Source organism: Thamnophis elegans, chromosome 4, assembly GCF_009769535.1.
Source record: "Thamnophis elegans isolate rThaEle1 chromosome 4, rThaEle1.pri, whole genome shotgun sequence".
Taxonomy (NCBI): Eukaryota; Metazoa; Chordata; class Lepidosauria; order Squamata; family Colubridae; genus Thamnophis; species Thamnophis elegans.
Window position 1 is genome coordinate 126,851,899 of NC_045544.1, and position 288,358 is coordinate 127,140,256.

Sequence of the window (288,358 nt, forward strand, 5' to 3'; positions counted from 1 at the left end):
AAGGAAAGGAGAAAAGCGAAAGTAAAGCAAAAGAAAAGTGATAAACAGAAAAGAAATGAAAGAAAAAAGACAAGGAAGGAAAGGAAAAAAGCGAAAGTAAATCAAAAGAAAAGTGATAGAAAAGAAATGAAAGAAAAAAAGACCAAGAAGGAAAGAAGAAAAGACAAGGAGGGAAAGTAAAATAACAAGAGTAACAGAAAATTGGAATTGGAATGGACCTTGGAGGTCTTCTAGTTGAATCCCCTGCTCAAGCAGAAGACTCTAGACCATTTCAGACAAATGGCTGTCCAATCTCTTCTTGGAAATCTCTAGTGATGGTGTCACTGGTTAATTGTTCTCATTGTCAGGAAATTTCTCCTTAATTCTAGATTGGTTGGTTCTCTCCTTGATCAGTGTCCATTCAATGCTTCTTGAAAACAAGATACGAGAACAATAGGAGATCAAACCCATCAGGAATAGATTCAGCAGTCCATCTGCATCTAAAAGACAAAGGCTACTTTTTTGAAGACAACAAAATCCATATTTTGGACAGAGAGGACGGCTGGTTTGAAAGAGAGGTCAAAGAGGCCATCCATGTCAAAATTAAACAGCCCTCTCTCAACAGAGGGGGAGGGATATGACCTCATCTATCTCCAATCTACAAGCTGGAAGCATCTTGAGATTTCTTTATAGCTTTCTCCTCTTTTCTAAAAGTCAATCATTATCATTTTCAAGTACGTGGGCAGCTACTTAGAGGACCCATGGTTATCCAAACAACAATCATAACCTTTTTCTTGGCTAACTATAGACCTAATACAGTAAGTCATTGACGTTTGGCCTTATTAGCAATTTTATACAAGGAGATGGGGGGCGGTGAATCCACTGGAAGTGTGTCCAGTCTTCCAGGCCTGCCATATTCAATGTTTGCGTATTCTTTGACTCTGTAAACAACTACACAGATTCTGTGATCTTTTTTCTACATGTACACTTTTAACACCCTGAACTAATTCTTGAAACCAGATTGATTTGATTTGATGGCTTGAATCAATGCTCTGAATCAATTTGAGGCAACCCTTGGAACTAGATGTCAAAATCAACAAAACTCTTCAAATTAAATCACAAATTCAAATTGGATTTGGGGAGATTTGCATATAACACTCCTGGCAGATGGTGATCCAGGGACCGATTAAAGATTTTTTTCCTCTCCCTCTCCCCCTCTCGCTCTGTCTTCCTTAAAGAATAGCCTGCCAGCTCCCAAGACAACCAGTCTCCTTAGAATTGCTCATACTATTTGAAAGTTTGCACCCTAAATCTCCTTTGTGGCCAACAAAACAGCTGTGCACTCTATCTTCTCGGTGGCACCTCTTCAGATATTTGAAGGTTGACATCATGACCCTCTTTAATCTTCTTTCTCCAGTCTCCCAGGTCTGCAAATTGATACCTTTAAGAAACATTTTCCTACATTTTCTGCTACCTGTTCTCATTCATGCTGATGAAGGAGAGTGACTTTTGACATGACTTTTTAAAGGACTAGAACTTTGAGGAAATTCTCATGGGAGGCATGTGATGTGCTTGCAACTTACCGTGTTCCCCTGAAAATAAGACAGGGACTTATTTTCTTTTGACCCCTGAAATAAGCACTTGGCCTTATTTTTGGGGAGGTCTTATAATTTTAAGGTGCAGGAGGCAGTGAGCATGGTCACCTCATGGCTGCTGCTGTGTTGCAATATTTTGGGGGAGGGCTTATTTTAATGCATGCGTTCAAAAGCCCGATTGGGCTTAATATTCAGGGAGGACTTATTTTAGGGAAAACAGGGTACTAAGTTGCAAAGTAGCCAAAGCGTGTGTGTATAAATATCTTCATCGTTACTATAGCCTCAGTGGCTCCTTGTGATTCAATTCAATCTCAGGTGGAAAGACATTAGGAGAGACTCTTCCCATGACACTTTTCATAATGGAAAATGTAAACATCCTGGGAGGCTACCGAACAAAACATAACTCAAAATGATGTTTTCACCAAGAGCGGCACTCTCTGCCATCTTCAATCAGAAAGTCAGAAACACCCCTAGCAAAATTTAAAAGAATTTATCCCGCAATTTGAGAATGTTAAAAAAAAATCAAAAGAATAAAAATTGAACAAAGGAGGACAATTGCAGGGGAAAATGATATTAAAAACCATTTGGCTGTACGAGATGACCAGGCTGAACCTGAAGGCGGAATCAAACATGTCATCAGTCTTGAGTTCCTTTGCACATACAAGTCCAGCCCACTTTGAATTCCATTGACTCTTATTTACCACCTATCCGCTTTGACTGTTAGTAGTTCAGATTCTTGTAGAAAGCTTAAGCTTGCAATAAACCTTTATGACCCAGATTGTTGGGACAATATGCTGACTCTGTAAACCACTTAGAGAGGGTGGTAAAGCACTGTAAAGTGGTATATAAGTCTAAGTGCTATTGCTATATTTATTTGAACTGCCTGGACTTATTGACTTCTTCAAGCTTGACATTAGCAAGCCTTTCTGCTTTGCTTACCCCAGAGGTGGGTTCCTACCAGTTTGCACCTATTCGGTAGAACCGGTTCATAAAATCTACCAAACCAGTTAGAAGAGGTACCACCAGTGGACCCGGAAAGGAGGCCGCACCTACAGAAGAGGTTCCAAATTTTTTTGAAACCCACCACTGGTCCTTGGATATGATTATTCTACATTATCATGCTCATATTCATAAAACTCAGTGCCTCTGTGCAAGGTAAGGTTGACTACTGCGTTTGTGGTGCAATCAGAACATTGCGTGTGTTGAAGTTGTTTTAACGCAAACCAAAGATGCCTTTTGAAAAACAAGTTTACATCATCTTCTTATGGATGCCAGTGCTGTGTGTGAGGTAATTTAAGGCGGTTCTAACAAGTGTCGTCGGCATCTTCATATCCGGTCACATGGGCAGCAAGCCACTCCCATCCGGTCACATGGGCAGCAAGCCACTCCCACAAAGGAGGCCACACCCACAGAATAGGTTCAAACAATTTTTGAAACCCACCACTGGCTTACACTTATGGTAGAGTCCTGTAATGTACTGAAAATGAAGCTTCCTTTAAAGCATGTTTAGAAAAATGCAGGAAGTGCAGAAGAAGGGAGATGAAATACTTGTCAGAACTATCTGTTAGATCATTTTTCATCTTTTTTTTTTAACTGTAGCATTGTGTTGGCTTATTTATGAGACAGGTTTATGGTGCTGGTGTTGTTCTGCAAAGCTCTGAATAATTAAGGACCTGAGTTTTTGAAATTGTGTAGACCTACATGATCCATTGATCCATCAATAAGAGCTATCAAACTGTTGAATACCCAGAAAATGATCGTTTTTTTTAATGGTCCGGCAATTTCTTATCTGTCATGAGATAACCATGGTCCCCAAAGAATTTTCTCTTTGGTGGAAATGGTTAAACTGTAGGTCATCTTGTCAGAGTTTGTTGCATAAACTCAAATCCAGAAGCACACACAGATAAATGATGCAGCAGGATTCATTATCTTCTTTATATACATAAGAATAGATAAATAAATGTACAATACCAACAGGTGGTTCTTCCAAGTAAATACAAGGCAGGAGAGTTACAGGCAAACACAAGCAGTTAGTTTCATTTCAGTCGAGAAGCACAGACAGACTGCTCGTTTACTTCACAGAGCAGCAGACTGCTTTCTTCTTAAGTTTCTGTTTCAATTCTCTGCACAGACTCAGAAGGTTGCAGGCTAAACCACGCCCTAGCCCCTAGCTGTTTCAGCTCCCAGTGGCTGATCTGACGAGCAGAGCCGAGGTGGCGCAGTGGTTAAATGCAGCACTGCAGGCTACTTCAGCTAACTGCGGTTCTGCAATTCGGCTGTTCAAATCTCACCGGCTCAGGGTTGACTCAGCCTTCCATCCTTCCGAGGTGGGTAAAATGAGGACCCGGATTGTTGTTGGGGGCAATATGCTGACTCTGTAAACTGCTTAGAGAGGGCTGAAAGCCCTATGAAGTGGTATATAAGTCTAACTGCTATTGCTATTGCTATTGTTGCTATGCCTATTCATTGACTGACCTTGTTATCATGTCTCTCCGAGTCATGAATATTCTAACATGTGTCAGAGATGTTCCAATGGATCCTGAACCAACCAGGAAGTTGGACTAGATAATTTACAAGGTCCCTTCCAAATTTGTGATTCTATGGTTTTATGATTCTACTGTTGGGTTTGTAGGTAATTGGGAAGGTGCCATAATTTTATGTCAGTTTTTAGCTTCTGTGTAATAAAGCTGCGCACGAGAACAAAATATTGGACACATCTTCAACAAAGAAACAAGATGAGCCATTAAAAATAATGATTCACAACAAAAACAAAGCCATTCATGTGCTTATCTGTATAAATATGTTCGTTTGTTTATTAAATTTAAACGCCACTCATCATACTAACTGGCTGGATGGCTTACAAACATTAAAAAAGAAAGAAATTCACACATTAAATATTAAATAAATCAAAATTACATGTTAAAAACCAGGATATTGTGGTGTGGAAGTGGGATCTTCTTCCTTGTCCACTAACCACCTCCAACGTGGAATGCTTCCATTGGGGGCCAAGGCCCATTGGCAGATTCAAGTCTTGAGGTTCTTACAGAAGACTAAGAAGGTGAGGTGAATCTCACCTCAGGGGCATGATGTTCCAGAGGGCAGGAGCCTGTACCCCACCAGTCATAATTCTATGACTGATGGAGTCTGCAGCATACCTCTTCTGTCAGAATGGGTGAGGTGGGCCTATTTCATTGGGGTAAGACAGGTCTCAAGGTTGAAGTTAATTTGAGAATGGAATAAAATTCTTTATTGGCCAAGTGTGATTGGACACACAAGTTACTTACACACGAGTGTATAAGTTCTCAGTGTACATGAAGAAAAATAGAATACATTCATCAAGAATCATAAGATACAACACTTAGTCTTAGGATACTAATAAACAATCAGATTATACTAAGAAACAAATAAAACAATATAAATTGTAAAGATACAAGCAACATGGTTATAGCCATAAGTGGGAAGAGATAGGTACTAGGAAGGAAGAGAAGAATAATAGTAATACAATCTTAGTAGATAATTTGACAGTGTTGTGAGAATTAATTGTTTAGCAGAGTGATGACATTTGGGGGAAAACTGCCCTTTTGTCTAGTCATTCTGGTGTGCAGAGCTCTATAGCATCCTTTTGAGGGTAGAAGTTGAAACAATTTATGTCCAGGATGTGAGGGGTCTGTAGATATTTTCACAGCCCTCTTTTTGACTCATGCAGTATACAGGACTTCAATGGAAGGCAGACTGATAGCCATTGTTTTTTCTGCAGTTCTACTTATCCGTTGAAGTCTGTGTCTCTCTTGTTTGGTTGCAGAGTCAAATTAGACAGTTATGGAGGTGCAAATGACAGACTCAATAATTCCTCTGTAGAAGAGACTCATCAGCTCTTTGGGCAGTTTGAAGTTTCTGAGTTCAATTTTGGTAGGCATTTAGGGATTAGCCATGCCCACCCTGGGAGATACGTCACAAAGAAATAGCATGACATCCATTTTTGAAGATCACTCAAAACAAACCTTTTGAAGGTAGGACAAGAAGCAATGGATGGAAACTAATCAAGGAGAGAAGCAACTTAGAACTAAGGAGAAATTTCCCGACAGTTGGAACAATTAACCAATGGAGCGACTTGCCTCCAGAAGTTGGGGATACTCCAACACTGTAGGCTTTTGGACAGTCATTTGTCTGTAGTGGTGTAGGATTTCCAGCCTGAGCAGGGGGTTAGACTAGAACAGTGGTTCCCAAACTTGGCAACTTTAAGACTTGTGGACTTCAACTCCCAGAATTCTCCAGCCAGCTCCAGCTGGAGCTGGCTGGAGAATTCTGGGAGTTGAAGTCCACAAGTCTTAAAGTTGCCAAGTTTGGGAACCACTGGACTAAAAGATCTCCAAGGTCCCTTCCAACTTTGTTATTCTGTTACTCTCTGACTCTTTTGTGCCCATGAAGGACATGGATAAACCAATGGCAGAAACTCACCTCTTCTTCTTTCTGACTCCATTTTCCAGGCATTGGTTTGGAGAAGCTCTTGGGCTCAAAGTCCGCTGTGTTGAAATGGGGACAGTGGGTGGGATGGAGAAGCGAGATTGGAGAGAGAAGTTTGAATTACAGCCGCTTTGTTAAAATGTCCCGATCTAGACAGAAGAGTGGGTTCTGGCTGCCCATCTTTTTGTCTTGCCCATCTGCTCACTATGGTTTTAATTAAATCCGTGTGTATGTGTGCCTTTCCTTTCTTTTCCATTATTTTTTTTTTAAACTTTCTCCAGGAAATCAAAAGGCAGCCTTGTTGGTGCCAATGTTAACTCAGCTTACCCAGCCGCTAACAAGCAGACACCAAAGGGAATATGTGACCACTTTGCTCTCCAGCCAGTCTCAGCCAATAATCAGCATGAAACCAAAGGAGGTTCTGGGGCTGTTTTTGTTGTTTTGTCTTTCTACCCTCGGCCGTTCACTTCCAGCCTCCCTATTGCCACCAGCAAAGGCAAGCTAATGAGTGATTCTACTTGTGGTAAGCCTACTGGGAGAAATGATGGGTTTCAAATAAACCCCAAAACATGCGGCATGAAGCTTGCTGGACAAGCCAGGGTTCCTTCTCTGGCACCGGATGTGTCCAGGCTCACCATGGCATTTGCAGAGGGGGTTTCCAGCTGCCAGGCAGGCTGTTTGTTTCTCCTGCCTTGGCTCAGGAGATGCAATGCAATCTGGTAGGGGTTAACTCCACGCTTGTCTCTTCGGCTTCTGATGTCAGCACCTCCTTATATCTGTGAAGAGCAACTTGCTGTGACCTCACCCATAACTTGGCTTAATAGGCTCTCCCGGGTTTCATTTTCACTTCCAAAGGTAGACACTGCAGAGAGCATCCTTACCAGCTGTAGGGTCTCCTTTTTCATTCTCACAAGAGCAATGAGAGGGAGGGAAGGAAAAGAAGATAGATGATGGATGCAGGGGTGGGTTCGGACCGGTTCGGCCGAACGGCTAGTGGTTTGGTGGCCTGGGTTGCTGGAATCGGCAGCACCCCAGGCCTGCCACACCTCCGAACCGGTTCTCCTACGGTGGCGCCATCTTGATTTTCGGTTCTGTGCATGCGCAGAACAATTTTCATTGCACAAATGTCATTCTTTTTTTCATTTTTAAATGTTTTGTGCATGTACTGAACCAGCAGTAATGCTGGCAGAAACCTACCCCTGGATGGATGGGTGGATGGGTGGGTGGATGGGTGGGTGGCATGGCATGGACAGATATACTTAGATGGAAGATAGATAGGTAGGTAGGTAGGTAGGTAGGTAGGTAGGTAGGTAGGTAGGTAGGTAGATAGATAGATAGATAGATAGATAGATAGATAGATAGATAGATAGATAGATAGATAGATAGATAGATAGATGATAGGTAGGTAGGTAGGTAGGTAGGTAGGTAGGTAGGTAGGTAGGTAGGTAGATAGATAGATAGATAGATAGATAGATAGATAGATAGATAGATACCATTTCCCCAAAGATAAGACAGGGTCTTACTTTCTTTTGACCCCCAAAATAAACACTTGGCCTTATTTTTGGGGAGGTCTTATTATTTTTGAGGTGCAGGAGGTGGCGAGTGTGGTCACTGCAAGGCTGCTGCTGTGTTGCAATATTTTGGAGGAGGGCTTATTTTTGGTGGAGGGTTTATTTTAGCACAGGCACTCAAAAGGCCAATTGGGCTTATTATCCAGGGAGGTCTTATTTTCAGGAAAACAGGATAGATAGATAGATAGATAGATAGATAGATAGATAGATAGATAGATAGATAGATAGACAGACAGACAGACAGACAGACAGACAGACAGACAGACAGACAGACCAACAGACAGACCTGCTTCCATCGTTGGAAGAGAGATGCTAAAGTTCCATCTGCAACAATCCGTAAACCATTGTTTGTTTGTCTGTTTGTCACATTTACATGTTTGTCCATCTCACAAAAAGTTGACTGGACTTTTGTTTAAAGTCACCCTAGTTGGAAAATCACCCTACACATTCCAGTAAGTCAAAACAAAACAAATTATATTGTGACTTGGAACCACATAGAGGCCTAGCCAATACTTTCCTACCATTCACTTCTGGCAAGTCAATCTGCAAGAGGCGAATGCCAGAGCACCTTCATGACCCCCAGCATCTAAAAATAAGTTGTGTTTCACATGTGGGATTCGAGGGCAGGTTCTGGGTCAGGCCATACAATGTGGTCCTTGCATTTTAGAAATTGTGCACCAGCATCTGAGAAGCTAACAGTCTTGGGGAGCTTGCGATGAATTTTTCAAACCTTCACTCATTGCATCTGCAAAAGAATCCCACAGTCTCTGGCACTTTTCAGCAAACAGGGCCAGGTATTAACATTAGACTTGCAATATAAGGAGGCTGAGGGGAGATAGAAATTCAGCCGCTCGGAAGCTCAGGTATCAATTAAGTTGGATTATTTTCATATGTCACTGTGGTGACCTTGTGGTGAAATGGATGAGCCATTGTGGAATCTGGAAGCCTTTTCCTTAACCCTATCCTGTGCTGAAAAGCCGAGAACACCCGCCCCCCCCAAATAATCCAAAAGACTCATAAATGGGTCCTTAATATGGAGACTTGTGTGAAGTCCTCTGCTCAGCTGACACGCTACCCAGATCTTCCCCTTTGAGGTTCATTAGCAAGATGCCAATGAGGTCAAAGAGGACATGTGTATCTCACTTAAAACAGAAATGACAACATGCACACCTACAATCGAAAGAAGGATGAAGACACTGAGGGCTTCAGGAGCAGATTTATGTGTTTATTTAACGGGATAACAGAATAACAGAGTTGGAAGAGACCTTGGAGGTCTTCTAGTCCAACCGCCTGCTGTGGCAGGAAATCCTATACCGTTTCAGACAAATGTTATCCAACATCTTAAAAACTTCCAGTGTTGCAGCATTCACAACTTCTGGAGGCAAGTTGTTCCACTGATTAATTGTTCTCACTGTCAGGAAATTTCTCCTTAGTTCTAGGTTGCTTCTCTCCTTCCTTGTTTATTTATAAGACTCTGAGCTTATCAATCAGAAAGGTTGGCAGTTTGGCGGTTCGAATCCCTAGCGCCGAGTAATAGAGTGAGCGCCTATTACTTATCCCAGCTTCTGCCAATCTAGCAGTTGAAAAACATGTAAAAATGCAAGTAGAAAAATAGGAACCAACTTTGGTGGGAAGATAACAGTGTTCCATGAACCTTCGGCGTTTAGTCATGCTGGCCACATGACCATGGAGACGTCTTTGGACAGCATTGGCTTTTTGGCTTTGAAATGGAGATGAGCACTGCCCCCTAGAGTCAGGAACGACTATCACATATGTGCAAGGGGAACCTTTACCTTTACCTAGCCAGCTTTATTAACTTTAACTGTTTATGAATTAGCCCGACAAGGTTCTTTTCTGGTCTAAACAGAGGCTCATTCATCTGAATCAGTGAATTCACTGATACGTTACCTTGCATTTTTAAAAAGCGGGCATTGTGTGGACCGTCTAAATAATTTCCCCATGAAGTTATTTTTAAACAATTCCCTCATGAGTCTAAGAAATGCTTGTCTAGACTATTGATTCATTTCCCTCCCCTTCTTGCCCAGAACTTCTTTAAGATTAAGTATAGCTGAAGATTTGTTATACTGCAATTTAAGAAGCTTTGAATGTTTTCACCTTTGAAAGGGCGGGCGGATAGTTATGTCATCCATAAGTATCTCCACGTTAAAATTGCTGGTTCATTTTGTTCTTTTTAAAAGAATTTTAACCAGACAGTGTTAATCCTTGTTATGGTATCACTGGCATCAAAAATATCTCCCATGTCACCCACTGGTTCTTTTGATCAAACCAGGGTAGGAGATTTTCCTAAACTTTAAAGGAGAATTTGCACTTAGGACAATGGTGGGATTAAAAAAAAAATTACTACTGGTTCTGTGGGTGTGGCTTTGAGGGCGTGGCGTAGCTTTGTGGGCATGGCTTTGTGGGCGTGGCGGGGAAAGGATATTGCGAAATCCCATTCCCTCCCCACTCCTGGGGGAAGGATACTGCAAAATCCACTAACCTGCTTTCCAGCTCCGTTCTCTTGTTCAGGACAACAAAAGAAAATCAGCTGGGAGGCAGCAAGGGTGGGGCCAGCCTATTTGCCGGTTCTCCGAACTACTCAAAATTTCTGTTACCCGTTCTCCAGAACCTGTCAGAACTGGCTGAATACCACCTCTGAATTAGAATGTAAAAAATGGACTTGCTTCAGACAAAGTCACTCCTTTGTTCTTTATGTAGTGCAGGGGTGAAATTCAGCAGGTTCTGACAGGTTCTGGAGAACCGATAGTGGAAATATTGGGTAGTTCGGAGAACTGGCAAATACCACCTCTGGCTGGCCACAGAGTGTGCAGGGGGGGAATGGGGATTTTGCAGTATCCTTCCTCTGCCACACCAACCAAGCCAGGCCCACAGAACCAGTAGTAAAAAAAAAAATGAATTTCACCACTGATGTAGTGTTGAGCTGGAACTTGTCAGAAAAGGGTTTTTTCCCCCAGAAAAGAAAGGATATGGGTTCCCCCCACTCACTCCCTTAGTTGGCTTCATTCCAGGAAAAGAATTTGCAGAATTTTCTCCTAATTTATTTAGATTTAGATTTAGATTTTATTTGGTTTGTATGCCGCCCTATTCCCGAGAGACTCAGGGCGGCTAACAATAAAAAGGGGAGGGGATACAAAAATAAAAAATAAAAAACAGCAATTTAAAATTCAACAACAGTCATAACCTCGAATGGGGCTGGATAGTTCAACAGGGAGATCATTCCAGAGGGCCAGAGCAGCCACAGAGAAGGCCCTCCCCCGAGGAGTCGCCAGCTGACATTGGGCGGCAGATGGAATCCAGAGGAGGCCTAGTCTGTGGGATCTGATAGGTCTCTGGGAGGTGACTGGCAGGAGGCGGTCTCTCAAGTACCCAAGTCCGATACCATGTAGGGCTTTAAAAGTAACGACTAGCACCTTGAAGTGTGTCCGGAGACCAATGGGCAGCCAGTGCAGCTCACGGGGGATAGGTGTAACGTGGGTGTACCGGGGTGCACCCATGATCGTTCACGCGGCTGCGTTCTGGCCAAGCTGAAGTCTTTGAACACTCTTCAAGGGCAGCCCCAAGTAGAGCGCATTACAGTAGTCCAGTCTTGAGGTGACGAGGGCATGAGTGACTATCCGAAGGGCCTCCCGGTCCAGGTAGGGCCGCAATTGGTGCACCAGGCGAACCTGGGCAAAGGTCCCCCTGTCACAGCCGACAGATGATGTTCTAAAGTCAGCTGCGCATCCAGGAGGACTCCCAAATTGTGAGCCCTCTCTGAGGGGCGTATAATTTCACCCCCCCTTCTCATTTCCCTCGTTCTATTTTCTCCTTTCCTGATAGAATCAAGATCATATGAAATGTTAATACCACTTTATAATAATCCCTTGGTAAGACCCCACTTGGACTACTATATCCAGTTCTGTTAACCCCAATATAAAAAGATGTTGAGACTCTAGGAAGAGTGCAGAGAAAAGCAACAAAGATGATTAGGGGGCTGGAGGATAAAACATAAGAAGAACAGCTACAGGAATTGAATATGTTAGTCTAATGAAAAGAAGGACTAGGAGAGACATGGTAGCAGTGTTCCAATATTTGAGTGACTCCTACAAAGACAAGAAGATCAAATTACTTTCCAAAGCAGGAAACGATGGAAACTAACCAAGGAGAGAAACTATCTGGAACTATGGAGAAATCTCCTAATGGTGAGAGCAATGAACCAATGGATTAGGATAGAATAGAATTGAACTGAAATGAATTTTTTATTGGCCAAGTGTGTGATTGGACACACAAGGAATTTGTCTTTGGTGCATCTGCTCTCAGTGAACATAAGGAGAATAAAAATGCATTCATCAAGAATAAAAAGATACACCACTTAGTGATAGTCAAGGTTACTAATAAGCTATCAAATCTTACTAGGAAACAATAAAAACAATATAAATTGAAACATACAAGCAACATGATTATAGTCATACAGTAAGTGGGGAGAGATAGATACTAGGAAGGAAGAGAAGAATAATAGTAATATATTCTTGGTAAATTTTTTGACAGTGTTATGGGAATTAGTCGTTAAGCAGAGTGATGGCATTCGGGAAAAACTGTCCTTGTGTCTAGTTGTTCTGGTGTGCAGTGACCTATAGTGTTGTTTTGAGGGTAGGAATTGAAACAATTTATGTCCAGGTTGTGAGGGGTCTGTAGATATTTTCCCCATGGCACGACAAAACCGCGGTCCACTAAAGCGCGCCCGATTAAAGCGCGTCGCTGATGTCATCAGCAGCGCGACAACAATGACCGCGGAGAAAAAAGGGCGCTTTAAAAAGCGCTTTTAAAGCAAGCCGATTCACGTAAAGGTAAGGGTTAGGGTTAAGGTTAGGGTTAGGTTTAGGGTTATGTTAAGCGTTAGGGTTAGGTTTAGGGTTAGGTTAAGGGTTAGCGTTAGGTTTAGCGTTAGGTTAAGGGTTAGGTTTAGGGTTAGGTTTAGGGTTAGGTTAAGGGTTAGGTTTAGGGTTAGGGTTAGGGTTAGGTTTGGGGGGGTTAGGTTTAGGTTTACGTGTTAATTTTAGCTTTACCGCTCACAGCGTGCTTTTTTCGTCGTGCTGTGATGACGTCAGGTACGCAGTTTCATCGAGCGCGCTTTAGTCGACCGCGGTTTTGTGGTGGAACCATTTTCCCAGCCCTCTTTTTGACTCGTGCAGTATACAGGTCCCCAATGGAAGGCAGGTTGGTAGCAATAGTTTTTTCTCCGGTTCTAATTATCCATTGAAGTCTGTGTTTGTCTTGTTTGATTTGATTTGATTTGATTTTATTGACATTTGTAGGCCGCCCTTTTCCCTGAGGGGACTCAGGGCGGCTCACATAAAATCAGGGAAGGGGAAATGCAGACAATAACAAAGACACATATAATAAAAAACAGTAACCAACATGCATTCATCATTCGGGAGGGGCAACTATCTTCATCCCCAGGCCTGACGGGCTAGCCAGTTCTTCAAGGCTGTGCGGAAGGCCTGGACGGTGGTGAGGGTACGAATCTCCACGGGGAGTTCGTTCCAAAGGGTCGGGGCGACTACTGAGAAGGCCCTCCTCCTTGTAGTTGCCAGCCGACACTGGCTGGCCGATGGAATACGGAGGAGGCCCAATCTGTGTGATCTTATTGGTCGCAGGGAGGTGATTGGCAGAAGGCGGTCTCTCAAGTATCCAGATCCACTACCATGTAGGGCTTTATGGGTGATTAACAGCACCTTGAAGCGCATCCGAAAATCGACAGGTAGCCAGCGCAGCTCGCGGAGGATAGGTGTAATGTGGGTGAACCGCGGTGCACCCACAATCGCTCGCGCGGCTGCGTTCTGTACCAGCTGAAGACGCCGGATGCTCTTCAAGGGCAGCCCCATGTAGAGCACATTGCAGTATTCCAGCCTAGAGGTCACGAGGGCCCGAGTGACTGTTGTGAGTGCCTCCCGATTCAGGTAGGGTCGCAACTGGCGCACCAGGCGAACCTGGGCGAATGCCCCCCTAGCCACAGCCGTCAAATGGTGGTCGAACGATAGCTGTGGATCTAGGAGGACTCCCAAGTTGCGGACCCTCTCTGAGGGGTATAGAATTTGACCCCCCAGCCTGAGAGATGGAATATTGGTGGAATCCTTGGGAGGGAAACACAACAGCCACTCGGTCTTTTCTGGGTTGAGCACAAGCTTGTTAGCCCTCATCCAGTCCATAACCGCCTCCAGGCCCCGGTTCATCACGTCTGCCGCTTCATTGAGTTGGCACGGGGCGGACAGATACAGTTGAGTATCGTCCGCATATTGATGGTATCTGATCCCGTGCCTGCGGATGATCTCTCCCAGCGGTTTCATGTAGATGTTGAATAGTAGGGGGGATAAGACCGAACCCTGAGGCACCCCATATGTTAGGGGCCTAGGGGACGATCTCTGCCCCCCCACTAACACCGACTGCGACCTGTCTGAGAGGTAGGAAGAGAACCACCGCAGCACGGTGCCTCCCACTCCCACCTCTCGCAGTCGTCGCAGAAGGATACCATGGTCGATGGTATCGAAAGCCGCTGAGAGGTCAAGGAGAACCAGGATGGAGGGAAATCCTCCATCTCTGGCTCTCCAGAGATCATCAGTCAATGCGACCAAAGCGGTTTCTGTGCTGTAACCGGGTCTGAAGCCTGACTGGAAGGGGTCGAGATAGTTTGCTTCCTCCAAGGACCGCTGGAGCTGAAAGGCCACCACCTTCTCAACAACCTTCCCAAGGAAGGGAAGGTTGGAGACTGGATGATAGTTATTAAGGACAGCTGGATCCAAAGATGGCTTCTTTAGGAGGGGTCTCACCACCGCCGCTTTCAGTGTGGCGGGGAAGTTCCCCTCCCGAAGAGAGGCGGGTTGCAGAGCCAAACCGAGACAGTTATGGAGGCATAAATGACAGACTCAATAATTCCTCTGTAGGACTGAATCAGCAGCTCTTTGGGCAGTTTGAGCTTTCTGAGTTGGCGCAGAAAGAACATTCTTTGTTGTGCTTTTTTGATGACATTTTTGATGTTAGGTGTCTGTTGTGGCCCGGCAGGAGCCGTTGGAGCTGCCACCAGACTCCGACAGCGAGAGGCCTTATGAGTCAGCCCTGGAAGATGTGGAGGACCCTGGACAGGGTTCCGACTCTGAGCAGGGCGCAGAGAGACTGGTTGGCCACCAGGTGGCCCCTGAGCCTTGGATCAGTAGGGAGGAGAGAAGGGAGAGTGATCCAGAAACCAACTGCGAGTTGTTCCGGGATGCATGCCGTGGAAGGGATACTTGTCAAGAACAACTATGTAATTACAGGAGGTAATTATGCTCAGCTGATACTCATTAAGCTCCTCTCCAGATTATAAAAGGGACTGCTTGTGCCACGCCCTTCTTGCAGAAGTCAACGTTAGGGACTAACGAGAAACAAACTTGGCAGGCTGGATTGCTGCCAGAGTTTGTTTGCATTGCTGCAAAGGTTTGTAGGACTTGCTGCCAAAGTGCTTATCTCTTTGTTGATTTGGCTTTCAGCCAACGAGAGTCTGGACTTATTAAAAAACATTCCCATTTATGTTTGTCTCGGCTTTCATTCCTGGATGGAGGAGGGGGGTCAGAACAGGTGTCCATTTTAAGTCTTGAGATAGGATATAACCTAGAAACTTGAAGGTCTCTACTGTTGATGCCGTGTTGTCTAGTATTGTAAGAAGTGGAAGCATAGGAGGTAGCATGGAATAGCTTGACTTCAGAAGTCGTGGGTGCTCCATCACTGGAGGCTTTCAAAAAGAGTCTGGACAACCATTTGTGTGAAATGATAGAGAGTCTCCTGCTCTAGCAGGGCATTGGATTTCACTAGAAGACCTCCAGTGTCCCTTCCAACTCTATTATTCTATGTTCTATGAGAAGGACATATGATGCTGGGCTACTTAACCAACATTCCATATGGATGCTGCTTTTAACAGCAGCATCAGCAATAGAAATTTTAGAAGGCTGCAAAAGAGTCTAATTGTGCTTCAGATTCCAACACTGTCGGATAATGATTTTCTCCTAGGGAAATTAAGTAGAATTGTCCCAGCATGTCAATCACTAAAGTAGAAAGCAATTGGTAATAGAATCCTTACCTTTCCTGCACTGATCTTATTGGAAGAAAGAATCTAAATATCTCCCACATCTCCAGACTCTGGAAATCTGCCAGCCCACAGGAAATTTAAGGAATTCTGGAAGTCTAGTACCAAAAATCAGATTTGCAGGTTGAAATGGCCTATTTGAAGGCAGAGGAGGGGATACTTAGGCATTATGAGGAACATCAATGTGTTGGGAGAGATATCAAAGGGAAAAAAAACTCAACAAAGTTTTTTTTATTGGAACAATATGGGAGCTGTTTCCTGCTCGCTTCTTTCTGGATGTTTTTTCCAATCTAGTCTTGGGATTTTCTGGTAGTTTTCCATCAAAGCAATAGCTAGTTCCAATTCTGCTAAACTTTTTGACGTTCAACCAACTTTAATTAAACACCACTATCTGCTGAGGATATGTATACACTGTCATTGATTGCCAATAATTTTTGGATTATCCTCCAGCCCTATATTGCATAGAATCCCCCAATGTTCTTTTTTCCCCAAATCCACCCCAATTCCATTTATGAAGAATTGCATATGTACTTTTTGACTTGGTGCTAATTAACATGATTACTGGATTCTAACCAGAGATCATCTGGGAACTGGACTAGATTTCTGGTATGGTACTTCACCAATGGCATACCAATCAGATCATGTTGAATCTCAAGCACAAGAAAGATGATTAGGAGACTGGAGACTAAAACATATGAAGAACGGTTGTAAGAACTGGGCACAGCTAGTCTAATGATGGGGGTGGTGCGTGCACTCACATTTGTGAACCGGTAGCGAAGGTAAGTAGATTTCACCCCTGACCAGGAGTGATGTGATAGCAGTGTTCCAATACTTGAGGGGCTGCCACAGAGAGGAGAGGGTCAAGCTATTCTCCAAAGCACCTGAAGGCCAGAGAAGGAATAATGGATAGAAACTGATCGAGGAGAGATTCAAACTAGAAATAAGGAGAAATTTTCTGAGCAATTCCTTGTTGTTCTTTTCTGTCTGTATTCACACAACTATCCTGCTTATTGAATTAGCCCACACAGATGAGACCCTGAAGTAAGATCTAACCTATTCCAGTCTCGCTAGGTAGTTCAGAACGGGAAATGAAATGGACTTTGCAGAAAGACTAAAACCAGTGGTGGGATTTAGCTGGTTCGGACCTGTTTGGGTGAACTGGTAGCTCTGACAATCAGAGCTACCAGTTCTGGGAGCGAACCGGTTCGGTCCGATGATCAGGTGGGCCCGCCTGCACGCCGGCCCTGTTCTTTACTTACCTATATCCTCTCAGCAGATTCCCGCAGTAGAGTGGATTGCTATGCCTCAGATGTGTTACTCCCCAGAAGTAACGTGGAATGTAAGTTTTGTTAAAACTGTGCACAAGTGCGACGCATGCGATCACTGAACTGGTTGTTAAACCACTGACTAAAACTATTTTTATGGAGATTAGCTACAAGAAGAGAATCCTGCAGGTCTGATTGTGTTGTTCCTCCCTCCCTCCCACCCTCCCTCCCTCCTTCCTTCCCTGTCTTCTGCTCAAGTAGCTCAGGGAGGCTCTGCCTAATCCACTTCCCAATATTATCTCATTTCACAGGACTTAAAAATGTTTCATCCCTTTTGCCTCCATAACGGTTCCTGCAGATTATGGCTAAAATTCTGTAGAGATTCTCAGTCATCCAGGTCATGGTTGTCCCAAAGGTGCTTTTTCAGGAGGCAACTGGACTTTCTTGTTTTTTCTTTGAAGATATTGGGAGACCATAAATTCTAGTCCTAGTTTGGGCATGGAGCTATTGGATGACCTTATTTTGTAGATGACCTACAAGGTCCCTTCTAACTCTGTCTAGTCTAGTCCAATATAATATAATCTTATCTCATCTTATTTTATCTAATCTTATCTAATCTATTTCTGAAAAAAAAACCTGAAGGCATTTGTCCAGACATTTGTCCCTGAGAAGTGAAAGATTGAATAGAATGATTGAATGATTTAACAACTGAACAGAACGGAGAAGAGAAAGCATTATGATACATAGGAGGTCCCATTTCCCATCCTGCAGGCTATATCAGAGGTGGTTTTCAGCAGGTTCTGACCAGTTCTGGAGAACCGGTAGCGGAAATTTTGAGTAGTTTGGAGAACTGGTAAATACCACCTCTGACTGGCCCCGCCCCCATCTATTCTCTGCCTCCCGAGTCCCAGCTGATCGGGAGGAAATGGGGATTTTACAGTATCCTTCCCCTGCTACACCCACCAAGCCATGCCCACAGAACCAGTAGTAAAAATGTTTTGAATCCCACCACTGGGCTACAGCCATAACAAAACAAAACAACTTCAGCACTAACCAATCTTACCATGTCCCGCAAATAAAGGAGTAGGTTTTTAAAGGATGTATTGAAGAGTGGTCCATTAAATGTTTTTGTTGTAATATCTCAGGATAACAGGCCTTTCTTATTACCCAATTAAGGCTCCCAATAAAGACCTCAAATGGCAGAATGGATTTTATTATCTGAGATAAAGATTTGAGCGATCCAAGGATACAAAACTGAACTCAGTGCTGTTGAGCTGAGGATCAGGTTAATGTTTGCAGAAATGTCATTTGTGTTAAGAGTTTTGGAATCAAGTTTTAGTATGAAGATATTTTTTTTAAGTAAATGGGCATTAGAAGAGCATCCATTGTAGAAGTACCCAAACAGTGGCCCAGCATACCAAAATTTCTTTAAGCTCTAGTGGCAAATCAATCCCGCTTTTTCCACAGTGATGTAAGTTGAGACCGTTTTCAAACATGTAGTTTCATCAATTCCTTTTCCTTCTGATTTCTCTCTGTGCAATTTGTTGCAAGCAGGAGTAGTTTTATTGTATGGAAAAACTCCCATTCTTTAATAAAACAAGATAGTCTGAAATAAAAACGGTTTTCTAGATTGTAGTAAAAAGTGTGTGTGTGTGTGTGTGTGTGTGTGCGTTTGTGCATATGTGTATGCATGTCTGTGCATATTTAAATAAATTCAGTAGCAGCCATTTAAATTTCCAATGTCATAATTTAACTGAGGCCTTTTCTAGTTATAAATCAACATTAGTTTTTGAAAATTAATCTTGTTTATCTCAAGGGAGTCTTTCTTTCTTTCTTTCTTTCTGTCTTTCTGTCTTTCTTTCTTTCTTTTTTCTTTCTTTCTTTCTTTCTTTCTTTCTTTCTTTCTTTCTTTCTTTCTTTCTCCCTTCTTCCCATCCTCCTCTCATAATATAATAGCCTGGCTTTGTATTCCTAATCACTTGGCACTCCTTACATTTCCCCCCCTCTTTTTTTTAATCCTTTTATTGCCACTCAACAATGTTATCTGTAATTGTCCAAATTGTGGCTGGAGACTCATTTTTAAGCGAGTGGGGAGAGACAAGAAAAGGGCTTTTGTTTTATTTAATTTTTAGATTTGCCTTTTATTTTCCTTCTCATTACCCAGGAATATCCACCTTGGGTTATGGGTTTTATTCAGTCCATGAATGGGCAATCAGGCCCCTGAAGGTGGCATATGGCTGAGCCTTCATTTTGCAACTGCCAGACTGCTGCCAAAATTCAGGAGCAAAACTTCTGATGGGGTATGCTGGGATTTTTCATGCTATTTCTCCCCCCAAGAGGCAGTGTTTTAATGGCTGGAAAAAGTTTGACGAGTGTCAGTATTTATAGGCGATCCTCAGCCTATGGCCATGATTTGAGCACAACATTTCCTTTGCTAAGCGAGACAGTTGCTAAGTGAGTTTTGCTCCATTTTAAGAACCTTCTTGCCAGAGTTGTTAAGTGAATCCTTCCAGTTGTTAAGTTAGTAACCTGGTTGTTAAGTAAATCTGGCTTCCGTATTGACTTTGCTTGTTAGAAGGTCGCTAAAGACGATCATATGACCCCGGGGAGAGTGCAACGGTCACAAATACGAAACCAGTTGCCAAGCATCTGAATTTCGTTGATGTGACCACAGGGATGCTGCAACGGTTGTAAGGGTGAAAAATGGTCGTAAGTCACATTTTGCAGTGCCGTTGTAAGTTAAAACTGTCACTAAGTGAATGATGGTAATTCAAGGTTTACTTGCATTTCTACACGGTTAAACAATGGGGGAAGGCCTGGAACAGCCGCTCTGGATTTCCAAAAAGTTGCCTTTCTCCAGCTTAATTCTTGTCTTTGTTGCAGGTTTCGCCCCTTTGTCCCTCTTTCCAGTCATTCAATGTTTGTCACATTTCTGTAGAGATTCTCAGTCATCCAGGTCATGGTTGTCCCAAAGGTGCTTTCTTGGATGAGAATCGAAACAAAAGAAAAAACAAGAAAATCCAGTTGCCTCCTGAAAAAGCACCTTTGGGGTTTGTCGCATTTGTTCCTTGACTTTATGCCCATCAGGGCATAAAGTGACTCAGTGGCTAAGATGCTGAGCTTGTCGATCAGAAGGTTGGCAGTTCAGCGTTTTGAATCCCTAGCCATAACCCAAGAAGACCTCCAGGGTCCCTTCCAACTCTGTTATTCTATTTCTATCTATTACGTTTCATGCTGCCTTACCATAGCAATGTAGACATCTCTTGAAAGGTGAAAACAATGCCGGATGTCCTTGTGACAAACCCTGATCCACTCACAAAGAGAGACGCATCAGATACCAGGTTGCAGGAGATTATTCACAGAGCCATCATCACCCTCTTGTCCTTAAAAATCTTTCTGGGGGATACCTCTGCAAAGAAGAGAGAGGAATGTCGAGGAGAGTCATTCTTCCCTCCCTCTTCAGTTGTGTTTCTGACCCTTAGCAGAGGCATCCTAGGAAAGAGGGACACAGTGGCTCAGTGGCTAAGATGCTGAGCTTGTTGATCAGAAAAGTCGGCAATTCAGTGGTTCGAATCCCTAGCGCCACATAATGGAGTGAGCTCCCATTACTTGACCCAGCTTCTGCCAATCTAGCAGTTCGAAAGCACGTAAAAATGCAAGTGGAAAAATAGGGATCGCCTTTGGTGGGAAGATAACAGCGCTCCGTGTGTCGTCGGCATTTAGTCATGCTGGCCACATGACCATGGAGGCATCTTCAGACAGCGCTGGCTCTTCAGCTTTGAAATGGAGATCAGCAGCACCCCCTAGAGTTGGGAACGACTAGCACATATGTGCGAGGGCAACCTTATAGGAAAGAACCCTTTATTCATAAGATTAGTGAATGTGTGTATTTGTCCTTTCTCCAACCTACACAGGGCACTCTGAGAACATCATTGTTATTACTATTTCTACAGGAATCGGAAAAACAGTAATACAATAATAATATTTGTCCCTGGCAAAGAAGAAAAGGAGGAGTTGAGTCAAGTGCAACAGCACTTGATATTTGTTAGCACAATCTTGCTTAGCACCGAGCAATTATGAAGCTGGGATAACTTCCCAGCAATTAAGAGTTCAGTAATAGAGTGAAGTCTATTGTCCTAATTGAGTGGAATTAGTGGTGGCACTAGAAACATTGGAGATGCATTAAGTTCTTCACTTTTAATTAAGAGCACGATGGTTGTTGCAAGGGGGGTTTAGAGGGAAAGAGGGAGAACTGTTACAATAAGTTTGTTTTCTGCAAAAAGATGCCTGCAGTTGGAAAGGAACTGCAAAATGGGGCAGAGAACTCCGTTCACATAATAACATTAGCACAAATCAAATTAAGGACTTGGGAAGCCAGGTGTTTATCATCGATTGGAGGCTCTTTTTAAAGCAAGGACCGTGCCTTGCTTGTTTATTTATTTGGGTTTTGGATGTCCGCAGAAGGATGTATGGGTATCTATGTGTGTGATCAAACACTGACGCTTCCAATGGGGCAGAGACAAAATATTTTCATCATTAGGGACTCTGCAAGGTGTACCTGGTTACTCATTCATAATAGCTGTTTGGCTACCCCCAGAGATTTTAGATTAGAATAACAGAGTTGGAAGGGACCTTATAGATAATCTAGTTCAACACCCCCCTCTCAAGCAGGAGACCCTACACTATTTCTAACAGATAGCAGTCCAGTCTCTTCTTAAAAGCTTCCAGTGATGAAGCTCCCACAACTTCTGAAAGCAAGTTGTTCCAGTGGTTGATTATTCCCACTGTCAGAAAATTTCTCCTTATTTCCAGGTTGAATTTCTCCTTGATCAGTTTCCATCCATTATTCCTTGTATGGCCTTCAGGTGCCTTGGAATATAGTTTGACTCCTTCCTCTCTGTGGCAGCCCCTCAAATATTGGAAGACTGCTATCATGCCTCCCCTGATCCTTCTCTTCACTAGACTAGCCATGCCCAGTTCCTGCCACCATTCTTCATATGTTTTGGTTTCCAGTCCTCTAATCATCTTTGTTGCTCTTCTCTGCACTCTTTCTACAATCAAACATCTTTTTTATAGTGTGGTGACCAAAACTGGATGCAGTATTCTAGATGTGGTGTTACTAAGGCTTAATAGAATGGTATTAATACCTCACTTGATTTTGATTGAATCCCTCTGTTAATGCACTTGGGATTGTGTTGGCTTTTTTGGTTGTCGCTGCACAGTACTGGCTCATATTTAACTGGTTGTCCATTTAATACAGGTAGTCCTCAACATGACCGCAATTGAGCGCCACAGTTCTGTTGCTAAGTGAGACAATGGTTGAGTGAATTTTGCTTTCTTGCCACCGCAGTTGTTAAGTCAGTGAAATGGCTGTTAAGGGAATCTGGCTTCCCCGCTGACTTTGCTTATCAGAAGGTCGCAAAAGGGGATCACATGAGTCTGAGACACTGCAACCGTCATAAATGCGTGTCACTCGCCAAACCTCTGAATTTGGATCATGTGACCGCAGGGATGCTGCAATGATTGTAGGTGTGAAATACGTTCCTATGTCATCCAAATGTAAGTCACATGGAGATATTGTGCAATGGTCATAAGTGTGAAATATGTTCATGAGGTTGACTCAGCCTTCCGCCCTTCTGAGGTGGGTAAAATGAGGATTGTTGGGGACAATAGGCTGACTCTGTAAACCGCTTAGACAGGGCTATAAAGCAATGGGAAGTGGTATATAAGTCTTATTGATATTGCAGTCTAACTCTGCCCACTGCTAGGAGTTCGATCCTGACCAGCTCAAGGTCGACTCAACCTCCCATCCTTCCGAGGTGGGTAAAATGAGGACCCAGATTGTTGGGGGCCATAGGCTGACTCTGCAAACTGCTTAGAGAGGGCTGTGAAGCATTGTGAAGTGGTATATATGTCTAGTACTATTGCTAGGTCACTTTTTTCAGGTCTGTTCTAACTTCAAACAGTCGCTAAACGAACTGTTGTAAGTCAAGGACCGCCTGTAGAATAGAATAGAATAATAAAATAAAATAGAATAGAACCAAACAGAATAGAATACAATAGAATTCTTTATTGACCAAGTGTGATTGGACGCACAAGGAATTTGTCTTTGGTGCATAGGCTTTCAGTGTACATAAAAAGACAAGATACATTTGTCAAGAATCATAAGGTACAACACTTAATGATAGTCATGAGTACTAATAAGCAATCAGGAAACCATCAGTATCAATGTAAATCGTAAGCAACAAAGCTACAGTCCTGCAGTCATAAGTGGGAGGCGATGGGTGATAGGAATGATGAGAAGACTAATAGTAATAATAATGCAGCCTTAGTGCATGGTTTGACAGTGTTGAGGGAATCATTTGTTTAGCAGAATGATGGTGTTCTGGAAAACCATCTAGTTCTCTAGTTGTCTTGGTGTGAAGTTGAAATAATTTGTGTCCATGATGCGAAGGGTCTGTAGATATTTTCCCGGCCCTCTTTTTGACTCGTGCAGTGTACAGGCCCTCAATGGAAGGCAGGTTGGCAGTAATTGCTTTCCCTGCAGTGCTAATGTTGAAAAGTCTCCGTCTTGAAAAGAAAGGATACAGCTGCTCTTCAAATATGCCTTCCCCGCCCTTTCCCCATCCCTAACCTGCGTGAAACAGATTTTCCAATTCACCTCCCTCAAGGGGAAGTTGGATTTGGGGTTCCCATTATCTCCTCAACATGAGGTGCTGTTCCCGCGGGCCCCAATCAAGCTCTTAGCAAACCCATCCGAAGAGATTGGCACTGTGCAAAAAGGCGTTTCCCCCTCTGCATTGGCAGCAATTCTGAGCTGGAATCACGTTCTGCGGGCGGCTCTCCAAAGCTGGCTGCCTGCCAAGTCAGATGAACCCAAGGGGTTAATCACCCCGTAATAGGGGAAGGGGGGAGAAAAAAAAATCAGCCGTGGGGCGAAGCAGCACTCCTGTGCCTCAATTTAGACTCTGTTGCCCCAGAGAAAATCCCCTGTCGCTTATTCTTTCTCTTCCGCAGGGAGGGTGTCGGGGAGGAAATGTTGATGTTAACTGTTTTGTTAGAGATCAAACATGGAATGTTTTGGTGAGGAGTCTAAAATTGCTTTCCACTCCCCCGTGGTGCCAAAACCTCCAGACACTCTTAAGATATAGCATGTGTTTTGTTGCCGAGCTGGGGGCGTCCCATTGCGACTACATGTTCCATGGCCGTCACCTGTGGTTGCATCCATCTGGTGGGAAGTGATTTAGCAACAGGTAATAAATACACAGGCTGAGTCAGTGGGGCGATGTTTCCCTTGAAGGCAGCTTTTAATTGGCTTAAAGGAGATGATCTGCTTTTAGGGGGGTTTCCTTACGGTCGCTGGCAATTGCTTCCAAGGGGAGAAGCTGCAGGTGACCTTTTATATTTAGGGGGTGGGGGGGAGAAAAGAGTGGGGCAGAAATCAAAGGGAGAGAAGAGAAAAGAAGAAAGACGAACTTTTATTTGTAGTCTATAAATTTGAGTTTAAACTGTTGCAGAAGATGAGATCAAGGCAGTTGTTGAGTCGAGTGTTGTTAGTTCCTCGTTGATCTAGTTCTAACCTTTTTGTTGTTGGGTGCCAAAAATGTGAATGCCAACACTAATAATGCAAAGTGCGCTCCCACATGCACATGCACCAGGGGTGGGTTTCAACCGGTTCGCGGCGGTCCCTGCGAACCGGTTGGTCGGCGAACCCGGAAGTAAGTAACTTCCGGGAACGGCGACTGGCCCACCCGCCCACCCGCGCTCCTTACCCGGTTTTGATGAGTTCTGCGCTTCCACGCATGAGCAGGACGCATACAGCGCCTGCGCAATCCTCCAGGAGCAGCTGGAGCATCGCACAGACGCTAGTACGCATGCGTGCGCCGCGCGCGTGTACGAGGATGCCGCTGGCCCTGTTCCAACCGAACCGGTTGGAACGGGTCGAGAAACCCACCCCTGACATGCACGCACAAACCTCCTCCCCATGCTCCCCCCCCATGTGTGCCACACTGCTCGTCTCCAAGCTGAGCTTGATATTTCCTATGGGGGGCGGGGGAGGCCATTTTTGCCCTTCCCAGGCTCCAGGAAAGACTCCCAATGGGCCTACTGGAAGTTCGGAAACAATCCATTTCCAGCTTCCAGAGGGCCTCCAGGGGGGTCGGTCCAGAGGATTTCCTGAAGCCTGGGGAGGGTGAAAACAGCCTCCCCTGGCCTTCCAGAAGGCTGAAAATCAGCTGGCCAGTGTGTGCATGCATGCTGAAGCTGACTGCTCATGTGCCGGCAGATATGGCTCCGTATGCTACCTGAGCATGCGTGCAATAATCTTGCCATCACGGATCTATTCCCACATTTGTAACAGCATTCTATGGGTTGCATGTATGGGTTCAGTTGTACATTTGTTTAGGGTCCAATTAATGAGAGGTAGATTGAGTTCACCAAGAAAGTTGTTTGATTGCAGAAAATACGACTTGAGCAACAGAGTGGACAATGCCTGGAATGCTCTACCTGACTCTGTGGTTTCTTCCCCAAATGCCCAAAACCTCAACCTCAGACTGTCTACTGTCGACCTCACCCCATTCCTAAGAGGTCTGTAAGGGGGCGTGCATAAGCACACCAGTGTGCCTACTGTCCCTGTCCTAATCTTCCCTTTTATTCATATCCATTTCATGTATTCATAATCGTGTTTATACTTATATCTGTTATCTAATACATGCTTGACGAAACAAAATAAAAATAATGAGAATCCAGCCAAAGACATCTCTTTATCAACAAGCACGGATGAGGTTTTTTTGCAAGATACAGATTTAATTTTACCTGGCTGTTCCTGGAGGAAACCAAGATAAAACTAACACATACCTATTAGTTATGGTGACTACGTTCTTTGTTTCCTTGTTTGTTGATGGGATGTTTAAAATCCATTTGGGCTGCAGGCAGTTTATGTATAAGATAAATACTCTCATAATACAGCAACAAATAGAACAGACAAATAGACTGTAACTTGGATAAACATATGCCTCCAATCCAGCCAAACTCAGGGGTTTGGAGTGAACTACACCACAATAAAGCTGTCAGAGAAGGGCGGGTTCTGTCTGCCGCTACTGCCGGTTTGCTCAGGGACACGCTGCACGCGTGCCTGATGCACACTATGCACGCATGCGCAGAGCAACAAAATTGCTCTGTGCATGCGCAGAAGGCAAAAACAAGATGGCGACACTTATGGCACCGCCAAGAGAACCGGTTCGGGGCATGGCAGGCCTGCCAGTTCCAGCAACTCAGGCCGCCAAATTACTACCAGTTCGGCCAAACCGGTCCTAACCACTAGGAACTCACCTCTGCTTTCAGATTGCCGCACTAACCCTATATTGTTTTAATGTAGGCCTGAAGCTGAATTGTAACCGTGTTGCATTATACAGGCAGTCCTCCACTTATTACCATTAAATTAGCAACCAATCGAAGTTACCCTAGCAGGAGCCGTTAGAGGTGCCACCAGACTCCGACAGTGAGGGGCCCTATGAGTCAGCCCTGGAGGATGTGGAGCACACTGGACAGGGTTCCAACCCGAGCAGGGCGTAGAGAGACTGGTTGGCCACCAGGTGGTGCCTGAGCCTTGGATCAGTGGGGAGGAGACAAGGGAGAGTGATCCAGAAACTAACAGTGAGTTATTCCTGGATGCACGCCATCGAAGAGCTACTCGGCGTCAGGAACAATTACAGGAGGTAATTATGCTCAACTGATAGTTATTAGGCTCCTCTCCAGACTATAAAAAAGACTGCTTGTGCCACGCCCTTCTTGCAGAAGTCAACGCTTTGACTAAAGAGAAACTAACTTGGCAGGCTAGATTGCTGCCAAGGTTTGTCTGAATTGCTGCCAAGGTTTGTCGGACTTGCTGCCAAGGTCCTTATCTGTTTGTTTACTTGGCTTTCAGCCACCGAGATTCTGGTCTTGTTATTAAAGGACATTCCATTTAAGCTTGTCTCGGCTTTCGTTACTGGACAGAGGAGGGGGTCAGAACACAATGGCATTGACGAAAGAGACTTATGAAAAAGCCAATTATTCCAGAAATGAAACATTTCCACACACTTCTTATTTCAGGAAAACCATAGATCCTGGAACAATAGATTCTGGAACAATCAAATGAGGGCAGCCCAAAGGAGATATGGAACTTGGAAATATGGACATATGGTAGGCATGATTGGCTTATAACAGGGGTGTCAAACTCGATTTCTTTAAAGGCCGTATCAGGGTTGTGTTTGACCTTAGGAGGCCAGGGGGTGTGTGCTCAGGGTGGGCATGGCCAGCTCAACGTCACTTGTCATGGGTGCCTGTGGTGGCCCAAGCACTCTGCCAGAGAAAAGAGGCTCCTGAGCTCTGTTTTCAGCTGCTATGGCCTCCTGCAACCCTCTGGAGCCCATTTTCACTGGCACCAGTCCTTCACTGTTTCCAGCGCGGCCCCGCGGGCCAGATCTAAGTACCCCGCAGGTCGGATCTGGCCCCTAGGCATTGAGTTTGTCACCCCTGGCTTATAATATTAGCATTGGCCTTTATTCTTACTTTTAGAGGGGAAGAAAGAGGCAGGAAGGACTTCTAATTGTCGTGGCTTTTTAAAAATATTGGTTAAAAAAATTAAAATATCTATGCATCACCTCTTCTCTTCTCTTCTCTAGAATTCTAAAGGGAAGGACTCCTGGTAGTGGTGGTCAAAACCTTCCCAGACAAATGGACATATATATGATTTGACTATCAATGATCCATTATTTAATCTATAAAGTTTTATGGAATGCCGGAACAGACTAGCACAATATTAGAATTGGAAGGGGCCTTGGAGGTCTTCAGCTCCCTACTCAGGCATTCCCTTTTTCAGACAAACAGGTGTCCAGTCTCTTCTTAAAAACCTCCAGTGGTGGAGCACCCATAACTTCTGAAGGCAAGTTCATTGTTCTCACTGTCAGGAAATTCCTCACTACTTCTAGATTGGATCTCTCTTTAACGAGCTTCCACCCGTTGCTTCTTGTCCTGCCTTCTGGTGCTTTGGTAAATAGCTTGTCCACCTCTTCTTTATGATAGCCCCTCAAATATTGGAATGCTACTATCACGTCACACCTGGTCCTTCTTTTATTGACATTTGCAGATAGCAATAGCAATAGCAATAGCAGTTAGACTTATATACCACTTCATAGGGCTTTCAGCCCTCTCTAAGCGGTTTACAGGGTCAGCATATCGCCCCCACAGTCTGGGTCCTCATTTCACCCACCTCGGAAGGATGAAAGGCTGAGTCAACCTTGAGCCGGTGAGATTGGAACCGCTGAACTGCAGATAACAGTCAGCTGAAGTGGCCTTCAGTACTGCACCCTAACCACTGCGCCACCTCGGCTCTTCCGGGACCCCGCCCCCCCAAGAGCAATGTACTGACCCTAGCCTGTCTGTAAGCCTCCCTGGGCTGTCTATAATGCAACGTATTATTCTGATATTAGAATTAAATCTGGTTGATTCAAATGCCAAGCATGTAAGAAACTATCTCATGCCATAGAAGGGACTTTGTTGATTTACTTCAGTGTTTTCGGCTGTCCTTGGTCCCCAGAAGACCTTCCATTTCACCTTCTTTCTGGGAATAATTTGTGTAGAGTTGCATCTAATTGAACTCTGGACTGTTTTACATGCAAAACAAAGACTCAATCGTGAAGCCGCTGGGCCATCCCTGCTATCTTATTTCCATAGCAAACTCAAGAGTATAAGATGTCACGGAGTGGTTGGAATTTACTCATCATGTTAAGGAGTAGTACTCTCTCATAGGAACCCCTTTGGGTGCATTTTGTCATGGGTAATGTTTTCTCAGTCTTCTGGATTTTCTGTACAATTAGCTTCACCATAGGTGACTGGTGCTAAATTAAATGGATGACTGAAAAGCGTTCAAGTGTATTTTGATCTTTTCTATTCATCAGAAGCCTAGCTATATTATGATCAAAGCAATCTACAGGGTGTCAAAGGGTAAGGTACAGTGAAAGAAAGCATTTTCGAAATGGGAAACGATATGCGGGATGGCATACAATACTAATGTTTGCATTTAAAGGCAGGGGTGAAATTCAGCAGGTTCTGACAGGTTCTGGAGAACCGGTAGCGTAAATTTTGAATAATTTGTAGAACCGGCAAGTGCCACCTCTGGCTGGCCCCAGAGTGGGGTGGGGATGGAGATTTTGTAGTATCCTTCCCCTGGAGTGGGGAGGGAATGGAGATTTTGCAGTATCCTTCCCCTGAAGTGGGGAGGGGATGGAGGTTTTACAGTATCCTACCCTTGGAGTGGGGTAAGAATGGAGATTTTGCAGTATCCTTCCCCTGGAGTGGGGTAGGAATGGAGATTTTGCAGTATCCTTCCCCTGGAGTGGAGTGGGAAAGGAGATTTTGCAGTATACTTCCCCCTGGAGTGGAGTGGGAAAGGAGATTTTGCAGTATCCTACCCCTGGAGTGGGGTAAGAATGGAGATTTTGCAGTATCCTACCCCTGGAGTGGGGTAGGAATGGAAATTTTGCAGTATCCTTCCCCTGGAGTGGAGTGGGAATGGAGATTTTGCAGTATCCTTCCCCCTGGAGTGGAGTGGGAATGGAGATTTTGCAATATCCTTCCACTGCCAAGGCCACCAAGCCACGCCCACAGAACCAGTAGTAAAAAAAAAAGAATTTCACCACTGTTTAAAGGTTTTTTGTTTTTTTTTACTTCCAACACTAACAACATTGCAACTATATTGCAGGAGAATAGATTTGGAATATAGAATCATAGGGCTGGAAGATACTTTGGAGGTCTTCTAGCCAAACTCTCCACCCAAGACAGGAGACTGTATGCCATCCCGGTCAAAAGGTTGTCCAGTCTATTTTTGAAAACCTGTGATAGAACACCCACAACTTCTGAACTCAAGTCATTTCACTGGTTAATTGTTCTTACTGTCAGGAATTTTTTTCCTTTCTTCTAGCTTGGTTCTCTCTTTAACAAGCTTCCACCCATAACATCTTGCCATGCCCTCTTGCGCTTTGGAGAACAAGTCAATCCTTTCTTCCATGTGAGAGTTCCTCAAGTGCGGAAGACAGTTACATGTCCCCCTCAATCCTTCTCTTCGATAGGATAATCATACTTAGGTCGAGCTATTTTCCAACTCACCCGAAGGCCAGACAAGGAATAATGGATGGAAATTGACCAAGGAGAGATTCAGCCTAGAAATAAGGAGAAAGTTTCTGACAGCCAGAGCAATCAACCCATGGAAAAACTTGCCTTCAGAAGTTGTGGGAGCTTCATCACTGGAGGTTCTCAAGAAGAGATTGGACTGCCATCTGTCAGAAATGGTGTAGGGTCTCTTGTTTGGGCAGGGGGTTGGACTAGATGACCTATAGATTCCCTTCCAACTCTGTTAATCTATTAAAGGTCTTCAACCATTCATCATACAATTTAGCCCCCAGACCCATTGTGATCTTTGTTGCTCTTCTCTGCACACTTTCCAAAGTCTCAGCATCTTTTCTGTATCACAGTGACCAGAACTGGATGCAGTGTTCCAAATGTGGCTTCAGTAGTTCGGTGTAAAGCAGTATTATTATTTCTCATGATCGTAGTGTGATCTTTGTGTTGATGCAGCCCAGGATTGCATTGGTTTTTTTTGGGGGGGGGGGCAGTTGCATCACATTGCTGTGTCATACTTAAGTAGTGGTCCATTGGGACATCAAGATCTCTTTCACTCTCATAGATGACATGGCATCGATCTGCAGTCTACAACACAGTCCTTTCGACAGTTCCAAGAAGGTCCCACATTCATTTTCACCGGCCTCCAAGATAAACCTCCAAGTGGCCACAACAACTTTCTAAAAGACAGGTGTCAAACTCACGGCATTACATTACATTTTGTGATGTTTTTTTCCCCCCCATTCACGGAACTGAGGTGGGCATGGCCTGTGTAGGACTCATCCAGCCCGCGGGCTGCCAGTTTGACACCCCTGCTGTAAAACAATGCACATGACCAGCTGTCTCTTCTTAAAAGTCTCCGCTGATGCAGCACTCACAACTTGTGGAGGCAAGTCGTTCCACAGGTTAATTGTTTTCAGTGTTAGGAAATTTCTCCCTAGTTCTAGGTTGCTTCCATGTTTGATTTGTGTCCATCCATTGTTTCTTGCCTGGACTTCTGGTGCTTTGGAAAATAGGTTGATTCCCCTCTTCTTTGTGGTAGCTCCTCAGTTGTTGGAGCACTGCTATCATGTCACTCCTAGTCCTTCTTTTCACTAGGCTAGACAAACCCAATTTCTGCAAACTGCAGAAATTAGACTAGATTAGAAAAAACTGTTTCATGTGTTTTAGCCTCCAGTCCCCTAATCTCCTTTGTTGATCTTTTCTGCTCTCTTTCCAAAGTCTCTACATCTTTTTAGTAAAATGGTCCGGTATTCTAAGTCTTACTGAGGTTTTATAAAATGGTACTAATACTTCATGTGATCTTGATTCTATCTTTCTGTTAGCAGCTCCCCAACTTGAGGGCTAAGAAGGTTTCTTGAGCCATGGATGGGTGGGAGAAAGAAGCAGGAGAATTAAATTAAGTGGATAAAAGGAGGGGTTGCAACTCCTCATTGATAGACAGCACTTAACTGTTCTAAGTGGCTATATTCTAATAGGCAATAAAGATTCTTATCTAGCCAGGATGAGTCAAACATCTGGCAATTACATCTGAGTTTTTATTAGTCAGCCTGCCAATAATTGCTGCAAAGAAGGAAATGCAGAATTCCTTTCTATTTAAGAAGTCATACAACTGTGTCATAATGTACAGTAGTAAAATATCAGGAGAGATTTTGTTTTTCCTTTCCAAAAACGGGGATGTCTTTTCTTAGATGTTGTATTTGGATTACTTTGTAAATACACAAACATAGACAAAGACAGTTTTTAACTTTAGAAATCTTTTTATTCCAATGATAACATTTACAAATGGAATAACTGTGTATAGGTAGTCCTCGACTTAGAGCAGTTCATTTACTGACTGTTCAAAGTTACAACGGCACTGGGAAAAAAGGAATTTTGACCGTTTTTCACACTTACGACAGCATCCCCAGCATCCCCAATCGCCACGTGATCAAAATTTGGATGCTTGGCAACTGAGTGATATTTATGACGGTTGCAGTGTCCCTGGGTCCTGTGACCCTTCTTAGAAGCAAACTCAATGGGGAAGCCAGATTCACTTAACAACTGTGCTACTAACTTAACAACTGCAGTGATTCACTTAACAACTGTGGCACAAAAAGTCGTAAAATGGGCCGAAATTCACTTAACAATGTTTCACTTAGCACTCGATTATGGTCTTAATTCAACGACAATTGTAATTTAAGCTTAAAAGATCATTTAACCAAGAATTATTCCACAAATGGCTTGCTTAAAGGCAAAGGTAAAGATTCCCCTCGTACATATGTGCTAGTTGTTCCCGACTCTAGGGCGTGGTGCTCATCTCCGTTTCAAAGCCGAAGAGCCAGCACTGTCCGAAGACATCTCTGTGGTCATGTGGCCAGCATGATTAAATGCCAAAGTCGCATGGAACGCTGTTACCTTCCCACCAAAGGTGGTTCCTATTTTTCTACTAGCATTTTTTACGTGCTTTCGAAATGCTAGGTTGGCAGAAGCTGGGACAAGTAATGGGAGCTCACTCCGTTATGTGGCGCCAGGGATTCAAACCATCGAACGGCCAACCTTTCTGATCAACAAGCTCAGTGTCTTAGGCACTGAGCCATCACGTTCCTTCCTTTACTATAGTGAATTAAAATCAAATACTTCTTTTTCTAAATTAATTATATGGGGAGTGCCTCTTTTTTTCTTGTTGGCCCAAGTTGGCTTGGGTTGATCTTAATGTTCATTTCAGTATAATACACCTGAAAATACCCATTTCAGCCAATTTTCACTTGCTACCAGGGCATTGCTGGGCCATTATGAAAAGCTGCATATACATATATATATGTTTGGTGGTTAAAATGGGATTTCTCCCATGAGTTCAGGCCACCAGGAATCAACCTTCCTGCTTATTAGTTTTGGCTTAACACAGGCACAAGCGGAGGAGAATTCAATGCGATGTAGATATTGTAAGATTTTTAAAAGGCTCTTTTTTTAAAAAAATAAAAAAAAAATAAAAAACCAACCTGTTCGTGCATGAGCATGCTTTCAAAGATATTTCTTTGTCACACACTTCAAAAGATCCATTTCATCTGCTTGTATATTTTTCACTTTCTGCACCAAGCGCTCGCCAGAGAAAAGCGAGGCCGCGTGAAGTCGTGGTAGGTGGCTAAAGAAAGAAAATGGGCTGCACGGACAATATTGTCTTTGTGGCCATGCTCAGACGGACACCTGTGGACACAGAACATCATGCAGATGGATCAAATGGGCCTTTTGAAGCTCCCCCTGTAATGAAAAGCAAAAGCAGTGAAAGGGGGGGAAGCTATTAAAGAGGAAGATTTTAAAAAGAAAACTTACCAGATATGTCTGCAATCGGAGAAATCTGTCTCCTTCTGCTTTGCACCGGCTGTTCTCTCCTACAAGGAGGAAATTCACAGACTTATAGAATTACAGATAGTTCTCAAATTACAACCACGATTGAGGCCAAAACGTATATTGCTCATCGCAGAGGTGGGTTTCTACCGGTTTGGACCGGTTCAGCTGAGTAGATAGTAACTTTGGCTGGCCACGCCCCCTATGGTTCTATCATACGTGCCGCCACCTTGTTTTCTTGTTTCTGCGCATGCGCAGAAGTAATTTTTTTACTACTGCGCATAGCACGCATAGCAAGCAGCAAACATGCCCCTGAGCGAACCGGCAATGACAGAAGCCGGAACGCACCCCTGGCTCATCGACACATTTGTTAAGTGAGTTTTGTGATCCCAAAGGTGCTTTTTTTCCCAAGAGGCAACTGGACTTTCTCGTTTTCTTTGAAGACGTTTCGCTTTTCATCCAAAAAGCTTCTTCAGCTTTGACTGGATGGCAGGAATGGGAAGGATTTATATTCCTTGCAGACAGCTGGTCATTTGCATCCTTTTAGAGAGTCATTGGGGCCACTTGGAGGTTTATCTCTGTCATCAGGGTCATCTGAGTAGTGCAAATGGGTGTGGAGCCAGGGGTGGGATTCTACCGGTTTGGCGAATCTCTAGCTCCGACTATTAGCTTGGAGTGAACTGGTTCACTCTGACTTTGAAGTGGGCCCACCTGCCCACCCCTGCACTATACACACTTATATTTCCTTTTCTGAAGCCTATCTGATCGGCATAGCAGAGTGGATTCCCGCCCCTCCGCCATTTTCCTTGCCAGCAATAATGCGGAAGGTGAGTTTTCTGCAAAGTGCGTGAAGTGTGTGGTTGTTAAATCGATAGGATCCTATCCCTGTGTGAAGCCTTCTGGGAACTGTTGTGAGGACTGTGTTGTAGGCTGGAGAATGTAGACTCCAGGTGCATTCACAACTTTTGGAGGCAAGTTGTTCCACCGATTAATTGTTTTAATTGTCAGGAAATTCCTCCTTAGTTCTAAGTTGCTTCTCTCCTTGATTAGTTTCTCAAAATATTTCATTCTTCTAGGAGAGAGGGGGCTTCCCTCAAAAGCATCTCGTGACACCTATCCCATTTGTCAGGGGGCCTCTATTGTCATAAGTGGGCTCAATGCAGAATAGAATAGAACAGAACAGAACAGAATAGAATAGAATAGAATAGAATAAGAGAGTTGGAAGGGACCTTGGAGGTCTTCTAGCCCAACCCCCTCCTTAGGCAGGAAACTCTACATCACTTCAGATAAATAGATATCCAACATCTTCTTATAAACTTCCAGTACTGGAGCATTCACAACTTCTGGAGGCAAGTTGTTCCACTGATTAATTGTTCTAACTGTCAGGAAATTCCTCCTTAGTTCTAAGTTGCTTCTCTCCTTGATTAGTTTCCACTCATTGCTTCCTGTCCTACCCTCAGATGCTTTGGAGAATAGCTTGACTCCCTCTTCTTTGTGGCAGCCCCTGAGATATTGGAACAAGGATATCATGTCTCCCCTAGTCCTTCTTTTCATTAAACTAGACATACCCAGTTCCAAGTGAGATTTATCAGTTGGTTCCAGAGATTTCTATCTCTGTCTCCCTCTCCCTCCCTCCCTCCCTCCCTCCCTCCCTCCCTCCCTCCCTCTCTCTCTCTCTCCCTCTCTCTCTCTCTCTCCTAGGCTCTCTCAGGGGTGGGGCCTTGCCCCAGGAAAGCAGGAGCCGAGCTAACTGATTGCTTAACCACTCCTGACTCTATCCTTGTGGTAGATCATTAATGGTGTAGAAAATAGGGCCATCTCTGGCTGGCGCAGGGAGGGGCTGTGGGGGTATCTTCCAGAGATTGATGCAGAGGTCTGAGAAGACGAGACAGCCCCGCAGTACATCATCATGCAGGAGACATCAGAGGCTCTTTTCTCCGCTTCGGTGCATTATCATAAAAAGTGATTTAGACCTGAGCTGATTGATGCAAATAGCTCTCTGTTCTTTCCTATCATTAGCGTCCTCTTTCAGTGGCCAGAGGCAGTGATTAAAGCTGTCATTTGGAGTTGCTCGTTAAAGACAAGCGCCGGAGTAGCACGCAGGGGGTTAGCAAGAAGGGGAGAACAGAGGAGCTTTCCCCCATTTTCTTCCCTGAAGATAAAAAAAATTATGAAAAGAGAGGGGAAGGAAGGGAGGGAAGTAGGTAGGAAGGGAGGGAGGGAGGCAGAAAGGGGAGGCAGAAAGGAAGGAAAGGAGGGAGGGAGGAAAGGAAGTAGGAAAGAAAGGGAGGGAAGCAAGAAGAGAGGGAGGGAGGCAGAAAGGGGAGGCAGAAAGGAAGGAAAGGAGGGAGGGAGAAAAGGAAGTAGGAAGGAAGGGAAGGAAGGAGGGAGGCAGAAAGCAGGAAGGAAAAAAGGGAGAAAGGAATGGAAGCAAGAAGGAAAGCAGGGAGGGAAGCAAAGAATCAGGGAGTAGGGAGGGAGGAAAAGAAGCCGGAAGGAATGAATGGAGGGAGGCAGAAAGGAAGGAAAGAGAGGGAGGGAAGGAAGTAAGTAGGAAGGAAGGGGGGGAAGGAGGCGGAAGGGAGGGAGGGAGGGAGGGGGAAGGAAGGAAGGAAGCAGGATGGGAAAAAGAGAGGGAGGGGGAAACAGGAAGGAAATAAGGGAAGAGGGAAAGAAGCAGAGAGGAAAGGAGGGAGGGAGGAGGAAGGGAGGTAGAAAGGAAGGAAAAAAGGGAGGCAGGGAGGGAGGGCAGAAAGGAAGCGGTAAGGAAAAAAGGGAGGGAGGGAGAAAGGGAGGCAGAAAGGAAGGAAAGAATGGAGGGAGAGAGGGAACGTGGAAGGAAAAAGGAAGGTGGGAGGGAGGAAGAAGGAAAGGAAGCAGGAAAGGAGATGGGTGGCATAGAAAATAAATAAATGAATGAATGAATGAAGTGAATAAGTAAGTACAGGTAGTCCTTGATTTACAATAGTTCATTTAGTGTCTATGCAAAGTTACGACAGCACTGGAAAAAGTGATGTATGACCGTTTTGCACAGCTGCAACTGTTGCAGCATCCCCGTTAGCCACGTGATCAAAATTCAGACGCTCGGCAACTGACTCATATTTATGACGGTTGCCGTGTCCCGGGCTCATGTGATTCCCCTATTGCGACCTTCTCACAAGCAAATTCGACGGGGACATCAGATTCACTTAGCAACCGTGTGACTAACTTTAATGGCTGCGAGGGTTCACTTAGCAACGGTGGCAAGAAAAGTGGCGAAATGGGGCAAGACTCGCTTAACGAAGGTCTCACCTCCCAACTGTGGTCCTTCCTAAGTCAAGGACACCACTCTGTTAAGGCCAGTCTGCAGCTTGAGCAATAGCAATAGCAGTTAGACTTATATACCGCTTCATAGGGCTTTCAGCCCTCTCTAAGCGGTTTACAGAGTCAGCATATCGCCCCCACAGTCTGGGTCCTCATTTCACCCACCTCGGAAGGATGGAAGGCTGAGTCAACCCTGAGCCGGTGAGATTTGAACAGCCAAACTGCAGATAGCAGTCAGCTGAAGTGGCCTGCAGTACTGCACTCTAACCACTGCGCCACCTCGGCTCTGAAAGCGGACTGAAGGCCAGGAGGGCTTAACTCTTGGCTCATCCTTGGAATCTTCTCCCTGAACTGTGTTCACTTCACGCGCCATTGAACTGCAGTTTGCGTAGCAGGAAGCCTTAAATCTTTAGTGAGGAGGGGGCTGCCCTGCAAATTTGTGTGCCGCCTACATAAGAGGCCCACACACAACAAAGGCCCTATTGATGGCATCAAGCCCCCAGGTTGTTGGAGGAGGATGACCAAGTCACCAGATCATCCTCCTGATAGAGAGCGATGATGTGTGGAAGAGGAAGTGATGATCAAACCCCTGATGTGTGGGAAGCTAGGTGGGATGGCAGGGAGGGGTCACAAAGGCTAAATGATCCCTCCATCATCTCTATCATTTCTTGCTTCAATCGGAATGTGTGCTGAGGGACTTTCGGGAGGCTTCCTTTAATTTGGTGGGACGGGAGCCTAATTTATGGCACGGTTGGGTAAAAGAACGGGATAGGTGAATTCTTGAAGTACTTAGGTTCCATGATGGCCAACCTATGGCACACGTGCCACATGTTGCATGCAGAGCCATATTTGCTGCACGCCAGCAGTCAGCTCTGGCATGCATGCGCAAGTTGGCCAGCTGATCTTTGGCCTTCTGGAGGGCCAGGGGAGATCGTTTGTGCCCTCCCCAGGCTTCAGGAAAACCTCCGGAAGTTGCGGAGGGTGAAAAACAGGCCCACCGGGAACGAACCTCCGGTTGGCCCATTGAGAACTTCCGGTTGGCTGTTTTTCGCGCTCCCCAGCCTCCGGAAGCTTTCCTGAAGCCTGGGGAGGTCGAAAACGGCCCCAATGGGCCAACCAGAAGTTCTGAAATGATCTGCTTCCTGCTTCCGGAGGGCCTCTGCGGGGATGGGGGGAGGCATTTTCGCCCTCCCCGGGCATCAGGAAAGTATCCGGAGCCTGCAGAGGGGTCGTGTGTGCATACGTAGGGGGAGGTGTCACACGCGCATGCACAGATGGGCAGGGTCAATTGAATTTGTGTGGGCATGCGTGCGTACACAATAGCACGTGTGCACAAAATTTTGGCACGCCATAAGAAAAAAGGTTGCCATCACTGACTTAAGGCCAGAACTCTTCAGTATCTTCACCAATGGTTTAGAAATCAGTGTTTCTCAACCTTGGCAACTTGAAGATGTCCGGACTTCAACTCCCAGAATTCCCCAGCCAGCACTGGAGGATGCTGCAACGGTCGTAAGCAGAGGTGATATTCAGCTGGTTCGGACTGGTTTGGGTGAACTGGTAGTGCCCTGGCTCTATGCTGTCCTATTTAGCCGTGTTTTCTAAGCTGTACACATGCGCACAAGTCATGCGTGCAAGCAAAGCACATGCACGGAAGGCACATGCGCTCACGTGACGAACCGGTGGCAAACTTATGTGAAACACATCTCTGGTCGTAAGTCATTTTTTTCAGTGCTGTTGTAACTTTAAACGGTCACTATATGAACTGTTGTAAGTCAAAGACAACGTGTACACCCAGGTGCATATTGGAGAATCAAGAACATGCACATGATGTTATCATATATTAACCAAGAACTATGGGCTACATAACATCTTAAATTCCTTGACTCGGCTAAATCTCCCCTTAAAGGATTGTGCCGCACTCTATTAATCTGAATCTTTTTTTGCAGATAATGTTCTTTCCTTTTAATTTGATCTTCCAAAAAGGAAAAGATGGGGGAGTTGGGGAGAACCTTCCCCCACCCCCAATGGCCCATTGATTATTTATTCCTCTGCATTGACAGTTAACATTTGCAAATACCTCCATTTAAAAGGTTTGACTTCCCATGTGGGACCTGCAGTAAATCTATCTCCTGCAACCATTGACGCAGAGGCCACTTTGAAAAGAATTAAAATGTTCGGATAAATGGGAAAAGACTGTTCCCTTAAGTGCAGCGTGGTTCTTCCTGAAAGAGAATAAAATTTGTAAGTGGCATATTGATAGGTTTAGTTTGCAGCACTTACGGATCTGGTTACAGGGAAGGAGATTATTCCTGCCAACAAGTGAGCAGCAGTCAGGGAGGATTCTGGATCGGAGAAGATTACTTTCCACAGAGCAGAAAGGTTGAATTGATTTGATTTATCCTATGCAAAGCATGGGTCTTTTGATCTAAAATTACCTGCCCCACCCCTCCATCAGTTTACCCCTTTGGGGATTTCCAGCATCCTTCCACTCAAATATGAGCCAGCCATGTGCAGAAACTGCCAAGAAAAGCCAACACAGTTCTAGGCTGCATAAACAGAGGGATAGAATCAAGATCACGTGAAGTGTTAATACCACTTTATAACGCCTTGGTAAGGCCACACTGGGAATACTGCATCCAGTTTTGGTCGCCACAATGTAGGGGACATCATGATACCTAATCGTGATTAGGGGACTGTAGGCTAAAACATATGAAGAACGGTTGCTGGAACTGGGTATGTCTAGTTTAATGAAAAGAAAGACTAGGGGAGAGATGATAGCAGTGTTCCAATATCCCAGGGGATGCCATAAAGAAGAGGGAGTCAAGCTATTCTCCAAAGCACCTGAGGGCAGGACAAAAAGCAATGGGTGGAAACTAACCAAGGAGAGAAGCAACTTAGAACTAAGGAGAAATTTCCTGACAGTTAGAACAATTAATAAATGGAATAACTTGCCTCCAGAAGTTGTGAATGCTCCAAAACTGGAAGTTTTTAAGACATTGGTTAACCATTTGTCTGTAGTGGTGTAGGGTTTCCCGGCTAAGCAGGGGGTTGGATGAGAATACCTCCATCCTCCCACCCCGGTTCTATGCTGTCCTATTTAGGCATGTTTTTGAGGCCGAGTGCATGCACCGAAGGAGCATGTGTGAGCAAAGTGCATGGATGGAAGGCCGGGTGCATGCGCAGAAGGGGTGCATGCACCTGCAAAGTGGGCCTGTGTGCGTGAAGCGAGCGGGCACATGTGGGGTGAACTGGTAATAACAAAATGTGAAATGGACGCTGATGGTAGGAATGGTTAATGGAACAGAAGAAGGGGCAAGCAAAGATCAAGCTGGCCTGATACCATCAAAGCTGATACAAGGATGTCTCAAAGGTGCTTTTTTCAGGAGGCAACTGGACTTTCTTGTTATTTTTTTTCTTTTGAAGACATTTCGCTTCTCATCCAAGAAACTTCTTAAGCTTTGACAGGATGGTGGGGAACAGAAGGATTTATATTCCTTGCAGACAGCTGGTTATTTGTATTTGTATTTATATGTATTAGTTTGGCAAACATGTACAAGATAGCAGGCCTAAATATAAACATGGATATAAACAAAAGAAATGAATACAGATAAATGGGGACAATAGGACAGGGACAGTAGGTGAGGTCCATGGTAGACAGTTTAAGGTTGAAGCTGTGAGGGTTTTAGGATGTAACAACGGAGATAGGTAGAGCATTCCGGGCGTTGACCATTCTGTTGCTGAAGTCATATTTTCTGCAATTGAGTTTGGAGCGGTTAACCTTGAGTTTGTATCGATTGCTTTCCCGTATATTATTGAGGTTGAAGCTGAAGAAGTCGTTGACAGGTAAGACGTTGTAACAGACAATTTTGTGTACTGGGCTTAGATCATACCGAAGGCAGCACAGTTCCAGATTGTCCAAGCCCAAAATGTAAAAGCCTAGCGGCATAAGGGATTCTATTGTGAGTAGAGGAGTGGAGGACTCTTCTCATGAAGTACCTCTGGACCCGCTCAATCCTATTAATGTCCGATGTACAGTGTGGATTCTAGGCAGCTGAGCTGTATTTGAGAACGTGACCCATCAAAACCGCGGTAGAATAAAGCGCGCCCGACGAAAGCGCGTACGTGACGTCATCAGCAACGCGACGAAAAAAATTAAAAATAAATTAAATTAAAATTAAAATTAAATTAAAGCAAGCCGATTCACATAAAGGTAAGGGTTAGGTTTAGGGTTAGGGTTAGGGTTAGGGTAAGGGTTAGGGTTAGGTTTAGGGTTACGTTTAGGGTTAGGGTTAGGGTTAGGGTTAGGTTAAGGGTTAGCGTTAGGTTTAGCGTTAGGTTAAGGGTTAGGTTTAGGTTTAGGGTTAGGTTTAGGGTTAGGTTAAGGGCTAGGTTTAGGGTTAGGTTTAGGGTTAGGTTTGGGGGGGTTAGGGTAAGGTTTTTGCTTTAATTTTAAATTTACCGCTCACAGCGCGATGTTTTCGTCGTGCTGTGATGACGTCACGTACGTGCTTTCGTCGAGCGCGCTTTATTCTACCGCGGTTTTGTGGTGGAACCTTTGAGAATTGGTCTGGCAAAGGCTTTGTATCCTTTTAGAGGGTCGTTGGAGCACTTGGAGATTTCTATGTGTCTTCAGGATCACCCGAATAGTGCTCCTGGTTCCTGTAGTCCAGTTGCCTCCTAAAAAAGCACCTTTGGATCAACCATGACCTGGATGAGTGAGAATCTCTACAGACTGATACAAGGATGAGCAAGCAACACTTGAAAGAAGCTGTGCTTGGGAGGGTAGGAGGGAGAACACTTGCCTATAAAGTCGCCAAGAGTCAAACATGACTAAACATTAACCTGCTCAGTAGAAACTAGCAAACTTCTTCCCCCAAATAATATACTCCCCCAAAATCCTTGGGTATGTTAGAATAACAAGAGTACTTTATTAGTATAGGTAGGCCTTGACCTACGACCATAATGGAGCCCACAAATAGGGTCTTGAGTGATGCCAGTCATTAAGCAGGTCATCATGTGACCACGCCTGATTTCATGAGCCTTTTTTGAGGTTGTCATTAAGCAAAATGTGATGGTGCTAAAGACAATACAGGGGTCCTAATGCAAACGCAGTGGTCGTAAAATGAATCCATTGTTCTTAAGAGCGGGGTTTTGCTGGGAACCGTAAATAAATGCCAGCTTCCAGCAAAATCTCATAAACCACAGCCACGGGGCAGCAGGATTGCTGCAAACAGCTAGAAAAACACATTGACCGATAGCCAAGTGCTCAAAATGTGTCTATGGCGGGGCGGCCATTAGAACTTTGAATGTGAGTCATAAGTACTTTTCGGAGATGATCTGTTGTAACTTTGAGCAGTCGCTAAGTGACCAGTTCATAAGTCAAGGACCACCTGACCTGGAATGTTTGGAGAGAGATGGAAAGAAGGGGAAATGGCTGGATAGTTTGGAATCTTGTATCCTAAAAGAGAAGCTTTCTTCTTTGGTACGGAAAGCGCATTTCACGTTGTCGCAAATCTCCCGTTACTAAAAAAGGAGAATATTTGTAGCTCAGGGTTGAAATAAGGGGTCCTTGATGCTCTCTGAGCTTGGCTGTTTTCTTGCAGATGTTTCATTAACAAAATAGGTAACATCATCGGTGCAATCGTGATGTTACCTCATTTGGGTAATGAAGCATCTGCAAGAAAACAACCAAGCTCAGGGAGCACCAAGGACCCCGCAAACTTCCTTGTGGGATGAGGACCCGCAACCACAAGTCATCACACCTTCCACAAACAACCCTCAGGATTTGACTCTCTGTCTTCATGGTGCACCAGGGCTCAGTGGCTAAGACTCTGAGCTTGTCGATCAGAAAAGTCAGCAGTTTGGTGGCTCGAATCCCTAGCGCTGTGTAACGGAGTGAGCTCCCATTACTTGTTCCAGCTTCTGCCAACCTAGCAGTTCAAAACCACGTAAAAATGCAAGTAGAAAAAATAGGAACTATCTTTGGTGCGAAAATAACTGCGCTTTGTGAGCCTTTGGCGTTTAGTCATGCCGGCCACATGACCACGGAGACGTCTTTGGACAGCGTTGTCTCTTCGGCTTTGAAACGGAGATGAGCACTGCCCCCTAGAGTCGGGAACGACTAGCACATATGTGCAAGAGGAACCTTTATCTTTTACCTTTACCTTTCATCATGCGCTAAATAACCTCCCATCCTACATTACCCCCATCCCAGTAGCTACCTGAGTTACTGTCTATACACAATCAATCCTAGTTTAACTATATTGCCAACAGGTCACTCTTATTTTTCTCCCCCAAACCAGTGCCTTTTTCTTCTTCTTTTTTCTTTAATGAAGCTGTAATGTTGGGTCTCATTGTCAGGGTGATAATGTGAGAAAAATCAGAGCTTGTTATTTCCTCTGTGGGAAAGGCAACCGATTCTCCGTCATGTTCTTTTCTGCCCACCCTCCAGCTACCTGCCAGCTTTCCATAAGGCTCAGCTGCCTTGTTACTGGCAGTTTTGATGTAATTTCTGCAACCAACATCCCAGCTGCTGGAGACTTTTCCCCCCATCATGGTTTCCTGAGCAGGTTGGACGGGGGGGTGGGGGGAGAAATCTGTCTCTGTTTGTGTGTGTGTGTGCATGCAAAAGCCTGCAATGAAGGCCCCTGCATAATTCATGTTTGCATACGTGTCTACCCAAACCTACACACCCCACACATGCGGGCCTACATGCCCTCCACCCACGCGGAACAGACAAAATCTTCATCCAGGAGTCTTAGAAATCATTGTTCTCCGATAGCGCAGCCGAGCCACTGCTGAAATGCTTAAAGTCGGTTGTGCCTTTGAGCCGCGCATAACAGCGCCCTTTGGAGATCCATTTCATACAAAATTTGAAGCCTGTGTTTATTGCCCATTAAAGCAACCTTTATTTTATGGCAAATGTTGCAGTAATTGCCTTTTACGAAGAGCACTTTGTAACACGCATGCACTGTTGAAAGAAAACCACTCCGGTATTGTCTATCGGGACTTAATGGCGCAATTAATTTTACTCCATCTGTTCCTGAGACTTTAAAGGAAAATGGATTTTTTTTTTTCCTGAGCACACTTTAATGAAGAAGATAAAGCGGCCCGGCTGATGTCCCACTGGCTCAGTGCAGTAAGTTCAGATTATTGCTCAGTCTGTCAGAATAGGCTGCGTCCCTCGGCAGCCGCCACAGCGAGCAGCCCTGGCTGGCCCCTTGCCGCGCCATTCCTGATGACATACTGCCAGCCGGCTTCCACAAAAGCACGATTAAAATGTCAACATAGGATGACGAAGGGGGGCAGGAAAACCCTTGGAGACAAACTGTGTTCTGTATGAGTTAATACTTCATTGCGGCTTTAGAGCTGGGCTCCTGCCTGCTGTTTCACAGGCGCGCGGAGCAGGGGGACAAATAAGCTGGTTAAAATGGATACAGATAGCGTTGGCGGGGAGCACGGTGGGTGCAAAACAGTGGAGGGCACACGGGAGGCAAGCCGGAGGAAGCAGCCCCTCGGTAGAGTATAGGTGGCACCTTGCTCAATAGTGGTAACTGTGAGAGGGATCTTGGAGTCCTAGTGGACAACCATTTAAATATGAGCCAGCAGTGTGCAGCAGCTGCCAAAAAAAGCCAACACAGTTCTAGGCTGCATAAACAGAGGGATAGAATCAAGATCACGTGAAGTGCTAATACCACTTTATAAGGCCTTGGTAAGGCCACACTTGGAATACTGCATTCAGTTTTGGTCGCCACAATGTAGAAAAGATGTGGAGACTCTAGAAAGAGTGCAGAGAAGAGCAACAAAGATGATTAGGGGACTGGAGACTAAAACATATGAAGGACGGTTGCAGGAGCTGGGTATGTCTAGTTTAATGAAAAGAAGGACCAGGGGAGACATGATAGCAGTCTTCCAATATCTCAGGGGCTGCCACAAAGAAGAGGGAGTCAAGCTATTCTCCAAAGCATTGGAGGGCAGGAGAAGAAGCAATGGATGGAAACTAATCAAGGAGAGAAGCAGCCTAGAACTAAGGAGATATTTCCTGACAGTTAGAACAATTAATCAGTGGAACAATTTGCCTCCAGAGGTTGTAAATGCTCAAACACTGGGAGATTTTAAGAAGAGATTGGACAACCATTTGTCTGAAGTGGTGTAGGGTTTCCTGCCTAAGCAGGGGGTTGGACTAGAAGACCTCCAAGGTTCCTTCCAACACTGTTATCCTATCCTATCCTATTCTGATGCCCAGACAAAGTGGTGACACTGGAAACCATGATTGGGTTATTATGAAGGTTAGAAGAGTCCCAGCTGGGTTAGACTCAGAGGCCTGTCAAAGTCCAATACAGGTGGTCCTTGATGTATGACCACAATGTAGCCCCAAATTTCTGTGGCAAAACCTGACTGTTGTTAAGTGAGTTTTGCCCCATTTTACTACCTTTGTTGCCACAGTTGTTAAGTGCCGTTATTAAGTTAGTAACACAGTTGTTAAGTGAACCTGGATTCCCCATTGATTTTTGCTTTTTAGAAGGTTGTAAAAGTTGATCGCATGAACATGGGACACTGCAACCATCATAAATATGAGTAAATTGCCGAGTGTCTGAAATTTGATCGTGTTGCCATATGCATGCTGCAACAGTTATCAGTGTTAAAAACGATTGTTAATCCCTTTTATCAATGCCGTTGTAGCAATAGCAACAGCACTTAGACTTATACAGTACACCGCTTCACAGTGCTTAACAGTCCACTCTAAGCGTTTAATTTGTAAGTCTTGAGTCAATTGGTGCATCTGGAAGCAGTTTTCTCTCAGGCCCAAGATAATGGTTAGCATTAGTCTTGACCCAAAACTTCATAACAAAATATGCATAATATTAAAACAATTTTGATGTCCGTTCTTTTTTTAATTCAGAGAAAATTGAAAAAGAGAGAAAATTGGAAAAGGGAGAAAATTGGAAAATGGAGGGGAATGAGAAAAGGGAAGATGGGAGGGAGAGGAAGGAAGGAAGGAAGGAAGGTTTAGGCTTATTAGATTTATATGCTGCCCTTCTCCCAAAGACTCAGGGCGGCATACAACATTAAAAAAAACACATAATACAAAAGTTTAAAAAAACAATTAAATAGAATATCCCAAACCCAATTAAAATTGACAAAAGGAAGGAAGGAAGGAAGGAAGGAAGGAAGGATAAATCAGTATGGAGGTTTTCAAACAAACATTGGACAAATATTTGTCAGAGATAGTCTGAGGATTCCTGCCTTGCATAGCAGATTGGATCAGAAGACCTCCAGATACTTTAACTGTAGGTGGCGCAGTGGTTAGAGTGCTGTACTGCAGGCCACTTCTACTGACTATCGGCTGCCTGAAAGTTGGCAGTTCAAATCCCACCAGGCTCAAGGTTGACTCAGCCTTCCATCTTTCCGAGGTGGGTAAAATGAGGACCCAGATTGTTGGGGGCAATAGGCTGACTCTGTAAACCGCTTAGAGAGGGGTATAAAGCACTATAAAGTGGTATATAAGTCTAAGTGCTATTGTTAACTGCATAAGTCTAGGATTTTGTGAAGGTGTGATGAATATATGCAACATTAACACCATCTGGAAATGAAGTGTTCCATCAATCCTCACATTGTAGCCATTAAGAAGGCTGGGATCCATGCAAGATTGTCCCAGATAATATGAACGAATGCAGAGGACTGCAAAATCACACAGTAGAGCTACTATCCAATAAGGTAAACAATCTGAAGCAAAACCATGCCCTCCCCCCACCAGCATTGGAAAAACCATTAAAATTGGTGCTTGGTAGAAATTGCTGGAAAGGGAATTTCACAGCTGGAAACTCAATACTAAAAAACTGAAGGGAAAAACATTTTCACATAGACACATGCATCAATAAAGTGGCATCCTTACCCAAAGGCGGGAATTATTTCCCCGATTTCATTTGGGGGGTCTGGTGCATTAAATGCACCTCCTCTGGGATCTACAGAGCTGTATCACAATGGGCTATTGATACAGTGTGATAAATTATGATCAGTCATGGGAACTAGGTTACCTTCACACCATGTCTGTGAATTCCATCTTCCCTCTCTCATCCACACAGGACCAAGGAGATGGAAAAAGTTCTGACTGCCAATTTTGATTACGCATAATTTACCACTACCTCAACACTGAAGTTGTGTTGCTTTTTTTAAGCCTTTGCGGTCCCTGGTTGGAACAAGATGGCTTTGTAAACTGCAGGTAATCCTCAGCTTACACCCATTCAGAGTGAGCATTCAATGTTACAATAGCACTGAGATACCGTCAGATGAGAATGTACCGTATTGTTTGGAGTATAAGACGTACCCTTTTCCCTCAAAAGAGAGGCTGAAAATCTGGGTGTGTCTTATACACTGAATATAGCATTTTTGCCTCCCGAAACCCCACCCCCTTCACCAAAATGGTCGTGCATAGCATTTAAGTTTAGTTTTTAGTTTTATTAAACATTTATAGGCCGCCCTTTTCCCTGAGGGGACTCAGGGCGGCTTACAATAATAGGGGAGGGGAGTGCAGGACAAAACACAAAAAGAAAATGTGAGTAAAAATAATTAGCGGTAAAAACACAACATTCATTCAACATTCGGGAGGGGCAAGAGTAAAGTCTTATCCCCAGGCCTGACGGGATAGCCAGATCTTGAGGGCTGTGCGGAAGGCCTGGACGGTGGTGAGGGTGCGGATCTCCACGGGGAGATTGTTCCATAGCGTCGGAGCTGCAACTGAGAAGGCTCTCCTCCGCGTAGTCGCCAGTCGGCACTGACTGGCGGATGGAATTCGGAGGAGGCCTACTCTATGCGATCTGATGGGATGGAGGGAGGTAATTGGCAGAAGGCGGTCTCTCAAATAGCCAGATCCACTACCATGGAGCGCTTTGTGAATGGTAAGTAGGACCTTGAAGTGCACCCGGAGATCAACAGGTAGCCAGCGCAGCTCACGGAGGATCGGTGTTATGTGGGCGAACCGTGGTGCGCCCACAATCACTCGCGCGGCTGCGTTCTGGACTAGCTGAAGTCACCGGATGCTCTTCAAGGGCAGCCCCATGTAGAGCACATTGCAGTATTCCAGCCTAGAGATCACAAGGGCTCGAGTGACTGTTGTGAGGGCCTCCCGGTTCAGGTAGGGCCGCAACTGGCGCACCAGGCGAACCTGGGCAAATGCCCCCCTGGTCACAGCTGACAAGTGATGGTCGAAACTCAGCTGTGGGTCCAGGAGGACTCCCAAGTTGCGGACCCTGTCTGAGGGGTATAAATTTTGACCCCCCCAGCCTGATTGATGGAACGTCGGCCAAATTGTTGGGAGGAAAACACAACAGCCACTCGGTCTTGTCCGGGTTGAGTACCAGTTTGTTAGCTCTCATCCAGTCTTTAACAGCCTCAAGACCCCAGTTCATCACGTCCACCGCTTCATTGAGTTGGCACGGGGCGGACAGATACAACTGTGTATCGTCCGCGTATTGGTGGTATTTTATCCCGTGCCTCCGAATGATCTCGCCCAGCGGTTTCATGTATATGTTAAATAGTAGGGGGGATAAGACCGAACCCTGCAGCACCCCATAAGTTAGGGGCCTCGGGGACGATCTCTGCCCCCCTACCAACACCGACTGCGACCTGTCCGAGAGGTAGGAGGAGAACCACTGCAAAACAGTGCCGCCCACCCCCACCTCCCGCAGTCGTCGCAGAAGGATACCATGGTCGATGGTATCGAAAGCCGCTGAGAGGTCAAGGAGAACCAGGATGGACGCATGGCCTCCATCTCTGGCTCTCCAGAGATCATCGGTCAATGCGACCAAAGCAGTTTCTGTGCTGTAACCGGGCCTGAAGCCGGACTGGAAGGGGTCAAGGTAGTTAGCTTCCTCCAAGATACGCTGAAGCTGGAAGGCCACCACCTTCTCAACAACCTTCCCCACTAAAAACTAAAAACAAACAAACTATAAAGTGGTATATAAGTCTAAGTGCTATTGCTATTGCTAACTCTAATTTAAGAGGCTTTCAGAGAGCTCCTGTGGGCAGGGGAGGGCAGAAATGAGCACAAAAGGGCCTGTTTTTTGCTCAATTTTGCCCAGCCCCCAGGCGCACTCTATAAACCTCCTAAAGGCTATCCATGCCCTTTTTTTGACAAAAAAACAAGCATGTATTCACGAAAAGCGGGCCATTTTTTGCTCGCTTTTGCTCCTCCATCCCCCAGGAGCTCTCTGAAAGCCTCCTAAAGTCTATTCATGCCCCCACTTTTTTTGCAAAAAAAAGGGTTATTTTGGGGAGGTTTGCAGAATGCAAAAACTATTTTTTTAAAAATTGCCTCTTCAAAACCTTGGTGAGTCTTATACTCTGGTGCATCTTATACTCCAAAAATATGGAAATTAAGAAAATACTAGAATGTGCAGAAATGGACAGACTACTGCTTACTATTAAGGATAAAGAAGAATATTTTTTGACGTGAGGTGTATTTTAGCTATGGTTAGACAATAGAAACAGAAATTAGAAAGGGGGAGATATAAAAAGAGGAAATGTTAATGTGGGGAGAATTTGAAGATGTAGGTGTTAGGTATTATTGTAATTATATTACCATACAGTTATATTATTAATATTATTGTGATGAATATAACAATGAATATGTGGATTATGTTCAAATAACTGTACCGAGATCACACACTGTTGGATGGAAATGGAAAGTAATATAAACAAAACAAATAAAACATGAAATAAAAAGTTACAATAGCACTGATAAAAGTTACTTATGATTGGTCTTCACACTTATAACCATTGTTGCATCCTCACAGTTATGGGATCAAAATTTGGGTGCTTGGCAATGAACATTATTTATGATGGTTGCAATATCCTGAGGACATGAGATCGTATTTGTAACTTTCCCAACTGGCTTCCAATTAGTAAAGTCAATGGGGGAAGCTGAAGTTAAGTTAAATCAGTTGAGTTGAGTTCTGTTAAGTTGTACTGTGTTGAGTTGAGTTGAGTTGAGTTGTGATTCACTTAATAACTGCAGTGATCTGCTTAATAGCTATGGCAAAAAAGATCATAAAATGGGGAATGATTCACTTAACAACTGCCTTGTTTAGCAGTGGAAATTCTGCTCTCAATCGGGGTCGTAAGTTGGATACTACTGGATTGAATGTTTGAAATTTATTTTCAAACAATGTGTTGAGATGAATCACCCTATCCTGGCTTCAGGGACAATCAAACAAAAATTTCCAAGTTCCTCCTTTTATCTGTGTCAGAGAAGAACACACATATGAGCCTGGGAGCAGCCCAAATATGTTTATTTTCAAAAGCTCAACAGGATTGGATCTGATACTCAGATGAAAGAACACCAGAAACTTCTGTTGTGGCCTGCCAGCGGCCAGTGGAACTGGTAGCAGATTCGGACAGTGAGGAGGAGGTTGGGGAGGAACATGGGCCAGTCCTGGAGTCTGAGGAAGGCTCTGATGAGGGCTCTGTGTCGGAGGCAGAGAGGGGGCCAGAGCCGTATGCCAGTTATCAGCTGCCTTCAGAGTCAGACAACAGTGGGGCAGATGAGCAGCTGGAGCCTGTTCCCAGTGTGCTCATGTGCAGAGTTGCCAGATGTAGGGAACAGCTAAAGAACAAGGGTTGACTTGGGAGTAAGGCCACAGGTGGACGATGATTGGCCCCTCCCAGTGGAAATAAAAGAAGAGCGAAAGGGGAGTGGAGTTTGCAGGAGACAATTACTTCGCTTAATTGGTCCGTGACTCTCCGAGACTCCTTGCCAAGTTTTGCAGATATTGGCCTTTCAGCTCTCCAAGCCAGATAAAGTCTGTGACTGTAAATCCCCCTATCGAAAGTCTTTGTTGGATGTGAATGAGCAGAATTCACAGTAAATTAATAAAAGGGGTTTCTGTCGGGACAAGGGGTTTGCTTCATGCTCTTGGGAAGCCTCAGTCAGAACAACCTCAGGGTTTTAGGCCAAACCGGGAAGTAAAAGAAAACAATCCTGAAGAAAGCATTGGCAAAATGCTTCCATAGCGTTATCAAGAAAACCAGGATGTGCTTCCGAAGTCACCAGGAGCTGAGATTACTCAAGGAAGAAGTCGCCTTTACGTTCATAGTAAGCTATCACTTATGGTGACATTCCAAGCATGGTTGTAAGATGGAGCACTTTAGGATTCTCAGGTGGGCCAAACGGCATGTGTGAAATCCAATCAGAATTTGGCCTGGGGTCAACACGGTGCAGCAGATAGAACGAAGTGATAGAATATTCTGGAGCCTCACCAAATCTACCCACTGCAGCCATACCTTCTAGGGTAGATGCTGCAGTTTATACGCAATTCCATCTAACAGTTTGAATCTTGGCAAGCAACAGGTTCTCTACTAACAGACCATATGGCCGAATGATAGAGTTTGGTGGCTTTGTGTAATGGCCACTCGGTCCTCCCTGGTTAATCTATAGCAGCTGGTACAGCCCTGAGCAAAAAAACACAACACAACAAAACAAAATACCCAGTTTGTTGTTGTGAATAAACCATTGGGAATGATTAGGAAACACATTGCGAATAAGAGAGAAAGTGTCCTCACATAGACCATTTCCTAGCTTGTATTTGTACACTTTATTTCATTTTTTTCAAATCGCCCAGTTGCTCAGTTAAAGCTATCATCATCATCATCATCATCATCATTGTCACCATCATCATCACTACCGTATTGTCTGTTCCCTCTAATAACGAACTTCAGCGGGTTTCATCACCTCTGGAGCTCAGAGGGAGCTAGGAAATATTGACTTATTTAGGGAGACCAGCAAACATTATAAAATAAAACAAAAAACAAGCTAACCAGACCAAAAAAAAAATGACAACTCCGAAACAATCAGGAGGGGTTGTAGGATAGATTGTTCCAATGGAGGAAAAATAATTTGAAAACTGGTGGTGGCAGGAAGAGGTCATAGAATGGCTTACTTGGAAGAAAGAGGTGATGGAAATTCTGTAAAATGAATATATATATATATTTTGTTAGAGAGGCAAAGAGAGGATAGGTTGCAGAAATGTTAAAGGTAAAGGTTTCTCCTCCCACATATGTGCTAGCCATTCCTGACTCTAGGGGGCAGTGCTCATCTCTGTTTCAAAGCGGAAGAGCCAGCGCTGTCCGAAGACGTCTCCGTGGTCATGTGGCCAGCATGACTAAACGCCAAAGGTGCACGTAACGCTGCTACCTTCCCACCAAAGGTGGTTCCTATTTTTCGGTTCCACCACAAAACCGTGTTCGACTAAAGCGCGCTCGATGAAACCGCGTAGCTGACGTCATCAACAGGGCGACAACAGCACGGAGACAGAAGCACGCTGTAAACGCTAAACCTAAAATTAACCCCTAAACCTAAACCTAACCCCCCTAAACCTAATCCTAAACCTAATCCTAAACCTAACCCTTAACCTAACCCTAAACCTAACCCTAAACCTAACCCTTAACCTAACCCTAAACCTAATCCTAACCCTTAACCTAACCCTAAACCTAACCCTAACCCTTAACCTAACCCTAAACCTAACCCTAACTCTTAACCTAACCCTAAACCTAACCCTAAAGCTAACCCTAAACCTAACCCTTACCTTAAGTTGAATCGGCTTGCTTTCAAAGCGCTATTTAAAGCACCCTTCTTCTCCGCACTCGCTGTTGTCGCCCTGTTGATGACGTCAGCGACGCGGTTTAATCGGGCGCGGCTTAGTCGAGCGCGGTTTTGTCGTGCCACGTATTTTTCTACTTGCATTTTTTACATACTTTTGAACTGTTAGGTTGGCAGAAGCTGGGACAAGTAACGGGAGCTCACTTCGTTACACGGACCTAGGGAATCGCCAGACTGCTGACCTTTCTGATCGACAAGCTCAGCATCTTAACCACTGAGCCACTGCATCCAGAACATAACATACATGTTACATTCTGAAAATAACTGGCAGATTCTAGATATAGAAGCTATCACCAGTTACCGAATGCTTGCAGAAATAATGCAATAAAAGTTATCCTTGGCCATGAAAATCAGCACAGAGAAGGAATAATAACAAAAATAAATTGTCATTGTCCATGAAAATCAGCACAGAAAAGGAATGTGTGGTGGGTCTCCAGGGAAATCACCACAAAACCATATCAAGGTGCCACCAAAGAGCAACCTCTATTCTTTAAAGAGGTAAAGATGTGCTTAAGTTGAGGTGACTACACACAACAATAATGTGGTATCACTGATGACAATGAAAAGAAAGTTTGCTGTGGGTTTCTTAGTGCTCTCTGAGTTTAGTTGTTAGATGTTTCATTACCCAGCTACTGTGTTTCCCTGAAAATAAAACAGGGTCTTATTTTCTTTTGAACCCTGAAATAAGTGCTTGGCCCTATTTTCGGGGAGGTCTTATTATTTTTGAGATGCAGGATGAGGTGAGCTGGTCACCTCATGGCTGCTGTTGTGTTGCAATATTTTCAGGGAGGGCTTATTTTCAGGGGAAGGCTTATTTTAGCGCATGCGCTCAAAAGCCCGGTTGGGCTTATTATCCGGGGAGGCACCAGGCTTAAGGGGACACCACAAAGTTGAGAAATAAAACAAAACCAATGAAGGTTTGTACAGTATATACAAAGGAGGGGGGCACCAAGATTTGTCCATGCTTAGGGCACCAGTGAGCCTTAATCCGCTACTGAGGCTGCCCATCCTATGATTGGACACTGATGAAGAAATGAGATGGAATGAAATTAAGAATGAGGTGCAAAAAATTCAAAACCTCAATCAAACTTTGGAGTATTGCATTCATCTCTAGCTAATCATCAAAGGATATTGTAGATGACGAAAACGCCCCCCCCCCCCGCCCAAGAATTTAAATGAAGCACTTCAGGGTCATGTCTTTAGATCTGGGGTGTCCAACCTTGGCAACCTGAAGATCTGTGCACTTCAACTCTTAGACTTCTCTAGCCAGCCATGCTGGCTGGGGAATTTTGGGAGTTGAAGTCCACAAGTCTTCAAGGAGCCAAGCTTGCCTTAGAGTCAGGAAATATGGAATCAATTGCCACGAAGGTCTTCATGAGTCTAAAGTTAGCCGGCTTTGAAAAAGAATTAGACGGATTCAAGACGGATAACTTCCTGGCTATTAGCAATGACAGCTGAGAATGGAATGTCCAAGTTGGAGTCCATGCATCTCCAATTACCAGACCACAAGGGACAGATGCTAAGAGTTGGCCAGTGTCTTCTACTGCCCCTTATAAGCTTCCTGGGAGCATCTGTTCACTGTTGTGAAGTGATATGATGAGCCACCGAGAGACCTTTGAGCTCAACCATTGATTATGTTATAGCCTTACGGAGGAGAAAGATCAAAGGGAACTCTCTTGAGCACCACACTGGAGCAACTGGATCTTGACCAAAGCCTCTTATTAAATGTAATGGCATTGGGGTGGGGTGGGGGGTGTAAGAGAGAGAAAAAAGAGAAGGGAGCAAAGGCAACAGTTCTATTTTGAATTTCCCCCCTGAGCTGTAACTCTGCCGCTATAGGGCAGCAGGTGTGAAACCTTGAGCTGGTGTCTAATGATAAGGAAGATAATGAGACCATCTCCTGCTGATAGGTCAGCAGAGGTAGGATGGAAAGCTCCTCGGAGAGCAGGAAGTCGGATGGTTAATGCCTGCACTTCGTGTGACCTGTTCCTTCCTGGTCTTTTAAGACTTTGTGATGGCTAAGAAAGGATGGGATGAGGGGAGGAGAAGGGGCTTATCTGAATTTCAATAGTATATATTACCTCCTTGAAATGAAAGGCAATCAGGAGTCCTTCCGTGATTATCTGAATAATCAGCACAAGTCTGTCAGGGGTTGGGAAGTGGGAAGCTAACACTTGCAGCAAAGTCAACAGCCAGGAAAAAGGATGCACTGATTACATGGCTTGGCATTTTGCAACTGGTACCTCTGAATTAGAATAGAATAGAAGGACAGAGTTGGAAGGGACCTTGGAGGTCTTCTAGTCCAACCCCCTACTTAGGCAGGAGACCTATACCATTTCAGACAAATGGTTGTCCAATTTCTTCAGTGTTGAAGCATACATAACTTCTGGAGGCAAGTTGTTCCTCTGATTAAATGTTCTAACTCTCAGAAAATTTCTCCTTAGTTCTAAGTTGCTTCTCTCCTTGATTAGTTTCCATCCATTGCTTCTTGTCCTGCCTTCAGGTGCTCTGGAGAATAGCTTGACTTCCTCTTCTTTGTGGCAACCCCTGAGCTATTGGAAGACTGCTATCATGTCTCCCTTAGTCCTTCTTTTCATTAAACTAGACATACCCAATTCCTGCTACCATTCTTTGTATATTTTAGCCTCCAGTCCCCTAATCATCTTTGTTGTTCTTCTCTGCACTCTTTCTAGAGTCTCCACATCTTTTTTATATTGTGGTTAATAGAACTGGATGCGGTATTCCAAGTGTGGTCTCACCAAGGGATTATAAAGTGATATTAACACTTCACGTGATCTCGATTCTATCCCTATAAATGAGTCTGTCTACAATTCCCAAAATCCACAGCCAGCTTGGCTTTTTTGGGGGGACCTAACACCATTGCGTTGGAAAACGCTGATACAGCTTTTTTTTGCAAGTGGAAAAATTAGTGTTGTGTTACAGGTACAAACCTTCATGTGTGTTGGAAAGAGTTTGACTTAATTCATCTTCAACCAGAAAGGAAATAAAGGAGATAGATGGATGGATGGATGGATGGATGGATGGATGGATGGATGGATGGAAGGAAGGAAGGAAGGAAGGAAGGAAGGAAGGAAAATTGTCCATATGGGTCTTACACTATGCTCCTCTAACCCATGAAGTTCCACAAGAGAGGTGATAAGAATCTCTCCAGAATTTGGATATTTAGCTGTAAGTGCATAATTGGACAAAGCTGGAAGGAAGTTTCACTTGTGTTTGTCCTCTCTTGCAATGGGTAGACACACAGACACACGCTTATACATCTGCTTATTTTATATAACTACTAGCCGGATACCTGTACTTTGCAACAAAACTATATGATTGGGCAATGCAGGAGAAATCTGGTTCACTCTGGCTCAATCCTTTGACTCAGTGGTGGTCAGTGATTGAAACACATAAGGGAATATCGCTCCTGCCGCCTTGAGCCCAGAAGCAGTTCCATAGGTGGTGTGGTACCGATGTAAAGAGCCCCAGACCACTCCTGAGTGAAGGAGTGGAACATCTGCCAGTTTGAACTGAGGTAACGGAATGTGAGGCAACTGGCAGTTGGAACAGAATTCTTTTAAGGTGAGGAGTGGGAGTAGAATATATAATGCCTTAGCATCAGAGTGTGTTAATATAAGGCAACTGGCAGTTGGAACAGAATTCTTTTAAGGTGGGGAGTGGGAGTAGAATATATAATGCCTTAGCATCAGGGTGTGTTAATATAAGGCAACTGGCAGTTGGAACAGAGTTCTTTTCAGGTGGGGAGGGAGAGTAGAACTCCTTAGCATCAGAGCGGGTTAATTACCGACTGTATAAGAAATGCTAATGATCTGATGGTCATTTCAAAAAATCAATTTTTAGCAAGCACCTAGAAGCCAAGAGGAATATATAGTACATGCCAAATTTCAAGTTTGTAGGCTTTACAGTTCTAGAGATTTCATGATGAATGAGTGGTATTTGGCTTTAGATAGATAGATAGATAGATGATAGATAGATAGATAGATAGATAGATAGATAGATAGATAGATAGATAGATAGATAGATAGATTCACCATGTGCTAAGAGTTTTCCTCTCCAGTCCACATCTTCTGAATTCCAGTTCAGATAAGAACTTTTTTCGAAATTATTCCAGAATTAAGAGTGCATGATTTGTTCAGAGCCCCATTTGTTAGCAGTATCTTTTCCTCTATGTTCTTTGCTGTTTCATCTGCAGAGCAGTGAGCTGCACTAAAATATTCACAAATCTACATACACTATACAAATAAATAAACCTTGACAAATTGTAATTTCATTCTGACTTTGGGGAAAATAATATATACCTGGACTGCAATAAAAAAATGTGGACAATCACTAGATGACAACAAAAACGTTAAATTTGTATGCAGCTCTCTCTGCCATTTAATAATCATTAACTTCTAAAACCCAACCATTTTAGTGAAGAAGAAACTTTCATCCTTTGTGCATTAATGTTAAGGTTTCAAATAGCATCCAAAATTAAATCAGTGTCCAGGGCAAAGTATTGCTCAGTTCCAATGTATTAAGAGAGCCATGCTGGCACACATGGGAAAACCCTAATCTGAAAGCTTCCTGGTTTCCCCCACCTAGTTGAAAGATCAAGATCTTACCCTCACACCCACAAGTCCACCACATGGTCCAATCTTCCATTGCCATGCTGGCAGTTCCACCCATCCATTTCCAGTCAGGTACAGAGGTGCAGAAACAAAGGATGACCTTGGCTTTCTAGAAAGAATTTTGTTATGGCTACATAGCATCTCACTCCATACAACCCCCCCTCCCATTTTCCCACCATAGAAAATACATAGTAGAATAATAGAAAGTGTGGCAGGCCAAAGATCTGGAAAAAAAGATGGTTGTAAGCCTGACAATTGGCTCTTACGACACTAACAAAAAGTAACCATACAAAACAAAAGGGATTTACAGTATAACCAAGCTCAAAGATTGCACAACTAAATTATGATCCAATCAATGTTGGAATTATATTTAATTATGGTATGTTTCATTTCATCAGGGTTGACAACATCAATACTTATAACAGAAACACTTCTAAACTCATGGCATGTAGGATGTATGGCATTACTGGGGAGATGTATAAGGCCTTGAGGGAAGGGATGAATTCCTCCCACTTCCATTGCTAGAGAAAATATGAGGTATTCTGTGAAAAATAGAACTTGCCTCAACACATCACTGAAGAGGGATGAGAGCAGGGGTGAGCTTCAAAAATTTTAGAAAGGGGTTCTCTGCCTGGTTGCTGGGTAGACGTGGCAATGGTGGGTGTGGCCATGTCGGCCTCCTGCATCAAGGTGGGTTCCAGAAGCTTTCCTCAAGCCTCCAGGAAGGACTCCTGGAGATCAGAAATGGGCCCGTTTCCAGTCTTCCCAAACTTCCGGTAGGCCCATTTTTCGCCCTCCCCGACCCTCTGTGCATACCCTGCATTTACCTGCATCCAAAACAGGTCGTGTGGGGACTCCTGGGAGGGGCAGGGTGGGGTGGGCGGGGCCAGCCAGGAGTGGGATTTGGGAGTTCTCCGAACTGCACAGAATTTTAGCTAGAGGTTCTCCCTGCAAACCCCCAGCAGCCCACCCCTGGATGAGAGTCCTTAGATTCATGAGTTTCATGAATTTTAGGACCACTCAGAGAGGTGATGCATTAAATGTTGGCCTACAGACTTATTTCAAAATATGACATTACCTATTAGTAATGTCGATTACCTAACAGATCTTTGGAAATGACTTAAGAAATATGGCTTGCATGTGTGGTAGGGATATTTCTAACACTTGAAATTGCCTTGATCAATGCTATCGTGCTATTGGTATATTTGAGGGTGCAGTGCCAAAGATGATATTAAGCACTGGTACTCAGCTAGCAAGGGAAGCTATGATTAAGCCAGAACTGTCTGTAAGTCATAGTTACATAAAAGGGAAAGGGACACATATTTAGTTAACTTCAGCTGACTGGGCCATGGAGCTATGGAAACGATTTGTTTCATGGAGGCTTTATCAAAAGTAGGGAACTCTCATTAGAATCAGATGAAATAGCAATGGGACTTAGACTTATATACCCCTTTCACAGTGCTTTACAGCCCTCTCTAAGCAGTTTACAGAGTCAGCCTATTGCCCCCAACAATCTGGATCCTCATTTTACCTGGATAAAATCTGGGTCGTCTCGGAAGGATGAAAAGCTGAGTCAACCTTGAGCTGCTTAGAATCGAACTCCTAGAGCTGTGATGCTGAACCTATGGCACGTGTGCCACAGGTGGCACATGGAGCCATATCGGTGGGCATGCAAGTTCAGCTCTGGCATGCCAGCCAACTGATTTTTGGGCCTTCTGGGCCCTCCAGAAATCAGGAAACAGTCTGTTTTCGGCCACCCCAGGCTCCTAGAAAGGCTCTGGAGCCTGGGGAAAGTGCAAAATGGGTCCACTGTGCCATCACGTGCCAAAAGTGGGGGGAACCTTGGTGGGGAGTTGCGCACACATGCATGGGGGTGGGCGCATAGAATTATGGGTGTGGGCATCCGCACGCACAACCCCCCTCACTCCCCCCACTCCTCCATCCAGTAACGAAAGCCGAGACAAGCGTAAAATGGAATGTCCTTTAATAACAAGACCAGACTCTCGGTGGCTGAAAGCCAAATAAACAAACAGATAAGGACCTTGGCAGCAAGTCCGACAAACCTTGGCAGCAATTCAGACTAATTCTGGCAGCAAGCCAGCCTGTCAAGTTTGTTTCTCTTTAGTCCAAGCGTTGACTTCTGCAAGAAGGGCGTAGCACAAGCAGTCTCTTTTATAGTCTGGAGAGGAGCCTAATGACCATCAGCTGAGCGTAATTACCTCCTGTAATTACGTAGTTGTTCTTGACGCTGAGTAGCCCTTCGACGGCGTGCATCCCGGAACAACTCACAGTTGGTTTCTGGATCACTCTCCCTTGTCTCCTCTCCACTGAACCAAGGCTCAGGCGCCACCTGGTGGCCAACCAGTCTCTCTGCGCCCTGCTCAGAGTCGGAACCCTGTCCAGGGTGCTCCACATCCTCCAGGGCCGACTCATAGGGCCCCTCGCTGTCGGAGTCTGGTGGCAGCTCCAATGGCTCCTGCTGGGCCACAACAGAAAAGCATGTATCCTATTTTACAAAGAACAGTCCTTTGTTTGAGGTATCTTTTCAAGACTCGAAAAACATCATCAAACATCACTGCAACTCCTTTACCACCTAGAACAGGGGTGTCAAACTCAAGGCCCGTGGGCTGGATCTGGCCCATGCTTAGATATGCATGTGCTTAGATATATCCAGCAGGGCCGCCCTAGAAACAGCAAAAGACTGGCTCACGGTGCCTCTCAGTGAAAACGGAGCTTGGGAGGGCTGTGTGCATCCCCCATCCCAGGGCTCCGTTTTCGCTGGCAGAGGGCTAGCAAAACTAAAACTAAAAACAAAACAAAAGGAGAACTGCTTCCCCATTTGCATTTGAGCATGCCAGAAGGGACAGGAAAAGAGAGAGGGAAAGAGGAAAGACAAAGAAAAAGAAGAGAAGATGGGAAGAGAGCAAGGAAGGAGAAATAAGGGAAGAGGGGAAGGAAGAAGAAAGGAAAATGAAGAGAAAGAAAAAGAAGAAGAGGAAGGAAGGAAGGAAGGAAGGAAGGAAGGAAGGAAGGAAGGAAGGAAGGAAGGAAGGAAGGAGGGTCTGAGAGAAGTCCTGCTTTACACATGGCCACCACAGGTGCCTCCGATATGAGTGATGTTAAGCTGGCCATGCCCATACTGGCCATGCCCATCTTGCCCCCACAAGGTCAAACACAACCCTGATGCGGCCCTCAATGAAATCGAATTTGACACCCTGATCTAGAATGTCCAGATTTATAAGTCATCTACCAGCAGAAGATTATATTTATAGCTCAGGTTTGAACTGTGGCATCCTTGGCATTCTCTGAGCTTGGTGGTTTTCTTGCAAATGTTTCACCATCCAACTAGGTATCATCATCAGTGTTAGAAGGGAGTTAGCTTTGCTCTCTTTCCATATAGTAAATGTCTATGGAGATTCTCAGTCATCCAGGTCATGGTTGTCCCAAAGGTGCTTTTTTCAAGAGGCAACGGGACTTTCTGGTTTTTTTTCTTTGAAGACGTTTCGCTTTTCATCCAAGAAGCTTCTTCAGCTCCCCACCCTCCAATCAGAGCTGAAGAAGCCTCTTGGATGAGAAGCAAAACGACTTCAAAGAAAAAACGGGAAAGTCAAATTGCCTCTTGAAAAAAGCACTTTGGGGATTTTTATATAGTAGTGGTTTGCCTTCTCAGTCTTGGTGGGAATCTACTTGGTAGTTCCTTCCTTAACTAGGAAGGAACTAACTGCAGCTTTTCCATTAGGGTGAAATGCCTTGTACTTCTGTTAACGCAATAACACGTTCCCAAATTTGCACCTATGTATCAAAATTATGTCTATTTTATTCACATCTGAACCTTGTTGATGTTACTGTCCTCCTCTGGCAACATCAAAGCAGCTACCCCAAGATTAGAAAAAGAAAGTTTCTCCAATGAACATTCCCTCATTAACACTACGTAACTATTAGCAGAACCCATTTCTTACCTTGAACATCTTCCTAGTAATTACACCTACACGTTGCTGTTACAACACATTAGACAAATTCATGGACAGCTATAGATCTGTCAGTGATTTTAGCAATAAGTGCTAAATGGAACATATGTCTTCAGAATCTGTGTGTTTCTTAATGCCAGTTGCTAGGGAAACAAGACGGAGGTGGGGAAAGGGAGCTGTTGAACTCATTCATTTCCTCCTTATGGACGTGCTAGAGATCCTTGTTTGCCCAAAGTTGGAACAGGAGATGGATCAGATGATACAATACTTCCATGCCTTCTGTTCTTGATGAAAAAGAATAATAGAATAAAGGCAAATATACCAGATTGGAAGAACACAAGCAAGCGGTCAGACGAGGAGACCCGTACTCATTGGTAGCCTCACATTGCAATGAACAACGACAGGCGTTCAGTTTTGCAGCTACCAAGATTGTTGGCCGAGCAGGTACAAAGATAGCAATAGCAATAACGATTAGACTTGTATACTGCTTTATAGTGCTTTACAGATCTCTCTAAGTGGTTTACAGAGTCAGCATATTGCCCCCAACAATCTGGGTCCTCGTTTTATTAATCTCAGAAGGATGGAAAGCTGAGTCAACCTTTAGCCAGTCAGGATCGAACTGCTGGGCTGTTAGCCTGCCTTCCATACTGCGATACTGCATTCTAACTTCTGTGCCACTATGTCTCTAGGGGAACTGATTGAAGCCAGGAAAATGGGTCTCTTGTCAGTCAATAGGAGTGCTGATTTGCCACCAGGTTAATTCAGGTACTTATGAGCTGAAAACTTTGCATCACAAGGCCAATAGCTGGCCATCAACACACCAATCAATGAATAGGAAGCCACACCCAACAAGGCGACACATAAATACAATGCATAGAATAGCCCAAAGCACACACAGAGAGAAGTTTCCTGAGGATGGGCTCTAGCACAAGTCCAAACGTTCAGAAGGATGAACCTGTAGTCTGGGTGAATGACCCAGATTGGATCCTGCAGGAATAATAGGGTTGTGTGTCCTCTGCCTATTGATGAGGAGTCATCTGACCAACATTGGAGATCGTGTGATCAATTTTTGCAACCTTCTAACAAGCAGAGTCAACGGGGAAGACAGATTCACTGAACAACCCGTGTTACTAACTAAATAACTGCAGTGATTCACTTAATCACTCTGGTAAGAAAGGTCGTAAAATGGGACAAAACTCCCTGGACAAATGTCTCACTTAACAACATAAATGTTGGGCTCAACCATAAGTTGAGGACTACCTGTACTGCAAATCTCCCCTTTTTTGGAGGGGTGGTTTGTTAGTAACAGAGTAATAATATATAACAGAATACAGAGTAAGGACCTTGGAGATCTTCTAGTCCAACCCCCTGCTCAGGCAGGAATCCTATATAACCGTGATGGCGAACCAGGTGGCACGCAGAGCCCTCTCTGCAGGCACGCAAGCCATCACCCCAGCTCAGCTCCACTGCGCATGCGCCTCACGCTAGCTAGCAGATGTTCGGATCTCTGCCTTGCATGCGTGGGGGGGGCACACGCACATTGATGGGGTGGATGGTCGATGCCCCTCCCAGAAGCCCATTTTGGTCCCAGGAGGCTGCAGGGAGGCCTGCTAGGCCCAAAACGGGCTGGGGGGGGGGCTCTGGTATGCCCCCTCCACCGCAGTCTATTTTTGGTTTCAGGAGGCTGCAGGGAGGCTTGCGAGGCCCAAAACAGGGTATGTGGGAGTTGCATGCACATGCGTGTGGGAGCGGGGGAGAGTTGTGCATGCATACGCAGGGGTGGGCGTGTGTGTGTGTGTGTCTCTGTGTGTGTGTGTGTGTGTGTGTCATGCACGCATTGCATTATGTGTGTGAGCATGCTCACTTTCGGCACACAACGACAAAAAGGTTAGCCATCACTGCTGTATAATTTCAGGCAAACAACCCAGCTCGCTTTTCCCTCACCGAAAAGGCCTTCTCTCCGTTGCCATCTCTCTACAAGGAGCTCCTCCTGCATGCATTGGGTATGCTGAAGGCTTTCCTGCCACCAGGCTGCTAGTAACGGAATCAGATGAACTTTGGAAAGAGTTATGTAGCCATTGGCATTAGAATATTACACGCGCTCCTGTTCCCAATCACTCATGGGGAGTTATTTTGTAGTTAACCCCCATAAAGGACTGCGTAGCTGAACCGAGTCCTGTCAGATGCACGTTATTTAGAAGCTTTTATTATGATTTTATAGCCTGTCCTTGACAGCTGAGGAAAAAAGCCGAGCATTTTAATCTTTCCCTTCTTTTACTTTGCAGCCGCAGAAGCTGTGCCTCTGTGTGTGTGTGTGTGTGTACGCGGGTGTGCTTTTGATTAATATGTAACAGAGATGCAATTCTCTGCAAAGAGAGGGAACCGTCGCTGTACTGTTGGAAGCCTGGAAAACAAACGGCACCGCAATGGTTTAAATCTCAGTCCATTGTATAATACAGACATCATAAATAATGGAGAGAAAGCAGATATTGCTTCAAGCTTCATCTACATAGCACATCTGAGCTCTTTATAATGTGTTCAACTTGTCACTTTTACTACGGAAGAGAGGCGATAAAGCATTGCAGCTGATGAACTCATACCAGCCCTGGGTTCCTCAGCTCCACAGCCAACCATCATTAGGCAAGCATAGAGGGATTGTGGTTTTTTTAATCCATAATTCTTAACAAAAGGTAATAGAAAAGTTGCCACTGCTAGTTAAGGTAGACCCACATCTCCTAAAACAGTGATGGTGAAGCTTTTCGGCACCGAGTGCCGAAAAGGGAGCACGTTACACGCTTGCTCGTCTGGCCCACGACCAGGGGGCATGCGCGTGCTGGAGAATGAACTTCCAGTTTCTGGTGTGCCAGCAAGTCTTCTGGTTAGTGCATGTGCTGATCAGCTGGCTGGCGTGCATGCTCACATCGGAAGACCATCTCTTCCAGTTTCTGGCACTGCCAAATGTGCAAAGGCCAGCTGATCATCGCATGCACATGTGCGCCATAAACCTGGAAGAGGACCGGGCGACCCCACGCATGTCAGGTGACATGGCTCCGTGTGCCACTTTGCGCACATGTGCCATAGGTTCTCCATCACGGTCCTAAAACATTCACTACCGATGACTTTAGCGTTAAAATGAAACCTAGGGGTTGAGATGGCCTTTGGGATTGGATTAATGGCAATGGGAGGGGGGGGCATAACAGAAGTCAAGATAACAATTGCGACTGCACAGGTTAATACCACTTTATAACACCTTGGTAAGACCACCCTTGGAATATTGCATCTAGTTTTGACCAACACAATATTAAAAAGATGTGGAAACTCTAGAAAGAGTGCAGAGAATAACAACAAAGATGATTAGAGGACTGGAGGCTAAAATGTATGAAGAACGGTTGCAGGAACTGGGCATGTCTAGTTTAATAGAAAGAAGGACTAGGGGGGACATGATAGCAGTGCTCCAATATCTCAGGAGTTGCCACAAAGAAGAGGGAGTCAAACTATTCTCCAAAGCACCTGAGGGCAGGGCAAGAAGCAATGGATGGAAACTAATCAAGGAGAGAAGCAACCTAGAACCAAGGAGAACTTTCCTGACAGTTAGAACAATAAACAAGTGGAATGGCTTGTCTTCAGAAGTTGTGGATGCTCCATCACTGGAGGATTTTAAGAAGAGATTAGAAATGTTATAGGGCTTCCTGCCTGAACATGGGGTTGGACTAGCATAGGGGTATCAAATTTGATCCCATTGCAGGCCGTACCATGACTTTGTTTGGCCTTGGGGGCCTGGGGGGCATGGGTGTGGTCTGGTCATCATGGCCAACTAGGTGGCCAGAGCCAGGGTGGACCAGGTCCGGGGTGGCAGAGACCAGTCCCTCGCTGTTTCTGGGACAGCCCTGTGGGGCAATGCTGGGCCTATTGTGGGCTGGATCTGTCCCACGGGCTGTATGTTTTACATGTCTGGATTAGCAGATGTCCAAGGTCCCTTACAACTCTGTTACTCTGTTTACATGTGCTACACAATGTATGTGTGAGAGGACACACTGCTTACAAAATGGCCAGCACCTGTGCAGCTGTTGCCCTGTCCACTTAAGGTCTCTCCCTAGCCAGTACAACAACTGTTGGCTATAAAAGCTTAGCAGAGAGGCAGCAGGTTGTTGTGGTGTATGTTTATGTGTGTTCCTGAAGCTGCCTAAAGCGGAGTCTATTCTCCAGCAGTAGGACTCATAAGTAAGAATTGGAGTAGCAGATATAGTAGAGATGGGAAAGAGTGTAGTAGTGAGTACCAGCCTTTGAGTGTTTGTGTGTGTGTTGTAGGACCTGTGTGATAGTGTTGGCTCTCTTGGATTTTGGAGCCCACTGACCTGAGTGTACGTAAAAGACCCCATGACAGTATAAATCAATCCATAAAGCATTGTCATTTCAGTCCCAATGTCAGAAAAAGTCCATTAGGGGTTGTGAGAAATAACCTATTTGTTTTGGCATGGATCAAATAAACCAACTTTCTATTTCTTCCTTTTTCTTCTAACAATCTTGACTCTAGTCAAGCAATGTTGTAGAACTTCATTTAATGTTGCAGATTTCACTTTATTCTTTTCTGCCCTTTCTCACAAGATTCATCCAAGCTTTGAGAAACTTCTTTTGTAAATGCAATATAAAAGAACTAGCCAGGTCATTCTCTTGGTTTATTATTGGTAATTCCCTTTTGATTCTGAAAGCATCAAACAATTCCTTTTGTAGGCCCAAGGAGGCATCTTTTTCTGTGTTGTCCTTGTAGCCAATTTCAGTGTCAACTCTTATCAGATAAAACTCCTGCTCTTCTGCCATTTCTTCCACTCTATCTTCTGAACACTATTCGTAGAAGCAACTATCACTATTGACATTGCCGATATTAACTTCTGATTCCCATCTCAAGTGTATTGAGAAACTTAATAATATACTTTGAGGAAATGAATAACTAAGTGGATTGAGCCAAGACATGCTGTTGCCTGAAGCAAAGAATGCAATGCACATTCCATTCTATGTACAACAGGTAAATGGAAGAACATTTCTTATCTTCTTTCCATCCAGGCGTCCATCCATCCATCCATCCATCCATCCATCTCTTTACAACACCAGCCACAAGAAACAAACCTCCCCCCCTGTACCTAAATACAATATATTAAACAACAACATGACCCGAATTGGACACCTCTGATACTTTATAGTAGCTGTGTCTCAACTGTGACACCTTGCCTAATAAACCTTCAGATTCATCAATAAATGAAGAAAAAACATCAATGCCACACAGTAGGCAAACTCCATCTATACTGACATATTTTCACAGTTATCTCCCATCCCAGGGGAACTGCCCCCCTATAGGACCTTTGCCCCCAAAGGGTGTTCATTTGAGCAAAGACTGTTATATTTTACCTAGGACTTCCTTGTTGAATATCTCTGGCTCTTCAAGATCTCCTGCTTCCATTCCGCCCCGTGAAAAACAGAGAACACATTTAGTTTATCAGTTCTGCTATTGACCATCCAATATTGAAAGACATAAGGGTGAAGGTTCATTCTTCAAACAATTCGTTACTAGGCTAGGTAACATCTTCAGCAGAGTTTAGGGCAGGGCTGTCAAGCTCCCAGTCCATAAGCCAGATGTGTCATACACTGGCCACGCCCCTGCCCGGTTTAGTGAAGGGGAAAAAAGTCCAATACATCATGTGATGCCGCTATGATGATGTGGTCTGACCTAGGCTTCCCCAAAAAGCACGAGGCAGAGTCCTGGTCCTGACAAAACCCCTTTTATTAAACAAATGTGAATTCCTCTCCTTCGCATTCAGCAAAGGCCTGATAAACAGTCTTTTGAAGGTGAATTTATAACCACAGACCTTATCTAGCTTGGAAAGCTGCCATGTAAATATTTTCCAAACCCAGTACTGTGCAAGGAAAGACTGGGCACAGAGTCTCTGAGATACATGGACAGATTTTCACACTCCTGAAATGAATTTAATGACCGAAGGAACAAATTGTTTCCTGCAAAAGCCCACTCCCCTTTTGCTACTCTTTTGTTTCCTATGGGAGAGGCCAATCACCTTCCACCTGTGACTTTACTTCCAAATCAACCCTGATTTCTGAGTTGTCCTTTTCTTCTAGCAGCTCTGCGCATGCACACACTGGGAACAGGCTCCAGCTGTTCCTCTGCCTCACTGCTGTCTAGCTCCGTAGTCACCTGATCACTACCAGACGGCCTCGGCCCTATCTCTGCCTCTGATGCAGAGCCCTCATCCGAGCCTTCCCCAGCCTCCAGGACTGGCCCTGGACTGGACTAGATAAGGTTCAACGGCATTCAAAGGGAGGGTCAGATCTTGCCTTCTTGTGTCTATGTAACCATTCCAGACTAATTCCCCACTTAACTCCTCCTACCCAGCTTGGCTAGTCTCTCTCCAACATGTGCCATCTTAATGCAAGTAATCTCCTTCTCTGTCACTCTTTAGATGCAATCTCCATGCTTCTAGATTTAGAGTAACAAAGTTGGAAACAACCTTGTAGGTCATGTAGTCCAACTCGCTGTCCAAGCAGGAGACCCTACACTATTTCTGAGAAATGGTGATCCAATTGCTTCTTGTAAGCCTCTGGTGATGAAGCTCCCGCAACTTCCGAAGGCAACATATGTTCCATGTCTTCTCCACTAATGTTGCTCCTTTCCTTCATTACAGGCCCTGCCACTTTCTCATTTCTAAGTATTCCTCTTCCTGCAGTGACTCAAAATATTTTCCCCTCCCCAAAGTCGAAAATTAGCAGAAAAGAGAATGTTTGCCCATGAATGATGGTGTTGGGGCAAGCGGGGATCTAGGAATAAGCTTTCAGAACGCTTTCTCCTGGATTCTTAGCAGCCTGCCAGATGGCGTGGTGCAGGAATGGTCTTTCAGAATTAATAACTGCTCCTCTAGAGGAAAAGGTTCATTCAGGAACTGCTTCTCATTTTTTGGCAGAAGTCCGTTTGGATGCCTGGTGTTTTCTAGCTGCTCGGCTCTGTAATGGGGCTTCGCAAATACGCTCCAAAGAAAGGTTACATTAAAAAAAAAGAGGATAATGACTCTCTCACACACACCCCTTCGCCCTTCCTCCATCCCATCAAGCGCTCTTCTTTTTTTGGCTCCTCGCGGTGCAGCTTTTAATCGAGAAATTATGGTAACTCATATGTGCATTTTGAGAGTATATGACTGCCACAGTTAATTAACAGTTATTAGCGTCGGCATCGTGTGCTGTATTATGTGTCACAAATCATTGCGTCTCCCTGTGCAGCTACAGCAATTAAAAACTCCATCGCACCTTCTGCCTAGTCATTTGGTTCGCATCCAGGTCTTTTCAAAACTGGAAATTGCTAATCAAATCATTTCTGCTCTGTGCCTCGGTATCGTTTATTCCGTTCCTAATGATGTGTGACTTTTTCTCCCTCCTCCCTCTCCTCCTCTCCTGGCCGTTAACCGAGGCATTGGTGCAGCTCACCCATTTCACACCTCGGCGTGCTTTCGAGAGGTGATAATGAAGTTGCGAGAGGAAGAGGAGGCCTGGGCGTTTGTTTGGGGGGGGGTCTTCTCATTTCTTCTTTCAGATCCCCCACCCACCCCGCTTTTTTCTCTTCCCCCCCCCACACCAGCAGTGTCGTGCCACTCCTGCTGGTGAGTGATTAAATTCAGAAACTGTAAAATGCATTGACAGGCTTACAAATGTAGCTTGCCAGGGGCCCACTGCCAGCCCTGTTTAGCTTCCCTCCTCAGCTCAGCAAGAGCCCTGCCCGTCAATTTGTCATCCTTCTAAATGGAAACTAATTACCTCCCGGGGAAGATCGGAGGCTGAGGACACCCAAGACTTCAGAAGCCTAATTCTGCAGAGAGGTTAAAGCACCAATGGGCCACGGAGCCCATGTGTTAACTGGCCAATCCAAAGCCACAGTCAGATTCCAAGAGGATAGTCCACTGCAGGGATAGGTAGAACATAGAGCTGGATCTACGGTGCATCAGTATTTTCGGCTCTCCTAATTATCCAAGAGAACAACACATCCTTTTCAACATTCAGTAAGCCAAAAAAAGGATGCAGCAGGGGTGGGATTGGAAAATTTTAGCAACCGGTTCTCTGCCCGGTTTCTGAGTAGGCGTGGCCTACTCGGCCCCCTGCACCACGATGTGTGTTTGTGTGTGTGTGTTTTCACCCTCCCCAGGCTCTGGAGGCTTTCCTTGAGCCTCCAGGAGGGCGAAAATGTCCTCCCCTGGGCTCCGGAGGCCGGAAACCGGCCCTTTTCAGACTTCCAGAACTTCCCGGAGGCCTGTTTTTTGCTCTCCCAGAGCCTCTATGCGGGCCCTGAACTTACCTGACATCCAAAACAGGCTGCATGGAGACTCCTGGGAGGAGCACAGCAGGGTGGGCTGGGCCAGCCACTCCTTGGAACTACTGGTTCGGTGAACCAGATGTAATATTAATATCCGGTTCATCCAAACCAGCTAAATCCCACCCCTGACTTGCAGCCCTGGAAACCAGGCGTTTATTTTTGGGTAGGAAGAACTGTGCCCCAACATAGCTCCATAGTCCAGTTCCTCATGGCTTTCTGGAATCGTAGCAAGCTTGGAAGCTGCTCTGATCTCCGTGGGTGTGTTGTTCCAGAGAAGGGGAACAGCAATCAGGAAGGTCTGGTGGTAATAATAACTAGGGGTCGGAACTCAGAAGGAACCTTCCATTCTAGTTTTTATTGGCATGGTGGCTAGAGCCACGGTGGCGCAGTGGTTAGAGTGTAGCACTGCAGTCTACCTCTGCTGATCACCAGCTGCCAGCAGGTTGGCACATCGAATCTCACCAGGCTCAAGGTTGACTGAGCCTTCCAACCTTCCAAGTGGGGTAAAATGAGGACCCAAATTATGGGGAAAATATGCCAACTCTGTAAACCACTTAGAGAGGGCTGTAAAGCCCTGTGAAGCAGAATATAAGTCAAAGTGCAAGTGCTATCAAGTGCTATTGAGCAGAGGCCATTGAGAGGAGATGGGTTCAGCGATTTCCATGAGATATTGAAAGCGTGGAATACAATTAATACAGAAATAAGAGTTATTATTACAGCTTCTCTCCTCCCTTGGTAATGCCTGTATTGGTTGGGATGGGCGAAAGAGTAAAACCTTTGGAAGGGATTTGCCTGCCTCTATCTATGAAAGATAAGATTGAGCTGTGAGGCTCAACCGATACAGAACCAATCAAATTCCCTTGCTAGCTATGACAGGAAGCATCACAGTCAAAGAGTTGGTCTACTGCACATTAATATTTAATTAAGTACTATTTTAACTATGGGGAAATCCCAGAAGTGAATCAAAGAGAGAAACTTTGGGGGAGGGGAGGAGATAGCTGGAAGAAGGCAGTGACAAAACCTCTTTTCTTGGGAAGAAAATTGCATGGACGTATCCTTGAGGTCACCAGTTGTTCAAGTTGAACATCTCCCTTTATCTTTGATGGGATGTTGGGAAGGGTGTCATCATTTGCGGAATCGGTCTTCTGTAATAGCAATAAAAGAAAGTAATCCATTTCGCTGTTCTGACATGAAGACACCGATGGTGGGAATACATGTGGAGATACAGAAAGCAAATGGAAAGCACTGAAGTATGATTTGGTCTAATTAGTCCTGCGAGATTAAAAAGCCATCCCAAGATCCTGGTTAGGAGAATGGGAAGTCAGTTTTCATCACTGTCTTTTGACGTGGGGGGAGAAGGGGAGGGGGAGAAAGAAACATAATGTTGCCCATCTCTTTGACAGCCCTCTTGTGTTATCATAACAAGGTCTTTCCTGGCTCAGATCAAACACACATCGATTCTGCAGTCTGCTCCAATGGTGACCAATCGGATTCCTCCTGGAAGCCCATTAGCAGGAAATGAATGCTCTCTCTCTTTCCCTTTGTTGTGTGTTTTGTACCTTTACAACTGGCATGCTGGAATGTCCTATTGGCTGAAAGGCAGGGAGCGTTCATGGTCAACGGCCATCTACCGATGTGAGATGATCCCGATCATTCCATCAAGTTGGTTAATCCCCTAGTCACACATTAATAATAACGACACTGTATAGATCAGGAGCAGGGCCAAAAATGGGGTGGAGCCAGGGTTGAAATCCAGCAGGTTCTGAAAGGTTCTGGAGAACCCGTGGCGGAAATTATGAGTTGTTTGGAGAAACAGCAAATGCCCCCTCTAGCTGGTCCCAGAGTGGGGTGGGAATGGAGATTTTGCAGTATCCTTCCCCTGGCACGCCCACCAAACCATGCCCACCCAGCCACACCACGCCCACCAAGCCACACCCACAGAACCAGTAGTAAAAAAATTGAATTTCACCACTGGGTGGAGCAAAGAAATGGTGGGACTTGAGCAGACCAGGGATGGAAATTTGGCTCGTTCATAGGGCTGGAAGGGACCTTGGAGGTTTTCCAGTCTCCTTGAGGTAGGAGTCTTATCCATTCCAGTCAAATAGACTGGTTGTCCAGTCTATTTTTGAAAATCTCCAGTGATGGACTGCCCACAATTCCAGAGGCAAGCTACTTCATTCATTTTCTTACAATCAGAAAATTTCTCCTTCTAGGTCCCTGATGGCGAACCTATGGCACGCATGCTATAGGTGACATGCAGAGCCCTCTCTGTGGGCATGCAGGACATCACCAGCTGATGTTCTGGTTTCCGGCAGGCGCATGCCCACTGGACAACGGTGCTCCATTGCACACGAAAACCAGCTGGCCGGCGTGCCTGCGTCTGCCAGAAGCCAGAAGACCAGCTGGCCAGTACATGCATGCACACCAGCCAACTGGCCTTCTGGTTTTGGGTGCTACGGCATGTGCAAGTGCGTTCCGGTTTGGGCACTTGGTGCCGAAAAGGTTCGTCATCACTGTTCTAGGTTGTATCTCTCTTTGACAAGCTTCCACCCATTACTTCTTGTCCTGCCCTCAGATGCTTTGGAGAATAAGTCAATCCCTTCTTCTCTGTCACAACCCCTCAAGTACTGGAAGACAGTGATCATTCCCCAATGAGCCTTCTCTTTGATAGGCTAAACCTAACTAGGTCCTTCAACTGTTGTACGATTTAGCCTCCAGCCCCCTAACCATCTTTTCCACAATCTCTGTATCTTTTTGTGTGTCATGTTGACCATAAGTGGATGCAATATTTGCTCTGTTTTAGTATTCCCTTTGTTAGGAATATAATCTAACGGTTGGGTTGGCAATATATAAATCATGTAACAATGTTGTACCTGTTTCTTTAAATCATACTGCAAAATGTGATTGGTTGCTATTTTCCTCAATCGGCCATAAGAGGGAGCCAGAATGACTGTTACCTCTCTATTTGTTAGATGCTGGGTTGATCTGATCTGAGTGTTTTGGAAGCTGGCTGTTAGAAAATGCTGTGAGCTATTGTAAGTTTTGCAACTGCTAGCAAACTTTGAGTACCGAACTGATTATATGGATACTGGACTATGTTAGTTGGATTATCCCTTAACTGAAAGACATTGATGACTGAGTGTCTTATCCGTGTATGACTTGGACTGTTTGATGGACTCTGATACCTCTATTTCCACGAAAGTAAAAGCCTACTTAAACTGTAGTGTCTCTGTATGCTGGTTTGTGTGTTCTCCAACACAACTCTCACAACGCTTCACTGAACGTACTCGCTCTCTCAACAGGGAGCTTACCTAACACCCTTTTTCTACTTATGCTATTTCTTTCTCTCTGGCACTACTTTCCTTGTGTCCAAGCTGGTTTGCAAAAACCATTGCTAGGACAAACGAATACAGGCAGTCTTCGACTTACAACAGTTTGTTTAGTGGCCGTTCAAAGTTACAACAGCACTGAGAAATGTGACTTAGGATCATTTGTCAAAGTTATGACCTTTGTAACATTCCCATGACCACGTGACCAAAATCCAGATGCTTGGCAATCAAGTGATCACCTTTTGCAAACTTCTGAGAAACGAAGTCAGCAATTCACTTAACAACCCAACTAACTTAATGACTGCTGTGATTCACTTAACAACTATGGCAAGAAAGGTCATAAAATGGGGCCAATTTCATGTAACAAATGTCTCACTTAACAACAGAATTTTTGGGCTCAATTGTGGTTGTAAGTCAAGGACTACCTGTACATAGAGATGGCTTTTGATGTAAGGCTGAGGAGCGCAGACAGTGGTAGGTTGCAGGCAGTACACCCCGGTACGGGCATACTGGTGCCTTCCGGGAGCACAGGGTACCATTCCGGTATGGTGCTCCGGAGGGCCCACCTGCCCGCCATCCTTACCTGTATTTGAGCTCTTTGGCGCTTCCACACATGTGGACAGAGCATATGGCACCTGTGTGATGCTCTGCCGAGCAGCTGGAGGGTTGCAGAGGAATCACAGAGCGTCGCAGGAGGTAAGGACGCATGCACGTGCGGCACGTGTGTGCATGTGTGCTGCACACATTCATGTGGTGGACACTGGGCCCCGTTGCACCGTACCGGTTGCACCAGGATCCGGAACCCACCACTGAGCGCAGATACCCCTATATCGCCAGGTTGCCCAGTTCTATTGTAGATGTGAGCAGGGGTGGGTTGTTGCCGGCGTTACTGCCGGTTTGCAACCCATGCTCAATGTGTACGTGAGCCAGATGTGCGCTGTGCGTGTGTGAGCTCTTCAATGTAAATTGTTCTGCATACATGCACAAAAAAAAATTGCAGTGAACTGTGCATGCGCAGTCACTAAAATCCCAAATGCCGGCAGCCAAGCGGCAGCAAAGGAACTGGTTTGGGGGCATGGCAGGCCTGACTTGCTGCTGGTTCTGCGACCCAGGCCTGAATTCCATTACCAGTTTGGCCGAACTGGGCTGAACCGGCAGCAACTCACCTCTGGATGCAGAGAACAAGGCAACTGTTTAGATCAAGCATATGTTTCATTAACATTTACTCACAATTAACAACAAATGGAATCAGACCAGTGTAGCGATTCTCGTCTTTGATAATAGAAAGCAAACCCTAGAGATCCACAGTGAATTCTATCTAGAAGACCAATGAAATGTAGCTCTATAACTTAGTGGTTTAAGCAGGTGCAACATTTTACAGATTATAGGTCACATTGGCACAGGCTGATGAAAACCGACTCCGAATATTCCTGCGGTTTTCACCTAATTAAAAGTAAAAGTTTTTCACTTTCTCAAAACAATCAGTCACATGGTCCAATCAAGATGCGATCCAGTTGCTAGGTGACTCCAGTCCCCTCCTCCCCAGCACCTGCAGGAATGTCCTTGGTTCTCAAGAGAAAGTATTTTGTTTTGGCTACAACACCCCACCCATCTCTATTCCCCCCCCCCCATCCCTATTCTCCAGTGTGTCAGCGCTGAAGTCTCAAAATGCCTCAGACAGGCCAACTTCAGGGTTGACACCAGAATTGAAAAACAAATTTGTTTTTAATTAATTATTTGAGCATCAATTAACTGCTTCAGATGATTTTCCAGATATCTTCGATGTAGGACCACAATTGAGTCCAAAATTTCTGTGCTAAGTGAGACCATTGCTAAGTGACTTTTGCCCCATTTTACAACCTCACTTGCCACAGTTGTTAAGTAAATCACTGGGGTTGTTAAATTAGTGACACGGCTGTTAAGTGAATCTGGTTTCTCCATTGTCTTTGTTTGTCAGAAGGTCACAAAAGGTAATCCTTTAACCCTGGGACACTGCAAGTATGAGTCAGTTGCCAATCACCTGAATTCTGTTCACACAAAATGGGGATTCTGCAATGGTTGTAAGTGTGAAAAATAGTCATAAGTCACTTTTTTCCCACTCCCGTCGTAACTTCAGTCACTAGACAAAAGCTTGTAAGTTGAGGATTGCTTGTAATTTTTCTCTGGTTGGGCTATGTTCAGGAAGGAACTGAGCTACATCAGATCCTGCTCATATCTCTTTTCCATGTATTAAGCTTCGGGGTGGATTTTGAGTCTTCCCCAAACCATTAATTTGTCCAACCTTATCATTTCACCTGAGAAAGATTAAATTTCAGTGACCTGATGTTAGCAACTTATTAAAAAAAAACTCCCTACTGGAAGCAATTGGGTGGACCTACCCGTGGGTGGCAAAAGACTCCATCCAATTCTCTGCCACAGCCATAGAATTATTGAAGCTTGATAAGATCTTGCTGTCCTAAAATGTGCTGATGTCGTTTTGTAACCTCCACAAACCACAGAGCCAGTCAGATCCTGCTCGCTGTTCTACTGTTTGTCACCACAAGAAAATCAACCGCTATAATTTTGCAAAACCTCTGTCTGTATCCCTTTTGCATACAAGGGGTTGGGTTTTTTTTAAATCCCTTCCCTGGGAGCCTTTGCACCTTTAATTCCACACTCTCTTGTTCTCCCTTTCCCTTCTTAAAATGAGAAATTGTAATAACTCTAGGTTTCTTAAGAGGGAAAAAAAAAGATCAAAATCTATTTTGTGATTGGCGATAGCTGTCAGTTTTCTGAGTTCCAGTTTAACAATAGCAATCGCACTTAGACTTATATACTGCTTCACAGTGCTTCACAGCCCTCTCTAAGTGGTTTACAGAGTCAGCATATTTCCCCCAACAATTTGGGCCCAATTTTACCCACCTCGGAAGGATGGAAGGCTGAGTCAACTTTGAACGTGGTGAGATTTGAACTGCCAAACTGCAGGCAGCTGGCAGGCAGCAGAAGTAGCCTGCAGTAATTTATGTAGCATGCACTCTACCCACTGTGCCACCAAGGCTCCAACAATGTTAGGATCAACTGGTTCTCTTCCTTCACTCCCATCTTTGTACCATGAAATTTTCCTCCGATAACTTTGATGAAAACCCTAAAACTATTAAGTAAGTTGATCATTTTCTCAATAGGTGAATTGACAAGCTTGGCAGATAGAAAACAAAGGTTAGGGAGGGCTTGATCTGGCTTGATTTCCAAGAGATTGATCAATTGATTGGTTCTATTTAGTTATCACAATCCAGAACCATAGGTAGATATGCCTGATTGATTGATTAAGTGCCATCAAGTCATTTTCAACCGTGGATCTGCCTTCCTTCTGTCCTTATCACTTTCAATAGAGGGAAATATGGCATTAATGTCTGGTCTGGAAGCATTACTGCCTCAGACAGGAAGGCGCTGCAGAGAGTGGTGAGGATGGTAGAAAAGATTATTGATAGTTCATTCCCGTCTATCCAGGACATAGTTTATAAGTGATGCTTGAGAAGAGTCCACAGGATTGACTAGAATGCTATACATCCTCTTCATGACCTGTTTCCCTTGTTTCCCATACCCATACATAACACATGTATACACATGAAAACTGTATACATGTGTTATGTATGGGTATGGGTAGATATACTGTATATACTTTCTTTTGAGAGCAGGCAATAAAATTTCATTTTTAATGTGGGCCAATATGCTCACAGTAAAAAAAAAAGACAATAAACTTCTCTTCTCTCCTCTCCATTTTTTTTACAACTGGTTTGCTCATGTGCCCACACGCACTTGCACATGTGTGACGCTTCTGCGCATGCGCAGAAGCATCCAGGTGGGTGGGCGGAGCTTCCCGTCACCACTACTACTGGTTCGCCCCATCCAGGCTGAACCAGGAACAACCCACCTCTGATCTCCACAGTCACGTGGTTTACATTTGGATGCTTGACAATTGGTTCATATTTATGAAGGTTGCAGTGCCCAGGTCCCGTGGTCATTTTTTGCGACCTTCTGACAGACAAGGTCAATGGGGAAACCAGATTCACTTAACAAATTTAATTTCATCATTTAACTAATTTAATGACTGAAATGATTCACTTAAGAACACTGGGCAATAAAAGTTGTAAGATGGTGCAAAACTCACTTAACAAATTTCTCACACTTTGCAACATAAATTGTGGACTCAATTGTGGTTGTAAATTGAGGACTATGTGTACTCTAATTGTTACAACATTACACAAACAGCACCAGATTAGATTAGATTAACAGAGTTGGAAGGGACCTTGTAGGTCATCGTGACCCGACAAATGCGTGCACGACAAAAGCGCATCGATGAAACCGCGGTGCAAAAACCGTGATGTCATCAACGCGCCCACAACAGCGCGCCAACAACAGCATGCCAACAGAAGCGCGGTTTAAATTAAGGTAAGGGTTAGGGTTAGGTTTAGGGTTAGGTTTAAAGTGCCCTTCTGTCGGCACACTGTTGTCGGCGCACTTCTGCGCTCATTCATCGGCACGGTTTAGAACTCGTGGTTTTCTCACCGCGGTTTCGTCGGGCGTGCTTTTGTCCGGTGCGCTTTTGTCAGTGAACTGTAGGTCATCTAGTAAAACCTCCCAAGCAGGAAACCCTACACCAGGGATGTCCAAACTTGGGAACTTTTAAGACTTGTGGACTTCAACTCCCAGAATTCCTCAGCCAGCTGGCTGGGGAATTCTGGGAGTTGAAGTCCACAAGTCTTAAAGTTCCCAGGTTTGGACACCCCTGCCCTACACCATTTCTGACAGATGGCAGTCCAATCTCTTCTTGAAAGCCTCCAGGGATGAAGGTCCCACAACTTCTGATGGCAACTTCGGTTCCATGGATTGATTGCTCTCGGTGTCAGAAAAATTCTCCTTATTTCCAGGTTGAAACTCTCCTTATTTGGTTTCCATCCCTTATTCCTTATCTGTCCTCCAGGTGCTTTGGAAAATACCTGCACCCCTTCCTCTTTGTGGCATCCCCTCAAATATTGGAACACTGCTATCTTGTCTTCCCTGGTCCTTCTCTTCACTAGGCTAGCCATGTCCAGTTCTTTGTATGTTTTAGTCTCCAGTCCCCTAAAGCAGTGGTCTCCAACCTTGGCAACTTTAAGACCTGTGGACTTCAACTCCCAGAGCAAGGCAAGGAACTCTGGGAGTTGAAGTCCACAGGTCTTAAAGTTGCCAAGGTTGGAGACCACTGCCCTAAAGGATCTAAAGGATCAGCCAACCTTTAGACTTGATGTCATGTGTGCAAGTCACCAAGATGCTTTTTCAAAAGGCAACTGGACTTTTATTTTTTGGGGGAAAAAGCACCTTTGGGACGCCCATGACCTGGATGACTGAGAATCTCTATAGACATTTATGCAAGTCGCAGTACTGATGTGACACATGTTTTGTCATCTGCCTCACTTCGTCCCTTGGTGGATGTCACATTGGGGGGTGGCCCTCCACTTTCCATTTAAAAAAAAAACTGACTTGAAGTTACGGTTTTAGATGTGCTAAGATCCTTTAAAATATAGCGTGTTTTCTTTCTTCAGTTTTCTAACAGAAAACAGATGACACCCTGTGATGTATTTTAAGGACACAAAGCTGAGTGGCCTTTGGGGAATCACAGAAATGGTTTTCAGTGATCCAAAAACCTCTTGCATATTCATTAATGGAAAGCCACATACGTTGCAGTTAATTGATGGGCTTATAATACAACAAAAAGCAAAGTTCTCTTGAACACCACTAAAACATCTCGTAATTAAGCAACAGTGAGAACCAGATACAGAATTTTGAAATGCTGCTTTCAGTACTTTTGGGGTGGGGGGGGGAAACGTGAACATGCTTGGACATCAAAATCTTCAATGATGATAGCATTATCGTCATCACCTGCACATTTAATGATAATGTTATCTGTTCTGACCCCCTCCTCCGTCCAGTAACGGAAGCCGAGACAAGCGTAAAATGGAATGTCCTTTAATAACAAGACCAGAATCTCGGTGGCTGAAAGCCAAATAAACAAACAGATAAGGACCTTGGCAGCAAGTCCGACACCTTGGCAGCAATTCAGACTAGCAATAGCAATAGCAATAGCAGTTAGACTTATATACCGCTTCATAGGGCTTTCAGCCCTCTCTAAACGGTTTACAGAGTCAGCATATTGCCCCCAACAATCCAGGTCCTCATTTTACCCACCTCGGAAGGATGGCAGGCTGAGTCAACCTTGAGCCGGTGAGATTTGAACAGCCAAACTGCAGAACAGCAGTCAGCTGAAGTAGCCTGCAGTGCTGCATTTAACCACTGCGCCACCTCGGCTCAAGACTAACTCTGGCAGCAATCCAGCCTGCCAAGTTAGTTTCTCTTTAGTCCAAGCGTTGACTTCTGCAAGAAGGGTGGGGCACAAGCAGTCTCTTTTATAGTCTGGAGAGGAGCTTAATGACCATCAGCTGAGCATAATTACCTCCTGTAATTATGTAGTTGTTCTTGACGCCGAGTAGCCCTTTGACGGCGTGCATCCCGGAACAATTCACTGTTGGTTTCTGGATTACTGTCTCTTGTCTCCTCCCCACTGATCCAAGGTTCAGGCGCCAGCTGGTGGCCAACCAGTCTCTCTGCGCCCTGCTCGGAGTGGGAACCCTGTCCAGGGTCCTCCACATCCTCCAGGGCTGACTCATAGAGCCCCTCGCTGTCGGAGTCTGGTGGCAGCTCCAACGGCTCCTGCCGGGCGACAACAATTATGCATTCAGTCAGGGATGGGTTCCGGTCGGCTTTACTTCCGGTTCACTTGTGTGCATGTGCAGTTCAATTTAAAATTTTCTGCACATGCGCAGAACTTAAAAACAAGATGGTGGTGCCAATGGCTTCAACCGGAGACCAATTCGGGAGTGTAGCAGGCCTGGGTCACTCCCGGTTCCAGCAACCTATGCTGCCATATCACTACCGGTTCGACCAAACTGAGCCAAACTGCTAGGAACCCACCTCTGCATTCAGTCTAAAATCTTAGTAAGGCCAGGCCTGCAATACTGCATCCAGTTTTGATTACCTTACAAAAAAGATCTTGAGACTTTGGAAAAAGTGCAGAGAAGAGCAACTAGGATAATTAAGGGCCTGGAGACTAAACCATATGAAAAAAGGGTGGCAAGAATTGGGTATGGCTAGTCTAGAGGTAAAGAAAGTACTAGGGGGGACATGATCAGAAGTGGTATTCAGCAGGTTCTGGAGAACCAGTAGTGGAAATTTTGAGTAGTTCAGAGAATAAATACCACTTCTGACTGGCCTCGCCCCCATCTATTCTCTGCCTTCTGAGTCCCAGCTGATCGAGAGGAAATTGAGATTTTACAATATCCTTCCCCTGGAGTGGGGAGGGAATGAAGATTTTACAGTATCCTTCCCCTGCCACGCCCACCAAGCCGCACCCTCCAAGCCATGCCACATCCGCCATGCAGGCCCACAGAACTGGTAATAAAATTTTTGGGATCCCACCACTGGACACGATAGCAGTATTCCAATATTTGAGGAGCTGATACAAAGAAGTGGGGGTGTATTTATTTTCCAAAGCAGCAGAAGGCAAGATAAGAAATAATGGATGGAAACTAATCAAGGAGAGGAGCAACCTGGAATTAAGAAGAAACATCCTAACAGTGGGGACAATTAGCCAGTGGAACAGCTTACCTTCAGAAGTTGTGGGTGCTTCATCACTGGAGGTTTTTAAGAAGAGACTGGTGGGCAGCCACTTATCTCGAATTATGTAGGATCTCCTACTTGAGCAAGGTTTGGACTTTATGGTCCCTTCCAGCTCTATTCTGATTGATTGATATTGGACTCTTGCCAATTATAGGGGCTCAGATCTTTCCACATCTTTTGATCTTGCGCTGCTATGCTCTGGCTGGTGTCAACTTTGTTGGTTCTCCAGCCACCATATTCTTTGGTGGCCTGGTTTCCTTTTACCACTAACTCTTCCAAATATAATTGCTTTCTCCAATGAATACCCCCACATGACATGACCAAAGTAAGTGAGGCATTTCTAAAGATGCCCCCTCCTTTCTGTGTAGTTCATGGGACTTGTTCTTCTTCCGTGCTACGAAATACATTAATACAGGAGTTCTGTTTGGATCCCCAATAGTTCGGAAGCTACAAAATCCATAAATACAGATTTCTTTAACAAAGCCTTTAAAGGCATTACTGATGCTGTGCTACTCTGTATTCTCTATTGTTGTATGTGTGTACAATTCACAGTTACAAAGGCACTGAAAAAGGCGACTTATGACCATTTTTCACACTTAAGACCGTTGCACAATCCCCAGGGTCCCATGAACAAAATTCAGATGCTTGGCAACTACTTCATCGATCGCAGTTTCTTGGAGTCCTAAGACCATCTTTTGCAACCTTCTGACAAGCCAAGTCAAAGGGGAAGCCAGATTCACTTAACAACTGCCGTGATTCACTTAACAAACATGAGAAGAAAGTTTGTACAATGGGGCAACATTCACTTAACAAATGTCTCACTTAGCAACAGAAATTTGGGGCTCAATTGTGGTCATTCAGTTGAGGACTACCTGTAATTGGAAACTCTGTCCTGCCGAGGTGGGTTGGTATTGGTTCGCACCGGTTTGGGCAAACTGGTAATGGTATTTTGACCTTGGTCGTCTGAACCAGCAGTGATCCAGGCTGGCCACGCCCCTGAACCAATTCTCCAGTTGGTGATGCCACTGCTGGCATGGTTTTTACTAATTTTTTCATGTTCTGCACATGTGCAGAACAATTTTCTCTCAACTGCGCAAAGCATGCGCAAAACACATGCTAAGCACGCACAAAGCATGCACAAAGCACATGGAAAGCACGCACAAAGCATGCGCAAAGTGAACCGGCAGCAATGCTTACAGCAACCCACCCCCTGCTGCCCTACCTTAGGTGTTCACCCTGATCAGTCAACATGTTCATATTTATCTCTTTAATTAAAATATATCCGTCATTTTCTGGCATTATCCTGAAGGAAAAAGACTTAAGGCAGTGTTTCTCAACCTTGGCAACTTGAATATGTCCAGACTTCAACTCCCAGAATTCCCCAGCCAGCATTGCCAAGGTTGAGAAACACTGACTTAAGGAAAAGGCATAGAAGATAACCATGGTTCAGGTTGCTAGCTTATCTGTAGATGCTTGCAGCTGATGTCATGGAGTTCAGAACATGCCCTTCTTAAGACAATTCAGCTAATGAAAGCTGAGTCAATCCCCAGCTTCAAAGAAACTCCCAAGACAAGTTGTCCCATTTTTGTGCTTCCTTATACACACCCACACACCCACACAGCTCCCCCCCTGACATACACACACAGGCTGACTTTGCGCTAAATACATTTTTCAAGCCTGACTTTGTGCAAACACAATGTTGTGCTGGAAGCATTAAAAGGCAATTTAGTACTCAAAGGATTAAAAGCTCATGTTAAATTGAAGACTGCACTTGGCATAAACATTAAAAATTGACAGAACACCCTGCACATTAACTGCGCCGTGCTTCGTAATTAGCATTTAAAAGTAAAACATCATTTCCTTACTGTTTCCTACTTGCTCATTTATAATGCATTTATTAAAATGTGAATGCGGAGAGGAGGCATTCGGTAAGTGGGGTGGGAGAGAGATTTGTGCCGGAGAGCCGGGAGTCGGCTTTGTGTGCTACACAAAGAAATTGAGATGAAGCTCTTGAAAAGGAGGAACATTTGCAAAGAAAGAAATCACAGAATGAATCAGCACCCACCAAGGACTAATTGGTACAAGTTTTTTTTTTAAAAAATAATAATACCGTAAAGGCAATGCTAAATTCTGGTCTTAAGGGTGCAGGAGAGCCATGTTCTTTGAGAGAGTAAACTACAGGTAGTTCTCGACTTGCGACCACAATTGAGGCCAAAATTCCTGTGGCTAAGTGAGACATCTATTAAGTAAGTGAGTCTTGCCTGTTTTGCAACTTTTCTTGACACCGTCATTGAGTGGATCGCTGCAGTTGTTAAATTACCCTGTTTCCCTGAAAGTAAGACCTCCCCGGATAATAAGCCTAATTGGGCTTTTGCGCTAAAATAAGCCCTCCCCCCAAAATAAACTTCCCCGAAAATAATTAAACCCATGTGCAGCCGGGCCCCGCCATTTCTTCTGGTTCCTTGCCGTGCAAACAATATGAGGTGAGAAGGCCAGGCTGGAGGGGGGGGAAGGGAGGGGGAACATGCCCCATGTACCTCACCCGCTCTTACTTAATGGCCTTTCCTGCAACTCTAGCCACTGTGCCCCTTCTGTTACGCTAATGGCCACCGCGAAAAGAGCAACAGGCCCAGTGACACGCCTCGCGCCTCACTTCAGCACCAGTGCAACACATCAGCAGCCACGAGGTGCCCATACACGCGGCCTCCTTTACCTCAAAAATGATAAGACCTCCCCAAAAATAAGGCCAAGCGCTTATTTCAGGGGGGGGGGTGTCAAAAGAAAATAAGACCCTGTCTTATTTTCAGGGAAACATGGTAGTAATATGGTTTTTTGGTGAATCTGCTTCCCCACTGAATATTTTTATCCGAAGGTCATAAAAAGGGGATCACCTGAATCCAGGACACTGTAAATGTCATATGTGTGAGTCAGTTGCCAAGCGTCTGGATTTTGATCACGTGACCATTGGGATGCTGCAATGGTTGTCAGTGTGAAAAATGGTCATTGGTCACTTATAAGACACACACACCCCAAAACCCACACAGACAAGCAAGTCAACAGAATACAAACTGACAGCAAACGTCACTCCTTACTAGTTCCTGTAGTCTGCAATTTTTAGCTAGAGTTTTAGCTATACAATTTTGGGATGAACTCTCTTTGAATGACATGGGAGTAGGAAAGGATTTCCAGAGGGAAAATCGCAGACTGTAGGAACCAGGAGCACACAGATAAAGGACACAGATAAATCTCCAAGGACCCCCCTGAAAGGATGCAAATGACCAGCTGTCTGCAAGGAATATAAATCCTTCCATTCAGAGTTGAAGAAGCTTCTTGGATGAGAAGCTAAATGACTTCAAAGAAAAAAACAAGGAAGTCCAGTTGCCTCCTGAAAAAGCACCTTTGGGACAACCATGACCTGGATGACGGAGAATTTCTATGGACGTTTAGCCATACAATTTGGGATGAACACCCTTTGAATGGTATGGGAATAGGAATGGATTTGCAGAGAGAAAAAATAGCAGACTACAGCAACCAATAGCATTACTCAGGTGACCCTCAGGTGACCCTGAGGATTCAGATCAACCTCCATCCTCAACGACTCTCTAAAATAATACAAATACAATACAATACAATACAATACAATACAATACAATACAATACAATACAATACAATACAATAGCAGAGTTGGAAGAGACCTTGGAGGTCTTCTAGTCCAACCCTATTTCAGACAGATGGCTATCCAACATCTTCTTAAAGACTTGCAGTGTTGGGGCATTCACAACTTCTGGAGGCAAGCTGTTCCACTGATTAATTGTTCTAACTGTCAGGAAATTTCTCCTCAGTTTTAAGTTGCTTCTCTCTTTGATTAGTTTCCACCCATTGCTTCTTGTTCTACCCTCTGGTGCCTTGGAGAATAATTTGACTCCCTCTTCTTTGTGGCAACCCCTGAGATATTGGAACACTGCTATCATGTCTCCCCTGGTCCTTCTTTCTATTAAACTAAACATACCCAATTCCTGCAACCGTTCTTCATATGTTTTAGTCTCCAGTCCCCTAATCATCTTTGTTGCTCTTCTCTGCACTCTTCCCAGAGTCTCCACATCTTTTCTACATCATGGCGACAAAAACTAAATGCAATATTCCAAGTGTGGCCTTACCAAGGCATTATAAAGTGGTATTAACACTTCACGTGATCTTGATTCTATCCCTCTATTTATGCAACTTAGAACTGTGTTGGCTTTTTTGGCAGCTGCTGCACATGGCTGGCTCATATTTAAATGGTTGTCCACTAGGACTCCAAGATCCCTTTCACAGTTGCTACTACTCTACTGAGCAAGGTACCACCTATACTGTACCTGTGCATTTCGTTTGTGTTGCCTAAATGTAGAACCTTACTCTTTTCACCATTGAATTTCATTTTATTAGATAGTGCCCAATGTTCAAGTTTGTCAAGATCCTTCTGTATCTTGAGCCTATCTTCTGGAGTGTTGGCTATTCCTGCCAGCTTGGTGTCATCTGCAAATTTGATGAGTTCTCCATTTATTCCTTCATCCAAATCATTGATGAAGATGTTGAAGAGTACTGGGCCTAAAACAGAGCCTTGGGGTACTCCACTGCATACTTCCCTCCATGAAGATGCAGTTCCATTGAGGACTACACATTGAGTGCAGTTGGTCAGCCAGTTACGAATCCATCTGGTGGTGATGCTGTCTAACCTACATTCTTCTACTCTATCTAGTAGTAGGTTATGGTCTACCTTATCAAATGTCTTACTGAAGTCCAAGTAAACTATATCAACGGCATTCCTCTGGCCCACTAATTTTGTCACATTATCAAAGAATGCAATAAGATTAGTCTGGCATGATCTATTTTTGACAAACTCATATTGGCTTCGTGACCCGTCAAAAGTGCGTTCCACAAAAGCGCGGTCGACGAAATCGCGTATGTGACGTCATCACAACGCGACGAAAAAGATAGAAAATTTGAAATAAAAATTAAATTACAGCAAGCCGATTCACATAAAAGTAAGGGTTAGGTTAAGGGTTAGGGTTAGGGTTAGGTTAAGGGTTAGGGTTAGGGTTAGAGCGTTAGCGTTACGTTTAGCGTTAGGTTAAGGGTTAGCGTTAGGTTTTTCGTTACGTTAAGGGTTAGGTTTAGGGTTAGGTTAAGGGTTAGGTTTAGGGTTAGGTTTAGGGTTAGGTTTGGGGGGGTTAGGGGAAGGTTTTAGCTTTATTTTTACATTTTTCGATCTTTTTCGTCGCGCTGTGATGACGTCACATACGCGCTTTCGTTGACCGCAATTTTGTCATCCGCGGTTTTGTGGTAGAACCATTGGCTTTTGGCTATTACTTTGTTTGCTTCTAGGTGTTCGCTAATTCGTTGCTAGATTATTTTTTCCAGAATCTTTCCTGGTATTGAGGTCAGGCTGATAGGTCTGAAGTTTCCTGGATCTATTTTTTTTTCCTTTTTTGAAGATGGGAACCACATCAGCTCTTTTTGAGTCCTCTGGCAGTTCCCCGGTGCTCCAGGATCTCTGAAAGATATAGTTCAGTGGTTCTGAGATCTCGTCTGCCAGTTCCTTCAGAACCCTGGGATGTAATCCATCCGGTCCTGGTGATTTGAACTCATCTAGGGTAGACAGGTGCTCACTTACCATTTTCTTCCCTATTTCAATTTGTGTTCCTAATCTGATTTTTGTGGTGCTGTTTTTGATAGGTTGGATTCTTTTATCCCTTTGTGTAAAGACAGATGCAAAAAATGAGTTAAATAGTTCTGCTTTCTCCCTGTTACTTGTCCCCTTCTTGCCATTTTCTCCCAGCAATGGACCAATTGTTTCCTTAACTTTTTTCTTGTTTTTAACATGTTGGAAGAAGCTTTTTTTTTTTGTTAATTTTTACTTTTGTGGCAAGTCTTTCTTCATTGTGAGCCAGCTGTCTGCAAGGAATATAAATCCTTCCATTTCCCACTATCCTGTCAGAACTGAAGAAGCTTTTTGGTTGAGAAGTGAAATGACTTCAAAAGAAAAAAAAACCAGAAAGTCCAGTTGCCTCCTGAAAAAGCACCTTTGGGACAACCATGATCTGGATGAATCTCTACAGACTTTTTCCTAATTAGGGTTAATGAAACGTCTGCAAGCAAGCTCAGAGAACACCAAGGGCCCCTCATAAATCACTTTTTTCAGTGTTGTTCTAACTTCAGTCACTAAATGAACTGTTGTAAGTTGAGGACTATCTGTAAAGGGATTGTTTAGGAGAAGTGAAAGATGAAAGCTGCAGCAGAATGTTGCAGTGCTTTCCCAGAATTCAGAGCAGGAATGTTTTGGTTCAAAAGTTTTACAAATCAGCCAAGCTCCCTGCCAGGAGCAAATATAAATTGGGACCCAATAATGAAGCCCAAACAGAGTCACACAGACATATACAGGTAGTCAATACAGATTAACAGAGTTGGAAGGGACCTTGTAGGTCTTCTAGTCCAACCCGCTGCCCAACCAGGAGACCCTACACCATTTTTGACAAATGGCAGTCCAATCTCTTCTTGAAAGCTTCCAGGGATGAAGCTACCACAACTTCTGAAGGCAACTTCTGTTCCATTGATTGAGTGTTCTCACTATCAGAAAAATTCTCCTTATTTCCAGGTTGAATTTCTCATTCAACTTCCATCCATTATTCCTTGTCTAGCCTTTGAGTGCTTTGGGAAATAGCTCTCTGTGGCAGCCCTCATAGAGTCTTTGATTTAGAATAATCTGTTTAGCGACCACTGAATGGCACAGAAAATAGTGACTTGGAACCGATACTTACACTTGCAAGCGTTACAACGACCCGCAACGGTTATGTGATCAAAATTCAGATGCTTGGCAATTGACATGTATTTATGATGGTTTGCAGTTTCCCGGGGTCACGTGATCATCATTTGCAACCTTCTTGGTCAGATTCCTGCAAGTAAAGTCACTGGAGAAAGCTGGGTTTGCTGAATGACCGTGTGATTTACCTAACTTGTGGTGGTTGGCTTGGCAGGGTGGTGAAAAAGTTCATAAAATTGGGCATGACTCACTTAAAACCCACTTTGCTTAACCACGGAAATTCTGGTCCTGTGATCTGTTTTATACTTACCGTATTTTTCGGAGTATAAGATGCACCTTTTCCCCTCAGAAAAGAGGCTGAAAATCTGGGTGCATCTTCTACACTGAATACAGCATTTTTTTTGCCTCCCAAAACCCGGCGCCCTTCACCAAAATGGCTGTGTATAGCCTTTAGGAGGCTTTCAGAGTGCTCTTGGGGCCTGGGGAGGGCAGAATTGAGCGAAAAATGGGCATTTTTGTTGCTCAATTTTGGCGCCTCAGCCCCCCCAGGAGCACTCTGAAAGCCTCTTAAAGGCTATGCATGCCCTTTTTTGACAAAATTGGGCCACTTTTTGCGAAAAATGGGCTGTTTTTTGCTTCCCCCCCCCACCTCTGCCCAGGAGCACTCTATAAGGCTCCTAAAGGCTATTCATGCCCTTTTTATTTAAAAAATGGGCCCGTTTTTGTGAAAAATGGGCTGTTTTGGGGAGGTCTGCAGAGTGCAAAAAATTTTTAAAAACATTTTGCCCCTTCAAAATCTTGGTCTGTCTTATACTCCGAAAAATACATTATTTTACCTGCTCGGTGTTGAACATTCTACATCTGCAATTTGAAGGGGCTTCTGACATGAATAAAGAAGAAAGAACTTGATGCTTTTCCGTCTCAGAAAAACCTTGCCGTGTTTGACCTATTTTGTGCTTGTTACGGGAAAGTGACTGAAGGAAAGATTGTCTGTGAGTCAAATGTGCTTTGTCTACAAAAATACTATGCTCCTTGATCAAGGATCAAGGATCCTTGAGCAAGTTTGGTCTAGGGCAGTGTTTTTCAACCTTTTTTGTGCAAAGGCACACTTTTTTCATGAAAAAAATCACAAGGCACACCACCATTAGAAAATGTTAAAAAATTTTAACTCTGTGCCTATATTGACTATAGGCGGGTGTTTTTCCCACGGCACACCTTACACTATGTCACGGCACACTAGTGTGCCACGGCACAGTGGTTGAAAAACACTGGTCTAGGGTTTAAGGCACTAGCTTAGAAAGCAGGAGACATTGAGTTCAAGTCCCACCTTAGCCACTAAAGCCAGCCAGTGCCATTATTCAGCCAATTTGGACTGGTTCACCCAAACCGATAGCGGAAATCACCACCTGGCCCAACTCTATGCTGTCCTATTTAGGCACATTTTTGAGGCTGGGCGCATGGGCAGAAGGCACATGCATGAACAAAGCGCATGCACAGAAAGCGGACCGACGCTCACGGGGCGAGCAGGTGCGTGTAGGGCGAACCGGTGGTAACAAAATGTGAAACCCATCGCTGAGCCCAGCCCACCTCACAGGGCTGTTGTGGGGAAAGTGGAAGAAGGAAGTTCTGCTGGATATGTTCGCTGACTTACTTATAACAATAAAGGTGGGATATAAATAAATAAACAAATGGGCAAACGAACCAAAGAATGACTGCTTGGCCTTACAAATTTACCAATGCTCACTTCAGAGGTGGTTTCCTACCAGTCCGGCCCGGTTCGGTTGAGTAGGTAGTAACTTGGCCTGCCACGCCCCCAAACTGGTTCTCTTTGCAGCACCATAGGCGCCGCCATCAGCACCACCATCTTGGGTTTTTTTTTCAATATAACAATAGCAATAGCAGTTAGACTTATATACCGCTTCATAGGGCTTTCAGCCCTCTCTAAGCGGTTTACAGAGTCAGCATATCGCCCCCACAGTCTGGGTCCTCATTTCACCCACTTCGGAAGGATGGAAGGCTGAGTCAACCTTGAGCCAGTGAGATTTGAACAGCCGAACTGCAGAACTGCAGTCAGCTGAAGTAGCCTGCGGTACTGCACTCTAACCACTGCGCCACCTCGGCTCTAGTATATATTTTTATTATTTTTACATTTAAAACAATGCAGTACCGCGAAGTCGAAGTGACCATACATTCACATTATATACAGCTAGTCTCAACCATTGACAATTAGCCTACTTAATACATTGTCTATCCTTCTGTCCAATCACAATATATACAGTTTGTTCCAGTCTTGTCGCATTGTCTTATACCAGTCATAAAATCTGTTCCAGACTTCAAAATATTCTGATTCCCCTTTATTTTTAAGTTCAAGAGTGAGCCTATCTACTTCTGCACAGGCCAACACTTGCCACCATCTTGGTTTTTTAAAGTACTGCACATACACGTCCCTGAGTGAACCAGTGAGTAGCAGCAGCCGGAATCCACCCCTGGCTCACTTCATCGATTTAATCCCCTCCTCCAATCTATCCCTTAATATTACCGAAAGGGGCTACGATGTATTTTATGCAAGGTGCTGCAAAAATCTCCCTGTTTCTTCCCAGCTTGGCGAAAAAAGGAAATCTCCAGTTTCACAGTATTCATGCCAATCCAGTTTGCTCATGTTCTCTTTCTCTCTCCCTTCCTCGTTACTTTGATGTTTTTTTTTTCTGCAGCCTTTGCAAAAACTGGGGAACAAAACAACAACAACCACCAAAAAAAAAAAAAAAAAAACCCCACACACCAAACCCATAAACCTTTTGTAATCCTCCTCTTTTATCCAGAACAGATTGCAACAGATTTTAAGCTCAGCCCTATAAACGGCAGGTTCAAAGAAATGAAAGCGAATTAGCATAAAACACTGGCGTTCTCGTTTAGGCAAATGGCAAGGCGGTTATTGCACAAACAATTTCAAGGGAGCTTCTTCTTTTTTTTTGCGCATGGGGGCGTAGGGTGGTGAGAAATAGAAACAGAGATTAAAAGACATGAGCAATTGTGGTTTCTCCATTCCCAGTTAGGGAACTTGTACGCAGCTCAGAGTTGCTGGCGCTTATCCCATTTTTTTTAGCCTTCCAGTAGAACAACCATGATGGTGCTGATGGGTGAATCCAGGTTTGGGATGGTTAGTCAGGATGGACTGCAGCCTAATTTCTAGACTGGACCAAGAAAAATATATTATTACTGACAATCTAAGAAACAGCCTCAGGGCATCAGTCCTGTGACTGGTTTTCACACAAATGAAATTGCTTGATTGTTGTTTGGCAAGGTGAGTCTTTGCCATGGTGGGTCTTTGCCATGGTGGATCTTTTCCATGGTGGATCTTTTCCATGGTGGATCTTTGTCATGGTGGCTTGTCAACCATAGATCATAACTATGGGTAGCTTGAAATCTACAAGCTCTTGAATCTTCTTCCCACATCCATCTATCTATCTATCTATCTATCTATCTATCTATCTATCTATCTATCTATCTATCTATCTATCTATCTACCTACCTACCTACCTACCTACCTACCTACCTACCTACCTACCTACCTACCTATTCCATTCCATTCCATTCCATTCTATTCTATTCTGTAGGTAGGTAGATACCTACCTATAGAATAGAATAGAATAAAATAGATTAATAGCTTTATTGTCACTTTGAATGTACACTAATCGGCATACATTAAAATGAAATGTTGTTGCATATCTATCTATCTATCTATCTATCTATCTATCTATCTATCTATCTATCTATCTATCTATCTATCTATCATCTATCTATTATCTATCTATCTATCTATCTATTATCTATCTATCTATCTATCTATCATCTATCTATCATCTATCTATCTATCTATCTATCTATCTATCTATCTATCTATCTATCTATCTATCTATCTACCTACCTACCTACCTACCTACCTACCTACCTACCTATTCCATTCCATTCCATTCCATTCCATTCCATTCTGTAGGTAGGTAGATACCTACCTATAGAATAGAATAGAATAAAATAGATTAATAGCTTTATTGTCACTTTGAATGTACACTAATCGGCATACATTAAAATGAAATGTTGTTGCATATCTATCTATCTATCTATCTATCTATCTATCTATCTATCTATCTATCTATCTATCTATCTATCTATCTATCTATCATATATCTATTATCTATCTATCTATTATCTATCTATCTATCTATCTATCTATCTATCTATCTATCTATCATCTATCTATCATCTATCTATCTATCTATCTATCTATCTATCTATCTATCTATCTATCTACCTACCTACCTACCTACCTACCTACCTACCTACCTACCATTCCATTCCATTCCATTCTATTCTATTCTATTCTATTCTATTCTATTCTATTCTATTCTATAGGTAGGTATCTACCTACAGAATAGAATAGAATAGAATAGAATAATAGCTTTATTGTCACTTTGAATGTACACTAATCAGCATACATTAAAATGAAATGTTGTTGCATATATATCTATCTATCATCTATCTTATCTATTATCTGTCTATCTATCTATCTATCTATCTATCTATCTATCTATCTATCTATCATCTATAAATTTATTGACCTCCCATCATAAGGTAACTCAGGATTTCTCCACTGACCTCGCTTGTCAGAAGGTCACAAAAGGGAAGCACATGACCCTAGGACCCAGCAATCGTCATAAATGTGAGTCAGTTGTCAAGCATCCAAATGTAAATCCCATGACCATGGGGAAGCTGCAATGGTCATAAGTATGAAAAATGGTCATTGGTGACTTCTTTCAGTGCTGTTGTAACTTTGAATTGTCACTAAGTGAACTGTTGTAAGTCGAGGAGTACCTGTATTCTCAACCAGTATGGCCAAGATTCAGAATTCTGAAAGTTGACGTTCACACATCTGGAAGGATGACCTTGGGAATACTACAACCCTGTTCCCCATCAAAACCAGAGCTGGGATTCAGCCGGTTCTGACCGGTTCACCCAAACCAGTAGCACAGCAGAGCAGAGCAGAACCAGTAGCATAGAACCTCTGCTCTATGCCATCCTATTTAGGCACATTTTTGAGGCCGGGCGCATGCACAGAAGGCACACGAGAGAGAAAAGTGCACGGAAGGCTGGGCAGGACATGTGCGGCGAACTGGTGGTAACAAAATGTGAAACCCACTGTTGACCAAAATTATGAAGATGGCGGGAAAAAACCCTCTTGAACTAAGTCCCATTTCTGATTAAACATAGAATGAATGAATGAATGAATGAATGAATGAATGAATGAATGAATGAATGAATGAATGAATGAATGCCATTTGCATTTATGACTGCTGACATTTCCACTTCATTTCACTTCAAGGAAGATGGAATGAGGTCAAAAGTCTTTACCACATTTTGAAATAGATATCAGGGAGGTGCTTAAGGTAGTCCAGAGCCTTTGTTGTTTGTTTGCTCTGCTGGCACTTTCAGAAATACACAGGTAGTCCTCAACTTACAACAGTTCATTTAGCGACTGTTCGAAGTTACCTTTTTCGTAACCATTTTGTGAGCACTTTTCACACCGGTGACCATTGCAGCATCCCCCATGATCATGTGGTTGACATTAACAGTGTCCTGGGATCACTGTAATTCCCGTTTTGTGACCATCTGATGGGCAAAGTCACTGGGGAAAGTCAGATCCACTTAACAACTCTGTTACTAATTGAACCACTGCAGCAATTTCCGTAAGAAAAGTTGCAAGAGAAGTCGGAAAATGGGGCAAAACACACTTAATAGGTTGCCAAAGGGGATCACATGACTCATCATATGAAGTATGCACATCGTAAGTATGAGTCAGTTTTCCAAGAGTCTTGAATTTGGATCACGTAACCATGGATATGCTGCAATGGTCATAAGCATGAAACATGGTTATAAGTCACATTTTTCAGTTGTACGTTTGAACGATTACTAAATGAACTGTTGTAGGCCCAGGATTACCTGTACTATGTACAATCACATCTGGGATGATTTTTCGTAGTTTTTTTTTATTTTCCGTGTTCAGGAATACATCTGTACGTCAATCACGCACTCTGCCAAATCAAATGTGAGCCAGCGTCATAGTTTTGGTGAGCAAACTGCTCATAGAACAAAAAGACACATGGCACAATCCTAAATGATTTAAAAAAAAACACACAACCCATAAGAATTAGGAAATCACAAACCTCCAGAATAACAACAGGAAGCAAAAGAATGTTTTGGTTATCTTCATCCTCATCCTCCTCGCCTAAAAGACAGAGAGAAAGCTATTTAACTGAGTACAAGGGGGAATGAAGAGTGCCAAAGTGAATTTCTATTACAGCTGTTAGATAACCAGCAAACTGCCAGAGAAGGCTTAAAGGCAAAGGCATATGAGGATTTGATAAATATTTTCCACAACAAAACACAATTGGTTTCAATGGGATATCATTGTGTTTCTCATTAGTTATCCTTCACTTGTTAGACAAGTTCTGAATTTCACAGAAAGCCCACTGTGGATTTATTTTTGAGAGAGAGTGCGGGGGGGGGGGGAGAGGGGAGACAGAGAGAGACAGAGAGACAGAGACAGAGAAAGAGAGACAAAGACAATAACAAACAGAGAGAGAGAGAAAGACACACACACCGAGAGAGAGAAAGACAGGGAGAGAAAGAGAGAGACAGAGACAGAGAGGGAGACAGAGAGAGAGACTTGAATTTCTTGATGAGTCCAACTCTCCATTGAATTGTGCTTCCTTATATACATTTGTGCGTTCTGGCAACATCACAGCCTCTCATGTCTCACTTTCCCCGTCTTCTTAGAGCTACATCAGAAAAGTTTCAAAGTGGCATTGTGTTAATTATTGAAGGAAAGTATTGAGAGCCAGTTTGGTCTAGTGGAAAAGGCACAGCAACAGCACTTAGACTTATAAACCGCTTTACAGTGCTTTACCACGCTCTCCCAGCGATGTATGAAGTCAGCCTATTGTCCCCAACAATCTGGGTCCTCATTTTACCCACCTCGGAAGGATGGAAGGCTGAGTCAACCTTGAGCCTGGTGAGATTCGAACTGCCAAATTGCAGTCAGCCGGCAGTCAGCAGAAGTAGCCTGCAGTACTGCACTCTCACCACTGCCACACCACAGCGTAGAAAGCGGGAGGCTGTGAGTTCCAGTTCCGCCTCAGGCGTGAAAGCTGGGCAGGTGACTTTGAGCCAATCACCGGGAGTCTGTGAGTTCTAATTCTGCCTTTGGCATGAAAGCCAGTTGGGTGACATTGGACCAATCATCAGGATGCCGTGAGTTCTAGTTCCCGCCTTAGGCATGAAAGCTAGCTAGGTGACTTTGGGTTCAGTCATTCTCTCTCAGCCCAAGTCACCTCATAGGATTGTTGCTGTGGGAAAAATAGGAGGAGGAAGGATATGCTCGTTGCCCTGAGTTATCTGTAAAAATAATAAAAAGTGGGAAATAAAAAAAGTAGCAAATTAAGAATGTTGTAAGGTGACTCTGACAAGAGACCATACAATTAAGTTATGTCTGATAAAGCTACCACCATCATTAGCAGAAGCACCAAAGCAGAAGTGGGTTGCTGCCAGTTCGGCCCAGATCGGCCGAACCAATAGTAGCGGCGACAGGAGGCTCCTCCCACCTGCCCAGATGCTTTTGCGCATGCGCAGAAGCATTGCGCATGCAGGAGCACACCCAAACCAGTAGTAAAATAATTAGCAACCCACCTCTGCAGCAAACACTTCATAATCCCTTTTCCTTCTCCTCCTCCTCCTCTCTCCTCCTTCCTCTCCTTTTCTCCCTCCCCTCTACCCTATCTTTTCTCTTTTATTCCCCCCACCTTCAGAAGAAGGCTTTTTACGTTCATTAAATGCAACCTTATCTCTGAAATGATAAGTGCACCTAATCTCATTTCCTGACAAGCAATTCTGACAGCACCTTCCTTTTGATTCCAAAGACACGGAGTAGATGTATATTAATCTGTCAGTCATTGCCCCAAGAAAGAATGACTGGGGTGGGGGCGCGCAGGATGAGGGGGGATGTAAGTGAGGAGGAGTGTGTGCTGGCTATGGAGAGAAAGGAGCTGAACGTTTTTTTGTCAAAGTGGAAAGAATGAGGGAAGGACGAGAAAAGACGGGCTGGTAGATATAGATTGGTGTGGTATTCCACCCAGAAGACGTTAAATATCAAATCTTGGAGTAAAAATGACTCTTATTCTAGAGATGATCATAAGGGAGTTATTAGGCTACAGACTCCATTTCCATTAGAGCTGACAGCTGCACTGAAATCTCTCTCTCTCTCTCTCTCTCTCTCTCTCTCTCTCTCTCTCTGTATCTCTGTCTCTTTGTCTCTCGCTCTCTGTCTGTCTGTGTGTGTCTCTGTCTCTCTTCTCTCTCTCTTTCTGTGTCTCTCTCTTTCTCTCTCTCTCTATCTCTGTCTCTCTGTCTCTCACTGTGTGTGTCTCTCTCTCTTTGTCTCTCTCTCTCTCTCTCTCTTTATCTCTGTCTCTCTGTCTCTCGCTCTCTGTCTGTCTGTGTGTGTCTGTCTCTTTTCTCTCTCTGTCTCTCTCTCTCTGCGTGTCTCTCTCTTTCTCTTTCTCTCTCTGTCTCTCACTGTGTGTGTCTCTCTTTATCTCTCTCTCTCTCTGTGCATATCTCTGTCTCTCTCTTTTTCTCTCTTTCTGTCTGTCTCTCTCTTTGTGTGTGTGTCTCTCCGTCTCTCTCTGTCTCTCGCTCTTTTCCCACTGAGATGAAAACAAAAGTCGATCTTGCAGGATTTTTTTTTTACAAGTAGTCTTTGTCATTAATGTTGTTTACTTCCAGGATTCTTCTCCGGCATCTTACTCTCTCCAGAAATAGTTTTGCATTATGTTAATTTTGCTTATGGTTAGGATTGTGTGTGACTCTGTTTGGTTGGAAATAGTATTTGAGGGGGCGGGATTGGAATAGAAAACCTCTAAGGTCCCTTCCAACTCTGTTATTCTGTGGCACATTGCGTGCAAAGATGAAAACTACAGGTAGTCCTCAATTTATGACCTCAACTGAGCTCAAAATGTTATGTTGCTAAGTGAGACACTTGCTTCGTGAATTGTTCCTCCGTCGCAACCTTTCTTGCTACAGTTGTTAAACAAATCACTACAGCTGCTAAGTTAGTAACATGGTTGTTAAATGAAGCTGGCATCTCAGAAGGTTGCAAAAGGTGATGGAATGACCTCGGGACTTTGCTGTCATACATACGAATCAATTGCCAAGCATCTGAATTTTTATCACATGACTATGGGGATGCTGCAACGGTTGTAAATGTGAAAACCAAGCATAGCTCACTTTTTTCTTGGGCCATTTTAACTTTTCTGGGCCATTGCAACTTACAACAGTTCAATAAATGAACTGTTGTAAGTCGAGGACTATGTACAATATGAAATATATGGGATTGGGCCAGTAGTGGATTCCGGCCGGTACAGCCTGGTACGGGTGTACTGGTAGCCAGCAGCAGCAGCCACCATACAGGTACGGTGGCTGGTTTGGCCCACCCGCTTACCCATGTTCCTTACCGGTTTTTGAAGCAACCGGCCAATTGTGTACACGCACACAGTGCCTGCACGATGGGGAGGTGGAGTGCGCATACAGGCATAGCATGCATGCACAACCAGGACACCCGGCCCCGTGCGCACTGTACTGGTAGCGATGGGGAGAGAAACCCACCACTGGATTGGACCCGTCCAACCAAATCCAAGAGAAATGTAGATCCTGCAGATCCCGTCAACTGGGGAATTACGTTTGGAGGGTCCTAGACAGAGACCCTTTTCTGCCATGGTACCCATTATGGGGCATCTTTGTCCCCTTCTCCCCCAGGAGTAGGGCTGGCATCTTTAATGACTTTCCAGAAGCACCTCAACATCTGGTTATGCCATCCAGCCTGGGGATCTCAAAGGATTGGTAAAATTCTGAAGTGGCTCCATTGTCATTAACATCTACTCTTAGCCCAATGTTTCAGCTCTTGTATTTTTATAGTTTTTAAAGTTGTTTTTTTTTTAAGATTAGAAATTAAGAAGATTCTCTTAAAAGAAGGTCAAGTATTATTCGATCTCTTGCTTGGTTAATCTTAGCTCACATGCTTCCAAAACGCAGCAATTAATAGAAGTTAACATGGATTTGTCAAGAACATACCTTATTAGGCTAATTAGGCATTTGAAATTAGGCTGGGGAATTCTGAGAGTTGAAGTCCACACATCTTGAAGTTGTTGAACTTGAGTAACCAACCCCTTCCAACTCTACGGTTCTGTTATCAGCCTTCACAACTTAGGGCAATGCAACTATTTCCTTCTTGCAAGTCAATACAAGTAGGAAGCAGCAGCTTTGGGCTGCAAAAATCTGGGCCATCCACTAGATCAGTGTTTTTCAACCTTTTTTGTGCAAAGGCACACTTTTTTCATGAAAAAAATCACGAGGCACACCACCATTAGAAAATGTTAAAAAAATTTAACTCTGTGCCTATATTGACTATATATAAAGTAATTCTCCCACGGCACACCTTACACTATGTCACGGCACACTAGTGTGCCGCGGCACAGTGGTTGAAAAACACTGCACTAGATGACCTAGAGATCCAGAGAAACCTGACCCCCTGTTGCCATCTAGTGGCCATTTGCATTTTTGCAGCGATGCCTGATCCACTATTATTTATTTATTTAGTTAGTTTGTTGAACATGTACAAGATAACAGGTATAATAGCAATAGCAGTTAGACTTATAGCAATAGCAGTTAGACTTATATATCGCTTCATAGGGCTCTCAGCCCTCTCTAAGCGGTTTACAGAGTCAGCATATTGCCCCCACAGTCTGGGTCCTCATTTCACCTACCTCGGAAGGATGGAAGGCTGAGTTAACCTTGAGCTGGTGAGATTAGAACCACTGAACTGCAGATAACAGTCAGCTGTAGTGGCCTTCAGTACTGCACCCTAACCACTGCGCCACTTCGGCTCTTATATACCGCTTCATAGGGCTTTCAGCCCTCTCTAAGTGGTTTACAGAGTCAGCATATTGCCCCCAACAACAATCCGGGTCCTCATTTTACCCACCTCGGAAGGATGGAAGGCTGAGTCAACCCTGAGCCGATGAGATTTGAACAGCCGAACTACAGAACTGCAGTCAGCTGAAGTAGCCTGCAGTGCTGCATTTAACCACTGCGCCACCTCGGCTATAAACATGGACATGAACGAGGAAATGAGCACAAATAAATGGGGACAGCAGGACAGGGATGTTAGGCATGCTGGTGTCTTTGGACCTCTTAGGAATGGGGTGAGGTCCACAGTTTAAGGTTGAAGCTGTGAAGGTTAGAGAATGTAACAATGGAGTCCGGTAGAGCATTCCGGCCCTTAACCGCTCTGTTGTTGAAGTCGTATTTTCTGCAATCTAGTTTGGAGCGGTTTCCCTTGAGTTTGTATCTATTGTTTGCCCGTGTATTATTGAAGTTGAAGTTGAAGAAGTCGTTGACAGGTAGGACGTTGTAGCAGACAATTTTGTGTACTATGCTTAGGTCAGACCATAGGCGGCATAGTTCTAGGTTGTCCAAGCCAAATTTTTGAGCCTGGTGGCATAAGGGATTCTATTGTGAGCAGAGGAGTGGAGGACTCTTCTCGTAAAATACCTCTGGACCCGCTCAATTGTATAAATGTCCAATAAACAGTGTGGATTCCAGGCAGACCAGCTGTATTCGATAGTTGGTCTAGCAAAGGTTTTGTATGCCCAAGTTTGCAGTGCAATGTTATGGGAAAAGCTTCACAAGATTAGGTTAACAACTATTAGTGCCTTTTTGGCAATGCTGTTACAGTGAGTATATACAGTAATCCTAACCTGGCGGACCAGGTGGGGAACGGGACGCTTTGAGGTTCCAGAATGACTAAGGTAGGTATGAATGGAACTTCCAAGTTCAGAGGAAGTCTACTTCAGGGTTGGGGGCCAAGAGCTCGACAGCATCTGCCTTGATGCCCTTAAGAAATCTAACGATGGAGTACAGGAGTTGGAGCGGGTCTTTTATTTCTTTTTTAACGATCCGCCGGCGGGAGCTTCTCCGGAGAGAGTCTCCTCTTGTGATCGGCTCCCCCCTCCCCGTCCCCACCCACCCCCTGAGCTCTGAAGATGAATGGGGGAGGTACCGGGCGGTGGAGCCAAGCGGCGACGGGGGCGGAGCGAGAGGCGGGGCAGGGCAGGGCAGGGCAGGGGAGGAAACGCCACTGGCTCACACGGTGGGAAGGCTGCCGAGGGAGACCGCGGAGCTGTCGGAGGGCTCAGGCTGAAGGGAGCTGGCGCCGGTGGCGCGGGACGGGACGGGGGCTTCGGGTTGCCGCCGCCGCCGGAGCGCTTTGGGTTTGGGCCACGGTCGACGCTTGGCCCCGGATTATGGCATCGCCTGGCCGCCGGCGCGCTTCGGTGCCCATGGAATTCACTTGAATCGGGGCCGGTGGAAGGACGGCGAGACGGACGGCCGCTTTGTGTGAGAACCTGCGGAGCTTGGAAAGGCTGATCCTCCCTCTTCCTCTTTCTTCGTCCCTTCTTTCCACGCCTGGCCTCCCTCCGGAGGCGGCGGCGAGACAAACCTCCCGGGGAACCGAACCTCCTTGGGCGCCGGGAGCCTCTCCAGAGCGCACGGTGCCAAACGATTCTTTTGCGCCCTGGGCGCACATGGTTCCCTTTGTCCTACTGGCTGGGATCTCCCGGCGCGGTCCCTGATTTCGATCCTCGCCCCTCCCCTTTATTAGCCGCCTCTCCTTCTCTTGCGCTCCCCTTCCCCAACCCGTCGCAGGACCCCGCGATTAAGTCTCTCGCCCCGCCGCCGTTTCTTTCCCGGAATGGCCGAGCGCGCTGGGATCCCACCTGGGAAGGACTCGCCTTTGGACGGAATAGTTTGCTTTTGCTTTTGGGAATAAGTGCTTCTTCCTGGAACCAGATCGGAGTTGGACCAAGATTCCCTGACACTCTCTTTTTTTTCCCCGGCCTCCCTTCCCAGACATGAACTTGCCGGCTGTCACTTGGGTTGTTTAACCCGCTGGACGATCAGGTAAAAACATTCGCTTCTTGGCGCTCTCGCCCGGGGCAAAATGGAGCGGCTCTCAATATATAACCTGGCTTTGTGCGTGGGCTATCTTTGTGTCTGTGGGTTTCTCGGCTCTTATTTCTTCCTCTCTCAGTCTGATCATGGCAAGACTGGAGGATCGGCCGTCTCTGTTATACAGTTCCAGGGTGGAGTGGTGCTGGTGGTGATTGGGGAGGGATGAACCGCACATCCCAAAACTATTGTATTGCTTTCCTTTCTTGCCTCCTGCGTTTGTCTTTGCGGATGGTTCCGAGAGCTTCAAAAAAGACGGGAGTGGGAAGAATCGGGATGGAGAATTCCTTAAAATAGTCTTAGGAGTTTATCCTCCCTTCCCAGGACTGAAGCCTTACCATTAAGACTGATCCGTCCTTTTTTAGTCAAGAGAAAACAAGCAAAGCACAGTCTGTATGTATCCTTGGAAATAGGGAAGTCTGTTTGGGTTAGTCATTCTAGGTTCCAGAAGGAATTAATGGAGAAGGTCTTTGATTTATGTTCACCAGTAATTAAGAGAATTAATGAGGTCTTTGGCTTTGCTGGTAATGAAAAGGAGATTAGTAAAAATCTGTTTTTTGTGTGTATTGCACAAGGTCCAATGTTGTGGTCCAGGGATCTCTGGATGCCCAAACTGGGCATCAGAGTTGAGGGCTGCAAAGAGCTAAAAACCCTCTTTTTTTGACAAAATTTACTAAAAGGCAGGATAATTAAGGGGGGGGGACCCACCTTGTATTTCCTTCTTAAAGGTTGCCTTTTTTGTTTGCCGCCGATGATCATATGGGGTTTTTTTTGTGAGCAATGCCGTTTCATTGTGGAGGGAAGCTCTGAGACAAGTTTTCATTTGTGAAAATGGTACGTTTTATTTCATTCGGGAACCTTGAATGGCGGAGAGGCTTTAAGATGCGTTTTTAGCTTTTTAAAAAATATTTCATTTGAAGACCTTGGAATGGAACTTTGAATGGTTTCCCTAGAATTTTTGGGCAGACTCTATGTTGAAGAATTATTTTAGTTCCTGCAAACTTGCTTCGTGGTGTCTGCTTCGATTAAGTCCAGATAGTTCTTTTGTGCTGTACATTTTATTTAAGATAGGCAAATCGTAGTGCAGTTAATGCTTCAGAAGTATTTATCTGATTTTATCTTTAATCTCTGCTCAGAAGCGAAAGGCATGAAACTGTAATTTTGGCATTTTGACTGTCAGAACTGTTTCTGGCAATGGGAATACTGTGCATTACTGCTGGCTTTAGAGTAAGAGGTTCATGCATTTTATATTTCATACCAAACAAAGTTGGAAGGGTTTTTTTTCCCCTTCCCTCCTTTTTTCTTTCTTTTCTGCACTCCTAGTTTTGTTCTTCTTCTGAACTTTTCTTTTTCTAACTCCTGTTTTTCTGTCTCTTTATATTTTGCCATTATGTTGAAATTAATTAACTATTTTTTAAAAAGTGCTTAATCACTACAACACTACAGCCTGTGAGGTTGATTCTTCTAGGAATAGGCATCTATTTACCTTGAGTGACAATTCAAAGCCAGCTTTCAGTCCATAGTTACGTTCCACTGGCAGCCTCTGTGTTTATTTTTTAGAGTTCAGTCCCAACTTTTTTTAAAGACTTCAAAGCAGCATATATACCCCTCCACCCCCCACCCCACAACAACTCTGTGAGATAAATTGGGCTGAGAGACATAACTGGCCCAATTCCTATGAGTTGCCAGGGCTGAGAGTAGGACTTGAACCCCAGATCCTGATGCAACAGCTGCATTCCCTGAATTCATTTCTCCTTGGCTGGGAATCCCTTGCCCAATTCTTCACACATGTATATATATGTATGCATGTGAGTCATTTTTATTACCTGCGCTGTTGTGTTCCTAAGTGCGATGACCTCAGGCAGGTGGAGAAGTGGCACCAACAGGCAGCGTTAGTATCTGTGAAGAAGAGGGGGGGGATGGCCTTTTTGTTCCCCCTCCGTGAAATAAATCATTTAAGGGTTGACTAGATTGGAGGGATGAATGGAAAAACAGCCGGGCTGTTTTTTCCACTTCTGTCTTCTCCCAGTTGTGTGTGGATGGAGTGAGAAATTCCCTACACGGGGCTAAAAAGCCACAGAGAGCTTACAGCAGTGCCTGGAAGCAAAGCAATCTCCCAGCTCATAATTACGGCTTGGGTGATCTTCTCCCCCTCCTCACACCCCCACACCTTCACTTAGGCGGCTTAGTGGGTTGGATCCTGCTTGCTTTTCTTTTCTTTTTTTTTAAAGAGCCTTTCATGTCAGGACAGAGTTGATGTTTTTGCAAGTGCTTGGCCTCAGCATATGCCAAGAAAACAAAAGCGCCAACCTTTTTCAATCCTGTCTGTCTGGACAGGAAATAGATATACTCTACTCACAAATACAACCCTCCTCCCCCCCCCCCATTTCCCAACAGATATTTTGCCTTTATGGCAGTACATTCCTTGATGGAAGAGAAGAAGGGGGGGGGGGAAAACCCCACTGATGTGTCTCAGGCCCGAGAGGTTTGCTGACATTTAACATTTGAAGCCAAAGCAGTCCGTAGCCCTGAAGGCTAAAAGAGAGGCAGGGAGAGGGTTGTGTGTGTGTCTGTCTGTGTGTGTGTTTGTTTGGAGGACAGAAACATTGCTTCCTTCTCCCCTTCCTCTGCTTATTTGCATCATTTCTCTCTCTGGTCCCTGGAGGTCACGAGAGTCGGAGATGATTGAGGTTCAATGGGGACATTGTCCCCATATTTTCCCCCCCTTCCTTTCTGCCTTTCTTTTCCTGTCTCAAGAATCTTGCTCATCGGATTTTAACCCTCATGCATATTTTACCTATTTAATCATACATATTTTACTCATCAGATTTTTCGCATCCAGGTTTGCGTGTGCAGATATGCACGTGGGAACCTCTCCCCCCGCCCTCTCCGCCCCGTCGTGTGAAAAGTGGCAAGAGGTCAAGAGGAGATTCACAAAATGGATGCACCCATCACTTCCCCCTTCAGAAAAAGTACCTCCCCCCTTTCAGCCATTCCAGGATTAGTGTTAAATCCTGCTGGAAATTACCCCATTCCTTCAAAATGGGACACTACCCGGAACTCTGTCTCTCTCTTAATCCAAGAGATGATCAAAGTTTGTTCATTCCTGCTAATAAACTCCCATTTCTGGCTGTGTTTTGTTCTGCACTTCGGTCATATCTTTTCATGTGGTGTTCTTTTTTTTTTTTAACAGTGGAAAACACTCTTGAGTAATTCTTGACATCAAATCCTGGATGGAAGTCAAGACAAATGCAATCTAGGAAAAAAGACTGATCTTCGCATTTCTTGTTTGAGTAATATCGGAAAGTTTATTCGTAAAGGGGTTGGTCAAAGACACCTTTCTCTCTGGCGTCGATAGACAGTTAGGTCAGATTTAGTTTCTTATTTATCTCCGTTAGTTTCTTCTCCTTTTTCTATGCCCTACACGGAATGTCTTCCTCGATAGCCAACAGATGCTACGGTTCTGCATTTAATCCTGGACTAAATACACGTCAGTTTTTGCTCAGCTAACCTCCCAAGCAATTCTTATACGGCATGATGTTTTCCGAGAGCGGTCACCAAATTCTTTTAATTTTGGCTGCTCCTTCTCCTTTTAAATAACCACCCTTCCTACCAAATTGTAAGGAAACCTGGCTTTTCTCTTTGTTTCACGTAGGGCAGTCGAAGGAGGTTTGAGCTACATGGTGTTTGGTATTTATCAATATCTCAATATGAAATTAATTCCGTCTTTCTTTTACAAACAATGGGATTATGCGTATACTTCCATGGCATGTGTAAAATTACGTTGTAAGAGAATGAATATGTTTGGAGAGAGAGAGAGAGGATTTCAGCTCTTATTTTTCAAGCTATTATTTTGTGTTACATTTTGGATTGTATCTTGAGGTTGCAAAAGCCGTGAGAAATCGGTTGAATCTGATGAAAGAAGATGACTGGTGTAATTCTCTGGGACACCCATGCCTTCAATCTTTCCAGTTTAGTTTACATTCTGCATTGGCTTGGCTGTTTGACTACCATGATGAATCTTGTTGGCTGATAATACTCACCGTATTTACAAAGTTGGTAATCGGGATTCCAAAAGGATGATTCCTAAATGCCAAGAATAAATCTGAAATTTCTGTCTTGCTCCCTTTAGAATGGTTGCCTCTTCAACGCCTAATAAATAAAACCCCCTCATTCTTTTCATTTGGCTTCTGAAATAATCAAGCTGGAATTACCTCTGTCTGAATCCACTGGAATTTACTTTTGAGTAAAGATACAATGGATCAGGCACAAATTGTTTTATGTTTGCAAGTGTGTTTGTATGTATGCGGGCGTGTGTGCTGTCATGGGCTTGCATGCGGTGTGTTGATCTATTTTTAATTCAGTTGTTTGAAGATAGGTTTGGGTATAGCTTATGTGCTTCTCTGAAGTTCTGATTGATTTTCTATGCATAGAATTTTCTTAAAACTAGATATATATATTTCTTTAAGAACAAGCTTGGACACTAGGCCAAACTGGACATCCCCCCCCCCCCCCAATGAATGTAAGTGAGTGACAAATTTCAGCCGCAGCTCTTGTTATGATTTTTGAAATTCCATAAGGAAATACAGTGGAAATACAGTTTCTCAAATCTACACCAGCACAGTATACTACCTGGTATATTTCATTGCTTGTATTCGTACATAAGTCTCATGGGGGTGAGGTAAGGAATGTTTGGCTGGAATTACTGGGATGGTTCATCACATAAGAAATACAACCTACCTGGATCCATTTTGTAGGAGGCCAAGGAATGCAATTCTCTACGCTTTATGCTTAATGGCTTGCAGTGGGACTTAGAGTAAAGGAAATTCGCTTACAGAAAAGGGAAGGGAACAAATGCAATCGATAACTGGAAGGCAAAACATTTGGGGACGTGATGGCCAAATGTTTATTGTTTATCATGTTGGTTTGGTGCTCTTGAAGCAGACGCAAACCTCTGGCATTTGCATCCCTTCAGATATGGTCAGTTTCTTCTTTTCACAGCAAAGTGCAAGATGTGATCCTGGGTGAATCTGTTCCGCTTCTCTACATTTTAACCTATAAGGTTTAGCCTTTAAAAAAAAAAATCAGATGTGCTACATTGGCTGGCATACATTTCCTCACTTGAAAATAAGGGTTTTCTCTGATTAGGTTGCAGGTTTGAAATATTGCCCCAAGAGCTTTAGGAAAGAAGGTTGGAGTCAGATTTGTGAAGACAGGAGAAGGATCATAATTAAACCAATTAAGGAACATCTTGTAATAGCTGTAGAAGTCCTGCCTGATCTGTTTTATTTTCAATTTGGCCCAAGGAAGAAAGAGGTATCTTAGGTAGGGTTCTTTGAAATAAATGTAATTATTAATAAAAATTTGAGACAGCAGGCAACGGGGTCTGGTGTGCTGTGGCTCATGGGGTCATGAAGAGTCAGATACAACTTAGCAACTGAACAACAACAACAACAACAACAACAACAACAATCAAATTGAAGGGAAAGGACTTGTATTTTGCTGAGATGGATGTGAAATGAATATAGTGGCTCAGATCTATGATCTATCATATGATCTATCATATCATAGCTCTGATGTATCATATTCCAACCTTATATAGTGGGGGGAAATTGTTCACACGGAGGTAACCCATGGAGGCTGTGAAAAGGCTATATTATTTTTTATTGTGATGTTTTAAGAAGAGGCAGAGGAAGAAAGTGGCTTGAGAGAAGCTTGCAGGTCTGGGATACTGTCAAGTCAAAAATAGTTGAGTTGAATGAGCTGTGAAGAAATTTCCTGCAGTCTACTAAGCGAGGCCATTGTGCGTCCAGATAATTCAATATATATACTTACATGAGACCTGATTGGAATATAAGCTACCATTATTGTCCTGGTATTTGGAATGTGATGCTTAATCAATGACCAACATCTGTAAGGTGCTACTCATTTAACTATGGAAGAATGATAAGGAAAACCACACAAAAGCATTTCTGCACAATTTCTTCCCCCCTCTATGTGTAGGAAGTGAAAAACACAACATTACTTTATGTATAGATAACAGGATATTCCTACACAGCTAAATAGCACCATCTTCTGGGCAGCAAAAATGGAAACTTCATATTTGTTCGTCTTTTGTTTCCTATCTTTGCTTTCGGTCCTTCCCAGATCTTTTTCTGACTATGACTTAAAAAAAAACCAAAAACCACAGTGTTTTCTGGTCTTTATGAAGCAATCAACACTTGTTACTTGTTCTTCTCTGTAATTGGTTTAATATTTTAACTTATTTTTATTTTATTATTATTTTAGGCCTCTGATGCCAGCTCAGAAAAGTTGTTCAACACAGTCACAAACAAAGGTAAGTTTACACGCTTCTTTCCCCAGTTCTGTTTATTGTGTTACCTCTGTTACATCTTATAATTTTCATAAATCCTCTCTTTGCCATTGGAGATTTGCTTCATTTTTTTTTTAGACTGCTGTTCGTATTCTAAAACGCGGGAAAGAAAAACTGTGCTTAAAAAGGAGGGGAAAAATTAAATATTATTCAGCGATATCTGATTTGCTAGGTGTAAATGAATTGAAGCCCCCCTTTTCGGAAATGTTTCAATGTGGCTGTTTTCCATTCAGTTGTGCGATGGGTACAGATTTAAAAAGAACTAATTTGTATGTTAGGCGGTTACTGTTAAAGGCCATTTAGGGTTCATGTTGTAAGGATTATGCATGGAATCCTGCCTGTGGCAGCTGCTTTTAAAAAGTCAATTAAAAAAAAAACACCCTTGTATGTGACAATCTTCTGTAACATACAATTGGTTTCATTAATTCCTCCCAGGCTGCCATAAAGGTGGGTGTGTGGTTAATAGCCATAACAAGAGGGTGTAGCTGAGTTTGCAGCAATGAATGAATAAAAGTTACTTTGAGTGTTCTACTGTATAATGGGATTTTCTGTATGTCTGTCTGGATGTATTCAGTAAGTACAGATAGTCCTTGACTTAGAACCATTCATTCAGTGATCGTTCGAAGTTACAACGGCACTCAAAAAAGTGACTTACGACCATCACAGCATCTCCGCGATCATGTGATCAAAATTTTGGCAGCTTGTATTTAAGATGGCTGCAGCATCCTGAAGTCACGTGTTTGTCATTGCTGATCTTTCCCAGCTGGCTTCTGACCAGCAAAAGTCAATTGTGGGGGGGGCGGGGGGAGCCAAATTCATTTACCATATTTTTTGGACTATAAGACGCACAGGTGTATAAAACGCACCAAGATTTTGAAGCGATAAGTAAGAAAAAAAAGTGTTTGCCTTCTCTCAGCCTCTAGCAGCCCTCTGCAGGCTTCCTTGTTTTTCGCCCATTTTTCACAAAAATGGGGGCATTTTTGCCTTGCTCCAGCCCTGATGAAGCCTGTAGACTGCTACTGGGGGCTGAGGGAAGGCAAAAAAGCCTCAGTATTTGTAAAAAATGGCTCATTTTTCGCAAAAATGGGATGCGGGGATGGGGCTTCTGGAGGCCAAATATGGCTATATTCGGTGTATAAGACGCACCAACATTTCCACGCTCTTTTAGGAGGAAAAAAGGTGCATCTTATACTCTGAAAAATACGGTAACTGTGATTCATTTAACTGCAAGTGATTCGCTTAAAAATCGTGGAAGCAAAAATTAAAAGATTGAAAAAGTGGGCATGGCTCACTTAACAACTGCTTTGCTTAGCCACTGAAATGCTGGTCTTCTTTGTGGTTGTAACTCGAGGACTACCTGTACTGAGATGGAAAGCGGAGAAGATCTTTATCGAAGACGGGCAATTTTAAAGATCTAGAATCAGGTTACTGTATTTCTATATCTTCTGCTTCACTGAGCCTCTCATATTAAGTTGCTGTTTGGTTAAGCAGGATATTTATAGAAAAAACCTGGCATCTTATGAAGTCCAAAGGCAGTTTCTACGCAGGATTGATTAGTGACTGAAAGCATGAGAAGAATTCAGATCTAATGTTTAGCCTCTCTAATTGAAAAAAAAAAAAAGGATGAGCCATGAACTTATTTTAAAGCCCTTCTCTGGCACTGTCTTTAAAGTTTAAATGGGACTTAAGTTCTTGGCAGTATATCACCGAAAATGAATCAACCAAAGAAAGAAAAATGCCATTTTGATTTTAAATGTTTAAAAAAGGTGCAAATACTTTAGAATTAAAGTGAACGTCTAGTTGGAGTTCAATATCCATGAAGGTTTTTAGGATCTAGCAGAAGTGGTTGGTCACTGTCTTTTTGGGAGGGATGAGTTTTCAATTTCCTAGCCCAGCCTACAATTCTGGAATTTTCTGATAAACTCCCTGCCAAGAACTATATAGTAATTCTTAATTCACTCCTTCCTAAAATCTGAAAAGGTAAGGAAAAACCTGGGGAATCAAAGCCCAGAATAATGTCAAATGCAGTTATTAGAAGTTGGAAATAATCTTGATTGGCTGTTTGATAGTGTCAATAGTTATTGGGATTCAAAATAGACAAGACCTCCTGAAGATCAAGGATAACAGGTTCTTGCACTGTTTTTCCTCATCTGGGCATCTCTTAGGAGGAATAAGTAACTCCTCTGTGTGAGATTCAACTTGGTAAAATGTAGATAATCAGTTAAGGGACATGGTGGCTCAGTGGCTAAGACGCTGAGCTTCTTGATCAGAAAGGTCGGCAGTTTGGCGGTTCGAATCCCTAGTGCCGCGTAATAGAGTGAACTCCCGTTACTTCTCCCAGCTTCTATCATCCTAGTAGTTCGAAAGCATGTAAAAATGCAAGTAGAAAACTAGGGACCACCTTTGGTGGGAAGGTAACAGCGTTCTGTGCACCTTCGATGTTTAGTCATGCTGGCCACATGACCACGGAGACGTCTTTGGACAGCGCTGGCTCTTCGGCTTTGAAACGGAGATGAGAACCTTCCCCTAGAGTCGGGAAAGACTAGCACATACGTGCGAGGGAACCTTTAGCTTTAGATAATGAATGACCATAGGTAGGATCTGTCTTATTCTATCTTGCATTGATCAGATTCTGGGTCCTCAAAACACTCAACATAACAAGAGTAACAGAGCTATAGAATAACAATAGAATAACAGAGTTGGAAGAAACCTTGAAAGTTTTCTAGTCAGCCCCCCCTGCTCAAACAGGAGGCCCTACACTATTCCGGACATATGGCTGTTCAGTCTCTTCTTAAAAACCTCCAATGTTGGAGCAGCCACAACTTCTGGAGGCAAGCTGTTCCACTTCTTAGCATCTCTCTCGCCAGTTTCCATCTGTGAGCTCTTGTCCTACTGTCAGATACTTTGGAGAATTGGTTGTTGTCTCCTCTTTGTTGACAGCCCCTCAAATATTGGAAGACTGCTATTATGTCACCCCTGGTTATGATAGACCCAGTATCCCTCCCCCCTTTTTTACATGGGTCATGCCTGTGATACGTGTAGAAAAGGGGCAGGGTTTCAATTATAAAGTTGTGGCTGCCATCTTGACTTTTTTTTAAAACTTCATTTTGCAGATAACTCTGTTCTTCGCTGAAGAGAAAGTTAAACTCACTATCTTCATTGGCCCTTTCTAATGTTAAAGTTCTGTGTTCAGATAACAAGGTGAACAAGAACTAACAAATGCTAAGCTGCATTAGCATTAATGTTGGTTTGATGTTTTGGGTGTGGGTGTTTTTTTTTTTAATGATTTGTTCTATTGCATGAACCCAACCGGTCTGGCTGTTCATGTTTTGCAACCTGGACAACTTCCAGTATCAGTTTCCAGAATTCTCAGCAATGGTTCGGACTGGAGAATTCTGAGTGTTGTAGTCCAAATTTCAGAAGTTATCCAGGAAGCATTCGGAGGCTAATGTGTGATTTGTGTATTGTGCAAACCAAGAACATGAATTAGTTCAGTAACTGGATAAGGTATGTTCTATAAATGCAGCATGTTAGATAATTTGGGACTAACATTCAATTTGAATTCCAGTTGAATTTAATTAAGGTTTAATTCAATGCAGTTGCTTTAATTACTCTCTGCGTATTTGATAATTTCCCTCTTCTGTCTTCTTAACAATTTTGGGAATAGCGACTTGAAAAGTTTTGGACCACTTTGTGGCCACAAGTAATGAACTTTGTGAATATTTATTTATTAGATTTATACCCCACTTTTCTTTCCAATATGTATGATAGTATACAGAACATTTGTTTGCTTTGGACACAGTGGCTCAGTGGGGAAGATGCTGAGCTTGCCGATCAAAAAGGTTGGCAGTTTGGCTGTTCGAATCCCTAGCGCCACATAATGGAATGAGCTCCCGTTACTTGTCCCAGCTTCTGCCAATCTAGCAACTAGAGGGGTCAGAACTCAGAAGGAACCTTCCATTCCAGGCCATTCAGAGGAGATGGATTCACCGATTCCCATAAGATGTTGAAAAACATGGAATGCAATTAAGACAGAAATAAGAGTTATCTCTACAGCGTCTCTCTTCCCTTGGTAATGCATGTATTGGTTGGGATGGGTGAAAGAGTAAAACCTTTGGAAGGGATTTGCATGCCTCTATCTACTAAAGATAGGGACACGGTGGCTCAGTGGCTAAGACGCTGAGCTTGTTGATCAGAAAGGTTGGCAGTTCAGCGGTTCAAATCCCTAGTGCCGGGTAACGGAGTGAGCTCCCGTTACTTGTCCCAGCTTCTGCCAACCTAGCAGTTCAAAAGCACGTAAAAATGCAAGTAGAAAAATAGGAATCACTTTTGGTGGGAAGGTAACAGTGTTCCATGAGCCTTCGGCGTTTAGTCATGCCAATCACATGACCATGGAGACGTCTTCGGACATCGCTGGCTCTTCGACTTTGAAATGGAGATGAGCACTGCCCCCTAGATTCAGGGACGGCTAGTACATATGTGTGAGAGGAACCTTTACCGTTACCTTATACAGAACATTTGTCCCAAACAACCAGCACCGTAAATGTTCCTCAAAGAAAGTTGTTGTTTTTTCCTTAGTGTGTTTGAGTCATTCTTGACCTCTAGTCACTATATAGACAAGTCTTAGCAAGATTTTCAGAAGAGGTTTGCCCTGGCCTTCTTCCTAGGGCTGAGAGAGAGAGGGATTTACTCAAAGTCACCCAGCTGGTTTCTCTGCCTAAGGCAGGATTAGATTAGATTAGTTTTTTGATTCCTGGTGCCTTCAGCCACTACACCAAACTCTTAAGTCGAACTGACCTCAAGTCACCCACAGAACTTTTGTGATTGAGGAGGGATTTGAACTCGGATCTCCCTGGTGCCAGTTCAACACTTAATCACTCTGCCCTCCTGGCTCCTTTGAACTTTCATAGGAAACCAAGCATCTTATATAATGCTTTGAAGAATATAAATCTTGTACTGAGTATATAAATCTTTCAAGAAGTGGATACCTCTTTACATACTTACCTTTGACAACTGGGTTGAATGAACTAGTGCAGTGATGTGTGTGACCCCCAGTGCGCATGCGCACATGACAGGCACTCCATCCAATTTTTTGCATGCTTTTTTTGCCCTCCCCAGGCTCCAGAGGCTTTATAGGGAGGGGAGGGAGAAAACAGCCTCTCCCCCCCGCCTCGGAGGCCCTCCGGAGGCTTCAGGAACCTTCAGGAGGCTTCCCTGAAGCCTCTGGAGGGCAAAAAATGACCCTACGAGCAAACTCTGAAGGCTCCGGAGGACTAAAAATGACCGTACGAGCAAACAAAGTCACTTCGTGGACCTTCAGGAGGCTTTCCTGAAGGCTCTGGAGGACTAAAAACGACCGTACGAGCAAACCGGAAGTTACTTCCGGTTTGCTCGTAGGGCCATTTTTAGTCCTCTGGAGTCTTCAGGGACCTTCCGGTTTACTCGTACGGTCATTTTTAGTCCTCCAGAGCCTTCAGGAAAGCCTCCTGAAGGTCTGTGAAGGCTCCGGAGGGCTTAAACCAACCCTATGATCAAACGAGAAGTCCATTCCCGAACTTCTGGTTTGCTCATAGGGCCGGTTTTTTGCCCTCCAGAGGCTTTAGGGAAGCTCCTGAAGCCTCCGGAGGGCCTTCGGGGGGCAGGGGAGGCTCTTTTCGCCCTCCCCAGGCTCCTATAAAGCCTCTGGGGCCTGGAGAGGGCGAAAAATGGCTTTTAAAAAGGCTGAACTCAGCTGGCTAGTGCGCGCATGCACGCTGGCCAGATGACAGGGCAACGCCTCGCGTGCCCTGACAAATGGCTCCACATGCCACCTGTGGCACACGTGCCATAGGTTCGCCATCCCGGAACTAGTGGTTTAATGTGGTGAAGGACAGAATCATAGATTATGATTTTTAATTGCCTTTCTTTCAAAGATTCATTAATTACTTTGATACCCTGTTTCCCCGAAAATAAGACCTCCCCGGATAATAAGCCCAATCGGGCTTTTGAGTGCATGTGCTAAAATAAGCCCTACCCCCAAAATATTGCAATACAGCAGCAGCCATGAGGTAACCACACTCAACGTCTCCTGCACCTCAAAAATAATAAGACCTCTCCGGAAATAAGGCCAATTGCTTATTTCGGGGTTCAAAAGAAAAAAAGACCCTGTCTTATTTTTGGGGAAACACAGTATTTTCCATTAGCATGTGCTGGAATTTCCTTCCCAGTTTCTAAAAAGTTCTGTCCCCTGGCAAAAGAGACTTCTGCAGTTCCTCCTTGATCTCAGATTATTTCAACATCTATTTCAAATTTCCTTTGACATGTTTTGGAGCTTATTTTATTGCCAAAAATGGCCAGCAATTTCCCCATAATTAACATCAATGATGTAATTGTAATTGTTGTAGGAGTTTCTGGTGGTGAGGATTTGTGAGCTGGCTGTCCCATTCAATCTTCAGAACATGAGTTTGTACTTGTGGTTTAGCATCGGGGAGATCTGGTTTGGTTTCTTTTTCCAGGGCACTGCTCTGGAGATTCTGAATTGAAACTTTAAGCCACGCCTCTGGTGCTGACTATCCTCAGTTTTTTTCAATTCAGCTAGCCCAGTGGACGTGCTTTAGAGTTTCTCTCCAATTCTACAGATTGCTTGGACTCTCCTAGAATTAAAAGTAGGGGAAATTCCCTTAATGTGTTCTTGGTGAGGGAAAGCAGGCTTGGTGAGGGAAAATTCCTTTCTTTTCAATTTGGCCGTTTGCTCACCCTTTCGGTCCTCCCAGTGTCCTGGGTTTGCTTGGGCGCCGTAGGGCCACAGGCAGCTGTCGTGGGAGGCGCGTGGGTCAGAGTGCTGACGCCAGCGCTGTCGCAGGACTCCTGCTGCGGTGGAAACCCCCGATGAAGGCTCCGTTGCCACCATCCGTGCTTTGCAGAAGTCGGCATTCGGCGCGGATCTTCAGGGCTCCTATCTAGTTCTGGCAGCAAATTTGAGTTGCATTACTGGCATGGCGGCCGATTTGGGACAGGAAGTTCCGTCCGTCATTTTCATTTTTGATGGTTTTATTTCTGAGCACGTTGCTGCAGCTGCCTGGTTGCCTGACTTGGTGCAGGTGCCGCGTGGAGGCTCCTTGTCCGGTCTGGCAATTTGACTCCTACTCTAACGAGACCACCAGATTAGTGCGGCAAAGGATCGTGGCTTATCAGGTCGCCTCCTTACCTGAACTGCAAGGTGCTGGGAGTTGCTAATGCTCGCGCCGCATTCCTGCTTGGCTGGATCTGATCTCAATGACCTTCTGTATCTCTCTTCTGAGCGCTTGGGTTCGCGGTTGGCAACTGTGAAGGTGGTGAGTGGAGGTAGTCCCTGCCTGTCTCAGTTAGACCCCAACCTTTCAGCCATGGCGGATCAGTTCCCTGAGAACTCAGAGCAGATTGGGCCCTCTTCCAGAGCTTTCTTCAGGCAAGCCGGCAAGGCTGCCTGGGAAGCCATTGGGGTAGCAAACCCTATTCTAGGCCCGGACCCAAACATGGATCAGGCTCGGATAAGGATGTCATACGTCGCCAGAAAGCCTTAGAGAAGCACTTTTCCAAGGCTCAGCAGCAGGCCCAAACCTCCCAATCGGTGTCTCCAGTGGAGCCCTCCATAGAGGTTCAACCAGATCAGAGGCAACCCGTCTCTGATAGTGATGAGGAGGGCCAAGAGTTTTCTCCCACTGCTTCCCTTGCCATGGCGGCTCCCCCAGGTCCTTCAATGGTTGATCAGGCCGATGTCTTCGCTAGTCTTTCAGACCTGGAGGAAGGGCCCACTCCCATGGGCCCCTTGGCACCCCAGCAGCTGGCCCCCCGACCCAATGAGGACCAAGGCCCCCAACCTCTCAGCAGAAATGTAGAAGGTCATTAACAGGGTTATATCCCAAGGCGTAGAGGCGGGTATGCTGCAGCGAGGCAAGTGCCTGCGCAAGACTCGACATCTCCAGCCCCAAGATACTCCCAGAGAAGTGCCCTTCACCCAGCCTTCTCAGTCTCAACATTCCTCTCTGGCCAATGAGGATTCTGACTGGGAGGAAGAGGACATCCTGCCTAGGGAGGAACCTAGTTTTCTGGGGACGAAGGGGTTGCATCCGAAAAGCCTGTCTTTTGGGGTTATTTAAGCTTGCCAACTTCAAAACCATCTTGAATAAGGCAAAGGTCTCGACCCGCTTGGTGTCTATCCCCCCCAGATCAGGCGAGTAACGATCCAGATGACCTATTTGGGGACCTCTTTGAGGAACCTGTGTCGGCCAAGGAGATAGCGCCAGTCACCAAGCTCTTTCTGAATGTGGTTCAAAAGCAATGGGCACAACCAGCCACCCTTGTTATTCCCAGTAGCAATGATAAGAGGTTGTACACAGTGGACGCCAGTCTGGATGACTTGCTTAAATTATCTCCCATTGATCCTCCTGTGGCAGTCCTTACCTCATCCTCTGTACTTCCTTCCTATTTGCTGGAGGGACTGAAAGCAGAGGAAAAAAAACAGAGAATACCTGCCACAAAACGCACCAGGCAGTGGCTTGGGCGATTAAAACGTCCGCCTCGGCATCCTTACTCTCCAGGGCCACCCTCCTCTGGTTGAGACAGTTGCTGACCAAAATTCTGGCTGGGGATACCAAATTAAGGCAGGATGTCAATAAGATTATGGTAGCCACTGAGTACACCGCTGATGCCACCCTGAGCACAGCCAAATTTGCCTCCCGGGCCTTGGTGTCAAATGTCACTACTAGGCATCTCTTATGGCTCAGGCACTGGAACGTTGACATGCGCTCCAAGTGGAAGCTGGTCTCGGCACCCTTTAAAAGGGACAAGCTTTTCGGGGAGGTCCTTGACCCAGTCCTTGTAGAAAACAAGGACAAAAAGAAGGTGATGCCATCGGTCACCAATAAATCTAACCGGAAGGGCTCCAACTTCTATAGGAGGCAGCCCTTTCGGAACGCAGAGCCTTCCTCCAGCTCTGCCTCTTTCCATTGGCCATACTTACAGCAGGCTGACCGGTCCCAGGACCGTCAGTCATTTCGCGACAGAGGTCACCAGCAGAATTTCTCCAGGTGTCCCTTTTGAGAGGGGTCTGGTGCCCACCCTTTCAAAAGATACCAATGACCACCAACGGTCAGCTCCCATAGGAGGGCATCTTCAGTTATTCCACGCCCAGTGGGAGCGGATCACTTCGGACTAGTGGGTCCTACAGACAATCTGCTTGGCTCTCACCTTAGAATTTCTCTCCCTCCCCCCCCCGACACTTCATCCGCTCTCCCACCCCTTCGTGTCCTGTCAAAAAGGCTCTCATGGAACAGGAGATCAGGCATCTCAGGGACATCAGAGCTATAGAACCGGTTCCACCAGGTCAGGAAGGAACAGGATTTTACTCCATTCTGTTCCTGATCCCCAAAAGCTCCGGGGGATGGAGGGGAATTCTAGATCTAAAAAGATTAAATTATCACATAACTTACTGGAGATTCAAGATACAGTCCCTGCAGTCCATCCTGGGCTGCATCAGGCCAGAAGACATCTCGACATCCATAGATCTCAAAGAGGCTTACCTCCACGTACCCATTTGCAAAGCTCACCGCCAGTACCTGAGATTCGCTTATGCCGGCCACCACTACCAGTATCGGGCCTTGCCATTCGGCCTATCATCGGCCCCCAGGATGTTTACAAAGATCCTTGCTGCAGTGGCAACCTTTCTCAGATCTCGTCTGGTGCGGCTCCATTGCTACCTAGACGATGTCCTCATCCAGTTGTCATTGCCTCAGCAGGCGATCCAAGACCTGAGGTACACCATGAAGGTCCTCCAGGACCACGGCTTCTCCATAAATTTGGAGAAAAGTCATCTTCAACCAACGACCAGGTTGCAACATCTAGGCGCCTTCATCGACACGGTCACCTGCCAGGTGTTCCTGTTCCCGGAGTGGATAACGAACCTGAAAGAGAGGGTCATACAGGTGCAGCGGTCCCCTCACGCCAAGGTCATGCAGTTGTCAAAATTCCTAGGCAAGATGATATCGTGCCTGTCCATCATCCCGTGGGCAAGACTCCATTCTCATCCCTTGCAGTGGCTCCTGCTGCCCTACCAGAGGGCCAACAAAAGCAGCTCAACGAGGTTGATACCGGTCTCCCCAAAGGTACGTCACTCCCTCAGGTGGTGGCTGTCTCCAGCCCTGGTGAAGGGCTCCCCGTTCAGGGAGCCAGCATGTCTCACCATCACGACGGATGCCAGACTTTATGGCTGGGGAGCTCACTTCCACAATCAGCTCGTACAGGGCAGGTGGTCTTCGGCTGAGGCCCTTCACAGGATCAATTGACTGGAGCTGAGAGCAGTCAGATTGGCCCTCCTCCATTTCTGCCTCAGCATACAGGGGCGTCATGTGAGAGTACTAACGGACAATGTAGCGACAAAGGCACACATCAACCACCAGGGGGGCACTCACTCCAGATCCCTGATGTCAGAAGCCGACGCCCTAGGTCCGTGGACGGAGAAACATCTCCTGTCAATACAGGTGGAGCAATTTCCGGAGGAAGCAACATCCAGGCAGACTTGCTGAGCAGGGCCACGGTTGACCACTCAGAGTGGTGCCTGCATCTGCTTCTATTCCAATGCCTGTCCCAGAGGTTTGGTTGTCCACTGGTCGATCTGTTCGCTACCCCGGCCAATGCACCTTCCCAGGTTCTTCACGAGGTTTCACAATCCGCAGGCTGAGGGAGTCAACGCCTTGCACTGCCCATGGCCACGGGGACTGTTGTATGCGTTTCTGCCATTACCTCTCCTTCCCAGAGTCATCTGGAAGAACCTGTCAGAGGTCTTGCTTGTGGCACCCTTCTGGCCCAGGAGAACCTGGTTTGCTGATCTGGTGAGTCTCTCCGTCGGCTCTCTTTGGCGGATACCACCACACGAGATCTTCCTCCGCCAGGGGGCCCTTCAACATCCAGAGCCCCAGTGGTACAACTGGCCGTCTGGCACTTGAGAGGGATCTCCTGAGCAGGGGCAGCCTCTCGACCAAGGTCATCTACACCATCCAGACGTCTTTCCACGACGATGTCACCTGGAGGTCATTTGCCGACTGGTGCACTTCTCACGAGGTATCTGTAACTTCGGCCACGATTCCCATCATCCTGGACTTCTTGCAAGATAGACTTAACAAGGGACTAGCGCCCAACACTCTACGACGTCAGGTGGCTGCAATCTCCACGATACTGGCGCCTGACGAACACTCCTCACTTAGACGTCATCCTACTATCTGTAGCTTTCTGACAGGCGCAACCGATTTGAGGCCCCCAGTGGTCCACAGATATCCCTCATGGGACCTCAACGTTGTTCTCCGCACTCTGATTGGTCCCCCATTTGAACCACTTCGATCGGCCAGCATTAAGCATTTGACTTTTAAGACCGCCTTTTTGATCGCCATCACTTCTGCGCAGCGTATCTCAGAGCTGGCAGCCCTATCAGTTCGGGAGGACTTGTGTTTGATACAACAGGACAGGATGGTCCTTTGACTGGACCCAACGTTCATCCCCCAAATCAACTCCTGGTTCCACCGGGCCCAGGAGATCATTCTCCCGGATTTTTGCCCGCATCCCAGGCACCCAAGGGAGAAGCGTTGGCACATGCTAGATTTCCGCAGGACACGCCGCAGATATATCAAGCCCACGGCCGTGTTTTGTCATTCAGAAATACTATTCTTTTCTTTCCAACTGGCCTCCCAGGGCAGGAAAGTTTCCTCCTCTACTATCGATTGGTGGTTGAGGCCCTGCATTGCCCTCGCTCATGTTCTGCAGTCCAAACCTGTGCCTAGCCATATCAAGGCACATTCTACTAGGAGTGCCACCACCATTGCAGCCTGGGCGACGCAGGCGTCGATCGAGGAGATTTGCAGGGCGGCCACTTGGACTTCGTTATCTCCGTTTGTTCGGAATTACAATTTGGACAAGTTTGCCTTGGCGGAGGTGAGTTCTTCAGGGCATTCATACCAGCGGAGAGACCCTGAACGTGACTGCTTCCCACCCTAGTGACATTTAGCTTGGGTATGTCCCTTACTTGGACTCTCCAGAGCAGCGCCGTGGAAAATGACCATTGGCTTGCCTGAAGGGTCGTTTTCAGGGCGCTGCGAAAGAGAGTCCACCCCACCCTGGGGTCTTGTTCTGCTGGTTTCAGTAGGGACACCTACAGTTCCAGTTGGATTTGTTTCTCGGTTGGATATGGGTTTTGGGATTTATTGTTGGACTTCTCAGCGCGAAATAGTTCCACACTTTCATTGAAAAAATCTGAAGATAGTCAGCACCAGAGGCGTGGCTTAAAGTTTCAATTCAGTTCTGGGCTGATTGGCTGTATTTAACCCTTGCTTGGACTCTGCTTCGCAGCACCCTGAAAACGACCCTTCAAGTAAGCCAATGGTCATTGTCTCCAAATTATGGAATATGGAAGATCTACCACATTGGCACTCATCTGCCACAGGAACTAAGATTTGAAAAACAGAGCTTCGCTTTGGCCATTAGCAATTATGTGTGGTTATCCGAGATCTGAATAAGCTTGCAGGCCTGAAGTTCATGTAGAGGTAGTCCTTGATTTAATGACTGTTTCTGTTCTGACCTAGGCTTTCCCAAAAAGCATGAAGGAGATTCCTGGTCCTGATAGACCCCTTTTATTAAACGAATGTGAATTCTTCTCATTCACATTCAGCAAAGGCCTGGTAAACAAAGGTGAAATTATGACCACAGACCTTATCTAGCTTGGAAAGCTGCCATGTAAACATTTTTGCAGCACTGTGCAAGGAAAGACTTAGCACAGAGCCTCTGAGATTCATAGACAGATATTCACACTGCTGAAATGAACTAATTATAGAATTATAGAACAAACTAATAGTTTACTGCAAAAGCCCACTCACCTTTCACTCCTCTTTTATTTCCTATGAGAAGGGCCATTCACCGTCCACCTGTGGCTTTACTCCCAAATTGACTCTGATTTCTTAGCTGTTGTTTTCTTCTGGCAGCTCTGCGCATGCGCACACTGGGAACAGGCTCCAGCTGTTCTTCTGCGTCACTGATGTCTGACTCTGAAGGCAGCTAATAACTGTCAGGAGGCCTTGGCCCTCTCTCTGCTTCCAATGCAGAGCCCTCATCCGAGCTTTCCCCAGCCTTCTCATTGTCCGACTCTGCTGCCAGCTCTGCTGGCTGTTGGCGGGCCATAATAGTTTGAAGTTACGACAACATTGAAAAAAGTGACTCACAGTGGGCCTCGCCCTTATGACTGTCACAGCATCCCACAATCATCTAGTCAAAATTTGAACACTTGGCATATTTGTTTACCAGAGTCATGAGACCATCATTGGAAACTTTCCCAGCCAGCTTCTGACAAGTAAAGTCAATGGGGGGAAGCCAGATTTGTTTAATAATGATTCACAACTGCAGCGATTCACTTAACAACCATGGCAAAAACAGTCATAAAATCAAGTGTGACTCACTCAACCACCTCCTTGTTTACCAATGGAAATTCTGGTCCCAATTGTGTGCATCTGTTGAGGACTATATGTATTGTAATTGTTGTCTTCACATGCAGTGCTCAAAGACAGAAAGTACAGTATGTTACGGTATATATTGTGACCTTGCTAAGTGAGTTCCTAAACAATGACAAAAAACAGGTCATTTTGGTCCTACCTACAACAATACTTCCACTACTTTTTCCGTCATTACCCAAAATTGTTTCTCAAAAAAGTCTTATCAAACTTTGAGGACTGTCCATAACTCTGAACGGACACCAAACAAATAGTCTTAACCAGGGATGGGCTTCAAAAATTTCAGCAACGGGTCAGTGGTGGGTTCCAGATCTTTCTGTCCAGCGACACCTCCACGATGCTCCAGCTGCTCGGCGGAGCGTCGCGCAAGTGCTGCATGTGCTGTGTGCGGAAGCGCCAAAGACATTAAACACAGGTAAGGAGGGCAGGCGGCGGGTGGGCCCCCTAGAGCACCGTACCGGATTGGTACTCGATGCTCCAGACAAGCTCCGGTATGCCCTTACTGGGGAGTATTGCCTGCAACCCACCACAGCAACGGGTTCTCTGCCTGGTTGCTGGGTGGGTGTGGCCTAGTCAGCCTCTTGCACCATGGTGGGGGGGAGAGTTTCTTCTTCCCCAGGCTCCGGAGGCTTTCCTCGAGTGTCTGGGAGAGTAAAAACTGCCTCCCCTGGGTTCTGGAGAGCTTCTGGAGGCTGGAAATTTGCCCGTTTCCAGAACTTCTGGGAGGCCTGTTTTCCCCCTCCCCTTGCCTCCATGCGGGCCCTGCACTTACCTTGCTTCCAAAACGGGCCTCCTGGGAGAGGAACGGCGGAGTGGTAGGGGGTGAGCAGGACCAGCCAGGGGTGGGATTTGGAGGTTCTCCAAACTGGCCATAACGTTAGCTACGGGTTTTCCCGAACACGGGCCACCCCGTAGCAGCCCACCCCTGGTCTCAACCTGAGGACTAACTCTGTTATAAAAACTGTATCATTGATTGAACTTCATGTCATTTCAACAAACTACAGATGGATTTTTGCCTTAATAGGAATATTTTGGGAGATTTTTGAATATATATTTTAGTGTACCTGGCAATCTTTTAAATCAATTTGAAGATGCATGTTGTGGTGGGTATTTTTTTTTTTTACCCACTTTTGGATGATTTATCCATATTTGGAAAGTACTGTCCTATAGTGTATTTATGTGTTTGAATAATATGGCTGTCCACTTCACAACTGTGATTCGGGGCAGTGTACAAGGATTAAAACAGTAGCTGCAAACAATGACTCATGATGCACAAGATAAATAACTCATCCAAAAGCTAGAAACCACAGCAGAAGAAACAGACAGTTCTTCAAAGCATTGTGAAAAGCTAACAGGGTTTTGCGAATCATCCAGATCTTCATGGGACCAAACACAGCTGATGAGCTGATTTAAAAAAAAATATTAAATACGGGAAAGATTAGAGGAGAGATTGGGCACTTTGTAAAGAAGTCAGTCTACATGACAAAAAGCTTTTTAAAGTGTAGCCCTAAAGCTGTGTTGTACAAAGCCAGATGTATGTATTTCAGTTTACAGTATTCTTAGCAATGGCCGTTCATAAGAATTCTGGGAGTTGAAGTCTCCACATCTGGAATTGTCCAGTAGGGAAGCATTTTTCTGAAGTTTTAAGCCACGTCAAAGTTGTCAGCCAAATTATAATTGGGATGGGATGGGAAGGGGGAAAATGTTAGATAGATAAGGAATCTGATATTATCTTTTTTCATCAATTAAAATTGAACCACAATTCAAACTAACAGGAGAGCATACTTTTTCTCTTATGGCTTGTCATTTCATGTTATAATAAGATCATCAAGTTGGAAGGGATCTTAGAGGCCATCCAGTCCAATCCCACCTTTAGTGCAGAATCCACTCTCACAGATAATCATCCTACCTTCCAGGGAAGAAATATTTCCTGCTTTGTGAGTCAGCTGTTCCTGTGGCTAAAAGCACATTGATTTCTTCCTATTTATTTATGTGTTTGCTTAATTTATGTATAAGCGGCCCAACTCTTATCTCCGCTCTGGATGGCATATACCGCATGAAACAATTAAAATAAAACAGAGGCCATGCAAAACAAACATTTTAGTGTTTTATTGGCTGCATTGTAAATTTCCAGGAGTGTTTTTCAATACTAAGTGAATGCAATCCCATCAAATAAACAGTTTTTTTTATTGTGTCACAGTTTCTCTTTCCTTGGTCATGTCCTGTTTGGATTACTGCAATGGGCTCTACATAAGGTTGCCCTTGAAGACTACCCGGAAAACTTCACCCGGTCTAGAATTCAACAGCACACATAGTAATGGGGTCCCTAAGTTTTTCCCTTTTTGCTGGGCAAGCAGCACTGGCTTCTGGTTTCTTTACAAATACAATTTAATATATCTTCCTCTTTAAAGCCCTAAATGGCCCAAGGCCAGGGTTTTCAAGAAAAGATTTGGACCACCGTTTGTCTGGGATGGTTTAAGGCCGCGATGGCGAACCTATGGCCCACGTGCCTGAAGTGGCATGCGGAGCCATGTTGCCTGGCATGCGCAGTGTCATCTGTTCCTCTTTTCTGCCGAGCATGCACCCATGACGATCAGTGGCCTTTGGTTTGTGCGGCAGTGCTGGGAACTGGAAGAGCTGGTCTTCCGTTTTCAGGAGTGAGCATGAGCGCTGGCCAGCTGATCGCCAAGAGTGCATGCGCACCAGTAACTGGAAGACTAGCTGTCCAGCGTGCATGCGCACACCGGAAACCAGATGTTCATTTACTGGCACATACATGCCCCCTGGGCAGTTCCTCTTCTGGGTTACAGCCCAGTCGAGCACGCTCACTCCCTTTTTGGCACTTGGTGGCGAAAAGGTTCGCCATCACTGGTACAAGGTCTCCTGCCTTGGGCAAGAGGTTGGATTAGAAGACCTCCATAATCCCTTCCAATCCTATGAGTTTATGATTCTCTTTGTGGGACCTTAGAAGACCTCCATAGTCGCTTCCAACCCTATGAGTTTATGATTCTCTTTGTGGGATGATCTTTTCCTAAGGACATCTACCCATCCTCCCAGGTCAGATAAGAGGGGTGTGTGTGTGTGTGCAGTTTTAGTCCCTTTCCCTAAATATTGCCATCTGATGGAAGGGTAGCCTTTTCCATGGCAGTCCCTGTCCTATGGAACACCTTGCCCCTTGAATGTTGCCAGGCTTCCATTCTTTTAGCCTTGTGTTGAGGGACATAGTGGCTCAGTTCGAATCCCTAGTGCCGCGTAACCGAGTGAGCTCCCGTTACTTGTCCCAGCTTCTTCCAACCTAGCAGTTCGAAAGCATGTAAAAATGCAAGTAGAAAAATACGAACCACCTTTGGTGGGAAGGTAACAGCGTTCCGTGCACCTTTGGCATTGAGTCATGCCAGCCACATGACCACATCTTCAGACAGCCCTGGCTCTTTGGCTTTGAAACAGATATGAGCACTGCCCCCTAGAGTCGGGAACAACTAGCGTATATGTGCGAGGGGAACTTTTACCTTTAACTTAAGCTTTGAAGATCTCCTCCTCCAAGCTCTGGGATAACGTGACCCGACAAAAGCGCGAACGTCATAAGCGCGCCGACAAAACCACGGCGCTAAAACCGCGATGTCAAAAGCGTGCCGACAACAGCGCGCCGACAGAAGCGCGATTTAAGTTAAGGTAAGGTTTAGGGTTAGGTTTAGGGTTAGGTTTAGGGTTAGGTTTAGGGTTAGGTTTAGAGTTAGGTTTAGGATTACGTTACAGCGCGCTTCTGTCGGAGCGCTTTTGTCGACGTGCTTTAGGGCTAATTCGTCGCTCATTCGTCGCACGGTTTTGTCGGCGCGGTTTAGTCACTGCGGTTTAGTCAGGCGCGCTTTTGTTGTTCGCGCATTTGTGGTGGAACCCTGGGATAAGAGACTATATGACTTGGCACCAGGTTTTTGTTGTTTCTAATGGGTTTAGTTTTAGTTTTATTATGGTTTTTGATGTTGCTTTGCTTGGAGCTATCCAGAGTTGGTAATAAATTGGGCAGTTCTATAAATGCTTTAAATAAAGAAACTCCTCTACTTCTCTGTGGCTTTAAAAACAATGTGTGTACATGGAATAAATTATGGACCCTTGTTATAAGCATGAAAACTGTAGAGGCATAATAGTTTCATTAGGAACAGCCACACGATCACATTATAGGTTGTCCTCGACTTGCAACAACAGTTCATTTAGTGACCATTCAGTTTTACAATGGCGCTGAAAAAAGTGACTTAGGAGGACCATTTTTCACAGTTTTGCAGCATCCTGATGCTCATGGCATCAAAATTCAGAGGCTTGGCATCTGGTTCATGCTTGCAGTGTCCCAGGGGGCCATGTGATCATCTTTTGCGACCTTCCAACAAACAAAGTCAATGGGGAAGCCAGATTCACTTAACGGCCAGGTTACTAACTTATCAACTGTAGTGATTCATTTAGCAACGGTGGCAAGAAATGTTGTAAAATGGGGCAAAACTCATTTAGCTAATGTCAGACTTAACTACCGTATATACTCGAGTATAGGCCGACCTGAATATAAGCCGAGGCACCTAATTTTACCACAAAAAACTGGAAAAGTTATTGACTCGAGTATAAGCCTAGGGTGGGAAATGCAGTAGCTACCGGTAATGATGTCCCGTGCAGCCGCGGGAGCGATGTCCCGCCTCCTATGACACACGGCACAGTGATTCCTATCATTGGATCACTGTAACAGAGGAGGTGGGACATTGTTATGTGGCTGCTTGCCATAACAAAGAGGAGGTGGGACATCGTTGCAGAGCGGCAGGAGGGGGAGGAAGGGGAATCGTAAGACAGCCCTGCATTACATTAGAACGTGAGGAGGGGGGATGGTGCGGTGCGCACTGCGCGGCAAACTGACACAGAGGGAGGGGAAACTCACAGGGGCGCCGGGCCATTCACGAGCGTCACCCAGCAGCATGGCCCCGCCCCTTTTTCTCCTCCATTTCGGGCAAATTTTTCACTGACTCGAGTATAAGCCGAGGCGGCTTTTTTCAACCCAAAAAGTGGGCTGAAAAACTCGGCTTATACTTGAGTATATACGGTACATAAATTTTGGGCCTGGATCCTTAACATGGGTTTCCTGGGTTTATAAAATCATTTGTCTTTGGAAATGCAGTTCATCCTAGGCGGATAAAAACTGCAGAAGGAGGTCAAAAGTGTTTGTAATGGTGACGAGAAGGACCAGGGGAGACATGAGAGCAGTGTTCCAATATTTGAGGGGCTGCCACAGAGAGGAAGGGGTCAAGCTATTCTCCAAGATACCTGAAGGCCAGACAAGGAATAATGGATGGAAACCGAACAAAGAGAGATTCGACCTGGAAATAAGGAGAAATTTTCTGACAGTGAGAACAACCAACCAATGGAACAGAAGTTGCCTTCGGAAGTTGTGGAGGAGCTTCATCACTGGAGGCTTTCAAGAAGAGACTGTCAGAAATGGTGTAGGGTCTCCTGCTTGGGCAGGGAGGGGTTGGACTAGATGACCTACAAGGTTCCTTCCAACTCTGTTAATCTGTTAAATCTGTTAAAGGTCATAGACCTATGGCTACAGACCTAAAGACCATGGCTATAAAATCTCCAGGAGCAATCAAGGATTGATTGATTCAATCAAGGAGAGAAGAAACCTATAACTAAGGAGAAATTTCCTGAGAGCAATTAACCAGTGGAACAGCTTGTCTCCAGAAGTTGTGCGTGCTTCAACATTGGAGCCTTTCAAGAAGAGACCGGACAGCCACTTGTCTGAAATGATAGGGTCTCCTAATGGAGCAGGGGTTTGGACTAGAGGACCTCCAGGATCCCTTCCAAGTATTCTACGTTCTGTGTTCTAATTTTGGATCCGTTCCTCTTTCTGAGCCCCAAATCCATTGGGGTGAGTGGTTAAGACTGGGATCAGGGAAATGCTGCTTTTGGATATATCATCTTCCTGTTTTTTTCCCTCCCATTTTTTCCCGTCCTTCATTTCAGAAATAGATTCAAGATCTACCGTATGTGAAGCTTGCTCATTAGTCCTGTAAGCCCCTGGGAATTACACTCCTCCTTTCCAAAAGCCTTTGATGTATATTGGATTATATCTATTTTTAATTGTAGTAGTAGACCACAAGCCCTGCTGTACACATTAGCATCCCTTTGAAGTTCCCAACTGTGGGATTTCCCTCTCCCTGCTTTATTGCTGGGTTGTTGTTTTTAAAATAATAATAATAGTAATTTATTCTTTTTTTTTAAGTGGGTGTGGAAACAGAAATGCTAAAGCGGTATTCTTCTCTTGATGGACACTAATACATTTCTCCTTATGTTGAGGTCAACATTGGGTAAGGCACGGTGGGGAGCAAACAGCTACACAGGGTGAAGTCACATAGCCACCCACCCCCCCCCTATTTAGGGGGGAGGGGGAGCAAAAGTTTCTTTTGGAAACCGAGTTGACAAGCCTTTCATCTTTTCAAAGAGATCAAATTGACATGGGAGCCAATCTGGAGACCCCAGAAGATTCCTGACCGGGGGTAGGGTGGGGGTTTTCATGGACAAAAGAGAAGAAGGTCCTTTAGATACAGCTGATGGATGGACGCTGATGGATTGAAAGTAGACCTCTCTGCTTTTCTGGCCCCTCTTCCTTTCTCCCCCCCCTAACCAAAACACGGCTTCCAACCTTCTTAGTTTGTTTACTTACTTGGGTTTGATGGGTGGCATCCTTTTGGTTGTGAATAGCCTTTCCCTTGACAGGGACTTCTTTCTTCTCTTTGGCTACAGGGTTTCGTTCCCATGAAAAGCTCAAGGGCTGCTTTTGTGTTGCCTAAAGTCAACAGAGGGTTTTCTTTCCTTTTGCTTGGGAAGCTGTCGGGGCACATGAGTTGTTTTGTTTTGTTGCTTAAGTCCATGGCGGATCTGCCTCCTTCTGCCCCCTGATTTCCATCCCAATGGGCTGAGGGTTTTTTTTCCCCTCCCTGCCCTCCTGAGAATCTTGTGGCCATATGGTAATTTCAGGGGTGACTCTGAATAGCTAGCTCAGGATCCGTGTGGAATTCAGGTGCTTCAAAAGCTAAGTAGACTGCTGTTTTCTAGTGGGGGGAAGGAGTAGAATAGAATGAAATAACTTAGAAGGGAAGAGTTCTGTTGGAAAGGATTTAAATCCCCCCTGCTTAATATCAGAAAACAAATCTATGTTGATATTGGCAAATTGTCTCCAGGAAGTCCAGAACAATAGAAGATAGAAGATTCTATGAGTTTGTGCCAAAGATGATTAGAGGACTGGAGGCTGAAAAACATATGAAGAACGGTTGCAGCCACTGGGTATGTCTACTTTAATGAAAAGCATGTCTAGGGGAGACATGATAGCAGTGTTCCAATATCTCAGGGGTTGCCACAAAGAAGAGGGAGTCAAGCTATTCTCCAAAGCACCTGAGGGTAGAACAAGAAGCAATGGGTGGAAACTAATCAAGGAGAGAAGCAACTTAGAACTAAGGAGAAATTTCCTGACAGAACAATTAATCAAGTGGAACAACTTGCCTCCAGAGTTGTGAATGCTCCAACACTGGAAGTTTTTAAGAAGATGTTGGATAACCATTTGTGGTATAGGGTTTCCTGCCTAATCAGCAGGTTGGGTTAGAAGACCACCAGGGTCCCTTCCGACTCTGTTATTCTATTCATAAATGCATAGAACCTTAGGGCTTGAAGGGACCTTGGAGGTCTTCTAGTCCAACCCCCTACTCACGGTGCAGGAGTCTTATATCATCCCAGTCAAATGGTTGTCTTGTCTGGTTTTGAAAACCTCCAGTGATGGAGGACACTCAACCTCAGGATTCCACTGATTGATTGCTCTTACTATCAGGAAATTTGTCCTTACTTCTAGGTTGCATCTCTCTTTGACAAGCTTCCACCCATTTCTTGCGTTGCCCTCAGGTGCCCTAGAGAATAAGTCAATCTTCTCTTCTTTGTGACAGCCCCTCAAATACAGAAAGACAGCTGTCGTGCCTCCCCCATCCTTCTCTTCGTTAGCCTAGACATACCAAAGTCCTTCAACTGTTCGTCATACAATTTAGCCTTCAGACTGAATCTTCAGCTCAAGGTTGAACTGTGGAGTTCTTGCTTTCTGAGTGTAATTGTTTCCTTGCAGACGTTTCATTACCCGACTTGGTAACCTCATCAGTGCTAGGGAGTGCAGAGGAGAAGAAGAGAAGGAAGGGCTGAGATGCTGAAAGTCTCTGGTTTTATGCCCTCTCTGGCCTTTGATCTTGATCTTGTATTCTGATTGGATGTCAGACTCCCATGGGCCCATGAAGAGGCAACTCTCTAGGCTGCGTTTTGAATCCAGGTTTGGTTGAGTTCTCAGATGCCATGGGGGGAGTTGGGTAAAGGGTTAATACTAGCATGCCTTGAACCCATCACCCTGGAGCCGAAGGGGAGAACTTTTTATTATGTAAAGGGACTGGCCTGGGCATCTTAATGGCCCATTGACAAAGTGGGTGAGGGCAGGAAGCCACCCACACTATTCTGTCTTTAAAACATGTTTCTTCCTTTTCACATCCAGAGAAATATTCTGCCTTTTCAATATTTCCTAGGATATTTCATTTTTCTGGGGGAGGGCTGGGTGATAACTTCCTACAGTTTGCTCCCGCTAGCTCACTCACTAGCACTGATGAGGCTACCTAGTTGGGTAATGAAACGTCTGCAAGCAAATAACCCAGTTCAGAATACAGCTAGGATAGTGATGGCGAACCTTTTTGTTGTTGGGTGCCAAAATTGCAAGGGGGCACGTGTGATAGCACGCGCACGTACCGGCATTCATAATGCAAAACACGCCCCCACATATGCATGTGCGCACAACCCCCTCCCTCGCTCCCTCCCCCCACATGCACCACACTAGTCACCTCCAAGCTGACCTTGGTATTTCCTCTGGGGGAGGCCATTTTCGCCCTCCCCGGGCTCCAGGAAAGTCTCACACATTTGCCATTTTTGTGCTTTGTATTCTTCTCATTGTCTAACGCAAGTAGCAATAGCAATAGCAGTAGACTTATATACCGCTTCATAGGGCTTTCAGCCCTCTCTAAGCGGTTTACAGAGAGTCAGCATATTGCCCCCAACAATCTGGGTCCTCATTTTACCCACCTCGGAAGGATGGAAGGCTGAGTCAACCCTGAGCCGGTGAGATTTGAACCGCTGAACTGCTGATCTAGCAGTAGCCTGCAGTGCTGCATTTAACCACTGCGCCACCTTGGCTCAGTCCAACTTCAGTGTTCGGAGATACTACACTCCAGGCTCTTCCTCCCTTTAGGTCCCTGCCTGATCACTTAAACATCTGTCTGCTTTGGAGGTGAAGGCTGTGTCCCTCCAGGTGTTGCTAAGCCCCCCCACCATATGGCAGCTCTAAAAAGCGCCAGCAGCAGAGGGATACTGGGAATTGCTGTTCGGCAACAGTTGGAAAGTCATTGGGTTTCCCACCTCCGGTGAAAACATAGCAGTAAAGGACTGTGCTTGCTCTGGTTTAATTTGTATTGCCCGCAGTCAGTGGTCTCCCATCCAGGAGCTGTGAGCCTTCCTCATAAGTGATTGATTATGCCAGTTGGCGAGAGTAAGCGGTCTTAAACTTTTAGAAGAAACGGGTGGGGATTCTGCCGATTTTTTTTTTAATAAATATTTTTATTAGTAAAAGAAAAATACAACAACCAATAACTGGTAAAAAACAATACAACATTCACTGTTTTGCTTTACATTTGACTGCGTTTCAAGACGTTCCCATAATATCAAAATCCTTATAGACATCAGAGGTTAGATATCTTCTCCCCTCCCTCCCTCTTTCCTTCCCTTGTTTCTTCTTTCCCACTCCCCTTCCTTCCCTCCCTCCCTCCTTCTCTCCTTCCCTCCTTCCTTCCCTCCTTTCTTTTCCTATCCTACCTTTCCTTCCCTCTCTCTTTCCTCTCTTCTTCCCCCCCTCCTTCTCTCATATCTTCCCTCCCTCCTTTCCTCCTTCCCTCCTTCCTTTCTCTTCTCTTAAGTTCCCTCCTTTCTTCCCTCCTTCCCTCCTTCCTATCTACTCTCCTTCTCTCCTTCCTTCCCTCCCTCTTGCCCTCCTTGCTTCCCTGCCTTCTTTCCTCTCTCCTTCCTATCCCACTTTCTTCTCTTTCTTCTCACCTTTCCACCTCTCCCTTCCCTTCTCTCCTTTCTCTTCCTCCTTTTTTAACCTTCCCCCCTTCTTCTACCCTTCCCTTTTTCCTATTCCTCTCCTTTCTCCTCTCCATCTTGTCTTTCCTACTACCCCTCCCTCCCCCCAGTCTAACCTTTGTTGCATTTACATATTTTCCTCTACTGAGGTGGATTCTGCCGAATTTTAGAAGGCTTCCTCTTCTGTCCAGCTGAGATGGGGAGAAGAAAACTGTCTCTCTGGCCCCTTGTCTTTCTAAATAGCAAACTTGAAAAGGGGCTCAGAGTAAGGATTTAGCCCTGTGTTTGAGGATCTCTTCATTCCCATCTAAGCTTGCCTTGGCTGTCTTATCACATTTGGCTGCTTATGACGGATATTCCCAAAGAAGCCCTGCCAGAATGTAGTCATGTTATAGTTTAAAAGAATCCGGTTTCAAAAGAGTATTTGAACTGAATCGGATCCTCCTGGTTTGAGTATCTGATTCCAAAAGTGACCAATTCAGTGCTTGTAGCTGGTTTTTGAGGAGGCACCGTTGATAAGTGGTGCCTTGGATGGTCGTTTCCAACTTCGGTGGCATCTTTGAATATTGAACAGTTGTTGTTTCTTCTTCTTCTTCTTCTTCTTCTTCTTCTTCTCTTCTTCTTCTTCTTCTTCTTCTTCTTCTTCTTCTTCTTCTTCTTCTTCAGAGACCGCCTGCTGCCAATTACCTCCTCTAGACCGATCAGATCCCACAGATTAGGCCCCCTCCGAATTCCATCAGCCGGCCAATGCCGACTGGCGACTACCCGGAGGAGAGCCTTCTCTGTGGCTGCTCCGACCCTCTGGAACGAGCTCCCCGTGGAGATTCGAACTCTCACCACCCTCCAGGCCTTCCACAAAGCCCTTAAAACCTGGCTGTTCCAACAGGCCTGGGGCTAAAGAGCTTCCCCCCCCTCGAATGGTATGGTTGTTGTGTGCTTTTAAATTGTGTATTGTTCTGTTTGTCTTTTTATCCCTTATCTGTACCCCTTCCTTGACTTGGATTGTGAGCCACCCTGAGTCCCCTTCGGGGAAAAGGGCGGCATATAAATGCAATAAATTCAATTCAATTCTCCTCCCCCTCCTCCTCCTCCTCCTCCTCCTCTTCTTTTTCTTCTTCTCCTCCTCCTCTTCTTCATCATCTCCTCCTCCTCCTCTTTAGCCACCTCCTCTTTATCCTAAAGTCCCCTAATCATCTTTGTTGCTCTTCTCTGCACTCTTTCTAGAGTCTCAACATCTTTTTTTATATCGTGGCAACTATGATGATGATTCCAATATTAATCATGTATCAAATATCATTCAGCCAAAGTAATTTGCAATTCCTGATATACCAATGCCAAATCTACTATTAGTTTTAATCCAGTTATGTCTACTGCATGAACTCTTGTCACAAATTCCACAATTACTACACAGGTTTTCACGAATCCACATTTTCCCATGGAAAGCTGGTACTTGTCAAATTCATGACATCCTTCCCTCCTCCTTGGGGTATAATTGAGTTCAAGTGTAGTGTATTGGGCCTAACTGAAATAAACACTTTTCAACTTTGCCGACAGTTAAGTGCAAGAAAAGCTCCTGCATTTTAAATGAGTAACTGGATAGTAGGCTCTTCAACTGACAGCTCCATTCTCTGTTGGCTGAAATGTTCAATCTGTTGTGTTACTGCTGGCATTTCCACTTGGCTAAGGGGATTTCTGTTGGGGTTTTTTAATGTTTAGATGTGTTTACAGAAAGTTCATCTAAACTTTATGAATCCATTTGCCACTGTACAAAACTCTGCTATTGGTAAGGTGCCTAATCGGTTTGCAAACCGGGAAATTTTGCATTGCACAGAAATATTAGTTTTGGTTTGCTAAGTTGGTCCTATCTTTAGATAAAGATGGTTCCGACTAGGAGAAAATGCTAGTTATTTGAAATGCTTTTTTTTTTTCATGGCACATTTTCTTCCCACTGACTATTAAAATAGAAATTGCTTTGAGAAAAGTAGAAAATGGCAGTCACAGTTACATGGATGGGAAGGGGGCTTCTTGGCTTATCTTGACTAAGGGCTAGCCAGAAGATACTGTATGTTTGTAACCCAATTACACTTAGGCTATGTGTACTAAAAGGCTATGTATACTGTAATTGTGGCCTGGGCTACAAAGAATAATATACACTGCCATTGTACGTAGAGATCAGTGGTGGGATTCAATTTTTTTTTACTACCAGATCTGTGGGCATGGCTTGGTGGGCATGGCATGGCTTGATGGGCGTGGCTTGGTGGGCATGGCAGGGGAAGGATACTGTAAAATCTCCATTCTCTCCCCATTCCAGGGGAAGGTCACTGCAAAATCATCATTTCCTCCTGATCAATTGGGACTTGGGAGGCAGAGAATAGATGGGGCGGGGCCAGCCAGAGGTGGTATTTATTGGTTCTCCGAACTACTCAAAATTTCCTCTAGCAATTCTCCAGAACTGGTCAGAACCTGCAGAATACCACCTTTGGTAAAGATGGAATTAGCTTTAATATTGACTTTACTATTAGAATTAACAGGGATTTTATGTACAGGTAGTCCTCAGCTTACGACCACAATTGAGCCCAAAACTTCTTTTGCTAAGTGAGACATTTGCTAAGTAAAATTAAGTGAATTTTGCCCCATTTTATGACTTTTCTTGCCATAGTTGTTCAGCGAACCATTGCAGTTGTTAAGTTAGTAACATGGTTGTTAAGCAAATCTGGCTTCCCAGTTGACTTTGCTTGTCAGAATGTCGCAAAACGGGATCACATGAACCTGGGACACAGCAAGAGTCATAAATATGAGTCAGTTGCCAAGCATCTGAATTTTGATCATGTGATCATGGGGATGCTGCAATGGTCATAAGTAGGGAAAACAGTCATGAGTCACTTTTTCCAGTGCCATTAAAACTTTGAATGGCCACTAAGCAAAGTGTTGTAAGTTGAGGACTACCTGTATTTTGTGCGCTTGGCAACTGGCCCGTATTTATGTTTGTTTGCTACATCATGTGGCCACCTGCCCTCAATTTATGACATTGTTATTGGGAATTGCACTTGCTTCTGGTTTCTGGCAAAAACTGGCCCAGAGCAAGCAACGGATTCACTTAGTGACCATGGTGTTCGCTTGATGATTCTGGCGCATGCTTTATGACTGCTGCAAAAAAAGGTTATAAAATCGGGTCAGTCACAGGATGGCCTGTTTTGCAACTCCTAGGACTTATGAATGTAATTGCCAAGCTCAATTGCTGTCATAAGTCGAGGACCACCTGTGTTATCCTACAGCAGGCTGCATCCGGCCCGCAGGCTGCATAGAAGTGGCCCACAGGGCTGCCCTGGAAACAACGAAGGACCAGTCCACGGTGCCTCTGCCAGTGAAAATGGAGCACGGGATGGACGGGCATGGCCCACCTGGGCTCCGTTTTCGGCTGTGATGGCCTCCTGCATCCCTTTACCAGCGAAAGCAAAGCTTGGGGAGGCCGAGTGACGGCTACTCTCATTCCAGCCACCCCTACCCTCTGGACTCTCAAACACAACCCTGATGCGGCCTCAGTGAAATCAAGTTTGAAACCCCTGTCCTACAGATGCTGACATTTAAGGAATAAAGTGATCGGTTCCTTTTAATCTGTTTTGTTATCAATCATAGCACTTTACCAGTATTTCAGTGAAGGTTGTATTGGAAAAGTTATCTCAGGCTTATGGCTGAATCTACACCGATCTGGCCTTGGTAGGTGGCTGGAGTGGGAGACATCTCATTTTGAGCGTGGGAAGGAAAATTGGACCATGTTTGATATAGGGTTGACTGAAAGCCTTGAGGAGAATACTATGGCTGAGTGGTAGAGCACCTGGATTGCTTGCAGAAGTCCTCCTTCTGTCTCCAGATTGGGCTAAGGAAGATCTGGAGCTTGAGTTGAGTTCAGCGTTGGCAACGTGGAGTTAAAACGGCCCCTTGAGTTGACTCGGTGTGAAGCATGTTCATAAACGCTTCAGATGGACCTCGCGACGCAGCAAATGGTGGATGCCTCCATCTGTCTCACAAAAGCTTCCTTTCAGCCAGAGTTTCACAGCCAGGCATCCATTATGAAGTTCCTCTCTTTAACCCACCATCTCCTTTCTCCATTGAGTTTCCATTGTTTTTGGAAAAGGGCCAGTTCAGCCCTCCCACCCACCCCCTCCCTCCCTCCAAAATCCCTCGGGAATTGCCAGATGGACTCACAACAAGAGTTTTGTTGGCAACGTCTTTGTACCCTCAAAGAGAGAGAGAGAGAGAGAAAGACCTAGATTTGTTGGCCTTTTGAGAACTGTGAAGGCTGCTGGGATGGGACGGGGAGAAACTTGAGAGCTCTGGGGTAGAGCTTTTACGATGCCAAAATACCCCTGGAGCTGCAGCTGAGCCTCGACACCTTAGCAACGGGCACTGTTGTAAAAAAAAAGGTCAGTGGGAAGCCAGGAATCCTTAGGCAAATATACTGCCAGTTGGGGCTTGTAAGAATTACTGCTGGTTGCAAATGTTCAGGTGGTATGAGACAGAGAGCTGTTTTCTTTTGCATGTAACTTGAGATGCACTGCCTTGCGGCAAGGGGTGGGAAGCTGAGGCTTTGTGAAGGCCAAGGAAACCTTAATTATCATGAAGGTCACATACCGAGGCCTTCTACGCCCCATCTTAGACAGGTGGTTGGTATACAACAGGGGTGTCAAACTCGATTTCATTGAGGGCCTAATCAGGGTTGTGTTTGGCCTCGGTATATGTCTCTGTGTGTGTGTGTGTGCATGTGTGTGTGAACCAGGGTGGGCGTGGCCAGCTCGATGTCACTTCTGTATACTGCATTCAGTTTTGGTCTCCACAATGTAAAAAAAGATGTAAAGACTCTAGAAAGAGTGCAGAGAAGAGCAACAAAGATGATTAGGGGACCGGAGGCTAAGAATGAATAATTGTTGCAGGAACTGGGTATGTCTAGTTTAATAGAAAGAAGGACGAGGGGAGACATGATAGCAGTGTTCCAATATCTCAGGGGCTGCCACAAAGAAGAGGGAGTCAAACTATTCTGCAAAGCACCTGAGGGCAGAACAAGAAGCAATGAGTGGAAACTAATCAAGGAGAGAAGCAACTTAGAACTTAGGAAGAATTTCCTGACAGTTAGAACAATTAATCAGTGGAACAACTTGCCTTCAGAAGTTGTGAATGCCCCAACACTGGAAGTCTTTAAGAAGATGTTGGATAGCCATTTGTCTGAAACGATATAGGGTTTCCTGCGTAGTCAGGGGGTTGGACTAGAAGACCTCCAAGGTCCCTTCCAACTCTGCTTTTGTATTGAATTGAATTGAATTGAATTGTATTGTATCATATCATATCGTATTGTGTCGGGGCCGCCTGTAGTGGTCCAAGATCTCTGCCAGCGAAAATGGACTCTCAAAGTGCACACAAAGCGAACTGGTACTTACGCCGATAGGAACCCCCACCCCTGCTCTAAACTTATAATAAGAGTACAGGTAGTCCTTGACTTACAACAGTTGACTTAATGATCATAGTCACAACAGCACAGAAAAAAGTGACACAAGACCATTTTTCCCACTTAGGACCATTGCAGCATCCCCATGATTGCGTGATCAAGATTCAGATGCTTGGCAACTGATTCATACTTATGACGGTTGCAGCGTCCCGGGATCACGTGATCTCCTTTGTAGCCTTCCAACAAGCAAAGTCAATGGGGAAGCCAGATTGGTTCCACCACAAATGCGCGAACGACAAAAGCGCGTCTGACTAAACCGCGGTGACAAAACCGCGCTGATAAAACCGCGGCAACGAATGAGCACTGAAGCGCGCCGACAACAGCGTGCTGACAGAAGCGCGCTGTAACATAACCCTAAACCTAACCCTAAACCTTACCTTAACTTAAATCGCGCTGTTGTCGGCACGCTGTTGTCGGTGCGCTTTTGACATCACGGTTTTAGCGCCGCGGTTTTGTCGGCGCGCTTTTGATGTTCGCGCTTTTGACGTGCCACGAGCCAGATTCACCTAACAACGGTGTTATTGACTTAGCAACTGCAGTGATTCACTTAACCACTGTGACTAGGAAGATCGTAAATGCAGCAAAACCCACTGAACAAATGCCTGTACTAAGATTAAAACCGTATTGAAATTTGATTATCGGCATCCTATTTTTTCCCAGTGATTTTCTTGAGCCAGATAATCAGAGAATGTATTTAGGAAAGAGATCTGCTTCCCTTAGCCCTCCTACCTCTTGACAATAGTCCTGAATCCCCTCCTCCTCCTCCTCCTCCTCCTCCTCCTCCTCCTCCTCCTTATTTTTAATACAGAAAGATCACCATTTGCTGTCTTAAAATGATCTCAATGCAAAGGACAGCAAGTTAGAAATTTTAATTAGGAACACCCTATTTGCGTCCGTCCTTAACACCTTGCTCTGATTATTTGAAGGGTATTTATAGGTTAGCCCACTCCTTCCTAAAATGTCACCTTTATCAATTTAAAACACAGTTATACTGTTGGTCAGGATCCAAACACTGCCCAGGCCAGAAGGACTTTGGACTTCTAAGTAGGAAATAGGGAGTGAAATAGTGAAATTTTCTCACTCAACTCCATGCCACAAGCGAGGCTGCTTTGGAAAGGAAGAGCGCAGTCAGATGTTGAGCTAGTAAACGGTGAACAAGGGGAGGGGGGAAAGTCTGCTGTCAGTGAAGCTGTCAAAAAGTCCACCTGGAGGACTTGAGCTGAGTGGCCGAAAACCTGCTTTGAATACTGACGATCCCAAAGTTCAAATCAAGGCACCTCCAGGTAAGTTATGGAACATCACGGAGAGCGACCGCACGGCTAATCAACATGGACAGGTCTGTGCTGGAGGGTCCAGCTGTCTGACTGGGATTTTGTTTTAAGATCCAAGTTTTGATATTGCCTAAAACAATCAAAGGGTAGGATTAGGGGAAGGACATGATAACTATCTTCCAGTACTAGTCAGAGAGAAGAAGGGATTGACTTGTTCCCCAAAGCACCAAAGGGCAGGACAAGAAGTACCGTATTTTTCCCCCAGTATAAGACGCTCCGGAGTATAAGACGCACCTTAGTTTTTGGGTAGGAAAATAAGAAAAAAAAAAATCTGCCTCTGCCTACCAGCATCTATCGGCATTCATCCCACTACCATCCTTAACAAGCATCCTGATCAGCTTCAGCACATTTGTTTGCTGGTTATGAATTTTTTGACAGAGCAACAATGAAATCACTTGCCACCCAACATTGGGGATCCTCCATCACTGAAGGTTTTCAGAAATAGATTGTACATCCGCTTGATTAGGATGGAGTGAAATCTTCTGACTTGAACAGGGATTGGAGGAGAAGTAGCGGTCTCCAAGGTGCCTTCCAGACATAGGTTTTTAATTCAAAAGATCCAGAGTCATATTCTAAATTAACAGATCAGTTCGCTAATCTTAATTTCCTTTTGTCGGTTCCTTCCTTTTGAATATAATTCTTTAAAATGATATAATTTTTCCAGGGAAAGACAAGAAAGTTCAAGCAGAGCTACTTCACCATCGCTGTATGGAAATTGGCCATATTTTATTTACCTGAAGCTCTGCCTCCAAATGGGGGGGGGGAAGAAAATATTTTGATTGTGTGTGTGTTTTATTCTAGGATAGATACACTCTCCCCCAAAAATCTCAATCTATCTATCTACCTACTGATCTCTCTCTCTCTCTCTCTCTCTCTCTCTCTCTCTCTCTCTCTCTCTCTCTCTCTCTCACACACACACACTCACACACACACACACACTGCTGAATTACTATTCTCAGCAGCTAATGTCAGCTTCACGATCTGTGAGGGAGGCAGGGACTTGAAATTTTGTTGTTAGTCATGTCCGACCCAGCACGACCCCATGGACAACGTTCCTCCAGGCCTTCCTGTCCTCTACCATCCTCCCGGAGTCTATTTAAGCTCACGCCTACTGCTTCGGTGACTCCATCCAGCCACCTCATTCTCTGTTGTCCCTTTCTTCTTTGGGCCCCCATCTTTCCCAGCATGAGGCTGTTCTCCAGGGAATCCTTCCTTCTCATTAGGTGGCCAAAGTATGTGAGTTTCCTCTTCAGGATCTGGCCTTCTAAAGAGCAGTCAGGGTTGATCTCCTCTAGGACTGACCGGTTGGATCGTCTTTGGTTGAATTTATTCTGAAGACATCTCACTTTCATGCAAAGCAAGACGAGGACAGAGAGGAAACGTCTTTTTAAAGGTTGATTAAAAGATATCTTCATTATTAAACTAGCAAAAAAGCATTTATTCAAGTTAAATGTTGTGACGCCCACTGGTTGTAGAAATTAGCACCCAAATCAGCCCTTAGGAAACAGGGTTTTAGAGATTGTTTGCTCTGATAAAGTTGCTGTTCTTACATTTCTGTGAAGTTTTGTGAGGTTACTGGTGAGGTTACAGGGCTGAGCCTTTTGGTTGTCAAGCAGCTCCAATCCAGCCCACTAATCCTTATTGACTTAATCCAAGTGTATATAGGGTTGCAGCCTTGATAGACAAGCTATGTGGATGTACCCCATGAAAAAATTACGTTGCCGAGAAATTCAGCTCTCGGATATCTTGAGATTTTCTGCCCGCAGAGTTTTCGTTTAAGCTGCCATTGTAGTGCAACAGTGCCAAGCTATTGATTGAGCTAAATGAAATAATGAGTGCTGAGAAGAGGATGATGGCATTTCTGTGCTAGTTCCTTAAGTATTTGAGCCTGTTGTTTTTAGCCAAGTCAGACTAATCTACTGCCAGCTAGCAAAATGGTAATATTTACTAATGCATAATTTTTATCTGTTCTGACTGCTGTGTTTGTTTAAGAGATTAAGCTTTATTTGAGTTTCTCAGAAAAGGCTTATCAGCACCAGATTGTCTCCTTGTCTGCGCAATGTATAAACACTCTGAAAGCCCGGTTCATTTATATATTTATTTTATTTGGAAAAAATAATAATAATCAGGGTGCATCCAGATGGCAATTTCTCATGAGCCTCATTTAGAGTTCTAGCGTGCAACTGGGAGCATGGGAATTCTTCCAAAGAAAAAGACTCAGCTCCACATCCAAGAAGCTGATGTGAAGGTTTTTTCCAGTCATCTTTGCTTCTTCTTGCATTAGTCAATGAGAATATAACCTAAAATAAACAATGAGGGAAATTCTTCAGCATTTTTTTAAAAAATGCTCACTTGGTTTGAAAGAGAATGCTTTGAAATTTCTTTTCTAGAAGAAGAATGGATGCGAGATGCCTCCACAAGTATTTATGATAACTCGCCACTGCCAACTCACCATGGCCAACTCACCACAGCTAACTCACCATAGTCAACTCACCATGGCCAACTCACCACAGCTAACTCACCATAGTCAACTCAACATGGCCAACTCACCACAGCTAACTCACCATAGTCAACTCATCATGGCCAACTCACCACAGCTAAGTCACCATAGTCAACTCAACATGGCCAGCTCACCACAGCTAACTCACCATAGTCAACTCACCATGGCCAACTCACCACAGCTAACTCACCATGGCCAACTCACCACAGCTAACTCACCATAGTCAATTCACCATGGCCAGCTCACCACAGCTAACTCACCATAGTCAACTCACCATGGCCAACTCACCACAGCTAACTCACCATAGTTAACTCACCATGGCCAACTCACCGTGGGACAACTTTCTGCAGGACAAGAGTGGCGATGGAATAGAATCACTAAAGAAAGGATGCAAGAGAAGGGACAAAATGAAATGTGAATGACAAAAAATAAAATATTGTATTTATTTATTTAAAATATTGTTCAATTGTCTTGTGGTGAGTTGGCTATGGTGAGTTGGCCGCAACAAGTTGGCTGTGGAGAGTTGTCCCATTCCATCCCACACAAGATCCCAAAGACTCTCAATGTTGTGCCATAGACACAAGCTCAACCACTTTCATAAATGTGTGCAATCCCACAACCCAAATACAAAAGACATTGTGCTTGACTTACATTGGTGCAACTCTGCTTTTCTAATTTATTCCCCTCTTTTTTTGCTTGTCATGTTCTTGTGTTTATTGAATTAGAAATTGGCAAAGGGCAGTTTTGAATGTCTTCCACTCTACCTTCCTCACTCTATCATTCCGTTTTCTCTGGTTTCCCACACTTCCACTCAACTCCTAACAAAGAGATGAAGAAGGGGTTCTTTCTTTGGGGCTGCTTCAGTAACAAGTATCATTGGAGGAAGTCCTACTCTTAGAGAAATCTTGGAGGAGTCCTCCTCCTCGTGGAGAAATTGGGGAAGTTGTCCACCCCAAATCTCTGCCAATAACTGGGCAAAGGATTTTGAAAAGTTATTTAGGCCCAATACTAGTAACAATGAAGGAAGTTTCTGCTCAGAATTGCAGAGATGCTTGTAAGGTTGAGTGAAGAAGAATTTGACATATCCACCATTTGTAACCAGTAGTGACAATACCAAATAACCAATATTTATTTTTATTCTATCCTTCAGCTTTAAATTGCCTACAAATATTCAGAAACAAATAAGCACTGATCTTAAGCTACAATCTACAATGGATGGATGCAGTGGTGGGTAGCACATTTTGTTACCACCGGTTCACCACACACGCCCGCTTCACACGCATGCACAAAGTGGGTGTGTATGCATCTTCCACGCATGTGTGTGGCTTTCCACACATGTGTTTTGCTCACATGCGCCCCTTCTGTGTGTCCATCCGGCCTCAAAAATATGCCTAAATAGGACAGCATAGAACTGGGGTGGATGGACAGGCTTACCCGTGATTTCTGCTACCGGTTCTGGTGAACCGGACGGATGGATGGATGGATGGATGGAAGGAAGGAAGGAAGGAAGGAAGGAAGGAAATCCCTGTTCTTAAGCTACAATCTAAAATGGTGGAAGAGAAAGAAATGCCAGCAAAGAAAGAAAAATAGGCTAAATCTTTAAGATATTCTGTTTCCCCCCCTTTTGATGGCAGTTAATGTGCATCTTGCCAAGTTTTAGACTATAATAATTCAGTATTTCCTAATTCCTTGTATGTCCCCCTTGTCTCCCAACAACCACCATTCATATTTGGAATCTTAATGATAAATTGAAGTACAAGACAAAGCTTTTTCTTTTAATGTTCCATTTAGTAAGAGTTGTTTAAGGTTCCCTTGTCATTTTGGGTTCTTTTCAGTTTCTATGGAGAACCAAAGTTCATCCTTTGTCCAAATGGAGGAAAACCAAGGACCAGTTGGATTATACATCTGAGTGTGGGTGTATGAACACTATCACGCTCCTATCCACCTTCCCTACTCTTGTAGCTCCTATCCACCTTCCCTACCCTGAGGTCTCTCTGATGTGATAGCTCCAGTGGTGGGCCTGGTGGCATCTACATGGACGCTCGTAGCGCACACATGTATCTTAGCACCTCTGTGAGCCTCTGCGATGCTCCAGCTGCTCAGCGGAGCATTGCACAGGTGCTGTATGCCCATGCGCATGTGCGGAAGCCCCGAAGACTTAAAAGAATGGTAAGGACCTCAGGTGGGTGGGTGGGCCCTCCAGAGTACCGTACCGGAATGGTATCCTGTGCTCCAGGCAGGCACTGATATGCCCGTACCAGGGCGTACCGTCTGCAACCCACCACTGGATACCTCCCAGAATTTCTTGCCAGCATTGAAAGTGGAATTCAGTGAGTTGTAGTTCCCAATATTAGATGCAGGGCAACTCTGAAATGTTATATTTAACAACCCTGAAGAATAAAAACATTAGGAGGCTACTTTGCCTAAATCTTAGAAGACAACCATTTTTCTACTTATAAGAGTTGGATTGGCTCAAGCCCCCCACTCATGTTTTGGATAGAACTCCTATCCCCGTGTCCCTTGCCTGGTCCCTCAATGCAGAACTTATCCGCTAAACAAAGGTAGTAGTATCTTGCCTTAAGAAATCACTGTGTGCTCTGGAAGGAACACAGTCCGTCATTGAAGTGCTGTGACTAATTCGTTTATTTATTTAGATGCTTAATCCTGCTTTTATTGCTTTAGATGTAATTCAAGGCAGCAAATAATAATCCTTCCTCCTCCTAGTTTCCCCATAGTAACAATCCCATGAGGTGAGTTGGGCTGAGGGTGTGTGATTGGCCCAAAGTCACCCAGCCTGCTTTCACGCCTAAGGCAGGACTAGAATTCCCCCTAGTTTTTAGCCTGATGCCTTAACCACTTACCAGGGGTGTCAAACTTGCATCGTCATATGACATATCACAACTTTTTTCTCCCTTTACTAAACTGAGCATGACCAGCACATGATGCATGCGGCCCACAGGCCGGGAGTTTGACATCCCTGCACTACACCAAATTTGTATCAGTAGCTCTCTGGAAGTGTTGGAAAAGTCTTCTGCAGATTCAACGAACCCTCTTTTTGCCATTGGATATTCTGGAGAGGATTCTAACCGTAAAGCAAGAGACAGGAAAAGAAGGACCAGGAGTAACATGGCCGCAGAGTTCCAATATCTAAGGGGCAAAGAAGAGGAAGTCAACCTGTTCTCCAAAGCACCAGAAGGCAGGACAAGAAGCAATGGGTGGAAACTAATCAAGGAGAGAAGCAATCTAGAACTAAGGAGAGATTTCCCGACAGAACAATTAACCAGTGGGATGACTCACCTTCAGAAGTTGTAGGTGCTCCAATAATGGTGGCTTTTAAGAAGAGATTGGACAACCATTTGTCTGAAATGGTAGAGGGTTTGTTGCTTGAGAAAGGGGTTGAAGACCTCCAAAATCCCTTTCAATGTTGTTATTCTGTTAGGTGGCTGGATGGAGTCACCAAAGCAGTCAGCGTGAGCTTAAATGGACTCCAGAGGATGGTAGAGGACAGGGAGGCCTGGAGGAACGTTGTCCATGGGGTTGTGATGGGTCGGACATGAATTCACAACTAACAACAAGAAGTTACTTTTGGGTGGCATTTTGCAAAGATGGGTCATTTTTGAAGTAGCCTTTATCTTACAACGGAGCCCATTTTTCCATAGTGACTTAGATGGAAATAACCAACAATCCCCAGTTTTAAATACATTCAGGAAAATATTTTTTTTTTGCAACTCAATCATCTTGATTTTTTAAATAAATAAAGTTTGGAACAGGATCATGTCTTTCACTTAGAAGTATATATAAATGCATGCATATTTGCACATGCTGACATGCTGACATGCTCCATTTCTTGCACAATGTTAAGCTGAGCAACATTGCAAGGCAAGAATTCCTGTCCCCACCCTGCACCCCAAATGCCTTCAGCAGGTCATGTCATTCCTACCTCACAGCAAAAAGAGAAGAGCCTGCCCTTGTACAAACAGCCCTAACAGCCGAGAGAGTTTTATCTTATCACAGTCATGTAGGGCGGCTTGTCAGCCAATGTGCCTTTTACTGCCAAAATAAAATAAATCGAATCAGCTCACACATGATAACATGCACTTTTCTAACTCCAACTAATTGCTTGGCTAATTGATGTTTGTTGAACTTTCTCCATTTCATTGAGTGATTAGGTACAAAAGCTAACAGTTGACATCTGTAGGCGCTTAACTGGCATCTGTAATTACTGTTAATGTTAAATAATTGTTAGTTAATTGAAGTGGTAACTGACTGAATGGAATCCAGATTGAAGGGAAGCAAACACACAGCCTCCCCACCCCCACCCCCAACCACCACTGACCTAGTTAAATAAATATCCCTCTCTACTTCCCAGAAACAAAGCATTTTTCCCCTCTCAAGGAAAAAGAAACAATACATACGTATTTGACCTGCTTGCAAAGACTGAAATGTTCTTTTGGAAAGCAAGAAACTAAAATGCTATTGAACCCTTTCTTGTCTATTTTTATTTTTTACAACAAAAATGTTTTCCACCTTCTTCATACCCAACACACAGATTTATTCGTCTTTCCACAGCTGTGAATATTTCAAACAGATTAGAATAACAGAGTTGGAAGGGACCTTGGAGGTCTTCTAGTCCAATCCCCTGCTAAGGCTGGATACCCTAAACCACTTCGGACAAAGGGTTATCCAGCATCTTCTTACAAACTACCAGTGTTGGAGCATTCACAACTTCTGGAGGCAAGTCGTTCCACTGGTTAATTGTTCTAACTCTCAGGAAATTTCTCCTTAATTCTAAGTTGCTTCTCTCCTTGATTAGTTTCCATCCATTGCTTCTTGTTCTGTCCTCAGCTGCTTTGGAGAATAGGTTGATTCCTTCTTCTTCTTTGTGGCAACACCTTAGATAGTGGAACACTGTTACCATGTCACCCAGTCCTTTTTTTCATTAGAATAGAATAGAACAACAGAGTTTGAAGGGACCTTGGAGGTCTTCTAGTCCAACCCCCTGCTTAGGCAGGAAACCCTACACCACTTCAGACAAATGGATGTCCAACATCTTCTTAAAAACTTCCAGTGTTGGAGCATTCACCACTTCTGGAGGCAAGTTGTTCCACTGATTAATTGTTCTAACTAGACAAACCCAGTTCCAGCAACCGTTCTTTGTATATTTTAGCCTCCAGTCCCCTAATCATCTTTGCTGCTCTTCACTGCACTCTTTCTAGAGTCTCATTAACTTTTTTACATTCTGGTAACCAAAATTGGATGCAGTATTCCAAGTATTCTAAAACATTGGGTGACTAGTTACTACAGCTAGGACTGTTCTGTTTGTTACCTGTCTCTTTTTGTTTAATGTAGGAAGGATTTGCCCTCCGTATTGTTTTTTCCTTCCCTTCAAAGGAGAAGGGTGGTTTTGAAGAAAATCTCACCATTGGAATGTAGGATGGAAATCCAGCCTTCCACCAATCAGCCTTTCCCCCTTCCTTCTTTCTCTGACCTTTCAGCCAAATTCCTGTGAAAGATTTAGAGATTGCATTGATACATATTTCAGCCAAATTCCAGCAGAAGATTAGAGATTGCATTGAAACAGATTTAACCCCAAGGTTGAAATTAGCAAGACATGTTTGACACCAAGCTTGAAATTGGCAAAAGGCATCAGCCTTCTCAAATAAAGGAAATCATTTCAGATAATGGAGTGTGACATTTTTGCCCCTGTTAAGTGAGAGAAGGACCAACAGGAATGTCTGAATAGCTTGCATTTTACTGTGGGACGTTTTCAACTGTAACCTCTCCGGCTTCTCAAAATAAGTATTCTATTTATTGATATCTGGGCCATTTATCCAATTAAGTGCACTATTTGTTAATGAGAGAAAATGTGCTTTTCCTCCTGTATAAGCTAGCGGAAGACAGCTAGTCATTATATCTGTGATGGCAAACCTATGGAACATGTGCCCAAAGTGGCATGTGGGGCCATGTCACCTGGCATGCACAGTGTCGCCTGTACCTTTTCTGGGTTTCTGGAGTGCATGCGATGAACAGCTGGCCTTGGGGTGTGTGGCACAAAGTGCCAGAAACTGGAGGAGCTGGTCTTCCATTTTCCAGCATGAGCATCCATGCCAGCCAGCTGATTGGCACATGCGCATACCTGGCAGTAACTGGAAGTCTTGCTGGCATGGGTGCTGGAAACCGGAAGTTCATGTTCCAGTGTGCTTATACCTCCCCCCCCCCCACCGGCAGCTCCTCTTCCTGGTCACGGACCAGATTTATTTATTTATTTATTTATTTATTTATTTATTTATTTATTTATTTATTTATTTATTTAACTTATATACCGCTTCATAGGGCTTTCAGCCCTCTCTAAGCGGTTTACAAATTTTTTAGCAAATTGAGTCAGCAATTTGCCCCCACAGTCCGGGTCCTCATTTCACCCACCTCAGAAGGATGGAAGGCTAAGTCGACCTTGAGCCGGTGAGATTTGAACCGCTGAACTGCAGATCACAGTCAGCTAAAGTGGCCTGCAGTACTGTACCCTAACCACTGCGCCACCTTGGCTCTTCACTGATGAGTGCATACAAAGTGTTCCCTTTTCAGCATTTGATGTTTGAGCCTTTCCCGGCCTCCGGAGCCTGGGGGAGGCAGTTTTCCCCCTCCCAGAGACTCAGGGAAAGCTTTGGAGTATGGGGAGGGGGAAAAGCCCCCTCCTCCCACCGTGGTGCAGGAGACGAGTAGGCCAGGCCCACCATGGCCACACCCACTCAGCAACCGGGCAGACAACCCGTTGCTGAAATTTTTGAAGCCCACCCTGACTGCTCTTTAGAAGGCCAGATCCTGAAGATGAAACTCAAGTACTTTGGCCACCTAATGAGAAGGAAGGACTCCCTGGAGAAGAGCCGAATGCTGAGAAAGATGGAGAGAAGAAGAAGGGGAAAACAGAGAGTGAGGTGGTTGGATGGAGTCGCCGAAGCAGGAGGCGTGAGCTTAAATGGACTCCAGAGGATGGTAGAGGACAGGAAGGCCTGGAGGAGCGTTGTCCATGGGGTCGCGATGGGTTGGATACGACTTCCCAACTAACAACAATTTTAGGGAAAGGTTTGCAGCTTCAAGGGTGTTAAGGGATGAAATGGGTATCTTAATACTTTCAAACATTTAAGGCCCTCTTTAAAATATTGAATACAATCTTTTTTCCTCCATTGGATCCATTTAATGAACAAAATGGTTGCCGGAAACCTGGGCTGCGTTTGCATTGCTTTGCATTTCTCCTTTTCTGCCCTCCTATATTTTCCTTCTGGGGTTACCGCTTTCGAAAGAGCAGTTTAGCATTGGCCCCCATCCCAGAGGAAACATTTTTTGGGCAAACTTTAATATTTTGCCTCGATTCCTATGGAAAAGGGGCAAACCTTGAACACTGTGAATCCCACAGAATCGTCTCTTAAAGGTTTGCCGTGTTGCATCCGGCAGGTTCTCGATGAAGCCCAGATGGGGGAACCTGAGATGAAAATGTAAAAACAATTGTTTTGTTTCTGTCCTTTCTCCTTCCCCTCCCTTCAGAAACCTGCTTTTTATGTCTCTCTGACAACATAAGGTGGAGCTGGCTGTGAAATTCCATGTGGAGCTTTTAATGTCAGATTGTTATTTGGTTTGACAGCAAATCCTGTCTAATCTTATGTATGTTTTGGAGGCGTTCCCCATTTCCCCCTCCCTGCCCTAACGCGAGAGTGACAGCTTGATGAATCCAAATCCTACCCAAACAAAAGAGCCTTGGAGTAGAAACGGTCATGGCTTGACTGGCTAAGAAAACAAGATTAGATGCCTGACAAGCCCAAGCTGCAAAAAGGGTGACAGGGAGGTAGGGTTTCCCACTGTCATGTTCTCAGCCAGAGACTTCTCTGCGCCTTGATCCCTTCGTTTTTTTTTCCTTCTTCTCTCTCTCTCTCTCTCTGCTCTGGCTGATTGTTTTAACCCAGTGATTGTGTTCAGACAAGCCCTTTGCCGGAGCATTTGCAAACCTAGATGCTGCTTTTGGTCAATGTGCTATGCTTGATTGTCTTACGTTTGTTTTGCTTTTCTATAGCCCAGGCAATTAAAGTTACTTTATAATGCTGTGGGTTGCCCTTTCTTAGGGAATAGATTTATTCAGTAACCAGGTTAAGTGGTTGGTGTGAAAAAGTTATCTTCTTCTCTTCTCCTGTCCCCTTCTCCTCTTCTCTTCTTCTTCCCTCTCCTTCCCTTCTTCCCTTCTCTTCTCTTCTTTTTCTCTTCTCCTCCTCTCCTCTTCTCCTCACTTCTCCCCTACTTTCCTTCTCCTCTTCTTCCTCTCCTTCTCTCCTTCTCTTCTCCCCTTCTTCCCTTCTCTTCTTCCCTTCCCTTCTTCTCTTCTCCTCTTCTCTTCTTCTTCTTTCCTCTTCTCCTCTCCCCTTCTCCCCTACTTCTCTTCTCCTCTTCTCTTCTTCCCTTCTCTTCTTCTCCTCTCCCCTTCTTCTCTTCCCCTCGTTTCTTCTCCCCTCTCCTTCCCTTCTTCTCTTCTCTCCTCTGTTCTTCTCCCCTCTCCTTCCCTACTTCTTTTCTCCTCTTCCCTTTTCCCTTTCTCTTCTTCTCTTCTCTTCTTCTTCTCTTCTCCTCCTCTCCTCTTCTCCTCACTTCTCCCCTACTTTCCTTCTCCTCTTCTTCCTCTCCTTCTCTCCTTCTCTTCTCCCCTTCTTCCCTTCTCTTCTTCCCTTCCCTTCTTCTCTTCTCCTCTTCTCTTCTTCTTTCCTCTTCTCCTCTCCCCTTCTCCCCTACTTCTCTTCTCCTCTTCTCTTCTTCCCGTCTCTTCTTCTCCTCTCCCCTTCTTCTCTTCTCTTCTCGTTTCTTCTCCCCTCTCCTTCCCTTCTTCTCTTCTCTTCTCCCCTTCTCCCCTTCACTTCTTCTCTTTTCCTCCTCTCCTCACTTCTCCCCTACTTTCCTTCTCCTCTTCCTCTTCTCTCCTTCTCTTCTCCCCTTCTTCCCTTCCCTTTCCTTCTTCCCTTCCCTTCTTCTCTTCTCCCCTTCACTTCTTCTTCTCTTCTCTCCTCTTCTCTCCCTTTCTCCCCTACTTCCCTTCTCTTCTCCTCTTCCTCTTCTCTTCTTCTCTTCCCTTTTCCTTCTCCTCTTCCCTTCTTCTTTTCTCTCCTCTGTTCTTCTCCCTCCTTCCTTACTTCTTTTCTCCTCTTCCCTTTTCCCCTTGTCTTCTTCTCTTCTCCCCTTCTCTTCCTCTCTTCTTCCCTCCTTCCTCTCCCTCCCCCTTTTCTCTCTTTCATCAGAAAAAACTGCAAGGATTGTCCAGCCAATCACCAAGAGTCAACACTGAATACTTGGGTCACACCACTCACCCTATTTATTTAGTGTTTCATACTTTCGTTCACTCCGTGGGCTTTCCACATGCAGCTCTCCACAAGATACAGTTCATGTGACCGTGGAACTCCAAGGTTGATGGTTTATCTCATCAGGAAAACTGCAGGTACTTGTGTATGCAGTCATCAAGAGTCAAGACTGTCTTGAAGGCAACAAATACATGCATGTATACATACATATTACATACCAACATATATAGTGCCTTTGAGTCAGCATTGATTCTTGGTGACTGCCTGGGCAAGTCCCTACATTTTTTCTTGGCAACATTTCAAAAATGGTTTGGCATTTCCTCCTTCTTAGGGCCGAGAAAGAGGGACTGACCCAATGGCTTTGGATTCATGCTTCAGGAAGGACTTCTTTGATCACTAGCATGTGGTGTGGAAATTAAGTATGATCGAATACAGGTAGTCCCCTGATTAAGAATGAGTGTCATTCCCTAACTCTAACCTTAATTCATAAATGTTCCCCTTGCACATATGTGCTAGTCGTTCCTGACTCTAGGGGGCGGTGCTCATCTCTGTTTCAAAGCCGAAGAGCCAGCACTGTCCAAAGACGTCTCCGTGGTCATGTGGCCAGCATGACTAAATGCCAAAGGCTCACGGAACGCTGTTACCTTCCCATCAAAGGTGGTCCCTATTTTTCTACTTGCATTTTTACATGCTTTCGAACTGCTAGGTTGGCAGAAGCTGGAACAAGTAACGGGAGTTCACTCCATTACACGGCATTAGGGATTCGAACTGCCGACCTGTCTGATCGACAAGCTCAGCATCTTAGCCACTGAGCCACCACATGTATCTAAGTCAAAATTTGTACTTACAAACAGGGCTGCCTGTTACTGAAGATGGCAGGAGGTATTCTCCTTCTTTGAGCCGAGGAAGTGGTGAAGTCATGCAGGTCTTTGAGAAGCCACTGAAAACAGTTTGCATATTAAAAATGTCTGTCTTCAGAACTTCCTGAAAGTGCAGCTTCAGTGATACATCAGCTCGAGGAAGAAGATGCCATCCACCTTTTTTAATAATAGGTAGTCAGCCTATTCATATCTAGGGACTGTCCTTAAAATTGGATGCTGTGGACTACCTGTAGAAAAATGCCATGAAGGGGATCAATTCCTTGTCTGAAACAGGGAACTAAATTAAAGTCCTCTTAGCACATGATTGTCAATCTGGAAGGAAATCGATCCTGACTATGCATTGGAAGGATAGATAATTGAAACTGAAGTTCAAATATTTTGGCCAGCAAATGAGAAAGAGGATTCAGTTGTTGCCCACCAGCTGCCAGCAGAGCTGGTGGCAGACTCGGACAATGAGGAGGTTGGGGAGGAACTTGGGCCAGTTCTGGAGTTTGGGGAAGGCTATGATGGATGCTCTGTGTCGACACAGTGATAGAACTGGGGCCGTCCAACATTTCCCAGACACCGGAAAGGCAGCTGCCTTTGGAAACTGATATGAGTGAGGAGGAAGAACAGCTGGGGCCTGTTCCAGATGCACGTATGCGCAAAGTAGTTAGCAGAGGTGAACAACAGAGGACAAGGAGTCTGCTCAGGAAGCAAAGCACACGTGGATGCTGAATGGTCCCTCCATGGCTGTGGAATAATTAGAAGGAAAGAGCAGTGGTTGTCGTAGGAGACAACAGTTCATGTTTCTGAAGATTTTGCTCATTGTGTTTCGTGCCATAAAGACTGTTTGCCAGAACTTAATTTGTAGCCTTTAGGCTGGGAGCTCACAGCCTTGAAATTATTGCAAGAATCTGATAAGGTCTGTTACTGCCGTTAACCCCTTGAAGGACTTTTGGCTGGACTTTTTGGTGAGTGAATGCAATTAATTCACAAGAGGTAAATAAAGAGGGTTTTTTCATGACCAGCAGTGTATTTCTTGCTTCTGCTATGACTGGGTCAGAACAGACTCCTTGGAAAAGGCCCTGATTGAAATGTTTTTGAATATTAGTAGCTTGGGTTGGTAATTAGGCTGTTGGTTTGAGCTCCAAGCTTGGCAATTCGGTGGCAAACATTTTGTCACCATTCAAGGAGACATTGTCAATGTGCTTTGAATTGTGCTCATCTGTCAGAACACAGCTCTTGTGTTCTGGCCCTTATGTTGGGAAAGATGGAAGGCAAAAGGAGAAGGGGATAACAGAGGATGAGATGGTTGGATAGTTTCATCAAGACAATGAACATGTTTTTGGCCAACTCTGGAAGAAGATGGAGGACAGGGGAGCCTGGTTTGCTATGGTACATAAGATTGTGAAGAGCTGGACCTGATTTAGTGACTGAACAACAAAGCACAGGACTATTGCTATCCCATTAAACACATCCAGTGAAGGAGCCTCACCATTTCTCTGGTCACTAGTATCACCATCAAATGGTTCTTATTGTTAGGAACTGCCCAACATTCAGTAAGAATTGGTCATGATTTGTAAATCATGATTTATGGTTTAACGTAAGGCTGGGTAGCTTCTGTCAACCTAGCAGTTCGAAAGCATGTAAAAATGCAAATAGAAAAATAGGGACCACCTTTGGTGGGAAGGTAACAGCATTCTGTGCATCTTTGGCATTTAGTCATGCCAGCCACATGACCACGGAGACGTCTTCGGACAGCGCTGGATTTTTGGCTTTGAAATGGAGATGAGCACCGCCCCCTAGAGTTGGGAACGACTAGCACATATGTGCAAGGGGAACCTTTACCTTTACCTTAAGGCTGGGTAATCTGCAGTTTCTGGTCCTCATGTTACTGTTCTGTGTTGATTATACTGGAAAATATTGTTGGAAGATTTGCTGATTTTTGTGGTGTGATTTCTTTGTTCCTTGGGGTTATTTAAAGCTTGGAAAGAGTTGTGATAAGCAAGGCTTAATATATCCCCAAGACTTAACACATCTATCTAGAGGCTGTAAACTGTCTCCAAAGGTGAAAAGAAAGAAAAATGGTCTGATAAATTTTGCATCACCCCCACCCCCACCCAGGGTGTCTACATCACTGGATATATTTGCACCACTCTCAAAGGTTAAAAATAGTAAGCATTCCAAAAAATTGCCCATATCTGGATTAGTGTGATATGAGCTAACTATGGTTTGGTGCAACATGCAATTCCAAACAATCCCTCCTTTCCATTATTTTATTTATTTATCAAATTAATTTGCCGTCCTCACCCCACGTGTATATTTTAAATTGAGATATGTGAACAAGGACATAATAATTCCTCTTCTGACAATGCATTGGGAGTTTAATTTTGTTTCATAATCTGCCTTGCAATAAAATAACTCTGATTTTTTTCTCTATAAAAGAAGTTTCATTTCATCCTCATTCTTGAGATACTTGAGTTTTTTCTAAATGTCTTCCTCCCTTCCTCCTTCCCTCCCTTTCTTTTCTCTGTCTGTCCTTTTCCTTCCTTCCTTCCTTCCTTCCTTCCTTCCTTCCTTCCTTCCTTCCTTCCTTTCTATTTCAGTACTGACTATCTCACTCTCAGAATGGCTCCGGAGGATGTACAACTAAATTATTATGGAAGGCAACAGTTTTCCGTTGCCATTTTCTCCTTCATTACAAAGCCTCCTTCCTGTCTAGATTTTTCTAGACTTAAAAAAAACTAATAAAATCCCTCCAATGGAACCCTTCATTCCCTCTTCAAAGTCCCGTTTGTGTTGGAATTGGAGCGGGGGAACCCTGAACCCTGGCTCCTTACATCCATGTTCAATTAAACTTGTACACAATGAGCAATTAAACTTTGGAATGTGGTGTGTTGCTGGCTATCAACCTGGCAGGCTTCAAAGTGGGATTGGACCAAGTCTTGAGTATCAATAACGCTTAGTCTTGATGGTAATCAAGCTGGGAGACTAATGGGCTCCCTGATGCGGTTAGTTGGCCACTGTGAACAGGCTACTGAACAGAGGGGCCAGAGGTCTGATCCAGCAGAGCATGCTTGTATTCTTCCTTCCTAAGGGGCATTGCTCTTATCGTCCTCCCATCTTTCCCATAAGACTAAGAGTTTTCTGCCTGCTATACTAATAAACCTGAGAAACATGTTTTCTACTAGGGGTGTCAAACTCGAGACCTGCGGGGTGCTTAGATCTGATCTGTGGGACTGCCCTGGAAACAGCAAAGGACCAGCCCTGGTTGCTTCTACTCTTAAAGTGATGGCTGTTTTCTTTCTTCATGAGGTTTGCACATTTCCCCCAACTTTTCACTCTTAAGGGGGCTATTTTGTGGCAAGAAGAAAGTTGAGAAAATATTGTAGACTTATGAATGAGTTTTAGATTCCAGACTCAATGGGATTGTTGGCCAAAATCTACAGGTCACAAAGTTACCCCGCTCTATGTATTGCTTCGTAGTGTTGTGGCCCGCCAGCAGAGTCGGACAGTGAGGAGGAGCATGGGCCAGTCCTGGAGGCTGGGGAAGGCTTGGATGACAGCTCTGCATCAGAGGCAGAGACGGGGCCAAGGCTGTCTGGCAGTGATCAGCTGCCTTCGGAACTAGTCAGCAGTGAGGCAGAGGAATAGCTGGAGCTTGTTCCCAGTGTGCACATGCGCAGAGCTGCCAGAAGAAAAGAACAACTCAGAAATCAGGCTATACTTGGGAGTAAAGCCACAGGGTGAAAGTGAATGGCCCCTCCCATAGGAAATAAAAGAGGAGCGAAAGGGGAATGGGCTTTTACAGGAAACTGTTTGTTCGGTCGTTAGATTCATTTCAGGAGTGTGAAGATCTGTCCATGAATCTCTGAGACTCTGTGCCAAGTCTTTCCTTGCACAGCACCTCATTTGGAAAATATGTATATGGCAGCTTTCCAAGCTAGATAAAGTCTGTAGCCATAATTACTCATTTGAAAGACGGTTTGCCAGGCCTTGCTAAATGTGAATGAGAGGAATGCACATTTGTTTAATAAAAGGGGTTTTTTCGGTACCAGGACTCTGCCTCGTGCTTTTTGGGAAAGCTAAGGTCAGAACACATAGTTTCATCTGCCTTCTAGATCTGCTCATTTGTCTTGTAGAATCACAGATGAGACCCTGTCTTCTCAGCAGCCAGAACCTTTTAGAAAGAAAGATGGGACTGAAACAAAAGTCACAAAGCCATCTGGTGAGATCTCTGATCAGGGAACATGCAGGTGGCTCCTGGGTGAAAAAGCAGATTTTTCTATAGAAGCATGAGATGCTGGATTAAAAATAAAGGTTTCCCTTTCAGTTGGACCCCACTCTAAGTCATGGTGCTCATCTCTGTTTCTTGGCCAAGGGAGCCAGCGCTGTACAAAGACAATTTCCATGGTCATGTAGCCAGCATGACTATATGCCAAAGGCGCATGGAATAGCAATAGCACTATGATGACAAATCTGTGGCACATGGAGCCATTTCAGAGGGCATGTGAGGCTTGCCTGGTCAGGTTCAACATGCATGTGCGTGCTGGTCAGCTGATTTTTGACCTTAATTTTCGGCCATTTTTTGCCCTCCAAAGGCTTCTCTGAAGCCCTCGGAGGGTAAAAAACCGCCCAACGGATAAATCAGAGGTTTGGGAACAGGTTTACACGTTGGGCTTTTTTTCACCCTCCGGAGGCTTCAGAGAAACCTCTGTAAGCCTGGCAGGGCGAAAAATGGCCCAGTGGGGCCCACCGGAAGTTCGGGAACAAACTTCTGGCTTGTCCGTTGGGCCGTTTTTCTCCCTCCAGAAGCCTCCGGAGAGCAAAAGACAGTGCAATGTGTAAACCGGAGGTCCGGAGACTTCAGTGAGGCCTGCACACATGCGTGGCGGTGGGGTGGGGGTGTTAATGCGTGTGTGGGGGGGAGGATGATTGCATTATGGGTGTGGGCACATGTGTGCACAATCCCCCCACCGCTTTTGGCACACCTCAACAAAAAGGTTAGCCATGATTGGCATAGATGGTTGAAATAGTTTGCAGTAGATTTGAGAATGGCCAAGCCCCGGAGCATGTCCAGTTCTTGTACTATAATAGCAGAAGTATTTCCCCGTATCAAATAACATTCTTGGTCTAGACAAAGCACATTCATGCTTCAGTCTGCTTCCCATTGCCCTTGACTTTTTGAAAGCCCAAGAGCATTAAAAAAAAATGCTAATCAGAAAATCCTGAATAAATTGCCTACACTCTCAAAACTAGAGCAATTTGATACTATCTAAACAACCATGTCAAGCTTTGTGCCTTGGGCTGCAAGTCAATAGAATGAATTGGAAAGCATTGATTATTTTGTTTGATTTGCTGTCAACGCATCAAATGCACTGATTTAGCCTCCCAATGACCAATAAACGTTTATCTTTAGCTGCAATAAAAAGTAACAAATTCTGCATGAACCTCAGTTGCCAGACTTAACCACTTTCTATCCAAAATCCAATGTGAGTCTTATATTGATCACGGCAATGCAGGGTGTTTTTTTTTTTTTTTGAAGGGTGTGAGATCTAGGAAAAAGTCACCAGGTTAATCACCCAATTGTTGATCTGGAAGGTGGGATCAGCAATCTATTATGGGATGCTTTCTTTAAGCAAACTCCATTGTTGAGCCCTTGTTTTGTTTTCAGGAGGCTTAAGAATGAAAAGAAGGGCTAGGGTTGACATGATAGCAGTGTTCGAATATTTGAAGGTCTTCCACAAAAAAGAGGGGGGTCAACCTATTCTCCAAAGCACCAAAAGGCGAGAAACAATGGATGGACACTGTTCTGACCGAGGCTTCCCAAGAGCATGAAGCAAACTCCTTGTCCCAACAAAAAACCCTTTTGTTAATTTACTGTGAATTCTGCTCATTTACATCCAGCAAAGTCTTTCAAGGGAGGATTTACAGTCACAGACCTTATCTGGCTTGGAGAGCTGACAGGCCTGTTATGTAAGCTCTCCGTTGTGAGAGCAAGTGCATTCAGAGAAACGTTGTGAGAGTTGTGTTGGAGAACACACAAACCAGCATACAGAGACACTGCAGTTTAAACAGGCTTTTACTTTTGTGGAAATAGAGGTATCAGAGTCCAACAAACAGTCCCAAGTCATACACGGATAAGACAGTCAGTCATCAATGTCTTTCAGTTAAAGGATAATCCAAATAACATAGTCCATAATCATACAAACAGTCTGGTACTCAAAGTTTGCTAGCAGTTGCAAAACTTACAATAGCTCACAGCACTTTCTAACAGCCAGCTTCCAAAACACTCAGATCAGCCCAGCATCTAACAAAAACAGAGAGCTAACAGTCATTCTGGCTCCCTCTTATGGCCAATTAGATAAATAGATAGTTAGTTAGTTTATTTATAGGCCGCCCTTTTCCCTGAGGGGACTCAGGGCGGCTTACAACTTATGGGGTAGGGAATACACACAATGACATATAAAACAATACATAATTAAAAATAGAAGCAACATTCATCATTCGGGTGGGGACGGATTATAATCTTTAACCCCAGGCCTGACGGGATAGCCAGATCTTGAGGGCTGTGCGGAAGGTCTGGAGGGTGGTGAGGGTACGAATCTCCACGGGGAGATCGTTCCAAAGGGTCGGAGCTACTACTGAAAAGGCTCTCCTCCGCGTAGTTGCCAGTCCACACTGACTGGCGGATGGAACTCGGAGGAGGCCTAATCTGTGTGATCTAATAGGTCGCGAGGAGGTAATTGGCAGGAGGCGGTCTCTCAAGTACCCAGATCCACTACCATGAAGGGCTTTATGGATGGTAAGTAGCACCTTGAAGCGCACCCGGAGATCAACAGGTAGCCAGCGCAGCTCGCGGAGGATAGGTGTTATGTGGGCGAACCGAGGTGCACCCACAATCACTCGCGCGGCCGCATTCTGGACTAGCTGAAGTCGCCGGATGCTCTTCAAGGGCAGCCCCATGTAGAGCACATTGCAGTATTCCAGCCTAGAGGTCACAAGGGCATGAGTGACTGTTGTGAGCGCCTCCCGGTTCAGGTAGGGCCGCAACTGGCGCACCAGGCGAACCTGGGCAAATGCCCCCCTGGTCACAGCCGACAGATGGTGATCAAAGGTCAGCTATGGATCCAGGAGGACTCCCAAGTTGCGAACCCTGTCTGAGGGGTATAATATTTGGCCCCCCAGCCTGAGTGATGGAACACTAGTCAAATTATTGGGAGGGAAACACAACAGCCACTCGGTCTTTTCCGGGTTGAGTACAAGCTTGTTAACCCTCATCCAGTCCCTAACGGCTTCAAGACCCCGGCTCATCACGTCCACCGCTTCATTGAGTTGGCACGGGGCGGACAGATACAGCTGCGTATCGTCCGCGTATTGGTGGTATCTTATCCCGTGCCTCCGAATGATCTCGCCCAGCGGTTTCATGTAGATGTTAAATAGTAGGGGGGACAAGACCGACCCCTGCGGCACCCCATATGTTAGGGGCCTAGGGGTCGATCTCTGCCCCCCAACCAACACCGACTGCGACCTGTCTGAGAGGTAGGAGGAGAACCACTGCAAAACAGTGCCTCCCACCCCCACCTCCCGCAGTCGTCGCAGAAGGATACCATGGTCGATGTTACCATGGTATTTCCAATTGAGGAAAACAGCAACCAATCACATTTTACAGTATGATTTAAAGAAACAGATACAGCATTGTTACATGATTTATATATTGCAAACCCAACCGTTAGATTATATGCCTAACAAGGCCGATATCTGCAAAACCTGGCAAGGCATCTCGGAGAGTCACGAACCAATTAAGTGAACTATTTGTCTCCTGCAAACTCCATTCCCCTTTTGCTCCTCTTTTATTTCCTCTGGGAGGGGCCATTCATCGTCCATCTGTGACCTTACTCCCAAGTCGAACTCTGTTCTCTAGCTGTTCCCTTCGTCTGGTAATTCTGCACATGCTCACACTGGGAACAGGCTCCACACTGATATCTGACTCTGAAGGCAGCTGATAACTGTCAGTTGGCTCTGCCCCCATCTCTGCCTCTGATGCAGAGCCCTCGTCACAGCCTTCCCCAGACTCCAGGACTGGCCCATGTTCCTCCCCAACCTTCTCACTGCCTGAATCTGCTGCCAGCTCTGCTGGCAGGCCACAACACTAACCAAAGACAGAAAAACAACCTAGAACTAAGGAGAAATTTCCTAATGGGAGAGCAATCAACCAATGGAATAGCTGGCTTTCAGAAACTGTGAGTGTTCCATCACTAGAGGCTTTCAAAGATTGACTGGACAATCATTTGTCTGAAATGGCATAGTTTCCTGCTTGACTAGGGGGTTTGACTAGAAAACCTCCAAGGTCCCTTTTAACACTATTATTTTATGTTCAGAGATTTAGTTCCTAATATCTTCAACTAGGGTTGGAAAAAAAATCCTGGGAATCTATTGCTACTCATTCTCTGTAATTCAGGGGCAGGGGCTACAGAAATGGGAGCCATAGACTCAACTATTGCATTGATTTTATATCAAAATGTATGCAACATTTTATGCAACCATGTGATAACAGAGAGAGCAAGGGTAATAAGCAGCTTAAAGTTAATGAAGATGTGTTTGCTCTGGATTTCAGAGTAGGTAAGGGGTCAGTGACGTGCGGTGAAGCTTCTGGCTGGTGAGGCAAAAAGAAAGAAAGTGGCTTTTGCCCCCCCCCCCCCCAGCAGGCTGGAGCGAGAGCCGCAGAGGCAAAAGGCGAAGAGGGGTGGGGGTGGGATGTTCCAAGAGGCCCCCTCCCCTTTTGGCACTCCGCAAACTAGGCCCGCAGCGGCAAGAGGATCCGCTCCACTTCTATTCCCCCCCCCTCCGCTCCGGAGAAGCCGGCTGCGAGCGAGTCTCCATGAGCCCTGGTTCCCTCTCCCAGCAGCCCCAGGAGGAAACGGGCCAGCCCCACTTCCCTCCCCGGACTTTCCGGCAATAGAGGACAGAATTCCGCTCCCTCCGCTTTCTCTCAGAGCTCCGGCAGGCCTGCCGAGGAGGAGCCCGGACAAGGCTGGAGCGAGAGCATGGAGGCAAAAGGCTGCCCATTTGGGGCTTGGAAGAGGGAGTGGAATGCTGTCCTCCACTGCCAGAAAGTCCGGGGAGGGAAGCGGGGTTGGCCCGTTTCCTCCTGGGGCTGCTGGGAGACGGAACCGGGGCTGCAGAGACTTGCCTGGCCGGCTTCTCTGGAGCGGGGGGGGGGGGGGCGATAGAAGCGGAATGGATCCTCTTGCTGCTGCGGGCCTGGCTTGCAGAGTGCCAAAAGGGGAGGGGGCCTCTTGGAACACCCCCCCCACCCCTCTTCGCCGTTTCCTCCTGGGGCTGTTGGGAGACGGAACCAGGGCTGCAAACACCGCGTGCCCTCTGCAGGAGGAGGCCTGAGAACTATGGGCCTCATTTGCATATAATTTTTTTTGCTTTTTAACCCTTGGTTACCCCTTAAAAGGCAAAAAATTCCTTATGCAAAGGAGGCCCCGAGTTCTCTGGCCTCCTCCTATACTTAAACACTATGTACACTCCAAATCACTGTGAGTTGAAGTCTGGTAGCAACTAGCTTGGCCTTAATTATTTTTTAAAAAAAATTAAAATTCCTTCCTTTTCCTGAGGAGACTGGTGAGGCCCCGCCTCCCCTGCCTCTAGTGAGTGCACGTCCCTGTAAGGGGTGTACTCTAGAAAGAATAGTAGACAGTCCCCATACTTGATATATGGTAGCTGGATGTGACGTATGTTTGTAAGTCTTTTCTTATTTTACTTCCCCCACAATTACTATTTTTATAAATAACCAGATTAATCTAGCACTGCAAAGTTGCCTTGATAGCATTGCAAAATGGTATTTTTTGCATCTGGTGAAAGGGACAAACCTTCAAATACAAAGGACCAATCCTATTTGCTGTGTTTGATTAATTGAATTTAATTCACTGAAACTAATCAGGAAAACAAACCAGATCGAATTTTGGTCCTGGCTCCAGCTCTTTCTTTGTCCGGCTCTCAGCCGTTTTTTAACAGGATAACAGAGTTGGAAGGGACCTTCGAGGTCCTCTAATCCAACCCCCTGCTCAAGCAGGAGACCTTATACCATTCCAGACAAGTCCCAGTCTCTTCTTAAAAGCTTCCAGTGATGGAGCAACCACAACTTCTGAAGGCAAGTTGTTCCACTAGTTAATTGCTCTCACTGTTAGGAAATGTCTCCTTAGTTCTAGGTTGTTTCTCTCCTTGATTAATTTCTATCCATTGGTTCTCGTCTTGCGTTCTGGTGGTTTGGAAAACAGGTTGATCCCCTCTTCTTCATGGCAGCCCCCCCCCCCCAATATTGGAACACTGGTATCATGTCACCCGAGTCCAGTGGTGGGTTTCAAAATTTTTAGAACCTCTTCTGTAGGTGTGGCCTGCTTTGTGGGAGTGGCTTGCTGGCCATGTGACTGGGTGGGAGTGGCTTGCCAGCCATGTGACCAGATGGGAGTGGCTTGCCAGCCAAGTGACTGGGTGGGCGTGGCCAACTTGTAAAATGTGGTGAAACTCACTTAACAATGCTCTTGCTTAGCAACCAAAATGTTGGCTCAGAAACTCTGGCATTTGAACCACGCAAGTCTTAAAGCTGTCAAGTTACAAGACCCTTGCACCCCTAACCCTTTAGGAAAAAAAATCCCAGGGGTGTTCAAACTTGACAGTTTTAAGACTTGTGGACTTCAACTCCCAGAATTCCTCCTCCAGCCATGTTGGCTCAGGAACTCTGACATTGAAGCACGCAAGTCTTAAAGCTGTCAAGTTACAAGACCCTTGCACCCCTAACCCTTTAGGAAAAAAACCCACAAGGATGTTCAAACTTGACAGCTTTAAGACTTTAAGGTTTAGATAGGACTCTTAGAGGTAGGCAGGGCAATTGGTAAGCCAGCCAATGAGTGAGCGGTGGGCGGGGCAAGCGTGGTGCGGACGGGCAGGGGTGGGAGTTGGAACCGGTTCTAAATGGCATGGTAGATTTGTGGAACCTCTTCTATGGAAGAGGTGAGAACTGGCAGGAACCCACCTCTGCCCGAGTCCTTCTTTTCACCAGACTGGACATGCCCAATTCTTGCATCTGAGTCTATACATGGAATTAGGGTATGGCAAACACCTCAGGGGGGACACTGCCTAGTTTCTTGGATTGCAAAGGTGTGAGGGGTGAGAGAAATGTACTTTTAGACCTTCTGTAATCTTATATTAAATGTAGAGGTTCTGGTTGTGCTTTTTATCTGGGCTGCCCCACAAGGCTAACTCATGACTCAATTCGGGCAGATGCTATATGTTATACTAGCTGGATACCCGTGCTTCACGACGAAACTATGTGATCGGTCTATGCAGGAGAAATTTGGTTCACAATATGTTGGCTCAATGGTGGTCGATGATTGAAACATATATGGGAATATCGCTGTCACTACCTTGAGTCTGGAAGCAGTTCCATAGGTGGAAGGCGTAGACATTTTGGTGAGGTACCGACATTTAGTACTGTAAGGAGCCCCAGACCGCTCCAGAGTGAAGGAGTGGAACGTCTGCCAGTTTGAACTGAGGTAATGGAATGTGAGGCAACTGGCAGTTGGAACAAAGTTCTTTTCAGGTGGGGAGCGGGAGTAGAACTTTTTAGCATCAGAGCGTATTAATTACTGTATAACAAATACTAATGATCTGATGGTCATTTTGACAAATCCTTTCTTAGTAAGCACTTAGAAGCCAAGAGGAACGTCCATGCCAAATTTCAAATTTGTAGGATTTAACGGTTCTGGAGATTTTGTGATGAATGAGTGGTACTTGGTTTTTATATATAGAAGATTATCCTGTGTTGCACTTATCTGATCACCTGTCCTGATGGGGGTTGTAAAAGTCATTGAATACCTGGTTGTTCTTCCAGGTTTTGGGAGAAAAGAGTCTGTTGAGTCCTTGCAGGTTGCTTTTGTTATTATAAATGGAACTCTTTCTTAAAATGTTTCTTGCTTTTGAAACGTAAGTAGTTGTTTGGGATTGGGAAGCCTCCGGTTTTATATAAACGGATACATGTAAATCAATCCAACCTTGAAAAGCTGAACAAGATTGGGTCTGGTATATTCATGGATAGGGGATTACCACAGAATCTCAGTGCTGTACTCAGGGCTAGGAAATATAAAAAGCCTCAGGATGAAGCAGTGAGAAATAACTTTTATATTATTGCCCAAAACCCGCAGTGAAATACGGATGGGTTCATGCAGCCCTGAGAGCTGTTTGACCCGAGGAAAATTAATTTTTACTTATTTTGCACTGGGTATTGTTTGAAAAACACAGCATGATCTTGTACTATAGATCTCAATTATCTCACAACCAACAAACTGGATGAGCAGTTACAAGTTTATACTCCAACTACAGCAGGGATGGGTTTCAATTTTTTTTTTACTACCTATTCTGTGGGCATGGTCTATTTTGTGGGCGTGGCAGCTTGATGTCACTCACCAGGAGATGTCATGGATTGGGTAAAATGTGGTGAAGCTCACTTAACAGCGCTCTTGCTTAGCAACCAAAATTTTGGGCTCAATTGTACTCATAAGTCAAGGACTATCTCTGCCTTCCTCTGAATGGTAACCTTGACCTAGTAAACTCCTTCTCCTTTCTGGCACTTTTCCTCTCTGTTAGAGGCACCAAAATAATCCAGACAATGTAAGGTTTCCTGCTGTAGCAGGGGGTTGGACTAGATGACCTCTGAGTAGCCTTCTAGTCCTAAATTGCTGTCTTTCTTTCTTTCTTTCTTTCTTTCTTTCTTTCTTTCTTTCTTTCTTTCTTTCTTTCTTTCTTTCTCTTTCTTTCTCCCTTTCCTCTGTGGGAAGCAATCAATTCCTCCTCCCACACACAAATAAAATATTACTACCAGAAAGGTTCATTCCACATGCCTGCCAGATAGAGATAATGAGATAATGAGCCTATAGAAAGTTTGGCTCCATTCCCAAGCAGGGAATGATCCAAACCCTTTTAGAAACACAAAGCCCATATTGCACAAACCCCAAAACTTCAAAAACATAGAACCATATAAGAATCCTACCATACCCGGAGGAACCCACCTCTGAACTGCAGTGATAAAACCTCATTTATACATTCCCCCCCCCCAAAAAAAAACCCTGTTCAACCAGGTAAGCATTCCTGTGATAAAGACCCTCCACGTAAGTCACTTCATCCTGAAGAGTTATGTTTACTTTCAGAATATCTGCCACATCTAGGTTGTTTACCAGTGTTTTCCAGCTATATTATCCCTGTTTCATGTGATTCACTCCCTAAGCGTTTTCACTTCCCCCATTTCTAAATCAAAACCATCAGATCTCTGTTTCAAATAATTGGTTTTCCGCTTCCAGTTGTCTGTAAGGTTTTTAGCTGCCTAAGTTCAGACATGGTCACAATATGTGTAACATGGAAAAATATTTAAGCAGTAAGCAATTCAGTTTGAGGTTGTTTTTTCTTCTTCTGGATCTGGGCTAAAGCTTAAGCCAGTCATAGCTAACCTTTTTGCCATCGCATGGCCAAAATGTGTGCGCGACAGCACGCCCCAGTGTACCCTCATCCATAGTGCAATGTGCGCATGACATCCCACCCCCATTCCCACACATGCATGCAAGGACCTCCCCCCCTGGCCCGTTTGGGGCCTAGTAGGCCACGCTGCAGCCTCTTGGGACCGAAAATGGGCTGGGGGGGGTGCAGCACTCTCCCCTCCCCCTTCATATGTATGTGTGACCCCCTGCATCCATGCGAGTCTCCCGCATGTGCCCCGTCCCCCACACATGCACAGCAGAGACCCCAAAATCAGCTGGCCGGTGGGAGGCACATGCGCAGTGGAGTTTAGCTGGGATGACAGCTCGCATGCCCGCTTAGAGGGCTCTCTATGTCACCGGTGGCACGCATGCCATCAGGTTCGCCATCACGGGCTTAAACCAAAATGATCATCTAGGCCGCCGCCAGCTCAATCACCTGTTCTACCTCAAAAAGTAAGGAGATCCTTTCTTTTCTCCCATCTTCTTGAGTTTGATCCATGGCAAATGAAGTCAGAAATACAGGTAGTCCTCCATTTATGGATACAATTGAGCCCAAATGTTCTGCTTTTGAGACATTCATTAAGTGAGTTTTGCATCCATTTTACAACCTTTCTTGCCACTGTTGTGAGATGAATCACTGCAGCTAATAAATTAGTAACTTGGTTGTTATGGACTTGCCAGAAGGTTGCAAAAGGGGATCATAAGACCTCGGGACACAGAAACTGTCATAAGCATGAACTGGTTGCCAAGCTCCTGACTTTTTGATCACATTATCTTGGGGATGCTTCAAAGGTTGTAACTAGCGGTAGGTTTCACATTTTGTTACTACTGGTTCGCCGCGTGCCTACTCGCTTTGCACTTCCGCACATGAGCCCGGACTTCCGTGCATGCACTCTGCTCACGTGTGCGCCTTCCTCGCATGCGCCTGGCCTCAAAAACCTGCCTAAATAGAACGGCATAGAGACAGGGCGTGTGGGCAGGCCCATCTGCAATTTCTGCTACCGGTTCGGGTGAACCGATCCGATTTTTTGAATACCACCTCTGGTCGTAACTCTGAAAAATGGTTAGAAGTCATTCTTTTCTGTGCCATTGTAACTTTGAACAGTCGCTAAATGAACTGTTGTAAGTCATGAACTGTACTGCTGGCCAGATATTTAGACAGGAGATGTTTTCTGATTACCAATCAAGTAATAAAGCAATCAAAAGATAAGGAGATGGCTACTTAACGCAGGAGTGAGCTGAAACTGTAATTTAGCAACATTGCCATATCAAACTAGAAGTCAGCTTTATGTGTTTGCATGCATATGAAGAAATGGCCCTCCTGTGGTTAGGAAGCCAGCTGTTTAAAATATGCATCTGTCCAAAACAAGGATGGTTTATCTCCCCCACTTTTCTCTGGGGAGTGTTGCAAAGAGTTAGGAGCTTAAATCCAACTATCCATTTACTGTCAGTCTCAAATGACTGTTGAACAAATTCAAAACAGAAGCAAAATGGGGTATTATGTTCTTGGAAAGCTTTGCACCCTGGGGGGGAAGCAGCTTTTCATGGAACAGGACTTTGCTGAAGGATGAAAAAGAAACCCACATGTTATTTTATTACCATAATTGATGGGAGGGAGTTTAATATATTTCCATTGCAACAGAGACTTTGTCAACAAGCAAAGCACATAGATTATTGTTTTTGTGTGGCAGATTTCGGTCTGTAATTGCATCTCCCGTTCTGGAGGAGCCAAGCTTTTGAGTGTTGACTGGATGTGCTTTCTTACAATCTTGGCATCCATCTTTCTTTCAAAATTACAGTTCCCCGAGGCTGCGAAATAGGACATCTCGGTATCTCAGCAGTAAAACCCTGGCTTTGCACACAAAAGGGTCGTTCCGCCCATAGATATCGACTAGCAGGGCTGGGAAAGACATTAGGTATGATGTCCTCCAGATGTTTTGAGCTTCCATTGTGATAGTTGAACTCCAGATACCCAGAAGGCAGCAGGCTGCGTACCCATGCTGCAGAGATCCAGGGACAGTTGGGGTAATATATATTAGGCTAAATTAATTGTGGGGGCTTGGAAGCTTTGTGCCAGCGATGGAACAGAACTAAAGAAGACAACAGATGGTTGTGGGACACTGGCCAAAAGCAAAGTTGTCACATCAGATGGGAAGACAGTCTGCCATTCCTCACCAAAACTGCTTACCTATAGCAAAATCACTCATTCAAAAGATAACACTTAAGAGCTTGACTTAAGGTATACATTGGGTGGGTGCATACAACATGTTAAAATAGGTTGACATATAGTTTCAAAGTCCTGTGATTCCTAATCATGCATTGGTAATTGAGCTCTTGGCATCAGAGGTGGGTTCCTACAAGTTTGGACGAGTAGGTAGTAACTCGGCTGGACATGCTCCCAAACTGGTTCTATGCTCAGCGGCGCCATCTTGATTTTCCATCCTGCACATGCGCAGAACAATCTTCATTGGAAAAATGTATCCCCCCCCCTTTTTCTAATGTTGTACACATGTGCAGATCTTTTAAGGTGCAAATGTGCACGCACGCGGAGCCGGTAGTAATGCCAGCAGGAACTCCTTCCTGCTTGGCATAGCAGGTTCTGTGAAACAGGGCATTGCACTGCGAAATAGAAGGAGGTACTGGCTATTGGCATAATGATTCTTTTCTCCTTCTTGTGCCATATCTGACATCGGATGTTGGTGAGCATGTGGGCGATTCTATTTTTGTCAACAGCCGCATGAACAACTGCTGCTGAGTTTTGTCCAAACCAGTTCCTTCGATTTTGAAGTTTGAAGTCTGCCTGGACCTCATTTGCCTTCAATCTTTCCCTGGAGGATTAAGTGAAGGATGGGGTATTTTTCTGGGTGATGTGTCGCATGTCCAAAATATTCTAACTTTCGCCTTTTTAATGGCTTTGATGATTTCCCTTGACTTTCCCAGGCGGCTTATCACCTCCTCATTTGTGATTTTGTCAACCCAGCTTATACGTAGCAACCATCTGTAAATCCACATTTCAAATGCTTCTAGTTTCTTCAAGTGGTTTTCTGTCAGAGACCAACTCTCTACTCTGTAGAGCAAGATAGAAAAGATGTAGCATCTGACATGCCTGGCATAATGATAAGAGAGCTCAAATATTCTCCTATGAAGGAAGACTGGAGCAATTGTAGTTTTAGTTTGGAAAGAGGAAAGTAAGGGGAGGTATAAAGAAAATTGGAGAGAAAGGGGGGAGGGGGAGAGAGAGATGTTATATAAGACAAGGGAAAATTATATTTTAATTTTTTTCACAATATACTGTACTGAAATTCAAAATGGACAGAATATGATCCTTACAGAGAACATAGATAAATTCTGGAATTAGCTACCAGCATCCTTGTTAATAAAAAATTGATTGTAGTCAGTTGGAGTAGTTTAAAAAATAAGTCTGGACAAGTTCATGGAAGATTATCCTTTGCTTTAGGAAGAAGAATACATCAGTGTACTGATGTTACTTAACTATATATTACTTGGTTGGGAGATGCTATGGAAATTCTGACTACTATGTGTCTACAAACTATGGAAGTCTAGATTGACCAAAACAAACTTAGGTTGAATTCCAGCAAGATGGAGTTACTCTTTCTATATATACATCTTGGCTCCTTGACGTCCTTTGTGATTTCTCTAGGTTAGGGGCCCATCACTCTGAAAAAAACAAATTTGCAATTGGAGATCTTCTTCAATTGATCCATTCTTCAAGAGGAGACCCTGCACCATTTCTGACAGATGGCAGTCCAGTCTCTTCTTGAAAGCTTCCAGTGATGAAGCTCCCACAACTTCTGAAGGCAACTTCTGTTCCATTGGTTGATTGTTCTCACTGTCAGAAAATTCCTCCTTATTTCCAGGTTGACTCTCTCCTTGTTCAGTTTCCATCCATTATTCCTTGTTTGACTTTCAGGCGCTTTGGAAAATAGGTTGCTCCCCTCCTCTCTGTGGTTGATTAGGTGGTAAATAAATTAGATGCCAGGCACGGTTGCAGACTGTGAAGTTCTGGTGAAAATGACTCAACCATCTACACTTGCTTTAATTATAGTAATACAACTCTCCAGGGGTTGCCTTTGAAGACAACAGAGAACCTAGTTCCAGATTCCTTGGGGGATGGTTTCTTCCAGGTGGAATCTATCCAGCAGACAAGAGATATTTAGGGTCATGTCCCACAAAAGTTCAAAAGAACACACCTCTGAAGACAGCAATTCCCTGTAGTGCTGGGCAGCACTCCCAGAGGTGTGCCAAGCATCCTCATTTTCACTTAGAGCCATGAAAATAATTTTGACGCATGGGCATTTGAGGATGATTTTTTTGTTATTTGCCTCTGTGGCTTTGGGATGCCTTTTAAAAAATTCCTTGTGGATGTTATGTGCAAGCACATCTTGTTTTCAACCTTATTGTAAAATTGTTTGGAGTCTTGGGACCAGGGCAGAGTAGAAAACCCTGCAAATAAATAAACAGAATTTATGAGTGTTTACTTCCTTTGGAATTTCTGGCTGCAGGCCTTGAATATTGGTTAAGAGGAAGTAATTAAAAAAATTCACTTCTCATCCAGACTTGTGAGTTCCTCAGATATACGTAGCGGTTGGATGATTATGCAACTTCAGTTACTCTTTCAGGGCTCTTCTTCAGTTCTTAGGAACTCAAAATACAGATAGTCCTTGACTTACAACAACGTATTTGGTGACCTTAGAACAGCATTAAAAAAGTGAGCTATTACCTTAATGACCTTTGCAGCATCCCCATGGTCATGTGATCAAAATTCAGACACTTGGCAACTGGTTCATACTTAGGATGGTTGCATGTTCTAGGGCCGCGTGGTCCAGGGGTGAAATTCAGCAGGTTCTAACAGGTTCCGGAGAACCGGTAGCAGAAATTTTGAGTCATTCGGAGAACCGGCAAATACCACCTCTGGCTGGCCCCCAGAGTGGGTTTTGCAATATCCTTCCCCAAGGAGAGGGGAGGGAATGGAGATTTTGCAGTATCCTTCCCCTGCCACTCCCACCAAGCCACGTCCACAGATCCGGTAGTAAACATTTTTGAATTTCACCAGTGACGTGGTCTTCTTTTGCGACCTTCTGACAAGCCAAGTCAATGGGGAAGCCAGATTCACTCAACAACCGTGTTACTGACTTAACAGCTTCAGTGATTCACATAACAACCGCGGTTAAAAAAAAGTCGGCAAAATGGAGCAAAATTCAATTAACCACCATCTCACTTAGCAACAGAATTTTTTTTTGCTACATTGTGGTCATAGGTCAAGGACTACCTGAGCACACCCAACCTTCATTTAACGACAGGTCCATGGCCATCTTCGTCCGTGGAAGGTGTTGCTTCATTTTTTTAAATTATTATTATTGCTTTTAAATCCCTGCATTTCTTTCCTTACTTGGAAAGACATCTTCAAGCCAATTCAGATGTTTTTAATAAAGCTAGATTTGTCATGGAGCAGTAACTTGGCCTTCCGAGCCTGCTCCCCTCCGCTCTTTACAAAGGTTTTCCATGCTGCGAGGCTCCCAAATCTTCTGAGGTCTGGAAAAAGACAGGCATGCTGGCTGCGTTAATGAATGTTTACCCAAAATGACAGCTATAAAGTAAGAAGCTCTGTGAGGTCTGCCAAGGCCCTGTCAGCTCTCCGCCTCTGTGTGTACAAAACTAATGGGACTAAAACAAGTCCAGAGCTTTCCCTCAATTTGTCTTTGTGGATTTCAGCAACTGAGAAGAATTTTAAGCCTTAGCAGCCTCCATCACTTTTCAGGTTGTAATAGCTGAATTGGAAGACTGTTAAGGTTTAATGCATCCAGCAAGAAGGAATTGAGGTCTGGTCAATTTTTTGCTTATTTTTGCCCCCCCCTCCCAGCCCCCAGGAGCAGTCTGGAAGCCTCCTAAAGGCTATGCATGCCCTTTTTTGACAAAAAATGGACCAGTTTTTGCAAAAAACAGAGCAGTTTTTGCTAGTTTTAGTAGGGGGGGGGGCACCCTCATCTCACATCTCACAGGGTCGGCCTCCTCCGGGTTCCGTCTACCAGCCAATGCCATCTGGCTACTACCCGGGGGAGGGCCTTCTCTGTAGCAGCTCCGGCCCTTTGGAATGAACTCCCCGTGGAGATCTGGACCCTCACCTCTCTCCAGGCCTTCCGGAAAACCGTCAAAACCTGGCTGTGTCAGCAGGCCTGGGGTTGATGAGTTCCCTTCCCCTCTCGACTGGTATGGCTGTGTGATTTTCGTGTATTTTAATTATGTGTTCTGTTGTTTATGTTCCCTTTCCCCCCTGAGTTGTTCGCCGCCCTGAGTCCCTCCTGGAGAAGGGCGGCATAGAAATAAACCAAATACAATACAATACAATACAAAACTCTACAACCCTCCTAAAGGCTATGCATTCCCTTTTTTGAAAAAATGTGGGCCCATGTTTGCGAAAAACGGGCAATTTTGGGTCTACAAAATGCAAAACCTTTTTTTTTTTGCCTCTTCAAAATCTTGGTGCATCTTAACCCCGGTGCATCTTATACTCCATAAAATATGGTATTCTTTCTCATCTCTTGGTAGCCACAATGGATATTCCAAGTCTTGATCTGGAGGAGTTGTAGATCATGCACTAGTGCATGGCTAAAGTAACAGACCAAAATTGTAAACTACAGCATCAAATTGCTTAAGATTTATCTAGTCATTTCTAATTACTGATGGCATGGTGGCTTAATGGTAAAGACACTTATGTTTCACCAGGAAGGTTGAGAGTTTAATCCTAGGTCGGGACAGATATTTCTCTCTCAGGGCGCAAAGAGAAAATATCTGCTGTGAACTTCACATAGGTGTCAGGAAGGGTATCCAGCCAATAAATGCTCAGTTCCATTTAGTCGCCCTGATTCTACCCTGAATAAAGGGATTACAGTTGTAAAAAGACTTGACTTATGACTGCTCACTTAGGAACTTTTGGAATTACGAAGAACACCCTCCCCCGAAAGCTACTTGCCATCTGATTTTGACGTTACAATAACTGCACACATAGACGTACACAAAGCCATGTGGTCGCATTTTGGATCTTTGTTAACCAGATTACTTTTATGGCTGTTTAAAGCATCCTGAGGTCAAATGACTCTGATTTTCAGTGGGTTGTTATTTTTTTGCTAGTTTCTGGCATTTGCTTCCAGTTCCTGGCAAAAAAAAAAATCCTTCCCATTGGGCAAAATAGATTTGCTTAATGACTGGTGGAAAAAAAATTCTGAAAAATCAGCTCCAGTCATGTGATGCCATGACTTACAACAACCACAAACATTTTATGACCACAATACTGGACTCAATTATAATTGTAAGTTAAGGTACAGATCTACGATTCTTTTTTTAAAAAAAAGCCACGGTGGCGCAGTGGTTAGCGTGCAGTACTGCAGGCTATGTCTGCTGATCACCGTCTACCAGCAGTTTGGCAGATCGAATCTCACCAGGCTCAAGGTTCACTCAGCCTTGAGGTGGGTAAAATGAGGGGCCAGATTGTTGGGGACAATATGCTGACTCTGTAAACCGCTTAGAGAGGGCTGTAAAGCACTGGGAAGCGGTATATAAGTCTAAGTCAGGGGTTAGCAACCTGCGGCTCTGGAGCCGCATGTGGCTCTTTCATCCCTCTGCTATGGCACCCTGTCGTCGGTCGGCTCCACAATTGATAGGACTTTCGGTTAGGACAGGTAGAGGAAAAAGAATGCCACACTAGGAGGAGACTCTATGGTGGGGGAACTGGACTTCTGATCGGCTCCACAATTGATAGGGCTTTCGGTTAGGACAGGTAGAGGAAGAGGAAGAGACTCTATGATGGGGGAACCGGATTTACACTCAGCTCCAGAAATCAACGGGAGGTTCCCGTTTAGGACCTTTATGGCTCTTTGAGTGTTTAAGGTTGCCAGCCTCTGGTCTAAGTGCTATTGCTATTGCTAAAAAAAAATACTGCCTCATGGAGAAAGCTGCCTCAGTAAACAGTGTGCTCCTAATGATTAGCTATTGACGATAGCTCCACTTTGTTCCAATGTCTGGAGACCGTGTGGGCTTGAATGGGGAGGAAAAGGCTTAAGTTGAATCTAGATAAGGTTGAGTGGCTGTGGATGTTTGGATTGCCTGAGTCTGGAGTGAGTCTATATTTAGCTGTATATTTAGCTTCTTATTCCAGAGCTAGTGCACAATTTGAGGGTCTTTTTTGGACTTATAGTACCTATTCCAGAAGCAGGTGGCAGCTGTGACCAAGAATCCTTTGCTATTATGACAGTGGTGCCCATACCTCAGTAGAGAGGCCCTTAAGGCCGTTACATGTGCTTTGATAACTCTCTCCCATAGGAAATAAAAGAGGAGTGTACAGGGAGTGGGCTTTTGCAGGAAACAATTCCAAGCTAGATAAGGTCCGTGTTCATAAATTTGAAAGACTGTTTGCCAGGCCCTTGTTGAATGTGAATGAAAGGGATTCACATTCGTTTAATAAAAGGGTTTTCTCAGGATCAGGAATCTGCTTTGTGCTTTTTGGGGAAGCCTAGGTCAGAACAAGTCCCACAGGAAAACTTTTTGCTTTTTTTTTTTTTTTGCAATTGTTTTTTTTTATTTTTAAACATAAAAAAACAACATAAAAAAATTCTCATCCATTACATACAGCATGTCGTTTGGTTACAAGTGTTTTTGCATCCATATTCTCAATTACATATACAATCACAGATTTTCCATCTTAATATAACTAAATACCTCACTTTCATTGTACAACATATATTCAATTACGATTTTTTTTCTTTTCAATAAACCTAATTCCCTTATGTTCTTGATTGTCTGTTTAATAACAATATACCTTTATATAGTCAAATATCCCATTCTGAATATTTTTACAATATAAAAAAAATTACCAACTATTTTTATTTGTATATCACTATTTTCAAAAATGTATAATCCCACCAATCATCGAGTATGCTTATGTTCATTATTGTCCTTGTACATCATACATTCATACAAAGATGTTATTCCTTCATTATTCAACAAGGTATTCTAAATACTCACTTCATATATATACCAATTTTTGATTACTTCCTTATTAAAATTATTTATCAACAACAGGATATAATACATACTTAGAGTTATACATTATATCACCAATCCTCTATCAAGTATACATAAATTCATTGTTATCCTTATCCATTTTAAAACAAAAAGTTCTAAATTATTCAATTCATATGTGTGTGTGTGTGTGTGTGTGTGTGTGTGTGTGTGTATGTATGTATGTATAGAGAGAGAGAGAGAGAGAGAGAGAGAGAGTCACAACCCCTGGTAAGCCCCAATTATGGGAGGAAGCTAACTGCTTCCATCATCTGTCAATCGGCTCGTCACAAGAGTCCATCGCGACAGAAACCCAATATTTTTACTGTTGCCTTTGTTATATTTGTGTTTTTTATTTGTGCTGATAAATCTCCCTTTATTTATTTATCAGCACAAATAAAACACACACACACACACACACACACACACACATATATATCAGTCTTTCATTGTATCATTATTAAAGGAAAACTTTTTGCTTTGACGGTTAGCCGGGCTATCTAATGCCCCACCTCCTTTCCCCCTCTCAGGCTTCGTGGCAACTACAAGGCGGCACAAGATGGCTTCAGCCAGGTTCGCTTCAGAGTTGACAGTGGCTTGTACCATAAAATGCACTCTCATGAGTAAAATTCCCCATAATCTTAAGTGTCCTTCAAGAGGTTCCGCTCAACTACTTCAAAAGCTTTCCTTGGCTGTCAGACACAGCTTGTTAATTTCAGTGGTATGTGTTGCAGGAGTGCTGTTTATGTGGAGATAATCTAGGAAAGCTTTTGAAGCTCTGTTGGCACCGAACGGATTGAGTCATCTCAATTTGTCATCTCGGGAGGCTTAAAAAATAATCACAAGAAAGAAGGGTCTTCACTCTTTGGAAGCTACACTGTAAACCTGAGATGCTCTTGCTATTGACATTCATCTTTGAGTCACTTGTGGTAAACAAGAGTTTCATTGCATTTCTTCACATGTAGCGTTTCATTTCATTGCTTAATACATTTGTATTCTGTTTTTCGAAAACGGCCTCGTGGCTTTGGCAGTTTTGTTAATTCTCCCTGGTAAACAAGTCGGGGAGGGTTGTTTTTGATCCTTCCATCTTCTCTCATGTGTTAATACCATTTTATAATGCCTTGGTAAGGCCACACTTGGAATACTGCATCCAGTTTTGGTCACCACAATGTAAAAAAGAGGTAGAGACTCTAGAAAGAGTGCAGAGAAGAGCAACAAAGATTGTTAGGGGACTGGAGGCTAAAACATATGAAGAACGGTTGCAGGAATTGAATATGTCTAGTTTGATGAAAAGAAGGACTAGGGGAGACAGGATAGCAGTCTTCCGATATCTCAGGGGTTGCCACAAAGAAGAGAGAGTCAAACTATTCTCCAAAGCACCTGAGGGCAGGACAAGAAGCAATGGGTGGAAACTAATCAAGGAGAGAAGCAACTTAGAACTGAGGAGAAATTTCCATTAATTTGAGAACAAATAATCAGTGCAACAGCTTGCCTCCAGAAGTTGTGAATGGTCCAACACTGGAAGTTTTTAAGATGATGTTGGATAACCATTTGTCAGAAGTGGTGTAGGGTTTCCTGCCTAGGCAGGGGGTTGGACTAGAAGATCTCCAAGGTCCCTTCCAAGTCTGTTATTCTATTCTATTCTATTCTACTCTATTCTGCTCTGCTCTACTCTACTCTACTCTACTCTACTCTATTCATATAAAGATTAGGCTGCAAATGGTTAGCTTTTTGTGGTTAGTTTTTCTATCAGGATGTAAAACGTTACTTGAAAATCAGTCAGACCTGTGGTTCGTTAACCTAACATGTTAAAGTGTAGCTTCAGAATATGTGTAGCTTGCCTTATTGTACCAACCATCTTTTGTTTTTGTTTCCAGATCCAGACTTAGGAGTTGTTACGCTAACAGAAAATGAAGATCAAGAGGCCAGGTCTTTGGCACTCCCCAAAATATCAGGATTAGAACGGAGCCAAGAGAAGAGTCAGGACGGTGGGAAAGAGCCATCGCTTGAGCCTGTTGTGCCTCAGGATCTTTGTCCTCAAGTTCCTCAGCCTTTGGTCCCACCTCGTTTGGTGCCACCAACAGAGGCACGTTCTCCAGAGCCTCCTGCTGTCCACCCTGCCGGCTCCTCCTATTCGGAAGCCCCAGAGAAGCAACCTGCTTTGGAAGAGGCCCAGTTTCCCACCCTTCCTCCTTCCCAAATACAACATCCACCGAGGCCTCCCTCTCCTGGGCAGCCGGCCCATCCGAACCGACCACCTTCTCAGCTGCGTCCTCCCTCCCGTAGCCTTGCACAACAGTTGTCGGCTTACAACAGCAGCAGTTTGAGCCTCAACAGCTTGAGGTGAGGATCACGCTGGGCGTTTTCCAAGCATCCGTTCATCCACTGTGTTGTAAAAGTAGAGATGTTGACATTTCTTGAAAAGGGGCCAGGCTCTTTATTTGGGTGAGTGCTGTGGGAGAGTTGGAAGAAGGCCAGCGAATTATAAATAACATCTTCTTCCATAATCCAAAAACTCTGGGCCAACCTTGGAAACTGAGACTAGGCAAAAAGCTTAAAGTGGTGCCAGCTTCCAGTACTGTTGTCTGCAATTTAAAGGACTGAAAGTACAGCAAGGCTCTTGCTGTGTCAAGTGTTAGGGGGAGGCTATTAATCAGGCAAGAAAATAAAGCACTAAATAATTAGGCTGGATCTCTCACGCTTCTGCTAATAAAACCCAGAGACGTGTAGCAACATCTCCCATAGCGTCTATCAAGTTCTTGGGCTCCTCAAGTTTAGATTTTTTTTAAAAAAAAATTAAAAATAAATAAAGGAGAAACCGACACGTGGCAAGTATCTGTCTTTATCCATATATATATATTTCAAATAAAATATCTGGGCTTCGTATAGACCAGGGATGTCAAACTCGATTTCATTGAAGGCCAAATTAGGGTTGGGTTTGACTTCAGGGCGCTGGGATGGGCGTGGCCAGCTCGATGTCATTCATGTTGTGGGGGGCACCTGTGGTGACCAAGTGCTAAGGCAGGACTTCCCTCAGACCCTCCCTCCCTCTCGTTATAATCTTCCTTCCTTCCTTCCTTCCTTCCTTCCTTTTCTTCTTTTTCTTTCTCTCTTCATTCGTCTTTCATCTTCCTTCCCCTCTTTCCTTATTTTTCCTTCCTTGCTCTCTTGCCATCTTTCCTTCTGTTTTTTGTTTTTCCTCTTTCCCTTTCTCTCTTCCTGTCCCTTCTTGCATACTCAAATGCAAAAGGGGAAACATTACTCCTTTTGTTTTGTTTTTAGTTTGTTTTGCCAGCGAAAATGGCATCCCATTTTCAGCCGCAATGGCCTCCCGCAGTCCTCTGCCAGCAAAATTGGAGCTCGGGAGGGCTGCCTCCTGAGCTCTGTTTTTGCTGGATGAGGCACAGTGGGCTGGTCCCTTTGCTGGTTACGAGTCAGGCCCGTGGGGCCAGATCTAAGTACCCCAGGGTTTGGATCTGGCCCACAGGCCTTCACTTTGACACCCTTGATATAGACCCAAGAGATGTTCTTCAGAAATCAAATGGCAGGTAAATACAGCTTGAGCTTTCTTTGCAAATTATGGTCGGTCTCCCTAGAAGAAGTCAGGTAAGTTAAGGAGATTAAATTCCCTGCTGGGGAAGGTCTGAATTTGGCATTCTAGTAAATGAGTGTTTGGGGACGGGTCTTATCCATCGAAGCAGCCATTTTGTGAGAACAGCTATGACATGCTCTCAAAATTGCTCTCAAGTATCTACCAGTTGCTCCACTTCCTTTATTACCCGAACCTATCCATTACAGCTTCTAAAATATGGTGCATGGCTTGGTGTCTTGTGGAAGCAAGAGCATGATGGTTTGTTAGCCAACTAGGTTTGAACCATGCTTTTAGCAAAATGGGCAAGTGCAGCCATAATTGGATGAAATGGGCAGCCAACAAATTTAATAAATAAAAATAATAGAATAATCTGTCCTGAGAGATCCCACTTTCCATCAAGACTGGTGGGATGAGGGAATCTTAGGCCATTTTTCACAGACAACAGATTAGGCCAGTGACAATGAATCTTGGTGTGTCTAAAATTTGGAAAATGCCTAACTTGGCACTGCTAGCGTGTTGCATGCACCCCCTACCAAACAAAAGAGGAACAATTCTCTATCCCATTCCTCCCCCCCCCCATCAATCTAGGCTACCATGAACAGTGGCACTCAGTGGCAGTGCCAAGACAGGGCTTGAAGAGGAGGCCCAGACCTCTATTTCATCCCTTATGGCACTGCTGCCTTACACAAAAAGCTGGTTTGTGTCATGTGGCAGTGGTGGGTTTCAAATTTTTTTAGAACGTCTTCTGTAGGTGTGGCCAGCTTTGTGGGAGTGGCTTGCTGGCCATGTGACTGGGTGGGAGTGGCTTGCCGGCCATGTGACCAGATGGGAGTGGCTTGCCAGCCAAGTGACTGGGTGGGCGTGACCAACTTGTAAAATGTGGTGAAACTCACTTAACAACGCTCTAGCTTAGCAACCAAAATGTTGACTCAGAAACTCTGGCATTTGAAGCACACAAGTCTTAAAGCTGTCAAGTTACAAGACCCTTGCACCCCTAACCCTTTAGGAAAAAAAACCCCAGGGGAGTTCAAACTTGACAGCTTTAAGACTTGTGGACTTCAACTCCCAGAATTCCTCCTCTCTCTCTTCATCTTGATGATGTGCGGATGGGCGGGGGGAGGGAGCTGGAACCGGTTCTAAATGGCACTGTAGATTTGTGGAACCTCTTCTATAGAAGAGGTTAGAACTGGCAGGAACCCACCCCTGCACTTGAGCCTTGGAGAATGGCACAATTTGCACTCACAGCCCAGTGCTCCACAGGAGCTGCTACATGGCGCTTAATTTCAGTCAGTCTTCTCCTTATGTTGACAGGTCCTTGTAGCCTACTCAAGGCTGTTGTGGGTCACACGAGACATTCGCCCTCAAAGCAAATGATAGAATTTGCTTCCACAGCCTCTGCAACCTTCAAAAACTGTGCAAAATCATGCCCCATACTTGCACAATTTTCAGAGGCCGTTCACCCCGTTCTCACATGCCTTCCACGGCCTCTGAAAATTGTGTGAGAACGGGGGGTGCTTTTGAGAATAGTTAGCGCCAGGTGTTGGTGAATGCTGGCGCATCACCCAAAATTTTGTGGTGTGTCATCTTTGACACCTTGTGTCATAGGTTCACTATCACTAGATTAGGTGGTTCTGATCTGATGTGGAAAATACAGGTAGTCCTCAACTTACAACCACAATTGAGCCCAACATTTCTGTCACTAAGTGAGACATTCATTAAGTGAGTTTTGCCCCTTTTGTACAATCTTTCCTGCCACAGCGAATCACTGCAGTTTTTCAGTAACGCAGTTGTTCAGTGAATCTGGCTCCCCACTGAATTGGCTCATCAGAAGGTCGCAAAAGGGGATCACATGACCCCAGGACATGGCAGCCATCATAAAAATGAGCCAGTTGCCAATTGTCTGAATTTTGATCGCATGACCTTACAAGCTGCCATGGTTGTAAGTCTGAAAAATGATCATAAGTCACCCAATGCCGTTGTAACTTTGAACGGTCACTAAACAGACTGTTGTAAGTCGAGGACTTCCTGTATTTTGGAAGGAAGGCCTGTTCTCTCTGTGTGGCGATGGGAGGGCTTGTGGGTCTGTCCTTCCTTACTGGATAATTCCTCTCTGTGCATTTGCTAACATCTTCCTTTCTGCGTCTTTCCCACCAACAGCAGCAGCAGAAGCAGCACTCCAGCCAAAAGTCAACCCCCTCCTCCCCCACCGCCTCCTCCCCCCATAGCTCACCATCCCTCGGCCTCCCCCTTCCCTCTGTCTTTACCCAATCACAGCCCCCTCCATAATTTCACACCTGCCCTCCAGCCTTCTAATCACACCCATCACCCCAATATGTTTGCCCCTCCCACGGCATTGCCTCCTCCTCCTCCTCTGACATCGGGGACATTACAAGTTCCAGCTCATCCCGCTGGCACTGCTTACTCAGGTAAGGAAGAAAGCATCATTTTCCGGATCAAATCCTAGTTTCTTTGCTCGTTTTAGTCAAGGTATTAGCATCTCAGGTCATCTGAGGGACCGTCTGTTGTTGGTCACATCTACCCGACACATCAGAGCAAGGAGGCAGGGAATTTTGTGGGTCCTGTCCTCTAGGGAGATACACCTGGTGGGATTTAGAAGAGGGGCCTTCTCCGTGGTGGCCCCTTCTCTCTGGAACATCATCCCCCCAGAGATGAGAATGGCCCCCACTCTAGCACTCTTCCAGAAGTCGCTGAAGACCTGGTTCTGCCAACGGGCCTGAGCTCGCTCTACTCCAAAGATCTGGACATTTTCGCGCCACCAAATCATTATTCTGGTATGAGATCAACTAAAAGTTGGCTTTATAAAAGGAAGAAAAAAGTGGGCCTGGTGTGGGAAGGTTGCTTCGTAGAATGTCCCATCACCAGTTGGCATCCCAGTGTGTAAAACAGTCGATCTGTTTGGAGACACTTTCCGACCTTGAATAAATATTGCACAGTTTTTATCAATGGTTTCCAATCTGTGTTCTACCAATCCTTGTTACAAACAGATTTTATTGCGCTAGGTCATATTTTATGAAATAAATTCAAATAGCAGCAAAATTTCATCAAGAAGAGGGGAAGGAAGAAGGAAATAATTTTATCTCTTGAAAAAATAATATGGAACTATTTAAACTTCCTTCCTTCCTTCCTTCCTTCCACCCTCCATGTTTTTCCTTTCCTTCCTTGCTCTATGCCCTTTTTGCATCCTTCCTTCCTTCCCTCCCTCCCTCCATGTTTTTCCTTCCCTTCCTCGCTCTATGCTCTTCCTTCTTCCTTCCCTCCCTCCCTATATCTCAACCATGTAAAAGACTCTGAGGCTTTGATTGCCTGGGTCATACATTCTGATTTCATCAACCTCCCATGGATGTCCTGAACTTGCAAGAAAAAACCAGAAGCTCATCCACACGTATCTAAATTAACCTCTTTGCAATAAGGAGAAATCAGTGGAAGGAAGATGCCCCAGGTTTTGGCTGTGTTTGGGATGGCCTTCTCTAGTTGTTTTTCGCCACCCAATCAGATAAAATTGAAGGGGTTTTCTTTGGGTCTCTAAACATGAGGAAATGGAGTCTTTCTGATGTCCTCAATATAGCATTAGCATCCCTACTGAGATCCCTATGGCCTCAACCTTACTGGGTTTTATGAAGGCCATCAAAACCTGACTTTTCAACAGATTTGGAGGGTGGAGGGATAGACTTTGGGTTCCTCTTACTATTCCTTTGTGTACAATTATGAGTTGCCTTGTCCTTTGTTGTTATTTTATAGATTCTGATGTCTATTTTAAATTTTTAAATTTTTACAAAATTAGGCAGGCATGTTGTTCAGAGTTGGTGATGATTGGAGTGATGCATAAGATGACTTAAAGGAGAAGGGGAGAGGCTTTCATGGTGTTGTCTTCCTTTCCAGAGCAAGATCTTCTCCGCCAGGAGCTGAACACTCGGTTTCTGGCTTCCCAGAGCGCCGATCGTGGCGCCTCGCTGGGCCCACCACCCTACTTGAGGACGGAGTTCCACCAACACCAGCACCAACACCAGCACACGCACCAACACACGCACCAGCACACCTTCACGCCTTTTCCTCACGCCATCCCGCCAACAGCCATCATGCCAACGCCAGCACCTCCCATGGTGCGTAATCCAGGCAGAAATGTGAGGATAAGTAGCGCGCAACCTTCTTTTGTTGCAAAGTATATTGTGTCAGCTACAAATCATAATCACAACCGCAAAAATGTTTGTGGAGTCGTGGGAGAAAAGACTGAAAGGCATTTGGGACCCTCTGGACTGTTCCCCTTTGTAGTGGGGAGGAGTCTCGGGGGTGGAGGGGACTCCATGTGTATAGATTCGGCAGCCCAGATCTGGTACTCCTAATTTAATAAATAATTTAACTTTTCTCTTTTCGCAATCATGAGTCACCCACATGTGCAAAGAAAAATAGGTAGCTATACAATTAATAAATATCTAGGGACGTGGTGGCTCATTGGCTGAGATGCTGAGCTTGTCGATCAGAAGGTCTTCAGTTAAGCGGTTAGAATCCCTAGCGCCGCATAACGGAGTGAGCTCCCATTACTTGTCCCAGCTTCTGCCAACCTAGCAGTTCGAAAGCGCATAAAAAGTGCAAGTAGAAAAATAGGGACCAATTTGGTGGGAAGGTAACAGCGTTCCATGAGCCTTCGGCGTTTAGTCATGCCAGCCACATGACCACGGAGACGTCTTCGGACAGCGCTGGCTCTTCGGCTTAGAAACAATGATGAGCACCTTTACCTAACCTTTACCTTTTATGCAATTAATATAGCCACCCATCTCACAATTGTGGATCTGGCTGACGAATAGAGAATGAAAACCAAAAGTACAAGTAACGCAACAATTAAAAGAAGTAAATATTGAAGGACAATTAGGATAACACTATAACAAATGCCCCATAGAATTGCCTTGATACATTATGGCACTAATTTGGTTCCAGGGCTAACGTTTCAGTTGCTTGCATAGCTAAATTATACCCTATGTATTTCTAGCTTCTCTGATAATGAACAATGAGGAAAATCTCATTGAACAAGTGCCAGTTTTTGGTGTGTATTGAAAGTTTTCTATATGAAATTCCTGGCTATTTATTCAGCAGCTTAATATTCTCCTATTTGCTGTAAGTGAGAGCCAGGCTTTAATGGGTGCCTTTCTTTTAGAACAAAATAGAGGTATTTATCATATTGTAATAATAATAATAATACATGTTGACAAGGCAAGTGTTTGGTAACTAATACTTTAGGGCTATTTGGCTTGCAAATTTTGGACAACCCTTAGATGACAGCCAAGAACTAATATTTTCTGTATCTGCTGCCATCTTGTGGCCATCTGGAGTTTTGCCACCATCTGGTTTTGTCCTACAAAACTTAAACTGACTAAAAAGGTGTGAGCTCATCAGTAACCAGCTATCCACAGCATGGCTCAAAATTGAACCTGGAACCTTTTAATTACAGCTGTAAAAGCCCCAATTTCACATCCACTGTTACGTTTATTGCAATCCCACAATTCAGACTTGGTAAAAAAAATACAGAATGCAACAATATGGCAATGATGTCATCTAGTGTCTTTGAACAAAGGGAACGAATAAATAAATGATGGGAATTCCAAGACAAGACCTAGTGGGAAAATAACTTGTCTCTCCTGGCATCACATCTTTATTGCCTTAAATAAAGATTTAAATAAAACTGAACCACTGGGGGAAATAAATTAGTGAATTGTCAGTCTTCTTTCCTGCACTTCACTTTATTTACAGTATTACAATATTGTAGTATTTCTATACTTTGGCCTAAACCAGTGGTTCCCAAACTTGGCAACTTTAAGACTTGTGGACTTCAACTCCCAGAATTCTCCAGCCAGCTCTGCTGGCTGGAGAATTCTGGGAGTTGAAGTCCACAAGTCTTAAAGTTGCCAAGTTTGGGAACCACTGGCCTAAACTATCTCTATGTCTATCTCTATCATTCTATTGTCGAGAGTCAGGCAGTGTACGTATTTAATAAATCGTTAAATTTAAATTATGGATTATTAAATTTAAATTAATATAAATAATCTTGGTCACTTTGATCAGAAACTCCATTCGGGTAAGTGTTAACAAAATTAGAACTATCACAGAGATGACTGAGAAATGTGAGGTAAAAATGTGAGGTAAATGTTAGCAGGTTGGGGAGCATTTTTTTTTAATTATTATTATTTATTTGACATTTTCCAAACATTAAAATCACTATTACACTTTTACAGCTTTCTGTTATCGGTATTTCTTTTTTCTGATTTTGGGTTTTCCATTTTTCCATTCTATTACTTTATACATATCTGAGGTAGAAATGTGAGGTAAATGTTAGCAGGCTGGGTAGTATTTTGAATATCACTATTATTACTACAGGTAGTCCTCGACTTACGACCACAATTGAACCCATTTTTTTGCTGTTAAGAGAATTTTGCCCCATTTTACAACCGTTTTCGCCACACTTGTTAAGTGGATCACTGCGGTTGATAAATTAGTAACGGTTGTTAAGTGAATCTGGCTTCCCTATTGACTTTGCTTGTCAGAAGGTCTCAAAAGGGGATCATGTGACCCCGGAAAACTGCAACCGTCATAAATCTGAGTCAGTTGTCAAGCATCTGAATTTTGATCACATGATTATGGGGATGCTGCAACAGACTTAAGTGTAAAAAAAGAGTCATAAGCCACTTTTTTCAGTGCTGTTGTAACTTTGAATGGTCACTAAATGAACTATTGTAGGTCGAGGATTATCTCTACTAGTACTATTATCACTACAATTACTACTACTACCAGTCCTACTATTATTGTTAGTATTCGTTTTATTATTATTATTATTAAAAATCCTACTCGTCTCCCTAAACCAAATCCAGCAAAAAAGTGAAGATGCTTTAAAATGATGAATGAGGGATGAAAGGTTAAGGTGCCAGAGCAACAGAATGTCTAATCTTTGCTTGTTTTATATAATACTTGAAATTTTGCTACCTGTGTTTTTCTCGATCTATTTTGCTTTATGACTGCTGATTCCTGATCTTTCTTAACTTCCAGGGGTGTGTGTGTTAAAGTTTTCTGCTGTGATTTATATTGAGGCATCTTAAGTTGAATTTGTTTGTGTGTGAAGCATCAAAAATAATAATAATCAAGACAGCGACCACAATTTGCAATTGAAGCCCTGTTCTTTTTTTTTTTTTTTTAATGTGCTTCATGAAATGCACATTAAAAAGGTGGGTCTTTGATACTGTGGTTGTGGCTACAATCTTGAGTTTATTATCCTTCTAACCTCCATCGATATCTATAAAACATCTATGAAAACTGATAGGGACTTTTTAAAAAGGGAGCATTCCAAACTTCACGAAATGAAAAAAAATATATGTGTGTTATCCTCTCCTCCCCCCTCTCCCGACACATGTAATGTAATGAGTTTGTATTTCAATCCTTTTACAGTTTGACAAATACCCTACAAAAGTAGATCCTTTCTACCGTCACAGTGTGAGTTTTTACTATTGAATTAAAATGGTTTTTAATTGTTTTTATTCCATGAGTTTATATCACTGTTCAGTCGCTTGATAGAATATCCAGTTTTATGTCTCATTCCTTCACATCCATTCACTATAAAAAGCATCTGTCCTCGATATTGTCGGCTGCTTTAGTTGTTGCCTCCTTGTCTTTTTCTAAAGAAGTAGCATCTTCTCCTTTTTAAAATTGGCAATATCTTTTTTTTTCTCAGCAAGTCTGTTTTTTTATAATGAGGCTGAGTGTTCAGTGGATTTACAAAGTGCCCTTTATTATTATAATAGGCTCCCTTATAATTGAATTGAATTGAATTGAATTTATTAAATTTCTATGCCGCCCTTTTCCCCGAAGGGGACTCAGGGCGGCTCACAACCCAAATCAAAGGGGAAGGGTACAATAAGGAATAAAAAGACAGACAAAACAATACCATAGTTTAAAAGCACACAACAACCATACTATTCGAGGGGGGCGGGCAAGACTCATTAGCCCCAGGCCTGTCGGAATAGCCAGGTTTTAAGGGCTTTGCGGAAGGCCTGGAGGGTGGTGAGGGTTCGAATCTCCACGGGGAGCTCGTTCCAAAGGGCCGGAGCAGCCACAGAGAAGGCCCTCCTCCGGGTGGTTGCCAGACGGCATTGACCAGCGGATGGAATACGGAGGAGGCCTAATCTGTGGGATCTAATCGGTCTATTGGAGGTGATAACAATAAGACTTAGAATTATATACCGCTCTCTTAGCAGCTGTTGTGGGCTGCCAGCGACCAACAGAGCTGGTAGCAGAGTCGGACAGTTAGGAGGTTGGGGAGGAACGTGGGCCAGTCCTGGAGGCTGGGGAAGGCTCGGACGGGGGCTCGGGTGGGAGGCAGAGGTAGGGTCAAGGCCGTCTGGCAGTTCTCAGCTGCCTTCGGTGCTAGACAGCAGTGAGGCAGAGGAACAGCTGGAGCCTGTTCCCAGAACTCTTGAAAGACTGTTTGCCAGGATTTTGCTGGAGAGGAATTCACTTTAAACTAAAGAAAAGGGGTTTTATTGGGATGAGGAGTCGGCTTCGTGCTTTTGGGAAGACCAACAACTCAATGGAAACACTGGCTATGGGACAAAGGGACATAATTCAGCCTTGGCAAAGTTGTGTAGATTCAAAGGCCAACTAAATTATCCCTAAATTATCATCTTTAGCTTTGGATGCAGTTGTGTTATTCCAGATGGAGCTGGCTTGCAATTTGTCTATTGGACTCACAACTTCTCCTTCTTGTAAATTACAGATGGGATGCCAGTTGCGTCCATTCCTGTGTGAAGTTCCTTATGAGGCTCCTTATGAAAATAAACACCCAATTGAAGCCATAAGGAGACTTTAAGAGAGCCCTTCTCTGGGTAAATGGGACAATTCTCATAGATGTAAGCCAATAGAGAGAGGAAATGTTTTTTCGGGGGAATGGGAAGCGGATGGCCTGTCGTTTGAGAGATTGCAACAGACGATTTAACGATTTCCCGAAGCTCCTGCAGGTGTGCAGTCTGAGCCTTCGAGAAACCTGAGCCCATACTCACGATTGGGAGGGTGCTCCGTTCGCTAACGGCAGGCCCTGGTTGCGAGACCTTGCCAAGTCGGGGACGAGTGAAAGGCTGGCGACACAGGTCATCACGTCACTTCTATCACGTCGCATCACGTCGATCATGTCAATCACGTCGGTCATGTCAATCACGTCGATCACGTCGGTTATGTCAATCACATCGCATCATGTCTCAATCACGTCGGGGTCACCAAATGTGAGGTAAACATCCTCTGCTACCAAATGTGATGTTCCCGTGGGTCGACCATGAGGCCAATGTTGAGAAAAGACAGGAGACAAATTTTCTCGGGATGGAGCGATCCAGATGAGAACCTGAGAGCCCCTTTTATTGAGACAGGACAAAGGCAGGAGGAGCAATAACATGTGATAGAAAACAGCCTGTAACAGTACAATTTCTAATCTACTGCTCAGGAAAGTTCTCTCTATATATGGTCAAATCCTGGGCGTCATTGGTAGGGCACATCTCAGGATGTTATGTTATGCATTATCAGGATGTTATGGAGTTCTAGGAGTTTGTTTTCTCCTGTGTGGTTCAGCGTGACTCTGCATGCCCTAATATGAACTAGGCCATGGAGAACACACACCTGCACAAGGAACTATATTACAACATTCCTGGATCAGGGAGCTTTGTGAACAGTTAATTCCTATCTTGTCACCTCACAGATGGATTATTGTAATTCACTATATATGAGGCTGTCTTTGAAGACCATGGTTTATTTTAATGTACAGGTAGTCCTCAACTTAGAACCACAATTTATGTTGTTAAGTGAGAAATTTGTTACGTGAGTTTTGACCCATTTTATGACTTTTCTCGCCACATTTGTTAAGTGAATCACTGCAGTTCTTAAATTAGTAACACGGCTGTTAAGTGAATCTGGTTTCCCCAATGACTTTGCTTGTCAGAAGGTCGCAAAAGGGGATCGCGTGACTGTGGGACACTGCAACCGTCATAACTGTGAGTCAGTTGTCAAGCATCCAAATGTAAATCACCTGACATGGGGGTGCTACAGTGGTCATAAGTGTGAATAATGGTCATAAGTCACTTTTTTGGTGCCGTTGTAACTTAGAATGGTCACTAAATGAACTGTTGTAAGTCGAGGACTACCTGTATTTATTGTTTGATAAGATCCAGTCAAAACTGGTTGGAATATAATCCTGAAAAAAAACAACAGTAAATATGTGAATAAATCAAAGCAATAAGATTAAAAGGCTGAATCTTTTAAAGAGCACTTTATTTAAATGCATCCTAACTGATGGATTTTACTTAATGACTCAAAGCAGAGAGCTATTATGGTCTAAATTGGTAAGAAAGTTATAATTTGCTTTTTACATTTTGGATTTCAGATCTGTGTGTGTGTGTGTTGTTTTTTAACCAAAGGATACCAATGTAATTAGAAAACCAGTATTGTATTCAAATGTATTTGTTATCTCTGCTGAGAGTGTAGAATTAGGCATAAAAAGCAAGCAAGGAAGCAACCCAAATCAAGAATATAATTTAATCCCGACCATAGGATTATGAAAGTTCATAAAATCATAACAGTTAGAAGACCCCTTTAGACCAACCTACTATTCCCGTGATGGCAAACCTATGGCACATGTGCTGGAAGTGGCACGCAGAGCCACCTCTCTGGGCATGCCAGCCATTGCCCATTGCTCTTCTGGGTTCCAGCACTTGGTTTTAACATGTGTGGGAGCTCCGGAAACCGGGAGAGCAGCTCCTTGCCGCGCATGTGCACACCGGAAAGCTGAGCTTCTGGTGCGTGCATGCGTGTTGGCCAGCTGATCTTCGCGCAGATATGCATGCCAGAAACCGGGACTGGTGCAGATATGCATGCTGGAAACCGGAAACTGAGCTTCCCGGCACGCACATGTGTGGCAGGAAAATGCTCTTCCAGTTTCTGGTGCTCTTGCATGTCCGTGCGGGAAGCTATTCTTCTGGTTTCCGGTGCTCCCCTGCGTGCGTGTGCGCTCCCATTTCAGCACTTGTTGCCGAAAAGGTTTGCCAACTCTGTACTATTATATGAAGGAATCCACTTTTGTTGTATCTCATATGGGAACTGTTTAATGCATCAAGGTTGCAAGTTTTGAATGCTTTTTTTCAAATTCCTGAGAGCAATTATTGATCATCCCATTGGGGATACGTATTCCTATCATTTGCCCTACAAAAGGAGATAATAAAGCTTCACATTCATGTAACACTTTTAATTTACCAGATAGGTAAAGGGCCATATGACCTTATTGATTAATTTCCTGACTGTGTTAAAGAATCTGTGGAGAGTTATACAAATTTCCACGTACAAGCTCCAACATTATGATTAAAAGTTATATAAATCTTATAAATAAATAAAATTAACCAGTTCATAGTAAGGAAGTATAAAAAGGGAGGCTTTTGTACTATGCTGCTGGAGAAGACTCCTGCGAATCCCTTAGACTGCAAGGCAATCAAACCGGTCAGTCCTAGAGGAGATCAACACTGATTGCTCTTTAGAAGGCCAGATCCTGAAGATGAGACTCAAATACTTTGGCCACCTAATGAGAAGGAAAGACTCACTGGAGAAGAGCCTAATGCTGGGAAAGATTGATGGCAAAAGAAGAAGGGGACGACAGAGAATGAGGTGGCAAAATGGAGTTACTGAAGCAGTCGGCGTGAGCTTAAATGGGCTCCAGAGGATGGTAGAGGACCAGAAGGCCTGGAGGAACATTGTCCATGGGGTCATGATGGTTCAGACATGACTTTGCAACTAACAACAACAACATAAAAAGGAAAAGGGAAGGAGAAAGACTCCACCCCAGTATTTGTTGAGAATATATCAGCTGTATGTTGGGAAATATTTCCAGGCATTGGAATTCTTGCAACCTATCTTCCTTTCTTTTTAATTAGGTGAATCCTTTCTAAAAAAGACAATGGAAAAAGGAAATCTCTTCTGGTTTCAGGTGGAGGTCAAGACCCTGAGAATGATTGAGACGTAAAGATTTTAATAAGTGCTCATTGAATGAAACTTTAGAACATCCAAATTAGCAGGAACCACAGAGGACACTCCAAGATAAATGTTGCTTCAGCATTATTTAATTTCAGTGGAGAGCTTTAGAGTTGATACTTGTTGTGCTGTATGCTTTGGAGCAAAAGATGTGAGATGCTCCTTGCTTGATTCCCAAGAATGAATTTGAGATTAGGGGACTGGAGGCTAAAACATATGAAGAATGGTTGCAGGAACTGGGGATGTCTAGTTTAATGAAAAGAAGGACTAGGGGAGACATGATAGCAGTGTTCCAATATCTCAGGGGCTGCCACAAAGAAGAGGGAGTCAAACTATTCTCCAAAGTACCTGAAGATGGAACAAGAAGCAATGAGTGGAAACTAATCAAGGAGAGAAGCAACTTTGAACTAAGGAGAGATTTCCTGACAGTTAGAACAATTAATCAATGGAACAGCTTGACTCCAGAAATTGTGAATGCTCCAACACTGGACATTTTAAAGAAGATGTTGGATAACCATTTGTCTGAAGTGGTGTAGGGTTTCCTGCCTAAGCAAGGGGGTGGACTAGAAGACCTCCAAGATTCCTTCTGTTATTCTATTCTATGTTGGGATGTAGCCAAGATGGAGTATGAGGAATGGCATTGTCATTGTCATAATGGTTAACAGCCAATGGCCAATAACATTGCTCTTGTCCCTCCGTCTTTTGAACGGCACATTATACAGAAAATTAAATGTTACAGTCACTGGAGTCTTTAAAGATGCTCATTTTAGGCATTAAAAAGTGATTTCAGCCCCAGACCCTTGACTGTCTAATGACTTCTTAAAGCTTTCGGGTTTCAATATCAGCTAATCTTGGAAATGTTTTCTGCATCATTGGACATCCATGCTAAAGTGAACTGCATTAAAACAGCACTGAGCTATCAAGAGGAAGAGAGATGGGGCAGCCAGGTAGCCGCATTCACAACTTAAATTAGTATGTTTTCCTAATGAAGTTAACTATAAAAGGGGTTGAGGATTTTGGAGGATATGGGGAATAAGAGTGCCCTGCTTTTTGAGTTTTGGGGTTTAGAAGGCATGGCAGTTTCTCTGTCCCTTGACTTTGCATTGGAAGTTTCCAAAAGAACATTATTTTCTTGTTATAGCTGTATTATGTAGGCTTGGTGGCATTTCATTGTTTCTTGGGTTCAGTTCCCTGGTCTGTAAAATAGGAGAGATGGTGATCCTATCTTTCATACCAGCATGCAATGAAATGTGTTAATGTTTCCACCGAATTAAAAGTTTTGCTTGGCTAGGAATTTAATAGTGACCACGTTCTTATTTACTTTTCCTGCTTCTTTTCAATTACCAACATATTGGCAATCCACACCAGCTCACGCAGCATTGCAGTTATATTTGAGCTAAATGCAAAGTATAAAGGAACAAGCTTTAATGAACTCGACTCCTCTCAAAATTGTGCTTTTTAATGACACACTCTTTCCGTTTGTAAATGGGGAAGAGGAACTCATCAGTTAGAGTCGGTATAGAATCATTATGATGATGATGATGATGATGATGATGATGATGATGATGATGATGATGATGATGATGATATCCATTCCATTCAATTGTATCTGACTCTTGGCGATTCTAAGGGCCAGCTCTCCATATCTTCCAATCCTGCACTACTTTTTTGAGCTGTTTGGTGTTTTGTCAGGTGTCAGCTATGATAGTGTCCAGCCACCATGTTCTTTGGCGGCCTGGCTTCCTTTTACTGCTAACTTTTCCCAATGTAATTGCTTCCACCAGTGAATTCCCCCGCATGACATGGCCAAAATAAATGAGACACAGTTTTGTGATTTTGCCTTACAGTGATAGGTATGGTGTTATGAGTGCCACTGCTTGCTTATTGTGACCGAGGCTTCCCAAGAGCATGCAGCAAACTCCTTGTACTGACAGAAAACCCTTTTATTAATTTACTGTGAATTCTGCTCATTCACATCCTGCCAACTCTTCTAAGGGAGGATTTACAGTCACAAACCTTATCTGGCTTGGAAAGCTGCCAGGCCAATATCTGCAAAACTTGGCAAGGTGTCTCAGAAGGTTACGAACCAATTAAGCAAACTAATTGTCTCCTGCAAACTCCACTCCCCTTTTGCTCCTCTTTTATTTCCTCTGAGAGGGCTATTCAGTGTCCACCTGTGACCTTATTCCCAAATTGACCCCTGTTCTTCAGTTATTCCCTTCACCGGGTAACTCTGTGCATGTGGACAGTGGGACGAGGCTCCAGCTGTTCATCTGCCTCACCGATGTCTGACTCTGAAGGCAGTTGATAACTGGCACACGCCCCTGGCCCCCTCTCTGCCTCCGATGCAGAGCCCTCATCAGAGCCTTCTCCAGACTCCAGGACTGGCCCATGTTCCTCCCCAATGTCCTCACTGTCTGAATCTGCTGCCAGCTCCACCACAACAGTTGGTCCCCTTTTTTTGTCCAAGGAATGATTCTTTTATCTAGGGCAGTGATGGCAAACCTATGGCACACGTGCCAGAGGTGGCACGCGGAGCCATTTCTTAGGGCACGCAAGGCATTGCCTTGTCAGCTCCAGCGTACATGCCCTCACTGGCCAGCTGATTTCAGCCTTCATTTTCAGCCATTTTTCGCCCTTCAGAGGCTTCTCTTGAAGCCTCTGGAGGGCAAAAAACAACCCAATGTGCAAACCAGAGATTTGGGAACGGACTTCAAGGTTGCCCGTAGGGCCATTTTTCTTCCTCCAGAGGCTTCAGAGAACCCTCCTGAAGTCTCCGGAGGGAGAAAAGCAGCCCTACGGGGAACCTGGAATTCTGTCCCCAAGCCTCCAGTTTGTGCGTTGGGCTGTTTTGTGACCTTCAAAGGCTTCAGGAGGCTTCCCCGAAGTCTTGAGAGGGTGAAAAACAGCCCTATGGGCAACCCGGAAGTCGGAAAACGGGCCAGGGGAAGCCGTTTTCGCTCTCTCCAGGCTCCTAGAAAGTCTCTGGAGCCTGGGGAGGGTGGAAAATGAGTCCACCATGCCATCGCGAGGCAAAAGCAGGCCGGGGGGGGGGGGTGTTGCATGTGCACATTTGCAAATAAAAAGGTCTGACCATGGGCAAAACCTTAAGAAATGAGAAAAAAATTGCACTGAAAATTGTTCTGCAGAACCGAAAAATAAGATGGCGGCCCCGTAGGAGAACCAGTTCAGGGGCATGGCAGGCATGGGTCGCTGCTGGTTCCAGCGACCCAGGCCGCCAAGTTACTACCTATTCGGCCGAACCATTCCAAACCGGTAGGAACCCATCTCTATCTTCATTCCAAAGCACTTGAAAGTAGGACATAGAGAAATTAATCAAGGAGAGAGGCAACCTAGAAGTAAGGAGATATTTCCTGACAGTGAGAACAATTAATCAGTGGAACAACTTTCCTCCAGAATTTGTGAATGCTCTAACACTGGAAGTTTTTAAGAAGAGATGAACAGTCACTTTTTTGGAATAGTATAGCAGAGTCTCCTGCAATGCAGGGGGTTGGACTAGAAGACCTCCAAGTTCTCTTCCAACTCTATGATTCTGTTAGTCTCTTCTGTTATTCATCTCTCTATTTATACAAAACTTCCAAGTTACCTAGATAGGATTGCAAGTGATGGTAATACATTTCCCAACTGTGTCTTTTCCAGACAATTAAGTAATTATTAAATTAAAGGCATGGAAGAGAAACTGGGATATTATTTCTTTGTACGTTCAGTGTGATAATATAGTACTATATTACACCAATAATGTTAAAACGCTATATACTTTTCATTTTTACATATAATGAATGAATTCTGTGCTCTTAATTGCATTTTAATGGTGGGAGAAGTGGGAACAGGAATCCTGGAACTCATAACAATTTCTTCCCCATCTTCAATTAAACAGCAATTTTTGCCAAGCCTCATATCATAAATGGCAGAGTATTCCCCCCTCCCTTCCTTTTCCAATATATAGAAAACGGGGGGAAGAGGCTGTTTTCTAAACTGCTTTTAAGTTCATAAGCAACTGTGCTTTGCTCAGTGGCAAAATGATATTTTGGATAAAGATGGTCTCGGGTTCAGTTTTCTGACTCTCCAAGTATAGATGGGAAATCCTGAAAACTGTGAATGCTCCAACAGTGGGTTTTTTAAAGAAGAGATTGGACAATGAGTCATCTGAAATGGTGTAGGGCTTCCTGCCTAAGCAGGGGGTTGGACTAGAAGACCTCCAAGGTCCCTTCCTACTCTGTTATTCTGTTACTGTGGGTGGTTATCTTAGACAACAGGGGTGTGCAAAATTTGTCAGTTATGGACCAGAATGATCCATTCCTCTCCAGACCTATCCAGAGATAAATCTCTTACTAGTCTCATTTTGTTCTGGTGATAATTGGTGGCTTCCAGAAGCAAACCCTCTAAAACAGAAGTGGTTTGAGAAATTGTGATATTTTGTTGATATTTTGGTTTTACATGTGATATTTTGGATAAAAGAGACTGTTGGGAGCTGGGTCCTCTTGTCATACCATCTTGAATTCAGATGATTGACATCTCATTTTGGGCCTGGATCCTTAACATGGGTTTTCTGAGTTTATAAAATCATTTGTCTTTGGAAATACAGTTCATCCTAGGCAGATAAAAATGCAGAAGGAGGTCAAAAGTGTTTGTAGTGGTGAAGAGAAGGACCAGGGGAGACATACTAGCAGTGTTACAATATTTGAGGGGCTGCCACAGAGAGGAGGGGGTCAAGCTATTTTCCAAGGCACTTGAAGGCCAGACAAGGAATAATGGGTGGAAACTGATCAAGGAGAGATTCAACCTGGAAATAAGGAGAAATTTTCTGACAGTGAGAGCAATTAAACAGCAATAAAATGCCTTCAGAAGTCATGGGAGCTTCATCATTGGAAGCTTTCAAGAAGAGACTGGATTGCCATTTGTCAGAAATGATGTAGGGTCTCCTGCTTGGGCGGGGGGGATTGGACTAGATGACCTACAAGGTCCCTTCCAACTCTGTTAATCTGTTAAATCTGTTAAATAAGAACAGTTGAATTCCCCCTTCTCTCCCCTGGAAGGCGGGACTAGATACTTTGCATTGGCGGGCTATAACTGGCCCGCAGGCCGTCATTTGAGGATCGGTGAATTATGTTGAATTGTATTGTACTTACCAAGTATCAGCAATCATTGAGAAGCTGCCTGTAAGTTCAATGACAAGACTTTTGGAGCTAGGACTGAAACTCGCATGCCATGATTTCAGCGCTGTATCTAATGCAATTGACAAGGAGGTCATCTTTCTGCACTAGCTCCTTCCCCGTGCTCACACATTTTCCATAATGCGGAGATAATTTTTATATCTACTGTAGTTCTGCCTCGTGATGCATTCGCTCAACCACACTCTTCCTTCCATATCAATCATCTCTCGTCTAGCGTGCCACCAGTGTGTTGAGTAACCTTTTGCTGTCTTTGTTGTTCATTTCTTTGTGGGCTTATCATTTCCTCCTTCACTTAGTACTCGACAGATTAATAAGCATCAGTGGTCCTTCATGGGGATACATAGTTCACCGCCTCATTCGTGCTTGCATCTGTTTTGCTCTCTTGTCAATTGAAACTGCAAGACTTGTGTATGTAAAAAAAAAAAAAAAGGAGCGGGGGGGAATAAAATCAGTAATACTGATCTCTTTCTGCCACACAGTTATTCCACTCCTATCCTCCTGCTGTGTCTGGGATCCCTCCTATGATCCCTCCAACTGGTCCTTTCGGCTCGCTGCAAGGAGCGTTTCAACCCAAGGTAAACCTAGATTGCATAGTGTGAACTTAATCGCTTAGGCGAATCTATTCTTGTTGGCAGGGGAGTGGGTAGCTCTTTCTTTTTGGTCTCTGGCAATGCCAGATAGGTGACGACGGTGGTCTTTTTCATGGACTTGAAGATGGCTGCAGCAGACTCTGATTGAGGCAACTTACAAGTTGACATACAGACACAAAAGCCCCTGGCTTTTACAGAATATGGCCTGCCTCTATCTGTCTTGGAGCAACTGCTTGGTAGTTACTGCAGTAACCTCCACCACAGTGAAGTTTGCTCAGTGTGAACAGCAGCCCCACTAACAGTGATTCAGACTGCTTAAATATGTAGATTATGGCTCATTAGCAGAGGCCTTCGTATGTATGCTAATCAGTCTGTTAAGAATCCATTTGAGTTAAATCATCCATAGCATTGTAAATGGGTTGTTTTCTGAATATATATATATATATATATATATATATATATATATATATATATATATATATATATATATATATATATATATACTTAAAGTCACAACCCCTGGTATGCCCAAGTGTGGGAGGAAGGTCACACTTCCACTCTCTGTCATTAGGCTCGTCACAAGAGTCCATCCAGACAGAAACCCAATATTTTTACTGTTGCCTTTGTTATATTTGTGTTTTTTTTAATTTGTGCTGATATTTATTTATTTATTTATTTATTTATCAGCACAAATAAAAAACATATATACATACATATATATATATATATATATATATATATATATATATATATATATATATATATATATATATATATATATATATATATATATATATATATTTTAAGGAAAAAAGAGGCTTTTCTCTTGATTTCAGAATCCCTTGCTCTTACGGAAGAACTGTCTTGCAGTCTGTGATTTAGAGGGGAAATACATATGTCCATGGGTTGAAATCATATGCTGTGGTTAGAAATAGGGCAGGAAAAATGGAGAAAGATCAGCTTTTAAATCATCATTCAGACTCTGAAATTCCTTCACTTCAGTCTATTTAAAATGTAGAATCTCTCTCTCTCTCTCTTTCTTTCTTTCTCTCTCTCTCTCTCTCTCTCTCTCTCTCTCTTAAATTTATTGGCTGCCCATCTTACCACAGGTAACTCGGGGTGGCTTACAATCATGAATAGAATAGAGCAGAACAGAATAGAATTAGAGAGTTGGAAGGGACCTTGGAGATCTTCTAGTCCAACCCCCTGCTTAGACAGGAAACCCTACAGCACTTCAGAAAAATGGTTATATATTTATTGTTTATATAATATAACCATTATATTAAACAATGGTTATATTAACCATAGTATGTATATAATATATACACTAAATATAATCATTAAATATAGTGTATATATTATATACACATTACAGTGTATATTATATACCGTATTTTAAGGAGTATAAGACGCACCAGAGTATAAGATGCACCAAGATTTTGAAGAGGCAATTAAAAAAACTTTTTTTTGCACTTTGCAGACCTCCCAAAAATGGGCCTATTTTTTGGCAAAAAAAGGGGGCATGCATAACCTTTAGGAGGCTTATATAGTGCTTCTGGGGGCGGGGGGGGGGCAAGCAAAAAACGGCTCATTTTTAGGTCATTTTTGCCCTCCCCAGCCCCCAAGAGCACTCCGGAAGCTCCTAAAGGCTATGCACAGCCATTTTTGCAAAGGGAGTGGGGTTTTGGGAGGGCCAAAAATGCTGCGTTCAGTGTAGATTTTCACCCTCTTTTTTGAGGGAAAAAGGTGCGTCTCATACTCCAAAAAATATGGTATATACTAAAACATACATAGGTTAAAACAGGCCACATCTTTCAAAACTTCATCATTGTTCTCAGATGGATGGAAAAACAGGGCAGATCAGATGACCTCACTGAAGTAATATGTGGTTCAATCCTGAGCTTCACAGAAATGTGGGAATAGGAAGGAAAAGAGGAGATGCCATCATTGAAGCAACGTGTGGTTTAATCCTCAGTTTCACAGAAATGTGACCGTTGGAAGAAATGTCCATCTGGGTTCAGTTCCAAGTGTGGAGAAAGAAAGTGGAAACATGGTGGCTGTTTGGAAAGATAGTTTTAAAGGTGGACAGGATCAGGTGACTTGAAGATGTTGGGTGAAGAAGAAGAAAAAGGGAAGAGATGCTGAGAGTGCCTAGGTTTTATACCCTCTCTGGGCTTTTGAATTTGAGCTTGTATTCTGATTGGCTGTCAGACTCCCATGGGGCCATGCAGGGGCAACTGCAGGCTGTCCTGAGTCCCAGGCTTGGTTGAGCCTTGTTGGGTGATGTAATCTTCCCAGGTGCCATATGGTGAGATGGGTAGAGGGCTAATCCTATCATGTCCTGAGGGCCATGTCTTAACCCCATCACCCTAGAGCTGAAGGGGGGAGGGAAGGGAGCTGCAGGAAGCTGCTTTGTCTTTAAAACAAGTTTCTCCTTTTCTCATCCAGGGAAACATAATCTTCTGCCTTTTTAATATTTCCTAGAATATTTCATTCTTCTAGGAAAGGTGTGGGTACTAACTTCCTACAATGGAATAGGAAGGAAAAGTTTGTATGCCATCATTGAAGCAATGTGGGATTTATCTCGGAGTGCCCTCACTTTTCAAAAATGATTACATTTAAATTTATGCATGTTTAAATAATATGTTTCATGTATGTTACATGTGACATTTGCAGACTTCAAATCCTATTGATGTTGCGACAAGACCTGGAGCTCTTCCTCATACTCTCCTTCAGAAGGATCCCAGGGTAAGTCCCGTAAAGTTGCAGCTTCTAAAAAAAACAACACCTTTAAAAAAGAAATCCAAACCAAATTAATGAAAGAAAACTATAGGTAGTCATTAAGCCATGTGGCAGTTAAGTGCCAATTGTATGGTTGTACTTCTTAGTCTTTAGCCTGCTACCATTCTGCTCAGAATAATGGAATAACAGAGTTGGAAGGGACCTTGGAGGTCTTCTAGTCCAACCCCCTGTTCAAGCAGGAGACCCTATACTATTTCAGGCAAATCTCTTCTTAAAAACCTCCAGTTTTGGACCACCCACAACCTCTGAAGGCAAGATGTTCCACTGGTTAATTGTTCTGTCGGGAAATTTCTCCTTAGTTCTAAGTTGCTTCTCTCCTTGATTAGTTTCCACCCATTGCTTCTTGTCCTACCGTCAGGTGCTTTGGAGAATAGCTTGACTCCCTCTTCTTTGTGGCAGTCCCTGAGATATTGGACCACTGTTATCATGTCACCCTTAGTCCTCCTTTTCATCATAACTCTGCTCACTGAGTTAACTCTGCTCACTATCTATGCAGTAAGTTCTGATGACCTCAAGTAGGGACATAGAAGTTCCATCTCACTGGGAAAGTCCATTCCTAAGAAGCCCAGTTCTACGAAGGACTTGGGCATGGTCAGTTGGATGATGACAGTCGTTTAAAGTTGGAATATGATGTTGCTGACAAACCCAGCATTGACGGTTGTTCATACTTTAGCCTCACACCCAAAGAAAAACATAAATAATTTATAGGATGATATAATGGCCCGAAAAAGGGCAAGTAATTACTTGAGCTTCCATGATTCCTTCAAAAAGGAATCAAAGCACTCTAATAAAATGAGTCAGTTCTTAAGTATTTGAACATCATTACTTCATCTGAGTTCACAGCAGTTTAATCCCAATGAAGTGTGTGCAGCCAAAAGGAATTATGGTCAGAAAGTTCTAAAAAGGAATTCAATTATATCATAGCCTCAAGTCCCTAGCCTGTGTTAAGAGCCCTCCAAATGAGAGTTTCCTTCATAAGTAGTGCTGGCCGTAATACAGCACATTCTTAAATTTCTGAAACTGATGCAATAAAATCAGCTTCAAGGATCAATTCCAATTTAAATAGGCCGCTATGAACACAGTAATTTGATTTTCTCTAGATTGCGTTTTATATCCTTACCCATTTTCATAACTTAAGGCATTTGATGTTGATTATTATTTAGTTAACCACTGAACCTGTCACTGCAATTTCTAGACTCTGGAGAAAAAGAGGAGAAAACTAGCATATGCTGAAAGTTGATCTTGTTGGCAGAGAAAGGGAGGGGGGTGTTTAGCACTGATGATTATTTTCTATATTGGCATGTCTCCCTTGGTGGGGAAAAAAAACCTTTCTCTTATAACCTAAGCGAATTCCCAGTACTGTTCTTCATTCATCTTGAATTTTAGAACGGAATGACTCCAAGGTGCTTCAACAGAAGGGGGAGGGTAGGAAATACAAATTAGCAATTCTTTATGGATAATTCAGCTGCTTCTCAAACGCATTCCCCGTTTTTTAATCTTCCTGAGCTTATGCTTAGCCTGAAACCCAAAGTGAATTATTTCCTTTCCAGTGTTGAATGAATGATGCAGCTCCGGGACAAACTAAACTTTGGAGACATGTTTCCTAGGAAGTTGATAGTCTGTGAGAATAGTATAGATGATCACTTGCCCTTAGGCTCTCAGTGGAGGGAGATAGGGATAGTAAATTATGTTATCTGCCCATGTATGAGATTTTACCTGAAGAATTTCTCAGTTCTTAACTATGTCTGTCTTGTGGGGTGTCTTTATTTATTTTGGCCACCAAGAGGCAGTAAAGGATTGGATTCATGATATGCTGAGATTGTTCAATTCCATATAAAGAACAGTTGCTGGAATTGGGTATGTCTAGTTTAACTAAAAGAAGGACTAGGGGAAGCATGATAGCAGAGTTCCAATATCTCAGGGTTGCCCCAAAGAAGAGGGAGTCAAGCTATTCTCCAAAGTACCTGAGGGTAGGACAAGAAGCAATGGATAGAAACTAATCAAGGAGAGAAGCAACCTAGAACTATAGAGATAGCTAGAACAGTGAGAAGAGTTGTGATGAAAAGAAGGACTAGTGGGGGTGACATGATAGCAGTGTTCCAATAACTAAGGGCATACCACAACTTATTCTCCAAAGCACCTGGAGGCAGGACAAGAAGCCATGGATGAAAACTAATCATGGAGAAAACCAAGTTAGAACTAAAGAGAAATTTCCTGATACTTAGAACAATTAATCAGTGGAACAACTTGCTTCCAGAAGTTGTGAATGATCCCACACTGGAAATTTTCAATAAGAGATTGATCAACCAATTACCTGAAATGATATAGGGTCTCCTGCCTGAGCAGAGTGTTGGACTAGAAGACCTCCAAGGTCCCTTCCATCTCTGTTATTCTAATCTGTTCAGACGGAATTCAAAAAAATCCCAATATAGCAGCGGGTTTTTTTTCAATCTTGGCAACTATAAGACATGGAATTCTCCATGCTGGATGGAGAATTTTGGATGTTGGCATCCAACCATCCATAAGGCTATATAGCAGTGTTTCTCAACCTTAGCATCTTGAAGATGTCTGGACTTCAACTCTCAGAATTCCCCAGCCAGCGAATGCTGGCTGGGGAATTCTGGGAGTTGAAGTCCGGACATCTTCAAGTTGCCAAGGTTGAGAAACACTGCTATATAGGATGAAACCAGCCATGTTCTGCTGCTTGGTGGTCAATCCAAGATAAATAACAGAATGTGGATTGGGAATTATTTATTTGCTAATTCATATGAAACATTGTCCCTTCATCATTCTTTAGCCAAAAAGCTTCCAGGATGGCTTATAAATATAAGCATTGTCTCCCTTGGACACACAGACAGAAATAGATGGGAAGGCAAGATGGGTTAAACCAGTTTTCATCCTCTGGCGGACCTCATGAAGACTATCTGGGAAGCCAACAATTCAGATACATTGCTAGAAAAACAGCTGGCAATAGATCTAAAGCTGACCAAGCAATTGTTTTGTTTTACTTCTCTCTATTAAAGTTACAGGAAGTGCTTACTTGTACAATTTAGAATAGGCTAATGTTTTCCATTTTCAGATTCTTAAGAATGCTGATCTGCTAATTTACCTGAACGGAGGTCTGAGTGACCGATTTTAATTCTCTCTTTTTCTCTCTTCAGTTGACAGATCCATTCAGGCCTATGTTGAGGGTAAGATGACAACTCACCCTTTTTTTCCCCCTGCCTTGCTTTGCTATGCCATTTCTGCTTTTCTCAGAATTTTCCCCAGCTGCATTCCTCTTTGAATGTTGCCTGCCAAAGGCACTCATCACAAGGCATCATTTATTATTATTCCCCCCTTTAAAAAGTGGGTCGCCTTTTATGCTATATAAAAATTACTACTCATGTGGTTTGTCATGAAATCATAAAATTTTGGAAGAGGAATGGACCACAAAAATAATCTGATCCAGTCTTCAACAATGTGCAAAAAAAACTCCCCAAAACCCGATAATTTTGTTGAGAGGTGGTTATCCAGTCTCTTAAAAACCTCCAGAGATGCCGAACCCACATATTCTTTGCTTCTTCTAGTTTCATCAGATGCCAGATTTCCTCCACAGTACATCAGTAGTAGCCACCCAAGAGCATCTTGGCTTTGGCCAAAGATTTTCCAGACTGGGTATAACATAGCAAGTGCTAAGGGATTGCCCACAATATGTACTCAGCGTGGCCAGATTGGAAGCCACGGAACACATGCCAGAGAGTTCTCCAAACCACTTGGCTTTAATCAACCCTGCAGACATTCCCACAACATGTCTATTTCTTTCCAGCCACGTACCTCCTCCTTGGTGGCTGCCAAAAGTTCTGCCAAGCAAACACTACAGAGGAGTCACTGCTCGCCTCCTCCCAACTGTTCACCACAATCTGTGGTACCTCTGATGTTCTTCAGGAGTTTTGGCCATCATTGTAGGGATGAATTGTGTATGTGTCAGCGCCTGGACAACTTTCGGAACCTGCTGAGGGGATTCCAGATTGGATGGCTTGGGGACATGATATGGGTAGTCCTCAAGGATGCTCAACCTGGAACCATTCTGGCCACAGTAGTGACCCAAAGCACTTTGAAGCCACCCAAATTCAAGAGCCTCTTGGTGGCGCAGTGGTTAGACTGCAGTACTGCAAGCTACTTCTGCTGACTGCCGGCTGCCTGCAATTTGGCAATTCAAATCTCACCAGGCTCAAGGTTGACTCAGCCTCCCATCCTTCCGAGGTGGGTAAAATGAGGACCCAGATTGTTGGGGGCAATACGCTGACTATATAAACCGCTTAGAGAGGGCTGCGGTATATAAGTCTTAAGCGCTATTGCTATTGCTAAATTGTTTCGTGTAGGCATCAGTGATATTTTTGTTTCAGTGAAATGAGTGATAGTGTCTCCACAGCTCAGATCCCTTTATTGAAATAAATCTACATGGACAAGTTGTGGCTTATAGGCTACCCAGCATCATCAGAGGTTTACTTTGCAAGCCACAGCAGACGGACATGATTATTTTTTCTTCCTCATGTTGCCGCATCTTTTTCCTTTATCACATTGACTTTGGCATTAAAGGTCAACTCCTACCAGATGCCTTAATATAGCTAACTTAATATAGCCAATGTGAAGGCACTCTATTTGGTCACAAAGCCTTTCCAGATGTCAGGTAAATCTGCGCATCTGCTTCTGCCAGTCTGGCAGGAGATGTTTTGTGATTGTAAAGATTCTCAGGACATCAACTGTCGCATCAAAAATGTCCACTGTAAAATCACGTCCGCAGCAATTGGAATAAGAGCGAAGGTGGAAAGAAAGCAGTTGAAGGCCTGTGTTAGTGGGCTAAATGTTTGGTTTTGGGCCGTGACTGATGTCCATGTTTATATCTTTAATGCCTTATCAATCAGTTGGCCCCAAATCCCAAGACAAGACAGGTTGTCCTTGCTCTCCATTTTACAAGCTGATCCTGTGACAGTGTGTGAATTCGCCTTCATCAGTAAAACGTGCTATGTAACTTACATAAAAAGGTGGTTTAAAGCACAACTTTTCTCAATTAAAATCGGCATGGTGGAGGCTCACAGTCTAAAAATAAAAACAGAAGGACGAAACTCAGACGTGATTTCAGTTTTATTGATTTTTAAATGCAGTGACGGTTAATAAAATCAAACTCCAATATGGAACTAAGGATTTCTTCTTTCCATCATATTGAAAAATGAAATTTGGTCACAATTTTTGGAAGGATCTGAGTCTTTCTTGGGAGGGAGTGAAGTTTTCTGGCGACCCATGCAGTTCCAGGGCGTTCTGTTTTGAATCTTTTGTTTAAATGTTACATAATGCTACAACTTTAAAAAGTTTTTATTTTTTATTTTTTACAAATAAAACTAATAGCATTAGTCATAATTATTATTTTCAACCAAGTTATATATTTCTAATAGTAATATATATTTATATGAAGTTGCCATTTGTCATTATTCGATTATTCCATATTTTCTCTTATTACTGCTCTGATTTTATTATATAAAAGTGGATACATTAATATTCCCCTTTTCTCTTATTTCTCTCTCTTATTCTAACTTTTAATCATGTCATCCTTTGTTAAAAGCATTTTCTTTCTATCCTTCCTAATTTCTAATCATGTCACCAACCTACAAAAAAAAAAAAAGGAAAGGAAAGAGAGAGGAAAAGAGAAGCAAATCAAAACAACACCAAAAACATCTATCCATCATCTCTTGCCCACTTCAATACTTTAATTGCTATGGTTTTTTTCTTTTCTTTTTGACTTGTCTCCCATATTCCTCTCTAGAGGAATGCTACAACTTTTGTGAAACTAAAAAGCAATTGTTCTCATTAGTGCCTGGATAGGAGACTCCTTATAGAACACTGCATTGCCTTTTATATTGAAAAAGGCCCATAGATGGCAATTCTCAATCAACAACAGGTTCACAGTTGAATTTCATTATTCCTATAACCAAGGGGTATTATTTTCAATACTTTTTAATGCTTGTTTCTTTTGTAGAAACCAGGCAAATGGTGTGCTATGCATGTTCATATTGCTTGGCAGATATACCACCATCAACAGAAAGTCAAGGTGAGCTCTTTTGGGCAAAGAATGATTGATTGATTGATCTCAGACTGTTTATGGGGCTATAACTCAATGGCAAACCAAGAGTTTTGCATGGAAAAGGCTTTGGGTTTAACCCCTGAAAGTTCTCAAGAAACCTCCAAGAGATCCAGTCAATAGAAGCTCCTCTGTTCCTAATGCTTTTGAAAGCCACTGACATTCAAATGAGGTAATACTGGACCAGCCAACCTGTTTAAGGTATTTCTTCCACTTATATGTGTCAGGTAGAGAACCTGTGGTCCTTCAGTTGACATTGACATTGAAACTATAGTTCTATCAAGTGCAAAGAATAAGGACCATTCATAAGGATTTACATAGAAGATTTATTCAGGCCTATACATAAGAATCTGGTCAACTAAAGTTCAGCAGTAAATTAGCACCAGATAAGAGTCAACAGAATTCCGGAGGAATTGAACTAGAAGCACTTGCAGGAATGCAAGGACTCTAAACTGATGACACACTTAATTCTGTCCCTCTCCTGTTTTTTTCTTACACATTCAGCATCATCTCAGTGGCCACAGGCTACTCAATGCTCAATTCTATCCTATATGCCAGGGGTGTCAAACTCAATTTCATTGAGGGCCGCATCAGGGTTATGTTTGACCTTGGAAGGCAGAGCCAGGACGGGCATGGCCAGCTCAACATCACTCATTGAGGCTCTGTTTTCAGCTGGGACAGCCTCCTGCCGCCCTCTGCCAACAAACATCTGCCAGTCAGTGTCGACTGGCAACCACGCGGAGGAGAGCCTTCTCGGTAGTAGCTCCGACCATTTGGAACGATCTCCCCGTGGAGATTCGTACCCTCACCACCCTCCAGACCTTCCGCGCAGCCCTTAAAATCTGGCTATCCCGTCAGGCCTGGGGCTAAAGATTGTAATCCATCCCCACCCGAATGGTATGAATGTTGTGTTCTTTTAATTATGTATTGTGCCTATGTGACATTGTTTGTATCCCCTTTCCCTATGAGTTGTAAGCCGCCCTGAGTCCCCCCAGGGAAAAGGGCGGCCTATAAATAAACTTTTCCAATTTTCCAACATGGAGCTCGGGGAGGCTGCGCACGGCCCACTTGGGCTCCATTTTCAGCCGAGACAGCCTCCAGCAGCCCTCTACCAGTGAAAACTTCAGGATTGACAAGAGGTCCCCAAGCTTCATTTTCACTGGCAGAGGCACTGCAGGCTGGTCCTTCATTGTTTCCAGGGAGGCCCCATGGGCCAGATCTAAGCACCCCAGGGGCAGGATCCGGCCTGTGGGCCTTGAGTTTGATACCCCTGCTACATGTCCATTGTCCAGAATATTAATTTCTTGCCTTCTAGTTCATAAGCACGAATTGCAAATATTAGCACCTATAAGACATGCCTTATAAAAGGTACCTGATCTCGCCTTGATTTCCAAAATACTAATGGTATGTTCTTTTTTTTTTCTTTTGGGGAAAAAAAAACCTTCATAATTTTTTTTTAACCCTATTTCAGAAACAGATGCAATCAGATCCCCATAAGTTGGATTTTGGTTTGAAACCTGAATTTCTGAGCAGACCTCCAGGTCCTAGTCTTTTCGGGGCTATCCATCATCCTCATGACTTAGCCCGACCGGCAACTCTCTTCTCGGCAACCAGTGAGTTTGTAAACCGCCCATCTCTGTTTGGGAATAGAAGAGAAAGAAATGGAAGGGTGGGCCGAACGATATAGGCTTCAGCAATATGCGATCGTGTTTTACCATTGATAAGTATTATCCAATAAACAAATAACTTCGTGAATTGAAATGTAAGTGTCAGACCTTGGAAGCCCTCTTTTGCATTGGGCCTTCAGGCCTGCCACATGTTCTGCTGTGAGAAAATTGGGGGGGGGGGGATTACACAGAGGGTGGTTCAGGGGTGGCTGGGTTCCAGCTGCTGCTACTGCCGATTCACTCAGGGATGTGAAGGCCATCTTGCCCTGCAGCTGTGATGAGGTGACTGGGAGGCATCTCCAGTTTTGGATGATGCCTGATTGGGCCATATGACAGGCATGTGGGTGCTTGAACTTTCATTTGGGTGGGGAAAACCTGGAAGCTTTCAGATTCGGGTTTTCCCAGAGGTGCCAATATGACATCTCTAATAAAATGGAACTTTGAGGAACTTCAAGCCTCAAAGTCTTCTTTCGTTGGGGGTGTTACTTGGAACCCCAACATTAACCCGAACCTGAAAGTTTGACTCTCCGAGAAAGGAATGTTATTTTGACTTATATCACCCATACTCACCCAACATTGGGTGTTACTTGGAACCCTGAGAGTAATTCACCCGGTTTGCTGTTATATTTAATGCATTCTCCTTTTGATCAGAATTTTGTGGGGGTAGTTGGGGTGGAATATGCGTGTATAGGTAGTCCTCAACTTAACAACCACAATTAAACCCAAAATTTTTGTCTTTAGACAACCATTAAATAGCTTTTGCCCCATTTTACAATCTTTCTTCCCACAGTGGTTAAACAAATCACCACAGCTGTTAAGTTAGTAGCACATTGTTAAGTTAATCTGACTTCCTCATTAATTTTGCTTGTCAGAAGGTTTGCAAAAGGTGATCACATGACCCCCAGGCACTGCAACTATTATAAATATGAACCAGTTGCCAAGCATCCGAATTTTGATCATGTGACCATGGGGCTGCTGCAATGGTCATAAGTGGGAAAAACAGTCATAAGTCACTTTTTCTAGTGCCGTTGTAACTTGGAAAAGTCAATAAGCGAATGGTGGTAAGTTGAGGACCACCTGTGTTGTCCATATGCTCATTTGAGATAATCAGATATATTCGAATCGAAATATTGGAAGGGGCTGTTTAGGCCATTGAATTCAATGTATAGGAATCCGGCATCCCAGCCTCTCTGCTGAACCTGAATCCAACCTAGGATACTGTGGTCACTCTACAAGTGCTGTACTCAAATGTTTTGGTTTGCTTGCTTTTGAATTTGTTTTGCTAGGTGCCGCCCATCCAGCCGGTCCGACGTTTGGCCCTCCCCCGCACCACAGCAACTTTCTCAACCCCGCAGCCCATTTAGGTAAGTGGAAATTCTCAAAGTAAAGCGCTCAGAACCTTCTCGCATCTGTTCTGGACTTCAGGATGTTGTCCAAAAGTCCATGATGCCGAGCAGATTGTTGAGTCTCAGTCAGCATCCACTTGTGAAACTGTTTCCGATCCCTTTTTTTTTTTTTTCTTCATCCTGAGTTCTTTTGCGGAGAAAAAGTGGGGATGCAGATCTCGGAAATCACCACAGAGATGAGTTGCAAGTGATGTTTAATCCGCATCGGTTGGGAAAAGAGCATTTATACTTTAGAACAGGGGTCTCCAACCTTGACAACTTTAAGATTTGTGGACTTCAACTCTCAGAATTCCTCAACCAGCTGGCTGAGGAATTATTGTGGCCCGCCGGTGGCCAGCAGAGCCGGCAGCAGAGTCGGACTGTGAGGAGGTTGGGGTTGAACATGGGCCAGTCCTGGGGGTTGAGGAAAGCTCAGACGAGGGCTCTGCGTCAGAGGCAGAGAGGGAGTGAGACAGCAGTGAGGCAGAAGAACAGCTGGAGCCTGTTCCCAGTGTGCGCATGAGCAGAGCTGCCAGACAAGAACAACTAAGAAAGCGGGGTCAATTTAGGAGTAAAGCCACGGAGGTGATTTGCCCCTCCCATAGGAAACGAGGAATGAAGGGGAGTGGGCTTTTGCAGGAAACAGTTCGTTCATTCGGTCAGTTCAATAGTAGAAAGTTCTGTTGGTGATTATAAGAGACTCTCTGCCAAGTTTGCCTTGCCCTGCGTTTGGAAACTAGTATCTGATAGCGCTCCAAATGAGATAAGGTGCGTGTTGATAAACATTCCTCTGAAAGACTGTTTACTAAGCCTTGCTGGCTGTGAATGAAAGGAATTCACAGTTGTGTAAATAAAAGAGGTTTTGCAGGGACCAAGACTTTCCTTCTTGCTTTCTAAGGAAGCCTGGGTCAGAACAGGAACTCTGAGAGTTGCAGTCCACAAGTCTTGAAGTTGCCAAGGTTGGAGACCCCTGCTTTAGAACACGAGACCTTCCATACGTTAGTGTGGTGTGCAGCCTGTCTTTTTTTTTAAAAAAAAAAAAATTTCAAATGTGGCCTCTTAATCTGGGCTTTTTTCTTTCATCGCGTCAATACAATGCTTTGTATGTTTGGGTTTGTTCTTCAAGGTTGGCAACACAAGGCGAAGAGTGAATCAGTGTGATGGTTTGCTTCAAAAGTTCCACTGAATTTTTCCACATCCAAAGAGCAGAGTGACTTTCCCTTTATAATTCCTCCCTCCGCCAACGTTAACTTTAATCTTGGTGTGACTTAACATCGCTTAAACTTAAGAGGGTGCCATGGCACATTGCTGCATTTGTCAGCCAGCAACAGTCAGCACTCCAGCGGTTCGAGCCCACGGCACCATGGGGTGGAGTGAGCTCCCGTCATTTGCCCCCAGCTCCTGCCCACCTAGAAGTTCAAAAGCATGTAAATCCACCCTTTCTAGATATTCTTAGCTTTCCGTCTCTTTTCTTTTTAAGGACGTGTCCCCTTAATGCTTTGCTTGCCCTGGCCAACGACAAGCAAGCCACGCTTTGCTCCCAGGAGGTAACACCCCTCCCATTAGCATCTTTCCGTTTGGTTTCAGAGACTTTTAATCGGCCCACGACGTTCACCAGCCTTGCAGCCATGAGCAGCAATGCCTTCGGGGGACTTGGCAACCATGCCGTTAGTGAGTAAATTCTCCTTCGGCTCTTAACTACATCATGCTTTGGGGTTGGTTTAAGTAGCAAGGGTGATAGAACAGTAGGTCTGATTGATAATGGGGACATGGGATTGGCCAAGTCGCCCTTCTCTTAGAGCAGTGATGGCTAAACTTTTTGTCCTTGCGTGCCCACTCCCATAATACAATGTGTGTGCCCTGCCCCCCTGAACATGCATCCCCCTGTGGCCCATTTTGGGCCTAGCAGCTTCCCTGAAGCTTCCTGGGACCAGAAATGGGGCATGGGGGGCATGCCGCACCTCTCCATGCCCCCCCATGCCCCCATGGATGGGCACATGTCCCCCGCCCCTCATGCATGCACATGCGTCTCCCACATGCACCCCGCTCTCCTCACATGTGCAGCAGAGACCCGAGAATCTGCTGGCCGGCGGGGGGCGCACTTGCATGTGTGATGGAGGTGAGCTGGGGCGACCGACCGCTCACATGCCCGCAGAGAGGGCTCTTCATGCCAGCTGTGGCACGCATGCCATAGGTTTGCCATCACAGTCTTAGAGGGTAACAAACTTAACATTGCTATGAAGCCATTGGGATGGGTCATCCAGCAATTCAGCATAGTTTAGAATCACAAAGCTACACCCAACTTAGATTTAATTCTGAACTTAGTTGGAAATTTCATTGAGGCTCTGTCCTACTTTACGTTAAATGGAAAAAGGAAGGAAGGAAGGAAAGGAGGGAACGAAGGAAAGGAAGGAAGGAAGGATCTTTGTGATACGACCTGGGTTGAGACGGGTTGACTGGCTGAAAGTCACTCAGCTGGATTTCATGCCTAATGACAACCTAGAACTCACATTTGCCTGTTTTCTACACCAGCGCTTTAAGCAGTATAGCAGATCCACAAACTACCTTGAGTTGACCAGAAACAAAGATGAGATTTTTTAAAAAATCTTGCAAAAAATAAAACAAATATTAATTTGCTTACTATTATACTGTATATTGCTTTGGGCTTTGGTAAATGTATGTTTTTCTTTTGTATCTTCGTGTGACTGGCAGTTTAAATAGCATTTTAACGCTGTTTTACGCTGCTAAAAATCTCAGAAATTCACCATATAATGTTGAGGTCAATGATGAATTCTGAATGATCATGTGATCTAACACAAAAAACTCTCCTGTTCCTATAGAAGACATCTTGAATATATATTAGTATATTTGCTCAGACATTGTAAGAAGAATTTTATGCTAAATGGCTTTTGTAGAAGAGAAAGTCAAGTTAGGGGCAGATTAAGCCATTTACTTCAAGAGTAGTAGCTCCGCCAATAAATCGTAAAAGCTAATCTTCTAAAGACTAAACTGAAAGGTTCTTGCCACTCATAGTATTTCAATCAACCAATAAGTAGGACCTGCTCTTTGGAGTTGGAAAAAAAAATCACAAACCCCTGTTGTCCACGTTGCCCTCGGTTGCAAAATATAGACACGACTAGACAAAAAGAGTGATTCGAAAACAGAAAAGAATGATATTTTTATGAATGTTTATATTAAGCAGTGAAATTCATAAGATTTGATTGCATCTGGTAACAACGACAAGTCAATTGAATTGGGTTGAACGTATCCTATCAACGATTGAACTTATAAAGGGCTGCTGGAAGGGAAGGCCCTAAATAATTTATCTCCAGTTTTAGGCTGATCATCTCGAAAACCTCAGAATAACATCTGTCCTTGACCAAAAGCCTGCATTAAATGACCCCATATGTCTTATGAGATACGTTACCCATATTGATGGATTATATGCTGTCCAGTCATTGCTGATGCTTATTGACCACATAAATTACTGTTTCTCAACCTTGACCACTGTAATATGCATGGACTTCAATTCCCAGAGTTCCTCAGCTATACCTCCATAGATTTTCTTCATAATAACCTGTTACCTCCATAACAACCTGTTACCTTTGGCCTTCTAGTAGTTTTGCTCATATTCCTTCCTGTTAATAACCCAATGGAACAAGCAAAGACAATACTACAGAAATAGAGACTGCATGGTTTTCATTATCAACCTTTATAAAAGGACATATGGCTGGTCTTTCCCCTTCATTCAAAGAGCCTTCAAATCCAAAGCCTTTATAGGCAGTTAGCAAAAAATTTAAAGAAGAAACAAAGGAAAAGAACAAGGGCCTTAATTTAAAAAAAATGAATGAATTGAAAAGAAAGGAATCTTATTATTAAGCATACACAACATTCCTGTTTGAATGAACAACAGGAATTAACCTCCATGTGGGCATGTCTGTTGACTTAGGAAGTTATGGATTTGGCCATTAGTATATGTATGTACATTAGGGGCATGGTGGCTCAGTGACTAAGATGCTGAACTTTTCGATCAGAAGGTCGGCAGTTCAGCGGTTTGAATCCCTAGCGCCTCGTAATGGAGTGAGCTGCTGTTATTTGTTCTAGCTTCTGCCAAACCAGCAGTTCGAAAGCACATAAAAATTGCAAATAGAAAAATTCCCACTTTGGTGGGAAGGTAACAGCGTTCTGTGTACTTTCAGCATTTAGTCATGCCGCATGACCACAGAGATGTCTTCGGACAGCGCTGGCTCTTCAGCTTAGAAACAGAGATAAACACTGCCCCCTAGAGCCAGAAACGACTAGCACACAAGTGCAGGGCAACATTTATCTTTATTATATGCACATTATGAAGGTTTAGGGGCATGAAGGGAATCAAAAAAGCCAAGAAGGAATCCTTGACCCCACAATCAAAGCCATGTGGGACACATATAAAATAAAGAGGGGTTCAATCATGCAGTCCTGGTTTTGTCCATTTTGAGTTTGTTTGACCCTTCCCTATAGATGCTCCTGCTTTTATTGATTATGTCTTAGTCTGCTCCTGTGGGTTATCTTCTCTATGGGTTTTGGGTGCCGCAACTATTGTTTAAGGATTGCCTTGTTTTGTCACAATGCAAGGAAGACTAAACATTTTCCTTAAACCAGTTGAACTCAATGTGTGGGCTCCTGAGGCTTCCAGGAACCCTTTCAGGGTGTCCCCTGTTCCCCAAGTCGAATAAATATTTAATGGTTTCTCAGTTTTAATTTCCAATGCAATCAATATTAATAGATATAACCCACATAAAGCAAAGCTTTGTAAGTTTCCTCAGTCATTTTTTAAGAATGGAAAGGGTCCCGAAAACCAAAATATTTGAGAACTCACTACCTTAAATTGTTGACTTGGTGAAAAAAATTGTCTCAAATTTGTTGATAATCCTGCAGTGAAGGAAAGGACACTTTGTTCTATCTAACTTTCCTTTCCCAAGTAATTAAAAAAAAAAAAAACAGTTCAGGTAATCTTCCTTGTAGAGGCCCCATTACTTTATATGTACCTTGTAGATTGTTTTGACAAACACAGAAACAAACAGGCTCCAAATGTTTTTTATGCTGAGCTCATGCTTTGTGCTGGGTTCATTTCCCAATGAGTTTGGGATTGGTTTTGTGTCCTTTAATACTGCCTTAAGCTTCATTTGGATGCTCTTCCTGTTCAAAAAAGAAATAAAAACTTAGCGGTGGAGTCGCCTAAACGTCTCCCCCTGCCTTTCAACAGAGGGATTGCATCTCTTCCCCTTAAATGAGGTGCTAACGATGATCTATTAATCTCCTTTCCTTTTCCAGCTCCCCATAATAGATATTCCTTTTAAACTCTTTTGAGTGCTGTTAAAATAAACAAAGTTGGGTTTGATCGGTAAGTATAGTCCACTGAGCATGTTGCTTTCTGTTTCCCCCCTCCCTCTCTCCCTCCCTCCCTCCCCTTCCCCTTCACCATTTCAGCACCCAACGCTATGTATGGCCACAAGGATTGCCCCGGCATGCAAAGCTATAGCAACCCTCACGAGCCTTGGAATCGTCTGCACCGAACGCCTCCTTCGTTTCCGACTCCACCGCCCTGGCTGAAGCCAGGTGAGCAGGAACGCAGCGCGTCCGCTGCAGCTCATGAACGAGACAGAGATGTAGATAAAGGAGACGCTTCCCTTAGTAAAGATGACAAAGAAAGGTATGAAAAGAACACAGCGTGTATGAGCATCACAAGGGAGACTCCGGGATGGGGGAACCACGCCGAGTTTTATTCCCTCTTTAAAAAGATACTTCACTTGTGGTTCCAGGGACCATCAATGGTCAGTGATGACACTATAAATTTTCACTAAAGGAGAAATATTTGTAGCTCAGGATTGAAATGAGGGGTCCTTGGTGCTCTCTGAGCATGGTTGTTTTCTTGCAGACGTTTCATTACCCAAACTAGGTAACATTAATGCCTGTCACGGGCACTGATGATGTTACCCAGTTGGGTAATGAAACGTCTGCAAGAAAACATCCATGCTCAGAGAGCACCAAGGACCCCTCACTATAAATTATCCATGTATACCGGTATCTCTATCTCTGTCTCTGCCTTTCTATCTATGGCCAAAATCTTGTAAAATTGTCAAGATTTTAGCCAGCATGCTTTGACATGCTTGCTTGAAATCTCACAAGCTTTTGATATTCCTGATGAAACTTCCTGCAAGATTTTACAGGGGAACCCTAACATCCTTTAAGATCTGGGGATTCGGAAAGATTTGCCATTTTTAAAAAAATCTGCCTTCAATTTTGATTTCCTTAAATATTGTTCTGGGAAGTTCCATTGACATGATGCTCAACATGTTGGTAATGTCTGAGTTACATCATGGTCCTCAAAAGCTTTTTCATGATGACATGCTTTGCTTAAAAGAATGGGTTGGGGAACTACTGTTTAGAAATCAGCCCGGGAAACACGTAAATGTTTCAGATCTGACTTTCCATCTGATGCTTTCCTTTTAGATCTTCAAATTTCATTTTGCAGAACTTCGTCGCTACAAAATATTTGGAGTTGATACTAGATTAAGATTGCAACCTTAATGTGTCAGAGTTTGTTGCAGAAAAATCAAATCCAGAAAGCCCACACAGATAACTGATGCAGCAGGATTCATTAACTTCTTTATATACATAAGAATAGATGGATAAATGTAAAATACCAACAGGTGGTTCTTCCAAGTAAATACAAGGCAGGAGAGTTACAGGTAAACACAAGCAGGTAGTTTCATTTTAGCAGACAAGCCCAGACAGACTGCGTAAGTTTCCTTCTCAGAGCAGCAGACTGCTTAAGTTTCTGTTTCAATTCTCTGCACAGACTCAGATATATTTAAGCTCCCATTGGCTGACTTAGTTGCTATGCCTATTCATTGGCTGACTTTGTTCCCTTGTCTCTCCCAGTCATGAATATTTTAACAACCTGCTCACTGAACCCAAAATAGTAGTTAGCATCCATTGCATTTCAAACCATTTAAATACAGGTAGTCCTCGACTTACATCAGTTCATTTAGTAACCACTCAAAGTTACAACGGCACTGAAATATGTGACTTATGACCATTTTTCACACGTAGGCCTTTGCTGCATCCCCATGGTCACGTGATTTACATCTGGATGCTTGACAACTGCTTCATATTTATGACGGCTGCAGCATCCCGGGGTTATGTGATCTCCTTTTGCAACCATCTGAAAAGCAGTCAATGGGGAAACCAGATTCACTTAACAACCATTTTACATTTAACAAACTGCAGTTGTTCACTTAACAAATGTGGCAAGAGAAGTCGTAAAATGGGGCAAAACCCACTTAATAAATTTCAACATAAAATTGGAGCTCAATTGTGGTCGTAAATCGAGGACTTCCTGTATCTTAACATTCAGTTTAATTGGGATAATCGATTTACATGAGACTTTTCTAGTCTTTTGGGGTTTGGATTTTTTTTTGGTGGTTGTTATGGATTGCTGAAGAAGACTTGAAATTTTCCAGAACTGGTGTGGGGAACCAGGATCACTTAAACTTTGTCTGCCATTATCTCTGATCTCCCTGATAGTCGGAACTAAATGTCCCAACAATCTAGTTTAGTCTTTGGTTCCTCATCCCATCTCTAGAACAGCACAGACAAGTAAGTGTGTGGAAGTACAAAAGTCTTCCTTTTATCAAAAAAGGATGGTCTGCTTCTGAATTAGGAACTTAATGTCAGGTTCTGAGTAATAGCAATAGCACTTAAATGTATAGACCACTTTGCAGGGCTTTCCAGCTCTCTCTAAGCAGTTTACAGAGTCAGCCTATTGCCCCCAATAATTTGGGTCTTCATTTTACCCACCGAGGAAGGATGGAGAGCTGAGTCAACCTTGAGCCTGGTGAGATTCGAACTGCCAAACTACCCGGTGATCAGCAGTAGCCTGCAGTACTGCACTCTAACCACTGCGCCACCATGGCTCTTCAACGCATCCATCACAAATTGAACTCTGAGGCATTCCATTTTCTCAAAGTACAAATTTTTTTGGATGCACCATATTGGCACTAATTGGTGAAAAGCCAGTAGTAAAGTTCACTAAAGGCTTTTCACCCCAAAATAAGTTGCAGTTTTCTCAAGTTTCCAAAACAAGCTGTCACATTGTCCAACCAAGATGGGAACTGGTTGCTCAGCGACATCTGTCCTCCTCCTCCTCCTCTGGTCAGCCAGACATTGGAATGTGGTTGACTCATCAGTTAGGAATGATATTGTGACTGACAGCTCCATCTCCTCTCAACTCCAACCTGTGTCAAACAGAATTCATCTCACATCCCAATCAAATTGAGGCTTGACACTTATATTATTAAATTATAAGGTGCCTTCCCGATTCTGCATCTGATGCCACTTCTGATTTTCGTAGAAACATGTCACGTGATCTTGATGTGAGCCAGATGGTTGAAGAGGAATCTTTTCTGGGGAAAATCATGTCATCTTAGATTTACCGTATTTTACGGAGTATAAGACACACCGGAGTATAAGACGCACCGTTTTGAAGGGGCAAATTAAAAAAAAAGTAGGTAGGTAGGTAGAGGGATAGAGAGGGAGAGAAAGAGAGAGAAATACAGTAGGTAGGTAGGGAGAGAGAGAGTGTGTGTAGGTAGGTAGGTAGAGGGATCTAGAGAGAAATACAGTAGATAGGTGTTTCTGCTGGCACAGCACTTGATCAATGTAATTCTCATCAATCAGTTAAAGAGCTTTCCAAAAGGGGGAAAAAAAGTTTTTGCAATCTGCAAACCTCCCCAAAACGGCCCATTTTTCGCAAAACAAGCCTGTTTTCCCCCCAAAAAAGGCATGAATAGCCGGGGGGGGGCTGCAGAGTGCTCCTGGGGGGGGGGAGCAAAAATGAGCAAAAAAAAAATCATATGTAGCCTTATGAAGGCTTATAGAGTGCTGCTGGGGGGGAGGGGGCAAAAAACGGCCCATTTTTTGCTCATTTCTGCCATCCAGGAGCTCTTTGAAAGCCTCCATAAGGTTATGCACGACCATTTTGGTGAAGGGGCGGGGCTTCAGGAAGCAAAAAATGCTGTATTCAGTGTATAAGATGCACCCAGATTTTCAGCCTCTTTTTTGAGGAAAAAAGGTGCGTCTTATACTCTGAAAAATACGGTATTTTCCTGCAGAAGTACTGATCAGACAATGCTATGATAGAAATCCAGAATTCTCCCTTCGTATCTGCACAATGAGCGTTCCCTATTATTAAGAGGGCCTCAGTCACAAATCTCTTATCTAGTTACATATCCACCATTCTTGTCTTTCTGCCTAGAACCATGATGGCGAGCCTATGGCATGTGTGCCGCAGGGGGCACACGGAGCCCTCTCTGCAGGCACGAGAGCTGTTGCCTAGCTCAGCTCCACCGCACTTGCACACGCACCTCCCACCAGCCAGCCGATTTTCGTGTCTGCTGTGTATGTGCGGGAGTGGGGGCGGCACCCCATTTTTTGTTTCAGGAGACTTCAGGAAGGCCTGCTAGGCCCAAAATGGGATGCGGGTGGGTCGCGCGCATGCAGGGGAGGGTTGTGGGCATATCACGTGCATGTGCAGGGGGCAGGGAAGCATGGGTTGTGCACGCATGCGCAGGGGGCAAGGCACATTGCGTACCCTATTGCACACGCACACGTGATTTTGGCACGCGAGGACAAAAAGGTTAGCCATCGCTGGCCTAGAAGAACACTTACACCAACAACATGAATTTCTTGTTAAACACTTAGGCTTCTATGGTAACACAACTTTGTATTGTAGCTGGTTTACAAAGTACCAAAGTACTTAGATTAGAAAATCAAATCACACAGAAAGCTCCTTCCTAATAAACCATGAATATTCCATCCATGGTGATAGGCTTAATCTTCCATTATGTTCTGACCTAGGCTTCCCCAGTAGCACGAAGCCAACTCCTCATCCGAAAACCCCCTTTTATTTAATTTACAGTGAATTCCTTTCCAGCAAAATCCCAGCCCAGAGTCTTTCAAGATAGTTCACAATTACTGACCTTTATCAGACTTGGAGAGTGGCCAGGCCGATATCTTTCAGACTCCACAATACTTGGCAAGAAGGCAGGAATGAACTAATTGTCTCCTGCAAACACCCCTCCCCTTTCGCTCCTCTTTTATTCCCTCTGGGAGAGGCCATTCACTGTCCACCTCTGGTCTTACTCACAAGTCGACCCTTGTTCCTTAGCTGTTCCCTTGGTCTGGCAACTCTGTGCACGCGCACTCTGGGAACAGGCTCCAGCTGTTTGTCTGCCTCACTGATGTCTGACTCTGAAAGCAGCAGATAACTGTCCCGACAGCCCTGGCCCCCACTCTGCTTCTGAAGCAGAGCACTCGTCTGAGCCGACTCCAGGACTGGCCCATGTTCCTCTCCAACCTCCTCACTGTCCAAATCTGCTTCCAGCTCCAATGGCCACTGGCAGCCACAACACATTATCCTAAATCTTTCCTAAAGACACCTCAAATTATACCTGGAAACTAACTGGCAGCCAAACATCCCTGGAATGGCAAAAGTGGTCATAGCTTTTCGATGACATAACATTTTAAGTTCAGTTGTGCTGTTCAATTCAGTTCAATTCAGCAACCTTTCCATATTCAGATGAGGCCTACAAGACCATCTGATTTCTTGGGTATTCCCCTTAAACTGTGCCCATGCTCTCAATATTTCATCTCCTTACATGGTTTGGCCTGAAGGATAAGAGCTTGTGCATTTTTTACTGATGGATCAATTTATTTCACTTTCTAGGAATGATTCTGCTCAGTTGTTGCTGTTAGAAGATACTGGATTTGAATCATGTTTAAGCTTAAAGGGTCTGTTTAGTTATCTTCGTGTAAACATAGAACGGTATTTAAGTTTCACCACTAATCTTTTTCCTTCTAGTACATTAATTCCTTCTTTAGTTCCCCACCACCACCTTCTCTTAGCCTTTGACCATAAAACTGGATGGACAGGTAGATGGATGGCAGAATAGTTTGTGTAGCATCTTGCCAGGCAATTTATTTCCTATTTGGTATTATCTGGCAAAGGGTAGAAAGAAGTTTGGTGAGTTTTGAAACCAATTGTAGAAATGAAGAAGGTCACAAGAATTAAATGGTAAAAAAATCCACTAGAGTCTAATCATTTAAAACAACAACAATAATAAGATATACAGATATCTGACCCATAGCACGCCTGACATCACTATTATGGAAAAGAAAAAAGTCTGGTTCATTGATATTGCAATTCCAGATGATGCAGGAATCGAAGAGAAACAGCTTGAAAAAATAATGAAATATCGTGATTTACAAATTGGAGCTGAGTGATTGTGGAGGAAGAAATAAATGGTTGTACCCAGGGATGGGCTGCTGGGGGTTTGCAGGGCATCGGGAGAACCTCTAGCTATGATTCTGTGCAGTTTGGAGAACCCCCAAATCCCACTCCTGGCTGGCCCCACCCAACCCACCCCTCCCAGGAGTCCCCACACGGCCCGTTTTGATTGCAGGTAAGTGCAGGGAGGGCAAAAAATGGGCCTACCTCTGGAGCCTGCTGAGGCTGTTTTTGCCCTCCTGGAGGCTCAATGAAAGCCTCCAGAGCCCAAGGAGGACACACACACACACACACACACACACGTGGTGCAGGAGGCCCAATAAATCACACCCATCATGGCCACACCTACCCAGCAACTGGACAGAAAACCCCTTGCTAAATTTTTTGAAGCCTGCCCCTGGTTGTACCAATAGTAATATGAGCCCTTAGACTAGAGCACGGTGTCAAACTCCGTGGCTGTCATGTGATGTTTCACAACGTTTTCCCCCTTTGTGGAGCTGGGGCGGGGATGGCCTGTACATGATGCATCCAGCCTGCAGGCCACCAGTTTGACACCCCTGGATTAGAGCAATACCCCGAGGGCTTCCTAGTTACATGGAAATGTTAAATTTATTGGACCTGAGTATTCTGACTTTGAAAAACAAAACACTCTGTATACTAAACTGCCTATATACTTACATGTTACCTTAACAGCTCTTAGGTCCTTAGTTAGGACCTGAACTGTTAAGTTTTTGCCAATCCCAGACTGAATCGAATTGAAGATTAAATAATAATACAAAGGTTTGCAGAAGCCAAAGAGCAAATAAGTTTCTGGAAGCTATTCTTGCCCTTCTTTGTGTCATTTGTGTCTAATTAAGAAGATGCTTGTGAGAAGATGTCACCATTTCATTATCCACACTGGTTTGATCTTTGGCTCTAAATAACTCCAAGAGTATCCCAAAGGGCATAGTTCTACCGCATAGTGACCCACTACCAAATCGTATATTTTAAGTATCTCAAGGGACTCATATAAATCTATAGGGGTATTTCAGGATGCCTGACTGGCTGGATTTATTATGTCTGATGAAATGTTGTTGTTGTTGTTCAGTCTCTGTGTCTGACTCTTCATGACCCCATGGACCAGAGCACGCCAAGTCCCCCTATTCTCCCCTGTCTGTCAGGGTTCCCACGGATGCCCTAATTAAATCATGAGCCTCAAGCCAAGCTTCAAAAGAAATCCAGTTATTTATTAGGAGCAACATGTTGGCAAGTACCCAAGTGAAGCCAACTGTGACCCCATGTAATTTACGGCCTAATTATGACCCTGTTCTCTCCCCCCCCACACCTCCAGGTTGTATCATAAATCACCTTCTCCAAGGAGCACTTTCAAGGGCTGTAGAGGTCACTGCTCGCTGGCTGCTGCGGGTAACCTGGTATACACCCTTGACAAAGATATCCCTGGAATGTGCTGCTGTTTGTGGCTGCCATGCTGCTTCATTAGTGTCCCATCCCCCTTGCCTATGGCAACTTGAGACCAGGCCAGGGATGCTTTGCGATTTGACACTGTCTTCTGGAGTTTGCCCAAACTCATGTTCGTGGTGTCAATGATGCTATCTAATAATCTCATCCTTTGCCATCTTCTTCTTTTGCCTTCTATCTTTCCCAGCATCAGGGTCTTTTCCAGTGAGTCCTCCCTTCTCATTAGGTGGCCAAAGTATCTGAGTTTCTGATGGAATAGAGGTATTCTGAGTGAGGATGTTCTCTGTCTGGAACACAAGTATGTGTTAGCATCCCCATTCGGAACTGACACCTTGTGTCAATACTACTAAAATAAACCAGACTTTAGTGCAACTTCCATGGCCTACTGCAATCCAGTTTTCTTGGATTAACACTCTTATTATCTCTAAATAACTGAGGTCGTGAATGAGGTGGAAGGTCCCTGGTTGCAGAGGGCTGTTTTGATAGACAAATGGCAGGGAGATAGACTTCTAGATGGTGTTGGTATCTGATCCTCACCTGCTCTGATCTTTGGCTAAACTCTTGTGGCCTGCCAGCAGCCTGTGCAGCTGGCAGCAGATTCGTACAGTGAGGAGGTTGGGAAGGAACATGGGCCAGTCCTGGAGTCTGGGGAAGGCTCTGATGAGGGCTCTGTGTTGGAGGTAGAGGGGACCAGAGCCGTATGCCAGTTATCAGCTGCCTTCAGAGTCAGGCATCAGTGAGGCAGATGAACAGCTGCAGCCTGTTCTCAGTATACACGTGCACAGAGTTGCCAGATGAAGGGAATAGCTAAAGAACAGGGGTGGACTTGGGAGTAAGGCCACATGTGGACAATGAATGACCCCACCCAGAAGCAATAAAAGAGGAGCGAAAGGGGAGTGGAGTTTGCAGGAGACAATTAGTTGCTTAATTGATTCGTGACTCTCCGAGACTTTGCCAAGTTCTGCAGATATCAGCCTGTTACCTCTCCAAACCAGAGAAGATCTGTGATTGTAAATCCTTCCTTGAAAGACTTTGCTGTATGTGAATGAGCAGAATTCATAGTAAACGAATAAAAGGGTTTTTTGTCAGTACAAGAAGTTGGCTTTATGCTCTTGGGAAGCCTCGGTCAGAATTCAAACCATCTAAAAATGTTAGGAGCTGGTACTTGTTATCCACACTAGGCAGGTTATAATCACCCATGGACATATTCAAAAATTTGGCCTTAAGCATCTCCATAATCTTTCTTCTGTATTAATTTTTGTGCTTTTTAACACTTCTAGGGAGACTATTGAGAAAAGACATTCAAGCCACCCTTCACCAGCACCTATCCATTCTGTGAGTTCCCTTGGACACAGTCGCAGCTCAGTTGAACAGATTAGGAGCCACCTGAACTCAGAAGCTCGTGAAAAAGAGAAGTCCAAAGAGCGAGAGAGGGATCACCCAGAATCACGGAAGGATGTCAGCGTCGATGAGCAACACAAGGCAAAGGACAACTACATTTCAGACAAGGAGAGTGTGACCCACGATAATAGAGCGCTGGAAGAATCTAAACAAGCATCTCGGGTGCCTTCACCCTACACCAGGACACCTGTTGCCGAGAGCACCAGACCTAGCAGCAACTCGAGCCGGGATGCTGAGAAGAAGAGTGAACCTGCTTACGAGAACCTGAAAAAATCGAGCGAGGTCAAAGTGAAGGAGGAGAGGAAGGAAGATCACGACATTACTCCGGAAACACCACAAACACACCGGCCCTCTGAGCGGCCACCGTCCATGCCCACATCCAGTGTCCATCCAGGCCCTTTAGCGTCCATGCCCATGACTGTGGGTGTCACTGGCATCCACCCCATGAACACCATCAGTGGTCTAGATAGGACTCGCATGATGACCCCTTTCATGGGCATTAGCCCAATCCCGGGGGCCGAACGCTTCCCATATCCTTCATTCCACTGGGACCCCATGAGGGACCCCTTACGGGATCCCTACAGAGACTTAGACCTCCATCGGAGAGACCCATTGGGCAGGGAGTTTCTCCTGAGGAACGATCCGCTGCACCGCCTCTCCACCCCAAGGCTCTACGACGCAGAGAGATCGTTCAGGGACCGAGAGCCGCATGACTACAATAATCATCACCATCACCCGCTTTCGGTTGACCCGCGCCGCGAGCATGAAAGAGGGGCCCACCTGGACGAGAGAGAACGGTTGCACATGCTCAGAGAGGACTACGAGCACGTACGGCTCCACTCCGTGCACCCCGTGGCCCTGGATGGTCATTTGGCTCACCCGAGTCTCCTTACTCCGGGACTTCCTAGTATGCATTACCCGCGAGTCAGCCCCCCTTCAGGACTTCAGAACGGCATCCTCAATAAAGCCCCTCCCACAGCAGCCCTGAGTGCTCCTCCCCCTCTCATTTCCACCTTGGGACCTCGGCCTGGTTCTCCCCGAAGGACTACACCTCTGTCGACAGAAATGCGGGACAGGCCGCCCTCTCACACTCTGAAAGACATCGAAGCACGATAAAGATGGCCGACAGACATCCAAGAGAGACGAACAATTAGACAAATGGATCTTCTTACTCAATAAATGTGGACTTTGGTAATGACCCAGCTGTATTAAGATGTACATACCCAGGTGTACTAAGGTTTTTTTGCTTTCCTTTCTTGGTTTTTCTTTTCCAAAAAATAATAATAATAAATGGTTGGGTTGTATATTATATGTTGAAAAAAAAAAAGTTTTCAGAACCTTTTAGACAAAAGTTGGCACATTTTCTACGTAAATGCTCTTTCTTTCTTACTGTTCCTAACAGAACAAGATGTAAGTCAGTATTTCATCTCCCCCCCCTCCTCAAAATCGTCCCTTTTTCCACCTTTCTGTCTTTCTCTCTCTTTTCATTCTCTCCAGGTTGAAATGAAGAAAAGCAGAATTCCTTTATTTTATTATTTTATATATGTTTTTCTCCCCCCCGGTAAGAGAGTTGTTGAAAATAACGTTATTTCGTGGGTTCGTGGGTCATATATGCAACATGGGTAAGACGAAAGCTTTACTTTGTAAGTATGTACATAGGAAAAAAAAAAAAAGAATAAGTAACATAATGCATTACTACTTCTTCAACTGTTCTCTTTGCAGACTTTTAATTGTGCGAAAGACCGCGGAGCTGCGGTGCATCTAATGTCATAAGACAGCTAAACCCCTTCAGCTATGCAATTAATTTTTGAGGTTTTTCACAAAAGCCTCTTTAAATCAAAGGCGCCTTGTCAACACACACAAACCACACATAAAGTCATACTTTCCCTGAACAAACCCACATATCCCTCATCCCTTTTGGATGAAGACACAAACCATCTTCATCTTCAACAAATAGAATTTGGATCTCACCTATTGTTTGTTTTTCCTACCTGTTGTTTGTTGCTTGTTTTTTGTTTTTTTTAAAAAACCATTTGCTATCTAGTATTTTGTTGTTTCTTTTCCTTTATTCAATTTGAAAAATGTTGTACAATGTTCAGATGACATCCAGCCTCTTCAGAGCTATTCCGGTGTCACTGTGATTCAAACTTTAAAACTCAGAAGTAGATCATTTTTATTTTTATTGTTTTGCTGAAATCCATTTAGAGGAGCCAAGCAAACTCTGAATTTAACTCACAAGAATCCAGCAGCATTATTGCCTGGGCTGTCCTTCTCTTTAGGCCTTATAAAGGGTGAGGAATGAGTAAGAGAAGGGGACTTACAATCTGCTTCACCACCACCCCCTTCCAGGTTTTCTGCCAAATTACAACTTTGAATTAAGAACTACAGGCATTATTAAATAAATGAGAAATGAAAAATCTTTTAACAATTGAAATGTTAGTTTCAATTTTATCAAATGAAGCTAATTGTCCTAACTTTGCCTAGTTGTTCATCCTTGTTTCATCCAACATGTAGAGTGTAAACTAGGGGTCTCCAAACTTGGCAACTTTTAAGATTTGTGGACTTCAATTCCCAGAATTCCTCAGCCAGCATGACTGGCTGTGGAATTCTGGGAGTTGAAGTCCTAAAGTTGACTGGCTGTGGAATTCTGGAAGATGAAGTCCACAGGTTCTAAAGTTGAGTGGCTGAGGAATTCCAGGAGCTAAAGTCCCCAAGTCTTAAAGTTGCCAAGTTTGCAGACCTCTGGTATAAACAAAGATTGCGCGAAGTGACAAAATGAGTGTCAGGAAACAAAACTGACACTTATACAGACTATTCTGCCCAGGAGGTCAGGAAAAGCAAGATTGGCAGTCATGACATGGTGAATGCCCGGCTTATGTTTTTTAAACTTCGGGTTTTTTGTGTGCAATGCCTGTAGAAATAGATCCGACTTCGATCGTGCAGACACAGCTGCCATTGGACTTCCTAACCTCTCTCCCAGATGCCATTGCAGTTACATGCTTCTGCCAGATTTTGAGGTCAGAGTAGTTAAAGCCCAATAACAATATTTGTACAACATCCTAAAAGTGGTTCATGATCACCTTGGTTCATTTTTTTTTTTTTTTTAGTTTTGTGGTTTTAAGATGCTATGAAAATCCAGTCCATTTGGTGAGTTTATATATAGTGCAAACTCAAAAACAAAGCCTCCAGATTCTTGCACCTAATTATATAATTAAGGAAGGATTGTGTAGAGAAGAATGCTGGGGTTTGTAGTCCAAAATCTGGTCGGCAACTGATTGACCTCGGCCACTGCCTTAGTGGTTCTAGCCACCTCCAAAACTTTGCAAACAAAGGGCGCCTGAATGATGCTTCAAGACATTTTGCAGAAACATCTTCTATTATTTTGGCATCGGTTCGATCTGATAGGAATTGGAGCCCCGAACAATTGCAGTACACCATGTTGCCTCTATGATGTGAGCTGGGCCTTATAACTAATCTTCACTTTTCTAAATGCCATCTGTTGTAAACCTGATACCTCTGGTGCTGTATGGACTAGCAACCTGGAACGTGGATATCTTTGCCATTTGGGAAAAAAGAATCACCGATTTTGGAATGGGGTACCGATTTTCTTAACCCTTTCCCCACATTCAGACACCAATCGAACATCCATTAACATGGGCATAATCCTTGTTGTAAGGATGCACTTTTGACTAGGCGAAGGTCTGCTCTTAGCTCTTCAGAAGCTTTGGTAAGACAGTACACTTACGTTAATATTTTCCCACCGTCCCATCATTGTAGGGTTGAGCGCAAGAGGGCCATGGCACTAGGTTGTCTGTAACTTCCTCTAGAAACTCACAGGAGCACCGTGCATATTCCAGAAGTGAGAAAAGGCTTAACTTTCATGCAGTCGGACAGTCTAGGACAGTGTTTCTCAATCTTGGCAACTTGAAGATGTCCGGACTTCAACTCCCAGAATTCCCCAGCCAGCGAATGCTGGCTGGGATATTCTGGGAGTTGAAGTCCAGACATCTTCAAGTAGCCAAGGTTGAGAAACACTGGTCTAGGAGGTGTCCGTCATCTCATTTGAGATTTCATGCATTTTCAGGTGAGAAGACTGCAGCCTTAGAAAATGTGTGTGGGGGTTTATGTCTTAAGAATCCTAAAATTGCTTGGAATTGGTGCTCCCGTGAGATTTTGGCCATTTAAAAAAGAATATCCTGCTGATTTTAGGTGCGTGCATGCCATTATAGGTAGTCCTCAACTTACAACTATTTGTTTGGTGACCATTCAAAGTTACAGCGGCACTGAGAAAAGTGGCTTACGATCATTTTTCCACACTTAACAACCATTGCAGTATCTTCATAGTCATACGATCAAAATTCGGATGCTTAGCAACTGATTCCTATTTACGACGGTTGCGGTGTCCCCTTTTTGCAACCTTCTGACAAGGAAAGTCAATGGGGATGGCAGATTGGCTTAACGACTGTGTTACTACCTTAATTATCTGCAGTGTTTCACTTAACAACTGTGACAAGAAAGGTCGTAAAGTGGGGCAAAACTCACTCAACTGTCTTGCTTGGCAACAGAAATGTTGGGCTCAATTTGTGGTTGTTAAGTCGAGGATTACCTGGACTCAAAATTTTGTAATGTTGTTTGCAACTGAAAACGGTTGCCGTCATGAATTGTTTGACGTTGGTTTCTTAATTATTTTAGCATCGACCACAGGCAAAAGGAAATCACAAGTGTCCATTTTTTCTCCTTAAGTAGAAATTGTTTTCACATGTTCCATAATTCTGTTTTCCTAAATGTCTTGATTTTAAATGCTGAGTTCTGTTTTGAAATACTTTGGAGAGAATATGACTTTATCAGAAAGCGTACAATACCTTGCCTCCTAATAATCTGTAAAAATATGTGTATGGGATTAAAAGAAAATAGTTCCTTTGGTCTTCTAGTGTTAAAGTGATATCTCAAATTGTTTCTCCTGTTTTGACAAAAAGAAAAAAAAGTCTATTACAGACCGCTGTTTCTAATGATCAAAAATCTATTTTAGTAGTCAACTAAAAAGTTTTAGTTGTGAACTTCAGATTTTGTGAACTCCAGATGTTGTGCAGTGTTTTTTCTAAGAACAAGACAAAAGAAAGCAAAAAAAAGAGAGAATCCTGAAAAATATGTACACTGGCACTGTAGTGATAGCTTTCAGTATTGTATACAAATATTGTTATATACAAATCTTTTTTTTTTTTTGCTGTTTCTCCTGTATGTAATAAAGTCCTTTCTAAATCTTATGTGAAAAAAGAAAATCAACAACTCTGAAGCGACATTCAATCCACAGCATGTTTCCTCATGAGCAAAGCCTTGTGTAATGTAAAATCTGTGCCATGTTATTAAAAAATGTGAACTAAACTGGTAGGCATTCTTTGTTTGGTGGGAAACAGTTCAGAAGACAAGAATTTGGCAGGAGCTCGTCAAGCAAGGGACGCAGTGGCTCAGTAGCTAAGATGCTGAGTTTGTGGATCAGAAAGGTCGGCAGTTCAACGGTTCGAATCCCTAGCGCCGTGTAACGGAGTGAGCTCCTGTTACTTGTCCCAGTTTCTGCCAACCTAGCAGTTCAAAAGCACATAAAAAATGCAAGTAGAAATATAGGGACCACCTTTGGTGGGAAGGTAACAGCGTTCCGTGATCCTTCAGTGTTTAGTCATGCTGGCCACATGACCAAAGACGTATTTGGACAGCGCTGGCTCTTCGGCTTTGAAACAGAGCTGAGCACCGTTCCCTAGAGTTGAGAACGACTAGCACATATGTTCGGGGGGAACCTTTACCTTATACCTACGGCAGGACAACGTTTATGGCAGGAGCTTATCTTTCTATGTATCTCTATCATTTGTTATTTATCATCTATATCACCTACCTATCTAGCTTTCTATATAGCCGTGGTGGCACAATGTTTAAAATGCAGTAATTCCAGAAAGAAATTCCACTGACTATCAGCAATTCTGCAGTTTGGTTCTCACCAGCTTAAGGATGACTAGCCTTCCATCGTTCTGAGGTCGGTAAAATGAGGACCCACATGGTTGGGGGCAATAGGCTGACTCTGCAAACTGCTTAGAGAGGACTGTGAAGCACTCTGAAGCAGTATATAAATGCTATTGCTATCTATCAATCTATCCATCCATCTATATCTATATCATCTGTCTGTCTGTCTATACATCCATCCAGCTATATCATTTGTCTGTCTGTCTATAGCTATATCTTTCATCTACACTATATTGCCAAAAGTATTCGCTCAGCCATCCAAATAATCAGAATCAGGTGTTCCAATCACTTCCATGGCCACAGGGGTATAAAATCAAGTACCTAGGCATGCAGACTGTTTTTACAAACATTGGTGAAAGAATGGGTCGCTCTCAGGAGCTCAGTGAATTCCAGCGTGGAACTGTGATAGGATGCCACCTGTGCAACAAATCCAGTCGTGAAATTCCCTCGCTCCTAAATATTTCACAGTCAACTGTCAGCTGTATTATAAGAACGTGGAAGTGTTTGGGAACGACAGCAACTTAGCCATGAAGTGATAGGCCACGTAAACTCGTCCAACATCAGTGTGTGACCTCACAAATGCACTTCTGGAAGAATGGTCAAAAACTCCCATAAACACACTCCTAAACCTTGTGGACAGCCTTCCCGGAAGAGTTGAAGCTGTTATAGCTGCAAAGGATGGACCGACGTCATATTGAACCCTATGGATTAGGAATGGGATGTCCCTTACCGTAAGTTCATATCCGAGTAAAGGCAGGTGAGCGAATACTTTTGGCAATATAGTTTATATTGATTTGATTTGATTTTATTATATTTATATGCTGCCCTTTTTCCCTGAAGGGGACTCAGGGCGGCTCACAATTCAAATCAGGGAAGGGGGGTACAGACAGAAAATAAAGACAAAAACATAACAATACATAATTTAAAAACACACGACAGTCATACCATTCAAGACGGGGGCAACAGCTCTTTAGCCCCTGTCTGTCTGTCTTATCTATCATCTATCATAATATTTCAATAGTGCCACAAGCTCTTGGCAATTTAACAGAAAATGCACACCATTTAAAATGCCCAGCGTACATTTAAAACTCATCAAAACTAAGAAACTCAAATGTCGAACAACAGGTGTTGCCACTCCAGAGGACTTGCACTGCTGTAGAAAGACATTGTCTCTGAGCCTTCAGATCACCAGGTGTATCTTCCAGGAAGATTGAATTAGTTGGGCCAATTCTTGTAAACATTGATATCTATTTGCTACAATCTTGCATATCATTCCCCCTAAATAATACACTTTCCCCAAATCTTTGATTTCCTGTATGCTGTTTTCAAAGTGGGCTGCATGGGGATTGGGAAGTGAGAGGATGCATTAGAGTTTCAATTTAAATATCAATCCAAGAATATTAATGTTGTCAGAACCTCTGCTAGAGACAAGACAACAGTCTCCCAAGCCAGGGGTGGGTTCTGGCAGTCACTACTGCCAGTTTGCTCATGGATGCACTATGCACGGGCTTCATGCGCACTGCACGTACATCAGTGGTGGGTTTCAAAAAAAAATTAAAACCTCTTTTGTAGGTGTGGCCTGCTTTGTGGGAGTGCCTTGCTGGCCATGTGACCGAGTGGGAGTGGCTTGGCAGTCATGTGACTGGGTGGGCGTAACCAACTTGTAAAATGTGGTGAAACTCACTTAACAATGCTCTTGCTTAGCTCAAAATGTTGGCTCAGAAACTGGCATTTGAAGCATGCAAGTCTTAATGCTGTCAGGTTACAAGACCCTTGCACCCCTAACCCTTTAGGAAAAACCCCAGGGGTGTTCAAACCTGACAGCTTTAAGACTTGTGGACTTCAACTCCCAGAATTCTTCCTCTCGCTCTTCATCTTGATGATGTGCAGACGGGTGGGGGGAAGGAGCTGGAACCGGTTCTAAACGGCACTGTAGATTTGTGGAACCTCTTCTATAGAAGAGGTTAGAACTGGCAGGAACCCACCCCTGACGTGCATACACATACACTGCAAAAGAAAAATGTTCTGTGCGTGCGCAGAAGCAAAAAACAAGATGGCGCAGAGAACTGGTTCAGGGGTGTGACAGGCCTGGGTCACTGCCGGTTCCAACAACCCAGGCCGCCAAACTACTTCCGGTTTGGCTGAACTGGTAGGAACCAACCACTGTCCCAAACAGACCCACATCCAAAGTTTTGGACTAGAGTTGCCCGCAGGAGAGGAGTTTTATTGTTAGGAGAGCAATTGTATTGATACGCCAGTAGGTGGCAGCACAGCAAAGATTTTTATGTCCAAAAAAGCAAAGATGTTGTGTTAGGGAAGAGATAGAAGACATACAAATTACCAAATACAAATCTTCACATTACTCTGCGTCCACATGCTCACATATATTTTAAGGAGGAGAGGAGGAGGAGGAGGGGGGAGGAGGAGAAGGGGAGGAGGAGGAGGAGGAGGAGGAGGAGGGGGGAAGGGGAGGGAAAGAAAGGGGAGGGAAAGAAAGAAAGAAAGAAAGAAAGAAAGAAAGAAAGAAAGAAAGAAAGAAAGAAAGAAAGAAAGAAAGAAAGAAAGAAAGAAAGAAAGAAAGAAAGAATATGAGCTGCAACAATGGCCAGTTTTCTATATCACTTTTCGGTCATATAGCAATTTTCTGTAGTTTTACAGCCCAGATATTCTATTCTATTCCATTCTATTCTATTCTATTCTATTCATAGAAAAAGGAGAAGGAAGAGGAAAAGAATGAAAAAAAAAATATTTGTTTACATCAAGACAATGGGGAATTTCAAATCCTCTGATTCCTTCCTAGTCACTCTGCATTTATTGTCTTGCAAGATCCTTCAGCCATGCCATCAAATCTCTATGGTGCAGTTGCTGAAAGTTATGAATGCCATTTTATTTTATTTTATTTGCAAGAAACACACATAATTTTAGTAAAAACACTAGAAATTCTGCAAACTTCTAGGCCTGTGATAGTGACCCTATGGCCCGCGTGCCACAGGTGGGACACTGAGCCATCTCTGAGGACCTTTTCTGACTTTCGGAGGCTTCAGTGTGGCCTACTAGGCCCAAACTGGGGGGGGGGCTTGTGCGCACATGCATGGGGGGGCGCATGGGGGCAATTGAATTATGGGTGTGGCCACATGCGCGCATGTGCTTTTGGGCACCCGAGCCAAAAAAGCTTAGCCATCACTGTTCTAGGCTTTCCTCAGAAAAATCCTGATCCTGTATTCTTAGCCATGAAAACTGTAAATTATCATTGCAGTCTGTATGGCAAGAGTCTGTATGACAATTCTCTGACACTCTGCCTACCCAAGATTTCCATTTTGACTGAAGAAGTTACTTGGCTGAGTAACAAAACCTCTCAGTTTTAATAAACTTTGATCCAGTTGTCATGATTTAAGCTTTTTTGGATGCTTTTGGCCTGGATGATCAAGTCTTCATTTACATGATACATCATGTTGTAGGAAGTTATCATCCAGCCCTCTCCCAGAAAAATGAAATATCCTAGGAAATATTGAAAAGGCAGAATATTTATCTGGATGTGAAAAGAAAGAAACATGTTTTAAAAGACAGAAGAGCCGAGGTGGCGCAGTGGGTAGAGTGCAGTACGGCAGCTGACTGCTAACTGCAGTTCGGCGGTTCAAATCTCACCGGCTCAAGGTTGACTCAGCCTTCCATCCTTCCGAGGTGGGTAAAATGAGGACCCAATATGCTGACTCTGTAAACCGCTTAGAGAGGGCTGAGAGCCCTATGAAGCGGTATATAAGTCTAACTGCTATTGCTATTGCTAATAGCTCTCTGCAGCTTCCTGCCCATCCCCACTTTGTCAATGGGCCATTAAGAAGGTCAAGCCAGTCCACTTTACATAATAAAGACTTCTCCATTTCAGCTCCAGGGGGATAGGATTAAAAGCATGATAATATTGGCCCTTAACTCAACTGACCACATGGCATCTGAGAACTCAACCAAACTTGGATTCAAAATGCAGCCTAGAGAGTTGCCCCTGCATGGGCCCATGGGAGTCTGACAACCAATCAGAATTCAAGCTCAAGATCAAAGGCCAGAGAGGGCATAAAACCAGGGACTCAGCCTCTCAGCCTCCCTTCCCTTCTCTTCTCCGCCAACATTGAAGCATGTGATCACCTTTTCTGTTCAGGGCTCAAGCCATGTGGTCCTGACCACCATTAAAACCATCTTTCCAAGCAGCCTCCATGTCTCCAATGTCTTTTCCCCCACTTGGAGCCGAACCCAGAAGGACATTTCTTTCATCAATGTTCCATAGGTTTCCACGGAACTGCTCTAAGTTGGACTCTTAAGTTGGACTCCATCCCGTTGACTGTACTATTATCATGCTTTTAATCCCATCCCCCTGGAGCTGAAATGGAGAAGTCTTTATTATGTAAAGTGGACTAGCTTGGCCTTCTTAATGGCCCATTGACAAAGTGGGGATGGGCAGGAAGCTGCAGGGAGCTATTCCATCCCGTTGACTGTACTCCATCCCGTTGACTGTACTATAAATGTACTTTGTGTTTCTGTTTGGTTTTCTTTCCCTGTTATTGAGAAAGAGATGTTGCTAAATAATCCTATAGCCATTAGGTGGCGCTAGATGAACAAAAAAAATGTCCAGAGAAGAAAACTTTGCTGCAGTTCAAGCAATTTTCTGTTCCTGAGATATTTTTTTTGTAAACTACATTCGAATCCCGTTCTTTGCACCTTTGAGGATGCTATTTCTTCACGCTCTTGGTTTTTGTTGTACATCTGCTCTGGAACACATCATGGCTCAATAAAGGCCCTCAAGGAAATTCTCAACAATGGACAAGGTAGAGAGAGAGGTCTTCCCAGCAGAGCAGACTGTCTTGTTCTATATATTTATATTTTAAATATATGCATTATACAGCACTAGTGAGGCCACACTTGTAATACTACATCCAGTTCTGGTTGCCATGACACAAAAAAAGATGCTGAGATTCTAAAAAGAGGGCAGAGAAAAGCAACAACGATGATTGGGGGAGGGGGGGTGGATTTGCTTTTAAAGAAAATATACATTATATGTATGTCTATGTTTTTGCACTTTTTGTTTTATCATTTGTAGGCTGCTGTCTGGAAACACATTTGCCTAGAACAGCTTACAAAGGCATTTAAATCAATCAATCAATCATTTACACAATGCTATTTTCCAGACTGATTTTCCCCCCCTGTTTAGCAGGAGGGACTGCAGGAAGTTAGCACCCACTCCTCTCCTAGGAAAATGAGATATTTTAGGAAATATTAAAAGGACAGAATATTTCTCCTAAAAGGGAGGCAGAAACTCACTCCCCCCCCCCTTTGTCAAGGCCCGGGACAGTCTATTTTACATAACAAAGATCTATCTCCTTCAGACAGAGCCATAGTAAGAATTGTCCAAAGCCCTTTCATTGCATCATCACCCAGCAAGAGTCAACCAAGATTGGGATTCATAAACAATCTACAAAGCTATCCCTGCATGGCCTCATGGGAGTCTGACAACCAATCAGAATACAAGCTCAAATTTAAAAGGCCAGAGAGGGCATAAAACCCAGGCAGTCTCAGCATCCCTTCCCTTTTTTTTTGCCCAGGACCTCAATCCATGTGATCCTGCCCACCATTAAAACCACCTTTCCAAGCAGTCTCCATGTTTCCTGTGTCTTTCTGTCAAAGTTTGTTGCAGAAAAATCAAATCCAGAAAGCCCACACAGATAACTGATGCAGCTGGATTCATTAACTTCTTTATATACCTAAGAATAGATGAATTAATGTACAATACCAACAGGTGTCTCTTCCAAGTAAACACAAGGCAGGAGAGTTACAGGCAAACACAAGCAGTTAGTTTCATTTTAGCAGACAAGCCCAGAGAGACTGCGTAAGTTTCCTTCTCAGAGCAGCAGACTCAATATAGACAAAGAGCGTGACCCGACAAATGCGCACCTGACAACAGCGCACGCGACAAAATCATGGCGATAAAACCGTGACGTTGACAGTGCGCCCACAAAGGCGCGTCGACAAAAGAGCACCGACAGAAGCGCGATTACAGTTACGTCAAGGGTTAGGGAAGGGTTAGGGTTAGGGTTAGGGTTAGGGTTAGAGCGCACTTCTCTCGGCGCGCTGTTGTTGGCGCACTTCTGCACTCATTCGTCGGTGTGATTTTGAACTCGCGTTTTTTTCCCAGCGGTTTTGTCGGCGCGCTTTTGTCGAGCGGGCATTTGTCGGTGAACCGACAAAGAGAATCTCCTCTATACAGGGCAGTTAACCTAAGCGTAAGCCACGCCCAGGCTCCCAGCCGTCTTGTATGGCTCTCGGTCACCAAATAGTTCTCATTGGCTGACCCAGTTGCCATGCCTATACATTGGCTGACCTTGTTCCCATGTCTCTCCCGGTCATGAATATTCTAACACTTTCTTCCCACTAGGAACTGAACCTAAATGGACATTTCTTCCAACAGGGACTAGAGGCTAAACTTTATAATGAATGGGTAAGGAAGCTAGGTATATCAAGCATATTGAAGATTCATCATGTACTGGAAGACATGATAATTGTCTTCTAGTACTTGTGGGTCCATCACAAGAGGAGTTGACTTATTCTCCAAAGCCCCAGAAGGCAAGATAGGAAGCAAAGGAGGCTTGTCAAACTCACAGCCTCATGTTGACGTCATGTGACATATCGTGACGTTCCTTTCCTTCACGGAGCTGAGGTGGGCGTGGCCTGCGGGTGACGCATCCAACCTGCGGGCTGCCAGTTTGACACCTCAGAGGTCCCTTCCAAGGTTATCCATTAAATTCTGTTAGTCAATGGATGGAAGCTTGTTAAAGGGAGACCAAGCCTGGAACTAAGGAGGAATTTCCTGGCAGTGAGAACAATTAATCATTGGGACGGCTTGTCTCCTGAAATTGTGGGTACTCTATAACTGGAGGTTTTCAAGAAAATAGAATAGAATAGAATAACAGAGTTGGAAGGGGCCTTGGAGGTCTTCTAGTCCAACCCCCTGCTTAGGCAGGAAACCTTACACCACTTCAGACAAATAAAACATTGGACAACTATTTGTCTGAGGTAGTATACGGTCTCCTGCTTTGGGCAAGGGGTTGGACTAGAAGACCTCCAAGGTCCCTTCCAGCTCTGTGATTCTAGAGGTAGAGATTCTGGAAGGCCCATTTAGGTCATTAATCCTTTGATTGGACAACAAGTCCAATCAAAGCATTCCAGACAAGCGGCTCTCTTGAACATATCCAGCAAAGGGAACGTACTCTCTCCGAGAGCGGAGGACTTTTAACGCAAATAATCATCAAGGATTATAATGGAATGGTGGTGGCCAGTGGTAAAGACGCTCGCTTGTTCATGTCCATGTTCATGCTTATACCTGCTATCTTGTATATGCTTGACAAACTAATAACTAATTAATTAATTAATACATAAAATTAAGTCACTGTAGCAAAAATCTCCAGCTTTTTCCAGCTTTGTGGGCCGGTGGGGGTGCGGGGTGGGAGAGAAGGGGGATAGTAGTTCCATGTGAGGAGCAGGTGAGCACGGGGCGCACACAATATCACTTGCACAAGCAGTGGGTGTACGTGCCCACCAAGGGTGGCTTCCTGAACTGTTTAGTACTGGTTTACCGCACGCGCGCTTTGCGAGCACACTGCTTGCTTCGCTTGCACGGGCACCACATGGTATCGGACCTGGGTACTTGAGAGACCGCCTTCTGCCAATTACCTTCCTACCCTAACCCTAACCCTAACCCTAACCCTACTTAGATCCCACAGATTAGGCCTCCTCCGGATTCCATCAACTAGCCAGTGTCGACTATCGACCCCCCGGGGGAGGGCCTTCTCTGTGGCTGCTCCGGCCCTCTGGAACGATCTCCCCGTGGAGATTCGGACCCTTCAGGCTTTCCGCAAAGCCGTTAAAACCTGGCTGTTCCGGCAGGCCTGGGGCTGATGAGTTCCCAGCCCCACTCTAATTGTTGCGGCTGTTGACGAGTTTTTAATTTGTTTTTTGTATTTGTCTTGTCTTCTTGTTTTTTGTACTTCCCCTTTTCCCTATTTAGCCGCCCTGAGTCCCCTTGGGGAATAGGGCGGCATACAAGTTTAATAAAACTAAACTAAACTAAACACCAGCAACGCATTGCATGCGCATTTGACTAAAAATTGCTCTGCACTTGCACAGAACCATGCTGGCAAAGGCAGAAGACGCCCGAGAATCAGTTCAGGGGTGTGGCAGGCCTGGGTCACTGCTGATTCTGCGACCCAGACCTGAATTCTACTACCAGTTCAGCCGAACCAGCAGCAACCCACCACTCACATAAATCAACCTGCACGTGCTCACTCACCCACGTGTTCGCCCGCAGCTTCTGTGTCTCGGTTGTGAATGGCCCATGGCCCATTGGGGGCCTCTGGACTAAAAGTGTGGGGGGGGGGGGAACCAGGTTTATGCCTTGGTTGAGATTCTACTATCAGGCTCTGTTTTTTGTCTACTGTAGATGGTCTCCTCCTACACTGTCTGTTCCTTTCTGAGTAATAGGCGACACTCTTGAATCACTTTTATTGTTCCAAAGACATTTTTTTTAATGCTGTCAGTTGGAATCTTCCTTTCTTAAATCTCTTCTTCCTTGTTTTGCATGCTGGAGTGAGAGAACCAGTCTTGGTCATCTTCCATGTGATGTCATTTCAGGTTGGAGATTGTTCAGGTTGGAGCATTCTTATTTTCCTTCCTTCCTTCCTTCCTTCCTTCCTTCCTTCCTTCCTTCCTTCCCTCCCTCCCTCCCTCCCTCCCTCCCTCCTTCCTTCCTTCCTTCCTTCCTTCCTTCCTTCCTTCCTTCATTTTTTTTATTTTTTTGGCAAACCAAGTTCCTTCAAACATTCTTCATTGAATTTCTAGTCTCCCAATCATCTTTGTTGGATTGAGAATGTTGAAAGAAATGTCCTTCTGGGTTCGGCTTCAAGTGGGGAAAAAGACACTGGAGACATGGAGGCTGCTTGGAAAGATGGTTTATTGTTGGACAGGGCCACATGGCTTGAGCCCTGAACAGAAAAGGTGATCACATGCTTCAATGTTGGTGGAGAAGAAGAGAAGGGCTGAGGGAGGGGCTTGCTAGGCTTTTTATAACCTGTTCAGTCCCACCTCTCTGTTTCCTGTTCCTGTGTAAGAAATGTATTGGTTGTCAGACTCCCATGGGACCATGCAGGGGTACTCTCTAGGCTGTGTTTTGAATCCAGGTATGGATGAGCTCTCAGATGCCATGTGCTCAGCTGAGTAAAGTTCCAACATTATCATGCCTTTACTCCCATCCCCCCTGGGGCTGCAGTGGAGAAGTCTTTATTATGTAAAGTGGACTAGCCTGGCCCTCTCAATGGTCCATTGAGAAAGTGGGATTGGGCAGGAAGCTACAGGCAACTATTCTGTCCTTTAAAACATGTTTCTTTTCATATCCAGAGAAATATTCTGCCTTTTCAATATTTCCTAGGATATTTCATTTTTCTGGGAGAGGGCTGGATGATAACTTCCCACAAGAACAAGTGGGAAGCATCCAAAGATGTCTGCCAGATGAGCTGATATTCTGGATTAAAGTTAATGAATGCAGACAGAGAAATAAAATTATAGGCCCAATTGGTGGCACAGTAGTTAGAATGCAGCCTCCTCCTCCTCCTCCTCCTCTTCCTCCTTCTTCTTCCTCCTCCACCACCACCACCACCACCACCACTACTACTACTACTACTTTCCCCATAATCCCTTGCGGGGTAGAGTCTGGGCAACTGAATGGAACTAGCAGAGTGGAGGAATGGCCGGATGCCCTTCCTGTCACCAATGCGGAGTTTTGTTGAACAGATATATTCTCAGTGTGCCCAGAGAGAAAAATATCTGCCTCTACCTAGGATCAAACTCACAGCCTCCTAATTATCAGGAGACAGCTCCATCTCTAGGCCACCACACCACTCCAGTGGTTAGAATGCACTATTGCAGGCTAATTCACTGCTCACTGCCAGGAATTCAATCTTCATCGATTCAAGGTTGACTCAGCCTTCCATCCTTCCGAGGTGGGTAAAATGAGGACCCAAATTGTTGGGGGCAAATATGCTGACTCTGTAAACTGCTTAGAGAGTGCTGTAAAAGCACTGTATGAAAGTCTAAGTGATATTGTTATGCATTAAAGAGCTAAAATGGACAGGGGAGGAATGGATGCGCACGCACGGCCATCCATGGCCATGGCCACGGGCATCCACGGCCACGCACGGGCATCCATGCAATGGCATCCTGATGGGGAGGAGCCGTCTCCCAAGACACACATGCCTATGGTCCATGTCACCATCACTGCAACTGGCAAAACAGCTGATTGTTGACTCTTGGAAACAGCTGATCTTCATATCTCAGCACATATGAATCGGTGTCGTACAGATTACTGTGGGTGGGGATGGAATTAGAGAGAACCAGTTTGGTATAATGGTGAAAGCATCAAGTTAGAAACTGGGAGACTGTGAGTTCTAGTCCTGCCTTAGGCATAAAGCCAACTGGGACTTTGTGCCAGTCACTGTCTTTCAGCCCTGAGAAGGAAACAATGCCGAAACATTTCTGAAAAAGCCTCCTCTACCAAAATCTGCCTCCAGACTGAAAAGTATTGAAATGATTGCTAAAAGAACATCTTCCCCATGGTTTATACCACCAAAAGTGGTATAAACGACCAGGCACAACTGAGCAAACTCTTCTAGATCCAAGGTGAATTTGTCAGGGATGGATAGGATCAATGGCACTTAATACTCTGTGTAAAAACATGTTCATCAGTCCCTGGATCTATCCATTTAATGCCTCTCAGCTCAAATGAATCAGGAGGCCATCAGCCAAGAGAAGATATGAGATTGAATTTCAAACGTTGGCACTCGAAAGCATGAGTTTAACATGGAGGTATGATAGGAGCAGAACCTTCTCGGGTGCATAGAATATACATTTGTGCTCATGGCTGTTTTTCTGAAATTCAGTGCATGATTCCCTGGGGAAGTTCCAGTTGCCTTGCCTTCATCCTGCATTCCCTTGTGCATCAATTAAAGGAAGGATATATTGTTTACAAAGGTCAGTTAATCTCTTTCTCTCTCTCTATTTTGCTTCTCAGTTGGATTTGTCTATTTGAGCTCTTTCCATATGTGTCATCCCAAGTCTCCAAAAATAGTTATTTATATGTTACTTGTCCTTTCTCCCAGGTGAAACAGAGTGTTGATAATGAGGACACATTATACAACAGTACAAATTTAGACATTGAGGATGTACTTTCTAGGATTTAAATAGAAACTCGTAAAAATCTTTAAGGTTCAGTGTAAAGGATAGATATCCAAACTGTGGTTCAGCAGTTGAAAACCCAAATGGAAAGGGAACGCTACTATACATCGTCTCATAACGCCTCTAATCTATATTTAGTAGTTAACTTATTTTCTTTCGGTTTCCCCCTTTCATTATTTTAACAATAACACACATATTTTAAAATATAACAAGGACACCATTGTGAGGTGGGGGGGGTTGCGTGTGGAGGGATGTGGGTGTGTGCAGTATGAACAGATTTTTAATTAAATAAAAATCCACTTTCAAGAATAAAGCTTTGCATTCCCTTTGAAGACCGCAATCACATTTAGGAGACACGAAATTATTATCTTTAGAGTCTAACTCAAAATTATGCTGTAATTGTGTTTCCCCTGATTTACATACAGTATAAAATCAAATTGGTAGATTATGGAGTCAGATCTTGCTCACATTTTAATTTGTCAGTGCCACTGATTTCCTATTCGACGTCTTAACTCGACTTTTGCGGAAAAAATCCATGACAGTTTGGCAGGAGGTTTTAAAAGATTTTAAACAGAAGTTGTGCAGGTATTTTGTGGGGGTTATTTTAGCTTGGATTTAACACAGAATAGCAGAATAAAGATTCTGTAATATTTGATAAATGAGATGAATAATACCCACCATTTGAGGATCCTGAAAAGCAACATATATTTTTTTCTATTCCTTCCCTGTACCTTGCATGTGATATATTCAGGATAATTTTTCCCCATTACCTTGCAAGAATCTAATTACATAAAATACCGAAAGGTGCCTCCCCCCCTTCAAAAGGCAACTGGACTTTTCTTGGTCTCTCCCCCCACCCCTCATTTGAGAACATTTTGCTGCTTACCCAAGAAGTTCTAACTAACTGGTGGGGAATGGAAGGATTTATCTTCTTTGTAGCCATCCAATTCTTAGAACTGAAGAAGCTCCTGGGATGAGAAGCAAAACATTTTCAAAGGGAAAAAAAATCAAGAAAGTCCAATTGCTTTTTTGGAGAGGGGAAGCACCTTTGGGACAGCCGTGAGCTGGATGATTAAAAATCTCCATAGACATTTACACAAAATATCTTTTAAAAGAATTTTTAGAGAGTGAGTCCTAGATTCCCAACTACATTTTAGCTTGAAATAGGGGTATTGTGATAAAATAGGATGACCTTCAATACCTTGAATCCTGCTTTGATATATTTAATGCAATGGTTAAAAAGAAATCTGAGTATGTATAGTTAGATAGAGTTGGATTAGTGGTTAGAATGCAGTATTGCAGGCTCACTCTGCTCACTGTCTGGAGTTCGATCCTGACCAGCTCAAGGCTGACTCAGTCTTCCATTCTTCTGAGGTCAGTAGAATGAGGACCCAGATTGTTGGGAACTGACATTTGTAAACTACTCAGAGAGTTTTGTAAAGCACTATGAAGCGATGTATATGTCTAAATACGATGACTATTGCTATTTCTGTGAGGAGGATTCCCGTCCTATGGGGAGCATGATCGAGGTGGGTTTCTGCTGCTTCACTCTAGATTGGGTGAATCAGTAGTGGTGGTGGCGGGAGGCTGTGCCTACCCACCCGGATGCTTCTGTGCATGCGCAGAAGCTTTGTGTGAGCATGCGACCGTGCACACGAGCGAACTGGTAGTAAAATAAATTGAAACCCACCACTAGAGCATGCTGTACTAGTAGGCTGTATTTTTTTTATATAAATAACTTAAGGTATTGAATATATCTAATATTCCTCCCTCCTTCTATTTTCTTCAGAACAACAACCCTGTGAGGGAAGTTGGGCTGAGAAAGGGTGACTGGCCAAAGACACCAACCAGCTTTTATGCCTAAAATGGGACTAGAACTCACAATCTCCTGGTTTCTAAACTGGCACCTTAACCATCAGATCAAACTGGCTCTTTTCATTGAGCTTAAGCAGAGCTGTGATGGGGCGATACATTCATCCTTGTGTTCTTTGATCTTTCAATATTCAATGTTCAACTCTGGGCTACAAATATTTTCTTCCATTGGTCTTTTAGTATTGTCAATCAAGGCGTCCTTTTGGGCCAATTTTAGGGATGAAGATGAGTAGGGTTTGGGTCCTCATTTTACCCATCTCGGAAGGATGGAAGGCTGAGTCAACCTTGAGCCTGGTGGGATTCAAACTGCCAAACTGTCAGCAGCCGGCAGTCAGCAGAGGTAGCCTGCAGTAACTGCACTCTAACCACTGCGCCACTGCAGTGGCGATAACAATAACAGTAATGACAACATCTCTTTTAAAGAAAAAAGAGCGAGGGACTCAAAGGAATATTAAAACCAAACAGGTTTTCATCCTCTTCTTTATTTTACTTGCATTAATACATTGAGCATGAATCTTTCTACGGGGAATATATGCATTTGCATACGATGGCTCATTTCATCAATGTCTGGGGTGAGATTTATTAAAGATAATTATATTCCGTCTATTGTGTCTGTGTAATAAGTACCGCGAATCCAGTCTTCTGGGGGAAAAGACGTTAAAGAAAAAAGCAGAAGGACCTTCATGGTTCTTTCAAAAGGGTGGCAGGGAAAATAAAGTCAGCTTTTTCAAGATCGCCTGGGTTAAGAAATATTGTTCTAAACAGCTGCAAGAGGCTCTTTCCTGGCCAATATTTTTTTTAAAAAAAGATTGCTTTGCTATTGCTTTTTTTATTTGTATAGCTGATGGCATTTCGACTATGACTGATAAGTGCAGGGCAATCACATCTGCAGAAAGATCTTTGCCGTCAAAAGACCCCAATTTTTGGTTTCTGTCTGCCAGGAAAACCACAATAAATTACAGGTAGTCTCCAACTTACAGCCGTTCATTGAGTGAGTGTTCTAAGTTACAACCAGGGGTGGGATTCTACCGGTTCGGACTGGTTCCAGTGAACCAGTAGCTCCGATGATCAGCTGGGAGCGAACCGGTTCGTTCTGACCATCAAGCCCCTCCCTGTGCTTTACTGACTTTTATCTTCCCACTTGAGTTGCACGGCAGAGTGCATTGCCGCGCCTCAGCTGTTTTCCTCCTTAGCGGTAATGCAGAAGGTACGTTTTCTCAAAACTGGGCACGCCCATGCAGCAAAGCCCGCAATCACCGAACCATTGTTAAACCAGTAGGATCCCACCCAGGGGTGGGTTCTGGCAGTCGCTACTGCTGGTTCACTCATGGCTGCGCCGTGTGCGTAATTTGCATGTGCGTGCTTCATGTGCACTGTGCGTGCATGCGCAGTGCAAATAGAAATTACTCTGCGCATGCGCATAAGCAAAAAATCAAGAGTAGGCGCCGCCCGGTTAATTGGTTTGGGGGCGTGGCAGGCAGCGACCCAGGCCACCAAACCACTACCGGTTTAGCTGAACCAATCCAAACCAGTAGGAACCCACCACTGGTTGCAACGGCACTGAAAAAAGTGATTTTTTTGCACACTTATTACCACTGCAGCATCTCCATAGTCATGTGATCAAAATTCAGACGTTTGGCAATGGGCGTGTAGTTGTGACCGTTGCAGTGTCCTGGGGAATCCTGTGATCCCCTTTTGCGACCTTCTGACAAGCAAAGACAAGGGGGAAGCCCGATTCACTTAACAACCATGTTGGTAACTTAACCAGAGTGATTCTCTGGGGCAGGAAAGGTCATAAAATGGGGGCAAAACTCACTTTAGGAGTGTCTTGCTTAGCAGCAGAATTTTGGGGCTGAACTGTGGTCATAAGTAGAGCACTACCTGTACAGAAAATACTTCCCATTCAAATGGTTCATAAAACAGAAATATTTTCATCAGTGCTGTGCATTTAAGAAGCAGCTTCTTTTTGCGATAGTAAAATATAGACAAATATTCACAGCCTCCCAAGGAAATCTTGTTATACATTCCAGGAGACTCTGGGGGCCTTAGATTGGTGATGGCTAACCTTTTTTGGCTCGGGTGCCGAAAGCGCGAATACCCACACCCATAATTCATCCCCTTCCCCTGCACGTCCCCCTGTGCATGCGTACATGACACCCCCCTTCCCCACCCTGTTTGGGCCTAGCAGGCCTCACTGAAGCCTCCGGAGGCTGAAAATGGCCCATGAGTAGGCCTAGTAGACCTGTTTTTCACCCTCCCCAGGTTTCAGAGGCTTTCCTGAAGCCTGGGGAGGGCGTAAATGGCCTCCCCCAGCCCTCCGGAAGCCTTTCTAAGGCCGAAAGTCAGCTGGCTGGTGCACGCATGCACACTGCCGCTGACCTAGGCCAACGATTCCCGTGCTGACCTAAGCCAACGACTCGCATGCCCTCAGAGATGGCGCCACATGCCATTGGTTCGCCATCATGGCTTTAGATCGTCCTTCAAATGTCAACTTGTTGAGTAGAAACACAGCTCAGTAGTTCTTGATTCCAAGCTGAGGTCACTTTTTTCCCCCCAATTGATGAGATTGTCCTAAGTTTTTAAAAATCCCTGGAAGAAGTCAGAAAATTTTCAAGGGCTTGCAACATGGACTTTCTTCGTGGTCTATGTGAGGAAACATCTGGTTGGAAGCTCAAATCCTATTCTCTATACACACCCTTTACTCACAACGGGGAAAAAAGTTATTATTTTTTTTCTTCTTTTGGTAACGTGGTTGGCAATCATAGATGGGAACTAGAACTCATGGTCTCCTGGTTTCTAGCGTGATGCCTTGACCACCACACCAAACTGCTATTTCTGTCCCCACCAACAATAATCTGTATGATTATTCCTGTGTTCTGACATATATATTGGCTCTTTAATGCATAATTTAATGCCTATAGCTTCATTTCCCTGTGTTTATTCATTAACTCAGAAAGCTGTTCATTAACTCTTCTTCTTTTCTCTTTTCCCCTTTCTCCTATTTCAAGTCTGTGATGAAGATCAGAGGTCCTGAGAGATGGAGAAATCCATCAAATCCCCTTCAGGAGATGCTTTGGAGGAGAATCTCTCAGGAAGATTCAAGTCAGGACATCTTAGGAGGTAGTTGAAGGTTCTCCTGCTCCCCAGAGAAATCCCAGCTATCTCATTTCCTCTTCATCTTGTCTTCTGTAGAATACCTAGTCCTATTTTGTTAATTTAGTTTGGCAGTTCAAATCCCTAGCACCGCGTAAGCGAGTGAGCTCCCATTACTAGTCAGAGACTTCCGCTTATACAATATTTATTTTATTTATTATTAAACAAATGTATATGACCACCCAACTCACCCACCCAACTTACGTAGGCAGCGTACAGCATTAAAAGTCCATAGTTAAATTTGGCACACCTACAGACAAACACACCACCTGATGGTGTTGACAACAGAATCAAACAAGCCCCTTGATCAGCTCTGAATGGGTTCTCCACAGTGGTGGGTTCCTACAGGTGGTGGGTTCCTACAGGTTCGGCTGAACTGGTAGTGGTTTGGCGGCCTGGATTGTTTGAACCGGCAGTGACCCATTCCTGCCACGCCCCCAACCGGTTCTCCGGGCGCCGCCGTACGAGCCGCCATCTTGTTTTTTTGCATCTACGCATGCACAGAACAACTTTAATTGTACTGTGCATGTGCATGCAGTGTGCATCAAGTGTGCGCATGCATGTGGGTCGCACCAATGAGCTAACCAGCAGTAGTGACTGCCAGAACCCACCCCTGGTTCTCCAGAACTGCTAACAAAACCATGTTTTCAAGGTCTTGCAGAAAAACAACAGAGTAGGAGCCAATTTTATATCTGGAAATGATGTTCCAAAGGGAGGGAGGGACCACAGAGAAGACCCTTTTCCAAAGTTCCACCACATATACTTTCAGAATAGTTGGGACTGCTCTGCTTTCTTGCTCTGGTTGGTGGGGTAGATGTAATTGGGAAGAGGTGATCCATCAAATATAATCTATAGGCTTATGAACTGGCTTTCATGCTTAAGGCGAGAAGAGAGCACATATTCCCCTAGTGATTGGCTCAAAGTCATTCAACTGGCTTTCATGTCTAAAGTCGGACTAGAATACATAGTCTCCTGGTTTCTAAGCTAGCACCTCAACTATTACATCGAATTGCGACACCAAACTCTATATCAACTCTCCTAGGCAAGTGGTGAAGACTGTGTGGAAAAGCTCTCCGTGCCTCCCTTCTGTAGGAAGTTAGCACCCACCCCTCTCCTAGAAGAATGGAATTCTTTTTTCTTCTTCACCCAACATCTTGAAGCATGTGGTCCCCCTTTTCAACCAGGAGCTTCAAGACATGTGATCCTGTCCATCATTAAAACCATCTTTCCAAGCTGTCTCCATGTTTCCAATGTCTTTCCCCCCGCCTTGGAACTGAACCCAGAGGGATATTTCTTCCAACACTTCCCTCCTCAGAAAGAGGCTATAAAAACAATTGAAAGATTTGATTGAGCAATTACCTTTGAGCACAAGCACTTCAGAGAAGAACCTGACTTATTTGATCAGGTGAAATGACTAGGAAATGCATGGTTCCTCATTGATGAAGGTATTTTGTGTGGGAGAGAACTGGAATAGAGGGGGGAAATATATTACCCACTCATTCAATGAACATTTGTGTGTGTTCATTATGTAGATCCACAAAACCTAACTGGACACTTAAGGGATTAAGTCTAAAAAGTGTCATATTCATGACTGGGAGAGACATGGGAACAAGGTCAGCCAATGAATAGGCATAGCAACTAAGTCAGCCAATGGGAGCTTAAACAGTCTGTGCATAGAATTGAAACTGAAACTAAGCTCTGAGCTCAGAGTCTGCTGCTCTGAGAAGTAAACTAGTCTAAACTTGTCTGCCTGCTCTGAACTGAAAACTGATCCCTGCTGAACTGTAACTTCTATCACGTTGAAAGAATTTACTATTGGTATTGTACATTTATTCATCTGTTATGGTGTATATAAATAAGTTAATGGCTCCAGCTGAATCAGTTATCTGTGTGTGCTTTAATTTTTCTGCAACAAACTCCGACAAAAAGCGTTTGGGGATGGGGTGGAATGAGAGAAAGCCATTTTTAATTTATATTATATCCAGGCATAAAAATTCCTTGGTCGTTGCCCCCCCCCCCCCCCCCCGCCATTGTGGAGCTAATAGCTGCTTTGGGGAAAATCAGAGGAAGGGGAAAGAGAGGTTTAAACATAGCAAATATTTCACTAAGGATTTTGAGATCTAAGAAGAAGCAGACACAGAAGGAAGGGAAGCTTAATGTTTTGTTTTTTTCTGGAATTAGCAGATGTGTTCTCTCTGAATCAGTCTTGCCGAGGAGCCGCTCAAATATCTCCTCAGATGGTGTATTTCAACATCATTTAATCAATCCAGTTATCCAAAGTCTTCAATCTCAGCTCCGGCACAAATAATCCTAAAATCAAGTAGAAGACAAGAGATTATAACAAGCTCCTTGGTCATTCGGAATGCTCAACTGATGTATCAGCAAAGAGAGTTAATTTCTGGGAACTAATTTCCTGAGAGACTGAGAAATCACTTCATTTTTTAAAAAAAGAGGGAGAGCAATCGGGGCTCGGAGAAGGGAAATAAATGCAGTGCAGAAAAATTATCTTGCCTTTCTCTTCTCTGTTGGTTCTTGTTCAATTGGACGAAAGAGACTTTGCTCTTCAACATTTCTCTTTGAGCTTTGCTTATTTAGTGGTGAAGTGGCTGAGCTCCGTGTGTGAATCATCTCTCTGTCATTGTAGACCAATTTCTCCAGTGGTCTGCAGCCTTTCTGCTTCCCACAATAACATGAAATTTCAAGAAAAAAAACATATTGAAAACGCTTCCCTTTGAGTTTTTTTTTCAAGCTGGGAAGGATATTTTCTCAAGTGTTTGGAGGCTGTAAAATAATGTGAAAGCATGGCACAGAAATCCACAGCAGTAGAAGCTTCTTCAACCACGTTCAAAAATCAAGCAATATTATGGCAATGGCAATAGCACTTAGACTTATATACTGCTTCACAGTGCTCTACAGCCCTCTCTAAGCAGTTTACAGAGTCCACATGTTGCTCCCAACAATCTGGGTCCTCATTTTTACCAACGTTGGAAGGATGGAAGGCTAAGTCAACCTTGAGGCTGGTGAGATTTGAACTGCCAAATTGCAGGCAACCGGCAGTCAGCAGAAGTAGCCTGCAGTACTGACTCTAACCACTGCGCCACTATGGCTCAAGGGTCAATTATAAGGGTTGATGGGGGGGAATATCCATCTGGTCCAGTTCCAAGCTGGGAGAAAGACACTGGAAACATGGAGGCTGATTGGGAAGATTATTGATGAACAGGACCACATGGGTTTGAGGACCTGGGCAGTTGACCACATGCAGTTGAGAATGAAGTTTTTTTTATATCTTCTGTTGGGCCTTGCCCTTGAGCTTCCTGTTCCTGTGCAAGAACATGTATTCTAATGGCTGTTGTAGGGGTCATAGCTAACCTTGTAGGTTGTCTGAGAAGGTTGGTTGAAGCCTTAAGAGTGATGTAATGTCCCCAGGTGATTTTGCAATGTGGTGAGCTTTGCTGCTAGATAATCCTATTATATCCTGGAAAGTCATGTCTTAATCCCATCACCTTGGAGCTGAAGGTCTTTTGTCTTGTAAATAGGCTGGCCCAGTCCTTCTCAATGGGCACCAAATATTTGCTGGGGGCAGGGAGCTGAAGCTCTGAGTTTTTGTCTCCCTTAAGATTTTTTTATTTCTCTTTTAGGGAAAATATTTTATCCTGCTTTTTAAAATATTTCTCAAAATATTTCATTCCTCTAGGAGGGGTGGCTGCTTCCCTCAAGGTCATGGAGATAAATTAAAAAGAAAGGATCATTGCTGAGCGACCCAGAGTCATGTATATGAGATAGATGGACCATAAATCAATCAATCAAGCGCCCAACAAATTATTTGTGAGGAAGATAGCTTTTGAAGATTTGGAAGACAGATTTGAGCAGAGGTTGGTCTCACCTGTCAATTTGCAAGGAAAGAACAGGAAGGTAGGGTTCAGTGAGATAAATCGGTCTTTTCTGAAGAAGGCCAGTCTCGTGGGACCAAGAAGAAAGGCCTTTTCCGTGGTGTCTCCCTCCCTGTGGAATAGTGTCCTTGTGGAAATAAGATTGGCCTCCAGCCTAACACTCCTTCAAAAGGCCCAGAAGTCTTGGTGTTGCCAATTGCCCTGGGGATCTCAGGTTGATTTGGAGCCCATAAAGTGCATGGTTTGATTGTTGTCACTAGGATGTTCAGGGTTTATTGGGGTTTGTATTGAGGTTTTATTTCTGTAAGCCACACGTGTCAAACTCAAGGCCCGTGGGTCGGATGTGGCCCACGGAGTGCTTAGAACTATCCCGCAGGGCCACCCTGGGAACAGCGAAGGACCACCTGTGGTGCCTCTGCCAGTGACAATGGAGCTTGGGAGGCTGTGCTGACCTCCTGCAACCCTCTGCCAGCAAAAATGGAGCTTTAGAAGGCTGCTTATGACCCTCTCAAGCTCCATTTTCACTAGCAGAAGATTGCAGGAGGCTGTCGCAGCCTCCAAAGCTCCATTTTCATCGTCAGAGGCACCACAGGCCAGTCCTTTGTTGTTTCCAGGGCAGCCCCGTGGGCTAGTTCTAAACTGGATCTGGCCCCCGGGCCTTGAGTTTGTCACCCCTGGCTTATAGAAATAAGGGCATGCGCAGAACAATTTACAGTGAACTGCGCACATGTACGCACTACTAAACAACATGCCGACAACAGCAATGGCGACCAGGGAACCGGTTCGGGGGCATGGTCAGCCTGGGTCGCTGCCGGTTTTGCGACCCAGGCCAAAATACCACTACCGGTTGGGCCAAACTGGGCCGAATTGGGAGCAACCTACCTCTGGTATAAGGTCTCCTGCCTTGAGCAGAGAATTGGATGAGAAGACCTGCAAGGTCCCTTCCAGCCATATGATTCTATGTTCTAATTCACTGGTCACATTGGTGAATTGATGATGCAAAGCGGATGGTGTTGAGTTGTAAAGGAGAAAAGTTTATGGTTTATCTTTTAAGCTTGATGAAGCCTGGTTTACGAGTGATCTGAACTCCATAGATATATTTGATGGCTGGTAGTTTTTATTTTTCTAGTTGGAGTTTCGAAGATGGTGCCATGGCCACCACCAAAAAGACAGGCCACAGTCGTCCCCCCCCCCCCCGCTCTCCTTATTTTAATGCCACAGTGCAAAAGAACTATTTCCTCCCTGCCTTACATGGCACCATTCAGCTTTGTTTCACTGCCGTATTTCAAAGACCTGCTAATGAGCCACTATAAATCAGACAATACCCTTGGATGTATTCGTTAACACACAAATAAATATGATGTGCAATTAGCCCTTTTACATTTTGGTTGTTGTTCCAGTGCACACGAGATCATTAGTTTCACAAAGGAACCGTGTCTCAAAATGCTGTCCTAAGCATACTTCATTGATTAATGAAATTAATGTGTGGACGAGCAAAATATCAGCCTCATCTGAGCTTCCAAGATCAATAAATTCTTCCTTTTCTTCTCTTTTTCCTGCCTAAAAGAAAGACAAATACATTGTCTTCTGTAGGAAGTCCCACAACGTTCTTGAAGTTTATTCTAATTTATTGATGCATTTATCCTCTGAGACTTGTGAAAAAAAATACTTTTTGTCTGTCAGGTAGGTGCAAGTAGTCCTCAAAGTATGTTTTCTTCAACTTCAACTTCTGAAGGCAAACTTTTCCACTGATTAATTTTTCCCACTGACAGGAAATTCCTCCTCAGTTCCAGGTTGGATCTTTTGTTGATAAGTGTCCTTCTGTTACTTCTTGTCTTACCCACAGGTGCTTCAGAGGGTAGATACAATACAATACAATAGCAGAGTTGGAAGGAACCTTGGAGGTCTTCTAGTCCAACCTCCTGCCTAGGCAGGAAATGGCTAACCAACACCTTCTTAAAGACTTCCAGATCATCTGTTCTCTGTGAAAGCCCCTCAGATGTTGGAAGACTGCTATCATGTCACCCTTAGTCCTTCTCTTCATTGGATTAAACATACCTACCATATTTTTCAGAGTATAAGATGCACTGTAGTAAAATAGGACGTAAAGTGAGATTTGGACATTAAGTGTGAAACCTATTGGGCCAGGCTGGACAGCCTCTCGGGGGCCCTTTACTTCTATATTAAAAAGCCACATAGACAGAGTTGCAGCTTGCAAAAGAACAGGAAGCAAGTGCCTAACCACAAGATGTTCTAGCCAACGTCCCTATGTCAAAACCTATGTCAAAAGTCCAAACCACAAGGTTCAATTAAAGTTCATTAAGGACACGTCGTCCATACCTGTAACAAAAGGAGAAGTAAGACCCCCATCTCCTTATAAGGCTTTCTCCTCAAGGTAACCACTAAGAAATGAGTTAAGTGTTTCCGTGTTACGCTGCCTTTGAGAATGTATAAGAACGTGTGCTTCAATAATGAAGGTTGCTCAGAACTTGCAATGCTAGCCATGGGCTGGCTTTCTGAACCTGGCTGCCAAATAAACTTTTCCTGTATCCTGAGAAGTCTAAAGCCTGTCATTTTCTGCAACAATAGTATAAGACACACCAAGGTTTTGAAGAGGCAAATAAAAACAAAAGGTTTTTCACTCTGCAAACCTCCCAAAAAATGGACCATTTTCATGAAAACAGACCCCCTTTTTTTTTTCCAAAAAAGGGGCATGAATAGCCTTTAGGAGGCTTGTAGAGTGCTCCTGGGGGTGGAGGGCCCCCAAAATGAGCAAAAAACAGCCCGCCTTTTGCTCATTTCTGCCCTCCCAAGCCCCAGGTTCTCTCTAAAAGCCTCCTAAAAGCTATGCACAGCCATTTTGGTGAAGGTGCAGGGTTTCAGGGTGCAAAGAATGCTGTATTCAGTGTATAAAATGCACCCAGATTTTCAGCCTCTTTTTGGAGGGGAAAAGGTGCACCTTATACTCTGAAAAATACATTAGTTCTCTTAATCATTCATTGTATGGCTTAGTTTCCAGTGTTAGGATTTCAAGTAACACCCCCAACGAAAGAAGACTCTAAGGCAGTGTTTCTCAACCTTGGCCACTTGAAGATGTCTGGACTTCAACTTCCAGAATTCTGGGAGTTGAAGTCCAGACATCTTCAAGTGGCCAAGGTTGAGAAACACTGCTCTAAGGCTTGAAGTTCCTCCAAGTTCCATTTTATTAGAGATGTCATATGGGCACATTTGGGAAAACCCAAGTCTGAAAGTTTCCAGGTTTTCCCCACCGAAAAGAAAGTTCAAATCCCTGCCCAGCGCCCACACGTCCATCACAAGATCCAATCAAGCACCATCCAAAATTGGAAGAGAGGGAAGGAACAAAGAGGACAGGAGAGGAAGGTTGTAAGGGATAGAAAGAGAAGGAGAGGAGAGGAAGGGGAAGAGGAAGAGAGGAGTAGGGGAGAGGGAAGGGAAGAAGGAAAGGGAAAGGAGAGGAGGAAGGAATAAAGTAGAGAAGGGAGGGAGGGAGAAAAGGAAGGAAAAGTAGGGTGGAGATAATACAAAATAGGTGTATGGGATGGTAAACAAAGCAACCCCAAATGTATGTTTCAACTTTTTATATGTATGGACAAATGAATGTGTAAAAGTGATAAACACAGTAAGAACAATAAATCTGTGAATATATACCTGTAATTGTGTGTAAGAGACTAAAACATAAATACTTCTTAAAAAAACTGGAGATGCCTCCCAATCACACCATTGCAGCTGCAGAGCAAGATGTCCTTGACTCTCTGAGAAAGGAATGTTATTTTGACTATATATCACGCAGACTCCATATAATCCCTACTCCCGTTTTCCCACAGTAGAAAAATGTGGCAGGCCTGAAGGCCCAAATGTAAAAGATGGTTTCCAGGTCTGACATCCAGTTTCCTAAAATCTCCTAACTGAAAGAACCAATTAGACTGGTCCAGAAATCAAGCAGGCTTAAAGTCGGTGAATATGATCAGAAAAGATACCATATGTCAGCCTTTAATGAAATTAGCATAATTTGGGTCCAACTCTGGTGTTCAGCCAGTCCTACCTCAGGCAAGGAGCATCTGCAGTGTTATTCCTCCTGTTGTGACAACCTAAACTTTTATTGCGTCTATAAGTCATGTAAGGATCTGGTATGTGATACTAGTTTCTTTAGAAAACTAAGTATGTTGTGGTGGCATGTACTACTCCCTTGGTGAATGGGTGCTAATATAAGGTGACCAGACGTCTCGCTTTTGGCGGGACAGTCACGCTTTTGAACAATTTGTCCCGCATCCTGCGGCATTTTTAAAAAGTCCCGATTTTTAGATGGGCTTTGCAATACTTGCAATGAGGGTTTTTACCCAGGGGCGCATCCGGCTTTTCCAAATGCCCTGGAGGCTCCCAGCTGTTTCACCTGAAGCGGCTGGGCTGCGGCTGCTCCATCCCCGGAGGGGGATGCAGATGGGGGGGGACAGGCTGAGTGCTCTCGGCCCCAGTGCGATGCCCCTCCCAGCTCGGCCCTGCGCTTTGCACGTACGCACGTGGAGCAGAGGTCCCTGCGGAAGGTAGGGCGTTGCATCCGACCATGGCAATTGCAACAAGCCCACTGGCTTCCCCAGGCAGCATGGCCGCCCTGCTCCCCGCTGCCCTGCTTGAAACAGCTTCAATCGGGGCGGCTCTGCCTCGCCTTCTGACAGAGAGGCAGCCGGCGCCTGGGAGCTTTGCTTCGGAAGGAAGCGGGGCCGGCAGAGCAGGTGGGCCATGCCCGGGGAAGGAGCCGAGCCCAGGGTCGCAGCCTGTGGGGCTTTTACAAGACGAGGACAATAAAAGGTGCCCTTCTCTTCACTTCCTCCCTTTCCCTTTCCTCCCTTTCGCCTCCCTCCACTCTTTCCTTCCCTCCTGTCTTTCCTTCCTTCCTTCCTTCCTTCTCCTCCCTCCTCCCCTTCCTGCTTCCCTCCTTCTTTCCTTCCCTATCTACCTTCCCTTCCTTCCTTCTCCTCCCCTCCCTCCAGCCCAGAGGAGAAGCAGCTGCTTCTGGAACTTCTTGAGAAGTTTCCTTGCCTGCTTTTCTCCTTCTCAAACGCCTTCCGATGACTGGCCAAGCTCTCCTCCCCGGAGTCTCTTTCTTCTGCCTGGGAATGGAATTGGGGGGGAGGTATTGATTAAAACTTTTGCCACCCGGTGCTGCGGCTGAGGTGAAGCTGCCAAGCTCCCGCCAGCACCCCTGCCCTTGGCAGCGGCGCCTCCCCCTCCGCTTGGAGCACCTGAGCTGGGCACCGCATCACCCCTGCCCTCTCCTCCTCCGCCGTGCTTTTGAGGAGCCATGAGGCCGCGGGAGCCAGTAGGAAGGTGGCGAAGGGGGTGGGAGCAGAAAACAAAAGGCCCCATGGCTTCTCAAAAGCACGGTGAAGGAGGAGGCAGCGGCGGCAGGGGTAATGCGGTGCCCAGCTCAGGTGCTCCAAGCAGAGGGAGAGGTAGGTGGCACCACCGCTGCCACGGGCGGGGGCGCCAGTGGGAGCTTTGGCAGCTTCACCTCAGCCGCAGTGCCGGGCGGCAAAATTTTTAATCAAGAACACACTGCCCCCCCCCCCACCCCATCAATGGTGTCCCGCTTAACCAATTTTAAAATCTGGTCACTTTATGCTAATATCAATAGAAATAATAAAAAAATATTAGGAGGAGGAGGAAGAGAAAGAGGAAAAGGAAGAGGAGGAGGCCAATCACACAATTTTAATAAATATATTCTACAAAGCCTGAATAGCAGTATAAATAGTCCTCAACCTATGACCGCAAGTGAGAACTTAATTTCCATTCCTGTTAAGTGAGTTGCACCCAATTTTATGGCCTTTTTGCCATGGTTGTTAAGTCAATCACTGGTATCATGCGGCCATTAAGTGAATCCAGCTTCCCCCATTCCTTTTCTTTTGGAAACTGGATTGGTAAGGTCGCAGATGGTGATCACATGACTCTGGAATACTGCAACTTCCTAAATACATACTGGTTACCAAGTACCTAAACTTTAATCATATGACTTTAGGGATGCTGTAATTTTTGTAAAACTTTGGTACTGGAAAAAAATCCCTCCCAAAAGTCAATACAGATTAACAGATTAACAGTTGGAAGGGACTTTATAGGTCATCTAGTCCAACTCCCTGCTCAAGCAGGAGACCCTGCACCATTTCTGACAAATGGCAGTCCAAACTCTTCTTAAAAGCTTCCATTGATGAAGCTCCCATAACTTCTGAAGGCAACTTCTGTTCCTTTGGTTGATTGTTCTCACTGTCAGAAAGTTCCTCCTTATTTCTAGGTTGAATTTCTCCTTGGTCAGTTTCCATCCATTATTCCTTGTCTGGCCTAATTTAATTAGATAATCCTAATTTAATACCTAATTTAATTAGATAATCCTAATTTAACAACCACTTGTTCAGCAACTATTCGAACTTGCAATGGGGCTAAACTAATGGTAGTTACAACCATCCTTGAAGTTCCAGCCCACACAGAGATCTCACAGTCACGTGATCGCAATGCAGATATTTGGGGGCCATTTGTGATTCTGACATTGCAGCATCCTCTGGACATGGGACCATGATTTGCAACTGTCTCTTCCAGCTTTCCACAGTCACTGGGGAAGCCAACAGGAAATCGGAAGTTGCAATGACTTCTTTAAAAACCTGTGATTCTTAACATCATTTTTTAAAATCAATGCCATTAATTACCAGCTTAATGATGGCAGTTGGGAACTGACAAAACTGCTGTCACTAAACAACACAATCACATAATGTCACAGTTTATGGGCCACATTGATGTCCAGTGCTGGGAATTCTGATCTGAATTACCATTGTTAAGCAAGGATTCCCTGTAACTTCTGGGATGACAAGGAAGTTTCTGTTGTCCAGAAAACCTGTGTATACTTGGAAGAAGTCACCAGAACTTGAGTCTGATTTAATAGATACTCTGATTTTGGTCTATAAATAATCAGAGTCAGATAAAAACAAATTGCACCCAACAACTCCTGATGAAACAAATAATTACAAATTTGGAGCAGAGGTACATCTCAATTTCGGCAATTTATGTGCCATCAAGACCAAAACCTATTGTCACTTAATCTATTTTAGGCATGGAAATGCTTCGAAAACAATGTGCCTTCCAAGGTCATTCTGGAGAAACAACAGGGCAACTTCAACAGTGAAAGAAAAACAGATTGCATGGGAAAGGCACACTGCAGGTTTGACCTCTAATCCTCCCAAACAGCCTCCAGCACATGATGTTGGCAAGGAGAATAAATCAAAATATGTTGCTTTCTGTGTGATATCCTGTGAGGCAGGAGCTATTTTGATGAAGGATCTAAAACCTCAAAAGTTGCCTGGAGATGTGGTTGATGAAGATTGGGAGCATAGCAAAATTCTAAAAAGTTATTGATAGTCCTTGTGCACATATAACTTTTTTCTTTTAGGATAGCAGTGTTTTTTTTAAAAAAATGTTCTATATATGCAAAGGTTCTATATTTGCAATATAGAATCAAGATCACGTGAAGGGTTAATACCACTTTATAACGCCTTGGTAAGGCCACACTTGGAAGACTGCATCCAGTTTTGGTCACTACGATGTAAAAAAGATGTTGAGACTCTAGAAAGAGTCTCTAGACAGAGAAGAGCAACAAAGATGATTAGGGACTGGAGGCTAAAACATATAAAGAATGCCTGCACTGCAGGTACTTGATTTAATGAAAAGAAGGACTAGGGGAGACATAGCAATAGCAGTTAGATTTATATACCGCTTCATAGGGCTTTCAGCCCTCTCTAAGCAGTTTACAGAGTCAGCATATCGCCCCCACAGTCTGGGTCCTCATTTCACCCACCTCGGAAAGATGGAAGGTTGAGTCAACCATGAGCCGGTGAGATTTGAACCGCCGAACTGCAGATAACAGTCAGCTGAAGTGGCCTGCAGTACTGCACCCTAACCACTGCACCACCTCGGCTCTGATAGCAGTCTTCCGATATCTCAGGGGCTGCCACAAAGAAGAGGGAGTCAAGCTATTCTCCAAAGCACCTGAGGACAGGACAAGAAGAAATGGGTGGAAACAAATCAAGGAGAGAAGCAGCTTAGAACTAAGGAGAAATTTCCTGACAGAGCAATTAATCGGTGGAACAACTTGCCTCCAGAAGTTGTGAATGCTCCAACAGTTGACGTTTTAAAGAAGATGTTGGATAACCATTTGTCAGAAGTGGTGTAAGGTTTCCTGCCTAGGCAAGGGGTTGGACTGGAAGACCTCCAAGGTCCCTTCCAACTCTGTTATTCTATTCTAGCAGTCTTTCAAATCTCATTTTCTCTCAAGTACTTATAGGAACATTAAGAATGTTTTAAGGGCTATTCCATTACATTTAAGAAGCAGCAGAGCCCTTGGTATATCAGCAGTACAATTAATATTTTAGATGCAAATTTGGGGGTAAGATTGAAGGAGAACCAGGAAGAGATGTGGTGCTGGCTACCAGCTTGGCTGACTTCAAAAAAGCTTGGATAAATGCATGGAAATCTTGGAGATCAATAGTGCTTAGCCTCAGTGATGGTGGGATTGCTTTTGAGGGCCATCTACTGGAAGATAAAGATCTCCGCTGGAAAGTCAACATGACCCAGGTGGCCAGAAAGGCCAACAGAGGCTCCATTTCCTTTGGTTCTTGTAAAAAACAAAGTGGAACAACAACTGATGACCTCTTTTTATGGCCAACAATAGAAGACGTCTTTACTTATTGTATTACGGTGTGGCATGCTGCCTTAACAGTCGCAGATAGAAAGAGATTTCAGAGTGTGGTGAGAACAGCACAAAACATTGTGGGCTGTCCCCTGACACCACTAGAAGACATCACTAACGCTCGCTGCCTTAGAAGAGTGAGGAAAATCCTCAGGGATGACTCACACCCTGGTCAGCCCTTCTTTATTCTCCTACCATCTGTAAGGAGATATAGAGGCATAGGCAGCCACACAAACAAGCTGAAGAACAATTTTTATCCGTGGGCTGTCAGATTCCTCAGTGAAAAATAACTCTACAACAACATGGTACGACTGACTTGTGGGGCCGGTGCAATGTGCAATAAGTTCACACGGTGCAATAGGACTGGGTGTTTATTATTAGGATTCATTGGGCTCCGGATTTTTTGTCTTTCACTGTGAGTTGTATTGTGTTGGGGGGGAGGGGTGCACAAAGGGAGGCTCGGCCGATCTCATTGTAGACATGTTGTACTTTGACAATAAAGGTTTGAAATTCGTAGTGTAATTTGTTGTTGTTCAGTCGCAAAGGTGTGTCTGATTCTTCATGACCCCACGGACATAGCACACCTGTCTCCCCTGTCCTCTCCTGTCTCCCAGAGTTTGCCCAAATGCATGTTCATTGTGTCAATGACAATATATAACCAACTCATTGGACACCTTTGGACCTGGTGGTCTCATCTCCTGGCATCATATCATTTAGCCTTTTGATAGTGTTTTCTTGGCAAGGATACTGAAGTTCCTTCTCCAATGGACCACATTTTGTCAGAGCTCTCCACTATGACCTGTCTGCCTTGGCTGAAATGGAGCAACTCCTCATGGCCATCTTGCTGCAGCCAACTTGCCATGGCTATCTCACAGTAGTAGGTCAACTTGCCACAGGATAATTCAACAAATACAAAAGATAAAATTAATTTCAAGGGAACCATGGCCAATAATAATAAAACAAAAAAGTCATTCCATGGAATATAAGAGTTACAATAATTTCTATGAAGACATGGCCACCAATTGTAAAAGTAACTGAATGAATTTTTTAATGAAATGTTGAAGTGTCCCGCAGTGAGTGGGCCATGGCAACCTGTCCTGCAGCGAGTTACTGGTTGCAATGAGTTGGCCATGGCAAGTTGGCCATGGTAAGTTGGCTGTGATGAGTTGGCCATGGCGAGTTGTTATGGTGAGTTGGCTGTGATGAGTTGACTGTGGCAAGTTGTCTCAAGGTGAGTTGGATGCAATGAGTTGGCAATGGCGAGTTGGCTGTGATGAGCTGGCCATGGCAAGTTGGCCATGGTAAGTTGGCTGTGATGAGTTGGCCATGGCAAGTTGTTATGGTGAGTTGGCTGTGATGAGTTGACTGTGGCAAGTTGTCCCACAGTGAGTTAGCTGCAATGAATTGGCCATGGCGAGTTGGCTGTGATGAGCTGGCCATGGCAAGTTGTTCCATGGCAAATTGGTTGCAATGAATTGGCTGCGGCAAGTTGGCTGTGGTGAGTTGTCCTAGACTCTGCACAGCATAGATCACAGCTTCATTAAATGGCATAAGCCCCCTCACCATGACTGATGTGTCCCTAGGAAAACAGATTGCTAGACGAGATGGACCAGGGATCCAACTCAAAAGGGCACTTCTTGTGCTTAAAGTATGTTCTTCAAATTTTGAAAAAGGTTATCGGGAACTCCCAATATGCTTCTCATAGCAAAGAGAAGACTTACTGTACCATACTTGGCATGATATAATCCCTTTCTTGCTCACTCACTGGGATGAGCTTTTAAAATAACCTCAATTTAGAAGGGCTATTTTAAAGCTTCATTGTTCTGTGGAGGAAGCTTTTGAATGGAGACCATTAATGGGCAAAGAGGAGAGAAATTTCCTCTCGGAGATTGCTGCCTTACTTGGGAAACACAAAGACACATATGCCCACGGGCACATTAAAATTTCATGTGCTAAAGCCTTATGGCTGCAAGGAAGACATTTTCAAGGGCACCAAACTCCCTTTTGAAAATGAGATCTAGATGAGGGCAAGCATATGTGAATGAATTGGGGTCCAGGCAAGGGCTTCCTGCATTTAATGCTTGATCGGATATCTATGCTGCCTTTCCTACAGTTACATAATGTTCTCCTATTTTCCCATGATGACAGTCCTGTGAGAAAGGTTGGAATGAGAGAGAAGGACTGGTTCAAAGTCATCCCAAGCTCTGAGAACAGACTTGAATCTGAGTCTCCCTGCTCTTAATTGATGATAGTGGGGTTCCAATATCTAAGGATATCCGGGGTGCAGTGGCTCAGTAGCTAAGACCTTGAGCTTGTCAATCAGAAAGGTCGGCAGTTTGGGGGTTCGAATCCCTAGCGCCACATAACAGAGTGAGTTCCCGTTACTTGTCCCAGCTGCTGCAAACCTAGCAGTTCGAAAGCATGTGAAAATGCAAGTAGAAAAATAGGAACCACCTTTGGTGGGAAAGTAACAGCGTTCTGTGTACCTTTGGTGTTTAGACATGCCGGCCACATGACCACAGAGACGACTTCGGACAGCGCTGGCTCTTCAGCTTAGAATCAGAGATGAGCATCACCCCCTAGAGTCAGGAACGACTAGCACATATGTGTGAGGAGAACCTTTAGCTTTAGCTTTAATATCTAAGGGTCTGCCATAGAGATGAGAGGGACAACCTATTCTCCAAAGCTCCTGAAGGCAGAACAAGAAGCAATGGATGAAAACTAGTCAAGGAGGGAAGCAACCTAGAATTAAGGAGGAAACTCCTGACAGTGAGAACAATTAATCAGGGGAATGACTTCCCTCCAGAAGCTGTGGGTGCTCCATCACTGGAGGTTTTAAAGAAGAGATTGGACAGCCATTTGTCTCAAAACGGTACATGGTCTCCTGCTTGAGCAGGGGGTGGACTAGAAGACCACCAAGGTCTCTTCTGTTATTCCATTATTCTGTTAATCAGAGGAATGGCTTATCTTCAAAAGTTGTGGGCCCTCCATCACTGGAGTTTTTTAAGAAGTCATTTGTGTAAAATGTGTAGCATCTCCTGCTTGAGCAGGAGGTTGGATCAGAAGACTTCCAAAGTTCCTCCCAACACTCAATCTAGTAGTCCACCATCTTCACCATTACCCCACCTTGACTTTTAGACTTAGGAGGAAAGACTGGTTCAGTTCACCCAGCAAGCTTGAGCATAGCTGAAGAAGGAATAGAATGTGGATCCTTTCATTCCACATTCCTTTAACCACTATACAGTGGTAAAATTCAAATTCTTGGTGGGCATGGTGTGGCTTGGTGAGCGTGGCTTGGTGGTCATGGCAGGGGAAGGATACTGCAAAATCTCCATTCCCTCCCCGCTCCTGGGAAAGGATACTGCAAAATCTCCATTCCCACCTCACTCCTGGGGAAGGATATTGTAAAATCTCCATTCCCACCCCACTCCTGGGGAAGGATTCTGCAAAATCTCCATTCCCACCCCACTCCTGGAGAAGGATACTGCGAAATCTCCATTCCCACACCATTCCTGGGGAAGGATACTGCAAAATCTCCATTCCACCCCACTCCTGAGGCCAGCCAGAGGTGGCATTTGCCAGTTCTCCGAACTGCTCAAAATTTCCACTACCAGTTCTCCAGAACCTGTCAGAACTTGTTGGATTTCATCCCTGCTATTATACCACATGAGTCTACTTCACCCTGGCTTGTGCGTGCATGTGGCTAGTGAGCCACCTTGCTTTCAAACTTTAACAGAGATTTCAGTATTTTTAAGGGCGAGTACTTCGTACAATTTTGTACTGGTTTATTTTTGGTAAACTGTCCTTTGATTCCCAGGCAGATGCACGCACACGTGGACACCCGCCCCACATGCGGAGTTACCCGTAGATCATTCCACTCATCAGCTAAAATAGGTCCTCCATCTGCTCCTTCTAAATGTGAGAAGAAAAGATTTCCTATTCTGGCAAGGGGTGGACTGGGTGACCTTTGAATATGGAGATAAAGATCAGTTTATGGCTGAATTCACACAACCTACTGAAGAGAAATGCAGCTGGCTGATTTATGGTTCATGGTCAACTATAAACTCAGCCAACTAGGTTAGCTCAGGAAACCATATTCACCCTAAAGCTAAGCCTCTCAGTTTTGGATATACTTAATTAAACTTCTTGTGCCTCGTCTTGTGTATTTGTGTATTTATATAAAGTATGAAACGAAGTGTCTGTTTGCATTTTCAAATACAATTTCTATTGGTGTGTGTGTGTGTGTGTGTGTGTGTGTGTGTGTGCACAACTTCTCTACTGCTGATGTACAGGTAATACCTGACTTACAGACATTTGTTTAATGACCATTTGAAACTACAAACAGCACTGAAAGGAGTGACTTTCAACTGGTCTTCTCACTTATAACCATCACAGCAACCCATATGATCAATATTTGGGCACTTGGCAACTAACATAGAACAAAGACAAATTCCTTGTGTGTCCAATCACACTTGGCCAATAAAGAATTCTATTCTATTCTATTCTATTCTATTCTATTCTATGAGCCATGGTGGCGCAGTGGTTGAAATGTAGTACTGCAGGCTACTTCTGCTGACTGCCAGCTGCCTGCAATTTGGCAGTTCGAATCTCACCAGACTCAAGGTAGACTCGGCCTTCCATCCTTCCGAGGTCGGTAAAATGGGGACCCAGATTGTTGGGGGCAATAGGTTGACTCTCTAAACTGCTTAGAGAGGGCTGTAAAGCTCCACGAAGCGGTATATAAGTCTAAGTGCTGTTGCTGTGACGCTTAAAGTATAGATATCGCCGCCCTTTTGGGAGAAGGGCGGCATATAAATCCAATAAACAAACAAACAAACAACAAACAAGATATAATAGCAATAGCTATGGGGTACTGCACTCTAACCACTGCACCACCATGGCTATGATAGATGTTTTCAACCTTCCCTGCTGATGTGTGATAAGCAAAGTGAATATGGATTCACTTAACAGCTGCATGATTCACTTAACAATTGCAGTGATTCTCTGAACAACAGTGTGGGGGGGAAAAGGTCATAAAATCAGGCACAACTCACTTAATAATCACCTTGCTTCGCAATGGAAATTCTGGTTCCATTGTGGTCATATGTCAAGGACTATTTGTAGATGTAGCACTGTCAGGATTTCAACAAGTACAAATGCAAGACTTACATGAGCCTTGGCGGCGCAGTGGTTAGAGTACAGTACTGCAGGCTACTTCTGCTGCCTGCTGCCTGCCTGCCATTTGCCAGCTCGAATCTCACTGGCTCCGGGTTGACTCAGCCTTCCATCCTTCTGAGGTCGGTAAAATGAGGATCGTTGGGGGCAACAGGCTGACTCTGTAAACCGCTTAGACAAGACTGTAAAGCACTGCAAAGCAGTATATAAGTCTAAGTGCTATTGCTTCCTATGCTTTCCCCTTAATACAAGGCATTCCTAAGCAGGAACCCTCCTGTACGTTCTATAGAGGACAAGCGTTGTACAAAAGAATTTCACATCAGGACTTAAAACAAGGGCAAAGTAAAATCAGTATTTTTTTCTCTTTCTCAGTCTCCTAGGACACTTCATTACTGATCTGTTTTGGAAAAAGAGAAAGTTTAACAGCTTCATTGAGCAAGAGATTACTGAACTCGTATACATCAGAAGGGTGCAGGCAATCTCAAAAGGTCTCAACAAATGCAAAGGTTTTTTTAAAATATGGATTACAATTGTTAATGCTCAGGTACTTGTAAATCTGTCTCACGTGGAATCTAACCTGCATAACTACTTTGTTTTCCATTCCCTTCCCTTCGTCTCCCAACACCGCCTCTCAATTTAAACCCTACAGCAGTTCAGCCGTCCGGTGCATGGGATAAAGTCAGCTGTACTCACAAAAATATGTATGCCTTTTTCAGGTAGTTCTTGAATTTTCTGTTGCTAAGCGAGACAGTTGTTCGGTGAATTTTGCCCCATTTTACGACCTTTTTTGCCATAGGGGAGTCACTGTAGTTATTAAGTTAGTAACATGGTTGCTAACCATGGCTTCCCCCTTGACTTTGCTTGTCAGAGCAAAATCAAGGGCTGGGGGGCTAGCGCGCATGCGCCGGAAGTGTGTTTGGGGGAAGTGTGTGAGGTTCAGAGCGTCCCACCCTCGTCTAGAGTTTGGTCCCAGGAGGCTGCAAGGAGGCCGACTAGGCCCAAAATGTTTGTGTGTGTGGGGGAGCGCACATCAGAGACGGGTTCCTACTGGTTTGGACCAGTTTGGCTGAATAGGTATTAACTCAACCGGCCACCCCCAAAAAACCAGTTCTATCGGTGGCGCCGTAGATGCCGCCACCTTGTTTTACTTCTGCGCAGAAGCAGTTTTTTTTACTACTGTGCACGTGCGCGCGCAAAGTGCGTCCCTGACCGAACCTGTAGTAACAGAAGCTGGAACCCAAACCTGGTGCACGTGCATGCGTGGGGGGCGGGGGGAGCATGTGGGGCAGGGGTGGGTTCCTGCCAGTTCTAACCTCTTCTATAGAAGAGGTTCCACAAATCTACAGTGCCGTTTAGAACCAGTTCCAGCTCCCCCACTCCGCCCGTTGTACATCATCAAGATGAAGAGCGAGTGGAGGAATTCTGGGAGTTGTAGTCCACAAGTCTTAAAGCTGTCAAGTTTGAACACCTCTGGGTTTTTTTTCTAAAGGTTTAGGGATGCAAGGGTCTTGTAAATTGACAGCTTTAAGACTTGCGTGCTTCAAATGCCAGAGTTTCTGAGCCAACATTTGGTTGCTAAGCAAGAGTGTTGTTAAGTGAGTTTCACCATATTTTACAAGTTGGCCACGCCCACCCAGTCACATGGCTGGCAAGCCACTCCCACCCAGTCACATGGCCGGCAAGCCACTCCCACAAAACAGGCCACACCTACAGAAGAGGTTCTAAAAAAATGTGAAACCCACCACTGATGTGGGGTCACATGTGCATGCAGAGGGGGGCAGGGGGCGTATGTGTGTGTGTGTCGCGCAGAGATTGCATTATGGGTGAGGGCGCATGCACATGCTTTCGGCATGCGACAACAAAAACCTTCGCCATTGCTGGCATAAAGTCTTTATAAATTCATATTTGGCTCAGCTTGCTAAAACCTCCAACTTAGAATCAATATTTAGCTAGATCACTGTGCACAGCAAGCAGGCTGGTAGGTGGCTGTGAGATCTGAAGTGACTTAGAGAGAACAAGATGTCACCATTGGATGCCTGGAAGACAACTTGGGAATTGGGGGGTGGGGGGGGTGGTTAGTGGAATATACATATTTGCAAGCTGTTTTCATGCGGCAACCAGAGTTTCATGTGGGTGATACAACTCTTTGATTGCTTTTGCTGCCTCTGTAGTTTTTGCATACTTATTTATGGATTTGATGTTCAGTTTGCCACCCTGATGTGACCATCAGTGGTACAACGGAGGGTTAGAATTGCAGCTTTCCTCAATTTGGTGTCCTCCAGTTGTTAAGAATTCCACTTCCAGCATGAGTAGTTGTGGGAAATGGATATAAACTGTCACAGTGATTGCAACAGACATCATTTTTAAAGGCAGCTTTGTTTCAGTTGGGGACCTTTGAAACAGCTGGCCACCCTGCCATGTGCATGCGTGAACAGAGAACAAGATGGATGTGTTGGGAATAATAGAGATTGAAGGAGATGGATAAGTTTAGTCTGAGGGGGGAACTGGATTCCTTGTTTTAAACCTCTGCAAAGAGCAAAACCCCAAAGAAAGCCATAAAAAATGGAGTCCCTGCGGTTCTTACTTCTCTAGGTATTGCCAACTATGGGGGGTGGGGGTGATGCTCACCTCCATTTCAAGGCCATTGAGCCAGCACTGTCCGAAGACATTTCTAAGGTCACGTAGCCAGCATGACATTATGGAATGCTGTTACTTTCCCACCAAAGTGGTACCTATTTATCTACTCGCATGTGCATGCTTTCGAACTGCTAGCTTGGCAGGAGATGTAAGTAACGGTAAGTAATGGGGGCTCATCCAGTGGCATGGTGCTCGGGTTTTAAACCTGGGCTGTTGGATTTCCAGCTGACAAGTCCAGCATCTTAATCACTGAGCCACTGTGCTACCCAAAGGCAGCCACGGCCTCGTTTCTGTCATTCCATGATACAGAACGTGGAATGATAGATTTGGAACACAGCAAGGCAGGCATTTATTGAATGCTAGAAGGAAAAAAACCTTGTGAGGTCCTTGGTGGTCTATGATCTTGGTTATCTTCTGGCAGACATTTCATTACCCAACTAGGTAACATTATCAATGCTAGAAAGCAGTGAGTCTGTCTGCTCTCTGTTTATATACTAGTGGATTGCCTTGTCAGTGTTGGTGGGAGTGTTCTTGATTAGGCTATTGTTAGAATAACAGAGTTGGAAGGGACCTTGAAGGTCTTATAGTCCAACCCCCTGCTTAGGCAGGAAACCCTACACCACTTCAGCCAAATGGTTATTCAACAGCTTCTTAAAAACATCCAGTGCTGGAGCATTCACAGCTTCTGGAGGCAAATTGTTCCATTGATTAATTGTTCCAACTGTCAGGAAATTTCTCCTTAGTTCTAAGTTGCTTCTCTCCTTGATTAGTTTCCAACCATTGCTTCTTGTCCTGCCCTCAGGTGCTTTGGAGAATAGCTTGACTCCCTCTTCTTTGTGGCAACCCCTGAGATATTGGGACACTGCTATCATGTCTCCTCTAGTCCTTCTTTTCATTAAACTAGACATCCCCAGTTCCTGCAACCCTTATTCATATATTTACTGCGAGATTGTTTGTCTGAGTTGGTAATTCCTTGACTGGAGTATTGTTTACTGCTTGATGACCAACTCAGACAAACAATCTCACAATAAACAGCAGCCTAATCAAGAAACCATCAAGAACACTGACAGGTCAAGCCACTTATACACTAATAAACAGCATATAAACAGAGCTCAAACCCCATTAGCATTGATGATGTTATCTAGTTGGGTAATGAGATGTTTGCAAGAAAACATTCAAACTCATAGAGTGCCAAGGACCTCATCATTCAACCCTGAGCCATAAATATTCTAGGGAAAAAAAACCTTATTGTCCTTACAAGGAGTTCAGTGGTGGGACTGATCATCCAGAAAACTGATGCCTTCCAATGTGGAAATTGGGGAAACTGGGGATGTCTAGTCCAGTGATGGCGAACCATTTTTGGCTCGCGTGCCATAAGGGGGGGGGGAGCACAAGTCACTTGCGGTTTGCTCGTAGGGTCGGTTTAAGTCCTCCGGAGGCTTCGGGGAAGCCTCCTGAAGGTCCCTGAAGCCTCCGGGGGCTTAAACCGACCCTACGAGCAAACCGGAAATCCATTCCCGAACTTCCGGTTTTCCTATAGGGCCTGTTTTTTGCACTCCGGAGGCCTGAGGGAAGCTCCTGAAGTCTCTGGAGGGCCTCCGGGGTGGGGGGAAGGCTCTTTTCACCTTCCCCAGGCTCCTATAAAGTCTCTGGAGCCTGGGGAGGGCGAAAAATGGCTTTAAAAAAAGCTGAACTCAGCATGCACGCGCTGGCCAGCTGACAGAGCCAGGAATAGTATAGGGTCTCCTGATTGAGCAGGAAGTTGGACTAATTCTATTATGCCATGTTCTGTTTGCCAAGGACCAGAATGGGACAACTCTCCGCAACCAACTCACGGTGGCCAACTCACCACGGCCAGTTCGCCATGGGACAACTTGCCAAAGACCAACTCGCTGTGGGACAATTCAACAATTCAATCCTACCATTGAAAACCATTAAGAAATAATTTTAATTTTTGTCATTCACATTTATATTTTGTCCCTTCTTTCTTTAATTATTCTATTCCACTACTGTATTTCTTGGATGTTGGTATAACTCATGCCCCATGACCCTGATGAATTGTCCTGTGGCAAGTTGGCTGTGGTGAGGTCTTTTTTGGGGGGTTATTCACACATTATCCTAATACCGATATAAAAGAACTGGGATTTCATGCGCAACATTGCTTTCTGCGGAATGACAGGCTTGAAATTCCATAGACATCATTATCTACACTATAGTGCTGACTTCCAAAATTTAAAATAATGTTTTGCACACCAATGTAGTATCTGAGAATCAAACCCAGGAATTTCTCCATATAAAACCAATGCCAGCTACTATGAGAAAAGGCAGCCAGATGTGAAATGATGTTATTTCTCTTTATAATACAGTTTTGCTGCGACTGACCTTGTATTATTTTATAGCATGCTTTAAAGTACCACTACATTGCCAGCTGGTGATTGAACCAATAGAAATGCTGTAGCTTCAAACATCCATCTTTGCTAGCTTGATTCAAATGCAGTGCTAACTATGGCTTATTTCAAGGATGTTTTGTTGAATAAGCCCTCAACACACAATATACAATACAATACAATACAATACAATACAATACAATACAATACAATAGCAGAGTTGGAAGGGACCTTGGAGGTCTTCTAGTCCAACCCCCTGCCTAGGCAGGAAACCCTACACCGTTTCAGACAAATGGCTATCCAACATCTTCTTAAAGACTTCCAGTGTTGGGGCATTCACAACTTCTGGAGGCAAGCTGTTCCACTGATTAATTATTCTAACTGTCAAGGAATTTCTCCTCAGTTCTAAGTTGCTTCTCTCCTTGATTAGTTTCCACCCATTGCTTCTTGTTTTACCCTCAGGTGCCTTGGAAAATAGCTTGACTCCCTCTTCTTTGTGGCAACCCCTGAGATATTGGAACACTGCTATCATGTCATCCCTAGTCCTTTTTGTCATTAAACTAGACATAACCAGTTCCTGCAACCGTTCTTCATATGTTTTAGTCTCCAGTCCCCTAATCATCTTTGTTGCTCTTCTCTGCATTCTTTCCAGAGTATCCACATCTTTTCTACATCGTGGTGACCAAAACTGAATGCAGTATTCCAAGTGTGACCTTACCAAGCATTATAAAGTGGTATTAACACTTCACGTGATCTTGATTCTATCCCTCTGTTTATGCAGCCTAGATCTGTGTTGGCTTTTTTGGCAGCTACTGCTCACGGCTGGTTCATCTTTAAATGGTTGTCCACTAGGACTCCACGATCCCTTTCACAGTAACTACTATTGAGCAAGGTACCACCTATACTGTACCTGTGCATTTTGTTTTTCTTGCCTAAATGTAGAACCTTACTCTTTTCACCATTGAATTTCATTTTATTAGATAGTGCCCAATGTTCAAGTTTGTCAAGATCCTTTGGTATCTTTAGCCTATCTTCTGAAGTGTTGGCTATTCCTGCCAGCTTGGTGTCATCTGCAAATTTGATAAGTTCCCCATTTATTCCCTTATCTAATTCATTGATGAAGATGTATGCTTCATATTGCTTCCCTGGCTCAGTAGTTTTCCCCGGGTTTTATTTGTCAGGATAATTAACATAACCTGCCATTTCATAAGACAAAATATACCTTATCTAGTTGAAACAAACTTTGTTTGGAGATAAATCTAGGTCTGACATGCTTCGATAGAAAGTTAGCACCCACCCATCTCCTAGGAAAATGAGATATTTTAGGAAATATTAAAAGGGCAGAATATTTCCCCTAAAAGAAGGGAAGAAACTCACCCCCCCCCCGGTTTGTCAATGGGTCATTAAGGCCTGGGCTACGTCTATTCTACATAACAAAGATCTACCTCCTTCAGGCAGAGCCACAGGAGGAACTGCCCAAAGCCCCTTCCTTACATCATCATCCAGCAAAGCTCAACCAAGCTTGGGACAAAAGACAGCCTACAGAGTTGCTCCTGCATGGCTCCATGGGATTCTGACAACCAATCAGAACACAAACTCAAATTCAAAAGCCCAGAGAGGGAATAAAACCCAGGCACTCTCAGCATCTCTTCCCTTTTTTGCCCAGGACTTCAAACCATGTGATCCTGTTCATCATTAAACCATCTTTCCCCCCCCCCAAAAAAAACCCCCCAAAACAACCACCATTGTTTCCTGTGTCTTTCTCCCCACTTGGAACAGAACCCAGATGGACATGTCTTCCAACAGTTCAAAGTTAATATTAAAACTGATAACAAACCTATCCATCTTCTCTCTCACGCTGATGAAAAGAAACAAATCAAGGGTTTCAAGGGACCTTTACAAAAATGCCCTGTGATTTTTTTTTTTTTTTAAAAAGGAGGCTTTTTAGGATACTGTATATCCTAAAGTCTTGGGGGGTGTAGACAGAAGGAACAAGCCTCATTTCCCACCATTAGCAAAGCTGCTTCTTCACATTACCTTAATTAATCTGCCTTGACGATTGATGGATTTTACTATGTATGTTGTGGAAACTCACCTTTCAGCTCCCCTTTATTGCAATTCAAAGCTAAGCCCTCTGCCTTGCTTTCCAGAAGTGTGTGTGTGTGTGTGTGTGTGTGTGTGTGTGTGTGTGTGTGTATTCATTCATTCATTCATTCATTCATTTATGGAAGAAATGTCCTTCTGGATTCAGTTCCAAGTGGGGGGAAAGACACTGGAAACATGGAGGCTGCTTGGAAAGATGGTTTTTAGTGGTGGACAGGAACACACGGTTTGAGGTCCTCTGGGAAAAGGGGGATCACGTGCTTCCAGATGTTGGGTGAAGAAGAAAAGAGGCAGAGATGCTGAAAGTCCCTGGTTTTATGCCCTTGCTGGGCTTTGATCTTTTTTTTTTTTTTTTTTTGGTTTTTCTTATTTTTATTTATTTCATTTTCATTTTCATTTTATACAATCACTTATATACTGTGCGTAAAAAAAAAAAAAAAGAGAAAAAAAAACCCAACATGACACTTCATTCCCCCATACACCCTCTCTTCTCCCCCTCCAACTTTCATTTCACCCCTCCAGCATTCCCCTCTTCTACTTCCCTTCCCCCTCAGACATCTCCCCCTCCCTCCATCTCACCCTCCTTACATTCCCTCTCACTCCCTCTTTACTTCTCCCTCCTCTTTCCCTCTTCTCCTCGCTTTGGTGTATCCATACATTTCAGTTTGTTTTAAAAGAGAAAAAGAAAAAAAGAAAAAAGAAAAACGAGCCGCAGTATACAAGTGAATTCTTATTGTTCTAAGAATTGAAACTGTAATTCCACCCTCCCCCTCCCCCCTATAATCCCCCCTCCCTAACCCCCTTACGGCTTCGCAGGTCCCATACCCGGCATAATTCTTTAACAAGCATTTGAGTATAATAAGGCCAGCTAACTTTAAAATTAAAAAAATAAAATAAAAGTAAAGCCAAAGAAAAAAAAAAAAAGAGAATAGTAGAAAATACAAAATAAAAAAACACACACACACACACAAAAAGAAAGGAGAAACAAGAAGGGTCAATAAACCCACTACGTTAACACAGCTTCCCATTATCTGTAAATCTTAAACAATGTAGCTCATTCCAAATTTCGGTTATTTTACTACTTGCAGGGTTTCAAACTGTATTAGAGCCAGGTAAGTTGGTCAATTAGGATTCCCCAACTAAAAGTCTCATTGCTTTGTCTATCTATTCAGACCTTTAATTTATCTCTTTTTTATCCGAATATCCAAACCTTTCTATAAAACCATTAAACTCAAGTACTTCTTTCATTTTTCATTTCCAACACCTCCCTTTCTATCCTTACCCACCTCCACATGTAAATTTTTTTACCTTCCACCCTGCCTTTATCCATATCCACATATATATTTTATCCGCATCCATTGCTCCTCCCATATTTACTCCACTTTCCTGAAGACTCTCCGACCAATCTTTCTTGACCTTATATTGAAATAGCAACTCAAACAAACATCAGCTTGCATTCTAGCCCCAGGTAGTCTAATTAAGCTTTCGCTACCCTTCCCTCTCCCACGCGCCTCCCAACTCCGTTCGTCCCAGACCACAACTCAAAAAGATCGCAATCTCCGCTCTCCTCGCCTAGGAAAATAATTCATGCGCAATTTGAGTTAGAGTTCAGACAAATCTTATATACAATATGTGTCCACAATCAGCAACGCTTCTTTCAGTCTCCATGTCTCATCATCGATATACAACTTTTCCATTTTATCCCAGACGGAAATCATAAAGCTTTAAGAGCATCGCTAAGTCTTTATTCTTTAGTCTTCTGCCCTTCCGGAAGAGGAAAGCAACACCCTCCGCCTTGTAGCCACGTGTCTCGCTGTTTGTCTTCTCCTTCTCCTTGTCTCTCTCCAGGTCCGGATGAATCAGGAAGTCCCGCCTTCAGGGTCTCGTAGTAAAATTCTCGGGCTTCACAGACAGAATTAATGCGGTGTTTTTGGTTGCCGAATGTAACTGTAATACCAGCTGGGACTTCCCATTTGTATGGAATCTGAGAATTTCTGAGTTCTTCGGTTAAGAAAGCGTACTCTCTCCTTGATCTTAATATTTGAGATGGTAACTCTTTAAAAACAATCAAGTCCTGTCCATCAATTCTCAACCTCTTGCTGTAAAGCCTCTGTATTATCTCATTTCTGGATTCCCTTGTGGTAAAGTATATAATTATGTCCCTCGGAAGCTGTCGCTGTTTTGCTACCCACGAATTCTGGCGGTAAATTCTTTGAATCTGCCAATCAAAGTTAAATCCCGGACTTCCCGCCAAGCGGCTGAAAGCCTCAAAGAAGATCTGTTTCAAATTTTCCTGTTGGTTTTCACGCAATCCTCTAACTCTTATGGCAAAGGCAGTCTTATTATAATTTATCATGACAAGTTGTTTTTGAGCATTTTCAATTTCCTGTTGTAACGTTTGAATTTTGGATATCAAATTAAGATTAGTTTCTTCCAAAAGTTCCAATTTATCTTCCGTTTCAGCAATATAATCTGTCATGACTGTCATTACTCCGATCATATCCTTCTTTGCCTGAGCAATTTTAGCATCAAATTGATCATATAAATCCGATATCAGTTGATTAATTTCCTGTCTGAAATCATTAAGCGTTTTGAGAAGAAATTCTTGTGTTAACAAATCTCCCGTGGAGGGTGTAGGAGGCAAGGGTAGCGGCTTCATAGCAGTTTTTGGAGATATGTTATTAAGGAAGCGCTTCTGTTTAGATTTGGGAGCCATTCCAGAGTAAAAATAAAAGACAAGCAATCAAGCGAGCCAAAAATCAAAGTCTCTGCTCCCCTCAGTTAATCTTTTAGCAATTAGTACGGAGGAGCCTTCAGGAGGGTAGGGCTGACTAAGTACGTCACATCAAACACAAAAGCTACGAGATCGCCATCTTGTGACGCAGCTAAAAAAGAAAGGGAGCCTTTTGCGAAGTTGAAGCTGGTATTTTAGATAGTAATAGAAGAAATTCCTCAGGAATGGTCCCCGCCCGGATTGACTTTTAAATAGCTTAGCTTTGTCCTGGGGGGGGGGCAATCTGCCTAGGGCTGCAAAAAAGGCAGCGCGGAAAACTGGCCGGAGTAAAGGCTCAGCTAATGTTGAACCTCTTCTCCATTCACAGCAAAAAAAAAAGCTATGAATTACAAAGAGATCCTAACGACTGACCTGCTCCCTGCCCCTTTCTGCCAGAAAGGGGAGATATCTATAGATCTTATAAGATATACGAACCAGAATCCTGACAGGAGCTTCGTTGAGCTCCCGACGGCGGCAGGCTCCACCCCCCGAAGCCCAAAGCTGGGCTTTGATCTTGAGGTTGTATTCTGATTGGTTGTCAGACTCCCATGGGGCCGTGCAGGGGCAACTCTCTAGGCTGTGCTTTGAGTCCACGTTTGGTTGAGCATTGCTTCTTCCCGGGTGCCCTGTGGTGAGATGGGTAAAGGGCTAATATTATTGTGTCTTAATCCCATCCCCCTTCAGCTGAAGGTTAGGATACCTTTGTTATGTAGAATAGACTGGCTCAGGCCTTTTAATGGCCCATTGAGAAAGGTGGGGGCTATTAAGAGTGAGTCTGTTTCCTGCCTAAAATATATTTCACCATTTCTTATCCAGGGGAATATAATATTCTGCCTTTTCAATAATTCCCAGGATATTTCATTTTTCTAGGAGAGGGGTGGGTGCTAACGTCCTACAATATATATAAAAGGCCAAATGCTCTTTGGTGTTTGAAGTGTCAGTGAAACTGGGTTGATGGCTAAATGGAATATTTCCAGGCACTTAAAAGGAACAAAGCAAGCCATTGGGATCTTTCATGGGTTGGCTGGAGCTTTCAGAAAAGAAAGCTTAAGTTGATTCAAAGGATCATCTTGAGCAGGGGTGCCAAACTCAAAAGGTACTTAGATCTGGCCTGTGGGGACCACCTGGAAACAGCAAAGGATTGGCCCGTGATGCTTCTTTCCGCGAAAACAGAGCTCATGAGGGCTGTGCATGCCCCCCTGAGCTCCATTTTTGCTGCCCGAGGGCTAGCAAAATAAACTAAAAACAAAACAAAAGGAGAAATGTTCCCGCTTTTGCATTTGAGCATGCAAGAAGAGACAGGGAAAGAGAAAGGGAAAGAGGAAAGACAAAGAAACCGAAAGAAAGATGGGAAGAGAGCAAGGAAGGAAAAATAAGGAAAGAGGGGAAGGAAGACGAAAGATGAATGAAGAAGGAAGGAAGGGAGGGAGGGAGGGAGGAAGGAAGGAAGGAAGGAAGGAAGGAAGGAAGGAAGGATGGAAGGAGGTTATAATGAGAATGAGGGAGGATCTGAGGGAAATCCTGCCTTAGGACTTGGCCACCACAGGTGACCCTGACATGAGTGATGTTGAGCTGGCCATGTCTACCTGGCCATGCCCCCCTGCCCCTCCCAGGTCAAACACAAGCCTGATGCAGCCTTCAATGAGATCAAGTTTGACACCCCTGATTTGAGGCTTGGCTGAAGAAAGATATTGAAAGCCATGCTCCCAGGCATCAAACCAAAGTTTAATTTTTGGGCAATCCTGGAAAAGGTGTGATTTTGGTTAGTTACAGGTGGTCCTCAACTTATGACCACAACTGAGCCCAAAACCTATGTTGCTAAGTGAGACATTTGTTGTGAGTTTTGCCCCATTTTATATGACTTTTCTTGCCACAGTTGCTAAGTGACTCATTGGAGTTGTTAAGTTAGTAACTCAGTTGTTAAGTGAATCTGACTTCCCCATTGACTTTGCTTGTCAAAAGGTTGCAAATGTTGATCACAGGACCCTGATCATATGTCAATTTTTTCAGTGTGCTTGTAACTTTGAATGGTCACAAAACAAACTGTTGAGGACTATCTGTATTAGATCTTGGCTGCAACATAGCAGAAAGCCCACTAGATGGAGGCTGGGATATAGAAAACGTCAATATGCGGACGATACTCAATTGTATCTGTCCGCCCCGTGCCAAATCAATGAAGCGGTTGCCGTGATGGACCGGGGGCTCGAAGCCGTCATGGACTGGATGAGGATTAACAAGCTTGTGCTCAACCCAGAAAAGACCGAGTGGCTGTTGTGTTTTCCTCCCAAAAATTCGGCCACTAATCCAACACTCAGGCTGGGGGGTCAAATTCTACACCCCTCAGAGAGGGTTCGCAACTTGGGAGTCCTCCTGGATTCACAGCTGTCATTCGACCATCATATAGCGGCTGTGACCAGGGGGGCATTCGCCCAGGTACGCCTGGTGCGCCAGTTGCGACCCTACCTGAACCGGGAGGCCCTCACAACAGTCACTCGGGCCCTCGTGATTTCTAGGCTGGAATACTGCAATGTGCTCTACATGGGGCTGCCCTTGAAGAGCATTCGGCGACTTCAGCTAGTGCAGAACGCAGCCGCGCGAGTGATTGCGGGTGCACCCCGATTCACCCGCATTACACCTATCCTCCGCGAGCTGCGCTGGCTACCTGTCGATCTCCGGATGCGCTTCAAGGTGCTATTGACCACCCATAAAGCCCTACATGGCAGTGGATCGGGATACTTGAGAGACCGCCTTCTGCCAATTACCTCCCTACGGCCTATAAGATCTCATAGGTTAGGCCTCCTCCGCATCCCATCGGCCAGCCAATGTCGGCTGGCAACCACAAGGAGGAGGGCCTTCTCAGTAGCGGCCCCGACCCTTTGGAACGAGCTCCCCGTAGAGATTCGTACCCTCTCCACCGTCCAGGCCTTCCGCACAGCCTTGAAGAACTGGCTCGCCCGTCAGGCCTGGGGATAAGGACCATTACCCCGCCCGAATGTTGTATGCATGTTGTGTATCATTTTTATTATGTGTTGTTGTCTTAGTACTGTATTGTATTGTATTCCCCTCTCCCTGGTTTCTGTGAGCCGCCCTGAGTCCCCTCAGGGAAAAGGGCGGCCTACAAATAAAATCAATTCAAATTCAAATTCAAATTCAAACCTGTTGCTGCCATCTAATGGTCATCTAGATTGTTGCAGCCCAGACCTGCTGGACCTGGCTCACAATAGGTTCTTCCTAAGTTTGTGTATAGGGACGTGATGGCTCAGTGGCTAAGACACTGAGCTTGTCAGTCAGAAAGATCAACAGTTAGGCTGTTCAAATCCCTAGCACCACCTATCGGAGTGAGCTCCCATTACTTGTCCCAGCTTCTGTCAACCTAGCAGTTCAAAAGCATGCAAAAATGCAAATAACAGTGGGAAGGTAACAGCATTCCATGAGCCTTTGAAGTGTTGCCAGCCACATAACCATGGAGACGTTTTCGGACAGCCCTGGCTCTTTGACTTTGAAACGGAGATGAGCACTGCCCCCTAGATTAGGGAACGACTAGCACATATATGCGAGTGGAACCTTTACCTTTAAGTGTGTGTGTGTGTGTATATATAGGTAGTCCATATACATGTAGCCATATGTTAAGGACTGTGTATATGTATGTGTATATGTACTGTATATACATATGTATCAAATAAATTGTTTCTTGGGTATGATTTCCTCTATTAGGCCTGTATATTTATATTTCTTTTATATCTCATTCCTTTCATTTTCTAAGTGCTTAATTTTAAATGCTTATTATTTTTTACTCATTTTATGCACTTTGCACAATGCTGTTTTCTCTGCAAGGGAATAAGATGATAGATACGTTCTGTTTATATTCTGTATATCTGCATACTGATCAGATTTGCCAGCAGGCTTTGATATATATAATTGGATACTTGTTTTTCCCCAGAAATAGATTCAATACTTTTCCAAAGGCAAAATTAGTAGAAATTTCACAGATCTGACTTTACAAACACTGCACCTGCTGGATGATGATATAGCTCTTTTTCTGTTAAAGCACAATTTTCTAAAGATTACCAGAGAAAGAAGTGAGATCTCATTTCCTGCTTTGTAGAACTACATATTAGCTTCATTTAAACCTTCAAATCTACATTTTGTTTGGCTGTTAAGATTTGGGGGGTGGGCAATGTTTCCTTGGAGATATCTTGATTCATTTGTTTCCATCACTTTTTTCTAACTTCTCCAGAGGAAAATGCGAAGGCTGAAAATCCCACCACTCCCAAAACATGCTCCCAGCTTCTGAAGACAGCTCTTGACCTAAGATCAACCTTCTAAGGATCAGACTCTGAGATGTCTATGGAAATTTTCAATCATCCACATCATGGTTGTCTCAAAGGGTTCTTTTTAACCAAAAAGTAACTTGACTTTCTTGGGTTTTTTTTCCTTTGAAAACATTTAGTTTCCCAGTCAAAAAGCTATTCCTGTTCAGAACTGAAGAAGCTTCTTGGACGAGAAATGAAATGTTTTCAAAGGAGTTAGACTAGAAGACCTCCAAGGTCTCTTTCAGCTCTATTCTGCTTGCTTGCTTGCTTGATTGATTGGATGGATTGATTGAAAAAGCCAAGAAAGTCCACAAAAATGCTACTTCAAAAGGCAACTGGACTTTGTTCTTCCTTGAATGTCAGAGTGTGCACCATTTGACTAGGTGAGACAACCTAGGAGCAAATACAGCGAATAGGTTTGTGTTGTGGTCCATCAGGAGCCGTTGGAGCTGCCACCAGACTCCGACAGTGAGGGGCCCGATGAGTCGGCTCTGGAGGATGTGGAGGACCCTGGACAGGGTTCCGACTCCGAGCAGGGTGCAGAGAGGCTGGTTGGTCACCAGGAGGCACCTGAGCCTTGGACCAGTGGGGAGGAGACAAGGGAGAGTGAGCCGGACGCCAGCAGTGAGTTGCTCCTGGATGCACGCCATCGAAGAGCTACTAGGCATCAGGAACAATTATGCAATTACAGGAGGTAATTGCACTCGGCTGGTGGTCATTAGGCTCCTCTCCAAACTATAAAAAGACTGCTTGTGCACACACCCCTCTTGCAGAAGTCAACGCAGGAATCAATGTCGGAGAACATTATGGTGAGCTTGGCAGGCTGGATTGCTGCCAAGCTTTATCTGTGCTGGATTGCTGCCCAAGCTTGTCTGTGCCGGTTTGCTGCCAAGGACCTGTCTATCTGTTAATTAAATGCCGTAACTTATCTTTGGCTCGGAGTGTGTGTTGGTGTGGGATGAGGGGGGTCAGAACAGGTTTGTATTTAAACGTAGTGGTTTTATCCACAAACACACACATACACACACACACATACACTTTGAGACAGGCAAACTGCATTTACAGCATGGAAGCACACACGGGGAGAGAGAGAGAGAGAGACACCTCCTAGGGCCTCTTTTATAATACAGCCTCTTAAAGTGGTAACAGTCAAATAACTCTGCTGACTCATTACTACCATTGCATCATCATTACAGCATTACAGCAGCTGGTCAGCTATTAAACCATCATCACCTTGACATTGAAGGTATTTCACTGCTCATCCAAGAAGCAAATGAGAATTTGGATGAAGAGTGAAACATCTTCAAGGAAAAACGAAGTCCAGTTGTCTTTCCAAAAAGCACCTTCGGGACAACCATGACTTGGATGACTGAGGATGTCCCCAGACACACACGAAAAAATCCAGTTGTCTTTTGGAAAAAGCACCTTTGGGACTCTGAGATGTAGATCTTCAAATTCTGGACACTCCTGAGATACTCTCTCATGGACTGTAAGATTGTAGTTCCATCAATAACCGTAACCAAACCTTGACATGGCTTATCTTTTCAGGTTGCCACTTGGATAACCCCGACTTAATTTCCTTTTTGTTTTTGGCAATCTAATTAGACCACGCAGAATCATGCTTGCTCCTATGCAGATTATCTCTCTCCTAGCAGCAAATGTTATTCGCCCCCGTTGGCTTCAAAGCAAAAAGCTTTTGCTCTCCTAATGCAACCTCATTATCTCTTCCCACCTCCCCCCCAATCAGTCATATTTACATCTTCCCCCCCCCCAACTCCATGGAGTCTCTAGGCAACCGTCCCACACTTCTTCCTGCCTTCCAGATGTCTTAACAAGCTTAACTACTCGAGGTAATTGGGTCGTGAGAGCACCCTACTGCTTGTCACTGAAATAAGTGGTGAAATCAATAATTTGGGGGCAGATGTATTTAATAGCTTAGTTGTTATCGCTGAGTAGCTGAAGGAACACCTTCTGATGTAATGACCTCACCTCCCTGCCCCAATATCGCCTGGCATAATAAATTAAGCTGGCATTCAGGGAAAAGCCCCAGGAAACCAATCTTTTTTTTATGACTTGCAAATACGTTCCATGTTTTGCAGTGAAAAACAAATAATATTCCCCTTTCGGACGGATGCTGCTTCCCATCAGCTGTGCAATTTTCTTTCTACTGCTTACCAAGGCAAGATCTATGCACGACTCTTATATTTTGAACTAACATGGGTGCTGGGTTGAGAAATTCTCCTGCATTCCCCCCCCGCCACCCCATTCCAGTTCTCATTGGCTGTAGAGCACTGCACACCAAAACAATTAGACACAAGAATAGTTTTTTTCTGAAAGCCATCACTCTGCTAAACAAATACTTCCCTCACCATGTCAAACTATTCACTAAGGCTGCATTACTATCACTATTAGTTTTCTCATCGTTCCTATCACCCATCTCCTCCCACTTATGACTGCAGGACTATAACTTTGTTGCTTGTATCCCTATGATTTATATTGATATTGATTGTTTCCTGGTTGCTTATTTGTATCCCATGACTATCATTAAGTGTCGTACCTTATGATTCTTGATGAATGTATCTTGTCTTTTTATGTACATTGAAAGCAGATGCACCAAAGACAAATTCCTTGTTTGTCCAATTACACTTGGCCAATAAAGAATTCTATTCTATTCTATTCTATTCTATTCTATTCTATTCTATTCTATTCTATTCTATTCTATTCTATTCTACGCTACGCTACGCTACGCTATTCTACTCTACTCTACTCTACTTTATTGGAGAAAAGAGATTTTTGCTTTTCAATTCTTCCAGAGGAAAAGAGGATTTTGGAAGACTTTTGATGAGTGGAAGATAGGTTGCTTCTCCTAATGGAATGTTGTGGTCCACCAGCAGCCAGCGGAGTTGTTAGAAGACTCAGATTCAGAGGAGGTTGGACAGGAACTTGGGCCAATCCTGGAGACTGGGGAAGGCTCTGATGGGTGCTCTGCATCGAAGGCAGAGATGGAGCCAGGGCTGTCGGACAGTTATCCGTTTCCTTCGGATAGAGATAAGTGGGGCAGAAGAACAGCTGGAGCCTATTCCCGATGTGCGCATGTGCAGAACTGTCAGGAGAAGGGAACAATTAAGGAACAGGGGATGACTCAGGAGTAGAGGCACAAATGAATGCTGAATGGCCCCTCCCATAGGGAATAAATGGGAGCAAAAGAGTGTTTGCAGGAGACAATTAGTTCGCTTATTATTGTGAAGATTTGCTTATCGCAGGGACTTTTTGACAGATATTTTATTATACAGTGTTGTGAGTAGAACTCGGCCTGGCAACTATCCAAGGACTGATAAGGTACATTGTTGTAATTAAACCTTGAAAGATGTATTGCCAGGACTTTTCTGGATGTGAATGCTAGGAATTCACATTAACCAAATAAAAAGGGTTTTTGCCGGGACAAGGAGTCTGTTTCGTGTTTCTGTGAAGCCTAGGTCAGAACATGGAGTTACAAGGTGAACAAAGGGCCTTGCAAAGGCCTCCCTTTCAATACTTTCTCCAGAAGTTTGCAATCTCCCTAGCTTCCCCATTTGGAGTTTTGTGTCCAGTAATTTTGAACACCACAGCTCAAAAAGGACATTAACAATCTGAAGGATGACTACCGAGACAGTGAAGAATCTGGAAAACAAAGTATGTGGAGACTGGTTAAAGGATCTGTTTAAATTAATCAGAATGAATGAGTGAAGGAATGAATGAACTCATGCATGAACCAACCAACCAACCAACCAACCAACCAAATTAAGATATGGTTAAACTACTGGTAGCCTTCATATTTAGCAAGAGTTAGCTAAAGATTTCTCTACCTATTTGCTGAAATTTCTGATTGTCTGGATTTTTGCAGTCCAGGACAAGGAATCTTAATTTATGGTGCTATATGAGTCCCCAAGGGACATGGTGGCTCAGTGGCTAAGATGCTGAGCTTGTCGATCAGAAAAGTCAGCAGTTCGGTGGTTCAAATAATCAGCACTGCATAACGGAGTGAGCTCCTGTTACTTGTCCCAGCTTCTGCCAACCTAGCCATTCAAAAGCACGTAAAAAATGCAAGTAGCAAAATAGGGACCACCTTTGATGGGAAGGTAACAGCGTTTTGTGCGCCTTCGGCATTGAGTCATGCCGGCCACATGACCACAGAGACATCTTTGGACAGTGCTGGCTCTTCAGCTTTGAAACGGAGATGAGCACCGCCCCCTAGATTTGGGAATGACTAGCGCATATGTGCAAGGGGAACCTTTACCTTTACCTTATGAGTTTCCCAACCCAGATCTATTAGCCATATTTTAAGTGCCAGCAAGCAATATACAGTACCTCTTTCCCTCTGTTATTCTATTGCAACTAGTGTTTGAAAATAGGTTATCCTCAACTTGAAGGTGACACTCAACCTTTAAGACTAATAGCCTCTGCTTCCGGGGGGGCAGAGCCTGTCGCCGAGGAGGGCTCAACCGAGCTCCTCTCAGAGATCTGGTCTGTATATCTAAATAAGATCATAGATATCACCCCTTTTTGGCTATAAAGGGGCAGGGAGTAGCTCTGTGTGCTAGGGTCTATTCGTAATTCACAGCCTTTCTCTTTTTTTTGGCTGTGGACAGAGATTAGATCCAGCGTGAGCGGAGCTTTTATCTCCAGCCAGTTCTTCTCAGCTGCCTTTTTTTTGCAGCCCCAGACAGGCGACCCCCCCCCCCCCAGGACAAAGCAAAGTTGTTTGAAGCTAGGATTAATACGGGCGGGTCACACTCCTGTGAGATTTATGCTTTTATTACTATCTTAAATACCAGCACCATTTGTCTTAGAGGCTTCTTTGTTTAAACGGACTTCAAAATGGCGATTTCTCTCCGTTGGTGACTGATAGGGGATGTATGTAGCCGGTTTTACCTTCCTGCAGACCGCTCCTTAACAAGATAATTTTTTTTTGTTTTTTTGGAAACAGAGGGGAGCGAAAGCGCTGTTTATTAACACAGGAATTTTTTTTCCAAATGTTTAATGATTTTAAACAAGAAATTAAGGAATTTGTATTGGAGCTATATGGTGATTTAAAATCTAAAATTGATCAAATGAAGGCGAATACGTTTGCAGCCGTGTCTGCCCTGTCAGATTATACCGCTGAAATAGAGAATAAATTGGAAAGCTTGGAGGAGGCTAATTCTAATTTGACTACTAATATTCAAATATTACAACAAAAAATTAGAGACACTCAAGAACAGCTCGTTATGATAAACTTTAATAAGAAGGCATTCGCAATAAGAGTCAGAGGATTCCGCGAAAAGGAGCGAGAGAATCTGAAACAGACCTTTGTTGAAGCCCTCAGCCATGCGGTGGGAAGCCCGGGACTTAACTTTGATTGGCAGATTCGGAAAATCTATCGCCAGAATTCGTTGGTAGCGGAACAGCGACAGCTCCCGAGGGACATAATTATATATTTCTCCACAAAAGAATCCAGAAACGCGATCATGCAAAAATTTTACAATAATAGTTTGAGAGTTGATGGCCAGGACTTGATTGTCTTCAAAGAAATACCTTTCCAGATGTTAAAAGCAAGAAGAGACTATACCTTCTTAACTAAAGAGCTTAGAAATCATCAGATTCAATATAAATGGGAGGCCCCAGCCGGCATTACGGTCACATTTGAGAATCAAAGACTTCGTCTCAATTCTGTTTCGGAGGCTCGAGATTTCTATTACAAGACTTTGAAGGTGGGACTTCCTGATTCACTTGGAAAAGAGGAGAGACAAGCCGAAGGAGAAGGCAAGCAACAGACCACATGGCTGCAAGATGGAGGGGGTAGCTCCCCCTCCCTCGGAGAAGCAGAAAAGCGGAGTTTGAGGATTTAGACATTCTAAAATATTCGCCAAAGTTGTGGATTGAATGGGGGTTTGCGACCTCTCTCCGGTAGAAAAAGCGGAATTTATTGGTGGGGTGATACTGAATGTATATATGTAAAATGCATGCAGAATGATTTACGCTGTTTAAATCTTGTTAGAAGGGAAAGTTTGAAGAGATTATTTTAAAATAGAAGGTAAACTGATTCTTGTTGAAACTATTATTTGAATATGTGGAATGATCTATGCTATTTAATTTTTATTAGAAGGGAAAGCTTGGTGAAATTATTTTGAGCTAGATTTTAAACTAATGTCTGCATAAATTTGATAGTGGCAAATATCAGAGAAGCAAGGGATGAGGGTAAAATGCATGCGGAATGATTTACGTATATTGGTGGGGTGATACTGAATGTATATATGTAAAATGAATGCAGAATGATTTATGTTGTTTAAATTCTGTTAGAAGGGAAAGCTGGATGAGATTACTTTAAAACAGAAGGTAAACTGATTCTTGTTGAAAGTATTATTTGAATATGTGGAATGATCTATGCTATTTAATTTTTATTAGAAGGGAAAGCTTGGTGAAATTATTTTGAGCTAAATTTTAAACCAATGTCTGCATAAATTTGATAGTGGTAAATATCAGAGAAGCAAGGGATGAGGGCAAAATGCATGCGGAATGATTTACGTTGTTTAAATCCTATTAGAAGGGAAAGTTGGTCAGGATCATTTTAAGATAGAATGCAAACTGATTTTTGTGTAAAGTAATACTTGATCCACGCTGCTTAAATTTTACTAAGAAGGGAAAGTTTGGTCAGATTATTTTGAATTACTGTTTGAAATCAAGGTTAAGAAAGATTATTTACACTGTTTAAATCCTATTAGAAGGGAAAGTTTGATTATTCTTCTGTAAAGTAATATTTGAATATGTGGAATGATCCACGCTGCTTAAATTTTACTAGAAGGGATTATTTTTGAGCTAGATTGTATATTGATGTCTATACAAATTTGGATAAATGTTTATCTGAATACAAGGTTAAGGAAGAGGAATGGGAGAGTCTACAGGAGGCCGGGGTAAATAACAAAGAAGCAAGAGACGAGAATAAAATATAGATAGAATGACTTATACTATTTAAGCATAGATAAAGATGGGGGGCTGAGCTTAACACAAAGAGTTTCTTTTTTTTTCTTTTTTCTTTGTTCTTTTCTTCTTCTTTTTTTTTTTTTTCCCCTTAATATATTACTTTTATTTTTAATCCATACGAACATAAGATACTTTAGATAGAAGGCAGTGCCAGGTGTGGGCCCTGGGAAGTCGGGAGGAGTAGGGATGGGGATTTATGGGGGGTGGGTGGGTGGGCGTTAACATAGTCTCAATAAGAACAAGAATGCACTTATATACGGTTGTTCTTTTTTTTTTTTCCTTTTTTTTCTCTTTTCTTTCTTTATATTTTTTTTCCTTGGTTTATTTTACTTTTTATCAGATTATAATAAACAACACTTGAATAAAGGAATACACCAAGGAGGGAGGTAGAGGGAAAGAGGAGGGAGGAGTAAGGAAGGAGTAAGGGGAATGCAAGGAGGGCGTGTTGGGAGTAAGGGGAGAAGGAAGGTTTGAGGGGAAAGGGAAGTAGGAGGGGAGCGTTAGAGGGAGGAAAGGAAAGTTGGAGGGGGTAGATGGGGTGTATGGAGGATGGAAGTGTCAGGTGGGGTTGTGAATGATGAGTTGTGTTTTCTTTTTTAAATTTTTTTTTATTTTATTTTTTTATTTTTTTTTCTTATAGCAAATACCCTGTATATAAGTGATTGTAAAATGGAATGTGAAAATGAATAAAATATATTTAAAAAAAAAAAAAGACTAATAGCCTCTGATAGAGTTGTGCCCCACTCATGTATCTAATCCCTGCAAAACCATCCAAATTAGTAGCCCAAAGACCTGGTGTTAATAGATTCCATTGGTTAATGGTTAATTAAGAAGAACATTATTTGGCGATTCTAAATCTCCTTCCAATCTGCTTCATTGGATGATCCTTGGTCTTAGTTTCAGGATGTGATGAAGGGGGGGGGAGTGGATTTCTCTTTGTCCACCTTCTTCATGCCATCATGATTTTATTAAAAACCTCAATTTGTATGACCTGTAATCCCTTAATTAAAGGTAGAGTCGGGTTGAAATGGAGTGTTGTGGCCTGCCAGCGGCCAGCAGAGCTGGCAGCACATTCAGACAGTGAGGAGGTTGGGGAGGAACATGGGCCAGTCCTGGAGCCTGGGAAAAGCTCTGATGAGGGCTCTGTGTCGAAGGCAGAGAGGAGGCCAGAGCCGTATGCCAGTTATCAGCTGCCTTCGGAGTCAGACATCAGTGAGGCAGACAAACAGCTAGAGCCTGTTCCCAGTGTACGCATGCGCAGAGTTGCCAGATGAAGGGAACAGCTAAAGAACAGGGGTCGACTTAGGAGTATGGCCACAGATGGACGATGAATGGACCCTCCCAGAGGAAATAAAAGAGAAGCGAAAGGGGAGTGAAGTTTGCAAGAGACAATTAGTTCGCTTAATTGGTCCGTGACTCTCCGAGACTCCTTGCCAAATTTTGCAGATATTGGCCTTTCAGCTCTCCAAGCCAGATAAGGTCTGTGACTGTAAATCCTCCCTTGAAAGATTTTGCTGGATGTGAATGAGCAACATTCACAATAAATTAATAAAAGGGTTTTTTTGTCAGGACAAGGAGTTGTTTCATGCTCTTGGAAAGCCTCGGTCAGAACACTGAGCATTTACTGACCAGATGCCCTTCCTGACACCATGGGAATGGCAGCAGGTATTTTTTCTTTGCCCTCTAGAGGAGAAGCATCTGCTGCTACATAGGATTGAACTCTCAACCTTCCGAGTGGGAGGAGAACACCTTCACCACTAGGCCACCGTGCTGCTCTGGCATTGTGATTTCATGTAGCCCAAATAAAGCCTTCTTCCAATGGCTCTTTTCCAGAGAAATATTGCAAATACTCTTTACATCTATTGTAGGGGAATTGTTTAAGCCTTTGACAAATGATGTTGGTTACCCACTTCTGCCCTGTGTTCAAAGGGTGAGGCCAGTTCAACTTCCCAAGATATCCCAGCAGACAGGTGAAGCACTTATTCTTTTCAGAAGAAGAAATGTAGAGTAATGGTAGAGCCCTTTCCAGTGGTGAAATGTAAAATTTTTGCCACCAGTTCTCTGGACGTGGCTTGGACATGGCTTGGTGGTCATGTGACTGGGTAGGCGTGGCCAACTTTTTTTTAATTTTTAAAGCTACTTATTAACTACTTATTTGCCCGAACCAGCAGTATAAAATACTTTTAAGAAGTGTGCGGGGAAAGGTTCAGCTATGCCGTGCGATTGTGGGAACCTTCCCCCCCACACTTTTTAAAGCATTTTTTTTACTATCGGTTACTACCGGTTCGAACAAATAGGTAGTATTTTTTTAAATAAAAAAGTGGGGGGGAAGGTTCCCACGATTGCACAGCACAGCTGATTGTCATGGAACCTTTCCCCACACACACACTTTTTAAAGCATTTTTTTCCTGATGGTTTGTGCGAATAGGCAGAAAAAATGCTTTAAAAAGTGAAAAAAAGAGAACTTCCTACGAACGTGCGGCTCACAGCTGAGCTGCGCGCTCCTCCGAAGCTTTTTTTTACTACTAGTTCACAGAACCAATGACAATTGTCCCTACCAGTTCGTGTGAACCGGTGCGAACCGGTAACATTTCACCCCTGGCCCTTTCCATTGTATGCAAGAGGTCACCAGTTCAATTCCCAGCATTTCCACTCAAAACAAGCTTATGTAACAATTGGAGACCAATGACCAAGAAATCTGGTCATGTCCCTGTTAGGTAAGCTCCCCGTTGGGAGAGTGAGTGCGTTCAGAGAAGCGTTGTGAGAGTTGTGTTGGAGAACACACAAACCAGCATACAGAGACACTGCAGTTTAAATAGGCTTTTACTTTTGTGGAAATAGAGGTATCAGAGTCCATCAAACAGTCCAAGTCATACACGGATAAGACAGTCAGTCATCAATGTCTTCCAGTTAAGGGATAATCCAAATAACATAGTCCAGTATTCATATAATCAGTCCGGTACACAAAGTTTGCTAACAGTTGCAAAACTTACAATAGCTCACAGCACTCAGATCAGATCAGCCCAGCATCTAATGAACAGAGAGAGAATTAACTGGCTCCCTCTTATGGCCGATTGAGGAAAACAGCAACCAATCACATTTTACAGTATGATTTAAAGCAGCAGGTATATATTGCCAACCCAACGGTTAGAATTATATTCCTAACAGTCCTCTTCGTAATTCATACAGAGACTTGACAGAGAGATAATTTAATTGGGATTCTTGAACTCACTAAGCAGTAGTGAGTTTGGCCTGATGACCTCAAGGCTCACTGTTGCTGCTCTAAAACTCTGAATGTTGACTGAGTCACTGAAAAGTGATTCCATTCAGGTGATACTTGACCTGTCTACAATTAAATTCTTTTGAGTCAGAAGACAGATTCAACTGTAAGAGGAGCTCAACGTGTAAATGTAAGCATCTTAGGAACAGAACGTGTCATTCACTGAAGTGGATAAAGAAAAAATGTAATGCTAATGCCATTGTTTTGATCCCTGCAAGAGAAACGAAGAGTTGAAAAGACAATACTTTCATAGCTTGATTTTTATTTAATGTGTTAGGAAAGAGTGTTAAATCTCAGCTCACCTATGACAGATATAGAGAAAGGGAGATGAGATATAGATGGAGAGAGATCAAGTAAAAATAAATGAAATTGTTTATTATTCGTTTGAGTATCCACCAGTGCTATTAGGATCTGTCTTCACTAAATTGCTTACATTCCTGTTGAAAGTAATGGCACTTAGTGTAGTCATCACAGTGAACTTTTCACATCAGTTTCAATAAGGTCTAATAGCAACTAAAAACAGTTTTAATTTAGGGACTAAGATTGGATCATTTCTAAATCTAGTAGCTTCAAGCAACATTGTGTTCTCCATCATGGAAGGAACAGGAACTACCATATTTTTGGACTATAAGATGCACCTAAATTTGCAGGAAGAAAACAAGAAAAAAGTAGTTTAGGGCCTCAGTATGTTGGATTTTCGCCTTCCCAGGCCCCCAGAAGCACCCTGCAGTGTTCTTCATGGCCCATTTTTGGCAAAAATAGGCCTGTTTTGGGCTCCCAGGCCCCCCAAAGCACACTGCAATGCTCCACATGGCCCATTTCTGATGAAAATGTGTCCATTTTCACCAAAAATGTGACCGTTTTTGGCCTGCAGAGTGCTTCTGGAGGCTGGGGAAGGGCAAAAGCGTGATGTGCAGAGGGCTTTGGAGTTCAAAAACAGGCCCATTTTTGGCAAAAACAGGAAGGTGCATCTTATAATCTGAAAAATACGATATTTGAATTTGGCCATTGCAGATGGAAGAACATTGCTTGGTTCAATTTTATTTTTTGTTACCAGTGGTTTGTCTGAAAATCTCTTACCACCAAGGGAGCAAAAAGCCTGAAACAGTAAGAGCTGTTAACCACTGGGATAGGTTGCCTCATGAGGTCTTCCTTTTCATTGGAGGTCTTCAAAGAAGTTGATGATGCTGTCCATTCAGTCATGTCTGATTCTTGGCTACTCTATGAACCAGATCTCTCCACTTCTTCTGATCTTGCACTCCTTCTTTGGGTTTTTCTATGCTCTGGCTGGGGTCATCTTTGATGGCGTCCAGCCACCGTGTTCTTTGATGGCCTGGTTTCCATTTACCACTAACTCTTCCAAACATAATCACTTTCTCCAGTGAATTCCCCCAAGCACCATGGCCAAAATAAGGCATAGTCAAAGAAGACTGGTATCAGGCCTCAGCCATCTTTTCTTTTGGGTCTTTGCCCTGCCATACTTTCTATTATTCTGCTATGCATTTTCTATTGTGGGAAAATGGGAGGGGGGATTGTAAAGAGTCACATACTATGTAGCCATAACAAAATTCTTTCTAGAAAGCCAAGGTCATCTTTTGCCTTTGACCGCACCTGACCGGAACTGGATGGGTGGAACAGCCAGTATGACAGTGGGAGATTGGTCCATGTGATGGACTTGTGGGTGTGGGGGGAAGATCTTAAACTTTCAACTGGGTGGGGAAAACCGGGAAGCTTTCAGATTCGGGTTTCCCCAGATGTGACAATGTGGCTCTCTTAATAAATTGAAACTTTGCCTTGGACTCTGATTTACTTTTGGATGCTATTTGGAACAATAATAACTGGATTGGCAATTGTCTGAAGTTGCTAATTGACTTAAAACCAAAGGGATGCATTAGATGACCTCTAATACTTTTACCAAATCTGGGATTTTGGTTATAAATGACTAGTGAGAAATGAAGGAAGACAGATGTTTTCTCATCGTTCAGCCAGCTGAGTCTGGCCCGAAAGAGGGGGGGTTTTTTTGTACACTCATATGATTTACACGTCTATGAATACACCCCTCTTCACCCCATATTCTTAGAACAAGGGTGTCAAACTCAAGGCTCGCAGGTCAGATCTGGCCCATGGGATACTTAGATCTGGCCTATGGGGGCCCCCTGGAAACAGCAAAGGACTGCCCTGTGGTGCTTCTGCCAGTGAAAACGTAGCTCGAGAGGGCCACGTGCGCCCCTCCCGAGATGTGTTTTTCGTCGGAACAGCTTCCTGCATCTCTCTGCCAGAAAAAACGAAACACGGGACCCTCCCAAGCTCCGTTTTCATTGGCACAGCACTTGGATCACCACAGGTGCTCCTGACATGACATCGATCTGGCCACGCCCCCTGGCCACACCCACCCATCCCCCTGAGGTCAAAGACATCCCTGATGCGGCCCTCAATGAAATCGAGTTTGATACCCCTATCTTAGAATCCTGATGGGGCTTCAGATTGTAAGAAGAGCCTTTTTGAATCAAGCCGAAAGCTGGTTTAGCTAAGTATTCTGTGTCACACGGTAGCCAATCAGAACCGAACCCTGAAGTCCCTTCCACTGTGGCTCCCTAGCAACTATGTATTTAGAAAGAGAAGGCAGCCATCGCACAGCCACTGATATCTCCATGAATGCTAATACGGTGTAAATTAATCACATTTATCATGTCAGATGTCATGGAATTTCATGATTTAAATGAGAACGTATGCCAGGGGCTACTGATGGGAGAGCAAAGGGAGGGAAATGTAATAAACCCTCTTTTGCAGTTTCTCAAAAGATTACTTCCTTGGCAAGGCAGAATATTCTCTTTTTGTTCTTTACTCTTGGAGTGCTAGAGATTTTTTTCTTAGCCTGCTCTTGATGGATCTTCTGAGCTTATGCTGGAGAGGATGAAGGAAGCTGCTGCTTACCTTGGTATTTTTTGGTGACACTGGTTTTCATTAGCAGTAAAGGAGAATATTTGTAGCTCAGGGTTGAAATGAGAAGTCTGAGCTTGGTTCTTTTCTTACAGACATTTCATTATCCAAATTAGGGAACATCATCAGCACTGAGTAGAATAGAACAGAACAAGAGTGGAGCGGAGTGGAGTGGAGCAGAGCAAAGCAGAGCAGAACAGAACAGAACAGAACAGAACAGAACAGAACAGAACAGAATAGAATAGAATAGGAAGAGAAATGGAATAGGAATAGGTATCATTATCCAAATTAGGGAACATCATCAGCACTGAGTAGAATAGAACAGAACAGAACAGGAGTGGAGCAGAGCGGAGCAGAGCAGAATAGAATAGAATAGAATAGAATAGAATAGAATAGGAAGAGGAAGGGAATAGGAATAGGAATCATTATCCACATTAGGTAACGTCATCAGCACTGAGTAGAATAGAACAGAACAGGAGTGGAGTGGAGCGGAGCAGAGCAGAGCAGAGCAGAGCAGAACAGAATAGAATAGGAATGAAATAGGAATAGGAATCATTATCCAAATTAGGGAACATCATCAGCACTGAGTAGAATAGAACAGAACAGGAGTGGAGTGGAGCGAAGCAGAGCAGAATAGAATAGAATAGAATAGAATAGAATAGAATAGAATAGAATAGAATAGAATA

At 44.1% G+C, this 288,358-nt stretch overlaps 1 protein-coding gene and 1 long non-coding RNA gene across 2 annotated transcripts; both read left to right on the forward strand.

Annotated features, from left to right (window-relative positions):
- The first annotated feature begins 99,496 nt into the window (after window positions 1-99,496).
- Window positions 99,497-174,852, forward strand: LOC116508493. Its single transcript, XR_004255346.1, has 3 exons — window positions 99,497-100,286; window positions 106,623-106,671; window positions 174,411-174,852. It is a non-coding gene; the product is annotated as an uncharacterized LOC116508493 (long non-coding RNA).
- Window positions 174,853-178,351: 3,499 nt separating this feature from the next.
- LOC116508492 (autism susceptibility gene 2 protein-like) lies at window positions 178,352-224,059 on the forward strand. Its single transcript, XM_032217137.1, has 11 exons — window positions 178,352-178,551; window positions 180,026-180,267; window positions 193,857-193,952; window positions 196,644-196,715; window positions 199,931-199,960; window positions 202,786-202,857; window positions 204,359-204,500; window positions 205,841-205,918; window positions 207,527-207,610; window positions 211,409-211,631; window positions 220,007-224,059. The coding sequence occupies exons 1-11, from the start codon at window positions 178,458-178,460 to the stop codon at window positions 221,241-221,243; spliced, it is 2,370 nt and encodes a 789-aa protein (XP_032073028.1). The 5' UTR covers window positions 178,352-178,457; the 3' UTR covers window positions 221,244-224,059.
- Window positions 224,060-288,358: the final 64,299 nt, after the last annotated feature.

Excerpts from the sequence above, each read along its gene's own strand:
- LOC116508492 (XM_032217137.1), top strand. The coding sequence starts at position 178,458 with ATGTTTGCCCCTCCCACGGCATTGCCTCCTCCTCCTCCTCTGACATCG. Across the intron at positions 178,552-180,025 it reads CGCTGGCACTGCTTACTCAG|AGCAAGATCTTCTCCGCCAG; the intron begins GTAAGGAAGAAA and ends CTTCCTTTCCAG. Across the intron at positions 180,268-193,856 it reads TGCGTAATCCAGGCAGAAAT|TTATTCCACTCCTATCCTCC; the intron begins GTGAGGATAAGT and ends TCTGCCACACAG.